The sequence below is a fragment of the Rhinolophus ferrumequinum genome, chromosome X (assembly GCF_004115265.2).
Source record: "Rhinolophus ferrumequinum isolate MPI-CBG mRhiFer1 chromosome X, mRhiFer1_v1.p, whole genome shotgun sequence".
Classification (NCBI taxonomy): Eukaryota; Metazoa; Chordata; class Mammalia; order Chiroptera; family Rhinolophidae; genus Rhinolophus; species Rhinolophus ferrumequinum.
The window spans coordinates 86237121-86481494 of record NC_046284.1 but is presented as its reverse complement, the minus strand read 5'-3'; the positions used below and the strand labels follow the sequence as shown (position 1 = coordinate 86481494).

At 43.8% G+C, this 244374-nt stretch overlaps 7 protein-coding genes, 1 non-coding gene and 1 pseudogene across 12 annotated transcripts; 3 read left to right on the top strand and 6 right to left on the bottom strand.

The window, feature by feature from the left end:
* Positions 1-50880: 50880 nt before the first annotated feature.
* Positions 50881-61863, top strand: ARAF (A-Raf proto-oncogene, serine/threonine kinase). Its single transcript, XM_033106223.1, has 16 exons — positions 50881-50972; positions 52294-52448; positions 52605-52708; positions 53473-53575; positions 53666-53820; positions 53932-54030; positions 55502-55643; positions 55745-55772; positions 55852-55997; positions 56090-56292; positions 58655-58831; positions 58930-58976; positions 59495-59613; positions 59861-59992; positions 60952-61086; positions 61289-61863. The coding sequence occupies exons 2-16, from the start codon at positions 52353-52355 to the stop codon at positions 61421-61423; spliced, it is 1821 nt and encodes a 606-aa protein (XP_032962114.1). The 5' UTR covers positions 50881-50972; positions 52294-52352; the 3' UTR covers positions 61424-61863.
* Positions 61864-61995: 132 nt separating this feature from the next.
* Positions 61996-115530, bottom strand: SYN1 (synapsin I). Of its 2 annotated transcripts, none has more exons than XM_033106203.1 (13): positions 115154-115530; positions 104427-104484; positions 104233-104324; positions 102631-102787; positions 102370-102459; positions 67777-67839; positions 66864-67006; positions 66691-66765; positions 66494-66596; positions 65102-65242; positions 64692-64779; positions 64006-64597; positions 61996-62956 (listed from the first exon to the last, which is right to left on the bottom strand). In XM_033106203.1, exons 1-13 carry the CDS (start codon positions 115528-115530, stop codon positions 62821-62823), a joined length of 2115 nt encoding a protein of 704 aa, XP_032962094.1. In that variant the 3' UTR covers positions 61996-62820. The 2 variants fall into 2 exon arrangements, with proteins under 2 accessions (XP_032962094.1, XP_032962104.1); XM_033106213.1 differs by having other exon boundaries at positions 61996-62918.
* On the top strand, positions 72549-76436 carry TIMP1 (TIMP metallopeptidase inhibitor 1). Its single transcript, XM_033106234.1, has 6 exons — positions 72549-72720; positions 73570-73698; positions 74429-74508; positions 74824-74950; positions 75176-75300; positions 76163-76436. Exons 1-6 carry the CDS (start codon positions 72585-72587, stop codon positions 76331-76333), a joined length of 768 nt encoding a protein of 255 aa, XP_032962125.1. The 5' UTR covers positions 72549-72584; the 3' UTR covers positions 76334-76436.
* A 4305-nt stretch (positions 115531-119835) lies between the features above and the next one.
* On the bottom strand, positions 119836-125409 carry CFP (complement factor properdin). 2 transcript variants are annotated; one of them, XM_033119069.1, is made up of 9 exons: positions 125118-125407; positions 124889-125039; positions 123529-123704; positions 122888-123058; positions 122561-122752; positions 122197-122370; positions 121751-121942; positions 121486-121597; positions 119836-120064 (listed from the first exon to the last, which is right to left on the bottom strand). In XM_033119069.1, the coding sequence occupies exons 1-9, from the start codon at positions 125188-125190 to the stop codon at positions 119908-119910; spliced, it is 1398 nt and encodes a 465-aa protein (XP_032974960.1). In that variant the 5' UTR covers positions 125191-125407; the 3' UTR covers positions 119836-119907. The 2 variants fall into 2 exon arrangements, with proteins under 2 accessions (XP_032974960.1, XP_032974969.1); XM_033119078.1 differs by lacking the exon at positions 123529-123704 and having other exon boundaries at positions 125118-125409.
* A 4178-nt stretch (positions 125410-129587) lies between these two features.
* Positions 129588-142902, bottom strand: ELK1 (ETS transcription factor ELK1). 2 transcript variants are annotated; one of them, XM_033111298.1, is made up of 7 exons: positions 142801-142902; positions 142720-142756; positions 135330-135603; positions 132888-133337; positions 131801-132247; positions 131033-131134; positions 129588-130948 (listed from the first exon to the last, which is right to left on the bottom strand). In XM_033111298.1, exons 3-7 carry the CDS (start codon positions 135537-135539, stop codon positions 130850-130852), a joined length of 1308 nt encoding a protein of 435 aa, XP_032967189.1. In that variant the 5' UTR covers positions 135540-135603; positions 142720-142756; positions 142801-142902; the 3' UTR covers positions 129588-130849. The 2 variants fall into 2 exon arrangements, with proteins under 2 accessions (XP_032967189.1, XP_032967198.1); XM_033111307.1 differs by having other exon boundaries at positions 142720-142757; positions 142809-142882.
* Positions 142903-144087: 1185 nt separating this feature from the next.
* On the bottom strand, positions 144088-233227 carry UXT (ubiquitously expressed prefoldin like chaperone). 2 transcript variants are annotated; one of them, XM_033111320.1, is made up of 10 exons: positions 233213-233227; positions 222192-222318; positions 179777-179915; positions 152249-152365; positions 151960-152066; positions 150923-151004; positions 150721-150788; positions 150345-150452; positions 144392-144455; positions 144088-144186 (listed from the first exon to the last, which is right to left on the bottom strand). In XM_033111320.1, exons 5-10 carry the CDS (start codon positions 152055-152057, stop codon positions 144133-144135), a joined length of 474 nt encoding a protein of 157 aa, XP_032967211.1. In that variant the 5' UTR covers positions 152058-152066; positions 152249-152365; positions 179777-179915; positions 222192-222318; positions 233213-233227; the 3' UTR covers positions 144088-144132. The 2 variants fall into 2 exon arrangements, with proteins under 2 accessions (XP_032967211.1, XP_032967222.1); XM_033111331.1 differs by lacking the exons at positions 152249-152365; positions 179777-179915; positions 222192-222318; positions 233213-233227 and adding an exon at positions 152170-152193.
* Positions 154547-155572, bottom strand: LOC117016772 (double homeobox protein B-like; annotated as a pseudogene).
* On the bottom strand, positions 165516-165589 carry TRNAM-CAU (transfer RNA methionine (anticodon CAU)). Its single transcript has one exon. It is a non-coding gene; the product is annotated as a tRNA-Met (tRNA).
* On the top strand, positions 199375-204050 carry LOC117016723 (CXXC-type zinc finger protein 1-like). Its single transcript, XM_033096368.1, has 9 exons — positions 199375-199404; positions 200868-200969; positions 201094-201263; positions 201615-201822; positions 201924-202034; positions 202355-202404; positions 202621-202717; positions 203675-203827; positions 203904-204050. Exons 1-9 carry the CDS (start codon positions 199375-199377, stop codon positions 204048-204050), a joined length of 1068 nt encoding a protein of 355 aa, XP_032952259.1.
* Positions 233228-244374: the final 11147 nt, after the last annotated feature.

Sequence of the window (244374 nt, the reverse complement as noted above, 5' to 3'; positions counted from 1 at the left end):
GGTTTGCCTTATAATAACCCATTAAGCTATACTTTTGTGATATATGGCTTTCTGCATCTATATTTTATTGGTTAATAAAAATATTCAAGCCCTAGGCTATTCTTGGTTTTCCCCTTATAGAAGAGAATATTTATCTTAAATGCCCAGTCAACATCCATTCAGATTTCATTTTATGCATATGTTGCAAGAGTCATGGCTCAATATTGTTTTCCTCCTATTTTGAGATTTCTGTTCTAAGGTTAAAGAATTCTGTTGCATATTTTCCTCAAGCCCAGAACAGTGATGGTAAATTCTCTATATACTCTTTGTCTAAAGTATCTTTGCATTGACTGATAGAAATTTTCATACTCATCTTTAAGATAAAATAAGTGAAAACGAAATAACTTCTTTCTATTCTCACACCGAAAAAGAGGAAGAACTGGAATTGAAACTCATGAATTTTACTCAGAATTTCATGGTATTTCCAGTATTTCATCATGACTGAAATCTAGAGTTGAGTTTTACTGAACTTTGTATACTGTATCTAGCACTGTGGCCTATATCAAGTGCCCCCAGGATATATTTGCCCAATAAGTTTAAAAATTAAAAAAAATTTTAATTGTCATAAAATACACAAAACATAAAATTTACCATCTTTGCCATTTTTGATCTTACAGTTCAGTAGTGTTAAGTATTTTCATATTGTTATGCAACCAATCTCCAATAGCTTTTTCATCTTGCAGGTCTGAAACTCTGTCCCCATTAAACACAAATTCCCCATTTCCCTCCTCCCTCAGCCCCTGGTAACCACCGTTCTACTTTCTTGTCTATGAATTTGACAACTCTAGATACCTCATATAACTGGAACCATACAGTATTTGCCTTTTGGTGCCTGGCTTATTTCACTTAGCATAGTGTCCTCAAGTTGCATCCCAGTAAAATTTTTTTTAAATTCTTGTAATTTGGAAAATTTCAAACATACACAAAATAAAAGAGTGGTATAATGAGCTCCTACGAACTGTTACCCATCTCTAACAATTATCATCAACTTGCTGTTTTGTTTCATATACTTCATGAATTATTTTTATTAGAGTTTTTTCCCAATGTTTTATTATGAAAATTTTCAAACATCCAGAAAAGTTCAAAGAATGGTACAGTGAATACCTATCATCTAGATTATATAATTAACATTTTGCTATATTGACTTTATCAATAGTTTGCTTTATCTCTATAACTTTTTGCTATATTTGGTACATCTCTCCATCTCTGTCCCTCTATCCACCCATCCATCTTTTTTTTTTTTTTAGAGTGGATGAGAACTTAATACTTGTAAACGTTACAAATTGTGCAAGCTGTAAATGACCCCATGTCATTGTGAATGGGAGGAGAGACCCAAGTCAGATGTCTCAGCAAACAGCAGTAACGTGAACACACACTGAAGGCATACCTGGGAATGCCATGTGCTATGCGAAGTGGTTCATGCACATGGTCTCATTTCAACCTCTGGGCAGCCCTAAGATGTAGGTGTTTTATGTCGTCTTATACGTGGGGAAATAGACCCAGAGATGTCAGCACAGTGAAGAGTTCACACAGTGCTCAAGTGTCAGGCCAAGATTGAAACCCAAGCCCAGCTGTGTGCATTAATCCCCCCGGGGTCCAGCTCTGTTCTGCTCACAGGGGCCTGTGAGGGCGAGGCTCACACTCGCTACCCTGGGCTGAGTACCCGCACCATTTGGAGGGCCTGGTAACAGTCCCCACCCTCTGCCCAGGATGGAGGCACCCAAGCAGAGAGTCACTCACTCCTAGCACATGGTAAAGCAGCAGGAAGAGCAGGTGGAAGGAGCTAAGAAACCAGGTCATGGGGCCTCCCAGCCACAAGCCCCAAGTTTTGAGTTCCCACGCCCAGGTGTGGCCTTCAGACCTATACCAGGTTTTGAAGGTGGCACATGAGAGAGCCTGTCCACACCTAGGCACAGCCCAACTGAGCCTGCCCAATGGTGAGGTGGGGCTGCTCCTGGCAGACCCTGCATGGGGTGAGTGGAAGGGAAGGCTTTGCCTTGCAGATACCAGCTCTCTGTTCTTTGTCCTTTAGGAGCCCTCCCACATCCCAGGGCTGGGTACAACCTGCAGCTGTGCCCCCATCTCAGCACTGTCCTGTCACCTTGGCTGTCTCGCTCACTGGTCCATGAACTTCTCAGGGGCTGAAGGCACATTTCACTCCCCTTTGCAGTCCTACTGTCAGGGCCCAGCACAACTCCCCTAACCAGGGCACAACCCAAAATTCCTATGCTCCCGCCCCTGAATCAAAGGAACCAGTAAGTGGTGGTTGGCGGGGGGATGATGCAGGTCCAATGCCTGCTTTGGTTGTCCTTGCTGGCACCACATGTACCTTTCAAAGGTGGACCTGTATTCTGCCAACTGTCCTGCTCAGTCAGGGGAACAGCAGGGTGTAGAAGTGAGGTGGGACAAGGGAGAGACATGGCTTGTTTTCATCAGCTCTAAAGCTACACCTGAAAATCTATCTGGAAGGCATGAAGAAATGGCAGCCCTTGCAGAAGAACACCAGCTGGCCTCCTGAGGGGCTGCTCTCAAAGGGCCACACTTTCAAGCCAGTGGAATTGTACTTAAAAAAAAAAAAGATTAACCACTTCTCTTTTGTTGGGCTCTGTCTGGGAGCTGCTGGAAGCCTGGGGAAACTGCTCAAGTTTGGGGATGGGGAATGCTCATCTGCTTCCTCCATTTCAGTTTCAGCTGAGGAAACCAAGGAGGCCAAGAAAAAGGGACACGCACAAGGTCTCAGTGGTAAGGGCAGAGCCTGGCACTGCTCACCCACCTTCCCCAGCTGCCCGCTTCATAGAGCAGCAGGTGGACTCTGGATTCTACTAGTGGTTACACTGGTCTTCACCCTTAGTTAGGGGGCCCAGATCTAACACTACCTTTCCATACCCACAGGGAAAACTGCTGGAGAGTGAGGATGGACCTACCTGCCCCAACCCCGATCATTTCCACCACCTCAGAAGCCTGGCCTTGGCGTGTGGCATCAGAGCCAGGGACAAACAAATCACAAGTGCACTTAGTTTCACAAATCTGATGACGGCTGAGTGGGGTATATAGTTGGGAAGATGATCCAAACTTGGCTCTGGAGGTTCCTCCTGATGGGAGGCCAGTTCTCAGCTGCCTGCTCCTTCTGGGGTCCAAGACCCAGGCCAGTGAGAAATGCTGGCATCCCAACTTTGGGCTGTGGAGTCATCACCTTGGCGTGGGCTGGGTTATGGGGACAGCCTAGCTGAGACAAGACAGGTCCTTACAGTCTAGGCTGGGCCTGGTTCTAGGGCTCACTACCTGTGGTGCCAAGCTTTGCCTGTCAGCTGGAGGCACTGAGTCTCGTAAGTCTTTGGGGGCTACTTGGTAGAGTCCTGGGCCCATCAGGGATGATTTGTCTTGACATTTTGCGACTGTCCCTGCAGCAATGCTGAAATAGAGGAGATCCTTCTCTCTCCCAGCACCTCCACGTACCTGGAAACTCTCCAAAACCCACACTATTGGGATTTCATGGAGGCTTCCTGAACACCCCTTCCATATTGGTATGATCGATCATTAACTCCATTTCTAAGCTTCTTCCCTTTTTGGAGAATGGGGGTGGGACCTGAAAATTCCAAGCTTCTAATCATGGCTTGGTCTTTCTGGTGACCAGCTCCCATCCAGGAGCTATCCAGGCACCCACCCAGAGTAACCTCATTAGAACAAAAGACACTCCTATTGCCTGGGGAATTACAAGGGATTCAGGAGCCCTGTGTCAGGAACTGGAGTCAAAGACCAAATGTTAGAACAAAAGATGCTTCCAGTGCTCTTATTACTTAGGAAATGACAAGAGTTTTCGCAGCTCTTTACCAGGAACCAGAGGCAGAGACCAATATGTATTTTCTATTATCTCACATCACCCCAAACCACAGGCTAGCAAGTGGTGGCACCGGGATTCAAATCCAGATAGTCTGGCTAGAGTCCATTCTTTTAAATAATAAAAGTAGGCTACTCATTCTTTCTGCTTGAAGAACTATCTCCTGCAGCTTTCTGACCTGCTCCAATCAGGACTGATTGTCCTACACTTGACTACCCACTCCAGGCTTAGAATCCATGCCAGAGGTTATTGCTATGGGTCAGTTTATTGGAGATCCTTCCAGACCACTTTCTATGCACTTACATATATATTGTACATAGAAAAATGTATAGCTTGTATTTTTTCCTTTTATAGGAATATTCTTTTTAAATTAAATTTATTGGTAACATTGGTATTGCTTCTCCAATTGAAAAATAGCTTGAAATAAACATGGCTTAGAGAGATTTCCACAGTGATACATAGAAATCTACCTGTAGTACTCAGAATAATGACCCCCCCCCCTCAAAAACATCCACATTCTAATCCCTGAAACCTAGGAATATGTGACCTTACATGGCAAAAAAGACTTTGCAGATATGATTAATTATCTTAAAATGGGGAGATTATCTTGGTTTATTTGGGTGGGCCCAATGTAATCACAAGGTCCTTAGAAGTAGAAGGGTCAGAGTCAGAGAGAGAGAGAGAGAGACAGAGAGAGAGACAGAGAGGGAGAGAGAGAGAGACAGAGAGGGAGAGAGAGAGAGAGAGAGAGAGAGAGAGAGAGAGACATAGATTCGAAGATTCTATGCTGATGCCTTTGAAGATGGAAGATGGGGCCATAGCCAAGGAATACAGATGTCCTTTAGAAGGTAGAAAGGGCAAGGAAGTGAATTCTTCCTTAGAGCCTCTAGAAGGAATGCAGCCCAGCGAATACCTTGATTTTAGCCCAGTGAGACCCATTTAGAACTTTTCACCTTCAAAACTGTAAGATAATAACTTTGTACTGTTTTGAGCCACAAACTTTGGTAATTTTTTATAGCAGGAACAAGAAGCGAATATCTGACATCATCATTTTTAACCACTACATTGTCAATACTCCATAGTAGGAGTCGCCATTATTTATTTAGCCGTTTCCCTGTTAGTGAACTTTTAGGTCACTTCTAATTTTTCCACTGGCATGTTCAGCAAATTCCCTGGTATGTGATTCTATGGGTACACATGTGAATATTTTATTAGAAGAATGGATACCTTGAATAGAATTCCTAGGACAAAAATGGGCACTATTAATTTTAATAAAACTGCCTACATTATCCTCCAAAAGTCAGAACCAGTTTATGTTTATGAGTGGATGACCTGCCAATTATACATTTTCTTTCCAGTGTGAGATATTATCAATCTGTAGAGCAAGCAAAACCAAATCATATATTTGTTTTAATTTGCATGTCTCAGAACACTATTGCATTTCTCTAATGTTGATCATCATTTCTGAAGTTTATTGGACATTTCTTTTTCTATAAATTGCCTATTCATATAATTTACCCATTTTTTTATTGGGTTTTTAAAATTTTTTTCCTATTGGTTGGCTAGAATTCTTTATTCTGGATATTAATTTTCATTTTACTTTAATTGCCTGTCTTTCTATGTTATTTATGATCTTTTATTGTTCAGGAATTTTGAACTTAGATGTAGTAATATTTGTCAATGTTTTCTCTCATGGTTTTTTTTAAAAAATAAATTTTAATGGGGAATATCGGGGAACAGTGTGTTTCTCCAGGGCCCATCAGTTCCAAGTCATTGTCCTTCAGTCTAGTTGTGGAGGGCGCAGCTCAGCTCCAAGTCCAGTCTCCGTTTTCAATCTTTAGTTGCAGGGGGCGCAGCCCACCATCCCATGAGGGAAGTGAACCCTCAACCTTGTTGTCCAGAGCTCGTTCTCTAACCAACTGAGCCATCCTACTGCCCTCTCTCATGATTTTTGTATTCTATATCTTACTATAAAAAGCCTTCCATGATCTGAGATTATTTAGTAATGTTCTATATTGTCTTCTAACATTTTTATAGTCAGTATTTTAGTCCATCTGGAATCTATTTTTTATTTTCCTTATTCAAGAATATTATTTTAAAATTTGCATACATAAAATTGACTTGTTTTAGCGTACATTTTAATGAATTTTAACACATAAATTGATTAACTTAACCACCACCAAAATCTGTATACAGAGCAGTTTCATAACCCCAAAAAACTCCCTCATGCTGCTCTTTTATAAGCAAACCTCCTCTTCATCCCAATCCCTGGCAACCACTGATCTGCTCTCTCTCTCTCTCTCTCTCTCTCTCTCTCTCTCTCTCTCTCTCCACATATATATATATATATAGTTTATATATATATAAACTAGAATGTCATATAAGTGGAATCATCAGGAAAATCTGAAAATCTGCTCAATCTGCTCAAGTTACAGTACCTTTGAGTGTGGCTTCTCTCATGCAGCATGATATTTTGAGATTCGTCTATGTTGATGCATATATTAATGGTTCATTCCTTTTTATTGCTAAGCAGTGATACTCAGCATTGTTTGTATACCCTATTGTATGAATGTATCACAGTTTGTTTATACATTCACTCATGGAAGGACATTTGGGTTGTTTCCAGTTTGGAAATTATGAATAGAGCTGCTATAGACATTCGTGTATAGGTTTTGGTGAGCACATAAGTTTTCATTCCTCTATAGCAGAGGCCAGCAAATTACAGTCCATGAGCCAAAACTGACCTGTTGCCGGTTTTTGTAAATAAAGTTTTATTAGAACCAGCCACACTCATTTTTTCCTGTGTAGGTTGCTTTCCTGCTGTAACGGCAGAGTTGGGTAGTTGTGACAGAGACTGTATGGTGCCCAAACTCTAAAATATTTACTGCTTGGCCATTTACAGGAAGACTTTACTGACCCTTGGAATTCACAAACAATTTTATGGGGTCACTTTACCAAGTCTTTTCTCTAGGAAGAGAGGTAGATCTCACCTCTCGGAACCACAGCTCCACCTATTGGAGAGGAAGGTTCTCCTCCCTCAGAGTTTTGGCTCCTACGAGGTTTCCTTTGGCCACGGCCGATTTCATCACGAGACTGCTTAGGGGCCTGGGCACAAAAGACTAGAGGAAGTAAAAATAAAGTAGTGGGGGATTTCCACACTCTCTCAGAGCATTAGGCATTCTTTTTTTTATTCCTCAAGCCAGAACTGTCTGAACCACAGTGTTCACTTTTGGTTTCAACCTGCATTTAGTTCAATCTAGAGAATACTGAAGGAGAAAAGTGGAAAACTCACCACCATGTAAGTGGAACTTCAAATTCTGGTCTTCTTACCCAGTCCTCCTGCCACTATTTACTTTTCAGAGCCCTCAAATAGCTGGTCCATGCATTTATACCTGAGCTAAATCTGTGAAGTCTTTCTCCCCCTGCAATGTGCAGCTACTGGTGTCTCTGCTTAGATCATTTTTAAAAAATATACATTTAAGGCTTGCTTTTGAGGGGTCACCCCCATGTCTGTACAGCTTAGTGTTCAGCCAAAGACTGATCAGAGGTTATGCAAAAACATGTCAAGCCACGTTTGACTTGCTTTAGTGCTGGAGGGTATATTCAAGCCTCAGGACTTTTACAAGTCTGTCCTGGCCTTTATGTTTTCACTGGACTTGTTTGTGTCTCCTCTGTGCATACACAGGCTCAGTAAGCCAGAGATATATGGCTGGTTTGTGTCTCTTCTGATCTCTGCTATATATGCACAAAGGCTCCAGTCTGCCCAAGACATAGGGAGAGTTTATCAGGTCCCCTGTGAATGTCTCACCTCCCAGATCTCCACGTTAAATTCCTGGCAGACCCCAAAAGGCTGTAAAGTCTGGCTAATGGCTCTGCTGGCCCCCTTTCCTTTCCTTGCTGCTGAGAGATAGTCACTTAAACTGGCCATGCTCCAAATTATGTTAGCCATCTCCAGCAGCTGCGGGGAAGCTTGCTATTTTTCTGGCCTGCCCTAGTTGAAACACTGCACCAACAGCGCTGGAGGAATGATGGGAGCTACACTGGAAAAAAAAAAAAAAAGAAAGAAAAAACATAAACTGAACTGCTCTGAGCCAAAGTTGAACAGTTTTGATGAATAAAGCACTTCTCAGTTTGAGGTATGCATTTGGTCTAATTCCAGAGTACTGAAATTATTGTTTTTGACAGTTCCCCCCTCCCCAGCTTTTAGAGTTACTTTTGAGGGAAAGGATTTGTCAGCCTCCTTACTCCATCATGCCAGAAGCAAAAGTCCGCCTCAAGTTTTATACAAGCAAACATAATGGAAAAAAGCAGCATACCTGACACCAGCCCAATCAATACCTCAGATTAAAATCAAGACAGTTCATAGGGGCAAGGATGCTTGTCTCTTCGCAGACATCCTCAAAACAAAACCTATTGCCTGCTAACAGCATGATTAAAACTCCACACTTTCCCTTCAACCACACGCTCTTCTTGAATATGACACCTCACCATTATCTTCCTCTGTATCTCAGAACTGAATTCAATTAGAGTGTGCAGGGTAACCGAGAACTGCAGAACCAGACCCAATATGCTCACAAAAAAACTTCTTCCATTTTATTATTGTCAGCCTTTCCATTTCAAGTGTTTCCACTCTAAATTGAATATAGCTGTATTTTTTTAAAATTAAAGTTTATTGGGCTGACAGGATATAGCTGTATTTCATTTCTGTATCCAATCTGAGATTCTCTATCCTTATTATGTGAGTTTCATCATTTATATGCAGTGCAATTCTTTGGCCTTATTTCTAGACCAGTGTTTCTCAACAAGGGGCAATTTTGTACCCCCGCTCCAGGACATTCAACACTGTTTGGGACACTTTTTGTTTTTTACAATGAGGGAGTGATGATGCTACTGGCATTTAATCGGCAGTGGCCAGGGATGCTGCTAAACAACCTACAATGCGCAGTATGGCCCCCCCATAACAAAGAAGTTGCTCCAGATGTTCGGGGGTTATATACGTTATTTCTCAATAGCTTTCTCCTAGGAGTGCAGTCATTGACATTGTTGGGCTGTGAATCACTGACCCACCACACACCCAATCAATGACCACCAAGAATACTCCATCTGCTGATTTCCAGAACCTCCTAACCACTGTATCACATGCTTAGCAACACTGACCCCAGAATCTGGTGTTTATTAACAAATAGTGATCCAGAATCGTTTCCATCTATGTCTTCCAGGAAACCTACTTGCTTGATACCCAAACCCCTTAATTGCTGACACTTGATCACTAAGAGGAATAGATTCCATAAGACTGAGGCCCCAAACAGACCACACAGAACATAAGCTACCTTGAAGTCACTAGTCAGATAGCTCCTAACCGTTGACTCCCAGAGCATCCACATCCCGGACTCCGTTCAATCACTACCTTGCAGACAACCATAATCACTGACTGCTATAGGCCTCTCAATCAGTCACCTACACATTTTCCCCAATCAACAACTCTCCCAGGCCTTCAGTTGCATTAAGCAACAGAAGTCCATTTTCTGGACTCTCACATAACTCCAACCCTGACATCAACAGATCTCAAATCATTGACCCGACAGACACTTAAAACCTGGCATCCAAGGACTCCTACCTCTAACACAACAGACAGTAAATAACTGCATAGAACCTTGCACAGTGAACTATGACGTCCACTAATACCAGAGTCCCATCATTTATCCCCCACAGAATACTAATCACCAAAGAATGTATACACATGGCAAATAAGCATATGAAAAGATGCTCAACATAATATGTCATTTGGAAATTAAAAAATAAAATAACAGTAGGATACCATCACACACCTATTAGAATGGCTAAAATCCAAAATACCGACAATACCAAATATTGATGAAGATACGAAGCAACAGAAATGAGCTATCAAACCACAAAAATACATGGAGGAAACTTAAATGCATATTGTCTTTAATGAGTGAAGCCAATCTGAAAAGACTATATACTATATAATTTCAACTATATGACGTTCTGGAAAAGGCAAAACAATAGAGACATGGACACCTATGTTCGTAGCAGCACTGTTCATAATAGCCAAGAGGTGGAAGCAACCCAAGCATCCACTGATGGATGAATGGATAACCAAAATGTAGTGTATACATACAATGGAATACTATTAGCCTTAAAAAAAGGAAATCCTGTCACATGATACAACCTGGATGAACCTTGAGGACATAATGCTAAGTGAAATAAGCCAGTTACAAAAACAAATACTGTGTGATTCCACTTTTATGAAGTACCTAGAATAGTCAAATTCATAGAAACAGAAAGTAGAAGACTGGTTACCAGAGGCTGGGGGGAGGGGGAATGAGGAGTTGTTTAATGGGTACAGTTTCAATTTGCAACATGAAAAAGTTCTTGAGATCTGTTACGCAACAATGTGAATACACTTAACACTACTGAACTGTACATTCAAAAATGGTTAAGATGGTAATTTTTATGTTATGTGTTTGTTTTATCACAATAAAAAACATTAAAAAATGATAGAGACAGTAAAAAGATCAGTGGTTGCCAGAGTTTCATGAGGAGGGGGAAGGATGAATAGATGGTCCACAGGGGATTTTTAGGGCTCTGAAACTACTTTGTACGATACTGTAATGCTGGATACATGTCTTTATACATTTGTCCAAATGCATAGAATGTACAGAGTGAACCCCAAAGTAAACTATGGACTTGTACATTAAAATAATGCAGTAGAAAATGTAGAACTTGAAAAAATCAGTTGCATCATGACAACACAATATTCCAAAATAGGTATGTGGAAGGCATATGAGGAGGGAATGTGAATAATAAAAGTATTTTTAGGATATTTCTTTCCTTTCAGCCAGGGTCTTGGCAGAAAACAGATTGGCATTCTCAAGCTGGGTAACTCAAGGGAACCAAGAAAATGGCAAAAGTGTGGGCAGAGGTAGGGAAGCCACGGAGGGTGTGTAGTACCTTGGGTCTGAAAACCAAGACCTTAAAGATCATCAGCCTATGGCTTGTAGGGGGTAGTGGAGAGAAACAGAGTCAACGGCAGCCTGCCAGGAACTGGGAATGTGAACACCTGAAGCACGGGTCATTCCACAAGGACGTGATGTCCTCAGATAGCAAAGTACACATAGAGACCTCAAGCACCACTTGCTCCGCAGCCAGACCCAAAATAGCCCAGCCCTCCCAATAGCCTGGTTCCCTTTCCAATTAACCACCCACTCCAGGCTAACCCCCTAGCTTTGAGCACTCCTTGCCACTTGATTTAACTCCAAACCTGGTGAGGTCAGTGCCAGGTCAACCATGATGTGCAGGAAGGCAGTTTCCAGAATCCTCTGGCCCTGACACTAAATGTTTACACACACACACACACACACACACACACACACACACACACACTTCATCTCTTCAGTTCCATCTCTATATTTACTCTCTACTGGTCTGTTTCTCTGTTGTCAGTCTACAAATATGTAGGAAAAAAAAGTCCGGTGATTTTATTGGGGTAATGGGAATACAGGTGTCTTTTAAAAATGTATTATGTTGTTCTGTTTACTCTGTATATTTATAATTAATCAAAATCAATTGATGAACAGAAAAAGATATACAGCCATTCACATTTTTAAAAAAAGTATCTAAAAGTCCTGCCAATAAAAATTATCCATAATTGTTCTATTTAATTTCTGGAGTCATTTGCTCTCCAAAGGCTTTACAATTACTTATCTTCAGTTTTCATATTAAAACTTTGTAAGAAACCTCTGTGTAGTGTGGATCCCAAATCATATGCAATCAATGTCTCTGCTTATGTAGCTTGTGATGAGAAGTGAGATGGGGGTGGGGGTATCGTGGGAGTTAAAACCCTGGATTCTGGGTCAGGGTAACAGGTTTAAAAACTAGTTTCATTGTCTAACATCTCTTATAACCTTAGAAAAGCTACTTAATCCCAGTTTCCTCACCTCTCAACTAAAAGTAATAATACCTACCTGACGTTGTCATGAGGACTGAGTAGGATAAAAATAGTACCAGGTGAACTTTCATTGAGGGGCTCCCATGACCCAGGCAATGGAGTATGGTCTTGGTAAGAATGACCTCATCAAATCCTCACAACAACCATGCAGTGAGCGTTATTATTGTCCCCATACTACAAGTGAGAAGACAGGATTAGAGTGGTCAATGCCCTCATTCAAAGTTACACAACTAATAAAAGATTGAATCACGATTCATCCACAGACAGCCTGCCTCCAGAGCCCTATGTTCTTAATGATGTGCTTCCAGAAGGCCCATAAAACACACATAAGCCGACAAGAGGTGAGTGCTTAATAAATGGACATCATTATTAGAGATGAGTAATAAAACAGATATAGTTGACATAGTTCATAAACATCTGGTACTTTTTGTTTCACCACATCGTATCTATGAAATAAAGAAAAACTGCAACTATTTTGACTCTGTGACTAAAAGTGCTTATTCTCTAATATGACACAGTTGAAAATGATATGTCAGTATTTCATCTTCAAATTAGGTTAATGTGAGATTCCTCATCTTGCCTATAAAAGAGTGGAGAATTCATAGACTTGCACTGTCCAGTACAGTAGCCACAGGGATTGAGACATGTAAAGTACATATGGGATTTCAATGATTTAGTACGAATAAAGAATGTACAATATTTCATTACAGCCATGTGCTGCATAAAGACGTTTAGGTCAACGACGGACCGCATATAGGACAGTGGTCCCATAAAATTATAATGGAGCTGAAAAATTCCTGTCATCTAGTGATGCCATAGCCATCTTAATGTCATTGTTTAATGCGTTACACAAATATTTACCATTGTGTTACAGTTGCCCACAGTATCCAATACAGTAACATGATGTACAGGTTTGTAGCCTAGGAACTATAGGGGAACAGAATTTGCCACCCCAAAATATGTCTACTTGGCATAAGGATTATTTTAGAGTGGTTAGTTTTAAGAAACAGCAGACATAGAAGCTCTAAAAACCAAGAAGAGGTTACCCTTTGTGAAAGACATTTACATTTGTTAGGGAAATCGCCATTTGTAAGGGTGTCTCCCTTGGCTATACCACTGAAGAGGGAGATGATTTTATCTTTAGAAACTCTTATCAATGCAGAAGACAAAACCTACGTGGCAGAACAACCACATCTTTGTTTCCTGTGCTTTTTCTTGTAACCTCCCATAACTGGCTTCCCCCTACCCCCGACATCTTCTTTTCTCTTCAGCTGAAGATGGTATTTAAGGGGGTGGCTTCAGCCATTTTGGTGAGTTACTCAGTTTTCCTAGGTCTCTCCCATGTATGCAGGAGGTAAACATGTTATGAAACTTTTCTTTGTTTTTCTCCTGTTAATCTGTCTTTTATTACAGGGATGTCTCAATTAAGAACCCATAAGAGTAAAGGGAAAATTATTGTTCCTCCCCCTGCGTGACAATAGGCTCTACCATACAGCCTAGGTGTGTAGTAGGCTCTACCATCTAGGTTTGCGCAAGTGCACTCCGTGATGTTGGCATAACAAAATCCTCTAACGATGCATTTCTCAGAACATATCCCCTTAGTTAAGTGGTGCATGGTTGTGGTATTTTCAGATTGATTACATATTGAAATGATATAATTGAGGACATACTGGGTGTTGACTGAAAAAATATAAAGCCAAAGTGAGAGGCAACAAATGTTTATTTAAGATCCAAAAGAATAGCTATTCAGGACTCATTGGTTCAGGCAGAAACCCAAATAGTGTTCCGATTAGGAGGTGAAGGCAAGGGGTATTTATGAAAAAGGAAAGGAGAGCAGTTACATGAATAGAAAGAAGGCATTTCTATGCGTATTTTATTAAGGAAGAAATTTCTGTAGATGCAGATAAGCTAACATAGTGATGTTAAATTTAAAGAATGTCTTTAATTTTCAGTCCAGTAGTCATAACAGACAGTTGTTTGGAATATAATGATGCTTTTGGCCCAGTCCAAAGGTTATTTTGCCCAGTTTTAACATTCCAAAGGTTTGAGGAGTAAGCCGTGCAAGGCAGTTGTTCTGGGATGGCAGCTCTGACTCCAGTTTAAAGTGGCTCCATTTATATTATTTTTCATATTGGTTAAGTGAAATATATTCTCTTTTTCTCTCACTATGTTGGCATCCCCCTCCCCCAGCCCCTGGCACCCACCATTCTACTTTCTGTTTTCATCAAATGAAATATATTCTTAAAAATAATTTCATTTGTTTCTTTTTACTTATTATAAAGTGGCTACAAGAGAATTTAAAATGTTAGATTCCTTCTCTTAAACAGATGGGACTCAAAATGCCATTTCAATCTTAACTTTGACAATTAGAAAAGTACCATGTGTTCTTGATTCCAAGATACATATGTTTTACATCCTAATAATATTCTGGCTCAGAATCTGATGCAGAGTGGATGGGGTGGAGATGGAGGTCCTGGTGGGGGCTGGGACAGTGAGAGGAGGTGTCAGGTCGGCCTGGGAGATAGGGATAAGGGGGAAGGTGAGGGGATTAGAAATCACAGTCAGTAACCACAAGATTGCCATGGGATACAAAAATCAATTTGGGGAATGTAATCAATAATGTTGTAAAGGTTTTGTAGGGTATCTGATGGACACTTGTCTCATTAGGGAGACCACCTCAGGGATGATGTAGATGCCTGATCACTGCACTGTACACCTGAAACTGAAGCTAAACAATAATGAATGTCAGCTACAATTATATATATATATATATATATATATATATATATATATATATATATTTACAAGAAGCGGAGTACAGCATTAGGAATAGAGACAGTGGAAATGCAATGGCTGTGTGCGATGTCAGAGGGGTAGTGGATGGGGGAGGGGGGTTATCACTGTGTGAGGGATATAAATGATAAATGCCTAACTATTACATTGTTTTGTACACCTGAAACTAATAGAAAAATAATTTTTTAAAAAAGGAAAAAGAAATATCAGCAAAAGACAGTTGGGGAGGGGAGGAAAAAGGACCAAAGTTGACTCTTGGTCACTGGGTGCCCTCTTGCCAGCCACCTATCTAGCAGCTGAAGATAGGGATCAGATTTGTAATAGGAAATGTTAGAGTCAGAGGCCCATCCCCTCTCTTCCAGCTCCTCCATCAATGCCAGGTCCTGACTCATCCCTCCATTTATTCCAGTCACGGTGACAAGTTGAAAGAGAAGGGACACTTTAGGTGCAGAGAATACAGGAGGAGAGGATCTGACTAAGCAGAAAGGGAGTGAGAGGATTGGAATAGGAGTGGCTTCTGTTTCTCACCACCCCTCCCCCCGTTTATTTTGCAGACACTTCTGCCCCATCCTCCAAAAGCCCAGGTCCAGCTGGCAGGTGTGTTTTGGGCAAAAATTCGGCTCTTTCAGCAGCTAGGTCAGGAGCTATGTCTCACCCTCCTGTAGCCAGAGCTGTAAATCTGGTCCTGCACACAGCATGAGACCCCTCTTTGCCTGTCCCAGTGGGTAGGAAGGACCAAGACAGAGCACCCCTTCCAACTTGGACAAAAGGTGCCAAGCTTGTTCTCCTGCACCCATCTGGGGAGCACTGGGTCAGGGCTGAATGTGAATTCTTTTTTTTTTTTTTAATATAAACATTTTTAAAAAGATTTTTATTGGGGAACAATGAGTTTCTCCAGGGCCCATCAGCTCCAAGTCGTTCTTCAGTCTAGTTGTGGAGGGCACAGCTCAGCTCCAAGTCCAGTCCCTGTTTTCAATCTTTAGTTGCAGGGGGCGCAGCCCACCATCCCAGGTGGGAATTGAACCGGCAACCTTGTTGTTGAGAGCTCGCGCTCTAACCAACTGAGCCATCCTGCTGCCCTGAATGTGCATTGTTTACCTGCCATCCTGGGCCCAATATACTCAAGTGGAATTTACTTTATGGGGCCATAGCCTGGGCAGTGCCTGAAGATAACTATAAAGTATACTATATACTATGAAATTAAATATGTCTTTTAAAACCTTTCTTGTCATTTAGCCAATATTTTAACTTCTTCTGGTGGCCATTTAATGTATTCCACAAAGATGTATTGAGCACCAGATGTGTACCTAACACACGTTACCTCTGTGTTTTTACTTCAATCACATCTATTACACCAAAGCCTCTGGGCCCAAGGCAACACACCCAGGTGCTCTGCACTCCCCATTAGGGCTCAGGGCTCAGGGACATGGATTGCCCTGAGCACCATCAGCGAGGTGAGGATTTGTGAATGGAATGCTGCCTCCATTTATGTCTGATACGTAAACCTATGGAGAAAATAGCAGTTACCGGGAAACTGTAAATCGGGGCCAAAATGTGCATGCTTGTAATGCCAGGCATGGATGGATAGATTTTTTCCCAATTCATTAGCTCAATCGAGAAATTCTTAAATATTCTGAGCAGAGAATTGTTAAGAGGAGATTATTTCAAGAAGCCTGTGGAATAAGATTTTGGGTTTGGCGTGTGTGTGTGTGTATGTGTGTGTGTGTGTTTAATCTTAAGGATAAGGAATACTTGGGCACAGGGGGAGAGGAGCAGAGAACTGTGGGTTTCAGAGATGGGTAGGGTCTACACCCAAGAGTCTGGGGACAGCTGACAGTGGCATCACTGAGGAGTCCTCCTGCCCAACTCAAGCCCTGCCCAGGCTCCCCCTTCTGCCCGGCCACAGCCCGGAGCCCCGGATGCAGCTTGCTTCCTTTACTTGTAAAAGGAGAAGCCTGCACTTTATTTTAGTATGAATTTATACATTATAAATGCGAAAGGTCTGGAAAAACATTGCCATACCTGTAGAAAAACATTATTTATATTTGGGGGGAGTCTTTGTTGCCATTCCTTTTCTGTGTGTAGTTAACATTTTTACCTGGAGATCCTTGTGTAGCTTGCATTTTTCACCTTAACATTGTATTAAAACCATTTCCCATGATGTTACATTGTTGATAAACAATACATGGTTTCATATTTTTAGATAGACCATCTACCCTGGTTTCCTTAATTTATTATTCTCCAACTGTGCTTTCAAATGTTTCCCTTTTCACCAGTAAAGCTTGGATAAATATCTTCATAACACACTCTCTCTTTCTCTCTGTCATCTGGCAAAAGAAGATGAGTATGGACGAGAAGATGGACAGAGAAGATGGAGGAGGGGAGGCGCGGGATAAGGGAGGGGGAGCTACTCCTTCACATTGAGGACCCTGGTCCCGGGGGCGGAGCATGGAGTGAGCAGGACTGTCACCAACCCAGGCAATGGCTGCGGAACTGGGCGGAGAAGCCCTGAATTCGCAGGCGGAGGCCAGCCCTCTATACTGCGGAGAACGGGGCGGGCGCCTTGCCGCAGTGGCACTCGGCCTTGGCCTCAGGCGGTCTCTGGCGCCCCCTGACGTTAATACTGTAAAACTGCAAGAGGCGGCTGCTGTTAGTCCTCTTTCCCGCTCCTCTTCCTCCTCCATTTTGCTTCACTGCTTTTCTCTCATCCTTCTCCCCCCGGTCCGTTTCTAGTCGTCCGCTTGTTAATTTAGGGGTCCCAGCCCGAGGAGTTCCTTGCAGAACTGGCTGCTGTCGTTAGACCCAGGGGAATAAGCAGGCCGAGAGGGGGCCGGGCAGGGGGGGACAGCCGGCGACTGAGCCTCTCCCAGGGCTGCGACCGGAGAGGGGCTAATTTTGAGCCGGGACCACTTGCCGCCTGGGCCGGGACCCCCTCCTTGCTGTCCCTGGTCTCTGGCTCTCTCTGGTCCTGGGAGGAGGTGCCAGAAAGGTCATAACCTGGGGTGCGAAGGAGACTGCAAAGCCCTGGACCCTCGTAGTCCCCTCCTGTGAGCAGAGTGCAGAGGAAATAAGACATGAGGGCCCCAGAGCTTGGGGTCTCTGGGGTGGGGAACTGCCATTGTTAAAGAAAACCCAGAGCTAGGCAGTGGGTAAAGTGGTAAAAGCAGGTTTTATTCAGGACTATTGAAATAGGGGATAAGGGATCTCAGTGTGGAACCCGGTTCCGTTCTGAATACAGCACGGTCAGGTGGGAATTTATAGGGGGTGGGGGCGGTGTCAGTGGATGGAAAATTACTAAGAAGGAACATAAGGGGTAAAGGAGATTCTGGTTAAACTGACCTAAAATAATTCTTGCTGAAGGCAGGCCAGTGATCAGACATCACCCAGGGGAGGGTGGAGGATGAGAAACCCAATCAAATATGGAGGATGGGGGGCTCTCTCCAAACTGACTTTTCAGGATTTTTGCTAAAATTGGACAATGCAGAGACGAACAAAGAAGTCTAAAAGTCAAGGCCTAGTTGAGAAGTTCAGGGGAGCCCAGGTAGAGTTTGGTCAAGGAAAGAATCTTTGTCACCACTCCTTGGCCCAGGACTCTGGAAATGCCTGATGGTGACACTTCGACACCACAGGACAGTCGTTCGGGAGTGGGTGGAGGGGTTTGTGGGGGACGGGAGGCAGCCACCTTCCTATGCCCTTTGCAGATTTCTAAAGCTCAGGCTGCCTCGGATCGACACGCTCCCCTCCCAGATTCAGAATAACCTCAAATCTGAACTCAGTTCCTGGCCCGACAGCCTTCTCTTGGTCCAGCCCCCAGGTTGAGTCATTCCATGTGGAGCTAGGAGGGACCTCAGTGACCCTCCACAAACCCAGTGTCAAGTTACCACAACTGGGGTTCATTTAGCATCCTGTCTCACCCAGAATCCCCACTTACATGCTTTTGTGTACCTCTTGTTTGGACCAAGCTATCTGCTGTCCCAGACTGGGTACCTGATGGCCTGACCCAAGCCACCTAGGAACGGTTTCCAGGTAGGGCATGCCTCCCAGCAGCCAGACATGAAGGTTGATTCCAGGATCCAGCCAGCTGCTGCCCCAGGGACCCCATAGACCTCCCAAGGAGAGCCGGTTCACCAGGAGAGCTGCCTGGAGGAGGAAGAAGACAACTGCAAACACTAGAACTCATCAGTGATTCCACCCCAGACACTGATTCATTCACACAACATAGATCTCGGAGCTTAGATATGCGAACGAACCTCACAAAGCCTAGGAATCTACACACATTTGTCCATTTATTCTTCTATCCATACATTCACCAAATATGTGTAGAGCTCCCAGGCAGTTGGGGAGCAAAGGGGAATAAGGAGCACAGACGAGGGAGGAAGGAAGATTGCATTACAGCTAAGTTTAGTCAGGGAGCATGTGCATGGTAAGCTGGGAAGACTTTGTCAGGAAGGGGCCAGAAAATGCTGCTCCCAAGAAGTTACTTTAGAACTAAGCTATGAGAGGTGAGAAGGAATGTGCCAAGTTGAAAAAGAAGGACACTCACAAGCTCCTTCATGGCCTTTGATCCAGATATTAGGTACCATACCTGTCACTTGTCAGTGCTCTTTGCTACCATTGGTGTGTTTGAATAAAGTTTGAAATATTGTGACTTTGCCTATAAAGACAAATAAACAAAATAAAACAAAAGCCTGAAAGCAAAGAGAACAGCATAGGAAATGAAAATCACAATCTAAGTGACAGGGGATGAAGACTTGAATTAAGGCAGGAAGTGCGGTGAGGCAGATATAACACTCCCTTTGCAAGCTTCCTGTGAACTTGAAATTAGATAAGCTAGAGGAAAACAGCCAACATGGAGCCTGGCATACAGTAAGTGTCAAATAAGTGCTAGATTGCCACCCTTCACCTCCCTGGGGCAGATTCTGTCAGAAAGCAGGCCTATGGAAGCTTTCTGTGAGTGTAGGCCAGGAGGAAGGCCTTATTCTGGCTCCTGATACTACGGCAAGGTTTCAAAGGGATGCCATGCTCTTGTCAGCTCTGGGGAGGGCTTCTGGAAACAAGGGAGCACAGGAAGTGACCTAGTTAGCCAGGCCGACACACCCTTACCAAGCAGTCTTCCTTTCAAGTTAGTCATGCCATTCGTCTTCCGCCATTCACGGGCTCTGTCCAAGGGTGGGGGTTGCTGTGGGGCCCTCTGCCTGCTCTCTGAGAGGTTCTCAGACTCCCACCATCCTGCCCTAGCGCCCCTTGCCCTACCTTGGTAATTTCCCAACCACATGTCCATCTCAAATTCATCCAACCACGTACTCTTCTCAGAAAAAGTCTCCCTCTAGTCTCAGGTTTTACAACACAGGCAGTTGAGCGGATGTTGGGAAACAGGAGGCAGAGACTATAATATCCCATAACTCAAGCATTCTCCTCTTGACATGACTGTGGTCTTCTATATAGCAAAGCAACCTCGAGCTATCTATGGGGCATAAGGAGTACTGTGTCCCCTCATTTAGAAAGGACATAAGGCAGACAGGGAGGGAGCGAGGGAGGGAGGGAGGGAGGGAGAAGGGAGGGAAGAAGGGGGATTATGCAAAGAAGCATGGATGGGAGGAAAGAAGGGCTAGAGAAGGAGAAAGAAAGATGTGTAGAGAGAAGGTTTGGATGGAGTGAAGAGAAAGGAAGGGGGAGAGAGAGAAAGAAGATGAAGAAGAAGGAGAAGAAAGGAGGAGGAGGAGAGAAAAGAGGGAGGGGGAAAGGAAGGATAACGTGAAAGAATGAGGTCCAGAGGCAAAGTATGAAAGGAATGAAGAAAATAGAGGGGGAGAGAGAGAAAGGGAGGGAAAGAGAAAGGCTGAGGAAGAGGAAGAACCAGAGAAGGAGGAAGGAAGACAAAGGGAGGGGAGATCTGTCAGGGGTTCTGCCGGAGGAGAGGGAGGTTGAGGGTGGTTCTGAGGTCTCTGGCGCAGCTCTTTCCCTGGATTCGCCCATGTGCCTCAGTAACCTCAGCATCTCTTCAGTGAAGTGTAAGTGCGGGAGTACGAAACCGGCTGAGACTCACCATAATCCCCCCCGCCACTGGCACACACACACACACCTTCCAGTCTAGGACATCTTCCCTCCAAAATTAGGGTTTACAATGTGAGAGGGGATGTTCGAGGGTGAGGGTGCGTATCTCAGAGCCATTTCTTTAGCATCATGTACACCAGTGTGTACTGCATGCAGTCCACTGAGACTTGTTCCGGAAGCATATTCCAGTAAAAAGAGCGGTCCTGTCCTCAAGGAACTGGTGGTCCAGTCGATCTGACCTCCTGCTGATGGTCTGATGGAGTCAGTGTCTGTTGCTGCAGGCAGCCATGTCCCCATCTGAGAACACAGGTGAGAAGTGCATGGCCCCGTCGGGGAAGCTGGAGGATTAAGGCCTCAAAGTCAGCACCTGCCCACTCTGAGATTCCTCTCCTGAAAGCCAGGTATCTCTGCAAGGAGGAGGAAAGTCCCCATAAATTGGTTGCTTCCTTCTCCCATACTCCAGCAGATTGTCCCAGGCTGGAAGGGGAGAAAGTCCTGCCCAACTAGAAGCTTCTGGCACTGCTATACCCAGAGTTCATAGCCCAGCACAGCTTAGAGGAGACGCGGGTTGGACCTCCCCACCCCTGCCAAGAACTCCTCCATTGTAACTGGGCTTTGCTGGCCACCTGTGAGAGACCATAGCCACCGTAGCCGAGGGACAAGCTGGTGCTTGAGCTCCTCCCAACTCTCACTAGTGAAGTTGGTGCAGTGTGCCGACATGAGCTGCTTCATCCTGGGCCTCTCTCCTGGGTTCTTCCCTACTCAGCCCTCCACAATTAAAAAGAAAGGTCCCCCTAACCATCCCACATATATTCCCTGATCCACTACCCAACAGCGAAGGCTGAGGTAACATTTGGTGTGACTCCCAGGTGTTCTCCTGGCGGCCTGCAGACAAGACGGTCTCACTCCTATGCCCCCAGATCAGGCTCTTCCTGTCTCAGGTCTGTGACAGGAAGATAGTATGTGCCTGCCTTCTGGGGCTCTGCCCTCCAGCTCTCAGAATCACAGGGGAGAAAGAGCTCAGCTTTTATGTGCCCAAGGCCACGTGTCAGGGTGCGCAGGGCAGGCTAGGACATGAACACTGACGCTGCAGTATGGAGTAGAAGCGAATCACTTTCATGTGGAAAGGTTTTCCTGTTTTTCTATTTTTCCCTTTAGCTCTATGGCCACAGAAGAAGGATTACTAGGCCCAAGGGTGTAACTCACCTTAAGGTTTCTTATTCAGCTGCCAAGCGAATATTTCTTTCTTTCCAAGTACATTGTTTTATGCTCCCAACCTGAATTATACTCCACCTTCAGCCCTGAGTATCATTATTTCTAATTAATTTTACTTTGCTATTTGAAAATGATTTTTTTTCTGGTTGTGTTCATTTTAATTTCTTTTTTCACTAGTAAGATGAAAAATTTTTTTTCTGGTTGTGTTCATTTTAATTTCTTTTTTCACTAGTAAGATGAAAAATTTCTTAATCACCTTAATATTTGTTTGTTCAGGCCCTTTGTCACTTTATCTTTGGGGTATCTCCTGGTATTTTTAGTCCTGTTAAATTAACTTTCAATGAGTCCCTAATTTGTGTCCTGCAGGAACTGTGCAGGGCCACTATAGCATAGAGATGAAGCCAACACAGGCTTTACCCTTCAGATGACATTCTTCATGGGAACGTGGTGCTCCTAAGGAGAACATTTACTTCAGTACCATGTAAGGTAGGGGTTTGCATCAGGCCCAAGGAAGGGGGACACTTTCCTCTGAAAGAAAATACCGCAGCGGAGTACTGAAGGAATAAGAATGAACCAACAGAAGAAAGCACAGAGGAATTCACAGGCAGAAAGAACAGCACTAAGTGGTGAATAGCCCACCAGCAGATCCGTAAGACTGGAGTGGGAGAGCAGAAGGGCTTGAAAAATCAGGCATTGGGGGTTAGGAACGGCCAGAGTAGGAATGGCTTTGAACTGCACGTGAGGGAGTTTGGACCACTTTTTGGAGATAAGGAAGTGTTATTGAATAAATGGCTTTTGCAGGAGAATGACATGGGAATATTTGTCTTCAGATTTGAGTCCCCTGACTGCAGTGTTGAGAGTGAGTGGGAGAGAGATCCAAAATACAAGGGCATATTAGTGGCCTAGGGCTGTGGTAAGAAAGTGCCACAAACTGGGCGACTTAATCAAAAGAAATTTATTGTCTCCGAGTTCTGGAGGGTAGACGTCCAAGATCAGGTATCGGCAGGCTTGATTCCTTTTCAGGGTTGTGAGGGAGAATGTGTTCCATGCCTGTCACCCAGCTTCCGGTGGCTTGCTGGCAATCTGACGTTCCTTGGTTTGTAGAAGCATCACCCTGATCTCTGGCTTCATCTTCACCTGTGTTCTCCCTGTGTGCCTGCTCTGTGTCCAAATCTCCCCTTTTTATAAAGACACCAAGCATATTGGATTAGAGCCTACCCGAATGGCCTCATTTAAATTTGGTTACCTCTGTAAAGACCCTATCTCCCAAAAAGGTCACATTCTGAGGTACTGGGGGTTAGGACTTCAACATATAGATTTTGCGGGGACACAGTTCAGTCCATAACAAAGAGGGAAAATAAATTAGGAGTTTAGGACTTGAACTAAAGCCACGAGGAACAGACACAAAGGAGGACTAGAATAGAAATCATTTGAGAATATAAAATCCACAAGTCTTGCTGTTTCATGCAAAGTGGAGGAAGGAGAGTTCAATTTCCAGGTTTGGAATACTTCCATTTCATAGTTATTTGGGTGTTAGTACCAGAGAAGGAGGATGAAGAAGGGGAGTAGACAGGGATCGGACTGTAAGGTGATGAGATCATTCTAGATATATTGAGCTTGAAATATCCCATAGGTCAAGCAGGATCAGAGCTGCAGACATACATTTGGCAGTGAGAAGCATTTAAGGAAAGTGGGTAGAGATAAGACAGAAGGTCAAGAACAAAATGCTAGAGAACCCCAGGTATAAGGACTGCACTTAGCATAAGAAGTTCCTTAAAAATTCCAAGGAGGAGCTACCTTCTATGAGAATGTTGGATCTACAAGAAAGGGGACTCTGATTTGCTCACTGCTATGCACTCAACTACCTGTAACAGTGCCTGGAACAGAGTAGTTTTCCAATAGTTACTTGATGAATAAAATGCTAAATGAGCTACTCGGAGAGGTGTATGAAAAATCAAAAGCTCAGTGTCCCAGGAACCACAGGAGTGATTCTATCACCTCTACCATACCTCACATCAAAAATATCATTCTTGGGCCGGTCCGGTGGCTCAGGCGTTTGGAGCTCCGTGCTCCTAACTCCAAAGGCTTCCAGTTCGAGTCCCACATGGGCCAGTGAGCTGTGCCCTCCACAACTACATTGAAAACAACAACTTGACTTTGGAGCTGGGCTGCGCCCCCCACAGCTGGATTGGGGGACGGTGACTTGACATGGAGCTGATGGGTCCTGGGAAACATTGTTCTCCAATATTCCCCAATTAAAAAAAAATAGGTGAAAGATTTGAACAGACTCCTCACCAAAAAATAAGCAGATGGCATATAAGCATATGAAAAGATGCTTCACATTATATGTAATCAGGGAAATGCAAATTAAAACAACAATGAGATCCCACTACACACTTATTAGAATGGTGAAAATTTAAAACACTGATAACAGCAAATGCTGGTGAAGATTTGGAGCAACAGGAACTCTCATTCATTGCTGGTGGGAATGCAAAATGGTACAGCCACTCTGAAAGATAGTTATTCAATTTCTTACAAAACTAAGAATACTATTACCATATAATCCAGCAATTGAACTTCTAATATTTACCCAAATAAGCTGAAAACTTACATCCACACAGAAACATGCAGAGGAATGTTTGTAGCAGCTTTATTCATAATTGCCAAAACTTGGAAGCAACCAAGATATCTTTCAGTAGGTGAATGGATAAACTGTGGTACATCCAGACAATGGAATATTACTCAATGCTAAAAAGAAATGAGCTATCAAGCCATAAAGAGACATGATAGAAATTTAAATGTGTATTACTAAGTGAAAGAAGCCAATCTGAAAAGGCTATATACTGTATGATTTCAATTATATGACATTCTGGAAAAGGACACACTATGGAGACAGTAAAAAGATCAGTGGTTGCCAAGGTTGGGAGAGGTAAGGATGGATAGGTGGAGCACTGAGGGTTTTTAGGGCAGTGAAACTACTATGTACGATACAATAATGGGGGGTATATGTCATTATACGTTCATCTAAACCCATCAAATGCACAACACCAAGAGTGAACCCTAATGTAAACCATGGACTTTGGGTGATAATGATGTGTCAATGTAGGTTCATCAGTTGTCACATGTACCACTGTGGTGGGGATGTTTGATAGGAAGGCTTTGCGGGTGTGAGGACGGGGTAAGTAGGAACTCGCTGTACTTTCCCCTCATTTTGCTGTAAACCTGAAACTGTTCTAAAATATAAAGTCTATTAAAATATATAGCATCTACAATAGCAGCCAAAAAATAAGGATGTAAAAATGAATCTGGGAAAAATTGTAAAAATAATTATAGTGATTACTGTGTGCCCTGCACTCCCCAAGTACATTACATATATTAAATCCTCAAGGCAGTCCTATGAAATAAGCAATGCTACTATCCCCAATTTGCAGGTGAGTATGCTGCAGCACTGAGGTTAAGCAACTTTCCCGCAGTCAAATACCTAAGCAGAGCCAGGATTTGACTCATGCAGTTGTCTCCAGAGTCAACTTTTATGGACAAATTATATTTACGGAAAGACAGAAAAGGAGACCCAAAGTGAATGGAGAGTTACACCACATTCATCCACAGGAAGAATCAGTATCAGTAAGATGCTGAGTCTCACCAAATCAACTTTAAATTCAATGCAATGCCAAGCAAAATCTTATAAAGGTTTCCTGAGGAACTCCACAAGCAGACTTTAAATTTTATATGGAAGTGTAATGGTCTAAGACAGTCTTAGAAAACAATGATATGGGGGAAACTGCCCACAAGATTTCAAGATTTGTTATAAACATCTAGTAAGCAAGGCAGTGTGATATTGTTAAAATGAAATACAAACATCCCAAATAAAGGAAAGTGTCCAGAAACAGAACTCTAGATCCATTTGATTGCAACAGAGGGGGACAGCAGATCTGTGGGGAAAGAATGGGTATTTTAATAAACAGCTGGGACAGTCAGGTATCCACATGAAGGAAAAATATGATCAGATCCCTACATACAAATCAATTGTATATTGAAATATAAATATAATTGAAATATAAATGAGAATTCCAAAACTTTAAAAATATAGTAGAAATTGCAAGGGAATAGCTTTATAAACTTAGAGTAGAAAATAATTCTTTAAATTAGATACAAGCACACAAACTATATAGGAAAGAATTTATATTCAATTTAAAAATGTTTGTTAATCAAAACACATCATTAAAAATGAGTAATACAATTTATGCAGTGTTAAAAGTTATTTGCACTGAAACTGAGAAAGGAGTAATCTCCAGGAATTATGTTGAGAGGAATAAGGTACAGTGCATAAGAACACATGCACTGACATCATTTACATAAAGTTTAAGTACTTCAAGAAATACTCAAGGTTCAAGGATTCATATGTATTTAATAAAAGTATTTTTAAAAGGAGTGCAGAAAGCAGCAGCTATGTTAGGTAAGTCTGTTCCTTGGAATGCGCCCCCTTAGGCAGATATCCAGGGAGGTGTATGGGGGTCTCCACCAATGGAATCAGCCCCTTGCGAACCCCCAGCCCTGGCAGGCCCAGGTTCCTCAGGGCTTTTGTCATGGGCCACCTAGGAAGGCCCAGGGCTGGACAATGTGGAGTCACATTGACCTTGCTGGGGGAAAAGAGGCCTGGGTGACTCTGGCCCAGGCTTTGCTCCTTCGTGTTCTCCCAAATTCTCTCCCCATCTAGCCCACAAGAACAGCTTGCTGTATTTTGGCGCACCCTGTGCACAGCCAGAGCACCTGATCGTGAGGTCTTCTGATCCAGGATTTACTAGGAACTGCAGGACTTTGGCCAAATCCGTGAGCCTGTCTCCTCATTTTGAAATAATTGCCACATGCCAAAGAATGAAATTAAATACCTATCTTACATCATACACAAAAATCAACTCAAAGTGAATTAGAGACTTAAACACAAGACCTGAAACTGTAAAACTCTTAGAAGAAAACATAGAGGAAAAGCTCCTTGACATTGGCGTTGGCAATGATTTCTTAGATTTGACACCAAAAGCACAGGAAACAAAACCAAAAATAGATAAGTGGGACTACATCAAATTACAAAACTTCTGCACAGCAAAAGAAACAATGGAGTGAAAAGGCAACTTATGGGAAGGGAGAAAACATTAACAAAACATCTATCTGATAAAAGGTTAATATGCAAAATATAAAAGAATCTCTTACAACTCAATAGCAACAAAACAAAACAAAACAAACAAACAAAAAACAATTAAAAATGGTGAGCCGGCCAGGTGGCTCAGGTGGTGGAGCGCCATACTCCTAACGCCGAGATCACCAGTTTGATTTCCACATGGGCCAGTGAGCTGCACCCTCTACAGCTAAGATTGTGAACAACAGCTCTCTGGGCTGCCGTCCATCATGAGCGGCGGGTAGCCAGAGAGAGCTGCTGTGAGCTGCTGTGAGCGGCTGACCGACGACTATTGACTGACTGCATCAGCTGCGGGGAACGCAAGGCTCATAATCCCAGCATGGGCCAGGGAGCTGTGTCCTACACAATTAGACTGAGAAACAACGGCTTGAACCGGAGTGGGGGGTGGGAGAAGTGGGAAAAATGAGTAAAGGACTTGAATAGGTATTTTTCTAAAGAAGACATACAAATAAATGGCCACTAGGTATATGAAAAGGTGCTCAACATCACTAGTCATCAGGGAAATGCAAATCAAAACTACAATGAGGGGCGGTCGGCTGGCTCAGTTGGTTAGAGTGCAGTGCTCGTAACACCAAGGTTGGCGTTATGATTCCCACATGGGCCAGTGAGCTGCACACTCCACAACTAGATGATCAACAACCACTTGACTTGGAACTGATGGGTCCTGGAAAAACACACTGTTCCCCAATAAAAAATAAAAAAATAAAAAACACAATGAGCTATCACTTCACAACTGTTAGGATTGCTATTAGCAAAAAACAAATGGTAAGTGTGGGCGAGGATGTGAAGAAATTGGAATCCTTGTATACTGTTGGTGGGAATGTAGAATGGTGTAGCCACTATGGAAAACAGTATGGAGATTTCTCAAAAAATTTAAAATAGAACTATCACATGATCCAGCAATCCTACTTTTGGGTATTTATGCAAAGGAATTAAAATCAGGATCTCAAAGAGATATCTGTGAACTCCCATGTTCACTGCAGCATTATTCACAATAGCCAAGATACAGAAACAACCCAAATACCCATTGACAGATGAATGGATAAAGAAAATGTGGTATATGTATACAATGGAATATTATTCAGTCATAAAAAAGAAGGAAATCCTGCTATTTGCAATAATATAGATGAACCTAGAGGACATTAGGCTAGGTGAAATAAGCCAGTCACAGAAGGACAAATACTGCATGACTCCACTTATGTGAAGTATCTAAAATAGTGCAAGTCATAGAAGCAGAGAATAGAATAGTGGTTGCAGGGGCTAGGGGCAGAGAAATGGGGAACTATTGCTCAATGGGTATAAAGTTTTAGTTATGCAAGATGAATAAGTTCTATGGAGAGATTCCAAATGCAGAGTAGATAAATGCTGTACTTGCCTCATCTGGTGAACACATCAAAATTACAACTAAATTATAGAACAATCAACCTGGAGAATTACCTGAAGTCTAGCTGAACAGAGGTTTTATAGCTAAGGATATAGAGAGGAAGCCACATCGAGACTGGTAGGAGGGGTGGAGATGTGAAATGGGCTGATCCCACACCCAAGTGTGGTGGTTGATTCCCACCTTCTGGGTGGGATGGAAGGCTGCAGGAAACCCAGACATCCTCTTAAAGGGCCCGCACAGGCACTCACCCTGGGCTCCAGTGGAGGAACGGTGACTCTGGGGGCATCTGAGCCATAAGGGGAGAGACTGAGTTGTATAACTTCCAGGTGAGAACTGGAAGGACATTCCCCATTTTCTCTGTGTGGGGCCCTCCTTCAATGCAGCTGGCAGTCAAGTGCCATCTTTCCTTTGTTGAGTCCACCCCCAAGACCAAATCTAATTGGCTTGGTGAGCTCCACTGATCCACCCTCCTGACTCACGGAGACACTGCCTCATCCAACTTGCATACCACAGGAGGCTTTATCAGTGGCTGAACCTTACGGGAGCTGGCAGATCGCAGCAGGCCTTGGTGTGTCCTGGCTTTTTGCGAAGCTACCCCATACTCAGTACTGGTGGCAGCCATCCTCAGTTCACAGCGTGGCCTCTCCCACGCACCTCCAGGTACAGCAAGGCAGTGACCAACCATGGATCTCTTTGTAGCTCCTACCAGGTACTCCCTGGCAAGTCACACGCAGTGGGCATGGATTGACCTGGGCCTGCACCGGAGACCCTCCAAGAGGCCCCAGAAACAAAATACTTGGAGATTGGCTTCAGATCACAGCAGAGCACCATCCAATTAGCCCCACAAGCAACACACCCAAAGGGCAGTCTCAGCAGAATCCAACTCCATGGAGTAAGCCCCCCTGAACAGCAGCCCATAAGCTGTGGACATGGCCAAACCCCACAGCTAGTCAGCTTGAGGATGAATACCCCCCCACAGACATGTCAACAGCAATCAAGGCTCAACTATAACAGAAGGGCACACACAACCCACACAAGGGACCTGGAGCATCCAACTCAGGTGACCAGGCAGACTGTGCCACTGAGCCCTGTAGGACCCCTACTACATAAGGCTACCCGGCAAGACTGGCAGACATAGCAGCTCTACCTAATACATAGAAACAAACACAGGGAGGCAGCCAAAATGAGGAAACAAAGAAATACATCCCAAATGAAAGAACAGGAGAAAACTCCAGAAAAAGAACTGAACAAAATGGAAGCAAGCAACCTACCAGATACAGAGTTCAAAACAATGGTTATAAGGCTGCTCAAGGAACTTAGTGAGAACTTCAACAAAGAGATAGCAAACAGAAAAAAGGACATAGAGACCATAAAAAAGAACCAGTCAGAAGTGAAGAATACAATAACTGAAATGAAGAATACACCAGAAGGAATCACCAGCAGACTAGATGAAGCAGAGGATCAAATCAGCGAATTGCAAGACAAAGTAGCAGAAAACACACAATCAGAACAACAAAAAGAAAACAGAATTTAAAAAAATGAGGATAGCTTAAGAGACCTCTGGGACAATACCAAGTGTACCAACATTCACATGGGGTACCAGAAGGAGAAGAGAGAAAGCAAGGGATTGAGAATCTATTTGAAGAAATCATGACTGAAAACTTTCCTAACCTGGTGAAGGAAATAGACATATAAGTCCAGGAAGCACAGAGAGTCCCAAAAAAGATGAACCCAAATGGGCCCACACCAAGACACATCATAATTAAAATGCCAAAGGTTAAAGACAAAGAGAGAATCCTAAAAGCAGCAAGAGAAGGGCAGTTAGTTACCTATAAGGGAGCTCCCATAAGATTGTCAGCTGATTTCTCAACAGAAATTCTGCAGACCAGAAGGGATTGGCACAAAATAAGTGATGAAAAGTGATGAAAAGCAAGGACATAAAACCAAGATTATTCTAACCAGCAAGGCTATCATTTAAAGTTGAAGGACAGATAAAGAGCTTCCCAGACAAGAGAAAACTAAAGGAGTTCATCATCATCAAACTAGTATTACAAGGAATATTAGAGGGACTTCTTTAAGATGGAAAAAAAAAGATAAAAAATATGAATAATAAAATGGCAATAACTACATATCTATCAACAATTGCTTTCAATGTAAGTGGATTAAATGCTCCAACAAAAAACAGTGTGGCTGGATGGATTGGAAGACAAGATCCTTACATATGCTGTCTACAAGAGACTCACTTCAGATCACAAAATACACACAGACTGAAAATAAAGGGATGGAAAAAGTTATTTCATGAAAATGGAAATGAAAAAGAAAAAAAAAACTGGGGGAGAAATATTTATACCAGACAAAATAGACTTTAAAACAAAGGCTATACCAAGAGACAAAGAAGGACCCAATAATCCCACTTCTGGGTATTTATCTGAAGAAACCCAAAACGCTACTTCGAGGAGACGTGTGCATCCATATGTTCATTGCAGCATTATTTACAATGGCCAAGATGTGGAGGCAGCCTAGGTGTCTGTCCATAGAAGAATGGATAAAGAGGAGGTGGTACATATACACAGTGGAATATTGCTCAGCCAGGGAAGGGAATGCGTTCTTGCCATCTGCTGCAGCATGGATGGACTTGGAGGATATTGTGCTGAGTGGAGTATGTCAGAGAGTGAAAGACAGATGCAATGTGATTTCACTTGTATGTGGAATCTAAAGAACAAAATAAACAAAACCGACACTGGCTCATAGATACAGAGAGCATTTTGATGGTTGCCAGACGAGAAGGGGGGTGAGATTGTGGGTGAAAAATGGGAAGGGATTAAGAAGTATAAATTGGTTGTTACAAAGTAGTCATGAAGATGTAAAATAAAGCATAAGGAACATAGTCAATAATATGATGATACCTATGTATAGTACCAGGTGGGTACTAGTCAGGGGGATCACTTCTTAAATTATATAAATGTCTAACCATATGCTGTACACCTGAAATTAATATAAAATAATATTGAATGTCAACTGTAACTGAAAAATTAAAAAGGAGGAGGGGAGGTAAAGGACAATAAGTGGTTCAAATTTCCAGGTATAAAAAGTAAGTCATGGGGATGTGATGTACAGCATAGGGAATATAGTCAATAATATTGTTACAGCGTGGTACGGTGTCAGATGGTTGCTGGATTTATCACGGTGATCACCTCTTTAGATATATAAATGTTGAATAACTATTGTATATAACCTGAAACTAATATAATATTGTATGCTAACTAAAATGTAAAAATAAAATAAATATTAAGCTCCATATTATAAGCTAATTTACCAATGGAAAATGTTATTTTGTGGTTTCTTTCCCCCAAAAGCTATTAAAAAATTGCTCTGAGTCATCCACACCCTCTTCACCAGTAACCCTATCACTAACAGCTCATCTATATTTTTTAATGTCAGCACAGAATAGGATTTTAAGTATAGTTGTAGACTAGTAAAAAAAAAAAAAAGATGATGAAGTTCTAGAAATCTGCTCTACAACATACTTTCAATGTACCGTTAACTATATGTACCCTATGTAGTTAACAATAAGGTATTGTACTTTTTGAAATTTATTAAGAGGACAGATCTCATACTAAGTGTTCTTATCACCGAAACACACACATACACACACACACACACGCGCACGCAAACAAGGAAATTTTTAGAGGTGAAGAATATGTTTAGTATCTTGCTTGTGGTGATGATATCACTGGTATTGCATATGTCCAAACTCATCAAGATGTATACACTAAATATGCGCATTTTCAGTAATATCAATTATACTTCAGTAAAGCTTTTAAAAACAGAAAATCCAGATAATTATGAGACCTCATGAGGTCTTAAAGGACCGAACATGTATCCGCAGCCTACATGGTGAGTACCTAGCACTTAGCAAGCCCTTAATACTTTCCTATTTGTTAACTAGAGATAAGGACTAACCCGCCGTCCCCGCAGCTCCCTGCAACCTCCAAGGGCACAAGCGCCAAAAGGCGCCTCCCGCGCTGCGTAATCAGGCGCGCGCCAGCCGGTCTCCGCGGCGCAGGTGGCACCAATGAGAGATGCTCACAGACTCGGAGGGGCGGGGAATCGGGGAGGGCTAGGGGAGACCTGGAAAGGAGGGTGTGGGGTGGGACGTGAACAGCCCGTGGAGATGCTGGGTGAGACCCGAGAGGCTGGGAGAGAGAGATGGTAGAGGGGCCGAGAGAGAGAGAGAGGGGGAGATGTTGAAGGGGGCGACGTGGCACCTAAGGCGGGAGCAGGTTCCGGGAATAGGTTCTCGGCTGTTCCAAGTCAGACCCCTTGGGCCCAACACCAGGCCATGACTTAATGGAACGCGAGCTCCCGACTGCGCGAAACAGGAAGGCACCAATCATGCAAGCAGGCTCCTTGCTCATCACGTAACCTATCCCGGCCCCCCCTTAGCAAACTAAGGCGTTCATTGGTTCAGCCCTTAGATCCTCCCCGAACCCTCCAGCTAAGTTAGCAAAATGCAAGCTTATCCCCAAAGCCAAGCCAATACCTTCTTAGTGACCAATGTCAGGGTCATCGGAGAGCCTAGTCAGGGCCTCAGGTGCTGCAAGAGAGTTTACCGTGATTAGAGGCACATGTAACCTTGTGCTTCACACAGCTTCAATCAACAAAAGCTAAGTGTTGGAGCCTCAGACGGATGAGGAGGGTGTCTGCTAGCTTCTGTCATGGTTTCTAAATGCCACTCTCAACTTAAGGATACAGGGCTCTTTGGAGAAACGGTTTATTCTAGGGTCCCAGCAGGGAAAGTACAAGATGCGCTTGGAACATCTTGTGCCAGAAAGTAAGGGAGAGCTCAGAGAATGATGGAGACATATCAGAATGATACAGGATGCAGCTTGAGGAGGCTCTCACTGCACCAAATCTGGACACTTTGAGCACCAAAATAAATAACAGGACTCCCAGTTCCGGTGGAGATGGAGTTTCCCCATTCCTCCCAAGCCCTCCTTCTTACAACTAACAACCCCTGTACATAACAACAAACAGGCATAGGAAGACTCTGAAAGATGGAAAGAAGAAGGCAGACTGACTAGGGACCTCGGGACTTGAGGAATAACACAGCAGTGAATTTCCTCAGTTTCCTCATTGCCGCCCATAAGTTCTGGGCAAGGGGCTCCAAAAGCCTACAACCCAAAAAAGAGAGAAAAATAAAGAGAAAAAATGCTACGAGGAAAGCCTGTTCCCCTGAGCCAAAGGCCAGAGCAAAGCGTGGCCTAACAACAGAAAACCTTTTAGGTAATACAAGCCCTACACCTACCAAACACCAACGGAACAACCGTCCACCCGAATCCCACGGTTCAGGGGAGCAGGGAGCTGATATTCCACCCCACCCCTCAGCAGGAGGAAATGACCTGAGCCTCCACCCCCACTGGCAGCAACCGACTAAAGAAGGCAATACCAGTTGGGTCTAATCAGGATTCCACATTCTCTTCACCTCTGGTGTCAGCAGGGCCCAGCCGGGCCCAGCAGGCAGGTGAGCCTATAGCCCCAAAACAGAACAAGGAGATGGTGCCAATCTGTGCCCTAATTTTGCTAGGAAGGTGGGAGCAGATGGATGGGAAAGATGAGTGTCCGCCCCACCCACCCACATTGAGCGTGGGGTAAGTGTTCCACCTTTGCTGGGTCTGCATGGGAAGGGCCCAGCTGGAAGTTGAACTTACATACCCATCCCACCCCTCTCATGCCACACCTCAACAGGGGGATTACTGGCAAATCTCACACTAGAATATTTCCCAAAAAGAAGATTGAATAGTATAATATCCAAAATGTTCTGAATACAATAAAAAAAATCATTTGTCATACCTAGAACCAGGAAGATCAACAACTTCAGTGAGAAAAGACAATTGACACTGAGCTAAACCATATGTTCAGATTATCTTTCAAGGATTTTAAAGCAGACACCATAAAACTGCTTCAACAAGTAATTACAAATTCAGTCTTTCACCACTAAGTATGATGTTAGCCATAGGTTTCTTCCGTGTTACCCCAAAAATAAAATCTAGCCGGACAATCAGCTCTAATGTGTCTTTTGGAACAAAAATTAATATAAGACCCGGTCTTATTTTACTATAATATAAGACCGGGTCTTTAGTATAATATAATATAATATAATATAATATAATATAATATAATATAATATAATATAATATAATATAATATAAAATACCGGGTCATGTTTTACTATAATATAAAACCGGGTCTTATATAACACAATATAAGACCAGGTCTTATATTAATTTTTGCTCCAAAAGACACATTAGAGCTGATGGTCCGGCTACGAAGGCCTTCTTTTCAGGGAAACACGGTTGTAGATTCTCTTTATCAGCTTGAGGTAATCCCCTCTATTCCTAACTTGCAGAGAGTTAAGCATTTGACAAAATCCAAGAGTGAGCAAAAGGTATGAAGAGACATTTCACTGAACAGTAGTAAGCATATGAAAAGATGTTTAACATCATTAACCATTAGGAAAACAAAACTTAAACCCACAATGAATTATTATTACACACCTATCAGAATGGCTAAAATAAAAAAAAATAGTAATACCAAATGCTGGTGAGTATGCAGAGTAACTGTGTACACTTACATCATACATTGTAAGTGGGAATGTAAAATGGTACAAGCACTCTGAAAAACAGTTTGGCAGTTTCTTGTAAACATATAATTACCATATGACCCAACAATTGTACTCTAGGGCGTTTATCCCAGAGAAATGAAAACTTATGTTCACACAGAAACCTGGACATGAATGTTCATAGCAACTTTTAGTAATGTGAAAAACCGACAACAACCTAGATGTCCTTCAACAGGTGAGCAGGTAAACAAACTGTAATACATCCGTGCTATGGAATATTACTCAGCAACGAAAAGGAACAAAATGTTGCTACAGACAACTTGAATAAATCTCCAGGGCATTGTGCTGAGTAAAAAAAACCCCAAAGCCAAAGGTCATATTACTGTATGATTCCATTTATATAACAGCCAGGTGTACAATGTTTTGATTTGATATATTATATATTGCAAAATGATTACCATCATAGCATTAGCTACCACCTCCATCCCATCATATAGAGACCATTTTTGTGTGTGTAGTGAGAACATTTAAGATCTACTCTCTAGGCAACATTTAAGTATACAATACAGTATTAGCTATATTCACCATGCTATACATTAGATCCTCAAACTTGTTCATCTTATAACTGGAAATTTTTACCCTTTGACCAATATCTCCCCATTTTCCCCACTCCCAGCCCCTGGTAACCACCACTCTACTTTCTGTTTTTCTGAGTTTGTTTGTGTTGTTTTATTTTTTTTAGATTCTACATATAAGTGAGATCATACGGTATTTGTCTTTCTTTTTCTGACTTATTTCACTGAGCATAATGCCCTCAAGATCAATCCAACTTTTCGCTACTAGCAGGATTTCCTTCTTTCTCATGGCTGAATAATATCACATCTTTTTTATCCATTCATCCATTGATGGATACTTACATTGCTTCCTTACCTCGGCTATTGTGAATAATGCTGCAATGAACATGGGTGTACAAATATCTCTACAAGATTCTGATTTCAATTTCTTTGGGTAAATATGCAGAAGTTGGATTGCTGGATTATTTGGTAGTTTTATTTTTAATTTCTTGAGAAACTTCCATACTGTTTGCCATGGAGGCTGCACCAATTTGCATTCCCACCAAGAGTACACTAGGGCTCCCTTTTCTCCACACCCTCGCCAATACTTATCTTTTTGATGATAGCCATTCTAACTGTTGTGAGGTGATATCTCACAGTGGTTTTGATTTGCATTTCCATGATGATTATTGATGTTGAGCACCTTTTAATATACCTGTTGGCCATTTGTATGCCTTCTTTGGTACACTCTATTAATTTCATCTGCCCATTTTTTAATCAGATTGTTTGTTTTATTTGCTATTGAGTTGTACGAGTTCTTTATTATGTTTTGGATATTAACCCCTTGTCATATACATAACTGTAAATATTTTCTCCAATTCCATAGGTTGCCTTTTCATTTAGTTGATGGTTTCCTTTGCTGTGCAGAAGCTTTTTAATTTAATGTAGTCCACTTTTTAATTTTTGTTGCGTGTGCTTTTGGTGTCATATCTAGGAAACCATTGCCAAGACCAATGTCAAGGAGCTTTCCCCCTGTTTTCTTCTAGGAGTTTTATGGTTTCAGTCTTAAATTTAAGTTTTTAATCCATTTTGAGTTAATTTTTGTGAGTGGTGTATATCTGGCAATATTTTTTTTACCCAACAAATGGGTAAAGGAAACACATATTTCAGTTAGCTGCTTTACATTCTATTGGTGTAAAGCCACAGAGCAAAATTTACTTGTATTATTAATTACTTTAAACTACTCATCTCTTATAAACTTAAGATGAAGGCAATGAAAACCTTTTTCTGCCTTACCAACTTGGAGATTTTTATGCTAAAACAGCATGTATCAGAATTTCCATGTGGCTTTTCCTTATTCAAGTAATGTCCTGACATGGTTCTATTTTGGGTGGTGATTAGTTTAATTGCCTGTTCTATAGCATTTTTTCCCTCTACATCTCACTACTTATAAAACTGCAGATATTTAAAGGGTTCTGAAAAATTTCCTCTATTAAAATTTTCAACATTTTCCTTATATGCCATTTTCCTGCAAATCCACATACTTTTCAAATATTTCCAGGATATCTAGTAGTTATTTGGGGGAAAAACGAAAACTCAGTATCTATCTTAGTCCTTATACCAAAAGAAATTCCATCTAGATAGAAGTTTTAAATGTTGAAAAAAAAAAAAGAACTAAAGAAATAAACCCCTTGGAAGTATTAAATTAAAACAAGGGTGAGTATTTTTATAATTGACAAATCAGATGTCATGAAAGAAAAGAAAACATTGATAAATTAGGCCTCCTAAAAATATAATTGTTTGTGTGTACTTCTGAACATTTTGCTGTTCTTATACCAACATAATTTTTTTAAAATAAAAATGAGATCAATGAATGCTTATTGCTCTGCAACTTATTCACTTGGCAATAAAATAACAGCATATTTCCAAGTTAGTGTCTTCATTTTAATGGGTATATAAGTATCTCATTACATGTAAATTTTTTGTATTTCTTCTCTTTTGTTAATACATTAACTAACTAGGTTATAGGAGGAGCAGAAAGTAAACTTACACCAACACTTATAATGCCTAGAGATTTTTATCAAAGGGTTTTAAAGCATTTAATCCAATGGTTTTGTGACCCCCTCTGCTCCAATGAGTAGCTGGAGATAGGTGATTCTAAAAAAAAACAACCGCTCAGAGTCACAGAACATATTTTTTATCCCACCTCCAGGTGGATATGAAGTTTAACATTTTTATAAAACAGTAGTAATTAAGATTCTGAAGACAAAGTTATGGATGTTGAAAATTACATAGTTTTGCTTTCCAGAGTGATGATAAAAACGTCTCATTTTAGTAATTAACTTTAAAAAATAAACTTAATACATCAATATATCTAAGTTGTTGCTAATAAGGGGAGAGGAAAAATGAGCTTTCTAATTTCATGATCTAAATATTGTATCTTCCAAGCAGTCCCCAAATTGTATACAAAATCAAATGAATACTTAGTTGTTTTCTTTGGTTCTCAGATTTTTTTCTCCTACATTCTACATGGCTTATTTCTTTCCAGAAAATTCCCTGGATGTAATTTTGCACATACCCCAGCAGAGGGCCCTGTATTCTGAGCCACCCACAATCAGGCATACATAGAAGACACGCAGACACCAGTTAAGGAAATCAGGAATGAGGGCTCCTCACCTCCCACACTCCACCCACAGGGCTATCAGGTTCCAGTCACAGCTGTTCAGCTAACAACAGATGGCGTCTGCACTTCCTTTTAATCAAGGAGGCAGAAGAAATGGTTTCTAAGAATAACTAGTGGCTTGGGAAAATATCCCCATCATGTGAATTACCATGCAAGTATTTTATATTGCAGTTTTATTCCCCTTAGATTTCTATTCTTACTTAAAAATGTATTTGAAAGATATACAGACATATGCATATAACATAAATGCTCAGGAAAAATACATTAAAAAATACATCACAATGATAAACAGTGGTTATTACTGAAGATAGTATGGGTTATTTTGCTACATTATTTTATTTCCCAGATCTTACAGTTAGCACAGTTCTTTTGTTTTGAATATTTCACTTTCAAAAAGAGAAAATATAGAAGAATGAAAAGGAAAGAGAAAGGAAGTAATACATGCTTATCAAAAAGATTCAAAACACTTGGACCAATTAAAAAATCTTTATTAAAAGAATTGTTAGAACAGTATAAAATAATGTACGTGAAAGTGACTCATTTAGCCTTCATCTAATTAGTCATTTTTATCCTTTCAGCAAAGAAATGGAAGAATCCACTTATGTGCAGAAGCTATGGATCTCTTTTCCAGAAACAAATATTAAAAACTGCACCATGAAGTGCTGTTGTTTTTATCTTGATTTGAAGGAGGGAGGAAAAAAACCTGTCTGATGACTTTCTGTCATTAAAGTATATTTTGAATTAAAAGATCATTTAATCATTTATTCCACAAATATTTAGAGATTCCTTTTATGTGCCAGGCACATAAACAATGAACTCTCCCCCCACCTCTCTCCCTCAAAAAGCTTGCCTGCCTAATCTAGATCGCAAAAGGCTTTCTTATCAGGAAACTAACACTGTTACTAACTTCATCCCCTCTAGATAAATTCTCTATCTCCCCAAGCCCAGATGTCCCTTGGCTAAACCCCTTCATTCTTTAGCTGTCCAACTATCCTTCAAGGACACCTTCTCATCTCCCCCTACCCAATTGGCTTTTGTCCTTTGAGCATTTGCTTCCTCACTATTTTTGGATGGACACCCTCATCAAACGCTTTGCAGACACCATGTTTTCCACTGAACTGTGACAGGAGGAAAGAAGGGTCAGGGAACTCTAGAGCCAAACCTACTGACATGGAAGTCCCATGTATGTATAAGTGGACTGTACTTATAGAATAAGGTTTGTAAGCATTCCCTAGTTCAAAGATGGGGTATTTCTTCTCTTTCCCACTATATTTTATTTTACAGTTTTTAAATGTTTATTTTGAAATGACTTCAAACAACAGAAAAATTGCAAGAATAGTACAAAGAACTCCTGTCTACCCTTCATCCAGATTCCTCACTTATTAACATTTTTTCCTATTTGCTTTATCCTTCTCTCTCTTTCATCTGTTGACATAAGAAACATCAAACCTGTAGAGAATTTTTATGAGCTTATTTGAGCCAAACTGACGACATGTGCCAGAGAGTAAGATCTCAAATGCTCCTGAGAATAATAGTTTTGCAGCTCTTTTTATGCATTTGAAATTAAGAAGGGCATTAAAGAAGATGGGAGAAAGTAAGGCGTGGATTGGATTACAGGATAGTTGCTCTCTTGAGGGTTAATACACCCTTTGAGGAGTATTTCTGCTGGTATTTCAAAAGTGTGTTAACCTAAATGCCCCAGAACAATGGACAGGGCTGGCTTAAAACCTTTCACTAAAGAAGTTACAAGCCTGGGGCATGACTACCCACCATGACCTGTCCAGTTAGGAATTTATGATCAGATCATCTTGCAAGGTTACTTTCCATAGAACTTCTTTTTTTCATCCACACATCATACCTCTCTCTATCTCGACCCATATAGATATATATGTTAGTAAATAATATAATAATGAAAAATGGGTTCTACAGATGTAACCTTACAGGGTGATCTAATCATAAACTCTTAACTGGGCAGGTCACAGAAGGTAGTCTTGCCCCAGGCATATAACCTTTTTAGTAAAAAGTAAAAGGTTTATCTTTGCCTAAAGCAAGCCCTGTCATTGTTTTTGTGCTTCTAGGTTAATATACCTTTGAAATAGGCATAACCACCCTCAGGAAAGCACATAGTCTTATTAACTGTCCTGTAATCTAATCCCTGCCTTGCTTTCTTCCACCTTCATGTAACCTTCCTTAGTTGCCTCCTTAATTTCAATGCATAAAAATATTCAATCCAAAGATGGCAGAAAAAGAGAAAAGAGGCACAAATAACAGCTGGGACATATAGAAAATGAATAGCAAGATGATAGACTCAAACCTAACCATATCAATAATCACATTGAACATAAATGGTCTAAACACCTAAATTAAAAGGCACAGATTGTCAGATAGGATAAAAACAAACAAACAACAAACAAACAAACAAAAACAAGACACTACCCTATGCTGCCTACAAGAAACACACAGAAATAAGTTAAAAGTAAAAGAATAGGAACAGATACACTGTGCTAACACTGTATGGCTATACAAATTCACACAATGTAGATTTCAGAGCTAAGAATATATCACAGAAAGTAAGGTCATTTCATAGTGATAAAGCAGTCAATTAATCAAGAGAATATAACAATTCTAAACATGCATGTACTTCATGACAGAGCTTCAAAATATATGAAACAAAAACTGATAGAACTGAAAGAAGAAATAGAGATTTCAATACCCTTCTTTCAAAAGCTGATAGAATAAGTAGACAGAAAATCAACAAGGATGTACAGTAGTAGAATAATACTGTATTAGTCTGCTCAAGCTGCATTAACAAAATACCACAGACTGGGTGGCTTAAACAACAGGAATTTGTTTTCTCACAGTTCTGGAGGCTGCCAGTCCAAGATCAAGGTGTTGGCAGGTTTGGTTTCTCCTGAGGCCTATCTTCTTGGTTTATACATGGCTACAGTCTCTTTGTGTCCTTACATGGCCTTTTCTCTGTGTGTGCATCCCTGGTATCTCTTCCTCTTCTTCTAAGGACACCAGTCCTATTGGATTAGGGCTCCATCCTTATCATCTCATTGAACCTCAATTACCTCATTAAAGGCCCTGTTGCCAAATATAGTCATATTGGGGGTTAAGGCTTCAACGTATGAATCTGGGGGGAACACAATTCAGTTTTGCTTTTTTTTTAAAGAAGGGTGCAGACTCACAGTGGCCTATGCGGGGATTGAACCAGCAACCTTGGTGTTATCAGCACCACGTTCTAACCAACTGAGCTAACCGGCCGCCCCACAATTCAGTTTTTAACAACACTACAAATCAACCTGACCTGACTGATATTTATAGAACAGTCCACCCAACAATATCAGAATATGTTCTTCCCAAGTACACAAGGAATATATATCAATATAGACCATAGTTTATACCATAAAAGAATCTCAATAAATTTATTAAGGATTAAAGTCATACAAAGTATGTGCACTGACCAAAATGAAATCGAGTTAGAAATCAATAACAGATGAATCCACTATCATAGTTGGAGACTTTAACACCCCTTCTCTCAGAAATGGACAGATCCAGCAGGCAGAAACCAGTAACAGCAAGATCCTTGGATAATCCCCAAATATTTGGAAACTAAATAACACACTTCTAAGTAACCAATGGATCAAAGAAGAAATCAAACGGAAAATTTTAAAATCTTAAACTAGATTAAATGAAAACACACATATAACATATCAGAATTTGTGAGATGCTGCTAAAGTAGTGTTTAGGAAATAGACCTATATTAGGAAAGAAGAAAGATCTCAAATAATGATCTCAGCCTCTCCATTAGGCAACTAGTAAAAGAGGAGCAAATTAAACCTAAAGTAAGCAGAAGGAAGGAGTTAATAAAGATCAAAGTAGAGCTCAATGAAACAGAAAACTGAAAAACAATTGAGAAAACTAATGAAACCAAAAGCTGTTTTTGAGAGCAATAAAATTGATAAACCTCTAGTCACACTGATGAGGAAAAAAAGCACCACTTACCAAAATCAGGAATGAAAGGGGTGACATGACAGATTCTTCAGATATTAAAAATGATAATAAGGATACATTATTAACTACTTTATGGCAATACATTTAACAGCTTGGATGAAATGGGCAAATTCAACCAAGGCTCACTCCAGAAGATAACCTGAGTAGCCCTATATCTATCAAAGAAATTGAAATTGTAGTTTAAAATGTTCTTACAGAGAAAATTCCAGGCCCAGGTGACTTCACTGGTGAATCTACCAAATATTAAGGAGGAAATAATAACGTCTACACAAATTTTCCCCCAAAATTGGAGACGTGGAAATACCTCTCAACTCATCCTATGAGGCCAGTGTTACCCTTATACCAAAATCAGACAACGACATTACCAGAAAAGAAAACGACAAACCAATATCCCTCAGGAACAAAGATGCGAAATTCTAAACAAAATTTTGGCAAATCGAATTCCATAACATATTTAAAAAATATTTTATATTATACACTATAATACCTTATACCAAGTGGGTTTTATCCTACGGATGTAGAATTGGTTTAACATTTGGAAATCAGTGTAATTCATCACAATGACCACAATAACAAACTAAAAAAGAAAACCATATGATCATCTAAATAGATGCAGAAAAACATTTCACAAAATCTGACATTCAGGGATGGTTGGGTAGCTCAGTTGGTTAGAGCGTGAGCTCTGGGCAACAGGGCTGCTGGTTCGATTCCCACATGGGCCAGCGAGCTGCACCCTCCACAACTAGAATGAAGTCAATGTGCTGCGGCTCAGCTCCTGGGTGGCCAGATGGCTCAGTTGGTTGGAGCACGGGCTCTCAACCACAAGGTTGCCAGTTGGACTCCTCCACTCCTGCAAGGTGGTGGGCTGCGCACCCTGCAACTAACAATGGCAACTGGACCTGGAGCTGAGCTGCACACTCCACAACTAAGATTGAAAGGACAACAACTTGACTTGGAAAAAAAAAGTCCCAGAAGTACACACTGTTCCCTAATAAAGTCCTGTTCCCCTTCCCCAATAAAAAATCTTAAAAAAAAACCCAAAAAACAAACAAATGTGACATTCATTCTTTTTTTTTTTTTTTAAAGATTTTATTAGGGAAAGGGAACAGGACTTTATTGGGGAACAGTGTGTACTTCCAGGACTTTTCCAAGTCAAGTTATTGTCCTTTCAGTCTTAGTTGTGGAGGGCGCAGCTCAGCTCCAGGTCCAGTTGCCAGTTGTTAGCTGCAGAGGGCACAGCCCACCATCCCTCGTGGGAGTTGAACTGGCAACCTTGTGGTTGAGAGCCCACTGGCCCATGTGGGAATCAAACCGGCAGCCTTCGGTGTTAGGAGCATGGAGCTCCAACCACCTGAGCCACCGGGCCTGCCCGACATTCATTCTTGATTAAAAAAAAAAAAAACAATTCCCAGAAAGTTAGGATAAAAGGAAACTTCATAAACCTTCTAAAGGGTACCTGTGGAGGGTGAGGGAGCGGGAAGGAAGTGAAGGAAAGGAACAGACCTCCTCAAAGACATAGGACTGGCTGAGCTGGGTACCTGCAGGTCACCAGAATTGCTAAAACATCTGTCAACGCTGGGACTGAGCCTTCTGAAATGAAACTAGCCTTCATACTGGATTCTACCGGGGATGTTTAATCACTTGTAATCTGATCACTTGTAATTTGGGCAGCATCCTTGAACTTGGACCAGCCAACGAGTTCTGCCAAGGGACATAGATCTTTGCTTTGATACTTTAATAATATTAATGGTGATGATAGTGATAACAGAATCAGCTAAAAATTATCGCGTAGTCACTGTGTATCAGGCATTGTGTAAAGTTTGATATAGAGTAGTTCACAGAATCTTACAACAAGCCTATGATGGAAGTACTTTTTAAAAATGTTAAAGATAAGGAAACAGAGACACAGAGAGGGGAAACAACTCATCCAAGGTCATACAGTTACATAGCAGGACATAGGGATACTCACACACTCTAGACAGTGGTCAAGTCCTAAGGCATTCTGGGTAACTTCAGAATTGATTTTCTCATACCACATGATGGTACACAACATTTACATGGAACAGAAACTATAAGGAATTGGTCAGAGGGTTAAAGATGGAGCCCAGGGACAAGACGGCGCCACGAGGTGCAGGATCACACTGGTGGAGATGACGGGGGCGGACGAGAGCGGAACCTCTCTCCCGCTAACTTTCTGCATCGTTCCCCAGCCCAGGGTGGAAAGGGTGTCCCGCCGCGGAGATATGTTGCCCTGAGCCTGCAAGAGGGACTCTGAGGTGCCTGGCATGCTCACCCTAAACTGGAATTGGGGGGATTGGAGCTGAACTGCCAAGGAGCCTGGCCCCAGGCATACTGGCAGGGCTACTACATCTACCATCAGGACCTGACACAATGCCCAAGGTTTTTATGTGCCCAGTGACAGTCATTCAAGCCTGTATCCTTGTGAGGAGGCCCAGGTTCCAGCTTGTCTTTTGGGAGTACCCCGACCCCTTGCTGAGCACATTGGGATACCAGTTTCAGCCCCACCCTGGGAGTAGAAGCCCTGGCATCCATGGGGAGGACAAGGGGCAATGATGCATGCTCCCCTGCCTCCTAGGCCTGACCCTTTGCGGTTCCTCCATCCCAAGGCCACTTGACTCAGGCCTGTCCTCTCTTCCCCTGAGTTCCAGGTGCCATGGCTAGAGGTGGCCACTTTACTCCTGAGCAGATTCTGTACCCACTGGCCAGAGACACCCCCACCCGCCAATGCAGCTGTAGACTCAGGACTGCGCAAATGTTCCCTCCTAGGGAAAGACTTTTCAGGGATCCACAGCATCCAATGTCCCTTCAGCAGAGCCTGTTAGATAGAAATTTTCTCCCTGTGGCTGAAGTCCTCATTAGATCAGGAACCCCTAGGGGTAGAGACCATGTCTTTTTTTAATGTCTTGGCAGTGCCTGGCACAGAGGAGGGGCCCATTATGCTTTTTAAAAATACAAATAAACATATATAAAGTGAAAAAAAACTATAAGGAATTATTTTATATATAAGGAATTATTTTATATATACAAAGGATTATATATAACATGTGCATTGTGTCAAGAATGATATAAAGATCACATGTGGGTCATTTATCCAGAAATAATGAAAATTTACTTGGAGTACATTTGTCTGACATCTCATTTACAGTGGTTTTATAAATTGAATAGAGATTTACCAAATATGTGTGAGGTAAGCCAACAGATATTAAACTTTTGTTTTTCACCTTTGATGGGACTGTGGATCAGTCTATATGTGCTTGGAATAAATATGTTAACTCTGAGAAAATTTGTACCAAATGCATTTCTGATGAAAACCGAAAGTAGACATTTCAGAATCACTTCCTTTGGGTAAATGCTGTCAGTTTAATTAATTAAAAACTTAAAAAATTACCAAGGACCATATCAGATTATTATCCCTACCAAAAGAGCTACCTGGGAGGACCAGTGGTGTTTGCCACTGTCCATTGCATCTCAAAGGGGGTGTCACTGCTCAGTTTGTAGGTTTATATTGATCCTTTTGCTTGACTATTAAATATTTTCATACTTGAGCCTTGTTTTATTTATAAGAAATAATCATACTCACCAAAGAATTTCCTCATCAGAGTAAATCTTTAATAAAAAAAATTACAGGACTGTTATTTGGTTTAATTATTAGTTTTTCTTCCCCTCCCCACCTTTATTGAGAGGTAACTGACGATTATTTTTTCTATTCATTTGATCCTTGGGTTTGGAAATTGAAAATATACAAACCTGCACACTTGTTTAATTTTATGAACACATGGGAATACCATATATATCGTATAATGAACTGTTAAAAAATTAATCGAAAACAAAAGAACCCTGTCTGTGGTTTAATAGTGTGACTTGCACCAATTTGGATCGCAGTGATCACAAATTCAAATTACTGCTCAATGCATTTTGTTAGGAAAGACTTTTTAATAAGGACTGTTAAAAGGAATGTTTAGGTTCACTTGTAAATTTCCCACATTTTGACCCCAGGATTGTGTATTAAAAATCTCTTCAAGGAATATTCAAAAGTGGAAACTTCCATACTCTGCTTTAGATGGACAATTACTCCCATTGGCTGGGACGGCCCAGAGCCCACGTCCTCTGCGTAGCTATTGGTCTGCCAGTGGCTCCTCGGAGTCTCAAAGTCCAGTCTCTTCTCGTTCTAAATGCTAGGGTGAAGTAGAGCCTATCAATGCCCGTGGCATCCCAAAGCCCGCCCTCCACTGCATCGCTATTGGGTGACCTCGCTGCCTGTCCGGGGCCTGGAACACTGAATGTCTCACTCCAAACCGCAGCGGGGGCCTAGCGGAGCGGATAGTTGAGGCTTCTCAGTTGGGCCAGTGAGGCACTCAGTTTTGTCTCGGTCTGTGCGTGGTCATCTCTCCCGACACGGGTAGCTAGCGGAGCGGGAGGCTGTGCGATGGGCTGTCGGACGTGGCGTTCTGCAGGCGGCGGCAGGGAGAGCGAGGGTGGTGAAGTTGGGAAATGGGAGTGGCTGGTTTAGAGAGCCTCAGGCACGCTGGACTGCTGGGGCGGAGCCAAGATTCCTTACAGAGGGGCGTGCCCCTGGCCTACACCCTTGTTCAAACACTTTTTACCAAACTTGAAATGCTGGAGTTCTCTCTCCTCTGTCCTTCCGGTTAGGGCAGCCTGAACCTCAATTGGATCAACTGTGAAATGGGTAGGGTTACAACAGTGGTTGGTGAACACTTCAGATTTTGTATGTTTTTCAGACATATTTCAAAGAATTGAAAATCAACAATTATAAAAACCAACAACCATTTTAAAATCTTTTAAAATTTCTAGGTGGATAATTTCGAGGGGAATGTCAGAAAAAACAATCAGCTAGTTCAGGTTTTAATTTTTGTTTTAATATATGGTGCGCTTGATGGTTTTTAATGTGATGATGATGATGATGATAAAAACCCAAGTCACTTTAAAGGCCTTCATGACTTGTTAAGTACCTGTGAAGTACTTGGCTGAAGTCGTGCCAGTTGGGATGGGTTTGGAGTGAGTCCCTAAGGGAGAAAGCTTTGTCCTTGAGTGAGCCATGACCCTCTTCCATCCTCCATCCCTCCTTTCTGGCACAGCATGTCGAATTTTGCTTACCTTTTTGTAAATGTTGTGCAACGGAGCCAGAAGTCTGTCTTCAAATACTGCCTAGAAATTAAAGTTCTAAAATAAATTAAATAATATTCAAATGAAATGAAATTTAAAATGCACTCCCCACCCCTGACATTATTCTTCCTTTTGGAGAGCGTTTTGGAGCCCCTCACTGAGCTCCAACAGGAGTTGTTTCTGACCCCATGTGGTGCCAGGGCTGCACCACTGGGAGATGGGGATGCCGGCTCTAGGGCTTCGAATCAGAAAAGAGAATTAAAAAAAAAACAACTCTAATCACTAAGAATTTGTAAGAATTCAACATGTTTAAAATTATGTTTGAAGCCCCCTTTTTTGCCATGCTCTTTTAAATTGAGGTATATTTTACATACAATAAAGTGTACCCATTTTCAGTATAGAGTTTGATGAATTTTGATAAATGAATACTGAACTGTCCAGTCACCTCCAAAAGTTCCTTCATGCCCTTCTCAGTCATTCTCCCACAAGACAACTACTCTGCTTTCCTTCACTATAGATTAATTTTGCCTGGCTTAGATGTTCATACAGATGGAATAATACAGTATTTATCTTTTGTGTCTGGCTTCTTTCACTCGATCTTATGTCTGTAAGATAGACACATGAAGTAGTTTGTTGCCTTTCATTGCTGAGTAGTGTGAAAAGTAATATAAATGGAGCCACTTTAAAATGGAGTCAGAGCTGCTATCCCAGAGGAACTGCCTTGCACATCTTCCGCCTCAAACCTATGGGATGCATAAACTGGGCAAAATAACCTTTGGACTGGACCTAAAGCAGCATGGAATCCCCAAAAAACTGTTTGCAAAGATAACAAGAAAGCAGATAATATGACTAATGGACTGAAAAGTTCAAAACATTCTTTAGCACTAGCATCACTGTTAGCTTATTCTCACTTACAGAAATGCCTTCCTTCTATTGATGTAATTGTTCCCCATCGCTTTCTCATAAATACTTCTTGCCTTGCCTCCTAATGGGAACACTATTTGGGTTTCTGCCTGAATCAGTGCTTTCCAAATAGCTCTTCTTTGGATCTCAAATAAATGCTCATTGCCTCTCACTTTGGCCTTCTAATTTTAGGTTAACAGTAGTATTCCAGGATCCCATTTTTGTGTTTCTTGGTCAATTCTTTTGTTGCTGGACACCTGGTCTGTTTGCAGTTTTTTTTTTTGCTATTATGAATAAAGCTAATATGAATATTGGAGTATAAATTTTTGTGTGGGTACATTGCAGTAGCATGCTGTGGCTGGCTCACCAGAGCCAATTTTGCAAATCTCAACTCTGGTTCAATGGTGTCATATTAGTAGCTTGAAATAAGCCATGGTGGGAGTGTTTATGTCTTAGTTGGCAAACACTACAAATTAGAGCTTTTTTCCTGGACAGCTGGTTGTTAAACAGTTATGAGCACGCCATTGGACATGTTTTCATTTCTCTGGAGTAAATACTGAGAAATGAGACTGCTAGATTGCATGGTATGTATATGTCTAACTTTACATGAAGATGCCAAACTGTTTCCAAAGTGGTTGTACCATTCTACACTCCCAATGGCAATGCATGAAAGTTCCTATTGCTCCACATTCTCATAAATATGCGGTATTTATTCCGTCTTTTTCATTTTAGCCATTGAATGGTGAAGATCCTAATAGAAAAGAAACGATGGGAAATAGAGGTTATATGACAGCCTAGTAAGCAGAACTTTTGTCTCTCTCCTTATAGGCAGAGAAAGCACTTAATAAATACAAGTTGAAGTATGTTGAGGCCCCCTCACCTAATGACCTTTCTCTGATCCTTCCCACTTCATCAGAGGGATGCTGAGGCTCCAAACAGGAGAATGTAGTCACTTCAAACAACAGGCTGTTCAAAAAATTAAAAGTGAAATCTCGTGCCAACCGGTGAATCCTCCCCACAGAGGTAGAAAAGAATTAAATAGTTATACAGTAGTACCTCGGTTTTCAAACGTCTCTGTTGACGAACATTTCGATTTACAAATGCCATAAACCCGGAAGTAAATGCTTCGGTTTTCGAACACATCAAACATGTCACGCGGCTTCCTCTGAGTGCAGGATCCCGACACCTCGCTGTCGGCTCTTTACGAACGTTTCAGAACTCGAAGGGTCTTCCAGAACGGATTACATTAGAAAACCGAGGTAGCACTGTATTATCAAAAAGTGTTAAACCAGACTGCAATGTGCATCACAAGCAATTCGCTAAAGAGATTGCAAGGACAGTAAAACCTCATCCTTTAAATGGCTGGGGAGATACAAGCCATTACATACTTGTTCTCAAGAAAGGCAATAACTTGTCCTTAAGTAAGAGAACTTGACAGTACCTTTTGCTACACAGTTCATCTCAAATTCACCTGGTAACTGGGGTAGCCATCTGTCTTTATCCAAAGAAAAAAAATAAAACACCTATCTCTTTGACAAGCAGCTAACAACTTGGCGCCAGACGCCTAGGTCAAATTCCTACCTGACGGAGAAGGGGCGCTATCTTTGTTGATGTTTGCATTTCAAAGAGATGACTCCAAGGCCCCTAAGAACAACATCCTTGGGTTGTAAAACTGGCAGGAAGCCTATTTAGCTTGTAAAAAGATTTACATACATCTCGAGGGGACAAAAAAATTTACAAGTTTTCTAAAGGAAATGCTCTAAGAAAAGGGAGGGTGGAAAGTCTCTTTCACTTTTGACACCAGGTAAAAGTCATCTTCTAAAAAATTGTAATTACCCCTCAATTCCTCCATACATTTCCCTGCACTTGTGCCCCATTCCAGGTCCACACTTCCCTCCCCTCTTCACCTGGCCATCTATGACTAGCCTTACAAAATCCTTATCAACCCCATTCCTAAAGGACAGCTCTCAGAACAGCAGGCCACTCTTCCTAGTTCCAGACCCCCAGGCCGGCCACACTAGAGACCCGCTGTTATCTAAGGCTAGGACTTCAGTTTTTCAGAATTGGAAAACGTTGCTGATATTTGGTCTGATTCCAACCCATTTCAAAGACGGTAAAACGGAGACCCAGGAAACTCCCAAACGGCTACTTAGGCCTCCGGGTCACTGGAACAAAAAGGGGCATTTAAGGATTCTCCGCCCAGATTCAGGAAGCCCTAAAGTCAGACCCAACTGACCGAAAAAAAGCCCCACTTTATTCTGCCACGGTACGATTGGGTTAAAGCCCCTGGCACGCAGGTCTCTTGACTGCGCCTGCGCGACTCAGGACGTGCGAATTTGCCCCAGACCCAGACGTTTCAAGCAGCCCCTCCTAATCCGGAACAAGACCCACATTCCGCCTATCCTGCCTTGATAGGCGTGACCCTAATCCAATAAGGATAGAGGGCTGAGTCCTGTGGAGCCAATGGCGAAAGTCCGAGGGGCGGTGGAGGCGGACTCTATGAGGAAACAAGAAGACAGGCCCAAGATGGAGGCGGCTGCGGCCGTTGCAGCTTGACAGGTGAGGGCGGGCCCCGCAGGGTTAGGTTTCTGGAGCGACCGCCGGGCATGGGCAAGGAGCCGGGACCGAAAGCTTAGCTCCAGGGTGGCTGCGCCTGGGCCCCGGCGCCCCCTGCCCGGAACCGGAGGAGTGGTTTGACCCGGGGCGAGACCATCGGACAGCGGGGGGTAGTGGTGGGTAGACAGGAATAGGGGTGCAAGGCTGCGGGGGGATGGTTTCGCCCGTCGCGTGTGGTAGCACGCCTGCGCAGAGTTGGAAGGCACTCAGTAGGCGGGGCAGGGCTGAATTGGGCCTGGGCTGTGGTGTGTTGTTCCCAGATCCCCTGTAAACCTTCTTAAGGTATCTGATGACCCTTCTTTACCAACAGTGGGGAATGCATGGGGACGCGGCTCACTACTCGCTTGCTTCTTCTGGATCAGTGTCTGACCCACTAGGAGAATGTTTGAGGATTACCCCCTTACTCCTCCTTAACCCTCACCAGCCTCCTTCCATTATCACCAGAAATATGTCTGTCACCCCTTAGTTGTCAGCGAGAATTTTGGAGCCTCCCTGCTTTACCTCTATTCATCTCACCTCAACAATGACTAATGATTCACCATTACCCTCCTTTTCCCCATGACAGTGTCCGGTGACCACCTTATCCATTCTTCTCCCCATTACAGTCTCTAGTGACCTCTATTACATCTTCCTTCAGCATAATGTCTGCTGAGCCTTGTGATCTCCCGTCACAGTCTGGTGACTCCCATTAGCCACCTAACAGTGTTTGTGAGCCTGCCGTCATGGCAGGCCAGGGCTTAGGTAGGGATGCCCACAGTACCCTTAAGAACACTCTTTGGTGCAATTCCCATTTTCCCCAAACGAAGGGCAATAGCTGATGATCTTCCATTCATTCCCCTTCACTCTGTCTGTGACTCCTCCCTCAGCATAGTATCTGGTAACCCCCTTCTCCATTAAAAAGCCGGGACACTGTTCGTGTCCATTATGTACCTGACACACCCCAGTGCACCGTGTGCTGACTTCCCCATTAGCCCCCAGCACAGACTTTTGTACTCCTGTTCCCTCCAGGACAGTGTGTGCTGTCTCTCGTTGTGTCGTCCCACCCCCACCTGGCCCCATGCAGTGAATCCGAGATCTTGGCTGGGCTGAGCAGAGGAGGAACTGGATCGGCTTCAAAGTGTTAACAGGCTCCCTTGGGCTGCTGTGTGGAAATTAGGCTACTGGGCGTGACGTGGAGCCTGGAGGTTGAAATTCTTTTTGTTTCCTGCCACTGTGCTTCCAGACTATCATTACTGGACCTCTGAATTCCTCCTCTGTCTTCTAGGAGCCCCATGGCACCTGCCCAGCCCCGCCTCAGCCCATCTTGACAAAGTCCTAGGCTCCATGGAGCCACCACGGGGCCCCCCTGCCAACGGGGCCGAGCCGTCCCGGGCAGTGGGCACTGTCAAAGTGTACCTGCCCAACAAGCAACGCACAGTAGTGAGTCTGAAGGGAGCAAACCTGGTAGGGGTGTGGATGGACCCAGTTGTAAATCTTGGGTCAAAAGGGTAACTAGGGCTGGGAGGAGGCTTTGGCCGAGGGGTGGGAGAGTTAGTTGGGGCCCCTGTTGGGCACTGATCCCCCACATCTGCACAGGTGACTGTCCGGGATGGCATGAGTGTCTACGACTCTTTAGACAAGGCCCTGAAGGTGCGGGGTCTCAATCAGGATTGCTGCGTGGTCTACCGGCTCATCAAGGGGTAAGTGTGGCATACACCTCGTCCTCTGCCCACTGGGTGCCCAGCCTCCCAACTCCTCCTCAGCGTCATCCGACTCCTTCACTCTGTTGTGGAGTCTCCGTTAGTCTTGCCTTACTTAGTTCAGTGAATTTGTGAGTCCATCCAGCTTTTGTTTCGTTACTTCGTTAGTTCATTGGCCTGTCAGGTCAACATCTCACTCTCTCTTTGACCCCCAAGTCTTCACCCTGCTCCATCACCTCCTTCCAGAGTTCATCTCTTTTGTTCTTTCACTTTTTCATCAATTTGTTGGCTCTGTCCTACCTCCATTTTCCCATTATCTGTCTGCTGAGTTGGGCCTTCCATTTATTCTTCTGTTCTGAGGTTCCTTAATTTTTTTATTCAATTCACACATTGCTATGTATTTGTTGTTTTAATGCCTCATCGGCTGTTTTTTCTGGGGCTTCCTTAGCACTTCTGAGATTTAGTTGTTTAGTCACCATCTCATTTGCTTCTCACCTTGTGGTTAAGAGCATGGCCTCTTCACACTGTCCTGCTACTCATAGTCCCTTGTGGCTTTGGGCAAGTCACTTTATCCTTCTGAGCCTTAGCTTCCTTATCTGTAAAATGGGGGTAAGGATAATAACTAGTTCCTAGGGTTGCCGTGATGGGAATGAAACATGGTAGATATTGCTCCGTGGATGCAGACTTGGAGGTACCTTTAGGGGTTCCCTGCCTCCCCGAGGCCCTGTCCACCCTCCCACTCACTCCTTTCATACCTCCTGCAGGCGAAAGACAGTCACTTCCTGGGACACTGCCATTGCCCCCCTGGATGGCGAGGAGCTCATTGTGGAGGTCCTTGAAGATGTCCCACTGACCATGCACAATTTTGTGAGTGCAGGGGGGATAGTGGGTGCAGACCCTGGGCGTGGGGGGAGGGTCCTTGACCAGGCCTCACCCTTCCCTGCTTTGTGGTAGCAGGTACGGAAGACGTTCTTCAGCCTGGCGTTTTGTGACTTCTGCCTTAAGTTTCTCTTCCATGGCTTCCGCTGCCAAACCTGTGGCTACAAGTTCCACCAGCATTGTTCCTCCAAGGTCCCCACAGTCTGTGTAGACATGAGTACCAACCGCCGACAGTGAGCCTGGCCTGGGGTGGATGGGGGGATGGGGAGGACAGATGCCCAGCCACAAGGTTCTTACAGAGAGCTCACCCTTGTCCCCTGCTCTATACCCTTAATGTCCTCAAGGTTCTACCACAGTGTCCAGGATTTGTCCGGAGGCTCCAGACAGCATGAGACTCTCTTGAACCGCCCCCTGAATGAGCCGCTAACCCCCCAGGGTCCCAGGTAGGGATGCCTTAGCTGAAGAGCTGCTGCTGGGAGAGAAAGATCTGGAGGCCCCTGTAGACCACAAGCCATTCTTTATTCATTCATTTACTTGACAAACATTTGTTGAACACCTACAAGTATGAGTAAGGGCATGGAGCTGTGGGACCTTGGGCAAGTCACCTAATCTCTCTGGCCCTCAGTTTTCTCATCTGTAAAGAGGGGATAATGTTACTTTTTGCCACATAGGGTTCTGGTGAGGCTTAAGTGAGTTAAGACATATCAGATGCTTAGAACAAGATCTAATACAGAGTATAAAGGTTCTCCTTATTAATTATAAATATATATGTATGTATGTTTATGTATATCAAAGCATCTAACTACTTTATTAATTCTTCCAGTATAATCATGCTCAGGCCTTCCCATTTTGAAATATATATATTTTATCATAAATTCCCTTTTATTTCTTCTTTATGTTAAGTATTATAAGACTATATAGTATTTCTATGTTAAAAAAGATTATTGCTCTAATATATCGTAAGTTTATAAAACATGTGTTTTCTATGTCTATATTATGTATTTTATAATGTTTATACTTGTACGGTATATTATGTTAATGTATCATGTGTTATATTTATAATATTTTTATATAATGTAGAGCATCATATATTTTTATATAATATATAAAATAGTAAAGTTAGGGCATTATGTTATATTTAATTGGGGGTGTAATTGAATTAAGTAAGTATGAATTTGAGAATAGTGGAAGGGAACATTAAGAAATGTTTTTGTGGGTGGCCGGTTAGCTCAGTTGGAGCGTGGTGCTAATAACACCACGGTGGCCTGTTCGATCCCTTCCTGGGCCACTGTGAGCTGGGCCCTCCTTAAAATAAAAACGCTTTTTGTAACATTATGTATATGTAGAACACGTATGTATAACATATATAACATTATAATATGTATATTTTGAAACATTGCCATTTTAATATAGAGCATATGTTATACATTATATAGTACATAATATATTTGAATAGTACATATTGTTATAAAGTATGATATATATTACTCTTTCCCCCACTGTGTGGCTCACTGTCCCTTCTTTAGGTCTTTGCTCAAATGTCACCTCCTTAGAGAAAGAAGCCTTTCCTGACATCATAGTGACACTTTCTGTCTCCTCATTTTGATTTATTTTTTCCTTATCGAATCGATCAGACAGATTAAATATTTTGTTTTTTTAATTTCTCTCTCTCCCTTCTGGAACTCAGCCACATGAGGGCAAGAACCTTTATTTGTTTTGCCCCCAGTTTTATTTCCACTACCTAGCATGGTATCTGTCACATGGCAGGCACTCAATAAATGTTTCTAGAACAAATGAATAATAGTAATGACGGGATATTTACTCTGTGAGCTAAACACATGTTTAGGACGGGGCGAGGGTGGCGTGGCTGCTTCTGTTCGTTTGACAGTGATTCCACAGCCTTTCCCCTGGCAGCTCCTACACCCAGCACCGTGACGCTGAGCACTTCCCCTTCTCTACCCCGGCTAATGCCCCCCTCCAGCGCATCCGCTCCACGTCCACCCCCAACGTCCATATGGTCAGCACCACAGCCCCGATGGACTCTAGCCTCATCCAGGTTGGTGTCGAGGGGGGCAGTGTCGGGACCACTGGGCAGAGGAGAGAACCTTTCCTGTTGGCCTCAGCGTCCTCTATCTGACTCTGTCCCTCTTCTTCCAGCTCAGTACCCAGAGTTTCAACACTGATGGTGAGCCCCCACTGCCTGCATCCTGAGCGCCCCCTCCCCACTGCACCTGCGTCCACTGACATTCTCTCCACAATCACAGCTGCTGGCAGTAGAGGTGGTGGTGATGGAGCCCCCCGGGGGAGCCCCAGCCCGGCCAGCGTGTCCTCGGGTAGGAAGTCCCCACATTCCAAGTCCCCGTCAGAACAGCGGGAGCGGAAGTCCATGGCTGATGACAAGAAGAAAGTGGTAAGCTCCAGGGAGAACCTGTGGGGGGCACCACAGGCTGAGTGATACGGGGAGTGGGCAGGCCCCTGAGATGCCGCCCATATGGCCCACAGAAGAATCTGGGGTACCGGGACTCGGGCTATTACTGGGAGGTACCACCCAGTGAGGTGCAGCTGCTGAAGAGGATCGGGACGGGCTCGTTTGGCACCGTGTTTCGCGGGCGTTGGCATGGCGATGTGGCTGTGAAGGTGCTCAAGGTGGCCCAACCCACAGCTGAGCAGGCCCAGGCCTTCAAGAACGAGATGCAGGTGCTCAGGTGAGATTGCCCATGTATGTGGAGGGGGGCGAGGGCAGCAGGCACGGCCTTGGCACCTCTGGGGAAAGGCTGTGCTCGGGGAGCTTCTGCACGTCACCCATGTGTGTGTCGTGTGATAACCGTAAGCGTAAGTTGGTTATCAAGGGCATCCCTTTCCCCTCTGGGAAATGGGTAGATTTAGAGGACCTCTGGTGATGTTATTGTTTGTGTTTGGGTTAATACTGATATTAAGTAGTGGCTCTGCCGCCAAAACGTGGGTCTTCTCGTTGGCCTGCTGTGCAATGGGCATGGCCATGCGACACCATGACTGTCACTTGCGTGCACTTACATTAGTAGCATCATGCTAGTGAACTGCATTGCCAGGAAGGCTCGCATCCTTCCTTCCCCTCTGCTTGTACTGCATCATTTGTATTATGTTCGTTGTTACAGTCTTGTCATTAATTATAAAACTGCCATCATTTAAAGAACAGTGTTACAGTTGACCCTTGACCAACAATGGGTTTGAACTTCATGTGTCCACTTATACGTGGATTTTTTTTTCCAGTAAAGACTGTAAACATATTTTTTCCTTCCTTATGATTTTCTTAACATTTTCTTTTCTCTAGCTTACTTTATTGTAAGAATATAGTATATAATACATATAACGTACAAATATGTGTTGGTCAACTGTGTCATCAGTAAGACTTCTGGTCTACAGTAGGCTATGAGTAGTTAAGTTTTTGGGGAATCAGAAGTTATGTGTGGAATTTCAACTGCGTGTGTGTGGGGGGAGCAGTGCCCCTAACCCCTGTATTGTTCAGAGGTCATCTGTATTAACTGTAATCATAACCATTATTTATTCATTATTTAATTCATGCTTATAGTTACTCAATATAGCATTAATACTATATTAATTCATTTGCACTGAGAAAGCCTGGTGTTCCCTTTTTGCCACTCTAGTTACTGCCACTCCTAGGGTTGCTGGCATGGGCTTTCCCCTCTGACAAATGGGCACAATTATGTTATAGAGTTGATGTTATCATCATTCCTCATGCTATTTTAACATTTATCTTCATAATGGATGCCACAGTAAGAAAACTTCTTTCTCTCTGTGAAATAGCAATGATTTAAACATGCTGCTAATTTGCATTTTATTACTGTTTTAACCATAATCTGACTGCTATGAAGAATGCTCATGTGCCGTATTATCTGCTCTGATGTGACAAAACGGCAGGGCGTCATTGATGGTACAGTTGACCCTTGAATAATGCAGGGATTAGGGGTGTCGGCCTCCCCATGCAGTCGAAAATCCGTGTATAACTTTTGACTCCCCTAAAACTTAGTTCCAGGACCCCCCCCCCCACAGACAGCAAAATCCACAGATGCTCAAGTCCCTTATATAAAATAGCATAGATCAGTGCATACCGTTGGAGCTCTGCATGCACGGACCCCAGCCTCAGACTGAAAACAATACAAGTATTTATTGAAAAAAATCCATGTATAAGTGGACCCGTGCAGTTGAAACCCATGTTGTTCAAGGGTCAACTGTATTTGCATTTGTGTTACTATAATTGGAGTTAATACTTCTTTAAGGAATGACGGTTCTTCTAAATTAGGGCGGCTCTATTCATACATGACAGGGAGCCAGGTACCCAGGAGCACTAACAACAAGGACAGTGAAATTTTCAGAGGGCTTACTTGTGTTCAGTGCTATTCTAAGTTCCTTACAGATTATTTGCTCACTCCTCCCAACATGTCCATAAGGTAGCTAATATAATTGCCACAGTTTTACAGTTGAGGAAAATGAGGCACAGTGAGGTTAAGTGTCCTCCTAAGGTTGCACAGTGAGTGCCTGGTGAAGCCTGGATTGGAACATAGGAGCTAACTTGAGTCCAAACCCCAAGCTCTTTACCTCTGAGCCTCTCAGTGATTAACAGGATATAATCACACACCACTGATATTTTTTCCTGGCATTTATCAATATTGTGATACTATAGCGTGAAGAAGGTTGGCATTCCACCTTCTCGTCTGTAAGATGGTCACAGGTCCTGGTCAGGGCCAGGTGTGGCAGGTATTGATGGTTAAGGTGCTACTGGACTGCAGAGGTGTGGGGGTGCTAATCCATCCGTCCTGCTCTTGCTGGGAGACTCGGATGAGGCAGCTCAGGACAGATGCCCCCTCGCCAAGTCAGCGCAGCAAACACATCGCACAAATTCATTGACTCTGGCCACAGTCTGGCCTTGAGGCTCCTGAAAGGCAGGGTGGAAATGACGAGAGAAGTCAGCAGTGCGCAGTGTCATTCCTGATGTTCAGAAAGTGAGTGACAGTTGCTGCTTCCACCATACCCACACCCCTGCCCTGATACCGCCCTCCCTGCCTACAGGAAGACACGTCACGTCAACATCTTGCTGTTTATGGGCTTCATGACCCGGCCTGGGTTTGCCATCATCACACAGTGGTGTGAGGGCTCCAGCCTCTACCACCACCTCCATGTTGCCGACACACGTTTCGACATGGTCCAGCTCATAGATGTGGCCCGGCAGACGGCCCAGGGCATGGAGTGAGCCTCCCAGCCCAGGGACAAGGGAGGGGGCTGGGGCACCTGGGGAGGGAGATGAGGTAGCACCCAGCTAATTTGCACCTGCTTCCACCCCACAGCTACCTCCATGCCAAGAACATCATCCACCGAGATCTCAAGTCGAACAGTATCTACCTGTTCCCATCTAAGGACTGGGGTGGGGTGAAGACTTAGATGGATGGCTCTGTGTGTGTGGGGGTGCCTTTGGGAGTGAACAGGGAGGGACATGTGTCACAGGGCCTTTGCCAGGTGGCAGAGCTGGGGCTCGTGGGGAGCCTGTAATGGGGATCTCTTGGTCAGGAGTCAGAGTTGTGGCTTGTTCAGGTGCTGTCCTTGGGGACTCTGGTGAGAGTCTGAGGGGTGACCTTGTGGAGGGCATTACAGACAGTTTCTGATCAGTCACAGGCATGGCAGGTATGGGTGCCCTGAGAGGGACTTCCTGGTAGGGAGTGACCAGGGCCAGTATAGGGGGCACTCATAGGAGTTCCCCACTCAACTCAAGGTTGTGGTGGGTTTGTGAGACATTGGGGGCCTTCTGGTCAGGGTCAGAGGCATTCCTGGTGTGGAGGCTTAAATGACAGCCTCCCAGTCAGAGTGAGAGGCGTGGCTATTGGTAGTCTCTGTAGTGGCCCTTGACCTCGGTGGACATCTTTTTACACGAGGGACTCACAGTGAAGATCGGTGACTTTGGCCTGGCCACGGTGAAGACGCGGTGGAGCGGGGCTCAGCCCTTGGAGCAGCCATCAGGCTCTGTGCTGTGGATGGTGAGTTGGGCCAGGCTGGGCCCGGGGCTGGACTGGGAGTATATAGGGATGTGGGCTGCAGGGCTGGGATGTGGGGGACCAAGTGGGGATGGGGATGCCCATGCCAGGTGTGGGTGTCTGGACTGCTCACCTGTCACCTCCTCTGGGGGGCTCTGAGTTGTATCCAGTGTGGCTAGTGGGTTCTAGGACTATGGGCCGGCCATTTGCTGACCTCCATGGTCCCCCTGCCTGGTCTGGCCTATCAAAGGCGGCTGAGGTGATCCGTATGCAGGACCCGAACCCCTACAGCTTCCAGTCAGATGTCTACGCCTATGGGGTCGTGCTGTATGAGCTCATGACCGGCTCCCTGCCTTATAGCCACATTGGCAGCCGTGACCAGGTGAGCCCTACCCCTTACCCGCAATTTCCCAGGCTAAGAGAGTCCCTCAGCCACCAAACCCCAGATCTCCTTTGCACAGACCAAAAATGCCACACTTCTTCCAGAAACCCCAAATTTTGAACTCCCAGAATCTTCTAGGTCTCCCATACCCAGAATCCTCTCCTTCCCCCACATCCACAATTCTCTGGGTCCTCAAAGTGTGGAATCTCCTGAATCCCCTATACCCAGAATCCCTTTAGGCCCCCAAACACCCAGAAGCCCTCTGGACCCCTAGACAACTGCCAGTCCTTTGGCCCAGGTACTCAAAATCCTGTAAATCCCCAAATCCCAGAATCCCATTTCTCCCAGAAACAGAATCCCTTTGTACTTCTGGAATACTCACAGATACTCACAATCATTCAGGCCTTGGGTGTCCGGCAGGCTTCGGGGCCCTGGCACCCACAATATTCTAGGGCCCAGACTCTCCCAGTTCTCCAGGTTCAAGGCCTGGAATTTCCCAGGCCCTCAGAAACACTGGATCCTCTAGGCTCCAGATACCAATAGTCCTACAGGCTACGTGGACCCATAGTCCTCAGGCCCTAGAGCCCCACAGCAATACAAGCTCCTGAGGGCTAGAATCCTTTAGCTCCCTCCAGACCCAGAAGTTCACATTTCCCCCTGACCCAGTACTTTCCAGGTCCCTAAGCCCCTTAGAAATCTGTGGATCCATCATCCTCTGGGCCCCAGACAGCTACAATCCTTGACTTACCCAGAGCTTAAATCCCAGTGTTCTGCAAGCAGAGAATCCTTCCAAGGCCTCAGAGACCCAGAATCCTTGGCTTCACAAGATACCACAATCCTCAGAGCCCCAATACCCAGAATGCCCCAGTTCCCCAAAAGGAGCCTCACAAGTCCCTGGAGACCCCAAATTCCCCTGGGCCTCACAGCCCGGATCAGCCATTCCTGTGCCCCACCCCCAGATTATCTTTATGGTGGGCCGTGGCTATCTGTCTCCGGACCTCAGCAAAATCTCCAGCAACTGCCCCAAGGCCATGCGGCGCCTGCTGTCTGACTGCCTCAAGTTCCAGCGGGAGGAGCGGCCCCTCTTCCCCCAGGTAGGCCGGGTAGCAGGGCTAGACACCTTCGGGAGGGGACTCTGAGAAGGAGGAAGACTCCGAGGTGTGAGTGTGAACCATGTGTGTTCAGGGCTCAGAGGTGTGCAATGTGTGTGTATGCTTCTCTGTACGGATGGGGTCTGGTGGTGTTGGGGCACTTGTGTGGCTCTGGACACCCCTCCTCATGCGCACCTGCCCCCAGATCCTGGCCACGATTGAGCTGCTGCAGCGGTCACTCCCCAAGATTGAGCGGAGTGCCTCGGAACCCTCCTTGCACCGCACCCAGGCTGATGAGTTACCCGCCTGCCTACTCAGCGCAGCCCGCCTCGTGCCTTAGGCCCCGCCCCCAGCCACCAGGGAGCCAATCTTAGCCTGCCACGCCAAGGAGCCCTGCTCACCAACCAATCAATGTTCTGTCTGCCCTGATACTGCCTCAGGATCCCCCATCCCTGTCCTGGGAGATGAGGGTGTCTCCATGTGCTTTTCCAGTTCCTCTGGAATTGGGGGACCCCCAAAGACTGAAACCCCTGCCTCCTCCATAGTTTGGTTTCCTCTTGGTTTTGGGGATACTTCTAAATTTGGGAGCTCCTCCATCTCCAATGGCTGGGATTTGTGGCAGGGATTCCACTCAGAACCTCTTTGGAATTTGTGCCTGATGTGCCTTCCACTGGATTTTGGGGTCCCCAGCACCCCATGTGGATTTGGGGGTCCCCTGTGTTTCCCCCGCCATTCAAGGACTCCTTCCTTTCTTCACCAAGAAGCACAGAATTCTGCTGGGCCTTTGCTTGTTTATTTTGCTTCCCGACTCTTCTCGTGGGGTTCAGAGCCGCTGAGGGGTGGGGATGAGTCCAGGCGAGGAGTGGAGGTTAGGGGGAGGTGCGGACCACACAAACAGCGCCACTGCACGCATCACCACAGGCGGCACGATGAACGAGGACCACATATGCCAAGCACGGCACAAGAGGAGGCCACGTCAGTCACAGACACAGACATCACGGCAAAGGTGGGGAAGTGGGGGACCACTGGCCTTCTGTGTGCAAAGGATTCTGGGAGGATGGGTAGAGTTTGCATATTTAAGGACAGCTGTCGGAGGCAGGAAAGTGGGGCAGGGGTCCCTGGGGAACTGAGGGATCCTAGCAGTGGGAGGAGCTCTCAATGTGTTGAATAGGGTTGGGGGCAGGTGAAGGGAAATCCTTGTGGGGCTGGGCGGTGGCATTTGAGGAGGTGGGTCTCCAGAAATAGGAAATCCATGGAAGGGGGCTCAAAGGTAGGGCTTTCTTAAGGATTTGGGGAATTCTGATGGGGAACAAAGTGTGCTTGAGAGATCTGGGACCAGGAGTAGGGTTTTCCGGGAATTTCAGGGCTCCAGGAGGGGAGGCTCCCGGAGGGGACACAGTGGTGTTGGGGCCAGAATGGGTTGCCTGGTGTTTGGGAGCTTCTGGGAAGGAAAACGTACTCTGGGGGACCAGGGGTGGAGGTCTTTAGGAATTTGGAGGTTCTGAAACTGAGAAGTAGGTCTTGAGGTGACCGGGAGTGGGCTTCCAGAGGTCTTGGGAATTCCAAACGTGAGAACTGGGTTTAGGACCAGGAATGAGGTTTCTTGAGGGACTTGGACATTCTGAGGAGAAGAGGGATCTTGGTGAACCAGGACAGTTGGAGATTCCAAAAGTGAGAAATGGATTCTGGGCCCAGAGAGGGGTTGCCCAGGGATTTGGGGGTGCTCAGGGTGGGGTGTCAGTCGGAGAAGAGGCTGGCGAAAGACTTCCTCAGGCTGCGGATGGTCTCAGCTTTCACCTCGTCCTGGCTAAGGCTGGGCCTGGGCGGGGCTGGCTCTGGAAGGTTGAAGGCATTGGTCAGAGACTGGGATTTGCTAGAGAGAGACAAGGTGGAGGCGTGGGAGGGGGGAGAGGAGGGGAGGAGGGGGAGAGAAACACAACGTTACCCCAGGCCCGGCCCCAGCCCTGCCCCTGTGGTCCTGGGGCGGTGCCTGTGACCCTCCCGCCCCTCAGCACGGGCCTGGACCCGGATGGATTCTCAGACGTAGTCAGGGAGCCCTGGGAGGGCTGGGATCCAAGTTGAAGTCTGGGATTCATGAGAAGAGTCCTGGGCTGAATTTTCTCCTCAAATCTAGGCTCCGACTGGGAGGAGTTTGATATAAAGGTGAAGAGGGGCAGGGCAGTTTCCAAGCTCAGGGTGAGGAGTCTGGAGGGAGTGAGGGGGTTTCCAGGGAGGACAGGCGGGGAGGGGAAAATGCACAGGGGAGCCGTGAGGTGGGGCAGTGAGGACTCGAGCTAAGGTGGGGGCAGATGAGGAATGGACCACAGGAGGCAGAGGGGGCGGTGGGATGATTTGGGAGGAGACTGAGAGACCAGAAGGAATTTGGGGATGGAGCAGAAAGGAGCCTAGATTGGAAGAAAAGTATGTGGACAACTGGGAAGGGTGTGAAGCCACATGGGACGACCGAGAATTGGGCCGGGGGTGGGGTGCGGTGGGGCAGTTTGGGGCATTGGCTGGGAGGAGTCAGGCTGGGCAGGAAGAGGATGAGTTTGGCAGCAAAGGCTCTGAGATGGGAGGAGGACTTAGTGGGCTGGACCCTACGGAAGGAGGGTCAGCAAGGTGCTTACAGTGGGTCCAGAGGGGCTGGGGAGGGGACTCTCCCAAGACCTATTAGGAAGCCTGAACTGAAAGGGGTTTCTCTGGGATTCTGGCGCTGCGTCTCTGGGATGGAGGGAAAAGGACCTGGGATGGAGGGCAGGAGCCTCTCTGGACAGGAGGGGTCTGGCCCAGACTGGAGAGAGAGCTCTCAGGACCCCTGGATAGGATCTGGGTCTGAGGAGCTTGGGAGCTGGGGCTGCCCTCCTGGTGCAGGAGCATGTTTTGGGAGCAGCAAGGCAAGGGCTGCTGTGGGGGTCCCCTTACTTGAGCTGGGGGTGCGGGGGTGCCCCGGCAGCAGCGGTGGCAGGTTGCGGCACGTCCTGGCTAGGTTTCTGGGCCAGCTGTGGCTTGGTGGGGCGTCCAGCGGGACCCGGGCCACTGGGCCGCGGCTGCTGTGTGGTGGGTGGCCCAGTGCGGGGCATGGGACCCGCCTGGCTGGCTTGGCGGGTAGGGCCAGCAGGGCCTGGTGGTTTCTGGGGTGGGCCCTGGCGCTGCTGACCACCCGGTGGAGCCCCTGAGGCCTTTGGTGGAGCCTGACCAGAGACAGATGTCTGACGGGTAGCCTGTGGGGGGCCCGCCTGTCGCTGGGGAGATGGGGAGGCAGGTGGGCGGGCTGCTGGAGGTGCCCCGGGTCCTCCTGCCACCGGCCGGGACTGGCGGCCTTGACCCTGGGTCAGCGGTGGGGCCTGGGACACAGGCTGCTGGGCCGCTGATGTGGGACTCGGTAGGCGCTGGGGCAGGGGGCTGCCAGCTGGGGGTCCAAGGCCGGAAAGGTGCTGCTGGCCCTGCGGGGGTGGGCGCTGCTGCAACGGGGGTCCCTGGCGTTGGGGGCCTGGGCCTGGCTGCGGAGGTCCACCTGAGGGACAGAAAGAGAGTACACATGTGAAAGCCAGCAAGTTGGGGGGGGTCTGCGGGATGGTAGGGGCCCAGGAAGTTGGCCCCTCACTTACCCTGTGGTGGGGGTCGTTGCTGAGCAGGGGGCCCCACGGGCTGCTGGGAGGTCTGGCGGCCCAAGGGCAGGGCCCCTGGGGACAAAGTCTGCGGTAGAGGAGTGGAGCAGGAGAGGTTAAAAATAGTTACCAGCCATTGGAGCATCAGCCAATCAGAATAACACGGGTTCCCTATGTGCTGGGTATTGCCTGTGTTTGTGGTTGAGCTGAGGGGATGTCAGGTTGTTGGGTGGGGACTCCTTCCCGGGGGAGGGGTCGAGAAGCATTCAGGGGAGGTCAGGGTAGCAGCTACTTATCAATTTTTAAAACAGTTTGTCATTGCCACCACACATAATGGTGACACCCTTAGCCTGCTGATGTGCTCTGTGACACAGCATGACCAAAGGCTGGCATGCCCACCCCTAGCTGACCTGGCTGTGGGAGCCCCTGCCAGGGGAGGCATCCCGCTGCCGGGGGAGGGCCTGAGCCATCTTGTTGACCACGAGCTCTACGATGAGCTGCTTGTCTTCGTCCTGGTGGTCACCGATGAGTGGCATGGAGGAGCCCACGACCTTGGGGAGGAAAAGGGACCCAGTGAGGAGAGAAGTAGGAGGTGCATGTGAGGGGGACAGTGACAAAGTACTTTAAGTTGGCAGAAAGAATGGTGGCTGCCACGGAAATGAGCTTCAGTTTGAGAGGCACTGATGCGCAGTGCGTAGAAGGCTGATCTCCTGCAAGGTACGGAGTCATCAAATTAGGACCCATAGGCCAAATCTGGCCCAGCACCTGTTTTTGTATGGCCCCCACGCGAACGATGGGTTTTATATATATATTTTTTGAATCAAAGAAAGATTTCATGACATGAAAATTACATGAAATTTCAATTTCAATGTCTATACAGTTTTATCGGAACACAGCCACATTATTTTTTTAACATATTGTCTGTGGCTGCTTTTGCAGAGTTGAATCGCTTCAGTGATACCATTTGGCGGCAAAGCCTAAAATACGCACCGTCTGTCCCTTGACAGTGTTTGCTAATCCCTGCTTTATAGTTTGCTAGGGGCTCTGTTCTTTACAAAGAACTTTGTAGTTGACATGGTACTTTACAGTTTACAAAGCTCCTTGCCCTTTACAAAGGACTGTGAAATATATGGTATGTTTAGAGTTTAGAAAGTGCTCTGCAAAGCGCACCATTGATTACAAAATGCTTTACCTCGTATAAAGCACTAGTGTTTACCAAGCACTCCGAATTTTCAAGGCATTTCACAGTTTACAAATTGCTTTACTGTTTACCAGGGGCACAGTTGTTTACAAAGAGCTTTAGAATTTTGAAAGTGTTTTGCTCAATAAGAAGGACTTCCCAGTTTACAGAGCTCCTTTTTTATAGTTTTATAAAGCACCTTGCTGTTCACCAAGCACATCCTAATTTATAACGTATGTTACAGGTTACAGAATGCTTTAGTATCAGCCAGTACTCTTTACAAAGTATAGTTTACAAAGTGCTTTACTGTTTGCCAAGGACCTCTCAGTTCACAGAATACTTTAAAGGTTATTAAGTGCTTTGCCATTCACCAATGGGCTCAGTTCACAGAGCACTTTATAGTTCAACGAGTATTTTGCTATTCACTCAGGATGTCCAAGTTCACAAAGCAGGTTAGAGTTTACTAAGTATTTTTCCATTTGCCAGCGTGTCCCAGCTCACAAGGTACTTTACAGTTTATTACACATTTTGCCATTTGCTGAGGACCTTCTGGGCCATGGAGTCCTCTGCCGTGCACCTGCTCCTCCCTTTATTCCTCTTACCAATCTCTGGATGCTCCCACCTCAATGATGTGATCCCTTCCGTCCTTGCCATGCAGTGCTTCCACGGCGCAGATGTCCAGTCCCCCAAAAATCTCTGAGCACGTATCCACCCATAGCTTGTACCTGCCAAGACATAGGGCAAGGAGCCTGTCAGTGCCTTCCTGGGCAGCCACACTCCCACCTCACGTCCCCTCCCCGCCGAGTTCGGGCCAGCCACCTGTCAGACATGGCAATCTGCTCGAGCATTGCAGAACCAGTGTTGGTCTTCCAGTTTCCTGACACTGATGTCCTCCTGGCGGGCAAAAGGAGAGAGGGCAGAGACTCAAGGGGACCTGGGCCACCCAGGGCAGGGCAGGGGACCCCTGCTCGGGCCTCGGTCTCTCCACTCACATATAGGCCTTGTAGTTCTGCCCAATCTTCTGGATGCGCACATCATATTTGGCATCAATGAAGGGCTCGGCAGTGGCATATGTCTTGGTCAGTGCCACGACACTTGCGATATCCTGGAAGTCATGCTGGTTGTCCACCTTGACCTGTGGGAGTGGGGTGGGGATCAGAGCCTGGGCAGGGTGGCACAGCAGTGGGCACTGGGGCTGCCTCAAGCAGGGGCAGGCACACGAATGACACAGGTGAGCTGAGTACATAAAAATTTGGTGGACACACCAAGGCATTCACACATGCATAAAATTCTGGGCCTCCTGGTTTTTACATGTACACACAGACACAAAGGTGTGTGTATACAACTCTGTGAATATAATAAACACTACTGAATTGTCTACCTTATGTGAGTATGTTTTATGGTATGTGAAGTATATCTTAATAAAGCTGTGTGAAAATTGTATATACGGTATATGCATACAGACACAAAATCAGTTGCACACACAACATACAAACAGAGAAGCATGGACACACTCCAACATAAAAATTACAAGTCTGCTTTCTATGTACACAGAGACAAAATCAGATGTATAGAAAGCATGCAGTACCACAAGACCCTTGAATGTAAAAGATCACCTAGTGTGTGTTCAACACAGGCATGCATATACACAGATAGAATGCTATATACACTAACAAAATAACAGGACACATAAACTTGGCTGAGAGCATGATACAAAATTGGGCCAACAAAATCTAAGAATGTGAGGGAAAGGATACAAATAGATAAAAACACCACAGGACACACAATCACATAAAATTACCCATGTGCATTGAATATACAATATACATCTACATACATGAGCACAATGCCAGGAGTGTACACCATGTACGAACACACATGGACACCCCCCACTTGGGGACTCACCTTGCCCATCCCGGAGTGTGCATGCCCCATCTTCACAACCACGGGGTATGTTGTGCTGCTGAGCTGGTAGGATGGAAAGGCAGAGCATGGTCAGGGCAGGAGGGCTGATGGCCAGGGCTGGGGTGGTGCTGAGGGGAGCCCATCCAGCGGGAGCCACATTAGGAGCCATTTCCCAGAAGAGGCAGGTCAGAGACAGGCATACAGCAGCTGGGGGTCCACAGCGCCTCCTAACTCAAAATCAAACCCAGAGCCCTGTCTGTCTGGCTCCCCCTCCACCACCCCCAAGTTCCAGACTTTCTGCCTCTGCTTGGATAAGGGTGGGAGCCTTTTCCGGAAAAGGGAAAGTTTGTTTATACAGTGACTGGATGATAGAAAAGTGAGTGTGCATGCCTGGGGCTGTGGTCGTGAGCATGTAGCAACTGGACCCTTCAGCCAGGCCTTGCATGTTAGCCTTGTCCACATGCATACACAACCTAGAGACACACACACAAATCCCTAGAACTCAGATCTACACGATCAAACCCAGAGATGCCCACGCAGGTTGAGACCCATGAGATGGAGAGACCTGCAACCAACACAGGCTCCAGAGCCCACGTTGCTCTCCAGCTGCACCGGCACCCAGTCATTCAGCCCAGCGCTCCAGGCCAGCCTCCTTGCCCAGCAGCACACACTCAACTGTTTTGGGCGCAGACACATACACAGCCCTCCTCCCATCACCCAAATCCACACAACAGTTAGAGGGACACACACAACATGAAGGATTACCCATGCAATACAGAGACAACCCTCAAGGCACAGCCACAGAACGCAAAGGCACACACAACTCGGACAGGCACACACAACAGAAGTGGACACGTAGTCAACACTCACAGACACACACGCAACACTCCTAGGCAAACTCACAACAAACAGAAGGACCCACTCCACATACAGAGGTACACACACTTCTAGGTATTCACAGAACCACTGAGACCCATAACACGGACACCCACACCACACTCCTGGGCACACAGAGTATCTAGGGACATGCACACAACATGCCTTGTCATATGTACAAACGGAGAGGCATACACACAGCTAGAGACACCCACATCCCTCCTAAGCATACACACAACACTTGGGTGTGTGCATGCGCGCACACACACACACACTCATTTGCTCACACATTCAGGTACAGGGATATGTCAAGTCTCCCTGATCCTGGGCGGGAGAGAGGGAGCTGAGTTGGGCGACCCCAGCCCCACACAGTACAGGATGCACATGGGGCTGGCCGTGCCCGCCCTCTGCTGTGCAGACTGCTGCCCCACAGCGTAGAGATGGTATTCCCTATTCCCGGAGGGGTGGCGAGGGCGGTGGCGGTTCCCGACAGGCACAGGAAGCCCGCAGGCTCAGGGTGACCGATTGACCTTCAGGCCTTGCCCGCCCTCCTTCCCGCATTCCCACCTTCCTCATTTCCCAAATGACTGTCGTCATTATGGGGCGCTGAGAGGAACCGTGTGGGGACGGGCTCGCGAGGATCGTCTGGGTAGTGTTGCAGGGAAACACTGCAGAAGCAGCGTGTGATGTGTGACGTAACATTCAGGCAACACTCAGCTCACAGAGGGGAGCAACACATCCACAAGGATATGTGCAACCTAGACCCGCTTTACAGAGGCACACACAACTCCTAGAAGCAACACAAACACACAGGGCTACACACACCCAGGTCCACACATACACCACACATACCACCACCTAAAGGCAAACATTCGACTCTCAAAGGCAGAGACACAGCAGAGAGCTGTGCACAAATGCACACACACAAGCCCAAATTTTCTAGGCTCCTCTTTTCCTAAACCCTCCTTATTTCCTCTGGACCTGAGCCTGAACACAACACTGTGGATGTGTATCTGTGTGTGTCCACTCGTGTGTCTGTGTGTGCCCGTACGTGTGTATGTGTGCCTGTGTGCCCGCACGTGTGTCTGTGTGCCTGTGTGTGCCCGCATGTGTGTCTCTGTGTGCCCACACGTGTGTATGTGAGTCTGTGTGTGCCCACACGTGTCTGTGTGTGCCTGCACGTGTGTATGTGTGTGTGTGTGCCCGCAGGTGTGTCTGTGTGTGCCCACACATGTGTGTGTGCAGGGAGCCCTGCACTCTGGGATCCCCTAGAGAGCCCTAGCTTTGAATCTTGGTCTCTCTTCCTCCTAAGGCCATGGGGGATCCTAGGCAGGTCACTTAATCCTCTCTGGGCCTCAGTTTCCTGATCTGTACAAAGGGTACAATCAGGCACAAGCACTTAGTGTGCTATGGGGATTGTCAGGTGTCTGCTCTGCCTACCTAGGTGGGCCCCATGGCCCCCACGGCCCCCACGCAGCTCCCCAGATGGTCACACACATGGACACCCCTCCATGAAACCCTACCAGTTTCAAAACCTGCACAATAAACCAGATCCACACAACCCCTCACATGTAGACAGTCGGCGAAACTCTGTGCTGACTCATGTTTCAGAATCACAAAGCTGGCGTCAGAACCAGCTTTGGGTCAGTGAAGTGCTGCAGCAGGACTTTCCCTTCTTTCACTTCTTCCTTTGGTCCCGACACTGACTTACTCAGCCCCCTGTCTCATTCACTCTCACTCCGCCACTTTCACAATCAGCTTCTCCAAATTCCTGGTTTACTTCCTCCCCTACTTCAGAGTAATTTCTTCACTCTCATTCCTGGGCAGGTCACTCAATCCTTTGTCTCAGTTTCCTCATCTGTATAATGAGAATATGAACAGTCTCTAACTCACAGGGATGTTGTGAGGAACCAATGAGTTGTGAAAAATGCTCAGCACAATACCTGGCACACAGGAAATCTGCATCCTCTAAAAGTGCTGGGACTATTATTATAATAGTGCTGGGTACTATTATTGGTAAGCCAACACTAATTAACCAGGAGGCAATCAGGATTGACTGAGAGATAAAATACTAAGATTATAGAACGGTGCTTGATAACCAGTAAGCACTCCTCAAGAGCTGGTGGTAGTTTTTATTGTGGTGGTATTGTTGTTGACTGAGTTAATCCAGCTTAATTAGCCAGGGGGTATTGCAGATTGAATGAGAGAATTTACACAAAGACTTCAGGGCACAGTACACAGTAAGTGCTCAATAAGTGATGCTAACAACTACCATTATTGTTATTATTGGTCTGTCCTCCTTGAACTAACGAAGGATGTCAATCTGCCCTCAGAGCCCTTTCCCAGGACCCCAGGGAAGATTCAGGCAGCATCTGGAAGCTGTTGGGCAGGGATTGCCTCACCCCACCATCTACGTCTACCGGGGCGTTGGCGGGGGGTTGGTGGGGCAGGGGCAGGGCAGGACGGGAGGGTATCAGTTTTCTCCTGACTCACTGGCCTCTTTCACCACCATTCAACTCCCCCCACTCCAATGCTCATTAATTCACTGGCACCTTCCCGCTTGCCAAGCCTGCGTTAAGATCCTGGCTCCAGTTGGCCTAGGTTCAAATCCCAGCCATTCCCTGTGATCCTGGGAAAGTTCTTCAATCCCTCTATGCCTCTTATTTCCTCATCTGTAAAATGGGAATAATGTTGGTACCCATCTCAGAGGCTTATTGTGAGCTTTAAAAAAACCGAATTATAGTTGACATACAATATTATATTAGTTTCAGGTGTGCAATATAGTGATTCGATATTTCATACATTATGAAGTGATCACCGTGATAAATCTAGTTAGCATCTGTCACCATACAAAGTTATAACAATATTATTGACTGTAATCTCTGTGCTGTACATTGCAGTCCCCTGACTTATTTATTTCATAGCTGAAAATTTGTACCTCTTAATCCCCTTCACCTATTTTGTCCACCCCCCATCCCTCCTTTTTTTTGACAACCACCAGTTTGTTCTCTATCTATGAGTCTGTTTCTCTTTGGTTTGGTTGGTTGTGTTTTTAAGATTCCACATATAAGTAAAATCATGCGGCATTTGTCTTTTTCTATCTGATTTATTTCACTTAGCATAATACCCTCTACTAGATCCACCTATGTTGTCACAAACATTGTGAGCTTTAAGTGAGATAAATGATGTTGAGTGCCTGGTACACAGTTGGTGCTATGTAAATGCTGACTATTTGCCTGTGTTTTTTGAGAGGTCATTAAGACCCAGGCTCTGGCTCCAGGCCACCTGAGTTCAAATCCCAGTTCTGTCCCTTATTAACTGTGACCTTGGATAAGTCACTTCATCTGTCCATGCCTCAGTCACTCCAGATTGTATTCTTCCTCCATTCACCTGCTTTATCTCCCTCCACTGCTTCTACTCAGCCTCCTCTCTGCCTCCCCAACCCTGCACCAGGATGTCGGGTGTATCAGAGAGGAATTTTTGCTTTTTCTTCTTTTTTTTTAAGGAGGGCACAGCTCACGGCGGCCCATGTAGGGATCGAACAGGCAACCTTAGTGTCATCAGCATCACGCTCTGACCAACTGAGCTAACCCACCACCCCTCCAGAGAGGAATTTTTGTGTGTGTTTGGCATACAGTAGGTGCACTAGAAATGTTCACCGACGAATGAACTAATTCAGGCTTCAGCCATGGGGAGTTTGGGGGTTTGTGGGTGATTGGATAGACTTTGGAGAAAGTTTGGAAGCTTTAGGGAATTGCACGGGGGGAATCCTGCCTCTAAGCCCTCCATTGAGGCCGCCTATGGGGCCGATTTGGAGATGGGGGAGGGGGATGACCAGGGCGAGGCGCAGGGGGAGGGAGAGGAGGGTGAAGCCCGTTTTCGGCAGCCCTCGGCCCGCCCCTTGGCCTCCACTGATGGTGGGCGGATGAGTAATGCGTCCAGGAAGCTTGGAGGCCTGTGGTTTCCGCACTACTGCCACCCCCGCCCCTCGAGTGGACATTTATCCTCCGCTGCTCTGGCCCTGCCGCCATCACTGCAGACCCAGCGCCCAGAGAAGCTACACCGAAGGTAGGCAGGGGCCTGCCTCTGTGGCAGCAGGGCCTAAAGCAGAGCTCGAGCTTTCCTGCCTCGGCTGCCGGACACCTGGCTGCTCAGCCTGGCTGGGTGGGGGTGGAGGGGGGTACCAGGACCCTGGGCTGGTCAAGGGAAAGGGGGGGAGGGTGCTGGAACTGCTCCCCCAATCCCGGCACTCCAAACTCCTCCGAACCCCTGACATCCATCCCAACTCTCCCAAACTCACGAAACCCTAATACAACAGAAGCCTCCTAAGCGGCCAACTGCCCTGAACTCCCTCATTGCCCCCCAAGCCTCCAGACTCCTAAATCCCCAACTCCCTAAACCTGGAGACTCATCTGCTCCCAAATCCCTCTGGCACCCCCACCCTCTTAAACCCCCCAAGTCCCGCAACTCCCTAAACCCCCTCAGCCTCCCCAACTCCCCCACCTCCTCTCTCTCTCAATATGCACAACTCTGAAAGTCCCAACCTCCCCCAAATTCCTCCAGCTCAAAAACCCCAAATTCCTCACCCCAACTCCTCTCAACTTTCCGACTTCCCCGACCCCCCTAAATCCCCTAACACCACAGCCCCATAATCTCCCCCACTCACCCAGTCCCTTAAATCACTCAAATTTCACAACTCTGAAACTCCTGACCCCCTAAACTGTGGGCTCTCAAATCCCCACCCCCACTTAAAATCCCCAAACTCCCCAACCCCTTAATCCCAAGTACAGTCACCTCATCCCCCTCCAGGCTGCTTGGTGGTGGTGGTGGGGGGGACAGGATGGGGTGGGAGGCCTGCCAAGTCTGAGGATCAGCTGGGCTGGGGGCCTCCCTGACCCCTCCTCCCTACCTCTGCAGAGCCCACTATGGCCCCCTTTGCGCCCCTGGTCTCCGGCATCCTGTTGTTGCTGTGGCTGGCAGCCCCCAGCAGGGCATGTACCTGTGCCCCACCCCACCCGCAGATGGCCTTCTGTAGCTCCGACCTTGGTGAGTTACCCTACTCTGCCCACACGCTCTGTGCTTTGTTTTCCGCCTCAGTCCATTGGGGTTCACGACAGGGCTCACCTCTAGAACAGTTCCAAACTCAGCCCTACCCTGACTCTGCTTTTGCCACACTGGCAACCTCATGGTTCCCTGATTACTCCAGGTCCAGTCCCAGCTCACGGCCTTTGCACTGGCTGCTCCCTCTGCCTGGTACCCCCTTGGCCCCAGGTATCCATATGGGTGGCTGCCTCAAAAGTCACCTTCTCAAAATTTTAATCCCTGTTTCCTAATACTCCTGATCCCCTTTACCCAACTCTGAAGTCTCCCGTCATACTTAATACCTTCTAACATTCCATAGACTGATCTATTTTGCTTGTGTTTAGTCTGCCTCCTTCTGGCTAGAATGTGAGCTTCACGAGGGAAGGGATTTCTGTGTTTTGTTCACTGTTGTGTCCCTAACACCCAGAACAGTGCCTAGCACACAGCAGGCACTCTAGAATATTTGTTGAGTGAATGAACACGTGATGAATATATGAAAAAGGCTTAAAGCAGTGCCTGGCAGAGTAGGCACTCAGTATATAGGTAAAGCAATGAACAGAACTATTAGTGTGTTGTTTGGCATCCAGTGATTGATATCTATGTATGTGCTTTGTTAGCATGACTGTTGTGATTGTTTTAGTTTTATTGGCTCACGTAGTTCATTTGACTCATTTTACCCCCTCTTCTCCGGCAGTCATCAGGGCCAAGTTCGTGGGGACCGCAGAAGTCAACCAGACCACCTTATACCAGCGTTACGAGATCAAAATGACCAAGGTACCCTTACTGCACTTTCCTCAGCAGTTCCTAACATCTTTCTCCCTGTCAAAGAGAGAGAGAGAGAGAGAGAGAGAGAGAGAGAGAGAGAGAGAGAGAGAGAGAGAGAGAGAGAGAGAGAGAGAGAGAGAGAGAGAGAGAGAGAGAGAGAGAGAGAGAGAGAGAGAGAGAGAGAGAGAGAGAGAGAAAGAAAAGCCTTTGGCTGTTGGTTGGTGAGCAGGAAGTTAGCTGTGATCTCAGGATGCTGGTATATGAAGAAGATAGAGTGGGAGGATTATGTCAGTAAAAGAGACTCTTCCCCTCATCCATCGACAGATGTTCAAGGGGTTCAGTGCCTTGGGGGATGCCCATGACATCCGGTTCGTCTACACCCCGGCCATGGAGAGCGTCTGTGGATACTTCCACCGGTCTGAGAACCGCAGCGAGGAGTTTCTCATCGCTGGTGAGGCCCCGCCCCCTCGCCCTGGGCCACGCCCACCCGTTCCTCAGACGCTGCTGGGTATCCTGGGCCCGGCGAGGCTCTGAGGGAACGGTCCCAGTTGAAATGGGGACCGCCCCCAGCCGGGTCGGTGCTGCAGGGACGCCAATTAGGCGCCGCCCTGACCCCGGCCTAGCCAATCAGAAGCTGCCTGTTGCCTCAAACCACCCCCCCCCCACCACCCCGCAGGACAACTGTGGAAAGGGCACCTGCACATCACCACCTGCAGTTTCGTGGCTCCCTGGAACAGTCTGAGTTCTGCTCAGCGCCGGGGCTTCACCAAGATCTATGCCGCTGGCTGTGAGGAATGCACAGTGAGTGCCTGGGCCCTGCCCACTACCTGGAGAGTGCTCCTTGGACTCTTCCCCAAACCGTGGCTTGTTTCTTGCTCCCTCTAGCCATTCCTTGTCCCTTTGGCTGCTCCCCAAATCCTTGGGCTGTCCCTGATCTCTCCTGCTGTTCCCCCAGGCCTGAGACCGTTCGCCTAACATTCTGGTTGTACCTTTGCTTGGCTTCTGATACCTGAGGATTCGCTGTTCCCTGGACTTTCTGGCTGCTTCCTGTCCCTCTAACTCTCCTTTGCTACTCTTCTATAGTCCTGATGTCTGTTCCTGACTCCCTGAGATTGTTTCTTAGTTCCTAGAATGTTCTCCAAGAACCCAAAGTGCTGTTCCCCAACCCAATGACTCTTCCCCAGCACATCTGATTCTTGCTTTCCAGCTGTGACCGTTCCACACCCAAGGGCGAGTTACATTGTCCTTCTGACTATCCTGGACTGTTCCCTGATGGCCCTGAATGTCTGCTGACCCCAGTGACTGTCTGAGGTCCACGGCTCCTTCCTATGCTTAAGTTCCCCACCCGCTAGCTGTTCTCTGCTGCTGCGAGTTGTTCCCTATCCCATGGGACAGTTCCTCAGGAGATTCACCTGACTGACCCCTATGTCTGTGCCCAACCACCAGGAAATGGATCCTTTTGCTAGATTACTGTCATATCACCGAACCCAATGACTGCTCCCCCAATGGGAGGGGCTGTTCTTGAGTCTGTACCCAGGTGGAGTGATACCAGGTCTCTCCAGCAGCTCAATGTTGAAAGCTGAGGAGGGGAAGTTCTGTTCTGTCAGGGAGGGCGGGGCAGGAGGACAAGCCCTCAGAGATGCGCGTCTCTTCCCTCTTCCAGGTGTTTCCCTGCTCATCAATTCCCTGCAAACTTCAGAGTGACACTCACTGCTTGTGGACAGACCAGATCCTCACAGGCTCTGACAAGGGCTTCCAGAGCCGTCACCTTGCCTGCCTGCCACGGGAGCCAGGGATGTGCAACTGGCAGTCTCTGCGGCCCCGGATCGCCTGAATTCTGCCCCCAGCAGAAGCCAAAACCTGCACAGTACTCACCCCCTTTCCACCTCCTGTCTTTCTTTCTTTTAGACAATGAAATAAAGACCTACCACTCAGCAGGCAGTGTCCCTGTGCAGTGTCTGGGAACAAACTTATGTCAATGATGACCTGGTGGAAGTACCCTGGGACCAATGCTGAGGGGATGAGGGGTGTAAAATGTTGGCTTTTTATATTTTACATAAAATTTGAGGTATCGGTAATAATTCTATACATTGGCATTAGCATTAGTGATCTGCAATGTCAGCAATTTAACCTGTGTTATCAACCACAGCTTACTGGATAATCTCTCTACTCAATACTTTAAAACATTTTACTGATTAATTTATAATTCTTATTTGCACAAGTTCTAGTTCATAAATTACCCACTGCTGCCAAATCACTACCTCACTGACAAATTCCCCTGTTCACAAATCCCTCTGGTCCACAGGCTCATTGACAAATGCCCCATCAATGGACTAACAGTTCTCCTTGTTTCGGGTACCGTCCTGATGCCATCCAGTGAGGGCGTTCTGCCCCGTCCAAATCTGTGGCTGTTGCCATCTCCACCCTTAGGTCTTATACTGTGAGTCTGACTTGAGTGAAAGGGAAAAAGCCCCAGGGGTCTGAGACAACCCCCCAACCACATAACCCAGCCAAGGACTCTGGAAGAAGGGGTGGCCCTGCCACACCCCCCAACCATGGCCTGCAGGAGACTCCTTGGAAGTGGTTGTTTGGGGAATAGGAAAGATGGGGAGAAGGTATGATCTGGAAATCCCCAATCTCTGCCCTTCTCCCCCTTCTCCTACCTCTCCTTCCCTCACTTCTCTGACCAACTTTGACAGCAGTGAAGTGCAGATAAGGGTTCAAAATCAGACCCAACCAGGTACGTTAGCCCAGCCACCCCCCCACACCTCCCCTTATACAGCTGTCCCCTCACCAAAACGGGGGCCTCTAGGTCGGAGCCTCACCTTTCTGGCTCATCTTCCCCCATGAAACCTTCGCTAGAGACCCTCCCACCCAACATTCCCTCCCTTAGGCCTTCTTGCTCCCACAGCTTGTCCCAGGCCCCTCCAGTCCCTGGCTCTTGCCTTTTACACTCTGAAGGTCCTCACTCAGCTGAGGGCCCTGGGAACCAGAAATTCAGATTGGTGCAAACATTCCGTGGAACCCTCCAGTGACCTGTTGCCCTGAATCTGCTTGAAAAAAGGCTGCAAAATATCTTCTTTGGTGGAGAAAAGGACGCCTCAATTCCCTCCCATCAGACTACCCACTGCTCCTGCCAATAAGAACCCAGGTCTCCTCCAGAGTGGCCCCTGGATCCTCTGTGGTCTGGTCCTTTTGCACTCCTAGATGTTCCCCCAGGGCTCAAGGTATGTCCTAGGTCAGGATGGGTGCATTTTGAACACCCAGTGCTCATCTGCTGGTGCAGAGCACCTCACTCCAGCAATTTTTACATCAACATCTATTCCTTGGTTATGCCCTGGGGGGATACAAGTCTGGGAACAAAGTTATGTCAATGATGACCTGGTGGGAGTACCCTGGGACCAATGCTGAGGGGATGAGGGGTGTAAAATGTTGGCTTTTACACTCCGCCAAAAGGGCTAAATGGCAGCCTTCACTGATAGGTGTAACTGTAAGGGAAGGGCCCGGGCCCTGCTTGGGCCCTGGTGGCCATGTCACTATTGCCTCAGTTGCCTGCAAGAGTTTGGCGGCTCCTGACAGTTCACCGAATCCTAGTACTAACAGCTGCCTGCACGCACTCTTAGGCGGTTCCCTGACCCCAGTGGCAGTTCCCTGAGCCCTCAGCTGGTTTAACCCTGGGGAGGAAGGAGACGTAGAAAGTGGCAATGAAAGGATGGAGCCCAGTGTGGAGGCCATTCTCCTGCCAACCTGCCTACTTACAGGTGGTGCCCCAGATCAATACATCAATGCTTCATGGACAGGGCTATCCGACTGCAGCTTTTTCCATAGTGTCCAGAGCAGCGTACAAGGCCGCCTGCCCCACACCCTGGCAGGAGTTCCTGGCAGGAGTTCCTGGCAGGATATCTGCAGTCCTGGGGTCACTGTATCTTCCCATCACTCTTTTAGAAAATCCATTCAAGTGAGGAAAGTGAGTTAATCCCCGCCCTAGCATTTGGAGTGTCTGTGTATACATCTCGGCTTGGGAGAGACACTGATGCCCGAGATAAAGTACGTGGGGGTGACAGCCCTGTGAGGGTAGCCTGTGGGCCGGCCCTTCCCTCACTGGAGCCTCAGTACTTCTCCCTGAAAAATGGGCCTCACAGTCCCTACCCCGTATCCTTCCAAAGCAGAGGTTAGGGTTGAAGGGTGATCCATGGGTGTCTTCTCCCCTTGGGTATTTCTTCAGGTCAAAACACATGAAGTTCTCATAACAATAACTTCATGTGCAATATTACTAACAGTGGTTTAATTTCTAGACAGGTAGTGTAGTGTAGTGTAGTGATGAAGAGCATGAATGCTGGGGCCAGGTCACTTGCTTTTAAATCGTGCCCCTTCCATGTACTAACTCTGTGTCCTTGGGGAAATCACATTACCTCTTTTTGCCTCAGTTTCCTCACCTGTAAAATAGGGATTAAAAAATGCTTAACACATAGGCACAATGTGAGCATTAAATGAGGTCATACATGTAAAGTGCCTAGAACAGTGCTAGCCACATAGCACTTATGAGTATTAGTTATTAGTAGTATGATAAATATAATTTAATGTATAACATTAGTAGTGATAATTCTTATCAGTAATAATTATTTGCAATATTACAAATAATGTTAAATAGCAGGAATGATAACTTACAATATTGGAAATAATATATAATATCAGTAGTAATAATTTAATGCACCCTGGAAACCTTGGTCTAACTTGTGATCCTGATAGTCTCCCGCAGAGATGTTACACATATCTAATATGCTCATTTGTTTTTCTTACGACTATGATGCTTGTACACTGCTTCCCAGTGTGCAAATCCTCCCGCTGAAAAATACCAACATTTTCAGACTTCTAAGGATAACCCCACTCCCCAGGGATAATGTTCCCCACTACGCAGTCCTCGCTGTGGGCAAACCAGCACGTCTATAAATCCCTACTGTCGCCAAGACTACAGGTGACAAATCTCTAAGCCTTTGGTCAATCTTTCCTTTGAAAATTCCCCTCTCCTCACTGTACAAATCCATTCTTTCACAAATACCCCACTAACAAATACCTCTGTTGAACTACCTCCTTATTCATAAATATCCCACTGACATATCCCCATTGATGACCCCCACTGACAAATCTCCCTGTTCACAAATACCCAGCAGCAATCCATCACCCACTGATGGACTCCAGTGACAAATATCTCTCTCCATAACTATCCATTCATTGGCATATCCCCTACTGATGGCCCAGTTGACAAATTTCCCTATTCATGAATATCTTTCTATGACATAACTCCCGCTGACAACCTCTATTGACAAATCTCCCCATTCATACAGCTTGACCCACTGGCAAATCTCCCTCCCCATTCATAATGCTCACCAAAGTACTCCCATTGATAAGCCCCCTTGTCAAATCTTCCCATTCAGAAATATCCACCATTGCGATCTAGCTCATTGATAAGCCTGTTTGAAATTCTTTCCATTCATAAAATTTCACCCATCCATATAGCCCTTATTGCTTGACCCCCATTGACACATTTCCTCATCCTTAGATATTTCCAGTTGGAAAATATCCCTGCTGGAACAGCTCCCAATATATTACTCCATATGTCAACCCCCGCCATGACCGATGAAGAGGTAGATTTCTATAAGACTAGCCCTTTCTTTTTATCAATAGTAACTGACACTGATGTCTCACTCTCCAGCCCTGGACACCTCCTATGCCAGTAGTGGTGAAATCTGAGGACCAACTCCAATGACTCAATAGAGCACCACCAAAGGAAATGATTAGGGCACCAGTTCTTTGTGGATGTGGGGGTGAAGGTGGAGCTTAAGAAAAAGATTAATTGAAAGTCTGCATAAGAAGCTGTTAGAACCCCAAACATCCTCCCCAACTACCAATCCCTACTCCAATAGAAGGCTGAAGTTTTAATTTTTTGTTCGTTTTATAAATTTTTTATTGGGGAATATTGGGGAACAGTGTGTTTCTCCAGGGCCTATCAGCTCCAAGTCATTGTCCTTCAATCTAGTTGTGGAGGGTGCAGCTCACTGGCCCATGTGGGAATCGAACCGGCGACCCTGTTGTTCAAAGCTCGCGCTCTAACCAACTGAGCCATCCAGCTGCCCCAGACGGCTGAAGTTTTGATCTCTTGAAAGAGTAAAATAGAAGGTTCATGTGGGCAGGAACACCCAGGCTGTACCTCCCTGTTGTTGACCATCCACCACTGAGCCTGGGCCTCCTGCTGAACCGTTGTAGGGAGCTACAGCTCTGACGGGTGGAGGTGGGACCATCAGTATCAGAGGCCCAGATTCAGTGTCCTTTTCCCTCACTGCAGCATGGGGGCCTCCTCCTGACCCAGGCCCCTAGAAAGCAGTAGTTTTAGATGGATCCTCTCGTGGTTGGGGGTGAGCTAGGCTGGGGAACGGTTATGTTTCAACTGCCCCCCACCCCTGTATCCCTCAGGCTCTGCCATGAGTCCCACCTTCCTGCCGGTCCCTGCTTTGCTCCTGGCTCTGTCCACGACCACCCTTAGGTAGCCCTCAGGTACTAGCAACAACACCCCCCTGCTGTTTATTGTAACTCAGATAGGGGTAAGTCTGGGCAGGCCTCAGAGAGGCCCCCAGCACAGGGGCTCACAGCAAGGTTCCCAGAAATGTGGCTCAAGCCCACTGAAGGGGTAGAGGCTGGCAGGGAGGTGCTCTGCAAACTTTTCATTTTGTTTTCAGGAGTCTTGGGGAATGGAGAAAATCTTGAATGCTTGAAACCCAAAGGGTACCCTGACACATTTCTCCCAACTCTAGTCCTCGGCTTAATTCCCGGGGCTCATCCTCCTCACTGAGACCATGAGGCATTATGAGTTCAAATCACCAGGGTATCCTGCCCATCTCTTCCCCACACCTGTCTCCCCACTAAAATACAAGTCCCTGACTGTTCCAGCTGAGGGAATGCGGTGGGTTTTTGACACCCAAAGGCTGCTGAAGTGATACTCAGATCCCAGCCCCTCAACCCATAAATGCTCCTCAGCCTCAGTGTCCCTTTCCTGCCTCACAGACAATCAAGGTTCCTCAAGGGTTCCTGAACCTCTGGCTCATAGAAGTATCTGAATATGAAGAATAATGCGGTTATGTCTGCATGCCCATCAAGAACAGCTGCGGTGACATTATGAGGAGAGCTTCCCCTTTAGGAATCCCTCATCACAGTTCAGCCAGCCTGTCTTCACCTTACATGGACTCCTCAGCCTCAGGCCTCCCTCTGTCCCAGGGAGGGGAACAAAGTGTCCCCTCCCTGGGACACTCTCCCACAAAGTACCCCCCACCCTAGGACACTGAGTTTCCTAATTTCAGCCAACCACAACACATTCTGTCCCTGACCTATAGTGTCCTGAATCTTTCGGACTGACCACTTGGGAGGGGAGTCACAGTCTGTCCTAGCCAAGGGACATCTGGTCACAGGGCATGGTGTCTGCCCCTCTAGGCTCCTTGAGGGATGGAAACCTGCACTTCAGGAAATGAGTGGTGTATCTTTGGAAGTGGCTCAGGAAGGAGCATATCAGGGAGGCTTCCTGAACATCTACAGGAAAAGATGCCACTAGGCCTTGAGTGTGCTTCTCAGGTATGCCTGCAGCCACAGCGCCAGCTCGCCCCTGTTCTTTCTGCTCCCTGCTCCTGTTTGCCAGTCCTTACTTCCTTTCCCTGTCCCCTGCTCCTTCTCCATGTTCCCGCTCACTTTCCCTCCTCCTGCTCCCCGTCCTTGCTCTCTTCTTTCCGCCCTGCTCCCTACTCCTCTCTGTCTCACCATGTGCTATTCCCTGCCCCCTCTGCCCATCCTTAGTCATTGCTGCCCTTCTCTTCCAGGAGTACAAATTATGAGAAGCATGTGGGAAAGTGCTCTGCCCAACCACCTCCAGGTGCTTCCCGGCCACCCCTGCAAAACCACCTATCTGAACCCCAGCCTAGCACTGTCTATGGAGGGACATCTGCTTGACTGAGCACTGGCAAGAAGCACATGAAACCACGAACTTGGTGGCCTTCCCTGGTGACTCAATATCGGCTATTGAATCATCAGGTACAACAGCCTCCCGCCTTGGGTCCAAACTTCTACTCAGCCACAGTGAGCAGGGGACCCTCCACCTTCCTGAATCTCCGAAACCGCCCTAATCCCACTAACCTCCCACAACTGTCCATCCCCTCGAGCCTCCCAAAGACCATCAACTGCTAACTGTGCTGGGGATCTGATCATGTTCTGTTTCTTGATCTGGGCGCAGGTGACAGCAGTGTGTTCACTTTGTGCAAATTTAATGAGCTGCATCCTTCTGATATGTTCCCTTTTCTGGACTTGTTATATCTCAATGAAATTGGCCCCTCAAAAGAAAACCCTGCACCCTATGACACATCTTCCCCGCTCCTTTCACTTCCAAACTCCCTTCTGCCCTCCCTCTTTTGCACAGTCCCCACACCCCTGACCCTCTTGGTTCTCACCCCAAAGCACCCTCTTTTTCCTTACTGCACAGGGAGCATGAATCTTGGGCCCAGCAGAGGGACTGGATCCAGAGAGACCTTGGGATCAGACTCCACCTGTGACATCGTGAACCCTCTTTAAATATTTGCTGAGCCACAAATCACCTGGAGTACAGGTGGCAAGGGAGGTGAAGTCCCTATTCCCACAGCACCTCCTACCCCTAGGTCTACGTGATTAGGTTGATGTAAGCAGATCACCAGGCTAGGGAGTTGGGCCGCAGAGAAGTCAAACTGTGCTTAACAAAGTCCTCCCGTGCACCCTAACCTTGACTGAGCTGAGCAGCCCTGAGGGTTCCTGACGCTCTACAACCTGGATGGGAGTAGATGGGGTAGCAGAGCCAGAGTCCCGATATGTGTCTTCTACCACGTGATGGAGGCTGGGCAACCTTCACACCAGAGCTTCAAAGTACAGGGTAGGGGAAAACTGCTTCCACAAATCCAGGCCGATTTTTTGCCCCTCTATGCTGCACCGTGGGGTGGGGGACAAAAGAAGAAATAGGGGTGGCAAGCTGGCCTGTGGGAAGTCTAATGCCTCTGCCACCACCTGCCACCATTACCCACCATTAACTTTTTCTTCTTCCTGGCTTCTGAGGTTCTGTTCTTTCTGTCCCTGACAAAAATAGACTCTACACAGCTACAGAACAGCCAGGAGGTGCGACTGCCCTATTACATATCAGGAGCTAATGAGAAAATATAGTTTTCAACATAGTACTGCATTGGTACAGGTATAGAGAAAATGACTTGTGGACTAGAGCAGAGAGTCCAGAACCTGCCCTACACATAAATGAGATTTTAGTATATGACACAGGTGGCATACCAGATCAGTGGGGGAAAAAGGGTTGCCTGTAAGGAGAAAGATGAAGTTGGATTCCTACCAACCACACTGCATATGAAAATCAATTTCAATGAACACATGAAATAAAAAATGTTTGTGAGAGGGCTCCTTGCTTGCTATGTTGAGAACAGTGTCATGTAGGTGAATGGATGTGAGGGCCATTCTGTTATGCATATAGAGAAGTGTTAAAGAACACATGTAATAAGGATGTTTGTAAGAGTACTAAAATCAAGAACATCATATATACCAATAATAAAACATCAGAAGGAGAAATTAAAATCAAGAACATCAATTTCAGATGGATGAAAAATTTAAATGTCAAAAAGAAAGCTTGCCACTTTTATAATCCACTAAATTTCCATATGTACATGGATCTATATCTGGATTTTTATTTTTTCTTCCTTTAGTCTGTCACTCTCTCTAGTCACGTGTCTGCATCATACTGTTTAAATTAGAAAAGCTTCACTGGACGTCATCAAAATGGCGGTGTGAGGTGAGCCTCTGGAAATCTCCCCTGGAATTTACAACAATTAAACAGCTATAACTCCACAAAGGACTCCCTGTACAGCAGACAGGCAAGACAAAGGGTCTCACTATTGAATTCACCTAAATGTGGGCGAATCGGGGTGAGCGGGGGAGGAGGGAGGGAGAAGCACTGAGACAGAGCCCCGCGGGCGCAGGACGCAGACCCGGCTCAGTGCTCCGAGCTCGCTGCATCCCGGAGCTGCCGCAGCTGCGGGAGAGGGAAGGACTCGGACTGCTAGGGCTCCGCTTATGGCCCGCAGGGCTGAGGGGGCAGCATATAACACGGCGGAACCCAACGCTCACGGCAGAGACCTCGGAGCAAAGACTGAGGCAAGAAGGCTGAAACGGTGGTTTAAGCCTTCACTGCCGAGCAGAGAACGGAAGCTTTAGGCACTGAGACTAGCCGCCCCCTCCCTACCCTCCCAGAGCTCGCCCCGCCCCCACCTGCCCAGGGCTAGAAGCGGAAGAGTAGCAGTGTCAGATCAAAAGAACAGAACATTTGCTGTTCTGAGAACTGTGGACCTCACACACAGATTCACAGCTCAACTAGTTCCGGCAGAGGGGAGGGAGCTGTGGAAGCAGGACCGGCTGTGGTGGTGGTCACCACCATTGCTCTGGGCCACCTCTCACAACTCACCCCACCCTTGGCCCCACCTATCTGGGCGGATCCCTGCAGGAGTAAACAGACATGCCGAAACATATGGGCTCTGAATCTGGTGCAGGAAGAGCTTTGGAACTTCAAAAGCTCTCCGTATCCCCACAAGAACGCAGCGCCCTATGACCCAGGCGAACTGTTAACAGAGGAGAAGCCTCCCTTCCAGGGAATCCCCCCATTGTGTGAGAAGCTGGAATAGTGCAGAGAAAACATAACACTACAGTGTGAGAGAGAAAAAAGGGCTGCAGTCGGAGAGAAAATAAAACATTCTACCAACACATATTGGAAAACAAAAGGAAGACCTCTTCCTATCAACCTGTTGCAGAAGCCACTCCTGTAGATGTCTAGGAAGAGAAATAATAAATCATTAATTGCCATGAATAACCAAGGCAACGAGACAGCTCAGAAAGTGAAAAGTCTCCAGAAAATGAACTTAAAGATATGGAAATGTGTGACTTAAATGACAGAGAATTTAAGATTGCAGTTCTGAAAAAACTCAACGAGATGAAAGAAAATACAGAAAGGCAGTTTAATGAACTCATAAACACAATCAAAGAACAACATGAGCATTTTACCAAAGAGATTGAAATTTTTAAAAAGAACCAAATAGAATTTCTGGAGATTAAGAACTCAGTAGAAGAAATGAAGAATGAAATAGCCAGCTTAGGAAGTAGAGTTGAGCAGATGGAGGAAAGAATCAGTGACATCGAAGATAGAAACCTGGAAATGACACAGATGGATGGAGAAAGAGACTTCAGATTTAAAAGAAATGAAAGAACTCTATAAAACTTTCTGACTCCATCAGAAAGAGCAATATAAGAATAATGGGCATACCAGAAGGAGAAGAAAGAGAGAAGGGAACAGAGAGTATATTCAAACAAATAGTTGATAAGAACTTTCCAAACTTGTGGACAGAACTGGATCCTCGAATCCAAGAAGCAAATAGAACACCTAATTATCTCAACCCCAACAGGCCTTTTCCAAGGCACATTGTATTGAAGCTGTCTAAAATCAATGACAAAGAAAGAATCCTCAAGGCAGCCAGGGAAAAGAAGACGGTAACCTACAAAGGAAAGCCCATTAGATTATCATCAGACTTCTCAGCAGAAACTCTACAAGCCAGGAGGGAGTGGAACCAAATATTCAAACTATTGAAAGAGAGAAATTATGAGCCAAGAATAATATATCCAGCAAAGATATCCTTTAGATATGAAGGAGGAATAAAGACCTTTCCAGACATACAGAGGCTGAAGGAATTTTCTAATACACAACCTGCACTACAAGAAATACTAAAGGAGTCTATTAGACCACCATCAACAAGGACAATTTATGGCAACCGAAACATAAAAAAGGGTAGAGTAAAGTCCTGAGCCGGAATATGGGAATGGAGAAAGTAAGTGTGCTGAAGAAAATGGAATACTCTAAATATCAAACTTTCTTTTACATAAATTTAATGGTAACCACTCAAAAAAAATCCAGAACTGAAATATATTCTCTAATTAAAGAAGAAACAGGGGGAAACATCATGGAATACCACCACACAGAAATAATAGACAACAACAAAAAGGCAAAGAAACAATGGAGACACAATCTTACCAGAAAAACTAAAGATAGAATGACAGGAAATCCTCACATATCAATAATCACCCTAAATGTAAATGGACTGAACTCACCAATAAAAAGGCACAGAGTAGCAGATTGGATCAAAAAACTAAACCCAACCATATGCTGCCTCCATGAGACACATCTCAGCTACAAAGACAAGCATAGACTCAAAGTGAAAGGGTGGAAATTGACACTCCAAGCAAATGGTACCCAGAGAAAATCAGGTGTAGCCATAATGATATCAGATGAAACAGACTTCAGGGTGAAAAAGATAACAAGAGACAAAGATGGACATTTCATAATGGTAAAGGGAACTATACAACAAGAAGTCATAACAGTCATCAATATTTATGCCCCCAATCAGGGAGCACCAAAATACCAAGCAACTACTAACAGAACTAAAGAGAGAAATTGACCAAAACACAGTTATACTAGGGGACTTAAATACATCATTGACAGCTATGGATAGATCATCCAAACAGAAAATAAATAATGAAATAGCAGCCCTAAATGACACATTAGATGAAATGGACATAATTGACATTTATAGAGCACTTCATCCTAAAACATCAGACTATACATTCTTTTCTAGTGTACATGGAACATTCTCAAGGATAGACCATATACTGGGACATAAAACTAACCTCAGCAAATTTAAGAAGATTGAAAGCATACCAAGCATATTCTCTGATCACAAGGTTTTGAAATTGGATATCAACTGCAAAAAGAAAGCTGGAAAAAACACAAATACATGGAGATTAAACAACATACTTTTAAAGAAAGATCGGGTCAAAGAAGAAATTAGAGGAGAGATCAAAAGATAGATAGAAACAAATGACAATGAAAATACATCCTACCAAAATTTTTGTGATGCAGCAAAGGCAGTTTTAAGAGGGAAATTTATATCATTACAGGCCTATCTCAAGAAACAAGAAAAATCTCAAAACACATACAATGAAGAAAAGACAGCCTCTTCAATAAATGGTGCTGGCAGAATTGGAAAGCCACGTTCAAAAGAATGAAACTGGACTGCTATCTCTTACCATGTACCAAAATTAATTCAAAATGGATCAAAGACTTAAGCATAAGACCTGAAACAATAATCTGCATAGAAGAAAAATAGGTACTAAACTTATGGACCTTGGATTCAAAGAACATTTTATGAATTTGACTTCAAAGGCAAGGGAAGTAAAAGCTAAAATAAATGAATGGGACTATATCAAACTTAAAAGCTTCTGCACAGCAAAAGAAACCATCGACAAAATAAAGAGGTAACCAACTGAATGGGAGAAGACTTTTGCAAACAGTGCCTCCAATAAGGGGCTAATATCCAAAATATACAAGGAACTCATGCAACTCAACAATAAAAAAAGAAAACAACCCAATTGAAAAATGGGCAGAAGACCTGAAGAGACATTTCTCCAAAGAGGACATACAAATGGCAAATAGACATATGAAAAAATGCTCAACATCACTAATCATCAGAGAAATGCAAATAAAAGCCACAATGAGATATCACCTCACCCCAGTCAGAATGGCTATCATCAAGACAAATAGTAACAAGTGTTGGAGAGGCTGTGGAGAAAAAGGAACCCTCATCCACTGTTGGTGGGAATGCAGACTGGTGCTTCCGCTATGGAAGGCAGTGTGGAGGTTCCTCAAAAAATTACAAATAGAATTACTGTATTAGCCAGCAATCCCACTCCTAGGTATCTACCCAAAAAATCTGAAAACATTTATCCATAAAGACACGTGTGCTCCAATGTTCATTGCAGCTTTATTTACGGTGGCCAAGACATGGAAACAACCAAAATGTCCTTCGATAGACTTACGGATAAAGAAGTTGTGGTATATATCATATGATTTCACTGATATGTAGTATATGAACCAAAAACCAACAAAAGAACAAGACAAACAAATGAGAAACAAAAACTCATAGACACAGACAATAGTTTAGTGGTTATCAGAGGGTATGGGAAGTGGGGTGTGGGAGATGAGGGTAAGGGGGATCAAATATATGGTGATGGAAGGAGAACTGACTCTGGGTGGTGAACACACAATGGGATTTATAGATGATTTAATACAGAATTGTACACCTGAAATCTATGTAACTTTACTAACAATTGTCACCCCAATAAACTTTAATTAAAAAAAGAACTTACAAAAGAAAAGCTTCATAAAATATTTGCTGGCAGAGGCATTAGACTCCTTGTATATAGACTGGCATGGCTAATCTCACCCCATCCTGAGCTTTTCTTTTTCAGGGTCTTCTTGGCTATTACATATGTACTTTACTCTTAATTTGTCCAGCTGCAGATAAAAGCTTATAGGTATATTTTGGGGGGATCACATTAAACTTATAAATTAAATAAAGACCTGAGAAGGGGAACTGACATCTTTGTGATGTTAATTCATCCTATCCAAGAACAAGGAATTACTTTCCATTTGTGTAAGTCTACCTTTGTATCTTATAGGAGTGTTTTAAACTTCTCCTCATATAAGTTTGCATACCCCTTGTTGACTTTATCCCAAGGTATTTTATCTTTTTCTATCATTATCATAAATGGATCTGTCTCTTCCATTATACATTCTATCTGGCTACTTGTGTACATGAAAACTTGATTTTTGTATGTTGATTTTATATTCTGCTATGTTATTGAATTATTTTATTGTTTGAATTAGCTTTATTATTGGTTTTTTAGGGGATTTCCCGGTGTACTATCATATCATCTATAAATAGAAACACTTTTATGTCTTTTTAACCCATTCTTACATCTCTAATAGCTTTTCCTAGTCTAATTGTATTGGTCTAATACCTCCAAATACAATACTGAAAACGGGTGGAGACAGTGGGCCCTTTGCCTTATTCCTGATCTTAGTTGAAATGCCTTCAATGTTATCTCATTAAGTTGATGACAGCTTTAGGATTGAGGTGTCCACATTTTGTCATGTTAAGAAGGTATTAGTTGACTTCTATTTTTGAATGATTTTTATCAGAATAGGTGTTGAATTTTGTCAGAGGCTTTTAAAATATCTATGGAAATGATCATATGGTTTTCCCTTAGGTCTATTAATATGTTGTATTATATTAATAAACTACCTATAACAGACCATCCTTGCATTCCTAGAAGTAATCTCACTTGGTCATGCTATATTATTTTCTTAATATAGTTTTGAATTCATTCACTAATATTTTATTTAGGATTTTTGCATTGATAATCATGAGTGAAAATGGTCTATGATTTTCTTTCTTTGTCCTATCAATGTTATAATTGCTTTAGAAAAATAATGTGGAAGTTTCTCTTCATTTTCTCTTCATTTCCCTGTCCCTCTGGAACAACTTGTTTGGCATTGAAATTAACTGCTCTCCAACAGTTTAGTAGAGTTCCCCTGTGAAACCATCTGGGCCTGATGCTTTCACCCCCCCACTCCAGTTCAAGCTGTTGTTTCTCAGTCTAGTTGTGTAGGACACAGCTCTGGCCCATGCTGGTATTATAAGCCTTGCGCTCTGCCCCCCAGTTGGTCACCAGTCATTGGTTGGCTGGTTGGTTACCAGTCATTGGTTGGCTGCTCACAGCAGCTCACGGCAGCTCTCGCCGGCTGCCGGCCACTCATGATGGTCACCGGCCATTCATGGCAGCAAACGACAGCCCGCAGCAGCCCACGGCAGCACACAGCAGCTCATGCTGGCTGCTGGCCACTCATGCTGGCTGCCGGCCACTCGTGGCAGCACACAGGAGCTGGCGGCAGCTCACGCGAACCTCCAGCTGCTCACGGCAGCCCAGCTCCAGGGAGAGCTGTTGTTCACAATCTTAGCTGTAGAGGGCACTGCTCCCTGGCCCATGTGGGAATCCAACCGGCAGCCTTCGGCATTAGAAGCATGGTGCTCCAACTACCTGAGCCAGCGGGCTGGGTGGCCTGATGCTTTTTAATGGGATATTTCCTTAATGACTTTCTCTATTTGGTCTGTTACGTTCTAATTGGGTCATTTTTTGTTAACTGTGTTTCCCTAGAAAATTATCCATTTTATTTAGGTTTTAAATTGTGTCCGTATATGCCTTTTTGTATTTTGATTTGGAATCATGCTGTCTTACATTCAAAAAATATATAATTAAATCATCACAGATAGGGAAAAACTAAAATTTAATACAAAGAGAGACAAACTACATTTGTAATAAACTGAATAACATAACCATGGTGAATGAGAAATAACATGAACTAAACCAAGTAACTTATGAATGCAGTACTTTGATTGTATATCCTCATCTAAAGACATAAAAAGGGCAAACAAATCTTAAGCTCTACCGTACTCGGTTTGTTTTTCACAATGGTATGGGTGTTGAAATTCTAAAAATACTTTCTGTGTATTGTAGGATTGAACAAATGAGTAAGTATATTGATGCTGTTGGAGGTTAGGGTTCTCACTGTTAGAGAAGAGAAATATAAACATAGAATGAAGGAGGGCTAGAAAGAACTGTATAATGTGTTGAATTATAATTGAAAGTATCAGTATGAAAACATTACACACACACACACACACAGACACACACACACAGACACACACACAGAGGGTGCCAAAAAATATATACACATTTTAAGAAAGGAAAAACTGTATTAAAATTGTAATACTCAATACATGCCGATAACAAAAGATGAATACAAGTCATGTGTATACATTTTTTTTGGCACCCCCGGTATATATTGAGTATTACAATTTTAATATAGTTTTCCTTTCTTAAAATGTGTATACAGTTTTTGGCACCGTGTGTGTGTGTGTGTGTGTGTATTTTTTTTCTGGTTCTGTATAACGAGGGAGCCAAGAAGGAAGGACATTCTAGTAGCAATGAGTACATCTGGCTGCCAGATCTTGGCTTTGAGATACCATTATCCTAGGGCTGAGGCAGCGAAAGAACAAGATATGCCTGGAGGTGATATCAATGGAAATGCTAGAGTAAGGGCCTATATCCTCCATAAAAGCAATGAGAATACTGGTAAAAATTGTCAAAATCAGTTTTGTCAGAGCTTTAAAAATGGACTGAAGGTCTATAACAATTAAAAAAAATGGTTGAATCTTAAGAACAGTGAGTTTTGTGGCATTTGAACTTTCCCTGTTCCCATCCCCTTCTCCCCACTTCAACAAACAGCCTTGAAAATCAACAGCCTTGCAATCCTGATGAAAATCAGCAACCTAGCAACCGCAGGAGGAGGCAGAACAGGGTTGGAGTCCCCCCTAAAGTTCCATTCTTAGAGAACTATCTTTATTTGAACTGTCTGACACTTTCCTAGAAAACTCCACTTAGGACTTGTCTATTTGACCTGACTCAGAGTTCATCTGGTGTGAACAGCTTTGCCTGGTCATACTTTTCAGAAACAATCAGCAGCAGCTGTTTAACATAGCAGGTGTGTGAGGCAGTGATTACAATTAGGACAAACAACAAGCTGACCAATAAAACCTAACAGGAAAAGTTGAGTAATGAGATCTCCATAGGAGGATTTGAAAACCTCTGACATATTCCTAGGAATCTAGAGAGCCACAAAAATGCATAAGGCTGTGTGTATGCCCAGGATCTCTGGCTGATTTGAAGGCTCTGCACAAGTTGGAAGTAAAGTTAAGGCAAAGTTGTAAACAGCCTGCCTGAGCATAAACAGCATGCACAAACATGCACACTGAACCCAGCAGCAAAGACTTGGAGACTTGTGTGGGGACAGAGCCCCAAAAAGCAGTTTCCAGGCTCTCGGCCTCACATAGAAAGGTGCTGGCTCAGGTAGTAAATGGCCATCGACTGATCAAATGGCCATCAGCTGTGGCTAGTTGGCCGTCAGCTGTAACCAGTGAGCCATTAGTCATGAATATAACTGCCGTGGCTAGGCTAGGAGAAGAGGCTAGCAGAGAAAAAAGGAGGAAGAAGGGGGAGCTAGCAAGAAGATGGTGGCTGAGTCTGCAAGCGGCACAGTGAGGGTTGAGAATTGTGTGGCTCCTGGTTCCTGTGTCTCCAACTCAGCCGCCAGTGAGAGTATAGTGGTATGACTCCCCTACTTATGGCTCCGTGGGTGTTCCTTTTTGGCCTCACCATGTCCTGCGTTCTTGTGTGGGGAGCGGGACCGGAGACCCCGCCGGACGCCCCGCACGACACTTGGCGAAGTCGGCAGGATCCCCTGCACTACACATGGCGCAGCGAGCAGGGTATGGTGCCGGCCAAAGCCCTCCGAAGGGCGGTGGAGCAGTTTGTGCGTGAGTCTGAGGAGGACCAGGAGGAGCAGCTGCCTGAGAGCTGGACCCCCGTGGAGGGGTGGGAAGACGTGGACGGTTCCCCAACCAGCAGAGGACGGAGAAAGCGAAGGTCCTTGCAGCCCTGTGGGCTGGGAAGTGCTTGCTGAGGCAGCCCGGATGCAGGACTTGTAGTCCCAGGAGGAAACACTTGCTGAGTCCTCCGTGGGAGCTGAGGGTGAGGTCAAGGTCGTCCCTCGCCCCCAGGAGAGCCCTGGGAATGACTATGGACTATGGGGAATTGCCTTAATTTAATGGACAGCTTGACTGTTTGGGAACATACCACCATGTAGTGGAACTGGGGGATGTTTGCTTTTGTGTCTTGACCGGCCACCATTGAGAATATGTAAGCACCTTGACTGTGAGTCGCTATAGTTCCAGTACGGTACCCTGAGAGGCCCAGAGAGAGTGGCAGTGCCCTGAGAGGCCCTGGCTGTGTCCAGGAAGCCGGGCTGTGCCCAGAGAGAGTGGCGGTGCCCTGAGAGGCCCTGGCTGTGTCCAGGAAGCCGGGCTGTGCCCAGAGAGAGTGGCGGTGCCCTGAGAGGCCCTGGCTGTGTCCAGGAAGCCGGGCTGTGCCCAGAGAGAGTGGCGGTGCCCTGAGAGGCCCTCGTGTGCCCGGGTAGACTAGTGGTACCCTAAGAAGTCCAGGAAGTCTGGCTGTGCCCAGGAGTACTGGTGGTGCCCTGAGAAACCCTGGCTGTGCCCGGGTAGACTAGTGGTACCCTAAGAAGTCCAGGAAGTCTGGCTGTGCCCAGGAGTACTGGTGGTGCCCTGAGAAACCCTGGCTGTGCCCGGGTAGACTAGTGGTACCCTAAGAAGTCCAGGAAGTCTGGCTGTGCCCAGGAGTACTGGTGGTGCCCTGAGAAACCCTGACTGTGACCAGAGAGCTTGGCTGTGTCCAGGAAATAGCATTCACCTCCAGGTTTCTCGCACAGGGCCCCTCGCGGAAGACGCTTGTCGCGTAGATTGTGAGGCGAGAGCCTGTAGGGGTGGAGTGTGGGGACAGAGCCCCAAAAAGCAGTTTCCAGGCTCTCGGCCTCACATAGAAAGGTGCTGGCTCAGGTAGTAAATGGCCATCGACTGATCAAATGGCCATCAGCTGTGGCTAGTTGGCCGTCAGCTGTAACCAGTGAGCCATTAGTCATGAATATAACTGCCGTGGCTAGGCTAGGAGAAGAGGCTAGCAGAGAAAAAAGGAGGAAGAAGGGGGAGCTAGCAAGAAGATGGTGGCTGAGTCTGCAAGCGGCACAGTGAGGGTTGAGAATTGTGTGGCTCCTGGTTCCTGTGTCTCCAACTCAGCCGCCAGTGAGAGTATAGTGGTATGACTCCCCTACTTATGGCTCCGTGGGTGTTCCTTTTTGGCCTCACCATGTCCTGCGTTCTTGTGTGGGGAGCGGGACCGGAGACCCCGCCTGACACCCCGCATGACACTTACTAGTTCTAGGTGTCTAAAGAAATATCTGTCTAATCATTAGCTGACCACTAAGCTACTGGAGCAGAGACTTCAGTGGCCATATATGACAAAGAATACATACTTTACAGAATGAGTTCTGGAATATCACTAAAAATACCTCACAAAGAACAACAAAAACAAACCCTGGGGATGGGGAAGAATATGATTTCTAGAGTTGCCACATTATATTATTTAAAATGTTAAGTTTTCAACAAAAATTTATGAGACATGCAAAGAAACAATAAAATATGAGCCAAACACAGAAAAATAAAGCAGTCAATAGACACTGTCCCTGAGGAAGCCCAGATGTTGAAATTAATAGATAGACTACAAATCAGCTATTTAGAATATTTTCAGTGAACTAAAGAAGATCATGTCTAAAGAACTAAATGAAAGTATAAGAAAGTGTTTTAAAAAATAGAGACTATCAATAAAGAGACAGAAATTATAAATAATAGAATTCTGGAATTGAAAAATACAACAACTGAAATGAAAAATTCACTTGAGGGCTCAATGGTAGATTTGAACTGGCAGAGAAAAGAATCAGTGAATTTGAAGATAGATCAACTGAGATTATCCAATCTGAGAAACAGAAATTTAAAAAAAATCAATAAAATGAGCAGAGTCTCAGCAGCTTGTGGAACACATCAAACATATCAATACACACATAATGGGAGTCCCAAAAGGAGAAGGAGAGAGAAAGGTGCAATAAAGAATCTTTGAATGAACAATGGCTAAAAACCTCCCAAATTTGATGAAAAATATTAATCTATACATCTAGAAGCTCAATGAACTTCAAGCAGGATAAACTCATAGAGATCTACATTTAGATGCATCATAAGCAAACTTATAAAAGCCAAAGACAAAGAGAGAATCTTGAAAGTAGTAGGAGAGAAGTGACTCATCACATTCAAGGGATCCTTGGTAAGATTAATAGCTGAATTCTCATCAGAAACCTTGAAGGCGAGAAGGCAGTGGGACAAATTCAAAGCACTGAAAGAAAAAGACTGTCAATTAAGAATTCTATATCCTTAAAACTATATTTCAAAAATTAAGACATTCACAAATAAACAAAAACTGAGATAATTCATCACTAGCATACTTCTACAAGAAATACTGTGAGAGTCCTTCAGGCTGAAATGAAATGACACTACTTAGCAACTTGAATCCACATGAAGAAACAAAGAATACCTATAAAGGTAACCACATAGGTAAATATAAAAGACAGTATGAATGCATTTTTTTGCTTGTAACGCTTTTTTCTTCTATCTAATTTAAAAGCCAATGGCATCAAGCAATAATTATAAATCTATATTCATGGGTACATGATGTGTAAAGATGTAATTTGTAATGACAATAAAAGCACAAAGGAAGGGTGAGGAAACAAAGCTATAAAGAAGAAATTTAAAAAATACTATTGAAATTAAATTATTATCAATTCAAATAAGAGTGGTATAAATTAAGATGTTAATTGGAATCCCCAGGGAAACTACTAAGAATATAATTTTTAAAAAGACATGGAATGGGTCCCAGAGAAACACATTGTTCCCCAATATTCCCCAATAAAATTCATTAAAAGTAAAAGACATGGAAAAAAAACAAGATAACTAAAATGGTGCATTAGAAAATATCTGCTTGATAGACCATATACTGGGACATAAAACTAGCCTCAGCAAATTTAAGAAGATTGAAATCAAACCAAGCATATTCTCTGATCACAAGGCTTTGAAATTGCATATCAAGTGCAAAAAGAAAGCAGGAAAAAAACCACAAATATGTGTAGATTAAACAACATATTTTTAAAGAACAACTGGGTCAAAGAAGAAATAAGAGGAGAGATCAAAAGATACATAGAAACAAATGAGAATGAAAATACATCTTACCAAAATTTTTGGGATGCAGCGAAAGAAGTTTTAAGAGGGAAATTTATATCATTATAGGCCTATCTCAAGAAACAAGAAAAATCCCAGATAAATAACCTCACATTACACCTTAAAGAACTAGAAAAAGAAGATAAAATGAAAACCAAAGTCAGCAGAAGGAAGGAAATAATAAAAATCAGAGATGAACTAAATGAAATAGAGAACAAAAAGACAACAGAAAAAACTAACGTGACAAAGAGCTGGTTCTTTGAAAAGATTAATAAAATTGACAAACCCTTGGCTTGACTCACTAAGATAAAAAGAGAAAAGACACTAATAAACAAAAACAGAAATGAAAGTGGGGAAGTTATCACGGATGCCAAAGAAATACAAATGGTCATCCAAGAATACTGTGAAGGACTATATGCCACCAAATTCAATAACCTAGAAGAAATGGACAAGTTATTAGAAACCTATAGACTTCCTAGGCTGAACCATGAAGAACTGGAAAATCTAAATAGACCGATCACCAGTAAGGAAATTGAATCAATCATCGGAAACCTTCCCAAAAGCAAAAGTCTGGGACCACATAGCTTCACTAGTGAATTCTACCAAACATTCAAAAAGGATCTAATACTTGTCCTACTCAAACTCTTCCAAAACACTGAAGAAGAGATAATGCTCCCTAACTCATTTTATGAGGCCAACATTACCTTGATACCAAAACCTGGTAAGGATAACACAATAAAAGAAAGTTAGAGACCAGTATCTCTGATGAATACAGATGCAAAAATCCTAAACATGATTCTAGCAAATAGAATGCAACAGTACACTAAAAAGATTATATATCACGACCAAGTGGGGTTCATCCCCGGGGCACAAGGATGGTTCAACATCCGCAAATCCATCAATGTGATACATCACATAAACAAAATAAAGGACAAAAATCATATGATTATATCAATTGATGCAGAAAAAGCATTTGACAAGATACAACATCCATTTATGATTAAAACACTTAATAAAATAGGTGTAGAAGGAAAATACCTTAGCATAATAAAAGCCATATATGACAAACCCTCAGCTAATATCATAATTAATGGTGAAAAACTGAAGCCCTTTGCTCTATGTTCAGGAACATGACAGGGCTGTCCCCTATCACCTCTGCTTTTCAACATAGTGTTGGAAGTCTTTGCCAGAGCAATCAGGCAAGTGAAAGAAATAAAAGGCATCCATATTGGAAATGAAGAAGTTACGTTGTCACTTTTTGCAGATGATATGGTGTAATGTACAGAAAACCCTAAAGACTCCACCAAATAGCTATTAGAAACAACAAACGAATACAGTAAAGTTGCCAGCTACAAAATCAATGTACAAAAGTCCATTGCATTCCTATATACTAACAATGAAATCTCAGAAAAAGAAATTTAAAAAAATTCCTTTTGCAATTGCAACAAAAATAATACAATACCTAGGAATAAACTTAACCAAGGATGTGAAAGACCTATATACTAAAAACTAAAAGACATTTTTAAAGAAATTGAAGAAAACACAAAGAAATGGAAAGAGGTTCTATGTTCATGGATTGGAAGAATTAGCATAGTTAAAATGGCCATATTACCCAAAGCAATATACAGATTTAATGCAATCCCCATCAAAATCCCAATGGCATTTTTTAAAGAAATAGAACAAAAAAATCATCAGATTTGTATGGAACCACAAAAGACCCCAAATAGCCAAAGCAATCCTAAGAAAAAATAATAAGGCTGGAGGTATCACACTCTCTGACTTCAGCTTGTACTACGGGGCACCAATAATCAAAACAGTGTGGTATTGGCAGATAAACAGACATACAGACCAATGGAATAGAATTGAGAACACAGACATAAACTCACATAAATATGGACAGATAATTTTCAACAAAGAAGCCAAAAACATACAATGGAGAAAAGATAGCCTCTTCAACAAATGGTGCTGGGAGAATTGGAAAGCCATGTGTAAAAGAATGAAACTGGACTGCTATCTGTCACCATGTACCAAAGTTAACTCAAAATGGATCAAAGACTTAAACATAAGACCTGAAACAATAAACTGCATAGAAGAAAACATAGGTACTAAACTTATGGACCTTGGGTTCAAAGAGCATTTTATGAATTTGACCCCAAAGGCAAGAAAGTAAAAGCTAAAATAAATGAATGGAACTATATAAAACTTAAAAGCTTCTGCACAGCAAAAGAAACCATTGACAAAATAAAGAGGCAACCAACCGAATGGGAGAAGATTTTTGCAAACAACGCCTCTGATAAGGGGCTAATATCCAAAATATATAAGGAACTCATACAATAACAACAACGAAAAAACAATCCAATTAAAAAATGGGCCGAGGACCTGAAAAGACATTTCTCCAAAGAGGACATACAAATGGCAAATAGACATATGGAAAAATACTCAATATCACTAATCATCAGAAAAATGCTAATAAAATCTACAATGAGATATCACCTCACCCCAGTTAGAATGGCTATCATCAACAAGACAAATAGTAAAAAGTATTGGAGAGGCTGTGGAGAAAAAGGAACCTTTATACACTGTTGGTGGGAATGAAGACTGGTGCAGCCACTATGGAAGGCAGTGTGGAGGTTCGTCAAAAAATTAAGAATAGAATTACCGTATGACCCAACAATCCCTCTCCTGGGCATCTACTGCCAAAAAATATGAAAACATTTATCCATAAATACATATGTGCTCCAATGTTCATTGTAGTTTTATTTACGGTGGCCAAGACATGGAAACAACCAAAGTGTCCTTTGGTAGATGAATGGATAAAGAAGTCATGGTATATATACACAATGGAATACTATTCTGCCATAAGAAAAGATGAAATAGGACCATTTGCAACAACATGGATGGATCTTGAGATTATAATGCTAAGCGAAATAAGTCAGAAAAAGTAGAGAACCATATGATTTCACTGATATGTGGTATATAATACTGAAAACAAAAGGACAAGACAAACAAATGAGGAAACAAAAACTCATAGATACAGAGAATAGTTTAGTGGTTACCAGAGTGTAAGGGGGTAAGGGAGGGTGGTAGATGAGGGTAAAAGGGGTCCAATATATGGTGATGGAAAAAGAACTGACTCTGGATGGTGAACACACAATGTGATATATAGATGATGTATTACAGAATTGTACACCTGAAATCTATGTAACTTTACTAACAATTGTCATCCCAATAAACTTTGATTAAAAAAAAATCTACTTAACTCAAAAATATACATTAATGGAGGAGTACAGAGAAAGACATAGGAAATATAGAAAACCAATAGCAAAATTATAAATAGAAATTCTATCTTATCACTAATTACAGTAAATGTAAATGAATTAAACACTCCAATTGAAACGTAGAACTAGGCATAATGGATGAAAAATATTATCCAATTATATGCTGTTCTATAAGAGACACACTCTAGATTCGAAGACACAAATAAGTTGAAAGTAAATGGATGGGCCAGCCTGGATGGGCCAGCCTGGTGGCCCAGGTGCTTGGAGCTCCCTGGTGCTCCTAACGCCGAGGTCGCCGGTTCGATTCCCACATGGGCCAGTGAGCTGCGCCCTCTACAGCTAAGATTCTGAACAACAGCTGTCCCTGGAGCTGGGCTGCTGTAATCAGCTGGAGCCGCAAGCAGCGGAGTGCTGCCGTGAGAGGCCAGCAGCCTGCGAGAGCTGCTGTGAGTAGCCCATGGACGACTGGTGACCGACTGCCTCAGCGGGGGGGGAGGAGGGGGGGGCGGGGGGGGCGGGGGGGGAGCGCAAGGCTCATAATACCAGCATGGGCCAGGGAGCTGTGTCCTACACAACTAGACTGAGAAACAACGCTTATACCAGTGTGTGTGTGTGTGTGTGTGTGTGTGTGTGGCGGGGGGGGGGGGGGGGAGGCAGAAGTAGGGGGAAAAGAAAAGTAAATGGATGGGAAAAGATTTACCATGCAAAAACAGTAACCAAAAGGGAGGTGGAATGGCTATACTAACGGATAAAATATACTTCACTGGTGAATTTTAACAAACATTTAAAAAGAATTAACACGAATCTTTCACAAACTCTTCCTAAAAATAGAAGAAAAGGCAACACACTGTCCATCTCATTCTGAGGCTACTATTACCTTGATACCAAAACCAGACAGACATTGTAAGAAAACTTCAGAACAATATGCTTTATGATTATAGACACACCTACCATAATTCTCAACAAAATACTAACAAACTGAATCCCACAACATATAAAAAAGATAATACATCAGACCAAGTGGGATCTGGCCCAGGGATGCAAGTGTGGCTCAACTTGCATGAAAATCAACTCATGTAATACACCATATTCATAGAATAAAGGAAAAAACCTACTTGATCATATCAATAAACATAGAAAAAGCATTTAACAAAGTCCAACATCCTCTCATGATAAAAACATTCAACAAACTAGGAATAGAAGGGAATAGGTAGCAACTTCATATATGCTAGCTGCACTGTTGTAATCACTTTCACTCATTAAATAATTTAATTCTCACACCAATTCTATGAGCAAGAACTATTCTTACCCACATTTTGCAAATGAGTACATGAAGGCACAAAGCATTTAAGTGATGTTTCCTATGTTAGAAAGTTAGTAAGCTGTGGAGCTAGGATTCCAATAAAGAAATTCTGGCCACAGAGTCCACAGTATTAATCACAATCAACTATGCTGTCTCTCAAAGAATGTGGAATAATAATAATGATAAACAAATTTGGCTTCCTAAAAACTAATGACTTGATCTTCATCTGGAAGTAAACTCAATTCATAACACGGCAAATTTGTATCAGTGACCATGATTTGTAATACAGATAATAATTTTTAATATTAGTACCAATGTTATTTAAGTAAGTTGGTAATGTTGGGTCAATATTGATACTAATTGTAGTTTAATTCATAAAACTGATGATGATTATTTATATATTATTCATACACAAATTATATAAATGTAATTTGTAACATTGTTAAAAAATTTTAAACTAGTAGTAAAATTTGATGGCATTAATAATAGTGATTCAATTTCTATTTGTAACTAAAATTTGATTCATAGCTGTGGTACTCATAATTTATGTTGCTAATCATAACTTTAATATTAGTAATTATTTATAATAACAATTGGAATGTTAACCATATTAATAATGATTTCTATTAGTAACTATAAGATAATTCATAACACACTCATAATTTATATTAGTAATATTAATTTGTAACATTGGCAATAATTTCTAACAACATTTTACAATGTTTTACTAATAGTTTAATTTCTTTTAGTAATTATAACTTAATTCACAACATAGGTGCTAATCACTTATATTGATAATCTTAATTTGTAACACTGGTAATAAATAGTAATGTTAGTTAGATTATTTGATGATATTAGTAATGATAATACAATTTCTATTATTAAGTATAATTCAAAACAGGGACTTATAATTTATAATTTGTAATGTTGATAATAATTTGTAATAATAGTTATAATATTTGATGATACTAGTAATGATTATTCAATTTCTATTGGGAACTATAGTTTAATTCATAACATTGGTACTCATAATTTATATCAGTAATATAAATTTGTAGTATTGGTGGTAATTTGTAATATTAGTGATTATATTTTATGATAATAGTAACCTACAATTTAATTACTATTTGTAAGCAATTTAATTTATAACATTGCTATTGATACTTTTTATTGCCAATCCTAATTTGAGACATTGGTAACATTCCTATCAAGAGGAATATTTGATAATGTTAGTAACAATGATTTGATTTCTATATGTAACATAATCTGATTCATTATACTAGTTCTGTTAATTTACATTAGAAGTCGATTTTTAATACTGGTAAGAGAATACATACTGTATATAATAGGATTAATGATTTAAATCACACTTGCAACCACATAAGTAAATTCACAGTATTAATACACCCTTCCCAAGGCAACTTCGCCCTCTGCCAGCACATGCCAGCTGTGCTCTCTGATAGCATACCATTGGTAACACATCCATTGGCAATACTATTGCAGTAGGCATGATGCTTTTCCCTTCTGCCCACTCTATTTCCCCCAGACTCACCATCTCTTTGTGATTGGGGTAGAAGGTCTGGTCGATTAAAGGGAATTCCTGTGTCCCCAGTTTCTTGTGCAGCCGAACCATCTGGGCAAACTATGAGAGCCAGGAGAGACAAGTCAGCAAGGCCTTCACCTGGGGGAAGTCTCCAAACTGGGAGTCCAAGCTTGCACACTTCCTCAGTCCCCTCAAATCACAGTGATTTCGAGCTCCCACCTGCATGCATGAGATATTCCCTGTGCCAATAGCATCCTTCCTGTCACTTACCACCCAGGGCTTGTCACAGAAGTTGTAGACAGAATGCAAAGAGTTAACGCTGGGGATTCCAGCATACTGCAGCCCGATGACCAAACTGCGGTAGTCTCCGTTCCGCGCCATGCTGAAGGCGTGCTGACGGATCAGCACAAAGTCTGGCTTCAGAGACCTGGGGTTCAGGGGTAGGAGTGTTGAGGGTCCCCCTAGAAGCTTCCCACCTCCCTCAGAACAAAGACCAAGTTTCTAAACCTCCACAGCTCCTAGAAATTACAAAGTGATTTCTCACCTCAGCACACATGCACAAGCGGTTCCCTCCCCTACAAGCACCCTTTCTTCCCTTTTCCCATCTGGTGACCGCCCCCCCCCCAAGCCTTTCCTACCTGCTCCTCTCCTCAACAAGGTCAGCTTGCAGCTTTCCTAGTCAGGTCTCTCAGACTACTAGCTGTCCTCAAAGGATGCTGCCCACAATAAATTCCAGCCTCAGGGCCTCGACATGGGCTGTTCCTTCTGCCTGAAACAGTTCCCCCCTAGATATCTGCATGTAGCTCTGCTCAAATGTCTGTTACACTACAGGTCTACCTTATCCCAATTGTAGACCCCTCCACCAGCCCAAATACCTACATCCCTTTGCTTCTACATATTTTTCCTTCGCACTTTTGCATTCTTTTATTTATTTGTGTATTGTGTGTATCCCATGGTAGAATGTAAGTTTCATGAGGGCAGAGGGGTTTGTGGGGTTTTTTTGGGTCTTTTTTGCGGTCTGTTTTGTTCATTGCCAGGTCTTCAGCACGTAGAACAGTTCCTGGAGTACCACAGGTGCTCAATAAATGTTTGTTGAATGTCAAATGCTGAGAGTGGCACCTGGCATACAGTAGATGCTTAAGAAATGTCTGTTGAATTAATAACTGAAAAGTTTGGCTTGTGGTCTTCTGGGATCCTTGACTTTTCTTCAGAAGAGAAGCTATCTTCCACATTCTGTTCCTAAGCTCTTTTTTTTTAATTGAAATGTATTTGACAGATAACACTGTGTAAGTTTAAGGTGTATGACATGTTCATTTGATACATTTATATATTGTAATGTGATTGCCATTGTAGCATTAGTTAGCACTGCCTATCATGTCTTATAACTATCATTTCTTTTTTTGTGGCAGGAATAGTTGAGATCTAGCCTCTAAGCAAGTTTGATCATTATGATACAACGTTGCTATCTGTATTCACGATACTGTGCATTAGATCTCCAGGATTATTTATCTACCATTTATGTGCCCTTAAACAACATCGCTCCTATTCTTCCATCCCCCAGGCCCTGGTCACCACCATTCTACTCTCTGTTTTAATGAGTTTGGCTTTTTTACGATTTCACGTATAAGGGACATCATGCAGTACTTGTCTTTCTCTGTTAACTTATCTCACTGAACATCATGTCCTCAAGGTCCACCCATGTCGTCACGAATGGCAGGATTTCTTTCTCTCTCGTGGCTGAATAACATTCCATTGTACTGTGCCCAAGTTCTTGCTCACAGAAGGATGGGTGGGGAGGTGGGGACTCTGCCTCAGCTCTAAGGGAGGCCTTAGGCCTCTCCCATAACACCAAGGTACCCTTTTTATACGCACCGCACAACCTTCACCCCATTCCGAAGAACTTCCATGTCCACAGAGAATCCACCATTGGCGTGAGCCACGAGGTTGAGATCAGAGAATTCAGCCTGGAAAGGAAAAAAATCAGTGACTCACTCCCATCACACAAAAATGACCACTCGGTTTGCAATCTGGACAGTTCACCCCCAAGTCCACCTGCCCCAACTAACCTGTTCTACTTTAATGTCAATTTCTCCATGGATCTTTTTTCCTTTGAAGTATTTCGCCCTGGAAAGAAAAGGAGAGCACATCCATCAATGCTCAAATCTCAGGAAGACAGAACCCAGGCCCGTCCTTTGCCCATTTTGTCCCTGTGGTGCCACTAGAGAAACCATAGAGTGATTTATGATTGTTGAAATACTTTGAAAAACTCAATACTTTGTGAACAATAAACAAACAATAAAGTAATCCTCGTGGAGGTGTATAAATGTCAAAGACCATTGCAAGCTCTAAAATAAGTCCTTAAACCCCAGAAAGCAGGCAACTCCCAAAGTATGGTCTGCTTGTCACACTGCTAATGTTTTTGGAAAGCTTTGGAAAATAAGGGGTGCTTTGTAAACAGTAACATACTTTGAAATTGCACGGAGGTTTGTAAATGTCAAAGAACCGTAAAGAATACATACATATGAAGACTGTCTGGGTTTGTCTCAGGGCCTGAGTCCACTTGTGTGGCCTGAAGCATCTCTCTGCTCTCTGGCCCTTTTCCAAGGAGGAGCACATTCACCACGTGTGGTTGTGTGCCGTGAGGGACACAACAGCCACGGGTGGGCATGGGTATCAGAAAAGGAGGAGCAGACTGAGGGGCACAGGCTGGTGGTGGTTCTACAGAAGCGGGAGCCAGCAATGATGGAGGTGAGGAGGAATGCAGTTGAGGAGGAGGGGAAGCCATAGGAAGGAGAGGAGGAGGAGCAGCCGTCGGCACAGCACTAACTGCTATGTCACTGTCCCTGGGCCCATCCCCAGCGGGACCAGGTTTCCAGGGGCATCTTCCCCCAGGCTCAGGATTCCTACCTGACGGGTTTCTTCACAGACAGAAGCTCATCCCCAATCAGTTTTCTCATAGAAGGGAGATGAGGGGAGAAGGCACTCCTGGGGTCACCTTCATGCATACAATCAGGGTCTCGGACACACACACACAGCACAAAGGGGCCCTAGTGGCTTGACTGATATACCCAAAAGACCTCAAGCACAGTTCTCTCTCTCTCTCTCTCTCTCTCTCTCTCTCTCTCTCTCTCTCTCTCTCTCTCTCTCTCTCTTTCCATCACTGATACTGACCCCTCACAAGTGTTGGGAAAGAATCTTTCTTAGAACTGCTTTTTCATTTATAAAATGGAGATGAGTGTAGACTGTATCACTATTTTTCAAACGTTTTTGACCATAAGGGTCGTGAGTACTGTGGGGCTCTGTTCAGATGTCCTCTTTGGGGCCAATGCACCTGAATATCAGGGTGACAGCTCACAGTTGTGTCCCACTGGGAACTGGCTTCTGTCCCAGGGAACTGCCTTGGCCAAGGTTACACCTACTTCGGGCAGTCTCCATGGCTTATATCTGGTCTGAGTGAGTATGAAGGCCAGCCTCTTTGCTTCAACCTAGGCTGATCCTGAAGGACCATCCCAGCCCCAGAGCTCCCTCTAGGAACAGCTGAGGCCACTGATGCAACCACATCGTGGAGCAGCTTCTCCTGCCCCATCCTGCCCTCCTTACAGGTGTTGATACCAAAGGCACTCCCCAGTAAGCCTCCGACATGCAACTGTTTCAAAACCTGTTTCCAGAGAACCCAACCTAAAACAGTGGGCCAGAGAAGTCAAACCACAGATGCGATTCTAGAGCTGAGTCACCCAGCAGCCAGCAGACAAGCAGAGGAGCCATCACTTGTTGGGGGGTGGAGCACAGATAGCCCCTGACATGCTGTAGTGATACAAAGTGCTCTGCAGCAGGTTCGGGCTATGATGCAAGCAAAACGCCACTTGAACCATGAAATCTGGCAGATTCCATGATACTGGAAGTGTCAGTAGTGGGAAAAGATGCAGTGTGGAGTTTATTCTCCCGAGTGGGAAAATGACAGTGCAGGCCCCTGTAGTTTTGGAGGAGCAGTAACTTTTATTGATGGCGGGCTGTAATGAGATGCTGATGGAGAGGAATACAGTAGCTGGTGAAATATCCCTGGTAATTGAAAGGTGTGAGGGAAATGGTAACCAGACTTGGGTGACTATTCACTAAACACCATTGATTAGCTGAAGAAAGATCTGACATGCTCAGGGTGAATAATCACCAACTCAAAGCAAAATGTAAAAGCCAGAGGACCTCCTTGGCTGCATTTAAAAAAAAATTATTTATTTTAAGTGTGTTTTTCTAGGACCCATCAGCTTCAAGTCAAGTAGTTGTTTCAATCTAGTTGTGGAGGGCGCAGCTCCCAGTGGCCCATGTGGGGATCGAACCGGCAACCTTGTTGTAAGAGCACCGTGCTCTAACCAACTGAGCTAACTGGCCAACCCCCATCCTTGGCTGCATTGAAGGAAATCCCAAGCTTCTGCAACTAGAGGGTAGTCAGAGAGGAGGAACAGGTTAGGACTTAATTGCTAGTGAAGTAGAACTTTAGAGAAGGTCAAATTCTCACACCCAGGATGTCTCCTATGCCATATTCAGGGCCGTAATAGGACAGGAGTGGGGGGCCCTGAGACTTGGGATGGGGATACCTGGGAAGATGAATGTAACTCCTTGAATTTAAAAATTCAGCTGCAGAAGTAACCCACTCCTCCTTGTTAAAATATAGACTTTCCCTCTCCTTGAAGATAATGCAGAAGCCTCGAAGGAAGCAGGTGTCTCATAAAACAATGCTTGCCCCTTTCAGAATCTACCCTCCTCCTTCCCCTCTCAGCAACCAGATCAATCACCAGGGTCAAATCCTAGCACCTGACTGGAGAGGTTGTAAGCTTGCAAAGGAAGGAAAGCAAAAATACACAGAAGCTGAAGAGTCTGGCTAATGTGTTTTGGCAGGAGCTGGGAAAGTATGCATGAGACTGGATCCTGAGGATGATGAATCCAGGGGGTGGAACATGAAGGTGGAGCACCCTCCCGGGACACAGAACTTAAAACCCTGACAACGACTCTAGCAGATGTTACTCATACACTGCTGGATGGCTTATGGAAACTTGGAGAAAACAATGGCTCACACCAAGTGAAGCGGAAATGCTGGAACTTTACGGTAAACCGTGGAGGAAAGGATCAAAGGGCCAGAGAAGCAGACATGTTAGAGTAGATATTCTACTAAAGTCTGGAAAACTCACCAGTTGACTATGTTCTATGGGAGGGCCCAGAGGATATACCCAACTTACAAAATCAATGAGGAAGATTCTGGTGAGAGTGGCACCAGCCACGTTGAGGAGCACAGTAGTTGTAGGTAATAAATGAAGTCCTGGCCCAGGTCCTGTGCACAGTCGTTCCATTGCGTCCACAGACCCATCTGGTGGTCACTTCCCCAGTTCACAAATGCATAATTGGAACGCATATATCTGTAGTTGTCAGAACACTTACATGGGTTACTTGGCCTGTGGGTAAGAGCTATTGTAGTAGGGAAGTCCAAATGGATGCCTCTGAAACTACACCCCGCTTCTCCAATCCAAACCGGAAATCAAAGATAATATTGTATCTATTCTAGGGGTGATGGTGGAAATTAGTGCTACTCAAAGATCTAACGGACGCAGCAGTGTTAGTCCCATCATATCTCCAATGAATTAACCAATTCGGCCCCTGAGGAGGCTGGATGGATCCTGGAGAATGTTTGTAGACTACTGCAAACTCAACTAAGTAGTAGCCCTGGTTGAAGCTACTGTACTGGACATGCTGTCATTGCTAGAACAGATTAAGAAGACCTCAGGCACAGCAGGTGGCCCCTGAGTTAGTGGATGCATTCTTTTCCTTTCTGATCAGAAAAGTTTTACACTCTCAGGGGGAGTGACAATGGCATTCATTCATGGTCTTGCCATAGGACTATGTTATCTTTATCACCCTGTGTCATCATATAGTCCAAAGGGACCTGGACCATCTGGGCATCCCACAGAAAATCACATTGGATTACTATATTGATTGCATCATATTGACTGGGCAAGATGGGCAAGAGCTGGTTAGTGCATTGCCTTGATAAAACACATGCACTTCAGAGAGTGGGAGGTAAAACCTACAAAGACTCAGGGGCCTGCCACATTAGTAAAATGTTTAGGGATTCAGTGGTCCAAGGCATGCCAGGACAGCAGTCCAAATAATAAGATAATACATGACATCTTGCATCTCCCACAATGAGGAAAAAAACCATTGTGTGTGTCTTGTCCGATCCTGAAGGCAGCATATTACACATCTGGAAATACTACTCTCACCCATATTTCAGGTGACATGTAAGGCTGCCAGCCCTGAGTGGGAGCCAGAACAGAAATGGGCTCAACAGCAGGTCCAGGCTGCGGCGCAAGCAGTCCTGCCACTCAGGCCATATGATCCGGCAGATCCTATGATAGTGGAGGTGTCAACAGTGGGAAAAGATGCAGTGTGGAGCTTATGGGAAGCTCAAGTGGGAGGCCCCTGGGCGTCTGGAGCAGGGCCATGCCATCTGCAGCAGAGAATTACATGCCTTTTGAGAAACAAATCCTGGTGCAGTACTGGGCCCTGATAGAGACAGAATGCTTGACCATTGGTCACCTAGTAAGTGTGCATCCAGAGTGCCCATTATAAGCTAGGTTGTGCCAGGCGTGCCAACTAATAAAGTCAAACAGGTCCAGCAGCCAGGGTTGCACCCAAGTAGAACCAACCAAGCTGCCTGAGTAGGTAGCCCAGATGTCCATGTCAGCCAAACTGTTGTGCTCATGCCTCCCTCAGCTCCCTAAGGGGACTCCTCACAACCAGCGGATGAAAGAAGAAAAAGCCTAAGCTTGCTTCACAAATGGGTTGGCTTGGTATGTGGTTGGAAGCCAAAAGCGGACAGAGGCTGCACTATCGGCCCACTCGGAGTGGCCTTGAAAATGGTGGCAGAGCCCCCCGGGCAAAGCTTTGGGCTGTATACCTGCTTACCTACTTTGTGGAGAAAGAGAAGTGGCCCAAGATTAGAATATATGTTCACTGATGTGCAGTGGTGAATGGCTTGGCTGATTAGTCAGAGACCTTGAAGAAAAACGATTGGAAAACTGGAACAAGGAGGCGTGGGACACAAAAATGTAGGTGGACATACAGGCGTGGAGATGAAGTAGAGTGAGGAGCAGAGACCTTTGTATTGTGTGTTAACACCCACCAGACAGCATCCGCCGTGGAAGCGGCACTAAGCTACCAGGTAGACAGATGAGTTAGCCGATGACGTCAGCCAGCCTCTGGAATCCGTCATCCCAGTGCTGGCAGACAGGCATACACATGAAGTGGTAAGAGTAACAGAAATAGAGGCTGCATGTGGGGCCTACAGAATTATTGCTGAATGTCCAACCTGCCAGCAACAGAGACCAATACTGAGTCCCTGATGTGGCACTGTCCCTCATGAAGACCAACCAGCTACTCTGTGGCAAGCTGACTACATCGGGCCCTTTCCATCCCGTAAAGGGTAATGACTAATTTTGAATGGAATATTCTATATATGGGTTTTCCTTTCCTAACTGCAGGACCTTGGCCAGCATTGCTGTCCAAGGGCTTACACAGTATTTGACCCACGAGTATGGGATCCCACATAACATTGCATCAAACAGCAAAAGAAGTGCAAAAGTGGGCCCATGACTGTGGAATCAAACCGATGACGTTATATACCACACCACCCAGAAGCTGCTGGCCTGGTAGAGTGATGGAACAACTTGTTGTAGCCACAGCTAAGCCCCCAGCTTGGAGGTGATACCATGCAAGAAGGAGGCACCATCCTCCAAAACCCAGTGTACACCCTAAATCAATGACCATCGTTCATGCTGTGTTTCTAATAGGTACAATGTGCGGACATGTGTCTGGGAACCCAGAAGTGAAAGTGGGAGTAGCCCAGCTTACCACCAATCCCAGTGATCCACGTCTGGAATGTGTGCTTTCTGTTCCCTCAGGGCTCTACAGGGTTAGAGGTCTTGGTTCTTTAAGGGGGAACACTGCTACCAGGGGACACAACAGGCATCCCATTACATTCTAAGCTTTGACTGCTACCCGGACACGGAAGGTTTCGCACACCAACGGACAAGAAGAGGAGTCAGTGTCTTGGCACATGACCCTGCTCGTCAGGAGGAGGCAGGGCTGTTGTTACACAGGGCGGGCAGGGAGGCACCCAGGTGATCTGCTTGCGCACGTGTTGGTACTTCTTGCTCAACTTTGATAGCACATGGACAAGTATAGCAGCCACAGCCTGAAGAGAGCATGGGAACCAAGGGTTCAGGGAGGTCTCAAGGATGAGGGGACGGATCATGCACCAGGTGAGCCACCGAGACCAACACAGGTACCAGCTGAGGGTGAGGGGAATCTAGAATGTACAGTAGAAGGAGACAACGCATATTATTTATTTATGCCACATTTATCAGCTGCAGCAGTGGAGGCTCTCGTTCGTCTCACTAACCATGCACTTTCAAGTTTCCCTCAGAAAACAAGGCCAATTACAGTCCTGGAAATGCTGTTCCCAGATCGGGTGAATGTACTCTAAGAAGCAAGTGAATCTGAGCAGTACAAGGGGTGGACCGTGTACTCCACCCAGACCCTCCCTCTCCTCCCCAGGACTTCGCATCTATCCCCCAGCTTCTGGGAGAAGCTGCTGCTGAAGGCTCACAGTGCCATCCCGCCCTGGGAATTGCCCTCTGCAGCTCTGATCTGCCTTCCCCAAGATTGTCCCTCCTCTCAGGGTCCATGACTGACTGATGCAGGAATGCAGAAGCCTGGCCACCCCCTCCCCCCATTGGGATAGCTCTGGATGGTCATTCCAGCTCCAGAGCTCCCCAGAGGATTGGCTGAGACCTCTGTTGTGGCTGCATCAGAGCTCAGCCTTTCCCTCTGCCAACTCTTGCATCCCCCACTCCTCCCCCACAACAGGTGTTCCCCAGAGCTCTCCCCAAGAAATCTGCATGCAAATCTCAGAGTCTCAAGGTCTGCTTTCAGGGAAGTCTCAGAAAAGAAGCCACAGTAACAAATATAGTTTATATAACCCACCATATACATATTTACATAAGAACCCACCCTACATATATAATATATATTATATAAGACACATATATATTATATAGCAAATACAATATTGGATAATATAATATAGGATGTCTTATATGATATATAACATACAATATATTGTTTATTACATATTATGTGTCGCTGTATCTAGACTGTATAGTAGAATGTATTTAAATATACATATATAATTAGAATGAAAGTTTCAGAAAATAATTACCCTTACTATGTGCAATAGAGTCTGAAACTTCCTATACTACTTTATTCCATTTCATGAAGCAAAATATACAAACATATATGTATTATGTACTGTAAACCCATTATATAATAAATGTATTATTAGTATATGTCATATATAATATATGGCATACATCATTGATTATATTTCATATTGGATTAACAGTTTTGCTAAATAATAATTCCATTTATTATGTGCAATATACTTGGTTGTTTTCTATTTTCATTCATCCTACTTCATTAAGAAAATGAAATGCTGGTCACAAGCCAATAGATGGCCCACAGTTTGAAAAACACTGGACTAAATTATCTCTAAAAATGGGAGATGAGCCTCAGCTCCAGAATTTGCAACTTTCAATCGCAGAGGACTTGAGACCCAGAAAGGAATGACAATGAGATTTGGTGGGAAAGGCGTCAGACTTTATGTGTACAATTTATTAGAGTTTGCACAACGCCTCCTTTTTTCCAGGCTGAGAGCCCTAAAACTTGCATAGCTCTGAATGTCTGCAAGTTGGTGACGCAGAGGTCTCTGTCCCCACACTGAGCTGGTGTATATAAGCTCTCTCCCTTTATCTGTCCTACCCCACCTATAGTAGACACTAAATAAATATTTGCTAAATTGACTGAAAGAAAAGACTGGAGCAGCTGCTGGGATAAAGGAGGGGGGCTGCTTCTGCAATGCAGAAGGGGAAGGAAGAATCTTGCACTGAATCCAGCAGCTTCTCAATAAATTCTTCCTGGACAAATTAGAAGAAAAAATGGAAAACACTGGAGTTATGATTATGGGAAGGGGAAGGGTCTTGTCAGTATTCAGTAGATAATTAATAAATGCTTGTTGGAATAAAGGAAAAAGCAGCAAAGAACCTGCCTGGAGGGTCAGAGTGGAGAAGGGGTCTGAAGGATGACGGTTACCAATATTTAGAGGGAACTCATAAAGGTTTGTTGACTTCAGTGAAGCAAATTTAGCCAGGAAGATGGCGTCTGTGCGAGTGGGTGTTGGTGAAGGAATTATAGCATGTGTTCATTAAATGCTTTGTGGAATGATGGAGAAAAGACTGGAGGATCTGATGCAGGGATGGAAATGTGGTTGTTTGAACAGAACACACTAAGAGATTAATAAATGCTCCTTGGGTTAATTGGGGGAAAGGAGCGGTTGGGAAGATAGCCATCTGAGTGGGGGAGGGGACCTGGCCAGCATACAGTAGGTGCACATTAAGAGCTTTTAGGATTGTGTAGTGTGGAAGGCAGGGTGAAGGTTGTTGAAGGGGGAATCAGGGCTACAAGAGGGGGAGGAGAAGAGGCTTTGAATATGGGGTTCTTAGTAGTATACAATAAGTGTTCATTAAACACTTGTGGCATTAAGTGGAGGAAAAGGTATAGAGAATCCAGCTGGTGATTAGGATTAAAAGGAAGAAAAACTGAAGGAGGGGTCTTCCTAGTATATAGGACTGCTTAACAAATGCCTCCCACACTCTCACACATGAAAAGTATCTGTAAAATAAATAATTGGCTCTGAAAAGAGAGAAAGGACGCTGGTAAGGGCTCCTGGGGGGGAGGGGTTATCTAACCAGTAAAAGCTGATACTCAATAAATTTAGGCTGAAGTAGACCCTTGGGTGGGGGGAGATCTTGAGATAGGGGCAGAACTTCCAGACTCGGAATGGCTCTTATATAGTTAGTAGGTGCTCAAAAAGTGTTTAGCGGCTTAAATAGAAGAAAGGCTCTTTGAAGTATGGACTTAAGATTGGGAGAGGGAATCCTAAGGACACTGAAGGGAGTGGGAAAGGGGTAACCTTTATAATTTGGGCTCTGGACTTATCAAAGTAAAGGAGCCTGGGGAGAGGCTTTATGATTGACAGGGGAGAGGCAGGTTCTCCTAGGGGTGATGAAGTGGGGTATACTCCCTACACACAATAGGTACTGGATCCACTGGAAGAAAAGGACTTTGGGGAGGAAGAGTGAACACAGAGCACACATAAGGCACTCCATAAATGCTGACAGAACCCATTGGAGGGAAGGGCCTTTGGGGAAAGGAGATTAGAATTGAGCACCTGGCAGATAAGGCATAAATGCGCAGTGAATCCATTAAGAGAAAAGGTCTTTGGGGGGGGCGGGGCTAGGGATGGGCATACAATCACTGGACCCATTGGAGGAAGAGTCTTTTGGGGAACGGGAGTGGGGATGCAGAAACTTGATCTATGTAAGCTTGATTCCCTCATCTATGGGAGGAAAGGCTTTTGTGGAGAAGGCACAGAATCAGGTGCTCCACAAATGCTCCAAGGAGTTATTAAAAAGAAAAGGTCTTTGGAAAGAGGGATTGAAATAGTACACACAGCAAGTGCTAGATATCTGATTACTGTATTTATTGGAGGCAAATGCCTTTATGGAGAGGGTCTAAGTTTGGATCATGCAGAAGGTGCCCAATACATGCAAACTGAAGCCACTGGAGGAAAAGGCATTGAGGAAAGGGTTTGGGGATGGGGTAAATAGAAGGCACTCAATTAATGCTTGCTGACTACACTGGAGAAAAGAGTCTTTAGAGAAGGCTCACACAGTAGGCGGTTGATAAGTGCTAGGTGGGTCCATCAAAGGAAAGGTCTTTGAAGAAGTAGCTTGAAAATGGGGGATAAAGGAGGCACTCAATAAATGCCTTCTAGAGCCATTGTAGGAAAAGGATTTTGGGGAGAGAGTCTGAGGATGAGTCACACACAGAAGGCTAAAAAAATGCTCATTTGAGGAAAATGATATGTTTGAGAAAGGGGTTTGGGGACGGGGCATACATCAAACACTTAATAAACGCTTTCTAGATTCTTTGGAGAAATAGGCCCTTGGAGAGGGGGTCCGGAGTTGGGGCACACAGAAGGCATTCAATAAAGGCTCACAGGATCCATTAAAGGCAACACTTTTGGTGAGAAGCTGAGGTGGGATACACAGCAGGCACTCGAAGTTCACTGACTAGTTTTAAAGGTCCTTGAGGAGAGGGCTGGGGTCGGGCACGCAGCTCACTCTGGATACATGCTCACAAGATCTATTAGAGAGAAGGCCTTAGGGCAAGGGTTGCAGGGGACAAGACACATGTCAAACTCTTAACGCATGATCACAAAATTCATGAAGCCAAAGGCCCTGGAGAAAGGCTCCTGTTGAGGCACACTGCAGGTACTTGATACATGCTCACGAGATCCATTAGAGGATAAATAAGGCCTTTGGTGCGAGGGTTGGGGGGGCAGGGAACATTCTGCTCTCAAATGTTCACATGACACATTAAAGCCAACGCTTTTGGGAAGGAGGTACACAGCAGGTGCCCCATAACCTCTCCCTGTATGGATCGAGTGGACCTGGGGTGGGGTAAGGGCGGGGTACAAAGGAAGCGGCCAGCATAATAATTTAAAGGAAAAGGTTTTGGGCGAGGGGGCTCAGGTGCTAAGCACACAAGTGGTGCTCGATAATTGCTCGTCACGGAACCATCTGGGGACCCAGGCCCATGGAGAGACATCGGGGCAGTGGCTTACCAGTCGGTGTGGGGCTCGTCGATGACCAGCAGCACCCTAGCGGCGGCGCCCCCACGGCCTGCGCCCCCAGAGCCGCCGCCCACCTGCTCGCTAAAGGTGGCGGCCGCGGCCGCAGTGGTCTGCTTGACAGCGTTGGACAGCGACGAGAAGAAGCCACCACCCCCGGAGGACCCTGGGCTAGGGGCGGCCGGAGAGGCCACAGGGGCGGCTGCGGAGGCCCTTTCGGCACTGGCGGTCGTGGGACCGGGCGTGGCTCCGGGGCTGGGGGCAGCAGGTGGTGGCGGGGTCGGCTGCGGGCGTTGCAGGTCTGTCATGTACCCATTTGGCAGATTGGCCATGAAGTTGCTGTCCGACAGGCGGCGCCGCAGGTAGTTCATGGCTGCGGCGCGGGGCAGGGGGTCCTAGGAGCAGTCTGGTCAGGAGCCGCGGGGGCGGACCGCGCCGAGCCCAGGAGCACAGCTGCTCTCAGGCACGACGCGACTCTTTCGCTGCCCGCTGCAGACTGAGGCAGCGCTTAGTCGCGGCCGCCGCAGCGCGGATGGTCGCGCCCGTGCGCCCCTATCTCGTGCCCCGCGTGGTGCAGTCCGGCAGGGCCGCCGGCGGCGTGGACGCGACCAAGGCGACCGGGAAGGGGAGTTTGTGGAGGAATGGCGAGTGACGTCAGCGCGCCTTCAGTGCTGGGGCGGCGGTGGCGCGCGCCGGCTGGCGGGGGCGAAGGCGCTGTCCGCGGTGCTGAAGGTGGCAGTGCGCACGCGCCACGCCGCATCTTGTTCCCCTCCCCCCCTCCGATTGGGGATGCGCAATTTGGGGAGTGGGGGCGGGGGTAGGTGCTTGTCCGAAGGTTTGGGGTGGGTGGTCAGTCAAGCCCCCCACCCCACTTCATCCTGGTCTTCATACTCAGTCGCATCCACACGCAGGACCCTCCGCAGATACTTGGTTTCCAGTGTTGATATTCATCACAGAAGGCATGTATGGGGGGGTGGGAATGGAGGCATACACAGAGACACAAAAGTACAGAAATAACTCCCTCATGGCGAGGGGTAGGGGTCACACGCAATACCCGCAGCGTGATCAGTTTCCCACTTCTACACAGGCTCAGCTAGGCAGAGAGGCATGCGGGGGTGGCGTAGACAGCAACAGACAGGCGGAGTTGGACACTTGGGCGGGGTACACACCCTTGCCCTGGGGGGCTGGAGACGCACGGGAATGACACACACAAAAGTAAGGAAACACACGAGGCATGTACAGACAGAGAAGACACACCAATCTAGGAATCTATACACACCCAAGCCCAGGGTAACACACATGGACATGCATGCATACATGCACGTGTATACGCCTACACGCACACGGGCACCACACTAACACACTGAACCAGGGAAACTCACACGAGTATGCACACCCAGCTAAAAGGCATACCCACAGACGATAATGAACATAGATCAGCCACACCGGCACATTCCCTGAAGCTCTAGCCCTGACGTGTGTCCATCTATCCCCCTCTACATACATACTCGGTCTGTACGCCCCCATTCGTCTGCCAAAAATCAGAAAACCACCTGGTATTATCAGTGCCCATGGCTGTCTCCCCCTGCACCAGAGAACTTTCTACAGGCAGAGGCAGACCCATCCTATGGTATGCACACAGTTGGTGCCAAATAATGTTTGCCACATAAGCAAATGACTTTTATAGTCCAGGTAGAGGTGGGCCGTGAAAATCATTCTGTCTGCTCCTATGAGATCCTGACTACAATGAAAGCACAAATTCATTTTAAAATAATTATCTGTTGATTGATTGTACCCAATGCTTAACTGAGCTGTTTTGAGAAATGTATTGTCTCATCCAATCCTCACAACAATAATATGGGGTGGGTAATATCATTTCCATTTTATAGATGAAGGAACCCGAGAATTCCAATTCATTCCCAAAGGGTCACGTTCAATTTGTGATCCACACATTGTTTTTTCCTTTTAAGAATGTGCCAGACGAGGTGCCAGTGTGGCTGAAGCAAATTGAAAGAAGGGGATTTGGCAGGAGATGGGGTCAGAGAGGCTAGCAGGGACAGGATTGAGAAGGGCCTTGTGGGCATAGTGAGCGATGCTGGGAGACCAACTGAGGGGGAAGAAGATATGGCAAGAAGTAGGCAGATTGGGAGTTTCTTCTGCCCGCAGGCTTTTCAGGTGAATCGTCCACTTATTCACGTGTCCACTCTTAATTTATTAAATCAATGGCCTGTTTAAACGAGGTAGTAATATTGTGGGGTCTGGAGTCAGAGTGCCTGCCTTCAAACTAAAAATGATCACCTGACTCACCTCTAGGGCGGTGTGTGTTGGGGTGGGCAGGAGGTAGGGGGAGACCACCTCTATCCTTGCACGTGCTGTGACTTCTGCCAGGCATGTCCTGTTCCCCTCTCTCAGAGATCATCTTTGACCAAGGTCTCTGGGAAGTCCCCTCCCCCAGGACTCAGATTCCATCCCCTCTTCCCTGAGGCTCCCAGGCAAGTCAGAAACTTCCAAACCATCTTCTACTTCCTCCTCCATCCCAGACAGCTTCAGTCGAACCTCCAGGCCTTTGCTTTGGCCATTCCTTTCCCCTCTCTCCCAACACCCTCTCTGGCATTCCATATCCCAGCATTCCCCACATGGGAAACTCCCCACGAATTGGGCATTTCCCAACATTCCAATATGTGCTGTCCAGTTTGTTTGCTCAGTAACTGAAACAAACAAGCTGTGTTGGACCCATGGTGCCTTTTCTGGGGGCCAGGAACTACTGCAGGTCTAGACTTTTCTGGCTCCTCAGGAATCTGTTGCTAGACTGCCTCTTCCTAGGGGCCCCATTTCTAGGTTCCTAGTACTGGTGGACCTCAGCGTCATTCTCTTTCACCAGGTGGCTCAATTTCCAGGGATTAATTTTTTGTAGACTGTTTTGAAGAAGAATGAGGATTCCCCCCCAGAAGTGTCTCAACTCCTTGAGGCAGAGGTAAGGCTCCTCTACACCGTTTCCATGTTCTCCAGCAGGAATGTGTGTACAGAAGAGGCTCCAAGAATGGTTTTCTTTGCTGTGAACGACTGTGAATCCCACACGTCATGTTTGTAATCAGTATTGTACCTATGTTTATAACACACACACACACTTATCCATGTTGCCCAGATGTGCACCCCCCCCCATAACGCACACATTGTTATGGTGCACACATGGTTGTAACTTCACACTGCACACACTCAATACATCCTTAATTCTTGCACAGATCCATAGGTCTGCATATCACACATGCACAAGGATATGTGCTACATAATGCACACGCACGAACTTCCACTGTCTTGTAAACGCTCTCTTGTACTCTGTAGTAGCAACCAGAACCCCTCACTTTGGCTTCTTCCTCCCAAGATGACCAAATATTCATCAACCCCGTCTTCATCTCAACCCATCAACTGGCCCATTTTACACAAGGGGAAATCAACCCAGGGAAGTGAGCACGCTGACAGACTCCGGGTGCCACAAATCTCCCATCTGAACTCTCCCACAGTGATGCCCCTCCACGCACAGCACGAAGTCCTAAACTCTGCTCCTGACATGGTGCTTCAGAAATGGCCAGCCTATTACCTTTCGTGGTTTTGTTTCCTCCTTGGTAAATGGGGACGTTACTGATCCTTACATGTTCATGGTGGATTAAACAAATTCATGCTATGGAGGCTTAAAACACTACCAGGCACAAAGTAAGCACTAAGTATTAGCTATTACCATAATTATGATGATTCTAATACTTTGTCCCATTACAAGGGACCCAGCATTCGTAAGTGCTAAATGAATGATCAAATGCTAAGAGCATTAGTGTCTCGGTTTGTTCTCTGCACTGTGGAGACACAAACCACTCTGACTCTTCTTCCCTACCCCTCATGATGTCCAAGACTATTGTTAGTATATAGTAGGCGTTGATAAGTGTTGCATATTTAAAGAAAAGGATCACCTACTCTGAGTCTATTCCCTCGCTCAGATGTCCTCACCTTCTACCAGCCCTCCTCCACCCCAGATGCCCAGACTTAGCTCTGGTATACAGTAGACACTAATAAGTGTTGAATGAATGAAACAATGCTAACAGGAATCTGTGTCTGGGTGTGTCTGGGCTCCTCCCGGCAGATGCTGACTCTAGCTTCTCACAGGCACTTCCTTGCCACCGCCCCCACTCCGGCCGGTGGAGCTATTTGTCCCAGCTAACTGCAGCGTTGGAGCTGGGCTGTTGGGAGTGGGTGGGTGCAGGTGCTGGCGGAGCAGCCAGGCGCCCACCCCAATCACCTCAGGACTGACGTGGAATCCGGAATCCGCCAGCAGAGAGGCTCTGGCAGGTGGGAACCTAGGGAGCTTTAGGAGGTGGGGAGATGGGTAATAAGCACACTGGCCAATCAGAAAGTGCCTGCCCAGGCAAGTAGCCAAACAGGAAACCCTAAACGCGGAATTCTGCAGAGGGACTTGTTGGGTGGCCCCAAGCACTGCAGGGTGGGGTGGGGTGGGGTGGGGTGGGGGTGGCGGGCAGACATTGGGGCTCCAGCAGCAGTGAAGGGACGAATACTCGCCTTCACTCCTGCCAAACTGTAGCCACAGTGGAAAATACTGTTTTCCACAAAAGGCCACTGTAACTTTGCTGGTACTGTGCCCTTTGGCCTAGAAAATGTTATCGCCCCACTCTTGGGGAAGAGGCTGGTTTATTGAGGTTTGGGAGGTCAGGGAGTCAGAGGGAAGAGAGGTGTTAGAGCTTCTAATCCTCGGGCTCTTTGCAGGCAGGCACGTGTAGACATGGCCGATTCTCTTCCACCATCACCTTCTGCCCCTGCAGCACGTCGCATATTGCCGATGGTTTCCCCCAGAAGGTCACATTCTTCTCACCTTGACCTTCGACCGCCGTAACAGTGGGCCTGAGGTGGTGGGGGGGGGGATGGAGGGGAGAAGCTCAGGGAAGGCAAGAACGCATTCAACAAACTCTTACTGAGTGTCTGCTGTGTGCCCCACACTATTTTTAGCTGTGAGATACTGGGCAATTTCTTTATCTTCCCTGTGTCTCACTTTCCCTCATCTGAAAAATGGGAATAATAATAGTAACAATAACCCACTTCATCAGGCTGAGCGAGGATAAATGAGTTAATTCAGGTAAAGTGCTCAGAGTGGTGTCTGGTACACAGTAAGTGCTCAATAAATGCTGCTGATTGTCACATGAGCTACCGTCTCTTACAGCCAAAACTCTTTACATCTCTCCCCATTGCCCACTGGAACAAAACCAAATGTTTTACCCTGGCATTCAAGGCCTTGTTGTTGGGTCCAAATCCCTGTCCCAAGGCAATCTCTATCTCTCCTCCCACTTTATCCAGACTCAGTCCCTTGTCTAGAATGGTCTTTGCCTGGGTTATTTCTCCCAATAGGCAACTCCTCCATTCACTCCGATTCGGATTTTCTCAATAAGCCCTTTCTCCATTCATTCCCTCTCTTTATCAAGTCCTTCATGCCTCCACTTAACACCCCGAACTCATCTTCAGGACCCACTCTAAATTCCACAACTGGAGACCACTTTCCAGACGGTAGGTCTTCCATGAGATGGGAACAGGCCCTTAATCTAGTAGCTTGATGTATGAGGAAAGAAAGGGATGAGTTGGTGTTTTAACTCTCTCCAACATCTGGGCCACCCTGGACACCGGGAATCACTTAGGGTGGCTGATCACCTGTGTCCAGGACTCTGCTCACACAGTCTTGACCCCTTCCTGCCAGGGGAGGCCTGATCAGCATTCTAGACCCAAGTTGAGGTGACAGTCCTTTTTCCACATATCAACCATTCCTCATATGCTCTCTGTCAGGGCCCTGCCAACCTGGATCCCTCAGGAGACCCACGGGATCTGCGTTGCAACTGCTGCTGAAAAGCCTTAGAGTGCTTGGGGGCAGTAAGACATTGAGTGAGACATCAAGTCCCCCATGGAGGCATGGGTGACTGAAGGAACGAATAAGTGAATGGAAGCATGAGTGAGTGAGTGACTGCAGGAGCAAATCAAAACTTGGGGAACAGAGAGCAGAACAAATGGACACGTGAAGAACCGAGTGAATGGGAGAATGGCTGAGTAACTGGATGAGTGACTGAGGGCCACCGAGGCTGCTAACTCTCCCCTCATTATCTTCTTTCTCAGCTTCTTCAGTTTCTCCCCTCTTGCTTCAGCTGGGAAGTGGCACTTGGCAAGTCAGGTACCTTAAGCCCAGTGCTAGAAACCCTGGTTGGGGGTGCCAACTCTCCCACTCTGACTGCTGACATAGCAATATCATGACCCCTTCGTCGGCACTCTGCCCCCTCACTCACGCGAACTTGGGGAGTGAGGCCGTGCAGAGGCGCTGGCGGGTACGGACGGGGTTGGGTCCACAGGGGGGTTTGCACAGCCCCCAGGTACTCCACTCCGACCACGAGCCTTTCCCTGCAATGAGAGGAGGGGTTTATCGAGTCAGAATTAGTGGTCTCGCGGTGGTGAGAGAAGCTGTAGGGATACGGGGTGCACATCAGAGAGTCAGAAACCTCCTGTCTCTTCATGGGCTGCCCACCCTCACAGTACAGTCTGGGAGGCACTCACAGGGGCAGCGCTGGATGTTGTAGCAGTGCCGGATATCCTGATAATCCCCAGCACATCGCTGTCCGTTAAACTTGCGGCCTTTGCAGCTCCTTAGGCGTGTCTGTTGGCCCGGGATCTCCTCGCAGCTGATACGTTTCATCTTTGGGCGGACACAGGTGCTCCATTCCTCCCACAGCCCCCACTCTCCATTCACTGCAGAGACGAGGGCAGCAGGGGCTCACACCAAAGAAGGGAGCCAGCAACACGGGTTCGGAGGAAGGAATGAGGGATGAGGGAGGGAGTGGGAGTGATTAGATGTGGGAATGGGGGATCAGAGGTGGAACCAAGGCATCAGGGCCGGGAATGGAGGAACGTGAGGCAGGAACAAGGCATGAGCAGCAGGAACTGGGCGGGGGGGAGGAGAGGGGAGGCTTAGGCATGCTGACGGTACATCATGAGGTGCTGACCAGGGCAAGGCACGGCCGTGTTGCAGATGTGGATCCGAGTGGCATCACCGACACAGAAGGGACCCCCATGTTGGGGCACAGGGTGATCACATGCCCGTCGATCCATAGTCTGGCCCAGGCCGCAGGTCACAGGACAGGGGCTTACAGGGCCCCATGGCCCCCAGGCCCCAGCCACTGTTGAGAGGGATAGGAGTGAGGAGAAAGGCCATCTCAGTCTCCCCCCTCAGCCCTTAGACCCCCGAGGCAGACCACCCCCAAACAAAGAGCTCCATGGTCACATGGTCTAAGATCTCTATCCCCTGAAATGGCAGAGCATCTGTGCCCGAATCAAGAGCAGAGTGTCAGAGGCCTCATGCCTGTGTACCTGGGCAGGGTGGCAGGCCACTGCAGCCTCTCTGCTCATAGGCTGGCCCTGGGCATGGCTTCCCAGGAGGATTTGTGGAGGGTGCAGGTGCAGAACACGTGCGGCTTCGTCTCTCCACAGGTGCGCTGGGTCCACCGTGGCAGGAGCCCGAGCAGGCGCCCCAGGGGCTCCAAGCAGCCCAGGCCCCATGTGCTGTGATGGGGTGGGGTAGGGAGAAGCCAAGTGTGGTCACGCTGCTGAAGTCCTCCCACGCTGGCAGTTCCCTGCTGTAACCTGCAGACCCACCCTGGGTACCTGCATCAGTGCCCTGTGGTTGCCCTCACTCACTGGGGCAGACCTGCTGCGTGTCACAGGCCTTTGATTCCTGTGCTTCTCCTGGACAGTGGCCCCCACACTTCGGGGTGGGGTTATCACATGTTCGACGACGGGTCTGGGTCCCTTTGGAGCAGGTGACAGAGCAAGGTGCCCAGGGCCCCCAGTCAGACCAGCCACCTATCTCTGTGGAAGAGAAGAGAGGGGGACAGGATAGAGGTGGGGGTGTCATTCAGGGATCCTCGCTTTCTCATATGCCCCACATTAGCTAATCCTATCCCCACATCCTCTGTCACACCTGTTCTACCATCATTGCTCATCTGGACTGTCGCAGTAACCTTCACACTGGTCCTTCTGCTTCACCCCTCACCACAGTCTGTCCTCTTGACAGTGAGGAGGTCACAGGCCAAGTCCGATCACATTTATCCTCCGCCCACAACCCGTATCACTCAGAATAAAAGCCAATGTCCTCACTGTGGCCCACGAGGATCAAGATCTCCTACGACCTCACTGCCCACCACTTTCCTCCAGCCCCGCTTGCCTCCTCCTCAGAGCTTCACAAATATCAGGCACAGTCCCACCCTCGGGGCCTCTGCCCTGCTCGTTCCCAGAGCCGGTGACAGGCAGTGCACATCTGCCTTGCCGATCCTCCTTACCAGGACAGCATGGCTGGATCTCACAGGCCTGCAGCTGCCACTCGAGGGTCCCAGGGTCCACCTTCTCAGAGCACTGCCCACCCCAGCCTATGCAGCGCCGGTGCCGAAGCTGGGAGCCCTCAGTGCAGGTCACTGAGCAGGGGTCCCACGGGGACCACGGCGACCATTGTGGGGACCTGTAGAGAGGAGCACATGTCCCACCCTGGCACGAGCTGGCCAGGATGGTGTGTGCGACTGCAAAGCATGGGCAGGCATCAGCGGGGGTGTCGGGTAAGTATGTGCAGAATGGATTGATGAGGGTACCTGCCTATTAGGGATGTTGGGGGACTGAATGGGGAGAGGTGGGTACACAGTAAGTACTCATCACTTACTTTCACGATCAGGGACCTGGAGCTACCCTTTTAAGTACCCCCAAGGACAGTGCCAGGTGTGCACTGTCCTTGGATTAGGGGCCCAGAATTGTTGTCAGGCCACCATCATGCAAACAGGAAGTGCTTAATAAATAGGAGCCATCATCCCAATGAGCTCAGAGACCCCATAAGAAATACCCCAGATCTGCACAGCATAATGCTAAATAGATGTGAACTGACGACATGACAAGGGGCACAGAGCTGCCTTCAAAAAGCTCCCGAAGCTCTCCAGCCTCATGGTGTATCTGGGATATACAGTAAGCAGTTAGGAAGTATGTCTGGCATACAGTAAACGCTCAATACATGTAAGCTGGCATCACGATTAGGAGACTAGAGCTACCCTCAGAAATCCGCCAGCTGTCCCCGACCTCGGCAATACATCTGGTATGCCGAAAGTGCTCACTGGATACGATGTGTCATCACAATTAGAGGCCTGCAGCTGCCCTCAGAATTCCCCAAACTCTCCCATCTCCACAATGCATCTGTATACAGTAAGCAGTCAATATGAGCTGTCATCACAATTAGAGAACTTGAGCCACCTTCAGAAATACTAGAGCTGCACCCCACCCACAATGCTTCCAGTATGCAGGAAATGCTCAATACACGTAAGCTATGCTACTCTTCAACCAGGGGTGATTTTGTACCCTAGGGGACATGTGGCAATTTCTAGAGACACTTTGGTTGCTGCAACTGGTGCGGGGAGTCACTACTGGCATCTAGTGGGAGGTCGGGGATTCCAAAAAACACCCTGCAATGCACAGGTCAGCCCTCTCAATAATAATTTTCTGGCCCTAAATGTCAATAGAGTTGAGACTGAGAAACCCTGAGCTATGGTCATGATCAGGCCCGTTGAGCCACCCTTGGAAATTCCAGAGAAGGAAAGAGTCCAGTTCTGGGCTGTCACACAGACAGTCCTTCCTGCCTCCCCCTAACCCCAGGCTCCCCCTAACCTGCATGCCTGACAGAGCTTGCTGTCTGGCTCCTGGAAGGCGTAGGCACTGTTGAGACAGCAGTCTTCCACACGGACACCTCCCCCCAGGAGGCCCTTGCACTTGCCCGAGGATTCCTCATACTGGGTAAAGCAGAGTACAGGGTCTGAGCCTGTAAAAGGGAAGGGGAGGAGGGCACGGTCAAGGGTATGGTGGGCCTGAGGGGCCAACTGGACCCTCGCCTACTCACCTGTGGATGGCAGGGTCAGCAGCAGCAGTAGCGGCGGGAACAGCAACCAAGAGGCCTGCGCTGGGGCGGGCATACTGAGCGGTGCCCCTGCAGCCTCACCAGAGAGGTGGCCTGGCTTTATGAGCTGACCTGTTCTGGGAGTCAGTGGAAAAAGAGGAACCAGGGGCAGGAGGAACTGGGAGGGCAAAGGGTAGCAGGGGGGAGGGGAGCATTGGGCAGGTCTCCTCGGCTCCCATCACTCCCTTGTCACCTCTGCCCATGAGCCACCTCCTCTACTCTCCCCTCTCTACTTCCTGTCTCACTCTTGATCGTGCTGTGTTTATCACTGTAACCCCGGCACCCCAAGCCCCACCTAGCAACCTTTCAGCACTCAATCAATGCTCTCTGTACAAATTCTTACTGAGGGAAAATGGAGCCAAGGAGTTTGGAGCAAGACAAACTTTCTAGCTGTGTGTGACCTTAGGCAAGTCACTTGAACCTCTCTGAGGCTGTTTCTTCACCTGTAAAATGCACACCCTCTACCACGACAGAGTCAACCTCATGGGGACGTTGAATAGGGTGAAATGAGTGTGGCACGCTCAGTATGTCCATCCTCATGGGGTGGAGAAGGCGTTGAAGTAATTGCTTCATCCTCCATCCTGACTTAACCCACCCTCTTTCCTGAAAGGGAGGTCCCCTGTGTCAGCAAGGGGAAGGGATGTCAGCACAAGGGAAGTGAGAAGGGGAAGTGAATGAGTGGAGGATTTGTGAGTGAATTGGGGATATCCAGTCCCAGGGGCCCTGCTGGGGACATCTTCAGTGCCTGGGAGGGGGTAGTTGGGAAGGCACCGGTCAGGTCATGTTCTATCAGTGTAACTTGGGCAGGTGACATCTTTGATAGGGTTTGTTGCGAAGATTCTGAGTTCAGATTTTTTGAAGTCCTTAGCACACTGCCTGGCATGTAGTACATACTTTTTGTGAAATACACTTATTCAACATTTATTGAGCACCTACGGGTGCCAGATGCTGTTCTCAGCATTGGATGGAGCAGAGAACAAGACAGCTCCAAATCCTGGCCTTCAAGGCTTACGCTCTAAACGGAGATAGATAATAAATGTCCCCTCTCTCACAGAGGCCTGCCCAACTACCCTTTTTGTATAGCACCCCATCACGCTCTAGCCCAGGGGCTCTCAAACGTTATTGTGCATCAGAATCATCTGGAAGGTTGGTTAAATCCCAAGCTGCTGGGCCGCACCCCCACTTCTGATTTCTGATTCTGTGGGTCTAGGGTGGGGCTCAAAAATGTGTATTTTGAACAGGTTCCCAGGTGACAGTGATGCTGCTTGTCTGGAGACCACACTTTAAGAACCATCATTCTAGTCCCTGACCCCTCTCTTCTTTTGTAGGTCTCATGGAGAAAACCTATTTTACTGTTAATAAAACCCATTTTCCATGCAGGTAAAACTGAGCTCCGTGGACCTACTATCTTTTTATAAGCCCTAATGAGTGAAATTTCAGAGCTGCTTTAACAACAAGACTTTAAGAATAACAACAAGGAGTCTAACAAATGCAATGTCATTTCCCTTGCATTCACGGAAGGAAAAATACCATTCTGCAAATTAAAACAAAGTAAAAGAAATTGATTGGGTCAGGTTTAACATTAAAACAGAACTTTCTCAAGAATATTAATCTTGTTTTATGGACGATAAGGTGTGTTGACATTCAGATATATTGTTTCCTGATAACAAAAGCCTGTCTCAGAAAGTGTTCCTTTGAACAAAGAGGTCTTGTTATTCTAAGCCATTAGACAACAGCGCTGTGTTATCCTGTGAAAACATACTCAAGAAACCTGTACTTCTGGTTGGCTGCTTTATCTAATCACCCGTTGCCCTGGTAATAATGTTATAACTGATATCTTCTTTGTTTCTAAACTGTACAAATACTCATAGGATTCCCTGTGGAAAAGGATTGTCCGCACTTTCATCTTCTCCCACATGTTTGGGCAATAAAATGACTGTGCAGATTTCTTATTTAAACAAAGAGTGAGAGTCTTGTCTCACGTACTTATTGCACTGCCATCTTGTTTGATATATTTATCTGTTTCTCGCCCTCACTCAAATACCAGTTCCACAAGGGCAGGGATTTTTGTCTGGTTTGTTAACCGCTTTATCTGCAGGGCTCAATAAACATCTGCTGAATGAAATAAATGAAATAAAAAAACTTTAGAGATTCTGTGAAGTGCCAAGAGGAAGAGTCTGTCTGGGTTGGAGGTAAAAAAGTGGGCATGATAGGGGTGGAGATAAATAGTGTCTCAAGTACCAGGACTGGACCAGAGCTTATGAGAAGAGGGAAGGGAACTCAGGCAAAGCCCGGGGGAAGTCCAGCATTACCAGTTTTGGAGAACTAAGAGGAGTGGAGCATAGGGCCTGACGAGGAGTGATGTGCAGAGAAAGAGGACAAACAGAAAAGGGCTTTCTCGTAGGCCTGGCACGTTTGATTTGTGGTCTCTCATGCAGTCTCATTTGGTCTCGATCATTTTCTCTCTTTTTAAAATATAGTTACACAGTTCTGGATTTACAGCCGCTACTGTAGTCTCTTACGAACAGGCTCATATACATACTTGACCACATGGCCTCTCAGACATTCTCTCAGTCACTCACTCAAGGAGTCATTTTCTCTGTCACTGAATCCCAGTCTTATGACCCTCTCCTCCTAAGAATTCACACACATGATCATGTCTTATAGCCTGTCTCACTTGGCCAGTATTACCAATATTTACTCTTACCAATCAGTTTTTCACATGCACACAAACATTCACACCTTTTTATGTTTCGATCACTCAGGCCATCATTTTGTTACATACACAAATAGTCACTGATTTACAGCCACCACTAGCTTCTCACGAAATTCCTTGTACACACACAAAATCACCATGTCTCCTACCTCTTCACACTCAAGTCCCCGTTTATTACTAACATACCCGCAGTCTGATTAGATATAGCTAAGAGTTTCACATGCATACACAATCACACAGTATCTCAGACACTGTCTGAGTCGCCTAGTCTCACATTTCTTCTCAAGTAGCTTCCAACATACCAGTCCTTGATTTATGGCCTTTATTGAAGTCTCTTGCAAAGAGTTCTACACAGACCCCTACAATCAGTTGCTCAGACACTCTCTCAGTCACCCATTCAGTGGCATGATCACTTTCCCTCAGTCAGTTTCTGACATCTGTGGTCACTAGTTCACAATTGCTACTAGGCTCTCAATACATTTTATACACACAGTCTCTCACGGCCCATCTTACACCATCATTTTCCTCATACAGTCAGCTGATCATGTACAAACACAATTACAGCCTCACCAGTTTTTCACACACAACGATCACGTGGTCTCCCAGTCTCATATTCTCAGTTTTTCACAAACATATAGCCTCTGAGTTAGTCTTATGAAATGTTTTGCAGACCCACACACTCTCATGTACTGCTCAGTCATCAACTTTCTTACGCAACGCTGACTTTGTATTGTTACTTATCATCTCTTACTCCCAGTTATGCGGTCTCGTGGACCGTTTCAGTCACTCAGTCTCACCATCATTTTCTCTCACACTTTCACAGTCCCTGAACCTGTGGGGCTAGACTGGAGGAGTAACTGTAAATCAGTTTGCCGCTACTCTCAGGTATACACACACATAATTACAGCCTCTCATACTGTCCCAGGCACCACCATGTTTTTCTCACTTTCTCACACAGTCTTTGCTAGTCTCACATGAACAGTTTTCATACACACAATCACGTGTTCTCGTATTTTGTGTCTCAGGCACAAATTTGGCTTCACAGTCATTTTTTTTCCTCATACAATTCACTTCTCACACATGTGCTCCCATGACTTTAGTTGATATGACTTGCATGAACAGTGTCATACACAATTCATCTCCCAACACTGAGTCACCTGCTTACGTACAGGGAAGTTTCTCACCTACACACAGTGCCCGACAAGCTCTATCTACCACACTTTCATGCCCACAGGCTCTCACACCTTGTTGTTTTGATCACTCAGTCTGTCTCGCTCACCAGTAGCCTGTCAAGCAGTGACTGGTTTGCAGTCCCCACGACCTTCTCGTAAACATTGTTTCACACACAGCACTAGTTTACTGTACAGTACCTTAATCATTCATTTCTACAGTGATTTCCTGACACACAACCACAATTTCTCACAGACACAATGTCAAGTTTGTGGTTACAACTTCCCCTCTCTCACATGATCTCACACACACACACACACACACACACACACACACAGCTCTCCACAGTTTCTTTTTCATACCTGGTTACCAATCTGCAGTCTCTACTCCTGTGTCTGACACACACCATCATGCTTTCTTTCTCACAGTCAATCTCACGCCCTCACCACCTTTCACACACAGTCATGCCAGTCATACTCAGTTAGCCCCCATGGCTTCAGGAAAAAAAAACGCTAGCAGCCTCCAGCATCACCTTTAAAAATATATATTTACAGGAACAATTCCCCATTCTTTGGGACTTAGAAAAAAAGATCCATTTTTGGGGAAGTAAAACATACAGTGGTGACAGGTGTAGCACTGTCCCCCCAAATCACCAACCTCCAGGTCCCTAGGCCTGGGCTGGGCTGTTGCTGACAGGTGAGTCCAAGAGTCCTTTGAACCCACCCTCTCCAGCCTGGAAATCAGACAGGACAGGCTTTATGTCCCCCATTCCTCCCTCCCAACTCCAGGGACACTTAAAGGGTCCTTTGTACCCGCCCGCAGGAAATTGGGGGGCTGGGAGGGAGGGAGCTGAAAATACATGTTTGGTATCAAAAATAAACACTTGGGGGTGGCAGGAAGATTCCCCCCCCAAATCCCTTCCTTCCCACCCACCCCATTTCAGATATAGGAAGAGATGCCCCCTCTCCCCTATTGAAAAGCCCCATTTAAAAATAGATTATACTATCAAAATGGCAGGGGTGGGGGACAGGGAGACCTGGAGTACTGGCTGGAGGGGCCCCCCAGACGGGGACCACTCCCCCCAAAAAACCCTCCATTGGGAGGTAAGAGACAGGACCCCAGGAGTTTTGGCAGACACAGGAATGGCTTCTCAGGGGGAGAAGAACAAAAGGGACATTCATCCCTGGCCAAAAAGGTGGTTGACAAAGGACAGGCTGTCTGAGAGAAAGGCTGGGGGGTGGGAATTCCTTTCCCAAGGATGTGAGTCTGTCTTGGCCAAGACTTCCAAACCGTTAAACGGCACAAATTCTTCCTGGACCCTTGGGGATAATCAGGAATAAAAAATTACAACAAGCTAGCTCTTCCACCCACACCCCAAAATGGAGACAGGGCTCCCTCAGCTCCCCAAGGGCAGGCTGAGAAATAAATAAAGAAAGGTCCTTCTCAAGCCAGACCCCAATTGTCTTATCTTGGGGAAAAAAATGTGGAGCTGGGGAGATGTCCTCACCACCCAGGGTTGGGCCAGGCTCCTCCCAGTGGCCTTCAAAAAATAAATAAATAAACCGCCCCTACCACCGTGGTAGGAGACGTGTAAGGGCGGCCACTGGGGGACTGACCAAGAAAAAAGAAGTATGTTTCCTGTGGAAGAGTTATTTAAAGATTCTTCTTCCCAAGAATCCCCACCCCACCATGACCAGAGCACGAGTCAGCTGAACTGTTTCTCCTTGAGACAGCTGGCTGGAAAGAAGTTCAGGGCATGAGTGACCCCAGAAATGGGTGGTGGTGGTTGTCATGGCTTCTGGGGCCCTGGGGAGAGCACCACGGGGGTTGAGAGGCCATCCACGCTGATGGAAGGGATGTGCACCTGGGCGCTGCCACTGGACGGAAACTGGGGACAGAAATAGGGAGAGGTCATGGATGGGGGCCATGCTAGTGTCTCTCCCTCTCTCTGAGATGGGGGAGGGGATCCTACCTGGAAGGAGAGCTTGGCAGGGCTACGAGGTGCAATGGGACTCAGGGTGCTCCAGAAGTGAATGCTGGGAGGCAGCGAGCTGGGCGTCAGCAGCACCGGGGTCTGTAGGGAAGGGGTGGTCGGAGATCAAGTGGGCAGAGGGCAGGTGTGGGGAAACAGAAGGAGCTTGATTCCAGCCCCACCAGATTTCCAACTCAGACTTCTGAGGTCACTCCCCGAAAGGGCACAGGCCTAGACCATAACTCACTGCTAAGGCCATGCCCATGACATCTCTCGAACTTGACCTCAACAACCCCTCCCAACTCCTGAGAGCCCACCCCAGCCTCATTGGGCAAGACCACCTAGAAGACCCCACCCAAACTTCACAGTCATCCCAGTATCTCAGGGTCAACCTCCAACTCTTACGTCCCAGCCCTATACCTCACAGGAAGCCCACTAAGCAAATCCCAGACCAAAAAGCCCCGCTCAGTTTCCTCAGGCCACCTCCCAACCCACAAAGTTCCCACACAAGGCCTCTTGGTCCTTCAGTCCCCACCCACAAAACCCCTGACTTGCCCTTCCTTCTGACCACTGATCCCTCGGCCTTAGCCTTGCTCGCCCTTCATTAATCCATCCCTCCAGCTCAGCGCAGCCAATCGCAGTTGTGGGCTGCACCTTCCCACTCACTCAGAAAACCACAGTGGCCCTCGCAGTCTAACGGCTCTTGTGCAGCCCTGCGCCAGTCCCACTCCTCCTGGGAGCCAGCCCCGCCCCTCCCTGGGCACTCACCAATGTGTGCGTAGGTAGCAGGGATGGCGTTAGTGCTGGCCCCGGCGCCTGCAGACTGGAGCCAGTTCCCGATCCTGGAGTACGTTCGGGTCCTGGCCCACCCAGCAGGCTAGGGCTGAGTGGAAGCTCCAGGTCCCGGGGCTTCCGGCCCTTCTGAGGCTGGGCGACCTCCGTGCTGGAAGCTGTGGAAGCCCCGAGGCCGCCCACTGGCGCTGCACCTTCCATAACAACTGTGGGCAGCCGTGACGGCAGGCCCTCCATGGGAGGGTCTTCCGGCTCGGCCTTTGCGGCTTCTAGCACAAACCCTGCCTCCCCACTGGCTGCCACATCCAACTCTTCCTTGGGCCCTTCCACTTTCACTTCTGGGGGCAGTGGCCGGCCCAACCCGGGCTCCACATTCAGCTCTTCTGACTTAGGGTTCGGGGCCTCGGGCGGGGTCAGGATGACCTGGGAGAGGAAGGGGCGTGTAAGGATTGCTGGGGTAGCGAAGCCAATGACTTCCCTTGGAAAGCAGGGCTTGGTACTGCTTGCATATCCAAGCAGCTTCTCCAACAGGACTGGGGCTTAGCCAAGGAAGTTGGGTTTCTTCTGGGGCAACTTCCCCTCTAGGGGCGGGGCGGGACTCTCGGGATACTGCCCTCAAGTCATGACAGCAGTGGTTCTAAAAAATTTGCTTTACAGACCGCAGCATCCAGCTCATCTGGAAGCCAGTTAAAACTGCAAATTCTTGGGCCCATCCCTAGACCCACACAATCAGAAACTGGGGGGGGGGTGCGCTCCAGCAACCTGTGAGCCCTCCAGGCCATTCTGATGAGTGAAGTGAGAGAACCAGTGCATTAAGCAAATACATACACATACGTTCAGGGCACCTACTACGAGCTGGGCGTACTACTAATTACTGCTCCCTTCATCTTCCTCCTCAGTACCTGCACCGCTCACCATCCCAACCCTTTCTCCAAGGGGACCTCTGCATCCCTCCTTCTACCATGTCTCCTTTAAGGGGACGTTCATGTCCCTTGTCCTACCCCTCCTCATTTGGGAATTGTACAGCCCTCCTTTTACTGAATTTCCATATTCCAGCCCTTACCTGCAGAGGCAGGCCTGCCTCCTCAGCCTTCAGGCAGGCCTCCAAGGGGCTAGGACTGGTGCTCCTGCTCCCTGAGGGGGGCACTGCGACTCCTGCCGGGGCGGTGCCGGGAAGCACTGAAACAGGCCGCGGATGCAGGGGTGGCTGTGGCTGTGGCTGCAGGGACTGGATGGTGAAGGTGGAATAGAGGCCTGAGCGCATGTACTCATTGCGGCTGCTGCGTGCCAAACCACCTGGGGCTGCCATTCCTGCACCCTTGAGTGTGCCTGGCTTCCCGGAGGCAGTGTCCCCAAGGACGGCATGTACAGCAGCGGGGGCCACGTTTGCCACAGAGGAAGTGATAGACACCTCGGGCTGGGGTGGGCAGTCCTCAGTGGAGCACCCTGCAACCTCAGGATAGGACACAAACTTGTAGACGAACTTCTGGCCACTCACTTTGCGGATGATGTTCTGGGAAGGGAGGAGACAGGACAGGGGCCTTAGAAGAAAGGGCCAGGGTGGGAGGAGGCTGTGGACGGAGGCTGCGGGGCTGGAGGGGTAGGTCTCCTGTGTCTTTCTTCCCTCATGCCCCTCTCCTATCTTTTTATATAGATACTGTCCTGCTTCCATGTCTGCCCCCCACCGCCGTGTTCCTCCTCTCAGCCCATTCCACATCTCACCTGTCTCTTTCTCAATGTTTGGGCTCCTCACTTCTCCTCCTTCAGCAGCTCCCTCTCTTTCTTCCCCATCCCTATTCCTCTCTCTGGATTCTTCCTCAGTTTTCTATTTTTCCCTCCACAATTCTTCCTTTAGTCTACTGCGCTTCTCCCCTTTCTCTGTCTCCCTCCAATCTAACCCCCCCAAGTCTCCCTCTGTCACTCTTCATGTCCACCTCTCCGACCGATTCCCCCCCTCAGACACCCCCCCACACACACACCCATTGGCTCCTCTCAATGATGGGGCCCACCTAGGGCAGCAGGTACAGGAGCAGGCTTTCCTTCTGGCTCCAAAAAACAGGGGTGTCTTGGGTTAACGGGGTCAGACCTTGGGGGTGGTTGCCGGGACACAGTTTTGGAGTCTAGCTAATGTAGTAAGACAGGAAAATGAAGTAATTGATATAAATGTTCGAAGAGACTAAATTAATGTAAAAGAATGTGGTGATAAATGACTAATAGAGAGGATTATTTAGAGCTATTGACAGACATGGAACAGGCAAAGTCACTGCGGAAGACAGGGTGAGGAGCCGTGTTAATTCTTCCGGGCAGGTTTAAGCGAAGGCAATTTGAAAATGAAGTAACTGATAGCAACTAGACAAGAACATTAAAATACTGGTATAAATTTGGGGGAGAACCTCAAGGCTGGCTTGGGTGGGTCACAGAGCATGTCTGAGGTATTTCAGGATAGGTCTGGAGGGTCTCAGAGATGGTCTTGGGGTCTCAGAGCACAGCGAGGCAGCCTCGTTATTAACACTGTTTTGGAGATTTGAGCTAAAGGAATAAAATCCGAAAATGGAATACATGCTATACATGATTAAAGGTGTGCAGCATAGGTCCAGGGCTGTGCTGGGCGGTAACAGGCATCTGGGGAGGCAGAGGTTACCCTGGGGACATCTTAACGCTGGTCAGGTATGTCACAGGCTTGTGTTCGCAGAAAAGGAATGAAAAGGGATATTCATTAATATTGTTTTGGAAGTTTCAGGCAAAGAAATAAGAAAATTAAATAACTGGTATAAATACTGGAAAGGGAGGAATCCAGTGCTGGTCTGAGAGTCTGAGAGGATAAGATGAGGAAAATTTAAAATTTTAGCTATAGGAATAAGATTATAAAATAATTGATATAAATATTGGGGTGGACCAGTGTTGCTCTGAGAACTCTAGAGGATGGGGTGTGGAGCTGGTATTATACTATATGATGTTTTGGAGATTTTAGCTAAAGGAATAACAGAAGAAAAGAAAAGAATTAATGAAAATGTTGAGGGTTCCAGAGGATGAGATAAGGGAAGGTTAGTATGATATTATCATGGAGGTTTTGATTCTAGGAATGAGGATCTTTTGCATAAAAAAAAATCTTCTAGAATTCTTATTCTGGAATAAGAGCAGATTATGAAATAACCGGGGGAGTCTAGGACTGGACCAGGGGCTCCAGAGGACAGGATGAGGAAGAGTCATTATTAACAGCAATTTCAAAAGTTTTGGCTATAGGAAAAAAGAAAATGAAATGTTGTGTGGGGCATGGTGGGGCAGCATGACTGAAGGTTTTAGCTAAAGCAATAAGATAAGAACATAACTGAGAGAAAATGTTCGGTGGGCGGGGGGCAGTGGTCCAACATTGGTCTGAGAGCACCAGAGGATGGGGTAAGTACCAGTAAAGTTTAATATTGGTTTCAAAGTTATAGCTACAGTGATTAAGACAAGAGAATGAAATACAAATTTGGGGGTTTCTAGCCCTGCTTTGAGGCCTTACCTTATCGTAGTAGTACCGCAAAGCCCGGCTGAGCTTGTCGTAATTCATGTTGGTCTTGTTCTTGCGCAGCCCCCACAGCCGGGCTACCTCCTCGGCGTCTACCAACTTGAACTCACCGCCATCCCGTGAGGTCCAGGAGATGATGTGGCCATTGCCTTGTTCTCTCAGCAGCTGCAGCAGAAACTGCCACAGCGTCACAGAGGGGTCCATTGCTGGGGGAGTGCTCACGCCATCCCAGGGGTACCTGGAGGGCAGATGGCTCAGAGCCAAGAGGCTGTGGACACAGGATGGGGCAGAAGTCAGCAGGAGGATTCTTTTCTTGCCATTTTGCTTCTATCTCTGTCCCCAAAGCCCGTCATCATTCCCTAAACACCCTCAAACTAAATTCTAAGCTCCTCAGCCTGGCTTTGGATGACTCCTGGAAAGGGATGAGACTTCTGGGGGACATTAGGACAGTGTGAATGAATTTTGCATGTGAGACAAATGTGAATCTTTGGGGGCCAGAGGGCAGACTGTAGTAGACAAAGTAATGTCTCCCCAAAGATGTCCACATCGTAATCTTTGGAACCTGTGAGTATATTATGCTACATGTCAAAAGGAAATGTGCAGATGAATATAAGGTTACAGACCTTAAGATATGGAGATTATTCTGGATTATTTGGGTGAACTCAATCTAATCACATAAACTCTTACTAATAAAAGAAGAAAGAGGCAGAAACGCACCTCAGAGAGATGCCATGACAGAAGAGGCACGAGAGATTCAAAGCATGAGAGGGACTCAACCTGCCATTCCTGGCTTTGAAGATGAAAGGGGGCTGAGCCCAGGAATGTGGTGGCCTCACAAAGCTGGGGATGGCCCTCAGCTGACAGCCAGTAAGGAGACAAGGACCTGAATCATACAACCTCAGGAAACTGAATTCTGTCAATAACCCAAATGAGCAGGAAACGGATCCTCCCCTGGAGTATCCAGAAAGTAAGGCAGCCCTGCTGACACCTGGATTTTAGCCCAGCGAGACCTGTGCTGGACTTCTGACTTACAGAGCTGTAACATAAATTTGTGTTGTTTTAAGCAGCTAAGTGTGTGATAATTTGTTACAGCAGAAACAGAAGTTTGTATAATGGCCCTCACCTGAACGCTTTCATTTGCATCTTCTACCATGTCAAACATCAAGTTTTCAGGAGGTTCCTTCTGCCAGCCCCTAGCAAAGGTTGTTCACTCCTTGTGGGGCTCCCTTCCTCTGCTTAGAAGTCTTCCCCATCGTTGAAGCCCAAGCCCCAGGGGCCTCGGCTTTATGAAGCTTTCCTGAAACTGAATGCCTGCTCTCTTCTGTCCCTCTACCCACACTCCTCAGACCTATTACTGTCCTTATATGTTCTCCTTCTTGATAACAGCCATAGCTACCATTTATTTATTGAGTTCTTAGTATGTGCCAAACATTGTTCCAATCAGGCAATATGGTCTACCGGACCATCACCCAGGCGCTATAGCCAGGCTGCTAGGGCTGGAATCCTGGTTCTGCAACTTATTAGTGGTGTGATCTCCGGGCATGTTTTTAACCTCTTTGTGCCTCAAATTTCTCATCTGTAAAATAGGGATAATAATAATAATAATAATGATAATAATAATAATAATAATACCACCTAGTATAGGATTATTGTACAGATTAAATATAATATGCCTGGGGTATGATAAGCTCTAAACAAATATTAGTTTCTGATTTGCTCATAATTCCCTACCCACTATTACAAAATCCCAAACGCTCTAAGAACAGAAGGCGTCTTTGTAACTCTTTTGGCAGCAAAACCTGATTTGAAACCAAACAAGGCCCTTTCTGGTCTTTACTGATCCTTACTTAGTGTTACTGTTCATACATTTTGCTGCAGGCATCTGAACGTGGCTGATCACGGAGCCACTAAGAGTGTTATGTAACCTCTTGTATGTGCACCTTGTTACCTTTCTAAAAATCCGAAAAATTCGAAATTGTGAAACACATCTGGCTCCGAGGGCATGCAGATAAGGGCAGGCAGACCTGTACTGCTATTTTTATAGGTATTGACTCATTTCTCCCTCATCACAACTCTGGGAAGTAGGTACTCTTAAGATTGCTAATTTACAGAGGAAGAAGCCAAGGCACAAAATGTCTAAATGACGTCTACAGGCCACACAGCTCCAGGTGGCAGGGCCAAGATTTGGACCCAGGCAGTCGGATTACAGTTGTCTAAACTTTTAAACCATTAGATTAAATTGCCCCTCACACTGACTGCTCCTCAGTGTGTCCCGCAGAGAATAGGACCTTCCCTGTCCCCCGCCATAATTGCTCTCTTTGCTGAGTGCCAACTGGAAATAAACATAAGCTTCCTATTCCTTACAGAATGAGCTTTCATTAATCAACTGCCCACTGCCTGGGACTGTTGGGTTAAGAAAAAGACCTTCCAAATCAGGTTTCAAAGAACCTCCCTCTATTATTCATAGCCTGATTCTTTAATCTGTAATTAAATATACCGAATGACCCTCTTATGTCTGAGCTGTCTTAAAGTTCATTCAGCAGACACAATTTTAGGCAATTATACAAGCCACAAAGCCATGGAGTGTCCAGATTAGAGTCCTGTCACTGGAGCCCTCATTGAGTTTATTTCGAAGGCCTGCTTGTTTCAGAGGCACAAAGAGTTCAGTGTGACTCCTGGTGGCGAAGACAGGCAATTTTAGCCGTTCCTCTTTCAGTGGCAACAAAACTTATCGATTAAGGTGAATGCAATCTGACAGTTTGCTCAATAGCACACAGGGTTTTGTGCTTTGTTTATTATCATATTTCCCACTTGACCCCTACTAAGAATTCTAGTACTCTGACTTACTCAGATGTGTTTACCTCTTTTCATCTCATTTATTTAGCAAGCATTTATTGACTGCCTACTGTGAGCCAGGTGCTCTAGTGGAATTGACATTTTAGTGGGGAAGACAGATAAGAAACAAGATAAACAAGTAAAGAATGTCAGATGGTGATAGAACTATGGCAAAAAATGAAGCAGGGAAGGAGTTCTTTTTGAAAGGGTAGTTTGGGGAGAGTGGTCACTGAGGAGGTGACATTTGAGCAGAGATCTAAAAGAAGTGAAGAAGTCAGGTTTGTGACGACCTGGGGAGCAGTGATCCAGGCAGAGGAAACAGCCAGGGTGAAAGGTCCTGAGGCTGGAGGGTGCCGGGCAGGTTGAAGGAAGAGGCAGGACAGGAGGGAGCAAGGGGACAGTAGGAGGAGATGAAAACAGAGAGGCAATTGGGGCCAGACGGAGCGAGCCTTTTTGGGATCCTGTAAGGACTTTGACGCTAAGTGAGACAGGAGCCATGAGAGGGTTGTGAGGAGAGGGGTGACAGGCTGTGACGTGGATGTTAACAGGATCCCTCTGGCTCTTGTGAAGAGAACTGACGAGGGGCTGAAGAGGCTCCTGCAATAGTCCAAGTGAGAGATGGTGGTGATAGCAGTGGAATTGATGAGGAGTGGCCGAGTTCTGGGTAAAATCTGAAGACAGAGTGAATGTGATTTGCTGACAGATAAGATGAGGGGTAAAAGAGGAGTTAAGGGCGATTCTAGGTTTGTGGCCTGACCACCTGGAAGGATGGAACTGGCATCGACTAAGATGGGATCACCGTGGGGGAGCAGATTTTGACAGGAGATGAGGAGATCAATTTTGGAGAGGGTCAGTCTCAGAGGCCTGTTAGACACCTACTTGCATGCTGTGAATAATGTTAATTTTAAAAATAGGAACAAGTCATATAGCCCTTACCATGTGCTGCATACCATTTTAGTCATTTAACTCATTTAATCTTCAAACCAACACTAAGGGGTGGACATTATTATTACCCTCCCTTTTTCCAGATGAGGAAATGGAAGCATAGAGAAGTACCTTGCCCAAAGTCACACAGCTGGAAGTTGACAGAGCCAGGGTTCAAACCCAAGCGTGATCCTAGCCACCTTACAACACCAGCTCTTATGAAGAGGAACAGAGGGGTAAGATCGTAGAGGGTGACAGGGATGCTCTTTTACACATGGTGAGCAGGGAGGGCTTCCCTGAGGAAGTGACATCTGAGCAGAGAGTTGAAGGAGGGGAGGTAGCCAGCCATGCTATCTGTGGGAAGGGAACAGCATGTACAAAGGCTCTGAGATGGATACAATCTTGGCATACTACGTCATGGACACGCTGAGTTCATCCAGTTCCCACCTCTGAGGATACGTATGTGCTATACTCCCTGCCAGGAGTGCTCTTCCCCCTTCCCGCACCCGATGAACCCTTTATCACACAATCATCAAGTTTCAGTATCTCCCAAGCAGAATTCATTCTTCTTCTGTGTGATCCAATGTGCCAAATAACCTGTCTGGCCTTGCAAAGCTGTTCCTCTCTCTGGACCTTCAGCCTCATACTCCTCTGCCCTGTTCTAGCTGTGTGACCTTGAGCAAGTTACTCTACTTCTTAGGGTCTGTTTCTGCATCTGGAAAATGGGGGATAGTTCACTCGCAAAGTAAAATATCCTCAAAACATACCTATCCTCAAAGGCTTTTGCAAGGATTAAATGTCAATAGATACAAAGGACTTAGAAAAGTATTTCTGACACGTGGTAGACACTCAAGAAATATTAGCTATTAGCTAGTGTGTCATCCTTTTCCCTTCCCAAGCCCCTTTCCCCCAACCTTATATATCACTGTGACCTGTACCACCTGGCTCCCGATACCTCTCAGATCTCACCTCCCATACCTCCTTCCACTCTGGTCCAGCCACACTGGCCTCCTTCGTGTGCCTTGAACAGGCCAGGCACAATCCCACCTCAGGGCCTTTGCACCAGCTGCTCCTTCTGCCTAGTAGACTCTTCCACTAGACATTATAGCTCCCTTCCTGACCTCCTTCAGGCCTTAATTCAAGAGTCACCTTTTAAGTGAGGCCTGCTCTGCACTTAACATTTCCACCAACTTAATATTCTATCCCTGCCTTCCCTACTTCATTTTTCTTCCTTAGCTCTTGTCTAACATACTATCTAATTTTACTTATTTGTCTTATTTATATAGTCTGTCTCCTCTACTTTTAGCAAATCTCTGTTCCACAAGGGCAGGAATTTCTGCCTATTTTGTTGCCTCTCACATCCCCAGCACCTAGAAGAGTGCCTGGTACTCAGCAGGTGCTCAATGTTTGTTGAATGAACAGTCCCAACTAACTAGCCTCTTAACTAGCTCTCGTGCGCCTGCTTCATATCCATTCCCCCCACCCTGATTTGTCTGAAATTATATTTTCCCCCACTCGTTCACGCAATAAACTCGTATTGAGCACCTACTATATACTAGGTATATTTTTAGGTGCTGGAGACCTCCCAGTGACCAAGCAGACAAAAACTGTAGGCCCTCATGAGACTCCCATTCTAATGGGGAGAGACAACACAATAAACTTCATACAGTGTAACCGATAATGATAAAGGGCAAAGGGACAAATATGGCAGAGAAGGGGCCTGAGTCCTGCGAGGTGTGCAGGTTCAGATGGTTAGGGACGCGTTGATGTTTGAACAGAGCCCCGAAAGGGACCATGCAGAGATTGGGGAGTGTTCTGGGTAGAAACAACGGCCAATGTGAAGACCCTGGGGCTGGATCGCATCTAGTGTGTTTGAGGACAAGTGAGGAGGTCGGTGTGAATGAAACAGAGTTGGGGTGTAGGAGGTAAGGCCAGAGAGGTGACTTTATTAACTCACAAGTATTCTTTATTTACACACTGGAGGGGATTCTAGCTCTGATCCTCCCATTTTACAAACGAGGAAACAAGTGCAGAGAGAAAGTGGTTAAATCACTAAGGACACAGAGCTTCTGGGATTGGGGGTGGATGGGTGCTGAGACAAGGTATGCAATGGAGACAGCTCTGCAGGCAGAGGAAATAGAAAAAAGAAAGCTTGGAGATGGAACTAATTTGTTTTTTAAGGAGTGGGGCCTCACATGGGATTGGATAAAGTGAGAGAGGGGAGCCTCAAAAATTATCCTGTGTTCTGAGGGGCACCCTAACCTGGTACTCACTGGGTCTCCTTTGAGTAAGGCATTTAACCTCCCTATGCTGACGTTTCCTCAGTACCTACCTCGTAGGGTTGTGGTGAAGATTAAATGAGCTCATTAATATAAAACACTCTGCCTGGTCCATAGTAGGTACTCAATAAATGTTAGTCCTATTAGCATTATCACTATTTCTAATTATTCATTTACTGTAGTGAGGCAGGATGTCCTAATGGTTAACAGTGTGCATGAGGGTATGTGTTCTAGAGTCAAAAAGACCTGGCTTCAACAAGCACATGAGCTGATCCACTATTAAGAAGGAGGGAGGAGGTCAGGGAAGCCCATGACTGATTCACCACAAGGAAAGGAGGGGGGAAATAAAAGTACATAGGCCGACCCTCCTGGAGGAGGGATCACAAAGCACTGGACTCACAGGAGGGGAGGGGGTGTAAATGCAAGGACACCAGTTGCAGGAAGGCTAATGAACAGGTCACTGCAAAGGCAGGGTGGTCGTGGTGGTGGTGTAAAGGCTCATTTTATTTACTGGGCCAAGGGGGGCAGAAAAGCACATCGACACCTGCACAACAGTGGAGAGGGGGAAAAACCATCACACAGACTAATTAAAAGGAGAGGGGGACAAGACCATGGAGAGGCTACTGAAAATAGGGAGAGACAAAGTACTAAACTGATCCACTATTAAAAGGAAGGGAGAAGCCCAAGGACTGGAGTGTCAGTCTACAAAAAAGGGAGGACAGGGCAATGGGCTGGTAAGCTAGGGGGATGTGAATACAAGCATGTACACTGACCTACTGGAAAACGATGTGTGCATATGCGTGTGTGTGATAAAGCCATGAACGGGTACACTGGGGGATTGGAGGAGGGAAGAATACAAATTCATAGATTAATTTACTGTCAAAGAGGGGTGTATGGGGGGGCGGTTTACAATGCTACAGATTGATTCACTATAAGGAACAGGAGGGGTGGGACAAAGAAGGCCACTGACAGGGTCCCTGAAAGTTGAGGATAGGAGAAATACACTAAGACAAGACCTACTGTCAAGAAGTTGGACAATGCCAGAGACTGGTCCCCTATAAGTGGGGGTGGGGGCAAGACCATGGACGAGTCCACTATAAGGCAGGGTGGGGAAAAATATAAGCACGCAGACCGATCCACTATAAAACAGGAAGGGGGGTTAGGCCACAGTTAGATCCAGTACAATAGGGAAGGGACAATGCTACAGACAGGTCCACCAGCCGTGGTGGCGGCGGTGGGGAGTCTAACAACAGTAGGCCACGGGCCAAGCCACATCCCTCTCGCTAGGGTGGGAAGGATACGTGGGGTCACTGACCCGGCCCTCTACCCTCCAGGCCAAGGCTCACCTGTGCGCAGCGCAGCAGTGGTGTTGGCAGCTCCGGGGGGCGGGGGCTCCATGCGCGGCCCCACCGCCCCCCAGGCCCGGGCTCCGAGGCGGCGGAGGCGGCGGTGGCGGCGGTGGCGGCGGCAGTGGCGGCGGTGACGGCAGCGGCAACACCTAACAGCCACCCCTGCGTTTCCCCACCGCTCACGTGGGCCCGTAGAGGAGGAGCCGAGCATTCCGCTGCTCGCTGATTGGCTAAACGCCATGGATTGACCGCTCGACTTCGGGCTGGGGAGGCGGGCCCTACCCCATAGAGCTATGCCGTGATTGGCCCAAGAGGAACTGATGGAACGCAGATGGCCGCCAGGATCCCAAGGGGGCGTGCTTGGCCCCGCCCGTGCTACACTCTGATTGGCTCAAGGAAGACTGATAGACCCTGAGCAGTTGACAAGGTTCTGGAGGCGCCTACCTCGCTTTGATTGGCTTATATGTGATTGATGGAAGACAGACCACCTCTGGGAATAGGGGTTAGGTGAGCGGTGCTTTCTGATTGGCAGATGAGGACTCCTAGACAGCTGCCAAAACACGAACGGGGCGGTGCTGCACTCCAGGCTGGTCCCCGGAAGCAGGACTTGTATAGAAGTGGGAGTAGCCAGCCGGGAGGGGGGTCGGGCCTGGGCAATGCGTAGGCAGGGAGGGTAACTCTATGATTGGCTAGAAAAGACGAAAGGAAGGGAGAAGCCCAAGGAATTTAGAACGGAGCAGAGGTAGGAGGGGACGACAGCTGCCGGACACGCAAGGGAGCGTTGAGTGGCGGGAACCAAATGCCAAAGAGGGCTGGGTCGAGCAGCAGTCAGCTATACAGGGACGGAACTTGGCTCTGCATTGACTGGAAGCTGGTCTCAACTTAGAATAGGGGCCGGACCAGGGAGGGTGGGATCCGGCTCTGCGCCCATTGGTGGAAGCTGGAACTTTATAGAAGCAGGAGCAAGGCCAACTTGGGCCGAGACGGCCGTGGGTGTAATTTAAGGTATCCGAGAAATGACTGGGGTGTGGGAGAGGGGTAAACCTTAGGGCCAGAAGTGAAAGGCTGATTACCTTGGGAACAAAACTCCACTCTGAATCGGTCCATTCTCTATGGTAATTGAGTGGTGTCCAGGAAAAGAAAGGTCAGGTGGGGGCTCAGGTTGCCAAGGAGACAGAAGAGCTGGCAGAGCAGTAAGTCAAGTAGCAAATGCTGCCAGGTAACAGGATGGCAGAGAGACTTCAGGGGCACTTTAAAGGTTCCACACCGAGACTGGATCTCTGGGCCTCCTAGCAATTTTGTGGTTCAGAAATAGGCACCTCAGCAAACAGCAGGGGTTAAAGGGGAAAAGAAGGGCCATGTGACTCAAAGGCATTCAGGCTCTTTAATGTCTGGAGAGGGGGGAAGAAGTCAGTGGTGAGGGTCCTCTGGGAAATTCTGCAGGCCCTGTAGTTCTCTAAGCCCCTGAAAAAGAGGACAAAAGAGATAGAACAGAGAGTGGGTCCAGGCCCCACCCCAGGCTTGCTCTGACCTCTCCCTCAGAGCCAGCTTGCTTCTAACTTGGCTCCAGGTCAGAGATCAGATGGACCTTCCAGTCTCTGTCTCTCTCTTCCTCAGGTCACCACCCTAAAAGCATGTGGAGTCTCGGAGTGGGGTGAGTCGCTCTCACCTCTAGCATCATATGGATATGGGCCTTGATATTCATGGAGTCCTTCGTGAGGCTGTCGCTGAGCCTGGAGAAAAGAAACAAGAAAGTACAAAGTGGGCCCCATGATCATGAGGCTTCCTCATCACTTCAAGAACAACCTACATCCTGGATGACTTCCACACGGCCTGTGGCAGGACATCCTACTACCTGACCTGCTCCCATGCAGAGATGCCTGGCCACCATATGGATTGCACTCATTCAAAGACGTTTATTGAATCCCTACTCTATGCCAGGCAGTTTTAGGTACTGGGGAGACAGCAGCAAACACAACAAACAAAAATCTCGGCCTTGTGAAGCTCCAATTCTCATTAAGAGGGACAAATGATGGAATAAAATACATAGTATGTCAGATAGTTCTAAGGACAATGAAACAATTAAACAATGGGAGGATAAGGAGTGCAGGAGTGAGGGCTGCAATTCCGAGAAGTGTTTGATTAAAGACTTAAAATGAAGTGAATCATCTGGATATATGGAGGATAAGTGTTGCAGACACAAGAGGCAGCAAATGCAAAGGTGCTGAGGTGCAGGTGTACCTGGCATGTCTGAGGCACAGCAGAGAGGCCAGTGTGGCTGGAGAATAAGCAAAGGTGAATTGTAGGAGGTGAGGTCAGAGTGGTAAGCAGGGAGACAGATCGTGTAAAACCTACAAAGCCACGGTAAGGACTCTGGCTTTTACTCTAAGTGGGATGGGAGCCAGGCTGTCATCAGAGCAGGGATGTGAAATGACTAGGGTTTACAAGGATCCACCTGGCTGCTGTGTGGAGAACTGACTGGGGAGAAGGAGAGATGATGTAGAAGCAGGAGGTCCATGGAGGAGGCTGCTGCAACAGTCCAGGTGCGAGATGGAAACTCAGACCACAGTGGCAGCAGTTGAGGCAATGAAAAATGATTGGATTTGGGATATATTTTGAAGGTAGAGTCAACAGCTTTTCAAAGGGTTGGATGTTGGCTGTAAGAGAGAGAAATCAAGCAAGACTTCAAGGCCTAAGCAACTGGGAAGCCGGAGTCGCCTGAAACCACTCTGGCCCTGGACTGTTGAGTTACATAAACCAGTCGATTCCTTATATAAACCAATTGGGATCAGTTTCACCCAAAAGAATCCTCATTGACACAAAGGGTCAAGGAAGGCCTTTCTGAAGAATGAAGTAAGAGTTAAAAAGTAGGAGGGTCTTTTCCACAAAAAGTCCAAGAGGCAGGAAAGAGCTTTTTGAGGAACAGTCAGGAGGCCGGAGTGTTAGAAATTAAGTGAATGGTGGAAGAAAAGTGGTACAAGATAAGGTCCAAGAGGTAGGAAGAAGCTAGATCATACAGGATCTTGGTATCATGATAAGGAATGTGGATTTTATTGTGCTGAGCTGTTAATGTAGGAGTCAGTTTTAGGGAAACTAAATACTGTAAGGAAAGGAGAAGGCAACACAGGATGCTAAATTGGAAAAAATATTACAAACCCATTTATACATCAGTATCTCCCAAATTTATGTTTTCAATCCAGACCTCTCTCCTGAACTCCAGTCTTGGGAGTTTTTTCGGGGTTTTTTGCCTTTTAAATTTTTTTTTAATTTATTGGGGAGACAATGGTTAGTAAAATTACATAGGCTTCAAGTGTACAATTCTATAATACATCATCTATATACCACATTGTGTGCTCATCACCCAGAGTCAGTTCTCCTTCCATCACCAAGAGCCCCATTACCCTCTTATATCATCCCCCTCTCCCCTCACTTACCTTCTGGTATCCACCAAACTGTTGTCTGTCTATGAGTTTTTATTTATCTTGTTCTTTTGTTGCTTTCAGTTTTATATCCCACATACGAGTGAAGTCATATGGTTCTCGACTATTTCTATCTGACTTATTTCACTTAGCATAATAATCTCAAGATCCATCCATGTTGTCGCAAATGGCACTATTTCATCTTTTCTTATGGCAGAGTAGTACTCCATTGTGTATATATACCATATCTTCTTTATCCAATCATCTACCATTTGCAACAATATGGATGGACCTAGAGAACATTATGCTAAGTGAAATAAGTCAGACAGAGAAAGATAAGTACCATATGATCTCACTTATATGCGGAATCTAAAGAAAAGAATAAGTGAATGAACTAATCAGAAACAGTTTTGGAGACAAAGAAGAAAAACTGAGGGTTGCTAGATGGGCGGGGGGGTGGGGGTAAAGGGGAAGGTGAGGGGATTAGAAAACAATCAGTAACCACAAGATGGCCACGGGGTTTGAAAATTAATCTGGGGAACGTAATTTAGTGGTTACCAGAGGGTAAGGGGGTTGGGGGGTGGGAGATGAGGGTAAGGGGGATCAAATATGTGGTGATGGAAGGAGAACTGACTCTGGATGGTGAACACATAATGTAATTTATAGATGATGTGATACAGAATTGCACACCTGAAATCTATGTAATTTTACTAACAATTGTCACCCCAATAAATTAAAAAAATAAAATAAAATAAAGTTAAAAGTAAAAAAAATAATAATAATAAATAAATAAATAAAAAGGGAAGTTTCCATTGTTCACAAGATTAATGATAATACATCCATTTTATCATTGAGTTGGATTACAGACAATAAATTATATATGCATTTGTGAGCATGTGTATATATTATATATTGTAAATATATAAATATATGTATATGTGCATAAATATATATGTGAGAAAGAAAGAGAATAAGAAAATATTAACAAGTTGTGTACTGAGTAAAAAGTATAGGGGTGTATTTTACATGGCTTCTACAATTTTTCTCTAAGTATAAAATTGTCTTAAAATTTAAAAAAAGTTTTAAAAAGTAAATACATGGAAATTTTTCATATAGTCTCCATTATTTCTAATTCAAAAAAAAAAAAAGTGATGTATGTACTTTGATGTTCATTGCAGCATTATTTACAGTCTTGGGAGTTTGAACTACATCTTCAAAAACTACACTTCAGTGTTTAACAAGCACCTCACACTTAAAAGGTCCTAGACAGAATTCCTGATCTTCTCCATCTCAGATAATGGCAACTACATCCTTCCATTCGTTCAGCCAAAAACCTGGACTCCTCTCTTTCTTTCACACCCCACATCCAATCAAGCATTCTGTTTAAAACTGCAACTGCTCCATCCTGGGCATGTTTCTTATCTCTATTCCATGCTGTTCCCCGTAGCATTGTCAACCTGTGACACTACATCCTATATTTGTTTGTTGTCTGTTTTCCCTGACTAGAATGTAAACTGTATAAGATTTGGTCTGCTTTGTTCCCTGCTGTATCCCCAGGAACCAAAAAAGTATGTGGCACATAGTAGATACCCAATGTATGTTGAAGGAATAGCTGAATGGCTACTCCACTCAAAGAAACCTGAAATCCTTAAAAGATGGTTCAGTCTATGTTTAAAGACAGGAAATAAATGGAACATGGGGCTGTTGACAGAGAGCAACAATGCTTTCAAGAATAGCTGGGGTAGTGATCAAAGAACAAAGAAACGAACTTGATCAGCTTGATCCCTTGATCAGGGACAATTTGAACATCAAAAAAGAGAACAAAATTAGTTAATGGTACAAGTTTAGTCTATGAAAGGCTATGCGTTCAACACTTAAAAAGGAGAAAAATATAAAGTTCACCAAATGCTAGTTATAACACAAAAGGGATATGTTTAATTTATTGCTACTGATTTAAAATGTAAGGCAGTGTTAATAGTCATATGGTTATTCTGTTCTTTCTATAATGACATGTCTGTTTATGGGTGTGGATGTGTACTCCTTTTCTGTATAATCAGGAAACAACATACACAGAAACCTGATCCTCCCATTCCCCAAAGAAAGAAATATACTAAGAACAGGAAGGACTGACAGACCAATTTGGCTACATAAAATAAGCTGAAAGTTCAAAGTTTGTCACAAGTAACCAAGCATTTTAAAGAGTGATCTACACAGACTCAACTCTTCATCTTCTAGAAATATTAAACCTCAAGGAAGTCCTACTAATTATAATTAAGTAATAAGAGATTCAACCACCTTTTGATCACACTAACAGACCAGGCCAATATATCAAAAAAGACCAGACAAGGGGGCAGGTGCTGACAACTTAAATATCTAATTTTGGGGAAAGACATCAAGTCTCATAAAATTAAAATCTATTTGAAAGGCTCAGGAATCCTGTGATATAACAAAGCGAGTTGTTATAAAAAATGGTCTTGGTCTAAATGACAACCAGCTGAGAACTGCACTGACTCCTGAGAGCAGGCCCCTAGACCAAACTGTTCACCAAGTGGTGTGACCACTAAGAGTTAGAAATCTCAGCAGATCTGAGGCTCTTTTGGGTTTACTAACACTGAAACCCTTGAAAGGTTTGAAAAGAGAACTACTGAAACCCTAATGGAGGCAACTCTGGAAGAAATGAATGTAGGAATAAAGATAAATACAGTAGTACCTTGGTTTTTGAACGTCTCCATTGAGGAACATTTCAGTTTATGAACGCCGTCAATTTTATGATCTATGGTATTAGATAGTAAAATTCATGCTAAATTTGCAGTTTTAGGGGTTGATTTTAAAGGTCTGGAATGGATTAATCCATTTTGCATTACTTTCTATGGGGAAACCAAGCCTCGGTTTTCGAACATTTCAGAACTCGAATGGACTTCTGGAACGGATTACGTTAGAAAACCGAGGTCCCACTGTATAATGCAGAAAGAATCTTAGGTCAGTGGCATAAACTCTAGTGCGGTATTGTTAACCTAAGTGCATTGCTCAACATCACTCCACCTGAGCCATGCTCACCTCTCCTGGCAGTCCCTCTAACACGGCAGGCACACAGCTCCCCTTGCCAGGAATGTTCTTCCCCAGTCAGCCCCCTGGCTTGTTCACTCAACCAAGTGACTCAAATGTCACTTCCTCTGGGAAGCCTTCCCTAGCTACATTTCGAGCCTCTCATCCACACTCCCAGTTCCCCTTCCCTGCATAAATGTTAAACGCAACCAGAGTCCATACTTTCTCCCACATTACCTCCCCATCATCACCAACAGAGATCTGCTTCGATCTCCACTTCAGTCTGTTTCTAGCATACGCTTTTAAATTCATTCAGCAAACACGGAGTGCCCACTGTATGCCGGTTGCTTTTCTGGTCACTTGGAGTAGAGACAAAATATCTCCCTTTGTAAACCTTATATCCTAGTGGGAGCAGGCAATGAATATTAGAAAGAAGTAAACTGCATAGTAAACATTAGGAGATTATAAGTGCTAATATGAAAAAGTAGAACAAGGGAGGGGAATCAGGAGTGCCAGGGGTCACAATTTTAAAGTTAGGTTACAGAAGGCCTTGTTGAGGAAGTGACACTTAAGTAAGACTTACACTGAATGAAGAGAAAGGAAGCCATGCAGGTACCTGGGGAAGGAGTACTGCAGGCAGAGAGAACAGCCACTGCAATCACCTTGAGGTGGGATTATTCTGGGGTGTTTAAAGAAGACTGTGAAGGTCAGTGTTGTGAGAGCACAGCGAATGAGCAAAAACATTAGCAAGAGGTGAAGTCAGAGGTAACTTGTTTTATTGTTACTGATTTATAGGCTAAGACCTCTTGGATCTGGTCAAAATTATGGTTGTGTGCAACAATATAGTCCTTCTAGAATGTAAGCCTTCAAGGAACCCTTTTGTCGTGCTCACTGCTGCCTTCCCGCCACCCAGCACAGGGCCTGGCATACAGCAGACGCCCGATAAATGTTTGTGTGAATGAATAATACAAACACCATTTACTGAGTACTTAATATGTACTACACCTGGGCCTGAGCTTTGCACCCCACTTTCCTCACTCTAGCCCTGTGGAGGAGGGGAGATGGGTCCCTAAGTATCCCAGGCAGTCATGGCGGAAAAGGAGAAGGGTGTTGCAAATGGTGGTGTTTTTAGACACTATTCTCATGGAATAGACTTACTCTGTGAGGAGATTGCTCTTACGATCAATGAACTTGAGAGCTTCTGCCAGTGTCAACTCCAGGAAAAAACCATATCCAAGGGCCATGTAGATCCGTGAAGTGTCTGAGCTGAGGAAACAGTGGTGAGAGGAAGTGGGGGAAGTTCTTATCTCTGTTTAGCATACCATACAGTTTAAGGTTTTTCAACTCCTCTTCCCCCACCTTCCCTAAACTGAAGCTCTGGGAGGGCAGGAATTTTGTCCCATTTTATTCACTGTCACATCTTCAGCACCAAGCACAGTGTCTGGTACACAGCAAGTACTCAAATAAATATCTGTTGAAGGAAGGACGGGGGAAGCTGAACCTTGTGGGCTTCGAGGGGCAGGTAGATACTCACACCACTGTATCAACAAAGAAGTTACAGCCCAAATCCACCTGCATATATAACTCCGAGTGCTTAGCTTCCTGTGGGGCCAGGGAAAAAGAGGTAGGGGTTAGTGGTCAACTTTTAGGTCAGGTGACAGGTTTTGGTCTGGAATACTTGTTCCCATGCCCCTCCCTTGTCCACAAAAAAAGGTAGCTAACCCTGGCATCTTTACCTGGAGTCGCTCAATGACATTTCTCAATTGGAGGTATTTGGACAGCTGCTCATATACTTTGTCACGATGATCCAGTACCTTTCTGATGGGACATGATGGAACAAGAGTAAAATAGTGACCAACAGGAAACCACGTCCCTCTTGGAATACCATGACCCTCTGAGATCTCATGTCATCATGCCCTAAAGAGGCGTTTTATTGCAGAAGTTAAGATATGGACTCTCGATCAGACTGCTTGGATTTGAATGCAGGCTCTCCTTTTTACTAGCTGTGTGTCTTTGGTAAGTAAACAACCTCTTTGGGATTCAATTTCCTCATCTATAAAATAGGGATGACAAATGTTACCTCATAGAGTCATTAGATGGATTAAATAAGTGTTTACTATAAAGCATTTAGAATAGTGCCTGTGAAATAGTAAGCTTCGTATATGTGTTAGCTATTATTTATTAGAATTATTACACTATTCCCAATGCCTTCCTCCAATCAGAATGTTCCATTCACACCCTAGAAAAATCCTCATCCCTTTTAGGACGCTCTTAGTCCTATTTATGAACACTCTACTTCCTGCTCAGATAAATAATGATAGTAATAATTTTTCATCCTCCTTGACCCTCTAGTATCCATGTTAAATCTTTTGCAAGGACTGAACACATTGAAAACTCAAAACCATCAACTTCCCCATTTCACAGATGAAGAAACTGTGGCAGAGAAAGGCGATGTGAGGCACAGCGTGTTCACAGAGATGGCTAAATGGCCAAACCAGGATTCGAACCTGAAAACTCCAGCCGAAGAAATCTAACACCTAACTAACCCTTAAGCGACGTCGCAGGCTGCGCATGTGCGGACATACCCTCAACTAAGACCGCCACATCCCTGTCAAGTTGCACCCAGAATGTCGCCCCTCCTCCCCACTCGAAAGGGGCGCGGGGCCGGGCTCCGAACGTCTCGTCCACCAATCAGAAGGTTAGGCCCTGACTCCGAACGCCCCGCTCACCACGTGGAACGTTCCAAACGCCTCGCCCCCGCGCTGTCACTCACCTCAGATCCCTCTGCAGCACGTCAGAGAGGAAGGCCTCATAGCGCAGCACTTTCTCCCCGGTGGCCTCCAGCGCCCGCCGTTTAGGGGGCGTCGCCATGATGGGCTCCTAAGGAATGGGGAGGGGGAAAAGCACGTTGACCACACAGTGTGGCTTCATGCGCAGTGCATATGCACCCTCTCAACGTAGGGAGTGGGCTCGTCCGACTCACGCTGGGGGCGGGGGGTCAGCCTTCTGCCCCTCCCAACTCTGGGACCCGCCACCCAGAGATACCCAAACAAGGTCCTCACCTTAGAGCCGCCGGCAATAAGAACGGTTGGGATGAATCACGGCTTCCGGGTGGCGCGGGTGTGTGACGTACCACGAGGGCGCGAGCCAACCAAATAGCCAGGTGGGGAGGGGCAGGCCTGTAGGGAAGAAAACGGCTGAAGTGAAGAGAAGGGCGGGGCTTTACCCACTCAGAAGAGGTTGCGGAGGGCTGCAGAGCGTGGGAACCTGGACTGCGCGCGGAGACTCTGGGGACTTGCAGGGCTGCTGGGGTTGACTTTAATGGGATTTGGCGGGTCCTGGGGCAGGCGGAACGCACAGGTGGAGATAGAGAGTAAAAAGTGCTTAGTATTTGAAAGTCAGCTTTGGAAGCAGGAAGGCAAGCATTGATTACGGTTCTGGTTTGTAAAAGAGGAGTACGGTACATCCCTGAGATCTATGGCCTTAGATTTTGAATATTTTACTCGGCAAGTTTGAGTTTGACTCCCGGTAATGGGAATGAATGTGAGCATTTAAAAAGTTTTAAACAGAGACAGATTTTCTAAAATTCATCCTTGATAATTCCAGCTCTGCAGCTCACAGTGCGTAACTGGGGTTCAAACAGAAATTGACAATACACCTCATTTAATAGGGGAGTCAAATGGAGGGTCGCTGAAGTCTTCTGCCCAAGATTGGCTATCTTGTAGTTAGAAATAGTTTCTATTTTTTTTTAATGTGTAAACTTTTTATTAATTTTCTTTTTTGCACTCAAGTTACTGAATGAATTTATTTCCCATGTTAGATTTTTTTTTTTTAATGAACAAAGAATGTTTTTCAAGGATACTTTGGTTGCACCAAGGTAAACCCACATACATCTTCATACACCAAAATCTGTTTTTAGAAGTTACCATTTCAGAAGAAGGGAAAAGAATGAGAATGGTTATTCCAGGTTTTAGGTTAACGTAATTTATAATAAAATGAAGAATTGTATGTATGAATATATATATATATATATATGTATATATATATTAGTTCGGTGCAAAAGTAACCGCGGTCTTTACAATTTTTAACCTTTTAAACTGTAATTACTTGTGCACCGACCCAACATATGTGTAAATACAGAGGGTGCCAACAAAATGCACACACAGCCTAAGGAAAAAATTGCACCAAAATTGTAATACTCAATATATACATACCGATAACAAAAGATGAATGCAAGTCACCTTTGACTTCTGCAATGACAGGTGCTCAGCGTGGTTACCATCAACCTAATTTTAATACAGTTTTCTCCTTTCTTAAAACGTGTATACATTTCTCTGGCACTCCCTGCATATATGACAAACCCCAAAATGTGGGAATATTAACATCATTAGACTATGTTCAGTGACTGTATGGTATTGCTATTATATTTTCCCTGTAATTTTTGTACGTTTTAAGTAGTCAAAGGAAAAAATTATAAGTGAAATATACTCAGTATTATGGATTTATCCTAATTGATTTAATCATTCCTTTAGTGGTGGATACTAAGGTAGTTTCTAGCTCCCAATTCAAACCCTCAGAGCTTCAGGAAAAAGCTCACTTTCATCAACTCACATCATCAGGAAATACAGCATCCCTTCATTTTCTATATGATAAACTAATTTCAAGTTTGCCTTCACATCTTGCCAGAAGAGAAAGAAGTGCCGAGTTGTCCCTTGACCTATTCTCTCCTGGGTTTGGTTACAGTTTGTAGATTTTCCATACTGGGGGACGTGGTGATTACAGGGAAGAGGTCGTATTTATCAGTGAAATGCTTTTGTTGGTGAGGATTCAGCAGATTCTGAATCTGGTGAGGATTCTGCCTAGTACCCACGGTATGGAGGCAGTATGGAGCTTGGAAGCCAGCTCAGTGAAGTGAGTACAGAAGATAACCACTGCCCACAATACAGAGTAAAACCTTTATTTGGATTTCCAAGTGGTTTTTCCTGCCCCCTGCATTAGTCTTGTACGGAACAGGATGATTTAATTGTTCGTCGTCCTTTAAGTTGCACAGATTCTGCTTCCAGAGAAAGGAGGCCTGGACCAGGTTCTGAGAACGATATTGTTTTCCTCCTCCTGAAAGTGAGCTTTGTTTTGCATCATGTGGAACAGAGCCTGAAAATCTTCACTGAGGCACAGCTGGGGTCCTGGAGTGTCCTTTTTCTGTGGATCAGAACAGAACTCAAATTTTCAGGACTATCTTTCCCTGAAAGTCTGGATTGTGGGAGTTGACCTAAAGGCTTGAGTTTTCTACATATTGGTGGGATTGACTGAGGGAATGAGAAGGTTCTGCAGCTGACTGTGTGTGCTGTGGCCATAGTCGGTCAATGTGTCCCTTCTCCAGGATCCTATTCTGCAATCAGAGCCTGGCAGCACTCCTCCCCCCATTGCATAATGTAAGATAAGTCCATGTGACCCAAATCCTGTAATTGGTGTGTTTTGTGCTCAGAATGAGGCTGACAATAGTCCTTCAACTGCAGTGTTGCTGTGCCAGTCTGTTCTTTGTGATTCTGGCGTTTTTCTTGGTTTCGGGGCCAGAAAGGAGTGTGAGTATCAGAAAGGACCCTCCTGGAGTTAGTGGTATTGGCAAGTAATTTGTAAGCATCAGAGTAGAGGGTGAGTTCTTCCTGTACAACCTGCATGGGCTGCGCCATCATGTCACTTGGTCCTTGGCTCACACAAGGGACGAAGGACACATGGGATGGGAAAAGAGCAGGTAGAAATGTTTGGTTCCTGCTGAAAGAATTGGAGGAAGGAAAATGATGAGACCAGCCTGAGAGAGTGGACAGGTCAGTTTGGTGCTGCTGAGCTGTCAGGTCTGGTGTCTCACTTGGGCCATTTAACAAGGAATTCACAGGCTCACTTCTGCTCTGCCCTGGGGACAGAGATCTTTGGTTCTGAAACCACATTTGAATTTTTGATTTCAGAACACCTGTTTGTTTCGCCAGTATTTTCCTGGTTGCAATATCAGGGAATCGGATCCTGTCAAAGGCTTAAACTAGGATGTTTGATTGAGATCTTGTGATGGATGTCTGGTCTTGTTTGGCTTCTGTTGGTAAGTATTCTTGAGTCCAAGGCTTATGCTGGTCCTGTCCCTGGGTTTGATCTTTTCCTAAGGACCATCCAGATCCCAGTTGTCTCTGTTTTACTCTGTGGTTTTTAAACCGAATCTGAATGTTATACTCTGGAATGCCAGTTTCCTTGGCCAGCTGTTCCCTAGTAGCTATATCAGGGTAAGGGTTGTGTTCAAACCATTTTTGGAGGATATCCTTTTGACTCTGGTTGTAAACAATCCGGTCTAGCCATGTTTCTTTTTGTAGTATGCCACTTGCAGTGCTGTTCAAACCCATCTCGGGAAGAGGTACCTGGATTCCACAGAGACAACAAGCAGGCAGCTGAGCAGCTCTTCAAGACACAAGGCTTACCAATCCCCATGTTAGATTTTCAAATAATAACATCTAACCCAGCAAGTCCAGGCCTGAGCCTGGAGGAGAATTCCGATGTCTGGATTGCCCAAATGCTATTCCCACTCACAGGGCCTAGAGTACCCACCCTTACCAGGGAACTCTTCCCAGATAATTTAATGTGTGTTTAATGTGTAAATGCAAGTTTTTCCCCCCAAGTGTTCAAAACCTAAGCAGGTGAAAATTGTCTTTGCCCTTAGAACAAGATGATGGTAAAAGAAACATTGAGATTAATTTTTGTTTTGTAAATCATCTCGTGTTACATATAGCTAAAATTACATTCAGTGTGATTGAAACAGACACTAGGTAGTTAGACAAATATTACCAAATTATATAATTTCGCTGTGAAAAGGGTGTTACACTTATTATCTTTATTTAACAGGGAGAACACAGAGTTCTTTTGAGCTGGAGATGGGTCTGTCTATGTCTATTAACTTACATTTCACAAAAACACTTTTTACTTCTTAAAACCATGTTTCCAACTTCGTTTTTATATTTCAAACCTATAGAAAAGTTGGCAATGTACACCCACACAACCTTGGCTTAGACTCACAAATTGTTAATATTTGACCACATTTGCTTTCTCTTTCCAGACCACATGATAATCGCTGACATGGCTGCATAGCATTCCATCTTTTGGATGGACTTAGGTTGTTGAGCTACTTTTCTATTATTGGATGTTTATGTGTGTCCAATTTTTTCATTGTTATAATCCAAGATGGAATAACAGTCTTTACTTTCAAATTTTAGTGTGCAACTATGATTATTTCCTTGTGATAAATTTCTAGAAGTATAATTTATGGATCTAAGGGAGGTCACTGCATTATAAATCAAGTATCAAGTGATAATTGTACACATACTTCCAATAACAAACTTCCTCATCCAGGCTCTTCATTGGGGTCAGCAAACTATGTCCCCTGATTTGCTGACCCTTGATGTTTTTCTTTTTTTTACCCCGTGATGTTTTTCTACAGCCTGCAAGCTCAGAATACTATTTACATTTTTTAAATGCTTGAAAAAAGCAAAAAGAGTATTTTATGTGAAAATTTGATGAAATTCAAATTTCAGTGTCCAACAATAAAGTTTATTGGAACATGGCCACATTCATTTGTTTACTTATTATCTGTAGCTATTTTCATGCTACAAGGGCAGAGTTGAGTATTTGCTGAAGAGACCATATGGCCTGAAAACCATAAAGTATTTACTAACTGGCCCTTTACAAAAAAAGTTTGTCAACCCCAATCATGACAGCTCTACACAATCATACATAGGTATGTGGGCCTCCTTGGCGACCTCTGACCTGGCTAATGGGTGGGCAATTTTAGGCTGGTGCTTCTGAGAGATATGAAGCAGATTATGTCTCTCGTGTGTATTTTCTCTCCCCATGACCCCATCTAACCTTCAATCTTCAGGCCTCCCCCAGCTCTGCCCTAGAGATCTGTCTTGCCTTTACCCAAGAAGAGCAAGAAATGACTGAGGCCCAGATGAGTTAGTTATAGCTTATTTGTTCATTCAACATCTACTTTATTTTCCACTGGATATTTGAAACCTGATAAGAATACATCTCATAAAATTGAAAAATAAAGGTAGGATAACAGAAAATATAAGGCAAGTAGAAAATTAACATGAGGGAAAATTGGAATGTAGGTATGAAATTCACTCTGCACTTAGCTGTCAATTTGTCTCCGATCTTCCTATAGCCATAGCAAAAAGGAAAATTGGCTCACTTATGTGACTGTATTGTCTATGAGGAAAAAGCGTACCAGTTCATTAGCAGAAGGAAATATTTCATGGCACTCACCAAAAAACAAATTAGAACTCTCCTTTACTTTCTTCTTTTTTTTTAACATTTATTTATTTTAAGTGTGTTTTTCCGGACCATCAGCTCCAAGTCAAGTAGTTGTTCAATCTAATTGTGAAGGGCACAGCTCACAGTGGCCCATGTGGGGATTGGACCAGCAACCTTGTTGTTAAGAGCACTGCGCTCTAATCAACTGAGCTAACTGGCCACCCCCCTCTCCTGTACTTTCTACATTAGAGTTAATCCCAGGTGAATTAAAGATTTACATGTAAAAATGGGACCATCAGTGTACTAGAAGAAAAAAAAAGAGAATTCTTTAATGATTCTCTTAGAGTGAAGTCCTTTCTAATGACATAAAATTCTGAAGTCATGAGAGACTGTGTAGGTATTTGTATACATAAAATTTATGCATACATGATTATCTTTAAAAACCTTAAAGCCAAGTGACAAATTGAAATTTTTGCAACAGATACAATCAATGGCTGGTTTACTTCATATATAAAAAGCTCCTACAAATAAATATAATAGACCAACAATTTAGAAGAAACTAAACAGGAGCCTGGGGCAAGATGGCAGAGTAGGTAAATGCTATGCTTGTCTCCTCCCATGACCTCATTAAAATTACAACTAAATTATAGAACAATCAACCTGGAGAACCATCTGAAGACTAGCTGAACTAAGAATATAAAGAAGAAACCACGTCAAGACTGGTAGAAAGAGTGGAGACACCTAATGGGCTGGCCCCACATTCACGTGTGGTGGTTGAGAATTGGGAGGGATCTCTTGGCTGTGGAGGTCCCCCCTGTGAAGTGAGGAGCCCCAGCCCCACAGCAGGCTCCCAGCCTGGAGCATTGGTGCTGGGATGAGGAGCCCCCACAATATCTGGCTGTGAAAATCAACAGGGAAATCTGACCAGGTGAGACAGAAGGTGGCTGGAATCCCAGGTGTCATCTTAAAGGGCCCACACACAGACTCACTCACAGCCACTTGCCCTAGCCTCCAGCAGAGGGACAGCAACACTGGAGGTGCCAGAAACATACAGAGAGAGGCTGTGTTGTGTGGTTTCAGGGCGAGGACTGGAGGGACAGTCACCATTGTCACTGTGTAGAGCCCTCCTCCCATACAGCCTGTGAGCAGGTGCCATCTTTCCTGTGTTGAGCCCACCTCCTACATGACCAAATCTCAATCTGCATTGGCCTGGTGAGCTCTGCTCACTCCATCCTGGTGACTGCCCGGGACCCTGTCTCACCCAACTCGTGCACCACTGGAGGTACTTTCAGCCAGGAGCAGCCAGCCCTGCCCTGTGTACTGAAGGAGGCTCTTTCAGTCATAAGTAGTCAGCCTCATCTACCGTGCCACCAGAGGCACATTTGGTGGCCAGCAGTGAAACCCAATCTGCACTGCAGTCTTTCTTGGACAGCTTTTGGGGGTCCATGGGCCTCAGGTGAGTGGCAGTTGACATTGGTGTGCTCTGAGCCTTTTGCTGAGTAGCCCAAGCTCAGAACTGGCACCAAACCTGAATCTGTATTAACCTGGTGAACACCACTTGCACCAACCTAATGACTCCCTCAGGCCCTGCCTCACCCAAATTGCATACCACCTGAGAATCTTTAAGTGGGTGAGCCTTATGGGCAGCTGGCAGGTGGCAGCAGGCCTTGGGGTACCCTGGGCCTTTTGCTGAGCTGCCCCAGGCCTAGTACTGGTGGCAGCTGGCCTCAGTTCACAGCATGGCCTCTCCAACTTGCCTCCAGGTCCAGCACAGGCAGCAGCAAACCACACATTGCTTTGTATCTCCTACCAGGTAGCCCCGGGCAGGTCACAGGCAGCAGCAGACCTTAGCCTGCACGGGAGCCCCTCCCAAAAGGCCCCAGAACCAACATACCTAGTGGCGGGCTTCATACCATAACAGAATATCACCCAAACACTTCCACAAAAAGGCACACCCAAAAGGCAGACTAGACAGGCACCAGAGCCCTGCCAAAGTGAATCCTGCTCCATAGGGTCAGCCCATGCACAACAGCTCTTCCACTGTAGTCACGACCAGTCCTCACAACCAATCAGCCAGAGGGTCAATCCCTACCATTGATGTGCAAACAGCAACCAAGGCTCAACTACAATAGGAGGGCACACATAGATCAATGGAACAGAATAGAGAGCCCAGAAATAAACCCATGCCTATATGGTCATTTAACCTATGACAAGAGTCAAGAATATACAATGGGGTAAAGACAGTCTATTCAATAAATGGTGTTGGGAAAACTGGACAGATACATGCAAAAGAAATGAAACTGGACCACCTTCTTACACTATGTAGAAGAATAAACTCACAATGGATTAAAGACTTAAATGTAAGACCCAAAACCATAAAACTCCTATGAGAAAACATAGGCAATAAACTCTCTGACATTGCTCTTAGTAATATTATTTTTGGATATATCTCCTTGGGCAAGGGAAACAAAAGAAAAAAATAAACAAATGGGATTATATCAAACTAAAAAGTTTTTGCACAGCAAAGGAAACCATCAATAAAACGAAAAGAATACCTACTGAATGGGAGAAGATATTTGCCAATGATAAATCTGATAAGGGGTTACTATCCAAAATTTATAAAGAATTCATACAACTGAACACCAAAAATCCCCCCAAATGATCCAATTAATAAATGGGCAGAGGACCTGAATAAACATTTCTCCAGAGAGGACATACAGATGGCCATTAGACATATGAAAAGATGCTCGGTGTCACTAATCATCAGAGAAATGCAAATTAAAACCCCAATGAGATATCACCTCACACATGTCAGAATGGCTGTCATCAATAAATCAACAAGCAACAAGTGTTGGTGAGGATGTGGAGTAAAGGGAACCCCCATGCACTGTTGGTGGGATTTCAAATTGGTGCAGCCATTATGGAAAACACTATGGAGGTTCCTCAAAAAATTAAAAATAGAACTGCCTTATGACCCAGCAATTCCACTTCTGGGTATTTATCCAAAGAAATCAAAAACACTAATTCAAAAAGACATATGAACTCCTGTGTTCACTGCAGAGCTATTTACAGTAGCCAAGATATGGAAACAACCTAAGTACCCATCAATTGATGATTAGATAAAGAAGGTGTGGTACATGTATACAATGGAATATTACTTGGCCATAATAAAAGGAAACCTTACCATTTGTGACAACATAGATGGACCTAGACGGTATTATGCTAAGTGAAATAAGTCAGACAAAGACAAATACCATATGATCTCACTTATATGTGGAATCTAAAAAGCAAAATAAATAAACAAACAAAAGAGAAACAGACTCATAGATACAGAGAACAAACTGATGGTTGCCTGATGGGAGGGGGGTTGGGGAGGTGGTGGGTGAAAAAGATGAAGGGATTAAGAAGTGCAAATTGGTCATTACAAAATAGTCACCAGGATGTAAAGTACAGCATAGAGAATATAGTCATAATATTTTAGCATCTTTGCATACTGCCAGGTGGGTACTAGACTAATTGGGGGGATCACTTCATAAATTACATAAATGTCTAACCACTGTGCTGTACACCTGAAAGTAATATAAAATAATATTGAATGTCAACTGTAATTGAAAAATAAACAAATAAAAGAAACTAGACAGAGACAATTCATAGATATACAAATCATGTTTAAATACATGAAAATGTGTGCCTTCTCAATCATAATTGAGAAATGCAAAATAAAGATATGAAATGCTGTTTTTCACTTATCAGGTTTGAAAAGACCAGAAAGATTTGTAATATACTGTTGGTGTTGCAGCTTAAGTTCTTCAGGAAGCAGATACTGAAGTGGAGTCAGAAGTACAGGTTTATTGGGCAGTAACACCTGTGAAAGGCGGGAAGCAGGTTTGGGCAGAGGGAGCTGTCAGAACATGATGCCAGCCTAACAAACTTGAAGCTAACCCAATGGGGAGCTACAGAGCAAAAATTGTTTGTTAGAGGAGTCCCGGCTAGTCCTTTGAACCACCCCATTGCTCAGTCATTGGCTGGGGACAATCCTGAGATGAGTGGCACCTTGGCGCTAAAGCTGAGGTGAACCCCGTCAGAGCTAACAACTTGGAGACTCTCAAGCAATCACACTTCTCACAGTTGGGCAATGAGTCCTTTCTTGAGAAGGAGTCTGAGAGGCTCATCTCCACCTTGGCCACAACTGACAGATATGTGGGGAAGCCAATACTGTTAACACGTTGTTTGGGGAGTAAACATAGGTAGATCTTTTTTAAAAAAAGTGTTATTTTGTTTACTGTGGTAAAATATACATAATCTAAAAATTACCATTCTAACCATTTTTTATTTTTTGTTATTATTATTATTTTTTTCCCTCCCAATCGCATCTTTTTTTTTTAATTTATTGGGGTGACAATTGTTAGTAAAATTACATAGATTTCAGGTGTACAATTCTGTATCACATCATCTATAAATCCCACTGTATGTTCACCACCCAGAGTCAGTTCTCCTTCCATCACCATATATTTGATCCCCCTTATCCTCATTGTTATTATTTTTAATTAAAATTTATTGGGGTGGCAATGGTTAACAAAACTACATAGGTTGCATGTGTACAGTTCTGTAACACATCATCTATATATCACATTGTGTGTTCACCACCCAGAATCAGTTCTCCTTCCATCACGATATATTTGATCCCCCTTACCCTCTTCTACCACCCCCCTACCCTCTTATCCTCTGGTAACCACTAAATTGTTGTCTGTGTCTATGTGTTTTTGTTTCTTTATTTGCTTGTCTTGTTCCTTTGTTGCCTTCAGTTTTATAAGAATAGAATTACCATTTTAACCATTTTTAACTGTACTTCAGTGGCTTTAAGTACATTTACATTGTTGTGCAACCATCAACACCATCGTCTCCAGAACGTTCTTTATCCGGAATATCTTTTACAAGTTTAAAGTACACTTACTCTTTAAACCAGGAATTCCACTTCTAGGAATTTATCCTACAGATATATTAGCACAATTATGTATCAGAGTACTACCAGAATATGCATGGCAGCATTGTGTGTAACAGCAAAATATTAGAAATAATCTAAATGTCTGTCAATTATGGATGGCTCTAATTAATTAAAGTACATTTTGCAACAGAACATGAACAACTCACCGGAAAGTTATAATCCAGAACCTGTATGTACCTAACAACATGGCCTCGAAAAAATAATGTTTTAAAAATAAAATTCTAAAATTTCTTTTACTGTTTCTTGTAATTCAGGTCACCCAGCAAAAAAACTCTTTGTTTTTCTAGGAATGTATTTTGCTGTCCTTATTTTTCCCACCTTTCTTTCGTCTCCCCACCCCCCACTCTGGTTCAAGCTGTTGTTTCTTAGTCTAGTTGTGTAGGACACAGCTCCCTGGCCCATGCTGGTATTATGAGCCTTGCGCTCCCCGCCGGCTGAGGCAGTCGGTCGCCAGTCGTTGGTCAGCCACTCACAGCGGCTCACAGCAGCTCATGGCAGCTCATGCCAACCTCTTGCTGCTCCCAGCAGCCCAGCTCCAGGGAGAGCTGTTGTTCATAATCTTAGCTGTAGAGGGCGCAGCTCACTGGCCCGTGTGGGAATCCAACTGGTGACCTTGGCGTTAGGAGCACTGCGCTCCAACCACCTGAGCCAATTTTTTTTTTTAAATTCAAAAAAAATTACAAATTCACTAGAATTTGCAAAAATAGCACAGAGGGGTGCTGTATACTCTTCACCCAGTTTCCTGCAATGGTTAAATCTTATGTTACTATAGTACAATATCAAACAAAGGGGACTGATAATCAGAGCAGTGTGTATATATAGTTCTATGCTATTTTATCACATGTGCAGATTCAAGTAACCTCTACCACAATACAGAAATATTCTCTCACTGTAATGATCTGCCTCATGCTACCCTTTTATAGTCGCACCACCCACTTCCCACTATCCTTAACTCCTGGCAACCACTAATCTGTTTTCCATTTCTATAATTTTGTCATTTGGTGAATGTTTCATAACTGGAATTGTGCAGTAGGTGTCCTTTTGAGACTCACTTTTATTTCCACACAGCACAACACCCTGGTGATCCATCCAAGTTGTTGTAGGTATCCATACTTCATTCCTTTTATTGTTGTTGGTCCATGCCATTGAGTCAGCTCCAACTCGTGGCAACCCTATGAATGAGTGATGTCCACAATGTCCTGTCCTCAAAAGCCTTGCTCAGCTCCTGTAGACTTATGTTTATGGATTTCATAGATGAGTAGTATTCTATGGTCTGGATGTATCACAGTGCATTTATTTAGTCATTCACCTATTGAGGGACATTTAGGTTGTTTCCAACTTTTGGCTATTACAAACAAGGCTGCTATGAACAATAGTGTACAGGTTTTTGTGTGGATTTAAGTTTTCATGTCTCTAGGGTAAATGTCTAGGAGTGCAGTGGTTGGGTTGCATGGTAAGAATATGTTTAATTTCTTTAAGAAACTGTCAAACTATTTTCTAAAGTGGCTGGACCATTTTACATTTCCATCAGCACTATAGGAGAGATCCAATATCTCCTCATGCTCACTAGCGTTTGGTATTGTCACTCTTTTATTTCAGCTCTTCTAATAGATGTGTAGTGGTATCTCATTGTGGTCTTACTTTGCATTTCCCTAATGGCTGGTGATGTCAAACAAATTTTTATGTGCTTATTTGCTGTATGTGCTTATTTGCCCTTATTTACATTCTCTTTGGTGAAATGTCTCTTCATGTCCTTTGCTCGTTAATATGTTATATAAATGTAATCATACAACATGTAACCTTTTGGAATTAACTATTTCAATCAGCATAAGCCCCTGGAGGTTCATCCAAGTTGTTGTGTATATCGCTAGTTCAGTCCTCTTTATTGCTGAGTGGTATTCCATGGTATGGATGACCACAGTTTAACTATTCACCTGTTGAAGGACATCTGTGCTGATTCCGGTTTTGGGTTATGACAAAGTTACTATGAACATCAGTGGACAGGTTTTTGTGTGGACATAAATTTTCATGTCTCTGGGATAAACTCCCAAGAGTGCAATTGCTGTATCCATGTTCAATTTTACAAGAAACTGCCAAACTGTTTTCCAGAGTGGCTCTATTATTTTACACGCCCACCAGCAATGTATGAGTGACCGTTTCTCTGCATCATTAACATTTGGTGTTTTCACTGTTTAGGAAGTTTTAGCCATTCTGATAGGTGTGTAGTGATATCACATCCTGGCCTTACTTTGCATTCCCTGATAGCTGATGATGTGGAACGTCTTGTCATGTGCTCGTATGTCATCCATATATCGTCTTTGGTGAATTGTCTTTTCACACCCTTTGCTCATTTTCTAATTGGATTGTTTTTTAAAAAACTGTTGCGTTTTGAGAGTGCTTTATATACTCTAGATACAAGTCCTTTGTCATATATGTGTTTTGTAAATATTTTCTCCCAGTCTGTCTTTTTGTCCTCTTAACGGGGTCTTTTGCAGAGCAAAAGGTTTTAATTTTGAAGTCCACTTTGTTATTTTTCTCTTTTGGATCATGCTTTTGATCTCATATCTTCACAAGCCCTAGCTCCCAAAGATTTTCTCCTATTTTTTATTCTAAAAGTTTTGTAGTTTTATGTTTTAAATTTAAATTTACGATGTTTTCAAAAACAGCTTTATTGAGATATAATTCACATGCCATAAAACGCACACATTTGAAGTGTACAACTTAATGGTTTTTTAGTATACTCATAGCATTGTGCAAACATCACCACAATCTAATTTTAGAATATTTTCATCACCCCAAATCAAACACATGTGCCCACTCCTTAGTCCACTCCAGCCCGAAGCAACCACAGACTTATTTTCTGTCTTTATAGATATGTATATTCTGGACATTTCATATAAATGGAACTATACAATATGTGACCTTTTGTGTCTGGCTTCTTTCACTTAGTATAATACATATATATACATATATACGTATGTATACGTATATATGTATATATATGTATTTTTTTTAAAGGAAGACACAGCTCACAGTGGCCTATGTGGGGATTGAACCGGCAACCTTGGTGTTATGAGCACCACGCTCTAACCAACTGAGCTAACCAGCCACCCCAGCATAATATTTTTAACGTTCATCCATCCACGTTGTAACATTTATCAGTATTTTATTCCTTTTTATGGCTGAATAATATTCCATTGTGTGTATATAACACATTTTATTTTTCCATTTTGCCAGTAGAATAAAATGCAAAGTCCTTACCGTCCTTTAAGTCTTTTTATCCTCTTCCTTTTATAAAATTAAATATTAACTATTTCTTCTACAGACATTGAAAACCACATCAAACAATGTTATAATTTTTACTTCAACTGTGAAACACAATTTAGAAAACTTAAGAGGAGATGTCAAATCTATTTTATTTACCCTTATTTTTACTCCTTCAGGTGCTCTGTCTTCCTTTTGTGCACAGTCTTCCAGACCACTGGGGATACATAAGATCTCATCAAGATCTTTCTCGTCTCTTTCATTCCCTGGATCTTCCTGTTAAATTTAAGACTGACCTGTTGATTTATTGCTTGCCCCAATCAATATTGAGATGCTAGTGATGTTGGCATTTCCTGATTGTTACCCACTGAAATCACTATTGTTTTTGATAATGCCGTTGGCCATGGAATTTCCCTCCCTCACTTTCCTCTAAATAAAGTCAGCCTCCTCCTGCAGTAGAGCTACTTTGGGTCTGCTCATTCCTGGTGAAACTTCTGTTTCTCAGAGCTGGAGGGGATAGGAAAAGCTCCAGGTTAGAACAAAACAGACTCCCGTGGTTCTTACAGAGATTCAGTAGATTTTCTCGAATAAGCACCTCTCAATTTGTTGTATGACTTTGGTCAATTTCCAGTCTTTAACTGGTTGTTTTGACAAGTTTTCCACTTTTGTAATTGCTTTTTGGGGACGGGATTTGCCAAGCTCCTCACTTAGCCATTCCAGAAGTCTCTTCCTTCCTGAAACTAGATTTTTGATTGCATCATTTAAAAATGTTAGTATGCTTAGTGAAAATTGATGCCAGTATAAATTAACAGTTTAGATACAAATGACTTATGTGTTTTGTGACTTAGACTCTTGATTTGTTCCAAAAATACTTAGTCACCATGCAGTGTCTGTTTTTTATATGTGCATTCATATATATGTGATAATTGTAATGCATAAGAGTGAAATGAGGGGGGTGGCAAAAAAAAAAAAAGAAAGAGTGAAATGATATTGCACTATTCCCAACTGTGGAAGATAATAGTTTGAAGCTTCAATAAATGAGTATATTACTACTCGCCCTTATTAATGGTGCCTTTACTTCAAGGACAAGTTTCTTTGTCTTTTTTTTTTCACATGTTACTTTTGTTTGACATCCTTTCCTCGCTTCTAGAAAAAAAATGTGTTTCTCCTTTAATACCCCTCATAGCAGATGAAACATTGCCTCCTTGCCATGGACAGCTGTAGTTAATACATTGACATACTCAATCAGATGATGTTTAAAATATAATCACATTTACATAAAGAAACTAGACATCATAGGGATCTACTGTTTATCAATTTGGGAGCATAACTACAGAGAAAAGAATTATTTTAAGTGCGTAAAACTTTACTGTACATCCTAGTTAGAGTATATTCTACACAAACAAACAAACAAACAAACAAAAACCCTGCAAAAATTTAAACTCTTTCTAGTAACTGTATTTGTGGTAGTAGTATTGGTATTGTTATTTTGAGACTGCTCCGTGTATTTTGGCATACACTATTCAATCTACTACACAGATATAAGATTGATAAGAATGTGTAAAAATATTGACCTAACTTTGAATTAGAAGTATCAACATGACCCATGATGTCTTTTATGGTTAAAAAATACTTATTTTCCTAGCTCTGTCCACTAAAAAGACTTAGACACAGTGCAGTGGCAATGAGCATTCCTATTGGGTGGGAGTCTATACATACCATTACCCACTAAAAGCAATTAGGCCTCCTTTGCAAAATGACTGATTTTAGGACTGTAGAAGGAAGTGTATAAAATGATATTGGCACATCTTGTCATTCCAGCTAGCAAGGAAGCTTTCAAAGACTGCTATATCCATGTTAAAATAACTCAGAAACCAATTGAAGAAGTTTCCACTGGTGAAAGATGGGACAATTTGAGCATCAGCAGGGATAACGGCAATGGATTGAAGTGCATGAAATATGTTTAAATTTAGAAGTTCACAGTGATACAAAAACAATTCATAGGTCACATTTGGAGGTGCTAGTAAACCACTTTGTTAATTTGAAATCTGCTTAAATAAAGGGAAAGAATCAAACATTTTTTTTCTGCCTGCTTTATATTACCTTTGACTCAGGATAACCAAATTGTTGATGAAAGTTTTTCTTTATAGAAATGATCTTCTAATAAATGAAGAAGAGGGCATGATAGAATTAGAATATCATTTTTTTTGCAAACCATTTTGAGTGAAAGTAGGCAATAACCACCAATTATTGTTAAAATTACACAAAAAAAGACAATTTGACATCCCAACCTAATGGAAGCACATTAGTCACACTGCCTATGAAGTATTTTTGACAAAACATTGGGTTGGAATCTTATTAATAGATCTAACCACCAATTTATCAGAAATATAGTGAACAGAGGAACATCTAAAATAACACCATGGGGTGCATTTAGAAATTCATTCCAAATACATTAATTTGCAACTTCTTCAAGGCTATCTCTTTTCACCAACAAATACATGCAAGGAGGGATAAAAGAGGTGGATGGGAAGCATATAGATTAAGAAATTTAAGAACTATATCAACCAATTTTAATGTATGAGCCTTATGTGCTTCCTGAAGCAAACAATTCAGGAAAAAGTGTATGAGACAACTGGGGAAATTTGAACACTGGATACTTGTAGATAATCTGGAACTGTAACATTTTTAGGTGTGGTAATGATGTTATAGTAATTATTTTCAAAGGTTTTTTTTTAATGCATACACATTAATTTTTTTTTTAATTGGGGAATAGTGTGTAGTCTCCAAGGCCCACCAGCTCCAAGTCGTTGTCCTTCAATCTAGTTGTGGAGGGTGCAGCTCAGCTCTAAGTCCAGTCGCCATTTTCAGCCATCCCATGTGGGAATTGAACCAGCAACCTTGTTGTTGAGAGCTCGTGCTCTAACCAACTGAGCCATCCAGCCAACCCCTCAAAGGTGTTTTTATTTGGAGGAGTACATTATTAAATATATTTAAGTGGAAATGATAGGATGCCTGGGAATTGTTTCAAAATAATCCAGGGGGAAAAATATGGGGGTATAGAAGCAGGTTCACACCTTGTATTTGGCTATTATGTCTCAAGTCATAACAGTCCCCTCACTTTTTCTTTTCTTTTACTTTTTAATTAAATTTATTAGGGTGACATTGGTTGATAAAATTATATAGGTTTCAAGTGTACGTTTCTACACTACACCATCTATATGTGGCATTGTGTGCTCACCACCCAGAGTCAGGTCTACTATCACCATATATTTGACCCTCTTTACTCTCTTCTACCACTCCCCGCCCCCTTACCCTCTGGTAACCACTAAACTGTTGTCTGTGTCTTATGAGTTTTTATTTGTCTTGTTCATTTGTTGCTTTCAGTTTTCTATTCCACATGTGAGTGAAATCATATAGTTCTTGACTTTTTCTCTCTGACTTATTTTGCTTAGCATAATAACCTCAAAACATTAGAAAGAACTAGAATGTCATGATCTTGCAAAATATCAGGAGAGATTTCCGATGTTGGTTTACTCCAACTTACCTAACCAGGAAGTTCTGGATTCAAGTAGTTTTTGGCCCTCTCCATCTGCAGAGCAAGCCAGGTCTCAATTTATAGGGCTCAGTTAAATGGTTATTTATCTTTCTGCTCAGAAAGTAATTATTTATTTCTCTTACCTGGCTCAGAATCAGTCCTGCCTCTCAATACAAATACTCTTGGATATGTACAGCCTGCTTCGTTTTTTCAACAGAACTTAACACCAAATGATATATAATTTATTAGTTTAATTTCTGCCTCCCACCAGTAGAATGTAAGTTCCCCATATGTGCTATGGTTTGTGATTGTTCACTGATGATTCCTCAGTGCCTTTATGTAGCAAGTTCTGATTAAATAGCTGAATGGTTTACTAAATGAATGACCCAGAGGCAAGGGCCTGAACACAGGCATTGGTGCCTGAAACACAGTTGTCATGCCAGCAGGAGGCGCTGCAGGATATCTGAATGGATTGGAACCGGTCGTTTGCTTTAATACTTCACGGTGTCTCGCAGAGTTCACCGTGAGCCAAATTGGAGAAGCCCAGTGCTTCTCCAATTTAACCATGCACCCGAAACACCTGGAGATCTCGTTTAGGATAATGCTCATTTTTATTCAGGAGGTCTGGGTTGGGGCTCGAGTCCTCATTTCTAACACGTTCCCAGGTCATGTTGCTGGTCTACACACCACACATGAATTAGCAAGATTGTATGACCACCTCCTAGGTATGTTAAGGAAAACGTCATCCCCAATAATTCTAAAATTTTAAGTTTCTTTCTATAGAAATGTAGTAGTTAGGAGAGTTTAGGCTTTGGAGACACACAGAGCTGCATTCAAATCCTGACTCAGCCACTTTCCCACTGGGCATGTTAATAACCATGTCTATTTTAGGTTAATAATCATCTCTGTGCCTAAGTTTCCTCAGCTATTAAGTGGGAGGAATAATGTATACTTGGCAGAATTATTATGAGTTACATGGGCAAATGCAGGTAAAGTTCTCAGATAATCTCCAGCAAATGGCACTTAAAAATTAATATGAATATAATAGAGCACTTTCCATTTTAAAAGGCTTTCCCATGTGTAGCCTGGTCCACTGCCATTAGCTAGCTAATGATTTAGGTCACATTATTATTGGTTGATGATTGGTGATGAAACGACTCCAGATTTCACTGGATCAAAGGGGAGTAAGGTTGACCTGGCTGGCTATAATCTCAAGCTGTAACTATTCCTCTTTTCCTCATGGATAGCGAGGCCCAGTCTTCTTTTTCTGATGCTGGGTGATACATGACTACCCTGAATTCTTACGACAGCAGTGTGTGAATGTGTAGGGAGAGAGGAGAAGCTCAAAATTAGTGTATGTGGCAGGATCCGGGCTGGTGTCTGTGAAATGTGGGAAGGCTGGATGCTCTTGGCTCCACTGTCTCAGCCTGCCTGTCTTCTGAAAGAGACACAGGGGAGGAAATCATGGCTTCTGGGTGGATGATAAATTTGTCACAGGTGAGTAGGAATTTGATACTTCTCCAAAAGGTATACATTTTCCCTTTGCCTGGTTAGGAGTTTCCTAAAACAGACTGCAGCAGTCACTACCTGGATTCCTGATCGTGTTTTGTCATGTTTTGGGCTGCTTGTGGGTAGGGAGGGGCTATACAGAAATACTCCCAGGCAACCCCTTACCCAGGCTGACTGGCCTCTGGGCATCACGTTCTAGTGCTGTGGTCGACACTAGAGAAGGAGATAAAAATGTCTTTGTTTCAAAAAAATCCATTCTCACTGGGGAAATAATTTTTTCAGTTATTCGGTGTTTCACCCATGCCTGCATTGTTTTGGGGATTGTGCTCAATGTTGGAAAAAGAGAAATAAGTCTGGAAGAACTCAGAGTTTAGTATTGGAAATATATGCTAAGGCATGTGTTAGAGGTGCTATTAGAGTTGAGACTGGATATGGTAAGTTGCCTTGGGAATGAGTGTGGGCACTGAGCCTTAGAGTAGAAGACCCATCTAAATGTCCTCTGAATCAGATCAGGTCTCCACACCACAAGGCTATCACCTCATTCACCCTCCTATGAACTGTAGAGGAGATGGTACCTCATGGAGGCAGAATCAGTGTGATTTCACTGGAATCAGTAGCCTTCCAGTACGATACATGGCTAACACTTCCCCTGGGAAGGAGTGGGGTCTGTTGGATCTCTCAGAGGATCTCATGCAGAGATGTGACACTGAAGAACTACAGCAATCTGGTGACCATATGCACAAATAGCATCATTCCTTAACGTAGTCATTTATGGGGCAAGTATTTCTTAAGCATCTATTGTGTTCTGGAATGTGGGCTGGGGACTGGGAAAACACCAATATATGAGTGTTGCGAGTAAAGTCAAAGGGACATTAACCCCTCAGCAGGGCCCTACGTCCCTGCGTGGTATTCGTGATGTGAGTGGGGAACAAAGTCCCGGCACACAGGTTCAGATACAGTGAGCAACACAGCTTTATTTGGGAGCCAATGTCCCTCCAGAGGCATAGAAGGTTATACAGGATAGAATAGAATTTAATAACGAACCAAGTCCCAGAGTCCATCGGGATGGAGAAGGTTCCTAATCTGGGAAAAACGAGTGGGCCCACGACGGGTCTGAGGCGAGCTGGTCTTGCAAGGAAGAACTTTGGAGAGTCCCAGAGTATGGTGGCTTGCACCTTGTAGAGAGGGCTGTGTCAGATCGCCCAGTCAGACTTCTCACAGCATTGTTTTGGAGTTCTGCTTTTATCCTCTTTTCCTTGGACTTGTTTACTTCTTAGGTGATAACCAGTTGTTTGCCAGGAGTTTTTTACCTCTTAGATGATAACCATAAGTTGTTTGGTAACTGTGTTTATCACTCAATTTTGTTATGCTCAGTTTCACACAAAAACATGTTTTTTACTTCACTCTTATCAGTCTCACACATGTGCAGCCATACTCCTGTCCCTACTAGTAAACAACTTATTTTTCAAACCTCAATCCAACATATATAATACATTTTATATGCTCTATACAATGAGACAGAAATGATCCTTACCATCATGGGGCTTGTCTAACGACTTTACTATGAAAATGAAGACCTGTATGTTTAACTGGCTTTTTCTTTTCTCTATTGTTGAAAGGCTTATGGTTCCTTAAATGTGTATCTAGGGGCAGCCGGATGGCTCAGTTGTTAAAGCGTGAGCTCTTAACAACAATGTTGCCGGTTCGATTCCCACATCGGCCAGTGAACTGTGCCCTCCACAACTAGATTGAAAACAACAGCTTGAGCTTGGAGCTGAGCCACGGGTGGGTGGCCGGTTTGCTCAGTGGTTGGAGCACAGTGCTCATAACACCAAAGTCGCTTGTTCGATTCCCACATAGTCCAGTGAGAAGCAATGTCTTGAGCTTGGAGCTGAGCCGCCAGTGGGTGGCCGGTTGCTCAGTGGTTAGAGCGCGGTGCTCATAACACCAAGGTCGCCAATTTGCATCCCATATTGTCCAGTGAACTGCGCCCTCCACAACTAGATTGAAAAAAAAAAACCCCAAAAAACAACGACGACTTGACATCCTGGAAAAACACACTGTTCTCCAATATTCCCCATTAATAAAAAAAAAAAATGTGTATCTAAGCTTGGGCATGAGTTTCAGATATTTGAGATCCTCAGTATATTGGGGGTACAGAATGGGTATTTGAGTTTGGGACCCTTTTGAAAGACTTATTGGATTGGTGAGAACTTTGGTAAACTCCTTTGATGCTCTTACAGTCATATTTGTCTGTCTTTAGAACTGCTGAAGGTGAAAATGTTGGCAGCTGTTTCATGGGAGGTCTTATCATCCTCTGCACAATCGTCCCGCATCATATACTCTTCTCCAGGAGCAGGACACGAACCATGAAAACCCAGTGTAATCTCAGAGGAGGACCTATTTATCATGTAAATGTAACATTTTCATATGGACTCAATTTTTCCCCACTGGGGATTTCTGATAATAACTTCTTTTTGTCAACATCAGTTTCAATTGTCATAGAATTATTGTTAGTAAATTTTTTAAAATGTCTACACTTTATCCCTGTAGTTGCCACTGTGCCCATAAAACCAAGGTTCTCAAAGTCTGTCTTTGCTCCTAACTGCATTTTACCCCCAATTTAGGGTCTGTACTTTGATTTGGAAGAAAACTATATTGGCCATACTGACTTCTTTTGGTACATTATATCCCCATGATTTATTTATTTTATAAGTGGAAGTTTGTACATTTTGACACCCACGTTGACTTTTTAAACCTTTATTCTGGCATTTCTTACTCCACATTTTTAATATTTGTCGAGTTTGCTCCAGATTAGGAGTTTACTTAAACACCCACGGTCACCCTCTAAACAGGTCGTATTTGGGGAACAGCCGTGCAATGACCTGAGTTTGGTAAAATTCACAAGGGATAATTCTTTGTCCTTTACATTAAGAGAATATTGGAAAGGCTCTGAATTACAAAAGCCACATGTGGTAGACTTAAAAATGGCCTCCAAAGATATCCAGGTCCTAATCTTTGGAGCCTGTGAAGGTGCACTTATATGGTAAAAAAGGCCTTCAAAGATGTGATTAAGTTAAGGATCTTGAGATGGGGAGATATGCTGGATTATCCAGGTGGACCCTAAATGTAATTACAAGTATGCTTATAACGGGAAAGCTGAAGGAGATTTGATTGCTGAAGGGGAGAAAGCGATGTGATGGCAGAAGCAGCCTTTGAAGATGGAGGAAGGGCGCACAGCTGCCGCTGCCCACGCAGCCAGGAGGGCTCGGCCTGAGGGGGAAGGGCGAGGAGATCGAGAAAAAGACACAGAGACAGAAAAGCTGGGATCGGGAGGTCCACCGTCCACGGATGGCGGAGCAGTGGTGCAGTCTTTATTTCACACACAGTTTATATACAGTGTTAGAACAGTTGTCTATACAAACAAGTGTTAGCAGAACAAGCAGGTATCAGTAGAACATTCTGTTTTGTGTATTGGCAAGTTTGTATGTCTGTGGCTGCATTAGTGTTATTTTGTTCTTCCTGGGAAGATGCTGAGGCGAGGCTTCCCATGGGAATGACCTTGCAGGCTGCAAGGCCCTTGTCAGCTTACAGCCTGCTCCCCACACACAGCCAACGAATACAAGGCATCTACTATAAGCTGAAAAGGTAAGGAAACAGATTCTCCCTTCAGAGCCTCCAGAAAGAACCAGCCCTGCCAACACCTTGACTTTAGCCTAGTGAAACTTATTTCAGACTCCAACCTCCAGAACTTTAAGATTAAAAAAAAAATTGTGTTGTTTTCAGTCACTAAGTTTGTGGCAACTTGTTAAAGAGGCAACAGGAAACTAATACACCATCTAAGAACTGGGAAAGTCAGGGGTGGCCAGATGGCCCACTTGGTTAGAGCACGAGCCCTGAACAACAGGGTTGCTGGTTCGATTCCCACATGGGCCAGTGAGCTGCACCCTCCACAACTAGATTGAAGGACAATGACTTGGAGCTGATGGGCCCTGGAGAAACACACTGTTCCACAATAAAAAATTAAAAAACCAAAAGAACTGGGAAAGTCATTTAGGTAAGTGGAATTCACTTAGGAGAAAACAGTGTTTCAGAAAAGATACTATGAATATTAAAATAGCTCAAAACATGTCCCCCAACCATTGGGAATTTATATATAAATATTCCCATTAATATATTCCCATTAATTTGAATCAGATATTGAGTGTTTATAAAGCAATTCAGCATTAAAAATTACCAGAAAATCTCTGCATGAAAATAATGAGCATGATAAAGCCCTATGGCAGAAGAGTCACCCTTTCAACTTGAAAAAAAACCCAAAAACATAAGGCACAAACCATAGACATGCCCAGAAAAATCATTAAAGAATATAATATTCATCAGATATATAAGGAGAGAATTCCTATGAAGGTAGTGAATAGAAGAATTTATCCAGTCATCACTCATCTCTTCATCAACAGGGGAGGCTGTATACTGGAGAGAAACCCAATGAATGTAATATTTCTTTTGAAGTTTTCAGCATGAAGGCTAACGTTACTCAGCACAGGAGAATACACACCAGGGTGAAGGCCTATGAATACAGTAACTTTGGGAAAGCCTTCAGGGATCTCCCTTGTCTTAGGAATCATGTGATAACTCACAGTGGAGGAAATCCTTTGGATGTATTTAATGTGGTGAGACCTTTAGTGTAAGCCTATCCATTAAGGCATACATGAGAATTCACAGTAGAGCAAAACGTTATGAATGAAATCAGTGTGGAAAAGCCTCCAGCACAAGCTCTTACCTTAATAAGCAGAAGAGAATATGTAACGAGGACGAAACTCTATGAAATGTTAGGCTGAAAATGCTGCTAGTGCCATATCCCTTAGAAGTCATATGAAGATTTGCACTGGAGAAAAACCTTGTGAGTATAATCAATGTGGAAAAAATACTTCACTCTGAGGGCTCAGAATAATACATTCTGAGGAGAAACCCTATGAATGCAAGGTTTGTGGGAAAGCCTTTGGTGATTCCTCGTCCCTTAAGAAATATGTGAGAATTTATGCTAGAGGGAAACTATGGATGTTTTCACTTACTGTGCACAAGGGAATTTAAAATGGGAGTGAGATCTTATAAATGTTATAAATATGTAATAGCCTTTGTCAGTGTCTCATCTTCAGAGTGGATCACTGACTGTTTTCTAATGGGTTGATATGGCACGTGAGAGAAAAAAAGAAGTCAAGAATGACACAAAAGAAGGGACCAAGTGTGTCTGACATAATCACAATATCTTTATCCATTCTTTTTATTGTGGTAAAATATACATAGCATAAAATTTACCATTTTGACCATGTTTACTTTTTCCATTTTTTTTTACATTTAATCTTTCTGGGAACTTAGGTTTTTGTTGTGTGTTTTTTATAAACAGGTGTATATTTATTTTATTCTATGGGTTATAATCCAACACAATCATTGTTTATTTTGTTGCTCAAATTTCCAAGAGGAGATCCTCCAGGTTGGCTCCTGTAATCCCTGCTACCTCCTCCTGCCTCATATCCAGGCAACCACTGACTTGCTTTCTGTCCTATGAATTAGTTTGCATTTTATTAAAGTGTCTATAAGTGGAATCCTATAGTATGTAGCCTTTTAAGTCTGACTTGTTTTACTTAGCATATTTTAAGGTTCATCAATGTTCTGTATATCAATAATCCATTCCTTTTTATTGCTGAGTAGCATTTGATTATATGGATATATTACAACTTGTTTATCTGTTCACGGGTTGATAGGCATTTGGGTTGTTTTCAGTTTTGGGCTATTCCAAATAAAGCTGCTCTGAAATTTGTGTACATTTCTTTGTATGGATATATTTCCTTCTCTCTTGAGTGAATACCTAGGAGTAGAATGGCTAGAAGATGTGGTAGGTCTATGCTAAACATTTTTAAAAATTGCCAAACTGTTTTCCAAAGTGTTTGTGCCATTTCACATTCCCACCAGCAGTGTAGGAGAGTTCCAGCTCCTCTACATCCTTGCCAAACTGGGTGTAGTTGGTCTTTTGAATTTGAGCCACTTGAATAGGTATGCAGAGTTATCTCATTGTGGAAATTAGTCATTTCCCTAATGACTAATGATGTTGAGCATCTTTTCATGTGCTTATTTGCCATCTGTATATTTTCTTTGGTGAAATATGTGTTCAAATATTTTACCCATATTTAAATTGGCTTCACTTCCTGAGAATTGTTGCTTCTATTCTCAGCTCATGTCGCCATACATAGGTGTCGTGCTTCTTAATCTAGCTATCTGACTCCTTCTACCAGAGGAGGGAGAAGATCATGATCATTTAACTTGAACCAAAGAATTTTTCATGCTTCACTCTGATCTCCTTGAAACTACTCTCTAAGACCCAGACTTGAAAGTTTTTGTACATGGGTCATATCTAAGACTGAACAAGAATATTTTCAAGATGAGTTTGCTTTCACTACTTTCTAAGATCTTATCAAATCCAATTCTTTTCCTGAAGTCAAGTCAGCAAAACTAATCAAACTTATAGGCATGACTTAAGCCTAGCAGCTTGCTTAAGTCTAAGGGATAAAAGAATTAAGATATACACAGACTGCAAATATAGCTATGGAGTGGTCCAAAATTTCCACATGGTATGGACACAACTGAATTTCCTAACTGCTGCTGGTACATTAAGCACAGTGAGTAAATTTGAGCTTTACTAGGTGTCTTGCTCCTCTCCGCGGCATTTCTCTCACCCCAAATACAATTAGTACAACAAATTAAAGATGATTTGGTCATTCCAGATCACTTCTGTGAAATCTTGTGCAAACTGAAGTCACAAGCACCAGGTTCTGAACATATTGGGAGAAAGCTGGATGTACTCTTCAGTCAGGTGTATTGTGAAGACACCTAGACAGATGCTTGTTTCTCCAGACTCTTTGAAATGGAATTTGGTGAAAAAAGTTTTCACACTATGATTCATCATAGCAAAGAAAACTTAAATTCTTCTGAGACAACATTGGTGGATAAATTTTAATCAGGTAGTAGAGGAGGTTTTCAGTGAATGTTTCACCTGCTAGACTCACAACCCTAGAAAAGCTATAAAGATGGGACATGGCCAGGAACTATACTCTCAGGGACCCTTAGAACATTTACAAATGGACTTTATATAACTCACAGGGGTTTGAATATATATTTATTGTTTTCTGCCTTTTCTTTGAATGGTCAAAAGTTTCCCCTTGTTGGAAAGCAGTGGCTCTTACTGTGGCTAAGAACAGTAGATTTTTATCTTTGCTACTTGGGAATTCTCTAGTTACCTTTCTACTGACAGAGGTACTCAATTTACTGGGACCACAATTAAGGAACTTTGTAAGGTGTTGCCTGTTAGCCAAAAACCACTGTCCTTATCATCCTCAATCCTCAGAAAAAAAGTAGAAACAGGTACTTTAAAAATTAAAACTTGCTAAACTTTCTTAAGACTTACAATGAGCTTGGCCTAAGGTTCTCCAATTGGCCCTAATAGCCATCTGCTCTTCTCCTCTGGCAAACAGATTTCCATCTTGTGAACTTGTTACAGCCAGGTTATTTATTTAAGATTCCACTTTGTTGCAAGCAGATGTGGCTTAGTACTGTAAAGGATCAATGGCATATACTAGGAGTCATCACCAACAGATTAAGCTGCCTTTTCAAAGGAATCACCTTCTGAGCCTCTACATGACTTACAACCAGGAAACCTAGTCTACTAGAAGAAACACCAATGAAAAACAACCCTGGAGTCCCACTGGAAGGGCCTCTACTAGGTTTTCTTGCAATAGCCAAGTTACAAGGAATAGATCATTGGGTCCATGTTTCCTAGACAAAGAGACATTGACCTCTGAATGAACTTCCACTTTAACCAGAAGCCAAGAGTTTCTTCAAACTCTTCTCAAGTAGATGATGGCATGAAGGAGACAGCTTTCCCAAAACCATCGGAACAAGCAGACAACCCGGAGTAGTGGACAGCTTCTGCCCAAGATGGGGAAACATGACCCTTGTCTAATCTTTCTTATCTACCGTTTCTTCTAAGCCTTGTTTTTCTCGTTCTTTACATTCTACTTTCTGAATTTGTGCATGTCTGTAGAATTATGTCCAAGTGCTGAGTATTGTTATTTCTTCTAGCCTCACTCTGTTCTTTCTAGCCCCTTTTCCTATTCTACTCTTTTTGCCACTTTTCTCCCCTCTCCTTTCCTCCATACCCAAAGTCCTTGGAATTTTTTTGTCTAGACTTATACTTATGAAGTTAATGTAACCCATGATTGTTGCTTTTGCTCACTTTTTCCTGTCAGTTCCATTGCTCCTTAATGATCACTCATTCCCTACCCTGAGAGAAATCTCCCACCACTACTGCTGCCATTTGGGGCATGGTCTCACCAAAACTGGGTCTCTGCCAAAGTCCAAGGTTAACAAACTCTACTCTGAAAAGGTGGGACTTGTTTTTCTTGAAAGGCTGAAGGGGGTAGATAGCATTAGTCCAGCCTCAATGTCAGCTTCACCCAGGAAAGCTACAATGACAAAAGTATGACTGTTTTTTCTGCTGTAGAGCTATGAAGTGAGTCATATTTTGTTTTAGGGTCCAGTGATTATTGATTTTTGCCAGCTAGTTAGACAGAGTCACGCTGTTTTGCCCATCTTGTTCTCCTTTCTGACAATTGGACTGATTTTGAACAATATATTACCTTTTTAGATCAGGACTTAAGTCCTAGTTCCAAACCAGAAGCACCACTCCCTTTGCAAAATGCCCATTCTTAGCAAATGATGAAAAGGGATTGCATAAAGACACTAAAAGACCTGAAATCAATCTGAATGTGACCTACACTGCCAGCGAAGGGTTTTAGGCTGCCAGAATCCCTTGGGGGATTGAAGTTCTGTGGACTATTGAAGTTCTATATAATGTTTGAGTTTTCCATGCTTTCATTTGTGAAGTCACCCAAGCCACCTATAATGTCCTAAAAATATCGACAAACTTACTCAAGAAATGCAGGAACTCCAGAAGGCTGGTGCTCATAACTGACTGGCATTAGACAGCATCTTGTGCAGTTGTCAATGATGATTGATGTACGTAGATTCCCTAAAACCTTTCTGATGTCTTTTTGGTGAATCAACACATCTGTAAAGCCAACCAAAACATTTATTGAGTAAGAAACATAGTGTTTTTTTATTATTTATTTTTTTATTTTTTTACTTTTTTAATGTTCCATCTGGGTATAATTGATTTGCCTCTTTTTTTTCCTTTTTATTTATTTATTTATTTTTTAATTTATTGGGGTGACAATTGTTAGTAAAATTACATAGATTTCAGGTGTACAATTCTGTATCACATCATCTATAAATTAGATTGTGTGTTCACCACCCGGAGTCAGTTCTCCTTCCATCACCATATATTTGATCCCCCTTACCCTCATCTCCCACCCCCATCCCCCTTACCCTCTGGTAACCACTAAACTATTGTCTGTGTCTATGAGTTTTGTTTTTTTTTCCTTAGACGTTTATCATTTATATCCCTCACACTGTGGACCCCCCTCCCCCCATCCACTATCTCTCTGACATCGCACTGAGCCATCCCATTTCCATTATCTCCACTCCCAATGCTGTACTCTGCCTCTTGCAAATGTATACATACCTATATATATATACATATACATATACATATATATATATCTACATATACATATACATATACATATACATATATATATATATTATAGTTGGCATTCATTATTGTTCAGCTTCAGGTGTACAGTGCAGTGATCAGGCATCTACATCTTCCCTGAGATGGTCTCCGAAATGGGACACAAGGAAACATAGTTTTGACTTCTGGGACCTATGAGTTGTCATTAGATTGCTGGGTTGGGATAGCTTTTCGCGGATATTAAGAACTGGTATACCATTCTGAAGATATACTTTTCTTCCAAATGATAGGGAGCTTTTAATTTTTTTCCTGATAGAAGTATCCTTAATCAAATGCATTCTATAATGTCTAATTAAGACCAGAATTACTGTTCTGTTGAAACAGATGATCCAAGCATGATTAAGGAACAAAATCTCAAACAACAAACTGCCCCTCCAGCTCACTAGGGGCCTTCTTAACTTGATTTTCAAACCTTATTCATCTATGTACTTTTCTCTCTCAACAGATCTGGTTAATAAAGAAAGGAGTCCATCTGAGCAAAGAGAAAGGGTTATAAAAGAATTAAAACAGACTCCAGTGTTTCTTGTTTCAAGTTTTGCATCCTTTCCCTTTTTTCTTCTCCCTCTGCCTTTTTTGCAATCTCCTTTCCTGAACCTTGAAAAACCTTAAGAATTATAAAAACAGCTCTCAAAGGACTGTTCTGAAAGCTGTAGGCATGAGATTATACTAATGATCCTGAGAAAATGGCATGAAAAAATCGAAATAGTCTCTCAACAGTTCCAACCACAGGTTTTCAGCAGTTACAGATAAGGAAAATTGCGATCTGGGACAGACCACAGCCACATACCACTTTTCTTGCCCTATGTAAACTAATCCTGCTTCAGCACAGGGAGTTTATTGTTCTTAAGTTTCTAACTGATGCACATCAGTTGAATAAAATCTTTAAATACTATTTGAATCACTTTTTTTTTCTCTTGACAAGGTCATTTTATAATAATAAAGGGGGTCAATTCATTAGAAGGACATAACAATCCTGAATGTTGAGGGACCTAATAACAAAGCTTAAATAAATGTCAAGAAAAACCTGATAGAATTGCAAGGAGAAACAGATGAATTCACAATTACAACAGAATATTTCAACACCCCTCTTTCAATAATCACTGGAATTAGTAGGCAGAAGTAAGGATATAGAAGACTTAGATAACACTATCAACCAACTTGCCCTCATTGATATTTATAGAACATTCCAATCATCAGCAGAATACATTTCCTTTACAAAGGCACATGTAACCCATTTACCCAGATAGACCATACTCAGGGCCATGAAACCAATCAAATAAATTTAAAAGTATTCACAAAGTATGCTCTGTGACCACAACTGAATTAAATTAGACATCAATAACAGAAAGATCTCTGGAAAAATCCCCAAATGTTTTAAAACTAAATTACATACTTCTAAATAATGTCTAGATAAGAAAGAAATAAAAATTGGAATTAGAAGGTATTTTGACCCAAATGAAAATGCCAGCACAACATATAAAAAATTTTGTAGTGCAGTTAAGAAAGTACTTAGAGGTAAATTTATAATACAAAACACGTATTAGAAAATAAGAATGCTCTTAAAGCAATGATTTCAGTTTCCTTTTTAAGAAACTAAAGCCATAAGAGCATATTAAACCTAATATAATCACAAGAAAGAAACTAATAAAGATCAGAGCAGAAGTCAATGAAATAGAAACAAGAAAACCAATAGAGGAAATCAATGAAACCAGAGGCTGGTTCTTTGAGATTAATAAAAGTATGAAACCTCTGGCCACAGGGAGTGGAATCAAATATTCAAACTATTGAAAGAGATAAATTATGTCAAGAATAATATATCCAACAAAGATATCTTTTAGATATGAAGAGGGAATAAAGACCTTTCCAGACATACAGAAACTGAGGAAATTTTCTAATACATGTATGGCATTACAGGAAATACTGAAGGAGGATATTTGATCTGAAACAAAAAATCAAAAGAATACAAAACCAAGCGCAGCGGTACGAACAGATAGACAGAAGCAGGAAATGGCAACCCCTACACAAAATAGGACACTATACACTTAAAAATAATATAAAGGGTAAAGAAGAAAAATCATTTAAAAAAAGGAAAAGAGAAGAAAAGACAACTTGCTACTGCAATTCAGAAATCAACTCACGGGAGACAACCAAAATGGCACAGTAGGTAAACGCTGTGTTTACCTGCTCTCACAACCACACCAAAATTACAACTAATCTACAAAACAACCACTATTGAGAATCGCCTAAAACCAAGCTGAACTGAAGCCTTTCAACTAAGGACTTGCAGAAGAGGCCACCTCCAGACTGGTAGGAAGGTCAGGGACACGGAACGGGCTGGTCCCACACCTGCGTGTGACCATTAAAGATCAGGAGGGCTATTTCAGCTGTGGGGTTCCCCCCATTCCCTAAAGGAGCAAGAGATCCCAGCCCCACCCCAGCCCAGGGTTCCAGTGCCAGGGAGAGTAGTCCCCATAATTTCTGGCTGAAAACCAGCGGAGATTGTGACTGAGTGAGACTGAGTGCAGCTGCACTCACAGGCGCTCCTCTTAAAGGGACTGCGCATGGGCTTACCCACCGGTGGAATCACTTGCTCTGAGCTTCAGCATTGGGGCAACAGCTGGAAAGGTGGCGGAGACATATGGGGAGAAACTGAGTTGTCTGGCTTGGGACGGGGGCTGCAGACGTGGCTTTCTCCTGGACAGGGGAGCTAGCAGAGGTCACTGTTTCTTTCTTGAGCCCTCTCCCTTCCCGGTGTGTGAACACAGGTGTTCACCATTTCTGAGTTTCCACCGTTAGTTCGCAAAACCCTGGCAATTTGAGACCTGGCCCTGCCCAACTTTTGGGCACACCCAGGTTGCTTTCAGTGGCTTTTTTGTGCAGACAGCATGCCTTGGCTCAAGCTGCAGACTTTCCTAGGGTCTCTCAAAGGTTTGTGGAATCCAGACAAGCAGCATCTGGCTTGAGTGTGTCCTGTACCTCTCTGGTGGAGCAGCCCTAAGCGCAGCGTTAGTGGCAGCTGGCCTTGGTTCATGGCTTGGCATCTCAAGACACTTCCAAGCACAGCATGGGGGACAGCCATTTGCGGATTTCTTTCTGCCTCCTGCTGAGTGGCCCTGGGTGGAACACTGGTTATGGCTGAAGTAGACCTACAACGGACCTCCTCCAAGGTGGTCCTGGGGCTTGCGCCCCCAGTGGCCAGCGTCAAATCAAGCTGGAGCATCACCCAGCTGCCTCTAAGGAAGACACACCCAAGGGGTGGATTGGGCAGGCACCAGAGACCTGCTGAGGCAGATCTTGCTCTGTAGGATCAGCCCCTGCACAACAACCCTTCCACTGTAGTCATGGCCAGTCCTCACAACCAGTGAGCCCAAGTGTCAGTCCCTCACATTGATGTGCAATTATCAACCAAGGCTCAACTATAAGAGTAGGACTGTGGGGACAGAGCCCCAGAGAGCAGTTTCCAGGCTCTCGGCCTCACGTGGAGGGGTGCTGGCTCCAGGGTGAATGGCCATCAACTGTGATTGGATGGCCATCAGCTGTGGCTAGTTGGCCGTCAGCTGTAACCAGTGAGCCATTGGCCACTAATATAACTGCTGTGGCTACGCTAGTAGAAAAATGGGGGCTAGCAAGAAGATGGTGGCTGAGCTACCAAGCGGCGGACAGAGGGTTGTGGATCGTGTGGCTCCTGTTTCCTGTGTCTCCAACCCAGCCGCTAGTGAGAATATAGTGGTATGACTCCCCTATCTATGGCTCCGTGGGTGTTCCTTTTTGGCCTAGCCACATCCTGCGTTCTTATGTGGAGAGTGGGAGCACAGACCCCGCACGACAAGTACACACACAACCCACACAAGGGATACAACCAGAGCATGTAGTTCAGGTGACCAGAAAGACTGCGCCACTGAACCCCACAGCACACCTACTACATAAGGCCACTTTACTAAGACCAGAAGACATAGCAGCCCTACCTAATACATAGAAACAGACACAGGGAGGGAGCCAAAATGGGGTGACAAAGAAACATGTCCCAAATAAAAGAGCAGAACAAAACTCTAGAAAAAGAACTAAGCGAAACAGAGATAAGCAAACTATCAGACGCAGAGCTCCAAACACTGGTTATAAGAATGCTCAATGATCTCAGGGAGAACTTCAACAGAGAGATAGGAAGCATAATAATGGAGATGGAAACCATAAAAAAGAACCAGTCAGAAGTAAAGAATACAATAATGGAAACAAAGAATATATTACAGGGAATCAACAGGAGATTAGATGAAGCAGAGGATCCAACCAGCGATGTAGAAGATAAGGTAGCAGAAAACACCCAACCAGAACAACAAAAAGAAGAAGGAATCCAAAAAATTGAGGAGAGTTTAAGGGGCCTCCAGGACAATATCAAGTGTACCGACATTTGTATTACAGGGGTACCAGAAGGAGAAGAGAGAGAGCAAGGAATTGAAACCCTATTTGAAGAAATAATGACAGAAAACTTCCTTAACCTGGTGAAGGAAATAGACATTCAAGTCCAGGAAGCACAGAGAGTCCCAAACAAGATGAACCCAAAGAGGCCCACACCAAGACACATCATAATTAAAATGCCAAAGGTTAAACACAGAGAGAGAATCTTAAAAGCAGCAAGAGAAAAGCAGTTAGTTACCTGCAAGGGACCCCCCATAAGATCGTCAGCTGATTTCTCAAAAGAAGGGAGTGGCAGGAAATATTCCAAGTGATGAAAAGTAAGGACATACAACCAAGATTGTTGTACCCGGCAAGGCTGTCCTTTAGAATTGGAGGACAGATGAGGAGCTTCCCAGACAAGAAAACACTGAAGGAGCTCATCACCACCAAATCAGTATTACAAGGAATCTTAGAAGGACTTCTTTAAAATGGGAGGGGGGTTAAGGATGGGGGAAAGGGGAAGGGATTAAGAAGTACAAATTGGTTGTTATACAGTAGTGATGGGGTGTAGGGTATAGCATAAGGAATATAGTCAATAATATTGTAATAACTAGGTATGTGCCAGATAGGTGCTAGATCTATCAGGGTGATAGATGGGAATGGGGTTGGGGGCAGGGTGCAAAAGGTGAAGGCATTAAGAAATACAAATTGATAGTTAATGCAGTATGGGGAATATAATCAACAATGTTGTAAAGATCAGGTAAGGTGCCCGATGGGCACTGGACTTATCAGGGGGATCACGTCATAGACTGTGTAGATGCCTGACCAATGCATTATATGCTTGAAGAGCTGAAGTAGAATAATATTGAGTGTCGACTATAACTAAATATATAGGTATATAGAGTCACAGGAAGACTATACATAGGGAAGATAGTCGATGGTATTGTAACAGCTCTATAAGATGTCAAAGGGGTAGTAGCTTAGGGGGGTGGGTTATCACTTTACGAGGGGTTTAAATGTCTAACTATTACGTTGCTTTGTACACCTGAAACTAATAAAAATTAATTAATTAATTAAAAAAAAGAAATCAACTCACATCATAAGTAAGATAACTTGTGACAACAAAACATAAAAGGGGAGAGAGTAAAGGTCTGAACCTGCAAAGGGGAATGGAGATAAGAAGCATACTGAAGAAAAAGGACACCTGTATATATGAAAGGTTATTTTACATAAACTTAATTGTAACCACTCAAAAAAAAAATCCAGAACTGAGATATATAACATAAAAAAGAAAAAAAACAGAGGGAAAAATCATAGAATACCACCACACTGAAATAACAGACAGCAACAAAAAGGCAAAGAAACAATGGAGACAGAATCCTGCCAGAAAACCAAAGGTAGAGTGATAGGAAATCCTCATATATCAATAATCACCTTAAATGTAAATGGACTGAACTCACCAATGAAAAGGCACAGAGTAGCAGATTGGATAAAAAAACTAAACCCAACCATATGCTGTCTCCAAGAGATGCATCTCAGCTACAAGGACAAGCACAGACTCAAAGTGAAAGGGTGGAAATTGACACTCCGAGCAAATGGTAGCCAGAGAAAAACAGCTGTAGCCATACTTATATCAGATGAAACAGACTTTAGGGAAAAAAGGTAACAGGAGACAAAGATGGATATTTCATAATGATAAAGGGGAAAATACAACAAAAAGACATAACACTGATCAATATACGAGGTCTGACAATTAAGTTCGCGAACTTGTAATGATGTTGGTAACCTTTTTTTTGACACCAGAGGGATTATTCATTATGAATTTGTACCAACTGGACAAGCAGTTAACCAAGTTTACTGTTTGGAAGTGCTGAAAAGCCCGCGTGAAAAAGTTAGATAAAAATGTCCTGAACTTTTCGCCAACAATTCATGGCTCTGTATCATGACTATGGACCAGCTCACACGGCACTGTCTGTGAGGGAGTTTTTAGCCAGTAAACAAATAACTGCATTGGAACACTCTCCCTACCCACCTGATCTGGCCCCCAATGACTTCTTTCTTTACCTGAAGATAAAGGAAATATTGAAAGAAGACATTTTAATGACATTCAGGACATCAAGGGTAATAACACTACAGATCTGATGGCCATTCAAGAAAAAGAGTTCCAAAATTGCTTTGAAGGATGGACTAGGCGCTGGTGTCAGTGCATAGCTTCCCAAGAGGACTACTTCAAAAGTGAACGTAGTGATATTCAGCAATGAGGTAAGTATCTAGCACTTTTTCAAGGATGAGTTCACAAACTTAATTGTCCGACATCAGACAAGCATTTGACACACACACACACACACACACAAATTGACAAGATACTACATCGATTTATGGTTAAAACACTTAATAATATACCCCCAATCGGGGAGCAGCAAAACATACAAAGCAACTACTAACAGAACTGAAGGGAGAAACTGACCAAAACACAATTACAGTAGGGAAACTAAATACCCCATTGACAGCTATGGATAGATCATCCAAACAGAAAACCAATAAGGAAATATCAGCCTTAAATGACACATTTGGCCAAATGCACATAATTGACATTAGTAGAGCACTTCATCCTAGAACATCAGACTATACATTCTTTTCTTTTTTTTTTCTTTATTATTTATTTTTTAATTTATTGGGGTGACAATTGTTAGTAGAATTACATAGATTTCAGTTGTGCAATTCTGTATCACATCATCCATAAATCACACTGTGTGTTCACCACCCAGAGTCAGCTCCCCTTCCATCACCGTACATTTGATCCCCCTCACCCTCATCCCCCACCCCCCAACCCCCTTACGCTCTGGTAACCACCAAATTACGTTCCCCAGATTAATTTTCAAACCCCGTGGCCATCCTGTGGTCACCGACTGCCCTCCAATCCCCTCACCCTCCCCCCCACCCCCCACTCCCCCCGCCCATCTAGCAACCCTCAGTTTTTCCTCATTGTCTCCCAAACAGTTTCTGATTAGTTCATTCACTTATTCTTTTCTTTAGAATCCGCAAATAAGTGAGATCATATGGAACTTATCTTTCTCTGTCTGACTTATTTCACTTAACATAATGTTCTCTAGATCCATCCATGTTGTTGCAAATGGTAAGATTTCTTTCTTCCTTATGGCTGCATAATACTCCATTGTATAAATGTACCACAGTTTCTTAATCCAGTCATCTACCGATGGGCATTTTGGTTGTTTCCATGTCTTAGCTATTGTGTATAGTGCTGCAATAAACATAGGAGTGCATAGAGATTTTTGAATTGAAGTTCTGGATTTCTCCGGATAGATACCTAGGAGTGGAATTACTGGATCATAAGGTAGTTCCATTTTCAGAATTTTGAGATACCTCCATACTGTTTTCCATAGCGGCTGCCCCAGTCTGCAATCCCACCAACAGTGCACAAGCGTTCCCTTTTCTCCACATCCGCGCCAGCACTTGTTGTTTGTTGATTTATTGATGATAGCCATTCTGACTGGGGTGAGGTGGTATCTCATTGTGGTTTTTATTTGCATTTCTCTGATGGTTAGTGAGGTTGAGCATTTCTTCATATGTCTGTTTGCCATCTGTATGTCCTTTTCAGAAAAATGTCTCTTCAAGTCCTCTGCCCATTTTTTAATTGGATCGTTTGTTTTTTTGGAGTTGGGTTGAGTAAGTTTTCCATAGATTTGTGATATTAATCCCTTATCAGATATATCACTGGCAAATATCTTTTCCCATTCAGTAGGATCCCTTCTTGTTTTATTGATGGTTTCCTTTGCTGTGAAAAAACTTTTTAGTTTGATATAATCCCACATGTTTATTCTTTCTCTTAGTTCCCTCGCGCGAGGGTGTATATCAGTAAAAATCTTACTCCGGGTAATGTCTGTGAAGTTTCTTCCTATATTTTCTTCTAGGTATTTTATGGTTTCAGACCTTACATTTAAGTCTTTAAGCCATTTTGAATTTATTTTTGTATATGGTGTAAGGAGGTGGTCCAACTTCATTTTTTTGCATGTGTCTGTCCAGGTTTCCCAGCACCATTTATTGAATAGACTGTCATTACTCCATCGTACATTCTTGCTTCCATTGTCGTAGATTAAATGGCCATATAGGCGTGGATTTATTTCTGGACTCTCTATTCTGTTCCATTGATCTATGTGTCTGTTTTTATGCCAGTACCATGCTGTTTTGATTACTGTAGCCTTGTAGTATAATTTGATATACATTCTTTTCTAGTGTACATGGAACATTCTCAAAGATAGATCATATATTGGTACATAAAACTAGCCTCAGCAAATTTAAGAAGATTGATTCATCCCAAGCACATTCTCTGATCACAAGGCTTTAAAATTGGATATCAACTGCAAAAAGAAAGCAGGAAAAACCACAAATATGTGGAGATTAAACAACATACGTTTAAAGAACGACTGGGTCAAAGAAGAAATAAGAGGAGAGATAAAAATTACATAGAAACAAATGAGAATGAAAATACATCGTATCAAAATTTTTCGGATGCTGTGAAAGCAGTAATAAGAGGGAAATTTATATCATTACAGGCCTATTTCAAGAAACAAGAAAGGGGCAGCCAGTTGGTTCAGTTGGTTAGAAACCAATGCTCATAACACCAAGGTTGCCGGTTCGATTCCCACATGGGCCAGTGAGCTGCACCCTCCACAGCTAGATTGAAGGCAACGACTTGACTTGGAGCTGATGGGTCCTGGAAAAACACACTGTTCCCTAATGAAATTTTAAAAAAAGAAACAAGAAAAATTCCAGATAAACAACCTAATGTTACACCTTAAAGAACTAGAAAAAGAAGAACAAATGAAACCCAAAGTCAGCAGAATGAAGGAAATAAGAAAAATCAGAACAGAACTAAATGAAATAGAGAACAAAAAGACAATAGAAAAAATTAGTGCAACAAAGAGCTGCTTCTTTGAAAAGATTAATAAAATTGACAAACCCTTGGCTAGACTCACTAAGATAAAAAGAAAAAAGACACAAATAAATAAAATCAAAAATGAAAGAGGAGAGGTTACCATGGGTATCACAGAAATACAAAGGACCATACAAGAATACTATGAAGGACTATATGAGACCAAATTCAATAATCTAGAAGATATGGACACGTTCTTAGAAATATATAGCCTTCTCAGACTGAATCATGAAGAACTGGAAAATTTAAATAGACCGATCAACAGTAAGGAAATTGAATCAGTCGTCCAAAACCTTCCCAAAAGCAAAAGTCCAGGACCAAATGGCTTCACCCGTGAATTCTACCAAACATTCAAAGAAGATCTAAAACCAATCCTGCTCAAACTCTTCCAAAAAATTGAAGGAGAGGCAATACTTCCTAATTCATTTTATGAGGCCAACTTTACTCTGATACCAAAATCTGGGAAGGATAACACAAAAAACAGAAAATTACACACCAATATCTCTTGTGAATGGAGATGCAAAAATCCTAAATAAAATTCTAGCAAATCAAATGCAACAATGCATTAAAAAGGTCATATATCACGATCAAGTGGATTCATCCCAGGGACACAAGGATGGTTCAACATACGAAAACCAATCAATGTGATACACCACATAAACAAAATAAAAGATAAAAATCATATAATTATATCAATAGATGCAGAAAAAACATTTGACAAGATACTACATCCATTTATGACTAAAACACTTAATAAAATTGGTATAGAAGGCAAATAACATAATGAAGACCATATGTGACAAACCCTCAGCTAATATAATTAACGGTGAAAAACTCAAGCCTTTTGCTCTACGTTCAGGAACAAGACATGGTTGCCCCCTATCACCACTATTATCCAACACAGTATTGAAAGTCCTAGCCAGAGCAATCAGGCTAGAGAAAGAAATAAAAGGCATCTGAATTGGGAATGAAGAAGTTAAATCGTCACCTTTTGCAGATGACTTGATTCTTTATATAGAAAACCCTAAAGACTCCACCAAAAAGCTAATAGAAACAATAAATGAGTACAGTAAAGTTGCTGGCTACAAAATCAACATACAAAAACCCATTGTATTCCTATATACTAACAATGAAATTTCAGAAAAAGAAATTTAAAAAAAATTCCTTTTGCAATTGCAACAAAAAGAATAAAATACCTAGGAATAAACTTAACCAAGGATGTGAAAGACCTATATGCTGAAAACTATAAGACATTTAAAAAAGAAATTGAAGACACAAAGAAATGGAAAGACATTCTGTGCTCATGGATTGGAAGAATCAACATAGTTAAAATGGCCATGTTACCCAAAGCAATATACAGATTTAATGTGATCCCCATCCAAAGCCCAATGGCATTTTTTAAAGAAATAGAACAAAGAATCATCAGATTTGTATGGAATCACAAAAGACCTCGAATAGCCAAAGCAATCCTAAGAAAAAAGAATAAGGCTGGAGGTGTCACACTCCCTGATTTAGCTTGTACTACAGAGCAACCATAATCAAAACAATATGGTACCAGCAGAAAAACAGACACACAGACCAATGGCATAGAATTGAAAACCCAAAAATAAACCTACATAAATATACACAATTTTCAACAATGAGCCAAATACGTATAATGGAGAAATGAAAGCCTCTTCAATAACCGGTGCTGGGAAAATTGAAAAGCCACATGCAAAAGAATGAAACTAGACTGCTACCTGTCACCATATACCCAAATTAACTCAAAATGAATCAAAGACCTAAACATAAGACCTGAAACAATAAACTGCATAGAAGAAAGCATAGGTACTAAACTTATGAACCTTGGGTTCAAATAGGATTTTATGAATTTGACCTCAAAGGCAAGGAAAGTAAAAGCAAAAATAAATAAATGGGCTTATATTAAACTAAAAAGCTTCTGCGCAGCAAAAATACCATTAACAAAACAAAGAGGCAACGAACTGAATGGGAGAAGATATTTGCAAACAACACCTCTGATATGGGGCTAATATTCAAAACATTATAAGGAACTCATACAACCCAACAACAAAAAGACAAAGAATCCAATTAAAAAATGGGTAGAGGGGCTGACCCGGTGGCTCAGGTTGTTGGAGTGCCGTGCTCCTAACGCCAAAGGCTGCAGGTTTGATTCCCACATGGGCCAGTGCACTGTGCCTTCTACAGCTAAGATTGCGAACAACATCTCTCCCTGGAGCTGAGCTGCCGTGAGCAGCCAGAGGTTGGTGTGAGCTGCCACGGGGTGCTGTGGGCTACCGTGTGCCACCATGAGCAACCGTCGGCCAGCGTGAGTGGCCAGCAGCCAGCATGAGCTGCTGTATGCTGCTGTGGGCTGCTGTGTGCTGCCAAAGGCTACCGTGTGCTGCTATGAGTGGCCGGCAGCCGGCGAGAGCTGCTGTGAGCAGCCGACCGACAACTGGCGATCGACTGCCTGAGCAAGGGGGCGAGGGTGGAGAGCTCAAGGCTCATATTACCAGCATGGGCCAGGGAACTGTGCTCTACACAACTAGACTGAGAAAAAATTGCTTGAACCGGAGTGGGGGGGGGGAGATGGAACAAAGGGGGTAAAAATGGGCAGAGGATACGAACAGTCACTTCTCCCAGGAAGATATACACATGTATATTTTTCATATACACAGATATATGAAAAAATGCTCAACTTACTAGCTGTTAGGAAAATGCAAATCGAAACCATAATGAGATATCACCTCACAGCTGTCAGAATGGCTATCATGAACAAGTCCAATAATAACAAGTGTTGGAGAGTCTGTGGAGAAAAAGGAACCCTCATACACCGGTGGTGGAAATGTAGATTGGTGCAGCCGCTAGGGAAGGCAGTGTGGAGGTTCCTTAAAAAATTAAGAATAGGGCCGGCCAGGTGGCACAGGTGGTCGGAGCGCTGTGTTCCTAATGCCAAGGTTGCCAGTTCGATTCCCACATGGGCCAGTGAGCTGCACCCTCTACAGCTAAGATTGTGAACAACGGCTCTCCCTGGAGCTGGGGAGGTCATGGTGAGCTGCAGTGAGCTGCCATGGGCTACTGTAGACTGTCACGGGCTGCTGTGATGCCGTGTACTGCCAGCAGCAGCTGGTGGCCAGCATGAGTGGCCAGCAGCCATCGTGAGCAGCCGGCGAGAGATGCTGTGAGCTGTTGTAAGACCAGGTATTATATTATATTATATCATATCATATCATATTATATTATATAAGACCCCATCTTATATTGTAGTAAAATAAGAGGGGGTCTTATATTAATTTTTGCTCCAAAAGACGCATTAGAGCTGATGGTCCAGCTAGGTCTTATTTTCACAGAAACATGGTAGCAAATAGGAGAGGTCCAAGATGGCAGATTAGGTAACACAATACCTACTGCATCTCAGGATCACACCTAACCTTGTGCAGGAAGTAGGCATACAAGCCCAGGAAAGGCAGAGATTACCAAACAAGATGAACACAAACAGGCACACACCAAGACACATCACAATTAAAATGACAAAGGCTAAAGACAAAGAGAGAATCCTAAGATCAGCAAGAGAAAGACAGCTAGTTACTTACAAGGGAGCTCCCATAAAACTATCAGCTGATTTCTCAATAGAAACTTGCAGGCCAGAAGGGAGTGGCAGGAAATATTCAAAATCAGGAAAAATAAGGGCCTACAACCAAGACTATTTCACCCAGCATGACTATCACTTAAAACTGAAGGAGAGATAAAAAGCTTCCCAGACAAGATAAAGCTAAAGGAATTCATGATCACCAAGCCAATATTACAATAAATGTTAAAAGGACTTCTTTAAACAGAAGAAAGGAGAAAACAAACAAAGATAACAGAATATGAATAAAAAATGGCAATAACTATGTACCTATCAATTATCACTTCAAATATATATATAAATTAAATGCTCCAATCAAAAGACATGTGGTAGCTGAGTGGATAAGAAATCAAGACCCATTCATATGCTGTGTACAAGAGACCCACTTCAGATCAAAAGGCACACACACACTGAAATTAAAGGAACAGAAAAAAATATTTCATGCAAATGGAATGAGAAAAAAGCTGGGGTAGCAATACTTAAATCAGACAAAATAGACTGTGATAAGAGACGAAGAACATTACATGATAATAAACAAGAAGACATCAATAATCCCAACAAGAGAACATAATCCTGGTAAACATTTATGCACCTAACATAAGTGCACCTAAATATATAAAGCAAACGTTGACCGACAGAACGACAGAAAATAACAGTAACACATAGTAGGGAACTTTAACACTCCACTGATACGAGTGGACAGACGTTCCAGACAGAAAATCTGGACAGAAACGGCAGCCTTTTAAATGACACACTATACCAGATGGATTTAATTGATATTTTTTAGAGCATTTCACCCCAAAACAGCAGAATATACATTCTTTTCAAGTGCATGTGGAGGATTTTCCAAGATAGACCACATGTTAGGCCACAAAACAAGTCCCAATAAATTGAAGAAGATTGAAGTCATGTCAAGCGTTTTCTCTGACCAAAGTGGTATGAAACTAGAAATCAAATACAAGAAAATAACTGAAAAACACACAAGGAGGCTAAATAACATGCTATTACATAATGAATGGACAAAAAAGATCAAGGAAGAAATCAAAAGATACCTTGAGATATACAAAAATAAAAACACATTAACCCAATATCTATGGGACACAGTGAAAGCAGTCCTAAGAGAAAAATTCATAACAATGCAGGCCTACTTAAAGAAACAAGAACAATCTCAAACCAACTGTCTATCTTTACACCTAAGATAACTGGAAAAAGAACAGCAATCAAAGCCCAAACTGAGTACAAAGAAGGAAATAATAAAGATCAGATTGGAAATAAATGAAATAAAGACTAAAAGAACAATACAAAAGACCAATGAAACCAACAGCTGGTTTCTTGAAAAGATAAAACAAAGTAGACAAACCTTTCACCACAGTCATCAAGAAAAAAAGAAAGAGGACCCAAACAAATAAAATCAGAAACGAAAGAGAAAAAGCAACAACAGATACCACAGAAATGCAAAAACATTTAAGAAAATACTATGAGCAACTATATGCCAACAAATTGGACAATCTGGTAGAAATGGATAAATTCCTAGAAAAATACAACGTTCCAAAACTGAATCAAGAAGAATCAGAAAATCTGATCAGACTGATTATGACCAATGAAATTGAATCAGGAATCAACAAGCTCCCCACAAACAAAAGTCCTGGACCACATGGCTTCACAGATGAATTTTACCAAACATTCAAAAAAGAATTAACACGTATTCTCCTCAAAGTATTCCAAAACATCCAAAGGGAGGGAAGTGTCCCAAGCTTATTTTACGAGGCAACCATTACCCTGATTCCAAAACCAGACAAAGACATTACGATAAAAACAACAACAACAAAACTATAGGCTGCTACCCCTAATGAGCAAAGATGCAAAAATTCTCAACAAAACATTAGTAAACCGAATTCAGCAACACATCAAGAAGCTCATACAACACGATCAAGTGGGATTCATTCCTGGTATGCAAGGCTGGTTCAACACCTGCAAATCAATTAACATGATACATCACATAAACTAAATGAAAAATAAAAATCATATGATTATATCAATAGATGCAGAAAAAGCATTGACAAAATCCAGCATCCATTTGTGATAAAAACTCTCAGCAATGTGGGAATAGAGGGAACATATCTCAACATAATAAAGACTATATATGACAAACCCACAGCTAATATACTCAGTGGAGAAAAGCTAAAAGCATTCCCCTTAAGATCAGGAACAAGGCAAGGATGCCCACTTTCACCACTTTTATTCAACATAGTACTGGAAATTCTAGCCACAGCAATCAGACAAGAAAAAGAAATAAAAGGCATCCAAATGGGAAAGGAAGAAGTAAATTTGTCATTATGTGCAGATGACGTGCTAGTATATATAGAGAACCACAAAGATTCCACCAAAAAACTATTAGAACTGATAAATGAATTTAGTAAAGGAGCAAAAACGAAATTAATATTTGAAATTGGTTGCATTTTTACCCCCCAATAATGAACTATCAGAAAGAGAAATTAAACAAACAATCCCACTAACAATTGTATTTAAAAAATACTTAGGAATAAATTGAACCAAGGAGTAAAAGATGTGTACTCAGAAAATTATAAGACATTGAAGAGAGAAATTAAAGAAGATAGGAATAAGCGGAAACATATACCGTGCTCATGGATAGGAAGAATTAATATAGATAAAACGTCCATACTACCCAGAGCAATCTGTAGATTCAATGCAATCCTTATCAAAATACCAATGGCATTTTTCACAGAACTAGAACAAATAACCCCAAAATTTATATGGAACCATAAAAGACCCCAAACAGCCATGGCAATTCTGAGACAGAAGAAGAAAGCTGGGGGTAACACACTACCTGATAATCTAACTATACTACAAGGCTATAGTAATCAAAACAGCATGGCATTGGCATAAAAACAGACACATAGATCAACGGTATAGAATAGAGATCCCAGAAATAAACTCACGCCTATATGGTCATTTACTCTATGACCAAGGAAGCAAGAATTTACATTAGAGTACAGGCAGTCTATTTAATAAATGGTGCTGAGAAAACTGGACAGATACATGCAAAAAATGAAACTGGACCACCTTCTTATGCCATATACAAGAATAAACTCAAAATGGATTAAAGACTTAAATGTAAGATCCAAAAGCATAAAACTCCTAGAATAAAATATAGGAAGTAAACTTGCAGACATTATGTTTAGTCATATTTTTACTGATATATGTCTTAAGGCATGAGTAACAAAAGAAAAAATAAACAAATGGGACTACATCAAATTAAAAAGTATTTTTCACAGCAAAGGAAACCATCAACAAAACAAAGAAGACATCCTACTGAATAGAAGATATTTGCAAATTATACATCTGATAAGGGGTTAATATCCAAAACATGTTTTAAAAACTCATACAAATCAACATCAAAAAAGAAAAAAAAAAGAAAATCCAATTAAAAAGTGGGCAGAGGACCTGAATAGACATTTTTCCAAAGAGTACATATAGATGGCCAATAGATATATGAAAAGATGCTCAAATCATCAGAATCATCAGAGAAATGTGAATAAAAACCACAATGAGATACCACCTGACTGCTTTCAGAATTTCTATCATCAGTAAATCAATAAAAAGCAAGTGCTGTCAAGGATGTGGGGAAAAGGGAACCCTCGTGCACTGGTGGGTTGACTGGTGGCATTTTGGTGCAGCTACTATGGAAAACAGTACGGTGGTTCCTTAAAAAATTAAAAATAAAACTACCGTATGACCCAGCAATTCCACTCCAGAGAAATCCAAAACACTAATCTGAAAAAATACCAAGGGTGCCAAAAAAATGTATACAAGTAGACAGTTTGGTCAACGTTGTTCAAGCAGTAGTTCACCAGAATCAGGTGTCTGGATGCTGATTGTTACCACTTCGAGCACCTCTTGTAATTGCAGAAGTCAAACGTGACTTGTATTCATCTTTTGTCATCAGTATATATATTGAGTATTATTACAATTTTAACAGTTTTTTTCCTTTCTTAAAATGTGTATACTTTTTTTTGGCACCCTCCGTATATGCACCTCTATGTTTACTGTAGTGCTATTCACAATAGCCAAGATATGGAAACAACCAAAATGCCCATCAATAGACGACTGGATAAAGAAACTGTGGTACATGTATACAATAGAGTATTACTCTATCATAAAAAAGAATGAAATCTTACCATTTGCAACAACATGGATGGACCTAGAGGATTTTATGCTAAGTGAAATAAGTCAGACTGAGAAAGACAAATATCGTATGATCTCACTTATATGTGGAACATAAAGAGCAGAATATGCAAGCAAACAAAACAGAAATAGAGTCACAGATACAGAGAACAAACTGATGGTTGCTAGATGGGAGGGGTTTGGGGAATGGGTGACAAAATTGATGGGATTAGGAGTTACAAATTGTTAGTCACAAAATAGTCATGGGGATGTGAAATACAGCATAGGGAACATAATCAATAATATTGTAAAGACTATGTGGGGTGTCAGATGGGTACTGGACTTATCAGCGGATTCACTTCATAGATTATATAGATGCCTAACCAGCACCCTGTATGCCGGAGAGTAATATAAAATAATATGGAATGTCAACTATGATTAAATACATATACTTTATGTATAATACTAATATATTATATATACTATATATTACTAATATTAATACATAAATTATATATATAATATATATGGTCAGGGGATGTGAAGTACAGCAGCACAGGTAATATATATTCAATGGCCATCTGACACTGTAATAGCTATGTACAGTGTCAGATGGGCAGTAAACTGTGGAGTTATCACTTTGTGAGGGTTATAAGTGTCTCACGATTATGTTGTTTTATACACCTGAAACTAAAAAAAAAAGAAAATGAGAGGACAAAAACATAAAATAATAGCAGATAGTAAAATAGTAATAATATGAAATTATTCAAAATAATTGGAAATGGTAAGGGGATCAATTTCTTGCCACATACAATAATGCAATGAGGGATCACTCCAATATGTAAAACAGTGAGGTGCTGGCATAACAAGACAAGTGTTTCTACGTAGGCGTGCAGGCACGCACTTAATATATGTGGTTTCTGGGTAACAACGCAATTTGAACTTTCGCGCGCTCATAGCGCTGCATGGGGTCTTGCGCATGTGCAAACGCAACACATTCACGAAGGAGTCGAGACCGGGTTCATGCTGGAGACAAAGTAGTTCTAACAGCCTTGCCAACGCTTTTACCACCAGGATCTCCATAGTTTAGTGCCCGCTGGGCACTGAGATATTTTTTTGAAGCGCTTTGCAGGAACTATTGGTAAGTGGGGTTTGGGGGTTAGAAATAGGGGTATTTGGAGCCAGTATGGGGATTCGTTCTAATTTGAATCATTCAATCAGTAATTTCCATCTTTCTTTTCTCATAGTCTCACCTCAAAGTTCCATCTGAGACCACAATTGGGTATGCATTTAATTTCAGTTATTTTTCTTTTTATCAAAAGTTATTTAGAAGTGCCTTTCGATTTTCAAAAGTTAAGCCTTTTATTAATTTCTAATGTAACTTATCCGCACCCTGTGTGATGCGTATCCATTGGAATGTGTTTAGACTTCCTTTAAGGCTAAGTCCAGGGTCAGATATTGCATTTCTAGCTCGAAAATAGTATGAGTTTTCCAACTGATAATTCGTATTGAAAAATGTGTATATTCTTTTCGTGTGTGTGCTTGGTCTTTTCAGCACTCGGAGTAGAAATTTGTTTGCGTGTGTGTGCATACACACACACATTTTTAAAAAATGTGTGTGTACATTTGTATACTTTACTTGGTGTTACTGGGTACCGGGAGGAATACGTTTCAGAATAAAGATTGTTAAACTAGGTGAATGAGTTAGGACAGACGGCATGGCGTGCCGTGTGCAAGTGTGGCAGCGGGTCAGGGCTTGGCCTCGCTCAACACGGGTTAGGTAAGGCAGAACCGGGTAGGTGCTGGAATGGGGGAGGGGTATATGAGGTGGTGCGGGTCTGGGAAGTGGCCAGGGCCTGGCACGGAGTGGGGCCGGGTATTCCCTGGTGCAGTGTACGGGAGCCACAGGGTTGGGAGCATAAGGTAAGACAGAATGTGTAGGAGAAGGCAAGGTCAGGCAGGCAGGGCCCGGAAAGACTAGGCATGCAAGCGGGCAGAGCATGTCTGAGGGGCAGAGCCATGCGTGTTTGAGTGGGCTGGGCAGAGGTGGCTTGTATGGGACCCTGGTGCAGGGCCAGCAGGGTAGCAGGTGGGTTCTGGAGGGTGGGGCCGGGTAGGCTGAACCGAGCAAATGAAAGGGGGTGGAGTCTAGTTTTTCTGGGCAGATAGGCAGGCCCTTATGAATTCAGGTGGGCAAAGTGGGGCCACATGGACCAGCCAGGTGTCTGTGTCTGGATGTGGTGGGAAAGCAAGGCCGGATAGTGCCAATCATTCCCAAGCAGACAAGATCTAGTGGATCCAGGCAGGTGCAGTGGGCCCCTGCCACACTGGCCAGAAGCTGAGGCCACGAGTGTTAGAACAGGGTGAGCCTGTCCCCGTCTACTTAGTGCTGACCCAGAGCCCTCCTCCCACCAGCGCAAGAAGCTACTTGTAATCCCTGGTCTCTGGTGAGTCCAGGACACAGGGTGGATGGGGGAGTGGAGCTCGTGTGAGGTTCTGCCCCTCAGCTCTTGCCTATAATACCCTCAGAGACTTTGCCAGGGTCCCACTGGCAACTGCCACTCAACCACAGCTGCCCCAACTGCAGAGTCCAAGCTCTGTGAGTCTGGGAAGGGGCAGGGCCTGGCATGGGGTGGGGCTGGGTATGCCCTGGGGCAGTGTATGTGTGCCACGGTGCTGGGAATGTCAGGCAAGACAGAATGTATCCAAGAGGGCAAGGTCAGGCAGACAGGGCCTGGGGAGACTAGGCATGCAAGCGGGCAGAGCATTTCTGAGGCATGCCACCCAGCTGATGGCAGTGCCGCTGGCAGTAAAGGAGGCACCTCAGACAATAGCCACACTCCAGCTGTTGTCTGAAAAGGACCTGCCTCAAGACTGAAACCTATACCAGGACAGGGGACTTTTTTTTCTTTTTAAGGAGGGTGCAGCTCACAGTGGCCCATGCAGAAATCAAACCGGCAACCTTGGTGTTATCAGCACCACGCTCTAACCAACTGAGCGAACCGGCCAACCCCCCACACTCCCTCCACCCCCCGCATAGGGGACTTTTCACAGTCAAAGGCTGATGAGTGTATGGCAGGGACCCTGGGTGGAAGGATGGGGAAAGTGAAGACAGAGAGGGTCAGCAGTGAGGAGAGAGGAGGCAGGGAATGTCCAAAGACCAGGTAAGAAACAAGTTGGAAAGACCTGTCAGCGTTTTCCTGGCCTGCAGCCCTGGATGAGTGACACTGAGGAGTGCCTGGATCCTGCACTGAAGAAGCAGGCAGTGAATGTGAAGAAAATGGAACATTTGAAGAAAAAAGTGGAGCGGAAGGTGACAAATGGTGGAATGGGGGGCATGGAGGTAGAGGACAGGAGCGGAACGCAGGGCAGGGGTACAGGGTGAGGGGGCTGACACCGACTCCCCTACCTGTGCCCTGACCACTCTTGTCTCACAGAAGAAGAAACAGCAGAAGTGGAAGCCCATGGAAAAATGGAAACAGCCAGAGCAGATGGATGCTAAGGACCCAGCCCCGCTGCAGCAGTGCTTGGGACCTGGCTGTGTGTATCCCACCCGGCCAGGCTCCAAATACTGCTCAGACGCCTGTGGCATGAAGTTGGCAGCTGAGTGAGTGCACCTGGAGGTTAAACAACAGGGTATACAGTACGGCACGATCTATGCCATCTGTTAGTCCATCCACCCCTTAACCATTCATCCACCATTCATCTACCCCCCCACTGAACCAACTAACCACACTCCATGCACCAACCCACAACTCCTCCGCCCTTACAATCATTTACCCACCCAGCTATCTACTCATCCACCCATCCATCCACCATTCAATCACCCACTCACTCAACAGCACTCACTCATTTGCCATTTGTTATCCTATATATTCACCATTTGGTCCCCCATCCATTTCTTCTGCTTTTATTGCCCCCACCTACCCATTCCATTTCTCGCTGTCTCCCCTCCCAGCCGCATTTATGAGATCCTGCCCCAGCGCATCCAGCAGTGGAAGAACAGCCCCTGCATTGCTGAGGAGCACGGCAAGAAAATGCTTGAGCGCATCCACCGTGAGCAGCAGGACACCCAAGCCTATCTAAAGGAGATGGAGCGTCATTTCCATGAACTTGAGGCCATAATTCTGCGTGGCAAGCAGCAGGCTGTGTACAACGATGAGGAGGTGAGTGGAATAGGTAGGGTGAAGCAGAAAGGTACCTGGTATCTTGCTCTACCCATCCCCACTCTGCACTGCTTCACTGGTTCTTTCACTGTCCTGTGCAGAAAAGCGAAGATGGCGGGGACAGCAGTCGCCTGCAGATCTTCTGTGTCTCCTGTGGGCAATCCACCAATATGCGTGTCGCCCTGCGTCACATGGAGCGCTGCTTTGCCAAGGTAGGGGCATTGGCAGGGGGAAGACGGGGCAAGGGTGTTTTCGGCTGGGTGGGGTTCACGGGGAGGGGGCAGGTTTGGTGCCTGGGTATTTGTTGTAGAAGGGAATGCAACACACATCCATGGCTCTGCCCATTTGTGCTTTTCTTCCATGCCCAGCTGGAGGGCGAAGATTGGGACAGCAGCCGGTGGTGGGGGCCATTGGCTGGGCGGACAGGAGCATAGGGTCCACAGGTTGCAAGTGTGTTGCTTGGGACTTTGCCATGGGAGGGCAGGCATGCAGTGTACATTCAGTTCCTCCCATTCGAAATCTTTCTTCCCAGTATGAGTGCAAATCGTCTTTCGGGTCCTTATACCCCACTTGCATTGAGGGGTAAGTGTGGGTGCTCCTCAGGGTCAAAGCCATGGTGTAGACAGGGTCAGGAGCAGGGTGGGCAAGATCAGGGGCAGGACGTGGGTGGGCTCAGAGGCAGACGTGTGTGGGTTAGGGGCGGGGTGTGGGCGCAGTTGGGGACAAAGTGTTGTCAGGGTTCAAGGTAGGACCTCTCTCCTCCTAACCCTTAGCACCTCACTTTCAACTTTTCCCCAGGACCACCAGGCTCTTCTGTGATAAGTATGACCCACAGACTAAGAGGTACTGTAAGCGGCTCCAGGTGCTGTGCCCTGAGCACTCGAAGGACCCCAAGGTGAGACTCTTCTTTCCCTACTTCCTCACCCTCCATTCCTTCCCTCTTCCCTGCCTGGCCACCCTATTCCTCTCTTCCTCCCTGCTTCGTTACCTCCTATTTCCTTCTTCCTTCTGCTTGGTGGCCTTCATACTTCTTGACCAACCCCTGTGTGTCCCCTCCTCCCTTCCTGAACACCCCACCTTCGCCCCTCCTCACTGCCCAATCACCTTCTATTCTTACTTTTCTCTGCCTGACTGCTGTTTATTCGTACCCTGCTTGCCTGACCCCCCCCCCAACACACATTTCTCTCTCTCTGCCGGCCCACCCTCCATTCCTCTGCTCCTCCCTGCATAACCATTCCCCATTCTTCTCTTTTCCTTGCTTGACCATTCTTCATTCCTTTCCTACCTGCGGCTGGACCGCCCCACGTTCGTCCCTTCCTGTGTGCATGGACACCTTCAAGCCCTGTCTTCCTCACTTTCTCACTTCCCTCCATTCTGATTCTCCCTGCCTCACTGCCCCCTATCATCTTCTCCCTGCCTGTCATCTCCTAAATCCCGTCTTCCTCCCTGTTTAACCAGCCCCCATGCTTTCCACCCTCCCTGCCTCATTCCTCACCTCCTCCAGGCCTTCCCAGCTCTCATTCATTTACTTCTCCTTGTCAGACCTTCCCTCCATCTTTCCTTTCCTTTCTGTTTGATCGCTCTGTTCTTCTGTCCTCCCTGCCCGATCACTTCCATGCCTCCATCCCTGCTTGTTTACCTTCTTCCTCCACCCTCCATGCTTGACCATATCCTCTTGCCCCCTCTTCTCTACTTAATCACTGAATTCCTGTCTGTCCCCCTGCTGGCTCCTTCCCCACTTCTCTCCTTCCTTCCCAACTGCCCTGCATTCCCCTATTCCTGTCATCATGCCTGCCTGATCACCCTCCATTGCTATCTTCCTCCATACCTCATTCTTCATTCTTCCCCACAGGTACCGGATGATGAGGTGTGTGGTTGCCCACTAGTGCACAATGTCTTTGAACTCACTGATAATTTCTGTCACCTTCCCAAACGCTTGTGCAACCACCACTATTGCTGGGAGAAACTAAGGCGTGCCGAGGTGGACCTACAGCGCATTCGTGGGGTAGGCTACAATACTCAGTGGGGCTGGCGTGTGGGATAGGATCCCGGACTCCTTGTCTCATGCTCACATCCCACAGTTGCAGAAACTGGAAGAGCTGAATATGCAGGAGCACAAGGTGCGCACAGCTATGATGAACCGGGCAGGTCTGGTGGCCCTGATGCTTCATCAGACAGTCCAGCACGACCCGCTCACCTCTGACCTGCGCTCCAAAGTAGACAGCTGAGCCCTGTTCGACTGAGGTCCTGTAACCAACACCCTGTGCAAGGGAGACACTCCACGAATTGTCTACACACCAGTTTCTTTAACCACTTCTTTCTCAGGGCATCTCAGAGTGTCTCTGTGTTTCTCTGTTCACCATTTGGTCTCCTGTCTCTGCCTACCCCTCCTTGGGAGAGGGGTCCTCAAAATTCTCCCATTCCTCCCTCCATTCCTCCATCACTCTGTCTCTTCCTTCCCTGAACCTGGGAGGGGCCAGCGGATCTGCCTTGCCTTCATCTCCCATTGCCCAACATTTTGTTAATGACATTTTGAAAGAACAAGGCCTTTTCCTGTCCCCTGATGGCCCCTAAACCTGTCTCTCTCTGGCCACAAACCCAATTCTCAACCTCTGATGGTGGTGGGTGACAATGCAACTGTATTTAGGAGCAGGCTCCAGTGCCCATGCAGGGGTGGCTATGAAGTGATGCCCACTCAGTGCTCAGTGGGTCCTCGTCTGTCAGGGGAGATGGCGCTTTACGAAGGGGAGCTGGCAGTCCTGACCCTTGTTCCTTGCAGTCCCCCATCCCAGGCCATCATGTTGGTGCCTGATTAGTGCACAGCCAATTCACCAACTTCTGTGTAAGTGTTAATATTCCTCAGGCCAGAGGTGTTGGGAAAATGTTGAGATGGGGGATAGGTGAGTGTGGGCCAGTCCTCCCTGATTTTTCGACTTTGGGACAATGAAGACAATTCAAGATGTCATGGCAATTGTGTCCCGCCGCCACCCACCTTGTTCTATTCCTGACCATCCCATGAGATCCCAGATTTTTCTGTCAAACTTGGCGCCTGCCAGTCTAGTCCTGATCTGTCTTCCCTCAGCCCTTCCCATCATATCCTGTCCTCCTCTCCCCAACACCCTGCTATGGAGACCCTTTCTTGCCTTCCCTGTCCACGGAATCCCCATCTGGTCATGCCCATTTCACACCTATAGGGTTGCCAGCAGGGGACTGGGACCTCTACCACACCTGCCTTTGCCAGGCCTACCTAGGCCTTCTGTGCAGTGGAGGTGTGTCTAGTAATGCTGCCTGTAGGTACTGGTATGTGTCAAATGACAGACTTGGACTACTTTTCCTACTTTTTCTATACTCGTGGGCCCTTTATAAATTTTTCATTAATTTTCACAATTACATTTTCCTCAGGGACTCGCATATTTCACCTAAATGTTTAAATATGCTGCTCTAGTCTTATACCTCATATTCCACTATAACTAGTTTATATTACTGCCTGTCTAGTGCAACATTTCTTTTTTTATTATGAATATTGTAGTTTTCTTCTTTCTTTTAAATTTCATCAGCTGATGGAATTAATCAATTAGGGGCTGATCCATATGATCAATTATTTGAAAGGATCAGCTTTTGTTTTGTTTATACTCCATAAGTTAATTTTATTTAAGCGTTCATTTTTTGTGAGTTGCCACTTCTTGATTTTTTGTTTTGTTTCATTTTCATGTGTTTGCTTAAGCTTGTTCTTTTTCTAATTTATTTTTAAATTAAATTTGTTGGGGGGATAATAATATTGGTTAATAACATTAGATGGATTTCTGGTATACATGATAATACCCATAATATACAACATCTGTATACTCTATTGTGTGCTCACCACTCAAAGTCTAGTCTCCTTCCATCACCGTATATTTGACCCCCTTCACCCTCTGCCCCTCTGGTAACCACCATTCTGTTGTCTCTACCTCTGAGTTTGTTTTCTGTTTGTTGCCTTTTGTTTTATATTCCACAGACAAATCCAAATTGCTAAATCGATTATATTTGGTTTTCCTTTTTATATATAGTAATGGATTTGAGGTTATATACTTTCCTCTAAATGAAGCTGTATGTTATGAACTCTGGAATGAAAGGTACAACTTCAGAACTGATTTCTTACTTTGATCCTAGCTATTGAGAAAAGTTTCTTAGTTTCTAACTGATTAAAGTAATTTGACTGTCTTTTCTTTCTTGTTTTTGAAATATGGTTTTACTATCATCAGAGAATGTAGCCTGTTGAATATGAACTTGTAAACATTATTCAAGATTTTCTTTGTGGTCCGGACACCCAACTGAATTTTGTAAAATTTTCATAGATAAAAGAGAAGAAACTATGTTCTCCGTTAGGTACATATTACGCATTAGGACTTTTTCTTTTCCTAATTAAATTTATTAGGGTGACATCAGTTAATAAAATGACAGAGATTTCAAGTGTACAAATCTATAATACATCATTTGTATATTTCATTGTGTGTTCACAATACAAAGTCAAGTTTCCTACCATCACCATATGTTTGACCCCCTTTACCCTTTTCTACCTTCCTCCTCCCCCACTTTCCCTCGGGAAACTACTATACTGTAGCCTGTGTCTAAGTTTTTGTTTGTTTGTTCACTAGGATTTTTCAAACTAGTTTGATAATTAAGGTTTTTTTACTCTGATGTTTTTCTCTTTTGATCTACTTTAGCTGTTATCAAAAGATGGAATAAATGTTACAATATTTTTAAACAAATTTCTCCTTGTGGTTCTGTTTTTTTTTTGGGGGGGTGGGAGTGGCGGAGAGAATCATAAAGTGTATTATCTCAGGCCATTTTGCACAATGCCATTAATGGATTTTCCTTGTTTTGTCTGTGGAATGCTTTTCACTTTGAATTTTACTTCTATAAGTACATCACTACTGCTACTTTTATTTTCCTGCCACTTCCCTGGTGTATGTTTGCCTAAAACTTTATTTTGCATTTTTCTTTTTTGTTTAAGATATACTTCTTGTGACTGTGTATAAGTATATTTTTGCCCTAATCCCACATTTGTGTCTTGAGATGCAGTCCATTTAAATGTGTGTAATTATGATAATCTTACCTTGTTTGTATTATATCATGCTTATTACCAATTTTACTATTTTCTAAATACAACTTTTATCCTTTTCTTCTTCCTAATAGCTTAATGAAGTTTTTGGTCATTTTTGTCCCTCCTCCGCATTTCATTAGTTTGGAAAATTTTATTTTTATTAATTGTCCAATTATATACATTGTCATTTCTAACAGGCATAATTTATATTTTCTCTATTATTTAATCAGATTATAATTAGACCTTTGTAGAGAAAGATGCTCTAATCTCCATTATTTGCCTCACCAAGATGAACAGTATTACTTATGGATTTTTCTAGAAAAATTTAAACTGCTTATTTGAAGACTGTTTTTCTTATATTAAGTCAATTTTGCTTCAAAAAAATTTACTTAACATTTTTTATTCAAAATCCTCAGTCACATTATCTATCATAGTTTAACTTTAGCTATAGGAACGTATACCCAAGGGTGTGTGTTTTACCAAAATAGTTGTTGCTAACCATTGTTTTGCTCTCTTATTTTGAGATCTATCTACTGATTTAGTATTCTTCTTTCAGTGTTTTCCTCAAGTAGAGTAAATTGGTGGAATACTCTTCAAATATTTCGTATCTGAAACTGTCATTTTTTTGCTCTGACTGAAAAATGGTATTTTGGGAAGGGATATAGGATCTCTGCATCGGAGTCTTTATTTCTCTATGGTCTCTGGAATGTAGCTTCCAAGATGGCCCCCAATGATCCCTGCCTCTTGGTATTTATGACTTTGTGTAATCCCCTCCACTTGAGTAACTTGCTTCTAACCAATAGTATACTTTAACACTGAAGAGATACCACCTTCGTGATTAGATTACAAGAGTTGGTAGCTTCTGTCTTGCTAACAGGCTCTCTCCCTTGTTTGTTTTAGTGAAGCAACTTGCCATGTTGGAGAGGCCTGTGTAACAGAGAACTGAGGGTGGTCTCCGGCCATCAGTCAGCAAGAGACTGAGGCTCTTAGCCTGATAGCCCGAATGAACTGAATCCTGAAAACAACCATATAAATGAGCTTGGAAGCAGATCTTTCCTCAGTTGAGCTTTCAGATGAGGCCCCTAGCCTGGCTAACACCTTGTTTGCAACCTAAGAGACTCTGAAACAGAGGACCAAGCTAAGCTGTGCTTAGATTCCTGACCCACATAAACTATGAGATAATAAGTGTATGTTCTTTTAGGTCACTAAGTTTGTGGGGATGTGGAGCCTGGCAATTAGTGCCTGGAGGGTCAGTAATTTTTGTGAGGGACACTGGGTTGCTTTCTGGAATGGGAGCCATAACATCTTTTAGGAATGGTCAGTGGCTGGTCTCTGCATAAGTCAGTTTTAGAAACCATGTGGGTCAGTGATTGGCAGTCTGGGAAGATCTATTATTGGAAACCTATTGGGGATGTGGCACTGGGCATTATTCAGTGTTCCCATGGAAAGCAGCCAAGGGCCCTCTCTGGAATGTAGTAATTCACCACCACTGTGGATTCATGATATGAAGAGTCTGGGCCATGTCAGTGATTGGAGACTTTGAAGTGTCATCTGGCAGCCCCTGTAGTCCAGTCATGGGTGGCTTCTGCTCGTCAGTGATTGGGAGCCAGAGGGATCAGGGGCATGATCCCAGGGATTTAGGACCTGAGATGACCAAAGATCAACAGTCCTCAGTTGGTCAGTCATTGGGAGGCCTGATGCCCACCTGGATTCCAGTGTCTGAGAAGGGGGTGGGAGGGTGAGGTTGAATTTTCATCTGTTTCAGAAGAAGAAGGGCTATGTAGGCCGCTCTAGATGTGCACTGAAAATGCAAAAGCTCAGTTTATGTGCATAAGATATTGTTACCCCTCAACCTGAGCACTTTGAAGACAACGGAGAATAGAAATATCGTTTATTGGGAGCCATCCCTGTATGGGGTTCAGTATCACAGAGTGGCTGAGTGTGGGCACTTTGGAGTCAGCTGACCTGGCTTAAATATTTCCCTTTCCTTCTATTTGCTAGCAGTGTGACCCTGGGACAAATGACTTAACATTGCTGCACTTTAGTTGCTTCTACTGTCAAATGATAATCATTGTCTTACTCGCTGATGGACTCACTTGCTCTGAACTCCAGTGCTGGGGCAGCAGCTTGAAAGGTACCAGGGACATATGGGAGGAATTGAGTTGTCTGGTTGCAGGCCGAGGGCTGGACGGGCAGCTTTCTCCCAGACAGAGGGCTGGCAGGCACCACTGTTCTTTATTGAGTCCATCCACACGCAGCATACAGACACAGGGGAGCACCATATCTGCGTCTCCATCAATCTAGCTAACACCGTTCACCCTGTCCTGGTTATTCCCTGAGACCCCATCCCAACCAACTGCTGGGCCCACCCAAGCTGCTTCCAATGCCTTTTCCATACAAATGGCCTTTCTTGGCTCATGCTGACAACTTTCTTAAAATCTCTCAAAGGTTCACAATCTCCCCAAAAGCAGCATCTCGCCTCAGTATGCCCTGTATCTCTTGCTAAGTAGCCTCAAGCCCAGCACTAGCTGCAGCCAGCCTTGATTTGCAGCTTAGCCTCTCCCAGGCACCTCTAAGCCCAATACAATTCACAAACATTTGTAAATCGCTTTGTAGCTCATAACATGTGGCCCTGGGAAGGGCAGAGGCAGAGAGAAGATGAACCTGGCTGCAACAGAGCCCCTTTCCAGATGCCCCCAAAACAACACACCTAGTGGCCAGCTTTAGACCACATCAGAGTACCACCCAACCACATCCACAAATGACACACCCAAAGGGCAGACTGGGCAGGCAGCAGAGCCCTGCTAAAGTGAATTGTGCTCTATAGGGTCAGAACCTGAACTACAGCTCCTGCACTGTAGTCTTGGCCAGTCCTCACAACCAACCAGCCTAAGGGTCAATCCCTCCCATTGCTATGCAAACAGCAATCAAGGCTCAACAAAACAGGAGGGTACACATCACTGACACAAGGAATACATCTGGAGCATCCAGCTCGGGTGACCAGGGAGACTGCACCACTGGGCCCCACAGGACACCTACTACATAAGGCCACTCTACCAAAACTGGGAGACAGCAGCTCTACCTAATACATAGAAACAAACACAGGGAGGCAGCCAAAATGGGGAGATAAGGAAACACGTCCTGAATAAAAGTACAGAACAAAGCACCAGAAAGAGAACGAAATAAAATGGAGACAAGCAATCTGACAGATGTAGAGTTCAAAACACTGGGTATAAGGGGATGACGTCATAGGAATGGCGGCAGCGGGGCGCACTTTCTGAGTTCTCCTCCGGATCTTATTACAAACGGGAACTATAACCCATCAAAGAACTCTTGGCTCATCACACAGAACAGCTAAGAGACTCGTGGAAGGATTACTTGAAGGTGCGCTAATTGGGCGAGCAGGGGAAGGAAGGAAGGGAGCGGAGTGAAAACGCGGGGGCCCGCGGCGGGGTCCCGGCCGGCGGCAGCGGCGGCGGCGAAAACCGCAGTGGCACCCGCAGTTCCGGGCACACACGGGATCCCAGGGCAGAACGGAGAGCACAGAGACAAGTAGGTGGGCTCTTTCCCTGCGTCCCATGGCTGATTTCTCCCGCCAGGAGGGCGGCCAGTGGGCCCTAGGGCTGACAAAGAACACAGACTCCATACCTGGGCCCCTCCCCCCGCTCTTCCAATCCTACCCCTGCCCTTCCAGAGACTTAAACTGGTCCCTGAATGGAGGAGTAGTGTCAGATTACAGAGGAGCCGTAGTAGTGCTCAGGCTCTGGGAAGCCTGACAGGCAGCCCTGACCCAGGGAAGAGGCCGGGAAGAGTGTGATTTTAGCTGGGCTAGGAGAGAAGAGACTCCTCCACCCCCAGCCACCACCTTTTCTGGCCTGCGGGAAGAGGGTGACGCGCGGCTGGGCTGGGAGAGAGAAGACCCCTCCATCCCCAGCCCCCACCCTTTCTGGCCTGCTTAGGGCGGGGCAAGTGCAATTGCAGAGACACTCCCAGGGATCAGCAGTAAGGCAGACGCAGCTCTGGGCTTTCAGCAGCTCAGAAATCTCCCGCCCGCACCCCCCCCCCCCATACACACACACACTGAAGAAGTGCCCTAAGACTCAGGAGTACTGTACACGGGGCTGGTGGTGCTACTCTCAGTGTGCATATGTGCAGGCAAGGGCAGAAACTTCGCTGACTTTGTAAAAACTATCATCCAGACCCCTCAGGCCCACGCATTTAAATCTACAGTCCCAAAGTCACTCTGGGCACCAGGTGACCGGTTCTGCCTGCACAATAAGCAGCGGGCTCTTTGGTACAGCAGAGGACAACCTGGACATTACTTGGTGGGCTTAAGCCAAGACTGGCGCTGCTTTTTGTTTTGCTTTGCTTTGTTTTGTTTTGCTTTGTCTTTATATCTTTGATATCTTTGCCTGTGTCGAGTAGGGGTTATCGGGTGTTTTTACATGTGAATGTACTTGATTTTTTTCTTTGTTGTTGTTGTTGTGCTTGGTGATTTGCTTTGTTCTGAAACTGCCCTACCAGGGTCCAGCTTAAGAGGCACAAGATTCAACATATCCAGAGGCCAACTCCAGACCAAACCAGAGTACTACTGGGTTTGACCTACAAGTCACACACCCAGAGGGAATTCTCTGCAGGCACTAGAGCCCATAGAGGCCAAACCACATTTAAGTGGTCAACCCTCACGCAGCAGAACGCCCTGTAGTGGGCAGAGCCAAGTCTCACAACGAGTCAGCCTAGGAGTTAACCCCACCTACTCACAAGCAAAAAGCAATTAAAGATCTTCTTGAACAGGACAATATACACAACACAAGAGTCACCTTTGGAGCACACGCAGAGGAGAAGAACGAAGTAGTGCAAGTCAAATATAAAGGACACATACTACATAAGATAACCTAGCAAGACCTAAGAACTCTAGGGGATCTACCTAATACATCAAAGCAAACACAGAGAGTCAGCCAGAATGGGGAAACAAAGATACACGTCCCAAATAAAAGAACAAAAGAAAACTCCACAACTGGAACCAAACGAAGCAGACATAACCAACCTTTCAGAGACAAAGACTTCAGAACAGTGGTGATAAGAATGTTTAAGGAGCTTAGAGAAGACATAAAGAAGGATGTAGAAATCATAACGAACAACCAGTTAGAACTAAAGAACACAATTACCGAAATTAAGAACTCACTTGAAGGAATTACCAGCAGGTTAGATGAAGCAGAGGATCGAATCAGCGACTTAGAAGACAAGGTAGCAGAGATCACCCAAACGGAACAACAGAAAGAAAAAAGAATAAAAAACAATGAGGATGGCTTAAGAGACCTCTGGGATAACATCAAGCACAACAACATGCGCATCATAGGAATACCAGAAGGTGAAGAGAGGAAGCAAGGGATTGAGAACATATTTGAAATAATAATGTCCGAAAACTTCCCCAACCTGATGAAGGAAACCAACATACAAGCCCAGGAAGTGCAGAGAGTTCCAACCAGGATAAACCCAAACAGGTCCACACCAAGACACATTATAGTTAAAATGGCAAAGCTTAAAGACAAAGAGAGAATCCTAAAAGCAGCAAGAGAAAGACAGAGGGTTACATACAAGGGAACTCCCATAAGACTATCAAATGACTTTTCTACAGAAACATTGAAGGCCAGGAGGGAGTGGCAGGAGATACTCAAAGTGATGGAAAGCAAAGGCCTACAACCTAGATTGCTTTATCCAGCAAGGCTATCATTTAAAGTTGATGGAGAGATAAAGAGCTTTCCAGAAAAAAATAAACTAAAGGAATTTATTACCACCAAGCCAGCATTGCAAGAAATACTAAAAGGACTTCTGTAAATAGAAGAAAGATCAAAACAACCTAATTACAAATTTAAAAATGGCAATAGCTATGTACCTATCAATAATCACTTTAAATGTAAATGGATTAAATGCTCCAATCAAGAGACATAGGGTGGCTGAGAGGATAAGAAAGCAAGACCCTTGTATATGCTGTATACAAGAGACTCACCTCAGATCAAAAGACACACACAGGCTGAAAGTGAAGGGTTGGAGTAAGACATTTCATGCAAATGGAAACGAGAAAAAAGCTGGAATTGCAATACTTATATCTGACAAAATAGACTTTAAAATGAAGAACATATTAAAAGATAAAGATGGGCACTATATAATAATAAAGGGATCGATCCGACAAGAGGACATAACCCTAGTAAACATCTATGCACCCAACATAGGAGCACCTAAATATATAAAACAGGTACTGACTAACATAAAGGCAGAGATCAACAGTAACACTATCATAGTAGGGGACTTCAACACACCACTGACAACAAGGGACAGGTCTTCCAGACAGAAAATCAATATGGAAACAACAGCCTTAAATGATACATTGGACCACTTGGATTTAATCGATATTTTCAGAACATTTCACCCCAATGCTGCAAAATACACGTTTTTCTCAAGCGCACATGGAACATTTTCCAAGATAGACCATATGTTAGGCCACAAAACAAGTCTTGATAAATTTAAGAAAATTGAAATCATACCAATTGTCTTCTCTGATCACAATGCTATGAAATTAGAAATGAACTACAGGAAAAAAACTGGAAGACACACCAATTCATGGAGGCTGAATAACTTATTACTAAATAATGAATGGGTCAAGCAGGAGATCAAGGAAGAAATCAAAAGATATCTCGAGACAAACGAAAATGAAAACACCATGACCCAAAATCTATGGGATGCCACGAAAGCACTCCTAAGAGGGAAATTCATAGCTTTGCAGGCCTACTTAAAGAAACAAGAAACATCACTAATCAACAGTTTATCTTCACACTTAAGGGATTTGGAAAAAGAACAGCAAAATAAGCCCAAAGGGAGCACAAGGAAGGAGATAATAAAGATCAGAGCTGAAATAAATGAAATAGAAACCAGAAAAACAATACAAAAGATCAATGAATCCAAGAGTTGGTTCTTAGAGAAGATAAACGAAATCGACAAACCTTTAGCCAGACTCATTAAAAAAAAGAGAGGACCCAAATTAATAAAATCAGAAATGAAAGAGGAGAAGTGACAACGGACACTGCAGAAATACAAAAAGTTTTAAGAAGTTACTATGAGCAACTATATGCCAACAAATTTGACAATTTGGAAGAAATGGACAATTTTCTAGAGGCGTACAACCTTCCAAGGCTAACTCAAGAAGAAACAGAAAACCTGAATAGACTGATTACCACCAGGGAAATTGAATCAGTAATCAACAATCTCCCAACAAACAAAAGCCCTGGACCAGATGGCTTTACAGGTGAATTTTACAAAACGTTCAAAAAAGAATTATCACCTATTCTCCTCAAGCTCTTCCAAAAAATCCAGAAGGAGGGAAGACTCCCAAACACTTTTTACGAAGCCACTATCACCCTGACCCCAAAATCAGACAAAGACACCACAAAAAAAGAAAACTACAGGCCGATATCTCTAATGAACATAGATGCAAAAATCCTCAACAAAATATTAGCAAACAGAATTCAGCAATACATTAAAAAGATCATACACCATGATCAAGTGGGATTCATCCCTGGTATGCAAGGGTGGTTCAACATCCGCAAATCAATTAATGTGATACACCACATTAACAAAATGAAAAATAAAAATCACATGATCATATCAATAGATGCAGAAAAAGCATTTGATAAAATCCAACAGCCATTTATGATGAAAACCCTTAAGAAAGTGGGAATAGAGGGATCATATCTCAACATAATAAAGGCCATATATGACAAACCCACAGCTAACATCCTACTCAATGGGGAAAAGCTAAAACCGTTCCCCCTAAGATCAGGAACAAGGCAAGGTTGCCCACTATCTCCGCTTCTATTCAACATAGTGCTGGAAGCTCTAGCCACAGCAATCAGACAAGAAAAAGAAATAAAAGGCACCCAAATTGGTGAGGAGGAAGTAAAATTATCATTATATGCAGATGATATGATACTATATATAGAGAACCCTAAAGACTCCACCAAGAAGCTATTAGAGCTGATAGATGAATTTAGTAAAGTAGCAGGATACAAAATTAATATTCAGAAATCAGTTGCATTTGTATATACCAATAATAAAACATCAGAAGGAGAAATTAAAAAAAAATCCCATTTACAATCGCTCCAAAGACTATAAAACACCTGGGAATAAATTTAACCAAAGAAGTAAAAGATCTGTACTCAGAAAATTATAAGACACTGAAGAAAGGAATGAAAGAAGATATAAATAGATGGAAACATATACCATGCTCATGGATAGGAAGAATTAATATAGTTAAAATGTCCATACTGCCTAAGGCAATATACATATTCAACGCAATTCCTATCAAACTACCAACGACGTTTTTCACAGAAATAGAACATATAATCCTAAAATTTATATGGGACGATGAAAGACCCCGTATAGCCTCGGCAATCTTGAGAAATAAGAACAAAGTGGGAGGTATAACAATACCTGACTTCAAATTATACTACAAGGCTACAGTAATCAAAACAGCATGGTACTGGCATAAAAACAGACACATAGATCAATGGAACAGAATAGAGAGTCCAGAAATAAATCCACGCCTATATGGCCATTTAATCTACGACAATGGAAGCAAGAATGTACGATGGAGTAATGACAGTCTATTCAATAAATGGTGCTGGGAAACCTGGACGGACACATGCAAAAAAATGAAGTTGGACCACCTCCTTACACCATATACAAAAATAAATTCAAAATGGCTTAAAGACTTAAATGTAAGATCTGAAACCATAAAATACCTAGAAGAAAATATAGGAAGAAACTTCTCAGACATTACCCGGAGTAAGATTTTTACTGATATACACCCTCGCTCGAGGGAACTAAGAGAAAAAATAAACATGTGGGATTATATCAAACTAAAAAGTTTTTTCACAGCAAAGGAAACCATCAATAAAACAAGAAGGGATCCTACTGAATGGGAAAAGATATTTGCCAATGATATATCTGATAAGGGATTAATATCACAAATCTATGGAAAACTTACTCAACCCAACTCCAAAAAAACAAACGATCCAATTAAAAAATGGGCAGAGGACTTGAAGAGACATTTTTCTGAAAAGGACATACAGATGGCAAACAGACATATGAAGAAATGCTCAACCTCACTAACCATCAGAGAAATGCAAATAAAAACCACAATGAGATACCACCTCACCCCAGTCAGAATGGCTATCATCAATAAATCAACAAACAACAAGTGCTGGCGCGGATGTGGAGAAAAGGGAACGCTTGTGCACTGTTGGTGGGATTGCAGACTGGTGCAGCCGCTATGGAAAACAGTATGGAGGTATCTCAAAATTCTGAAAATGGAACTACCTTATGATCCAGTAATTCCACTCCTAGGTATCTATCCGGAGAAATCCAGAACTTCAATTCAAAAATCTCTATGCACTCCTATGTTTATTGCAGCACTATACACAATAGCTAAGACATGGAAACAACCAAAATGCCCATCGGTAGATGACTGGATTAAGAAACTGTGGTACATTTATACAATGGAGTATTATGCAGCCATAAGGAAGAAAGAAATCTTACCATTTGCAACAACATGGATGGATCTAGAGAACATTATGTTAAGTGAAATAAGTCAGACAGAGAAAGATAAGTTCCATATGATCTCACTTATTTGCGGATTCTAAAGAAAAGAATAAGTGAATGAACTAATCAGAAACTGTTTGGGAGACAATGAGGAAAAACTGAGGGTTGCTAGATGGGCGGGGGGAGTGGGGGGTGGGGGGGAGGGTGAGGGGATTGGAGGGCAGTCGGTGACCACAGGATGGCCACGGGGTTTGAAAATTAATCTGGGGAACGTAATTTGGTGGTTACCAGAGCGTAAGGGGGATGGGGGGTGGGGGATGAGGGTGAGGGGGATCAAATGTACGGTGATGGAAGGGGAGCTGACTCTGGGTGGTGAACACACAGTGTGATTTATGGATGATGTGATACAGAATTGCACAACTGAAATCTATGTAATTCTACTAACAATTGTCACCCCAATAAATTAAAAATAAATTAAAAAAAAAAACAAAAAAAAACACACACACACACAAAAAAATAAAAAATAAAAAAAAATAAAACTTAAAATTTATTTAGTGGAAAAAAAAAAAAAGAACAAAGTGGGAGGTATAACAATACCTGACATCAAATTATACTACAAGGCTACAGTAATCAAAACAGCATGGTACTGGCATAAAAACAGACACATAGATCAATGGAACAGAATAGAGAGTCCAGAAATAAATCCATGCCTATATGGCCATTCAATCTACGACAATGGAAGCAAGAATGTACGATGGGGTAATGACAGTCTATTCAATAAATGGTGCTGGGAAACCTGGACAGACACATGCAAAAAAATGAAGTTGGACCACCTCCTTACACCATATACAAAAATAAATTCAAAATGGCTTGAAGACTTAAATGTAAGATCTGAAACCATAAAATACCTAGAAGAAAATATAGGAAGAAACTTCACAGACATTACCTGGAGTAAGATTTTTACTGATATATCCCCTTGCGCGAGGGAAGTAAGAGAAAAAATAAACAGGTGGGATTACACCAAACTAAAAAGTTTTTTTCAAAGCAAAGGAAACCATCAATAAAACAAAAAGGGATCCTACTGAATGGGAAAAGATACTTGCCAATGATATATCTGATACGGGATTAATATCACAAATCTATAAAAAATTCACTCAACTCAACTCCAAAAAACAAACGACCCAATTAAAAAATGGGCAGAGACCTTGAAGAGACATTTTTCTAAAAAGGACATACAGATGGCAAACAGACATATGAAGAAATGCTCAACCTCACTAACCATCAGAGAAATGCAAATAAAAACCACAATGAGATACCACCTCACCCCAGTCAAAATGGCTATCATCAATAAATCAACAAACAACAAGTGGTGGCGCGGATGTGGAGAAATGGGAACGCTTGTGCACTGTTGGTGGGATTGCAAATTGGTGCAGACACTATGGAAAACAGTATGGAGGTATCTTAAAAATCTGAAAATGGAACTACCCTATGATCCAGTAATTCCACTCCTAGGTATCTATCCAGAGAAATCCAAAACTCCAATTCAAAAATCTTTATGCACTCCTATGTTTATTGCAGCACTATACACAATAGCTAAGACATGGAAACAACCAAAATGCCCATCGATAGATGACTGGATTAAGAAACTGTGGTACATTTATACAATGGAGTACTACGCAGCCATAAAGAAGAAAGAAATCTTACCATTTGCAACAACATGGATGGACCTAGAGAACATTATGTTAAGTAAAATAAGTCAGACAGAGAAAGATAAGTACCATATGATCTCACTTATATGCGGAATCTAAAGAAAAGAATAAGTGAATGAACTAATCAGAAACAGTTTTGGAGACAAAGAGGAAAAACTGAGGGTTGCTAGATGGGCGGGGGGAGTGGGGGGTGGGGGGGAGGGTGAGGGGATTGGAGGGCAGTCGGTGACCACAGGATGGCCACGGGGTTTGAAAATTAATCTGGGGAACGTAATTTGGTGGTTACCAGAGCGTAAGGGGGTTGGGGGGTGGGGGATGAGGGTGAGGGGGATCAAATGTACGGTGATGGAAGGGGAGCTGTCTCTGGGTGGTGAACACACAGTGTGATTTATGGATGATGTGATTCAGAATTGCACAACTGAAATCTATGTAATTCTACTAACAATTGTCACCCCAATAAATTAAAAAAAAAAAAAAAAAAAAAAAAAAAAAAAAGAAAACAATCAGTAACCACAAGATGGCCACGGGGTTTTGAAAATTAATCTGGGGAACGTAATCAATAATGTTGTAAAGATTTTGTAGGGTATCCGATAGACATGTGTCCCATTTCGGAGACCATCTCAGGGAAGACGTAGATGCCTGATCACTGCACTGTACACCTCAAGCTGAACAATAATGAATGCCAACTATAATATTATATATATATATATATATATATATATATATATATACACACATATATATATGTATATATAGGTATGTATACTTTTACAAGAGGCAGAGTACAGCATTGGGAGTGGAGATATTGGAAATGGGATGGCTCGGTGCGATGTCAGAGAAATAGTGGATGAGGGGAGGGGGGTCCACAGTGTGAGGGATATAAATGATAAACATCTAAGAAAAAAAAAACCTCATAAACAAGACAGACAATAGTTTAGTGGTTACCAGAGGGTAAGGGGGGTGGGGGGTGGGAGATGAGGGTAAGGGGGATCAAATATATGGTGATGGAAGGAGAACTGACTCTGGGTGGTGAACACACAATGTAATTTATAGATGATGTGATACAGAATTGTACACCTGAAATCTATGTAATTTTACTAACAATTGTCACCCCTATAAATTTATAAAAAAAAAAAAAGGCAAGTCCAGCTTTTAGACAATTAAAAAAAAAAACAAGAAAGTGAAAAGAAAACCCAAAGAATGGGAGAAAATATTTGCAAATCATCTATCTGATAAGGAACTTATATAAAGAACTCTTGGGGCCAGCCCGGTGGCTCAGGTGGTTAGAGCTCCATGCTCCTAAATCTGAAGGCTGCCGGTTCGATTCCCACATGGGCCAGTGGGCTCTCAACCACAAGGTTGCCAGTTCAATTCCTCGAGTCCCGCAAGGGATGGTGGGCAGCGCCCCCTGCAACTAAGATTGAACACGGCAACTTGAGCTGAGCTGCCACTGAGCTCCCGGATGGCTCAGTTGGTTGGAGCGCGGGCTCTCAACCACAAGGTTGCCGGTTTCGACTCACACAAGGGATGGTGGGCTGTGCCCCTGCAACTAGCAACGGCTACTGGACCTGGAGCTGAGCGGCGTCCTCCACAACTAAGACTGAAAGGACAACAACTTGACTTGGGAAAAAAAAAGTGCTGGAAGAACTCTTACAACCCAATAATAAAAAGACAACCCGATTTAAAAATGTGCAAAGGATCTGAATAAACACTTCTCCAAAGGAAAAAAAAAACACAAAAAATACTGGGTATAAGGATGCTCAATGATCTCAGTGGGAACTTCAACAAACAGATAGGAAACACAAAAATGGATAGAAAACACACCCAAAAACGAGTCATAAATGAAGAATACAATAACTGAAATGAAAAACACGTTAGAGGGAATCAACAGATTAGATGAAGTAGAGGATTAAATTAGTGATTTGGAAGAGAAGGTAGCAGAAAACAGCAATCAGAACAGCAAAAAGAGAAAATAATAATAATAAAAAAAGAGGACTGTTTAATGTATTCCTGGGACAACATCAAGCATACCAACATTTGTATCATAGGTGTACCAGAAGGAGAAGACAGAGAGCTTGGAATTAAAAACCCATTTTGAAGAAATAATGACAGAAAACTTCCCTAACCTGGTGAAGGAAATAGACATACAAGCCCAGAAAGTGCAGAGAATCCCAATGAAGATGAACCCAAAGATGCCCACACCAAGATATATCATAATTAAAATGCCAAAGGTTAAAGACAAAGAGAATCTTAAAAGCAGGACGAGAAAAGCAGTTATTTATGTACAAGAGAGCTCCCACAGATTGTCAGCTGATTTCTCGAAAGAAACTCTGTAGGCCCGCAGGGATTGGCAGGAAATATTCAAAGTGATGAAAAGCAAGGACCTACAACCAAGATTACTCTACCCAGCAAAGCTATCGTTTAGAATTGAAAACAGTAAACAGTAAACAAGCTTCCTAGACAAGAAAAAGCTAAGGAAGTTTACCAACACCAAACCAGTATTATAAGACAAGTTAAAGGAAATTTTTTAAAAAGAAGAAGGAGGAGGAGGTGTAGGAGAAGTAGAAGGAGGATGAGGAGAAGGAGAAAAAGAAGGAAGAGAAGAAGAAGAAGAAGAATTAGAAGAAGAAGAAGACGGAAAATATGAATAATAAAATGTCAATAACTACATGTCTATCAACAATTACTTTCAATGTAACTGGATTAAATGTTCTAAGCAAAAGACATAGGGTGGCTGAATGGATAAGAAAACAAGACCCTTATATATACTGCTTACAAGAGACTCACTTCAAACCAAAAGACACTCACAGACTGAAAGTAAAGGAATGGAAAAAGATATTTCATGAAAATGGAAACAAAGATACAAAAAACTGGAGTAGTAATACTTATAGCAGACAAAATAGACTTTAAAACAAAGGCTATAACAAGAGACAAATATGACCCAGTAATCCCACTTCTGGGTATTTATCGAAAGAAATCCAAAACACTACTTTGAAGGGAGATGTGCATCCATAGGTTCATTGCATCATTGTTTACAATAGCCAAGATGTGGAGGCAGCCTGGGTATGCACACTTTACCAAAGAATATTTATGAAGTGATCACCCTGATAAATCCCCAGGTACCTAGATATTCTTTGGTAAAGTGTGCATACATTTTAAAATTGGGTCTTAATTTTCTTATTTATTGAGTTTTGAGAGTTTTTCATATGTGTCCTTTATCATAAATGCAATTTACACATAGTTTCTCCCAGTTTGTGCCTTGTCTTCTGAAGAACAAAACTTGTCCATCAGCGGGTGAATGGATAAAGAAGAGGTGGTACATATATACAATAGAATATTACTCAGCCATAAAAAGGAATGAAATCTTGCCATCTGCAACGACATGGATGGACCTAGAGGGTATTGTGCTGAGTGGAGTAAGTCAGAGAGAAAGACATATGGCATATGATTTCACTTATATGTGGAATCTAAAGAACAAAATGAACGAAACAGAAACAAACTCATAGATACTGGGAATATTTTGATGATTGGAGATGGAAAGGGGTTTGGGGGGATAAAAGAAGGGGGGAAAGGGATTAAAAAGTACAAATTGGCAGCTCCAAAATAGTAATGAGGATGTAGAGTAGAGCATAAGGAATATAGTCAATAATATTGTAATAACTATGAATGTTGTCAGATGGGTACTAGATTTATCAGGGTGATCACTTCATAAATTATGTAAATATCTAATCACTATGTGTACACCTGAAACTAATAAAATACTGTATGTCAACTCTAATTGAAAAATAAGAAAAATATATTTAAAAAAAGACAATCACATTTCACTGGAATAGAGTAATAATCACAGAGACTGAAGAATGTAGACAAATCAAGGACGACACCATCACACACTTGAGATGTCCCTGAGCACTCAGCGGCTGAGAATGGAAATAGCCTCACTGAGGCCCCTGGCAGATGCGTAGGGCAGCTGTGCTTACCGACGGAGAGCAGGTGGCTGTAGTTCTCCAGTGTCACATCCCGGTACAGGCGTCTCCGAGCAGGTTTCAAGTGCTGCCACTCCTCCCTGCTGAAGTTTACAGTCACATCCTCGAATGACACCGAGACCTGTAACAACACAATCCTGTTCAATGTGACATGGTCAGCACTGGGGGATGGGGAGAAGATAGATAGGAAGTTGTTTGTAATGTTTTTTTCACCATGATATCTCTTATGGGTATGCTTATTAAATACCTATTTATACCAAACATTGTACAGGATAAAAATGTCTAATGAAAATTTTTCCTATTTATTGTGTATTAAATTCAATCAGTAAACCATTTTTGCTAATGAGAATAAAATTAGTTTCTCTTTAAATCTTCTAGTTCTTTTAGAAAATACCTGGAACTCATTTCTTGAACAATTACATACCAGACATTATTCTAGGTTCTGTGGCCACAAAGATGTATTATGTAAGCTTCTAGATTTCTAGAAACTTAGAGACTTGAAAGCATACAACTAAATAGATGAGCTCACTAAGATGTTTAAAAAGGAGCATGACTGAAAGATGTGCAGAGCACATTCTGGATCCAAAGGAGTGAAATATAAATTCTACCTGGGAGTGTAAGTTTAAGCTTCACAAAGTTGGACAATGAAAAGCGTGATGCAGGATGAGTGGGGGGAAACGTTTTCCTAAAAAAACAAGAGCATAGGTGTAGAGACAGAAAAATACATGGTGAGTTCAGTGAACAGCTAATTGAGCTATATAAATGGAGGAGTCTGGGTGATATGTCAGGAAGGTGGTTACAAAATATAATTTTGTGAAAGTAGGAGTCTGGAGTCTGATCATGGAACAAGTTATTTCCCGTAACCAATATATTTCCATTGAGCTTTTCTAGATGCAAGAAAGTGATATGATCTGATTTATAAACAACAGCTTTATTAAGTCATAAGTGACATATAATAAACTGAACATATTTAAAATACACAATTTGATAAATTTTAACATATGTATACACCCACAAAATGACAAGTGAACATATCCGTCACCTCCCAAGATTTCCTCTGTTCCTTTATAATCCTGCCCAATCCACTCCGCCCTGCCCTAACCACTGATTTACTTTCTGCCATTATAAATTAGCTTTCATTTTCTAAAATTTTCAATAAATGAAGTCATAAAGTATGTACTTTTTTGGTTTTGCTTCTTTCACTCAGCATAATTATTTTGAGATTAAGTCATGTTGTTTGTTGTATGTATCAAGAGTTAATTCCTTTTTATTGTTGAGTAGTATCTATTTGGGTTGTTTCCAGTTTTTGGTTATTGCAAATAAAGCTGCTATGAATATTCATATACAAGTCTTTGTAAGGACATTTATTACATTTATCTTAGGAATATACCCGAGAGTGGAATGACTGGGTAATATGGGAGGTATATATTTAACTTGTTAAGAAACTGCCAAAAGTGGTTGTATATTTTATATTCCCACTAGCGAAGTATGAGTTTCCAGTTACTCTACAACATTGCTAACATTTGGTAGGGTTGGTCTTTTTACTTGTATTGAATAGATATAGGGGGTATCTCCATATGTTTAAAAAAATGTTCCTAATGCCTAATGATGTTGAGCACCTTTTCATGTGCTATTTTCTATCTATAGATATTCTTTGGTAAAGTGTGAATACATTTTAAAATTGGGTTCTTAACTTTTCCCCCCCCTGTTTCCGCCTCCCCCACCACATTCCGGTTCAAGCCGTTATTTCTCAGTCTAGTTGTGTAGGACACAGGTCCCTGGCCCATGCTGGTATTATGAGCCTTGTGCTCCCCCCTCCACCCCGCCTGCTGAGGCAGTTGGTCACTAGTCGTTGGTCGGCCGCTTACAGCAGCTCACGGCACCTCTCGCTGGCTGCCGGCCACTCACACTGGATGCCGGCCACTCACGCTGGCCACCGGCTGCTCATGGTGGCACACAGTAGCCCACGGCAGCACACAAGCAGCCCATGGCAGCACATAGCAGCCCACACAAACCTCCAGCTGCTCAGGGCAGCTCAGCTCCAGGGAGAGTTGTTCTTCACAATCTTAGCTGTAGAGGGTGCAGCTCACTGACCCGTGTGGGAATCGAACTGGCGACCTCGGCATTAGGAGCACGGCGCTCCATCCACCTGAGTCACTGGGCCGACCCTTAATTTTCTTTTTTATTGAGTTTTGAGAGTTTTTCATGTGTCCCGCAATTTACACATAGTTTCTCCAAGTTTGTGGCTAGTCTTCTGAAGAATAAAACTTGTTAATTTAAAATTTTTTTTATTAGTTTCAGGTATACAATACAAGGTAATCATTAGACATTTATACCCCTCACACAGTGATAATCCCTCTCCCCCAATCTACTACCCCTCTGACATCATATATAGCTGTTACAATACCATTGACTATATTCCCTATGCTGTACTTTAGGTACTGTGAAAATAAACACACACACACACACACACACACACACACACGGTGCCAAAAAAAATGTATACACATTTTAAGAACGGAAAAAACTATTAAAATTGTAATACTTCTGATGGCGATCAAAATGACGGCGAGAGGTGATCTTCTGCAAAGCTCCCCTGGAATTTACAACTAATCAAACAACAATAACTCCACAAAGGACTCCCTGCACAGCAGACAGGCAAGACGAAGAGGCCCACTACTGAATTCACCGAAAGGAGGGCGAATCGCGCCAGCGGGGGAGGAGGGAAGGGAGAACTGCAGAGATGGAGCCTCGCGGGCGGGCACAGGACGCAGATCCGGCTCAGTGCTCCGAGCTCGCTGCATCCCGGAGCTACCGCGGCTGCGGGAGAGGGAAGGACTCGGACTGCTAGGGCTCCGCTTATGGCCCGCAGGGCTGAGGGGGCAGCATATAACACGGCGGAACCCAACGCTCACGGCAGAGATCTCAGAGCAAAGACTGAGGGAAGAAAGCTGAAAACGGTGGTTTAAGCCCTCACTGCCAAGCAGAGAACAGAAGCCTTAGGCACTGAGACTAGCCGCCCCCTCCCATCCTCCCAGAGCTCGCCCCGCCCCCACCTGCCCGGGGCTAGAAGCCGAACAGTAGCAGAATAAGATCAAAAGAACAGAACATTTGCTGTTCTGAGAACTGTGGACCGCAGACACAGATTCGCAGCCCAACTAGTTCCGGCAAAGGAGAGGTTGCTGTGGAAGCAGGACCGGCTGTGGTGATGGTCGCCAACATTGTTCTGGGCCACCTCTCACAACTTATCCCGCCCCTATCCCCACCTATCTGGGCGGATCCCTGCAGGAGTAAACAGAACTGCTGAAACAGACGGGCTCTGAATCTGATGCATGAAAAGCTTTGGAACTTCAAAAGCTCTCCGCACACCCACACGGACACTGCGCCCTGTGACCCAAGCGAACTATTAACAGAGAGAAGCCTGTCTCCCAGGGAATCCCCCCATTGTGTGAGAAGCTGGAATAGTGCAGAGAAAACATAGCACTATCGTGTGAGAGAGAAAAAAGGGCTGCAGTTGGAGAGAAAATAAGACACTCTACCAACACGTACTGGAAAACAAAAGAAAGACCTCCTCCTATCAACCTGTTGCAGAAACCACTCCTGTAGATGTCTAGGAAGAGAAATAATAAATCAGTAATTGCCATGAATAACCAAGGCAACAAGACAGCTCAGAAAGAAAGTGAAAAGTCTCCAGAAAAGGAACTTAAAGATATGGAAATATGTGACTTAAACGACAGAGAATTCAAGATTGCAGTTCTGAAAAAACTCAACGAGATGCAAGAAAACACAGAAAGGCAGTTTAATGAACTCAGAAATGCAATCAAAGAACAACACGAGCATTTTACAAAAGAGATTGAAATTTAAAAAAGAACTAAATAGAATTTCTGGAGATTAAGAACTCAATAGAAGAAATTAAGAATGAAATAACCAGCTTAGGTAGTAGAGTTGACCAGATGGAGGAAAGAATCAGTGAAATCGAAGATAGAAACCTGGAAATGACACAGATGGAAGAAGAAAGAGACTTGAGACTTAAAAGAAATGAAAGAACTCTCCATCAGAAAGAGCAATATAAGAATAATGGGCATACCAGAAGGAGAAGAAAGAGAGAAGGGAGCAGAGAATATATTCAAACAAATTGTTGATTAGAACTTCCCAAACTTGTGGACAGAACTGGATCCTCGAATCCAAGAAGCAAATAGAACACCTAATTACCTCAATCCCAACAGGCCTTCTCCAAGGCACATTGTATTGAAGCTGTCTAAAATCAACGACAAAGAAAGAATCCTCAAGACGGCCAGGGAAAAGAAGATGGTAACCTACAAAGGAAAGCCCATTAGATTATCATCAGATTTTTCAGCAGAAACTCTACAAGCCAGGAGGGAGTGGAACCAAATATTAAAACTATTGAAAGAGAGAAATTATGAGCCAAGAATAATGTATCCAGCAAAGATATCCTTTAGATATGAAGGAGGAATAAAGACCGTTCCCAACATACAGAAGCTGAGGGAATTTTCTAATACACGACCTGCACTACAAGAAATACTAAAGGTGGCTATTCGACCACCATCAACAGGGACAATTTGTGGCAACCAAAACATAAAATGGGGGAGAGTAAAGGCCTGAACCGGAATATGGGAATGGAGAAAGTAAGTGTGCTAAAGAAAATGGAATACTCTAAATATCAAACTTTCTTTTACTTAAACTTAAAGGTAACCACTCAAGAAAAATCCAGAACTGAAATATATACTGTAATAAAAGAAGAAACAGAGGGAAACATCATAGAATACCACCATACAGAAATAATAGACAACAACAAAAAGGCAAAGAAACAATGGAGACACAGCCTTACCAGAAAACTAAAGATAGAATGACAGGAAATCCTCACATATCAATAATCACCTTAAATGTAAATGGACTCAACTCACCAATAAAAAGGCACAGAGTAGCAGATTGGATCAAAAAACTAAACCCAACCATATGCTGTCTCCAAGAGACACATCTCAGCTCCAAGGACAAGCACAGACTCAAAGTAAAAGGGTGGAAATTGACACTCCAAGCAAATGGCATCCAGAGAAAAATTACGTGTAGGCATACTGATATCAGATGAAACAGACTTCAGGGTGAAAAATGTAACAAGAGACAAAGATGGACATTTCATAATGGTAAAGTGGACTATACAACAAGAAGACATAACAGTCATCAATATTTATGCCCCCAATTAGGGAGCACCAAAATATACCAAGCAACTACGAACAGAAATAAAGGGAGAAATTGACCAAAACACAATTATACTAGGGGACCTAAATACATCACTGACAGCTATGGATAGATCATCCAAACAGAAAATAAATAACGAAATAGCAGCCCTAAATGACACATTAGATGAAATGGATATAATTGACATTAATAGAGCACTTCATCCTAAAACATCAGACTATACATTCTTTTCTAGTGTACATGGAACATTCTCAAGGATAGACCATATATTGGGACATAAAATCAGCCTCAGCAAATTTAAGAAGATTGAAATCATACCAAGCATATTCTCTGATCACAAGGCTTGCTTTGAAATTGGATATCAACTGCAAAAAGAAAGCAGAAAAAAACACAAATACATGGAGATTAAACAACATATTTTTAAAGAACGACCAGGTCAAAGAAGAAATTAGAGGAGAGATCAAAAGATACATAGAAACAAATGAGAATGAAAATACATCCTACCAAAATTTTTGGGATGCAGCGAAAGCAGTTTTAAGAGGGAAATTTATATCATTACAGGCCTATCTCAAGAAACAAGAAAAATTCCAAATGAATAACCTCACGTTACACCTTAAAGAACTAGAAAAAGAAAAACAAATGAAACCCAAGGTCAGCAAAAGAAAGGAAATATAAATCAGAACAGAAGTAAATGAAATAGAGAACAAAAAGAGAATAGAAAAAATTAACATGACAAAGAGCTCGTTCTTTGAAAAGAATAACAAAATTGACAAACCCTTGGCTAGACTCACTAAGATAAACAGAGAAAAGACACTAATAAACAAAATCAGAAATGAAAAAGGGGAAGTTGTCATGGATGCCACAGAAATACAAAGGATCATCCAAGAATACTATGAAGGGACTATATGCCACCAAATTCAATAACCTAGAAGAAATGGACAAGTTCTTAGAACATATAGACTTTCTATGCTGAACGATGAAGAATCGGAAAATCTAAATAGACCGATCACCAGTAACGAAATTGAATCAGTCATCCAAAACCTTCCCAAAAGCAAAAGTCCGGGACCAGACAGCTTCACTAGTGAATTCTACCAAACCTTCAAAGAGGATCTAATACCAATCCTGCTCAAACTCTTCCAAAAAATTGAAGAAGAGACAGGACTCCCTAACTCATTTTATGAGGCCAACATTACCCTGATACCAAATCCTGTTAAGGATAACACTAAAAAGGAAAACTACAGACCAATATCTCTGATGATTACAGATGCTAAAATCCTAAACAAAATTCTAGCAAATCGAATGCAACAATACATTAAAAAGATTATTCATCACGACTAGGTGGTGTTCATCCCTGGGGCACAAGGATGGTTCAACATATGCAACAAATCCTTCAATGTGATACATCACATAAACAAAAAAAAGGACAAAAATCATATGATTATATCAACTGATACAGAAAAAGCATTTGACAAGATACAACACCCATTTATGATTAAAACACTTAATAAAATAGGTATAGAAGGAAAATACCTTAACATAATAAAGGCCATATATGACAAGCCCTCAGCTAATCTCATAATTAATGGTGAAAAACTGAAGCCCTTTGCTCTACGTTCAGGAACACGACAGGGCTGTCCCCTATCACCTCTGCTTTTCAACATAGTGTTGTAAGTCCTCGCCAGAGCAATCAGGCAAGAGAAAGAAATAAAGAAATAAAATGCATCCAAATTGGGAATGAAGAAGTTAAATTGTCACTCTTTGCAGATGACATGATGCTATATATAGAAACCCCTAAAGACTCCACCAAAAAGCTATTAGAAACAATCAAGGAATACAGTAAAGTTGTTGGCTACAAAATCAACATACAAAAGTCCATTGCATTCCTATATACTAACAATGGAATCTCAGAAAAACAAAAACAAAAACAAAAATTCCTTTTGTAATTACAGCAAAAAGAATAAACTACCTAGGAATAAATTTAACCAAGGATGTGAAAGACCGATATGCTGAAAAGTATAAGACATTTTTGAAAGAAATTGAAGAAGACACAAAGAAATGGAAAGACATTCCGTGCTCATGGATTGGAATAATCAACATAGTTAAAATGGCCATATTACCCAAAGCAATATACAGATTTAATGCGATCCCCATCAAAATCCCAATGGTAGTTTTTAAAGAAATAGAGCAAAAAATTATCAGATTTCACATCCTTGGTTAAGTTTATTTTGGTTAGCTGTATTTTAATTTAAAAATCTTAAAAAAAAAATATCCCAGCTCTCTGTACTATTTTTTGCAATGTCCTGTGAACCTATAATTATTTCACAGTAAAAAGTTAAGTACACACACACACACAAAAGCCACCAGGATGAAACTAACTTAATGTGGAGTACAATCCAACTTTTAAAAAACAGTATTTCTACACTGTAAAAACATTTCTAGACCAGGGTTTGGTAAACTACAGGCTGCAGGGCCATAGCCTGTTTTGTAAATAAACTTTTATTGGTAAACAACAATGTCTATTCGTTTACATGTCTGTGGCTGCTTTTGCTACAGCAGCAGAGTTGAGCAGTTGTGACAGAGATTGCAGGACTGGCAAAGTCTAAAATATTTACTATTTGGCCGTTTACGGAAAAACTTTGCAATCCCTGTCTTAAATAATAGAAAGTTGGAAATCTTCCGAATTAATTTTATGAAGCACTATAACCTTACCTAAAAATATATATAGTTGTGGGGCTGGCCCCAGTGGCTCATGCAGTTAGAGCTCCATGCTCCTAACTCCAAAGGCTGCCGGTTCGATTCCCACATGGGCCAGTGTGCTCTCAACCACAATGTTGCCATTCAATGTTGCCAGTTCAATTTCTTGAGTCCTGCAAGGGATGGTGGGCTCCGCCCCCTGCAACTAAAATTGAAAACGGCACCTTGAACTGAGCTGCTGCTGAGCTCCCAGATGGCTCAGTTGGTTGGAACGCACCCTCTCAACCACAAGGTTGCCCGTTCGACTCCCACAAGGGATGGTGAGCTGAGCCCCCTGCAACTAGCAACAGCAACTGGACCTGGAGCTGAGCTGCACCCTCCACAACTAAGATTGAAAGGACAACTTGACTTGGAAAAAAGTCCTGGAAGTACACTGTTCCCCAATAAAGTCCTGTACCCCTTCCCCAATAAAAAAAAAAAATCTTTAAAAAAATCTTAAAAAAAATACATATATAGTTCTAATACAAAGAAGCAGTTATCTGCAGATTATTTTGTCTTATAGATGCAAAGATCTTAAATAAAATATTAGCAATTTGAATCCAGCTAGTATGAAAATAAAAATTTATCCCAAGACCAAATTGGGTTTTCCAGTAAGACAAAGGTGGTTAATGTTAGTACAATTATCAATTTATGTATTACATCAACAAATTATGGAGAAAAACAACACAATTGTATCGATGTATATGAAAAAAGAGGTATTTGACACAATTCAGCAGTAATTCTCAAATGAAAACAAGGCTAGAAAGAAACTATGAAAATTCAGCCAAGATCATAGTCTGGAGATAATCAGGAAGCATAACATTAGAAGGTAAAATGCTGAAGACGTTTCCATTAAAACTAGCAACAACATTGGGTTGCTCCCCTCACAACAGTGTTTTCAAAGCTCTAGCTAATGACATTAAATATGAAGATGAAATAAACTGGCTAAATACTGAGAAGGGGGAGAAAATCATTTTTATTTGCTGGTGACATCATTGTATAGTCAGAAACCTAGCACAGGGAATTTTGATAAGGTGGTAGGGTACAAGAAAATAAATACAGCAGATTGAAACAGAAAAGGGAAAAAATATCCTATTTCCAATAAGGACAATAAACACAGAATACCTAAAAATGAACACAAGAACGATGCTCGACTTAAAATAAGAAAACTAATAGTTATTCTATAATATAACGCAAAATGTAAGTACATGGAGAGACAGACCATATCCCTGGATAGGAATATAGTAAAAACAAAAATATCACTGCTTCGATGTTAACTCTATTGAAGTAATGAAGTGTCCATCAGAATTCCAATTCTTTTTCAACTTGGTAAAACAATTTCAAACTCTATATGGAAGTATAAATAGCCAAGAAGATTATGTAAGGGAATACTGAGAGGGTGCTGGGACTAGCAGATATTAAGCTAACAATGAAAACTAATGCAATCAAAACAGGGATAAATAGGCTAGTGAAATATAAGAAAATGTCCAGAAATTGATCTTAATATGTATGGGAATAGATATGACACTAGTAATACTCAATGAGGGAGACCAGGAAAGTTTATCATGTAAAAGCCAAGGGAGAGAGGAGGAATGCACAAAGGATATGAAAATGCACAGAAGGAATCCAAACGCCCAATTAACTGGAAAAGATGCTCAACCTCACTTAATAGGTGGAAAAAGTAAAACAGAAAAACTATATATAATTATTCAGCCCTCAAATGATAAAAAATGAAAAAGAACAACATCATCCAGTGCTGGAGAGGATTTGGGAAAATGGGTTATTTATACATTTCTGGTGGAATATTTATTATACATTCATGTATATATACACATATATGTATTATATGTATTATATGCATTATATGCATACATGTAATATATATATAACATTTTTGAGAGTCATTAGCAATGTCTATTTAAAAAAATATGCACACTGAGGGTTGCTAGATGGGAGGGGGGGTGGGGATAAGAGGGAAGGTGAGGGGATTAGAAAGTACCATCAGTAACCATAAGATTGCCACGGGGATACGAAAGTCAATTTGGGGAATGTAATCAATAATGTTGTAAAGATTTTGTAGGGTATCCGATGGACACTTGTCTCATTAGGGAGACCACCTCAGGGATGATGTAGATGCCTGATCACTGCACTGTACACCTGAAACTGAAGCTAAACAATAATGAATGTCAACTACAATTTTATATATATATATATATATATATATATATATATATATATATATATATATATTTACAAGAGAGCAGAGTACAGCATTAGGAACAGAGACAGTGGAAATGTCATGGCTGTGTGCGATGTCAGAGGGTTAGTTGATGGGGGAGGGAGGTTGTCACTGTGTGGGATATAAATGATAAATTTCTAACTATTACTTTGTTTTATGCACCTGAAACTAATAAAAATAAATTAATTAATTAATGATAAAAATATGCACATCTGTACCTAATAATAAGGTTCAAGTACAACAAAAGTTGACACAAGCAAAGAGAAATGCACAAATCACCATCACGCTGCTCTATACAGAACGAGTAAGTGAAAAAAAAATCAGAGAGCGTATACAAATTTTGAACACAATTCACAGTTGGAGAACACATTCTTTTTTTTTTTTTCTTTTGAGAACACATTCTTTTGACGCGATAGATGGAGCATTCATGGAAAGATACAAAGGACTTTGCCACTCGGCAAGTCTCCACAGATTTCAAGGAATGTTCATGACACAATTCACTTATCTGACCACTGAGAAATCAGATTAGAAATCAATATCAGTAGTACTGTTTATTGCAAACAGAAATGCGCTTCAAAATGACACGTGTGAAATGAAAAAATCTTAACTGAAATTTAAAAATACTTAGACATGAGAAATAACGATAATACAATACAACATATCTTTTGGGTCTTAGATGGAAATGTATGGTCCTAATGCTTTAATTAGAAAAAGAAAGGCTGACTAATAATTAGCTGAGCATCCGATATAAAAGACCCCATCACTGAAACCACAGAAGTCCCACCATCGACCCAGATCCTGGCCCCCATCACTCAGCCCACAGTACCTGGGTAGCCAACCACTTCAAAATTACCGCAGCACGGCTCAGGCGCTAGCACCTGGGTCCTGAGAAACGCTTCCCTTTCGAGTTCTGACCTCTAACGCCAGGGTGTCTACCTGGCGGGAGACTGGGTGTCTGATGCGCACGCTCAAAAGTACCTGCGAAGTTGAGTTGCGCAATCATCAGGGCGCAGTCACCGGCGTCTGCCATAGTTCTCTTGCCATCCGCTGCTTTTTTGAGATCGGAATATGGCTGCACCCAAGCGGCGCTGCTCTGTGGGCACTGCCATCTTGGACAGGTGTGCCAGCCGTACAGTGGAAGAAGCCGTTGCCTCCTGCCTCACGCTGCAGAACAGTGGGGCTGCCCTGAGAAGAGGTAGCCTGCCCTTCTTTGGGTAAATTTCCTGGTGGACAGGCATTTTTGGAGTTAGGCTCTGGAACTCAACTTCTAGAGCCTAATTCCAAAAAAATATACACACCTGTACCTAATAACAAGGCACAGGGTTGAGGGGGAGCCCTTACTATGAAAAGAGGAAGAGTAGAGTCTGGGAGATACCACTGGAGGAGAGGGGAGAAATGTCACGATGGAACCTCCCCCCCACTTGGGCGATACTATGGAGTGTTCTTGAAGGGATGCTGTAGGAGCGGTAAGGTCCGGGTCCTGGGAGATACCATGAGGAGAGAGGGCACAGAAGTAGGAGTGGTAGCGTCCAGTCCCACTGAGCTGAGGCAGGGGAATGAGGACCTAAACCTGCCCATAATCTCAATCAGCCCCCACAGTAGCCAGGTCGACCCAACTGAAGTGATAACAGGTATCAATAAAAATAAGGGGGGGGGGTGATAGAAGGGAGTAAAGGAGGTCAACTATATGGTGATAGAATGAGAACTGACTCGGTGGTGAGCACACAATGTGATATATAGATGACGTATTATAGAATTGTACACTTGAAACCTATGTAATTTTACTAACCATTGTCAACCAATAAATGTAATTAAAAAATAAATTAAAAAAATAAAAATACGTTTTAAATTGATAGGGCCAATGGTTGTTTTCTCTAATGTAATGTGTCACTAAAAGCATCTTCTAGGATACTTTATTATTTATAGTTCCTTGTAAAGTAAAATCTAAGTAACGATTATGCAAATACTGCATTAGGACAAATTTCCAACTCTGCCCCACAACGAGTTTGCTGCTCCTTAGCACCTCAAATATGGAAATTATGGAGATGCCATTGCCCCTCTGGAAGATGTCACAGGAACAATCCAGTGTATCCCTTCAATGGATGAACTGCTACATAATCTTAAAACCCAGCCCACACACCTCCAATGTGAAGCCCTCGTTGACTGATAGGAGAGTCCATGCCAGCTGAAGGCCCCTCTGACCCAGCAGGTGATGAAAGATTCTTGAAAGGACCTGGTCCTGAGTTCTGGTGTCCTCTATCTTTGTGCCCTTAGACCAATCACAGGCTTTTGGGCCTCAGTTCAACATTCTGGACAGTAGAGGGCTGGACTCTGATTACCGAACAGTCCTCTGACTCTCCCACAGCCTTGGATTGGATAATTTTTTGTTGAGTGAACAAATAAAAGAAGAAATTGAATCTGTGGAAGCTTGCTAGCACACATTCATGTCTAAAAACATTTCCAGCATTATCGTTAATTTTGTTGGGTTGATGATGGTACTGTGGTTATATTAAAAGAAGAAGGAGGAGAGAAAGAAATAGAAAAGGGAAGAAAAGCACCTTCATATGTTAGAGATTTATACCTAAGTATATGGGTGAAATGATATGAAGCCTGTCCAGGATGCAGGACAATCAGTGGTAGAGTATAAATGGATAACGGGAGACACTGATCTTCCCATTTAAAGTGGCAGTCCCCCAGAATTTCCAATTTATGTCACTGCCCTATCCACCCTCCTTCAGCAGTTATCCCCTTTTAACAAATATTGTTTATTAGCTCTCCTCCACTAGGATGCCGGGTCCACAAGTTAGAGGTTTGGGGGCTCTTTTGTTTTACTAAACATTAAGTACCAAGGGCATTGACTGGTGATCAATAAATATTTGATGAAGGAACAAATAGAGTCTTATATACTTATAAGTTCTTCATCTATTTAGCATTTCCTGAATTACTGATGCCAAATCAATTTTATAATTAGTTGTGTCATCCAGAGATGGATGCTTGCCGAGTCTTTTGGAGGGAATTACTAATCTTTTAGGAAAATGAATCCTGTGTGTGTGTGTGTGTGTGTGTGTGTGTGCGTGTTTTGACGCTCTCTGTAAGTGTGGTAAAGATACCAAAAACAAAGCAGTTGATTACTCCACATATGTGAGAAGCAGAAATCATTGTATTATCAGCACGAACAAACAAATGAGTAAACAGTAAATAAATAAGATAATTTCTGATAAAAAGGAAGGCTATGAAGAAAACTAAGGCATGGCAAGGCGCTACAGTGGTGGGGTAGGTCAGGGAAGAAAGACATGTGAAGAAAAGACATTTGAACAGATATGTGAGTGGCATGATGGAGTGAGCCATGGAACCAGAACATATGAGGTGTGATAAAAAACTATGGTGAATGTTTAAATAAAATGTATTACAGTAAGAGACACATTGCAATTAATCCCCCTCAAAATATTCCCTCTCACTTCGAACACACTTATCCCATCATTCTTGCCACTTTCTGAAGCGGTTCTGGAAGTCTGTCGTATCTTTAGTTGTGCTGCCGTGGCTTCCTTGATACCCTGAATTGATTCAAAAACGTTTACCTTTCATGGTCATTTTGACTTTGGGGAAGAGCCAGATCATGGTCAGTGCAACATAACCATAAACTAATTTTAACATTTTGTGTGTTTCTTTAGCACTTTTTTTGCAGTTTGAAACAAAATTCCATGCGTTGTTCATGATCAATGATTTACGGCACACTTTAAAACACACCTCTCAACTGTAGCTCATACCCCACTGACTGCACCGAACAAGTTGAAACTTGTCACACACTGTTACTAAGGTTTGACGCGCCACTTCTGGTATTGAAGATCGCTGCCTTTTTGTTGGATGGCACTTGGCAGCAGCATTCACCGTATTGTTTGATCATACCTCGTATATGGCAGGGGCCTCAGTAAATGTCAAGACCATAAAGCTCTTGTCTCCCTGCTCATCCTACCACTAGGTGGCATTTCTGGTCTGTGACTAAAGATTTCCTTGCCCCATTCAAGGAAAGGACAACACTTTTCTCCGTACAGACTTTCTCTTCTTATATTAAGATATTTATGTGACAAACGGTTGAATTTTCCCAATTAATTGAAATATTTAGTTAGTTTTAATAATATAATTAGCACGTATGCACCTATCACCTAAAAGAAAAGGCCTTGACAATAGCCTCCATCTATTCGTGTGGTCCCCCAATTCATTGCCCTGCCTCCCCTCAACTGAGGTAAACATCATTCTGAATCCCAAGTTCATTAATTTTTAAATTTCCTTTTTATATAATTTTATTTCCTCTACACAAAATACTAAGTAGTGCATGTTCTTTATACTAATAACGTTTAATTTTATAGAAGTGTGTATGCTTTATATAATCTTTCAGGAATTACAGGATTTTTCCCCTTAATGCTCATCCATATTGTTCTAGTTCATTCATTTTAACTCCTGTTGATGAGCATACATTTTTGTTTCCAGGTTTTGCTGTTGTGAACAGGATGCCATGCATACACTAGGTTTCATGTGCAAGTGTTCCTCTTGGATATATTCCTAAGAGTGGACTGGCCAGATTGTAAGGTATATAAATATTCACTGTACGAGGGAATGCCAAATATTTTCTAAAGTGGTTTCACTGATTTACATTCCTTAAACAGGGCAGAAAGATCCCGTGGGTGCACACCCTCTCCAATACTTGGTATTGTCAGACTTAAATTTTTGCAAATTGAATGGGTGTAAAATGTCACAACATGTCTTGATTTGCATTTCTTGGATCACTAATGGCTTTGAACATCTCTTCATATATTTATTGGCTCTGCCTTCCCTTCTTTTCTGAAATGGTCTAAAAGATAGACCTATCTTTTTTTTTTTAAACATAACCTAGTAGTTTTATGACACTCAACAACAGTAACAATGATTCCTGGCACTCTATTAGAAGTGTATGCATGCCAAGTGTGCTTCCACTGATTCCATTTCTTCTTTCATGTGTTTATTCAACAAACACCCAGAGCAGGGCTATAGGGTTAGAAAGAGAATCTGGGATAATTACAGACCAACACTCTAAGAAAGCAAAAATTAGCTCGGACTGTAAAAACCTGCCCTGCCATTCATCAGACTGGGAGAACAGATATAAAGCCAGATACAAAATTAACAGGAAACATTATTTCTCCTAAGGACATGCTGCAACTGTAATGCCATAAAGAACTCCTACTATGAGTGACTACTGCTCTCTTAGTTACTGAGAAACTTTGTTCTCTACAATTACAGACTACTATCAGAAACTGCTGTCTGAAATGTACTAATGAGGCATCCCACTGTTGCTGGAGATTCTAAGCCACTTAGGTCAAAAAGAAGCAGCCATGATTTCCAACACTGGTGCAGAGATAAGGGGTATCTAGCTACAATATTCTACATCTATCTTAACTTTATTGTTTCCAAGGAAGCAGGACTCTGGGTTCACTTTGCAGTACACATATAGCCTGGTTTGCTTTGAGCTTATCAAAACACTGCTTTATTTACATTTCATCTGAACTTCACCATTCCTCAGAATCATATAACTCTAAACTCTATCTTTTCCTTTGTTTACTGAGCCACCCCATGTTCCTCTGGTGTGTGGTCTCCCTTATTGACGGATGAATCTGTCAAACTACAAATTAGTCCCAGATGGTCTTAGCCTGATTGGAGCAGTGAGACAGGTTAGCTAGCATGTCCCTAGGTAGACAGGGAGGTCCCTGATGGAATAAACAAAGACAGCCATATCCTAAAACTCCAGGTTTTCAAATCACTCCTCTCCAGGACAAAATATAACAAGGCCTTGAGGTTAATCATACAATTCCTTTTGGCCTGACAAATGGAGCAGATCTGATAGATAAGAGTGGGTTACTTTGCTAATTCCTTCAGGATGGGCAAACAGAACAAACCTGGTAGAGGAATTTCATTAGAAGGCGCCAGTTCCCTTCTTCAAACAGTTCCCTTCTTCAAACAGCTCCCCTTCCCCAAGCAGGCAAGGGAAGGTATGAAAGTCAGAGCTTTTGCCTCAGTCACAGGGCACCCCCATCCGGGACCCCCTCCCACTTGGGAGCTCTGACCCTGTGCTTTCAATAAACTATCCTCTTTTTAAAAAATCTTTGCCTCTCCTGGGTCCATGTTTCCATTCTTCGGTTTCATGAGACACGATCCTGGCCTACAACCAGAAACTGCCGGCAGATCCAACATCATCTACATCATTTAGGGACTCACAGGAAAAATATTTCTCCATCATTTGGGGGCTCGTTCGGGATTGAAGGAGAGGTAAATATTATTTGTGCTTTTCTACTTGCCCACCCTATGAGCCTTCATAATTTTTGTGTGGGCCTCTGTCGGCCACTTAAATGCAAATAGCGTGGCTGCCACTCTTAAGCCTGGGAGGTAAGGCTTTGCGGAAGGGCTGAGATCAATCCCCGCCAGCGTTGAGCCAGGGGAATGTTGTCCCCAGTCCGACTGTCTTCACTTGTGAGGGGGAGGCTCCCTCCCCCTCCCTATTACTTTCTCATTTCTCTTTCCACGAGAAGATTAAATGCTGGCGCGTGGCCAGGACTGTGGGCCTTTGCGGACAACTGAGGGAATTCTGGCCGTAGCCACTCTGCGGTGGTAAGCGTGCCAGCAAGATGATTCCTTTGTCTTTGCTGTTCTTTCATCCTGTCACTGTCTCTCCTCATCCTTTGAGACGTTGGTCTGAGGTCTCTTCCCTGCGAGACCTCCTCAACACTCCCTGCCGACCTCAAGACATCTTAAGGTAAAAACATGAACCTCTGCCTCTATAGGACATCTTTTGTCACTCAGGATCAGATTTACTAGCATTTAACATTCCCTCTCAAATCATCCCCTCTGTTCTTCCACGATCTCACTGTACTCGCAGCATCTCTGCTGCCTGGCCCCGCCCCCAGCTCAGCAGGGCTGCAGCAATACTGAGAGTGGGAAGGGCCACAAGAGCGCAGCTCCTCAGGAGCAGCACCCACCAGGCCACCTCAGCTACCGCCAAGCAAAGTTTTTAAGGAGGACCGACATATTCCAGACTCATTTTACCTTAAGGAAACAGCCTTGTCCAAAGCCTTTTGGGGCTTCAGATGTCTCCTTTTGTCCCCCCTCACATATTGGGCTTCAGGACCTTCTTCCACTCCCTGTTGCCTAGGCCGTTTGTCTTCCCTACGAGCTTTAAGTATATACTCCCTCTTTAAATATCTTTATTTAAAAGGCCACTATTATATTAGTCGTGCCATCAATTTTTTGTGATGCTCCGAGTCGGGGTATACACCCCTCTACCTTAAGGCACCTCATTATCGGCCACAGCCTTTATCGGCCTGTGGGCCAGCTCCAAACATCCAGGTGGGACAGGGTAGGTGCCCACCCGGAGGCACAGGCCGGGCCGCCCAGGTAAGCAAGACTAATCCCGGCACACCGTCTCTCCCCACTCTCCTTGGAACTGGTCGCGTGGTGTCCACGGCCCACGCGCCTAGGGGATGTCCTAGAGCCAAGCTGTGGGAGATGAATTGCCAAGGGATGACTTTCTCTTCTTCCTTCCTTGATGGGCAATCAGTCCTCACGCACCTACACCACCTGAATGACATCTTAAACATTGGGACAAATTTGACCCTCAGACTTTAAAGAAGCTGCGCCTGGTTTTCTGTTGTTCAGAGTTTGGCCTAAATACACGTTAAAAGATGGGGAGACTTGGCCTTCTGAGAGAAGTAATTACAATACTATCATGTGGCTAGACCTGTTTTACAGATAGGAGGGTAAATGGTCAGAAGTTCCATATGTTCAGGCTTTTTTTTGCCCTGAGGGACAACCCAGATCTCTGTAAGAAATATAGAGTTGGCCCAACTCTTTTGGCTGTGATCTCGTGCCTCCCTTCCCCTAATGAGTCCCTTTTTAAGGGGACTCCTCCTAAGGGGACTCCTTCTCAGGGGACTCTCCTTAAGGAGACCCCTCCTAAAGAGACTCCTCCAAAAGAACCTCCAGGGGCATCCCCTTCTCCTGAGGAGGTCCCTTCAACAAACACCCATCTCCTAATCCACCTATAAACAGGAATGCCTGAAGCTGAGGTAACTGAAGGGAAAAAGTGGCAATTTCAAAAACCAAACAGCTAATTCTCAAGTCAGACCCCTTACTCCACTGCTCTAACTCTAAGTTCTGCAGGGACCATTCACAGTGGGATTCATTATAAGGGAAATCGCCTTTAGATTGGAGTCCTAGAGTACTAAAGTCATGTTATCTCTGTTATAGAATTTATCAAGAAAATAGTTTAGATTAAATATCTAGGTATTTCAAACTAACAAAATGCTGAGGTGTTACTTATTAGGTAGGTCTAAGTTCATCTATTTCTAGTTTCTTGTCACCGGAATGTTAAGAGAGAAATTAAGATCTGTTAATAAATATATCTTATATTTTATTACAAAAGTCTATGCTTTTAAAGGTTGCCAAATATATTCCTGGATTTACTAGTGGAAGTGCTAATTGCTTGCTTTTGGTTGTCAGTAAAAATTAAGGTTCTGAAGATTATGGATTCTAACATGGAAAAAATGGTGTGTGTTTTCAAGGAAGATATAAGGTATGGAAATATATTTTTGAAGGTACTGAAAAAAAGTTTGTCCTAAAGATGGTTATTTCTGAATGAGTGAAAAAAGACAAACTAAGAGGGACTGGGAAAGTTGCAGAAGGTTTGTCAGAAGTTTTGAGAGTTTTATATATGGTTAAGCTAAATACAATTAACTAAGTAAATTTAAATCTCAAAAGTAAGCTGGTACAAAATAAAAGTTAAGTTTTCTCTCTCTACTAAGATAAAATTTGTTAGACTATTGGTCTGCTACTGAGATTACGAAAAACTTTTCTACCTAAAAAAACAAAGATTACATGTGTCACCAAAATAATTTTCTATGTTTTATATTTTCTCAATCAGGTCCTTGGTTACTCAAAAATTAAATCTAAAAACTAAGTTTTGCTAATGGTTAAGTAAACTTTTATGTTGTAGAACTGCTAGAGTTGATGTGTCTTCCTCGGTATCAGCTATAGGCCAATATAAGGAAGCTTAGCCTAATATTTCCTCCTAACTGGCAGGGAATTCTAACGGTTCCGGCCCACTGTTACATCCCTGATCAAGAGGCTCAGATCCTAGAGAAGGCCAGGAATTTGTTTAAATGTCTTTAACAGCCAAGACAGAAAAATGAGGAATAAAGGAACAATGAGACCAGAGGATGAGACCAGAGACAGGCCAGACTTTTGGCCACAGTTATAGACAACCCGAGGCTGAAGCCACCTCAGGTCACTCCAAAAGCCCCAGAGAGGAAGCGCCAGATAAAAGGTGCCTACTCTGGATATAGAAACCCAGATCACTGGATTCCTAATCCTCCAAAACAGCCGTGACCCCTACACAGACCAAAGGGCACAACAGGAGAGAGTACCCCTTGTTCTGAAGGGAGCAAGGACCAACTCCCTCCCCCAAAATGGCTGTAATCACTGTTGGGCCTGAAGTTCCCAGTGGCTCCCAAGCTATTCTCATCACAGGGGGTAAAATTGTGGGTGACCCTGACGTGACAGGCAAGCCTATTGCTACAGGATAGTTAGCAGGTCCCTAGGTAGACAGGGAGGTCCCTGGTGGAATAAACAAAAGACAGCCATATCCTAAAACTCCAGGTTTTGAAATCACTCCTCTCCAGGACATAATGTAACAAGGCCTTGAGATTAATCATAAAATTCCTTTTGGCCTGACAAATGGAGCAGCTCTGATAGATAAGAGTGGGTTACTTTGCTAATTCCTTCAGGATGGGCAAGCAGAACAAACCTGGTAGACGAAGTTCATTAGAAGGCGCCAGTTCCCTTCTTCAAACAGCTCCCCTTCCCCAAACAGGCAAGGCAAGGTATAAAAGTAAGAGCTTTTGCCTTAGTCACGGGGCCACCTCCATTTGGGACCCCCTCCCGCTCGGGAGCTCTGACTCTTTGCTTTCAATAAACTATCCTCTTTTTAAAACTGTTTGCCTCTCCTGGGTCCGTGTTTCCATTCTTCGGTCTCAGGAGACATGATCCCGGCCTACACCCAGCAACTGCCGGCAGATCCAACATCATCTACATCATTTGGGGACTCACAGGAAAAAATATTCCTCCATCACTATTAATTTTCTAGTTAATATAAAAGCCATTTATTCTGTCTCAACCGCTCACTCTGGACCTTTTTCCTCTGAAAACTGCTTGGTTGTAAAGATAAAGACAGCCCCCAGATTTGGGCTCATTTTACTCAGCCTATTTCTTATCATTGGTTGGTCTATACCTTAAATACAATATAAAGTAAACAAACTTAAAAAGGACTCTAGAACAATTTAAGTGAGGAAATAGACCTCATAGCATGCAGCTGGCCAGCTTCCTTCCAGGCTATAGCTACAGCTACCCTCCTAGTTCCCAAAGCCACCAAACTCACCATGGGGCAAGACTTAACCGTTTTCGCCTCCTCACAACATTCAAGGACTTTTAAATGCTAATAAGAGTCACAGGCTCACTGATAGCCGCCTCCGGCGGCATCAGGCCCTCTTATTAAAAGGTCCTGTAATCCAAATAAGGACTTGCTCCACCCTTAATCCTGCCACTTTCCTCCCAGAGACAGAGGAAAAATTAACTGCCAATAAGTTTTTCTTTTTTTGAGTTTATTAAATATTTTTATTTTATTTTATTTTTTTAAATTTATTGGGGTGACAATTGTTAGTAAAATTACATAGATTTCACGTATACAATTCTGCATTACATCATCTATAAATCCCATTGTGTGTTCACCACCCGGAGTCAGTTCTCCTTCCATCACCATATATTTGATCAATAAGTTTTAATACAAACCTACGCTGCCAGTACATATGTACAAAAAACACCCCTAGACAACCCAGACTGGACGCTCCTTACTGATGAAAGAGCTCTTTTATAGAAAAGGACATACAAAAGGCTGGATACGCTGTAGTTACTCTACATAATATCTTAAAAAAATACAAGCCTTCCCTCTGGAGTCAACACACAACTAGCTGAGCTAATAGTTCTCACCCAAATACTAGATTTTTTTCCTGCCTTACTTCCTATATTCCCAGTTTAGCAGTACTTAAAGAAACTTTTCTCATTTTTCTTTTATCCATTGTTATAGGTATTACCTCATGCTCTTGCCTACAGTGTGTCTCAGCTTACAGACTACCCACTGGTTGGCTAGAATGGCCTACAAGACAACATCCTCACCTGCATTTGTTCATCTACCTGGGACCTTTAGGTAGGCCTCTGGACAAGCCCTAGCTGCCAGTCTCTCTCTACTCCCTCCTCATCCTGAAGTAGCCAGAAGGGTCATCGCCCCTATCCCCTAACAGCAGCTAGGGTTTCGTCTTCAGAGGGGGTTGAGACAGGTTAGCTAGCAGGTCCCTAGGTAGACAGGGAGGTCCCTGGTGGAATAAACAAAGACAGCCATATCCTGAAACTCCAGGTTTTCAAATCACTCCTTTGCTCCAGGACATACTGTAACAAGGCCTTGAGGTTAATCATAAAATTCCTTTTGGCCTGACAAATAGAACAGATCTGATAGATAAGAGTGGGTTATTTTGCTAATTCTGATGTAGGTGATGTTGGATCTGCTAGCAGTTTCTGAGTGTGGGCTGGGATCGTGTCTTGTGAAGCCGAAGAATGGAAACATGGACCAGGGAGAGGCAAAAAGTTTTAAAAAGAGGATAGGTTATTAGAGGCAGGAGAAGAGGTTGCAGCTCCCGAGTGGGAGGGGGTCCCGAATGGGGGTGCCCCGTGACTGAGGCAAAAGCTCTTACTTTTATACCTTCCCTTGCCTGCTTGGGGAAAAGGGAGCTGTTTGAAGAAGGAAACTTGTTTGAAGAAGGGAACTGGCGCCTTCTAATGAAATTCGTCTACCACGTTTGTTCTGCTTGCCCATCCTAAAGGAATTAGCAAAGTAACCCACTCTTATCTATCAGATCG

What these genes read in the sequence shown, in the direction of transcription:
- ARAF (XM_033106223.1), top strand. Translation starts at nt 52,353, where the DNA reads ATGGAGCCACCACGGGGCCCCCCTGCCAACGGGGCCGAGCCGTCCCGG. An exon ending in CCAACAAGCAACGCACAGTA is followed by an intron (nt 52,449 to 52,604) that starts GTGAGTCTGAAG and finishes ACATCTGCACAG; the next exon opens with GTGACTGTCCGGGATGGCAT. An exon ending in ATGAGTACCAACCGCCGACA is followed by an intron (nt 53,821 to 53,931) that starts GTGAGCCTGGCC and finishes AATGTCCTCAAG; the next exon opens with GTTCTACCACAGTGTCCAGG.
- TIMP1 (XM_033106234.1), top strand. Translation starts at nt 72,585, where the DNA reads ATGCGTCCAGGAAGCTTGGAGGCCTGTGGTTTCCGCACTACTGCCACC. An exon ending in CTTCTGTAGCTCCGACCTTG is followed by an intron (nt 73,699 to 74,428) that starts GTGAGTTACCCT and finishes CTTCTCCGGCAG; the next exon opens with TCATCAGGGCCAAGTTCGTG. An exon ending in CGAGGAGTTTCTCATCGCTG is followed by an intron (nt 74,951 to 75,175) that starts GTGAGGCCCCGC and finishes ACCACCCCGCAG; the next exon opens with GACAACTGTGGAAAGGGCAC.
- SYN1 (XM_033106203.1), bottom strand. Translation starts at nt 115,530, where the DNA reads ATGAACTACCTGCGGCGCCGCCTGTCGGACAGCAACTTCATGGCCAAT. An exon ending in ACCCCAATCACAAAGAGATG is followed by an intron (nt 67,840 to 102,369) that starts GTGAGTCTGGGG and finishes CCATCCTACCAG; the next exon opens with CTCAGCAGCACAACATACCC. An exon ending in GAAGGGATCACATCATTGAG is followed by an intron (nt 65,243 to 66,493) that starts GTGGGAGCATCC and finishes TTCCTCCCCAAG; the next exon opens with GTCGTGGGCTCCTCCATGCC.
- CFP (XM_033119069.1), bottom strand. Translation starts at nt 125,190, where the DNA reads ATGCCCGCCCCAGCGCAGGCCTCTTGGTTGCTGTTCCCGCCGCTACTG. An exon ending in GATCCAGCCATGCTGTCCTG is followed by an intron (nt 123,059 to 123,528) that starts GTAAGGAGGATC and finishes TCTCTTCCACAG; the next exon opens with AGATAGGTGGCTGGTCTGAC. An exon ending in GCCTCACTCCCCAAGTTCGC is followed by an intron (nt 120,065 to 121,485) that starts GTGAGTGAGGGG and finishes CCACCACCTCAG; the next exon opens with GCCCACTGTTACGGCGGTCG.
- ELK1 (XM_033111298.1), bottom strand. Translation starts at nt 135,539, where the DNA reads ATGGACCCCTCTGTGACGCTGTGGCAGTTTCTGCTGCAGCTGCTGAGA. An exon ending in TGCTACCTACGCACACATTG is followed by an intron (nt 131,135 to 131,800) that starts GTGAGTGCCCAG and finishes CCTTCCCTACAG; the next exon opens with ACCCCGGTGCTGCTGACGCC. An exon ending in CTGCCAAGCTCTCCTTCCAG is followed by an intron (nt 130,949 to 131,032) that starts GTAGGATCCCCT and finishes TTCTGTCCCCAG; the next exon opens with TTTCCGTCCAGTGGCAGCGC.
- UXT (XM_033111320.1), bottom strand. Translation starts at nt 152,057, where the DNA reads ATGGCGACGCCCCCTAAACGGCGGGCGCTGGAGGCCACCGGGGAGAAA. An exon ending in GTGCTGCAGAGGGATCTGAG is followed by an intron (nt 151,005 to 151,959) that starts GTGAGTGACAGC and finishes ATGTCCCATCAG; the next exon opens with AAAGGTACTGGATCATCGTG. An exon ending in ATATCCATATGATGCTAGAG is followed by an intron (nt 144,187 to 144,391) that starts GTGAGAGCGACT and finishes CCTCTTTTTCAG; the next exon opens with GGGCTTAGAGAACTACAGGG.
- LOC117016723 (XM_033096368.1), top strand. Translation starts at nt 199,375, where the DNA reads ATGGCGTGCCGTGTGCAAGTGTGGCAGCGG. An exon ending in TGGAGCGCTGCTTTGCCAAG is followed by an intron (nt 202,035 to 202,354) that starts GTAGGGGCATTG and finishes CTTTCTTCCCAG; the next exon opens with TATGAGTGCAAATCGTCTTT. An exon ending in ACCTACAGCGCATTCGTGGG is followed by an intron (nt 203,828 to 203,903) that starts GTAGGCTACAAT and finishes CACATCCCACAG; the next exon opens with TTGCAGAAACTGGAAGAGCT.